The sequence below is a fragment of the Lepisosteus platostomus genome, chromosome 4 (assembly GCF_059453375.1).
Source record: "Lepisosteus platostomus isolate fLepPlt1 chromosome 4, fLepPlt1.hap1, whole genome shotgun sequence".
NCBI classification, from domain to species: domain Eukaryota; kingdom Metazoa; phylum Chordata; class Actinopteri; order Semionotiformes; family Lepisosteidae; genus Lepisosteus; species Lepisosteus platostomus.
Genome location: NC_142614.1, coordinates 3,410,346 through 3,698,703, shown reverse-complemented (window position 1 = coordinate 3,698,703; position 288,358 = coordinate 3,410,346). Strand labels below are relative to the sequence as shown.

General features: G+C 40.4%; 1 protein-coding gene and 1 long non-coding RNA gene across 2 annotated transcripts; one reads left to right on the top strand and one right to left on the bottom strand.

The window, feature by feature from the left end:
• Window positions 1–42,741: 42,741 nt before the first annotated feature.
• On the bottom strand, window positions 42,742–46,747 carry LOC148672148 (uncharacterized). Its single transcript, XR_015936155.1, has 2 exons — window positions 46,678–46,747; window positions 42,742–42,973 (listed from the first exon to the last, which is right to left on the bottom strand). It is a non-coding gene; the product is annotated as an uncharacterized LOC148672148 (long non-coding RNA).
• A 107,230-nt stretch (window positions 46,748–153,977) lies between these two features.
• On the top strand, window positions 153,978–257,927 carry lrfn1 (leucine rich repeat and fibronectin type III domain containing 1). The gene is made up of 5 exons (XM_088627598.1): window positions 153,978–156,232; window positions 194,984–195,036; window positions 214,578–214,684; window positions 249,036–250,425; window positions 256,277–257,927. Exons 4-5 carry the CDS (start codon window positions 249,056–249,058, stop codon window positions 257,181–257,183), a joined length of 2,277 nt encoding a protein of 758 aa, XP_088483724.1. The 5' UTR covers window positions 153,978–156,232; window positions 194,984–195,036; window positions 214,578–214,684; window positions 249,036–249,055; the 3' UTR covers window positions 257,184–257,927.
• Window positions 257,928–288,358: the final 30,431 nt, after the last annotated feature.

The following is a 288,358-nucleotide window of genomic DNA, read 5'->3' as shown; positions in this document are numbered from 1 at the left end:
AACCCCTTTGGAATTTGACTTTGCATTTGTCTTATTTTTAATGTTTATTTTATTGACCCTGCTTGCTTAAGTTCATTGTTGAATGGTATTGTATATACAATGCAGAATGTATATACACCTCTTGATACTGTACAGGAAATGATATAAAGTGGTGCTAATCTAATGGTAGGACAAGTATGTCTCATTGCATCACAATAGGCATACTGCACAAAAATATTTTACCACAACAAAACTTAAAAAAAAATAATTTACACAGCTCTCAGCCTTACAGAAAAGCTGACTTGACTAAACGTCCTAAAATATTGCAGTAGATGCATAAGTTTAGTATGCATACACATACATTACAAAACCAGAACATAAAACAAAATGTGTTCTCTAATAAAAATAGTAAATAAATCATTCAAGGACAGCTTATATAGCTAATGGCACTCGATGGGAGTTGCAGATATAAAACAATCATTTAAAAATTATGATCTTCTGCATTCTAACAATAGGGAAAGCACTGAGTAAACTATACGATACTGAAATAAGCTACTGTAACCTCATATTGTTAAACCTGCAAGGTGTAACATACAGATTGTTCATTGATGCAGAACTGTGGTCCAAATTAAAACATCTCTTATTGAGGGAAATAAAGTAGACATTAATTATAATGATAGCGCAATCTGCTCTGTCTTCAATGCAATATGGTTTCTAATAAACAGCAAGCAGACGATCTAAAAAGCCATTAAGATGCTGTGAATTAACGTTAGTGCTCTCAGTAAACTTTCCTCATGTTATGTTTCTCCTTTCTTATGCAATTTGTATTACTTACTCACTGCAGCAAATTTTTCAATTTAATGTCTTAAAGAATGTAATTACCGCCTTCAGTATGTGAAGGCGCACTCTGTTCCACCTAAAGCCTCAGCAACGCTTTCCTGGCTACACATGGCTTCATGGTTTTGCAGCAAAAATAAATTTTCAGGAATTGAGACCAAGACCTTCTTCAAGTGCCCTGTACTTTATCATCGGCCCATAATGGCAATCGAAATTGACAAAGCTCGGGGTTTCCGATTATCTACAAAGGCAATTGTAATGCCACAGCAAATTGCTTTACAAAGAGCAGAATGGCTTTATGAATGTTGTGATTGCCTGATTATAAGATAAAGTGGGATTCTAATGAAATACGAGTAAAACAGAGATCGCTTTTTGACAAAAGATCTTTTTTTTTTGTGAGGAAGCTCATTATGGGGAATAATGGAGCACTGAGTTTTCTTCTCTTCAGTTAACATACTAATAATGCATGCATTAATACTAAATATAACAGTTTTTTAAGTCTTTAAAAGCACACGTCTTATTTTTGCCCAGCTTGGTAAATTATAGCATGATGTGCTCATAGGGAAACCATCTGGCCCTGTAATCCTTAGACACTTTTATTGTGGCAAGACTTATTGAATTGTAAACCACACAACCTGTAACAGTTGTAAAGCATATTTTAGCATGTTTAGCAGGTTCATCCAAAGGGATTGGACAAAATACCCAAAGCAATAGAGCTATAATCATCCGTTATGAAAGGCAAATCCTTTATTTGATCATGAGAAGTAAATAAATGGTACACATTTGCATATACTTGGCCCCAGCGTTTCACCTTTTTTGTAAAACTCTCATTCCCCCCACACCAGTCTTGCTCAATGACACAACCAGGCACTGTTGAATAGAAAAGCATATCAATTTCACTGATGAACATCACATCCTCGCAGACCTTAAAATGAAATTATTGTCAGTTAAGTCATTAATTCATGGGACTGAGTCACCAGACACTACAGGCAGTAAAGCAGTCTGGATTTTTGATGGACTGCATTATAGTTCAGCTTAATGTTATTCCAGTACTTTTCCTCAGATGTTATTACTAAGTCAGGAATACAGTATAAATTATTTTTCTCTCGTGCTGAACCTGCCCACTTATCCCTGTACACAATTAGAACGCTAACTTAAGGTAGAGAAGGAGGAACAAGTTGAACTGCAAAGCATCATAGTGTTGTTACAAATGAGGGGAGGCCAATCTAGCCCATTTACTAGTTAGTAATTAATTGGTCCAAGGATCTCATCCAGCCATTTCTTGAAAGAAGTCAGGGTATCAACTTCAACAACATTACTGTGCAGCTTGTTCCACACTCCCACAACTCTCTGGGTAAAGAACCGCCTCCTTTGTTCTCCGTTTTAAATTTATTTCCACATATACAGTAGTAGTTTCCACTTATGCATCGTGTTTCATTCATCCTTTCCAACAGCACATGTATATATGATACTGTTCCCAGTGAATTGTACAATTAAAATTGACTTATTATCTGTAGCCTACAGAGCTTTGTAAGTTTACATATTTTAATCAATATAATACTGAAACACATTGCAAAGTGTTACTCATACAGTACATTTTTAGTCCCCGTGGGGGTGAAAACTGTGCATTGTTTGATTATCAATATTATTTTTGAAAACATGCAGTGTGCAGCACAGTGCAGTGTGCTTTGCACCTGTGTTCCAACCCCTCTGAATGGCTCTACAAAGTTTCTCAGGTTTGAAGCTCAAAACGAAGCGGACTTTGGAGCACTAAGATGAACTGATTGCTGCAACTGCTAAGAAGTCAAGTGGAGAGCCAGTCCATCATGAGGATGAGTAGATCTGGAAATAATTTCCCAGGCTTGATGGATTCTATTGCAAGTGATGGATGAACCGTTTGGAGGTAATTCTTCATTTGCCCATTAGCATCTCATACATTATAATGGGAAATGGGGAAAAAATAAATTAGCAACTCGGAAAGAAAAGGATAAAAACAGTCAGCAGCAGAACAAACAGCGGATCGCTTCTGTGGTGGCACGCGAAGGCAGCGTGGCTCCTCTCAGCAGGCGGGCACTGTAATGTGACATTAGAGACGGCTTCATCCCTGTCTCGGCTGACAGCACGGTTAGTTAGATTAATACAGCCTTCGCTTTCTTCTGCCACATCAGACCCCAGAACATCAACAAAAGAACTCGACGCATTAGACAGCTGCTCAGCCACACATCCAAGTGTGCCGTTCTCTCGAGTGAGCTCTGGGTTCCTTGTTCGAAGGGGAAAAACAAACCCCCAAATAATCCGAAGTTGCTGTTCCTTTTTAACAACGGAAGGCAACAAGAAGGGATGAAAATATCATTTCTTGTATATTACCGCCTAAACTCCACTTCAAGTGATCTATTGAAATGGGAGATGAACATGTCCATGTAATGCAAGGTAAAAAATTGTAGTATCTCTATGAGCTCTTCTGATAAACTCCGTTATCAGAAAAACTGTTGTCCTTTTACCATTAAAGGGCAAGGGTGAATTCCATTCTGGAACATTTTACAGATTGCATTAAGCGGTGAAAATAACCTATTTTACTTCCTCTGATTGAATGCAGGGGATTTTTTGCTACCTGCATTTTTGCGATTCAACTTTCAAAAGAGGAGACACACTATAAGGGAATTCTGACCCTGTGTCAGTTGGCACCTTGCTGACTCAGACAGCTGAACTGCAAATAAAGACTGCTAACAAGCCAGGCCTCACTGTGCATCCACAGTTACAGTATTGGAAATAGTGTCCAGTTAACTCTCAGTATTTGATGCGCAACACTCTGTTCATTTTATTGGTGTACTGGGAGGAAGGTGTCACACGATGTCAGGGGGCAAAGCCATGTGTTGTGCTTCATATGGAAGGGAAGAGGGGTGTACTTCTTAAAAGCCAGTAGATCATAAAAAATAATCAGATAAATATGTCATATTTTTACAAAATCTTTACAAAATTGAGTATACTTGTACAAACTTTTTTATTTCCTACTTGAATTACAATGAACTCTACAAAGCATAGAGAAAAGAAAATTCTTCTTCAACATTGCTGATGTTGCCACAGCTACATTTTTTCCAAACTGTTTGTTTAAAAGCTTTTTCAAGATCTTAGTACGCAAGGACACATACAATGGGGATAGTAGAGACAGAGTTGATCATAAAACTGATATCTTCAGTGTGAAGGTAAGTGCTTTATGCTGTAAGTGAATGTTTTATTAGACTGTAGAAAAACATTTTTGGAAGACTCATTGCCAGAAAAGGAGATCTCCAATAAGAACTTCAAGATGTTTCTTTTCTGGTCATGTGGCAGATTTTTTCAAAGCGCAATATTGCCTTAGATTTTGAAATGTTATTCATTTTTGTTTTTCCTAATCTTTCAAATACCTGAAAAAAAAAACATAAAATGTCTATAATTCAACTTGATGTGATAAGTTTGTGAATGCGGCAACCTAACATTGATTTTTTAAAGAATTTTGAGGTGCAGGTTATTTTTATTATTTTCCTGCTCAATATGGCATCACCAATTAGGAGGGAGGGGAACTGCAAGACCTGAACATCTAACATAAGATAAGATCACTTTATTGGCCATATACTGTACAGTTTCTTATGTTATTTGTCCTAACAGGTACCAGCAAGTAGCAAAACAAAAAAAAGATTCCCTTAGGATTTTATACGTGTTTTTTTCTTCCAAATTTTGCATTGAGGAGGGCATTATAAATGAATTATGAACATAAATATTCACCTTTATTTTTGGAGGAGAATCACACATGCTCGTTGTAGAGTGACCAAATGCATCCTAATCTTATTTGATGGGAACTAGCCTGTTCACTTAGTTATTCAATTGCCTTATCATCTTTCCTTATAGAGCTCCATTTGAAATCTTTGGCAGGTTTTTATTTATTGATGCATTCCTTTCTGTTTTGTTAATACTCAGAGTCTTTCTCTTTTCTACAGCAAAAGAAAAACATTTGGCTGCAAAATTAAAATACACACAAAAAACAAAGCATAAACACCTAAGGCTCCTCACTTGATCTAAGCCTTAAAGATAAAACTATTTTTAATGCGTTTCTTATTCCCCTGGCAAGTTCATTTAAATAAAGTGTTATCAGCATCAACAGCCATTAAACCTGTTTGGGATTCTCCTTGCGTGCAATCTTGCACTGCTCATGTTTAGTATCAGTAGGGAAAAGCGCTACTATTTAAATGGCAATGGGATTATAGTATTAGTTTTTGTGTTTAAAATGGGAAATGCCATTTTTTCAGGTTTTTCTTTTCATACATGAATGAATAAAGCTAAGAAATGAATATGTTTATGGAAATATTTATGGAAAGGAGGTAAAGATAAGGGAAAGATCTCCCTCCAGCTGAAGGCCATGCAGGAGAAGAGTCTGTCCTTGTCCTCCAGAATGATATTTGGTACCAGGCTAGTGGAGCACAAATCACAGCAGTCTATTCGTAAATTGCGTTGCGCGCCAAAAACCACAGGTTCAGCACTAAGGCTGGAAGATTTCACAGCACAGCCCAGTTTGGCTTGGACGTAAATAATAAATAATGAATACGGTCTTCTCAGTTCATTCTGTTACCTGGCTTGTGTGTTTCTGTACTAGCAGTGTGGTCCTGGTTTCTATTCCACGTCAGGGAATTTGTTTCTCTGCGTGAAGCCAGGACAGGAAATTAAATACCAGTCAATATGCCCAGAAACACCTTACCTCCATGTTTACAGAGAATTACTGCAAAGGAATTCTGGATTTAGTAAGAGCTTGTTCCATAGTTTTTGGTCTCCTGACACTACGGTTGGATACAAAGTAAATGCAATTGCCCGAGTAGTTGATGATGTGGTTTGATTTATTTATTAATTTGTTTTTGAGGATCGACACATTTTGGATTGCAGTGTTCTTCTATTATTCTTCTTTTTGACATATCCTCTGGTTGCTCAAAAACTGACGCCAGAATGATCAAGACCTCTATGCACTGTCAGTGTGTGTAGACCAGAACTCTACAATTCACAAAAGCCTCATGTAAAGCAGGCATTTGAGCTCATTTCATATCTCTGCTTTGTAAAGTTGAAATTTAATCTGTATTACACTTGGACACAGAATAATTGAATCCATGCTAATTAACAGGATTAAATGATTTTTGCAGAAATGGTATTAACTTAAAGAGAAGCCACTTAATACAGAAGTTTATAAAGCTTCTTCATGTTGCCAAATGGTTGTCTGTTGCAAATCGATGCACTACAATTTCTTTCTCTGCAACTAATATTGTATTTGTCTGTGGCAAAGGATTTTTTTTCGAAGCAAGCTTAATTAGAGAGACCTTAAATGGAGTTAAAGCACATAGCATATATAATTTATAGCAGTGTAGTGCATGGGACTCTTTCTTAAACTGGAATTTTCCATTACCAAAGGACCTCATTAAGGTGGCTGTGTAATGCATTATTTATGAGCAGTCTAATAATCAAATTCAGCTCAATTACACTGTACAGCACCAATTTAAATTTTTCCAGAATAAATAACAAACTTTTTTAAAGTTCCCCTCTGTTGCTTGGACACATAAACCTGTGATTTTATGATACTTTAGTGATCAGCCAACCATCATAAAAAGAATAAAAGAAATCACGTGTACAGTAGGTTCAGTACCTTATGGTCTCAGCAGAGACCACAACTTAAATCCAGACCTGGAAATAGCCTGTAGGATCTCCAGGAATCCTACAGACAACAATGTGTTCTGTTACATGGTGGGCTTATTTTATTTTCAACAAGTTGTGTAAACCTTAAAATTGTCTTCAAATGTATTTTATGTGCATTGGATAAGAATTTGTTTTCATAAGGGATTTGCATGTCTTGCAACAAAATATTAATGTTGCTCACCTTTCAAAATACTTTAGTATGTTTTTCAGGAGTATTTTGCAGAGAGAAATAAACCCATTTTGCAGTTTCTTTATGCTTCTGGTGTCTTGAGTAAACTTATAAAAATACTATAAAAGCATAATTCTGTTGCCAGGCACACAGTAAACCTGTGTTTGCACACACAGTAAACCTGTGTGCAAGGTCTCCAGTCAAGTGCAAAGAGCTATGCCTGGCACTAGTGCTTTTCTCTTGATGGCACTCAGTGCTGATCAAATGATTAGCATTATCAGTTGTCACCCAGGCATTGCTTTCAAGCCCACTTTGAGAACTGATTCAAAGATGCACTGTCTGACATCACAGGTTTATTGCTGGAGAAGAAACAAACGACTAATTCTCAGCAGACAGTATCATTATCATCTAGGCAGTGTCATTAATGTACTAAAGACCTGTTGTCTGACATTAGGGAATGGACTAATTTCATTTTTGTTTCGTTTAGATGAGCGAATAAATATATGGTATAAAATGTCTATAATTCAACTTGATGTGATATAAATATATGGTTTTGTGATCTCCACCAGGATTTGTACCTCTTCATTCATTTTTTATATTCTTGACAAAGATTATAAAGATCATAGCACTGGTTATTGATTTGTCAATGAATCAGTTCTGATGTTTTCTACTCAGATGTTTGTGAAATTGTCTTTAGGAAAAACGCAAACTTACCTGGATTTTTTTCAAATGCTTTCATCTCAGAATTCCAGTATTTTTTATTTTAAATTTTTCCTTTAATCATTTTTCAGCTGCTCACTGTCACTGACTTGTGAAAATAAACAAGTTCTTAAAACTGAAACCTTTTTTAGAGTATGAAAGAAGCTTCCCACCCATCTGGCAGCTTTCAGTTTAAAGATTTAATCTTCTTGTAAACTCCTTGATTTTGGCATGGAAATCATTTATAATTGGGAACCCAAAGAGTAGAAAAGTAACCATTGTAATATTTTCTTTTAACATCTAAATTTTAAGCTTAACTTAGGTTGATCTTCCTCACAAAAAAGCAGTTTGATGCAGAGGGTACCCCTAAAGACTCAACTGCACTAGGTATTATAAAGCTGTACAGGCTTTCAGGCTGAAACAATTTTTGGAAAGAACTCTTTCCAAAAAAAGTAGAACAGTCAAATAAATCTTCAGAAGGCCCTGTTGTACTCTTACAGAAAAACAGGGCAACCCAGACTATAGGAATATGGATAAAAAAGCAAGTCAAAACCTGGGCAGCAGTATATAATAATAATTGCAGTCCTACCTCGTAATGGCATTCTTTTTTATTTTTTCTGTCTTTTAATCTGCAGTTTGTCACTGGGTTTAGATTTTGAGTTAATGCAGGCCTCTTGTCCCTGTCATTCATACTAATTGGTCTAAAGCAGCTTCCTTTTAACCAGTAAACCAATTGTCAATTAACACCTCTAATTACAAATTAACAGAACAGAAAAATAACACAAGATGAAAGTCTGTAATTATTATACATGATGCTTCTTTTTAATTTGAGTATTAAAGGCAGAATGTAAATGCTGTCAGATAAGGTGTGTGTGTTAGGAAGTTTTATACACTATTGTGTTGTGTTAGGGGTAAGTATAAAAATAATAAATCATTTTACACTTTATATAGCACCCTTCCGGACACTCCACTCAAAGTACTTTACAGGTAATGGGGATCCCCTTCACCACCTCCAGTGTGCAGTCCCGCCTGGATGATGTGATGGCAATCACAGTGCACCAGTACACCAGCCATTAGTGGGCAGGAGAGCAGAGTGATAAAGCCAGTTTATAGATGGGGATTACAAGGAAGCCATGATTAGTAAAGGCAAGGGGGTAAATAGGTCAGGACACCAGGATTAACACTCCCACCTCTTTGTGGGAAACTCAGGAGATTTTTAATTACCACAGACAGTCAGGACCTCATTTTATAGTCTCATCTGAATGATGGAGACATTTTACAGTATAGTGTCCCCATCACTATACTGGGGCATTAGGACCCACACAGACCTGAGGGTGAGCACCCCCTGCTGGCCTCACTAACACCTCTTCCAGCGACAACCTCAACTTTCCCAGGAGGTCTCCCATCCAGGTACTGGCCAGGCTCACACCTGCTGAGCTTCAGTGGGTTGTCAGGTGTGAATTGCAGGATAATACAGCTGCCAGTGAAAGGAAGCTGTTTCTTGTGTCTGAAGACCCTGGACAGTCTCATTGGAGGTTTCCTGGACCCCAAGCTGAATCCACCCCGTTGTCTAATTTTAGGATCCACTGAGTTTAGAGAATAAATGCTGCAGTTAATGACCAACATGTTAGTGGTCTTATGGACATGACTGTGACACAAGCCAAAATGAATAAATAAAAGGATCTCGTGATGAACAGAAAATTCGCAGTTCTGAAACCAGGGTTAATTAAATCTGTTATATTATTAACGGATTTAATCTAGCAATTAAGGAGACTTTCAAGAACTAGGGATGTACAGTATATTGGTGAAATCAGTAAATGTGCATTACAATACGATTTCCCCTTTGCAATGTATATTACTATAAATGTTGTGCATTACAAAAGACCATTTGCAACACATTTCTTCTTGACATACAGTAACATCAGAGTGAGTAGATCTTGCATCCCTGTGTCAATATAGCTGCGTGGATATACAGTATTGGTCAGGCAGTGTGTGTATTTGACTTGTTGAAGCATGGGCTTCGCAAATCAGAGCTTAGTTTAATGCTATCTGCAGAGGGATTCTCTCGTCTTTGGAAAAATAAATAGCCAGACAAAAAGAAATTGCGTTGCAAATTCACTGATGAGGACATTTTTGTGCTCTTGAGATGCATTCACCAATCGCAGATGAGAGACAATTTATTGGCTGGTGATTAAATTGAAATACTACTGTGGGTTTATTAGAGCACACTGAAAATTAATGTCCTTGTCTGATTTTCTATAAATGGCTTCTGTTCGTGATTTGGGGGAACTTCAAGCACAGCACATAGCGTTCATAATTGATCGCCAAAGTCATTTCATCTCTCTCCTCTCCGTCTTCTGAACGTTGAGCTGACCAATTTACATTCAAATAAATGAATCATTTTGATATTGTGTCAGGCTAATATGTGGAGGAGGAGTGTTTTTACATAGAAATGTGTTTTTATTTTAATTCCACCCCCCCCAAAAAAAAAAAACACTTTGCTAATCTATTTAACGATAGCTTGTTTGTGATTAGTGGCTATAATATCTGGAGTGAGATCAAGACTGACCTCATTATTTTCCCTTTACTTCCCATAGACACAAATGCAAATCTGATTGCAATGGAATGAGCTGAACTTGGAAATAAATGACAGTTATTACAAGTGCAATTATCACTCAACTAGTCCTTTTGCCTACAGCGCTATGTGACCATCTCACCATGCTTCACCAAGGGTCCATGTGTCCAAAAGGCAGAAAAAAGCAACTATGGAACAGTTCAAAAGTATATCCACAATGTGATGATGTAATAAAGAACAAAGCAAATGCATGGAATAAAGCACAAATTAAAAACTATAGAGATCGTTGTGAATTTCAGCCATTTAAGAATAATTGCTTGCATTGCTTTTGAAGCAAAAGGGTGAGGTATTAGTTGCAGGACAGCAAGACAAGATATCAGCACTGACTAGCAAAACTCACCTACTGTGTATGAGGAGAAACATCACAGTGGTGGATATAAACATCCTATCAACTGAAAGACGGCTGAAGCTAGAAACTGTCTGAAATGGCTGAAGGGATAAAATAATTTTATAACTAAGAACCGGTTCATGTCGTTGTTGTTTTCCTGTTTCTCCTGACATTTGCGTTCTGTGAGTGATTTTCTTTTGCTCTGTGTAAATCACCATTCCAGGCAGAGCAGAGCATGACCTGCTGGGAGGGATGCAGAGGGACCAGGAGGATTCTAGATCCTGGTCGGATGCTGCTCAGTGAATCCTGACCTTTGAGCCTCTGAAATGCACCACAAATTCCTGGCAGACCCGCTGCTTTCTGGAAACACTTTCCAGACACGAAGTCAGAGTTATTACCCTCTGCCAACCAAGAAACAATATTATGTCTGGTAGGTGTTTAGCCAACAGATTTGACAAATGGAAGTTATCAACTGAAGTTCGGGAGGGATAACAGCAACAAGTCAATCTCACACACCCCCTGCACCTAATCACCATCACCACCAAACTAGCAACTGTACATGAACCGAACTCAAACGCCTCCCTTCGCCTTCGTCTCAAGCCTTCCTTCTCTGCCCCGTCTCCTCCTTGTAGCTGCCCCTGGTTCTCCAGTCTGAATGGGGATCGAGCCTCCTCGTGCTGTAGCCAGGAGGCTGCCCATAAACCAAGCGGGTTAAGCCAAACGTTTCTCACTAAGTATTCCAAGCATTCAGTCCTTTGATGTTGTTGTCCCAAGTGAAATACTGTTGGCTGTTGCAGGCTGAAATTCTGATTTAACCCTGGGCTCTAGATACGTACTGTAAATAACACACTCAGGAATGTGAAAATAGCAAAAGACAAAATTAAATGTTATCGGGAGAATGAAGGAGTCAAGAAGCAGGTGATATCTATAAAAGCACATTTGAAAAATGATACAGCATTGAAATTCATTTCAGCAAGATGAGAATACAAGGTATGTAAAGGGTAAACTGTAAAATAGAATAAAATGCTGATTTGTTTTCAGTTTTTGTTTACAGCTGTTAACTCAGAATGTACTCCATTCCAGCTGAAAGAATGTTTATGAAGTGTGTGAAAAACTGTCAGAAACCTGTGAACAAAAATGATCATTTGTTTTGATTGAGAAGGTGTTTATGTACATAGCATACACTATAGATTTAGATTCTTCAATGACAACACATACTGTGCCAGTACCATTAATCATTAATCAGAACTTAATCCTCTAATGCCATTGCAAGTGTCAATTCACTACTGCTACTGTAAATCACTTAAAGAATTTCAAACATTTAATATGATGTGTGTGCTAATAAAGTCTTCTGGCATTTGCACAAATGGCTTGAGTAGCATTATTAAGATCCAGAGGCATGTGCTTTGACAGAGACTCATACTGAAACTGGCGAACTCAGGATGCAAATTGTCTTAGTGCTTCTCAGATGTAGCCACACTTTTTGATTCCTTTTGATCTATGTCTGAGCCAGTAATTTAGTTTGTGGAAGAAGAAACCCCCCATGTAAACACGTTTCACACACAGGGCCCCTCTACATAAATCTCAGCTCATAAATCTCACAGCTCATAAAAAACAGGTCCAGATCCCCAGTTGGTGACATGCTGCTACTTATAACCACCAGTGTTCACGTTTTGTTGGGTTAATTTAGTTTGATTATTTATTTACATATATATACCGAAAGGATAACAACTGTTCTATATTGAGCATCAGAATTATCTCACTATTGCCTCCTACTCAGATTGGTTTCAGCAATCAAGCCATCGCCCATTTTATACTGAAATATTAAAGAAAGACTGCAAAGTTGTACACAGTGTAGCTTTTAAAATACTGTATCTGAAGGAATTGACCGATGTTCCATTTTTCAGTTGTAGCACCAAAATAAAAAGCATTCAAAGCTAGTATGTGCAGAGCAGCCTATACATTAGTACTGCCCTGCTTAATATTTAATGCATTGCAATGAAAATGAGTAAAATGACCAATTTGACCTGTTTAGACAGGCTGTCAAAGACAGTTAATTCCAAAATTAGATTTACTTCATGTGAAGCCAGTACATCATTCCTTTATGCAATTAACTGAACAAATATTCAAATGTTTTTTCTGTTATATTGAATGCATTACTGAACAAGATATTATGTTACTTAAAGAAGATTTTTTTTAATTAAAAGGCAACCTATTATTGTCAGGACTTGAAAACAATTAGAGAGCTCACATTAATTGCATTGTAAAGTCTACTAAGGGTTTGATTAGCTAATACTCAGGTGGAACAAAAACCAGAAGATATGTGGATGAAATTCATATTTCATAGATGAAAATTAATGTTTTTTATGCATCATTACACAGTACAATGTGCTACATATTTAGCTATGTAGCACCTACATATCGCATATAGTTAGTTTTTCAAGTACAAATAAATTACACGTAAAAAATAAGACCACCAACTCAAAGAGAGGAGTGGATAGCTGTGATATATTGTATCTGGTGTTGTTTGTAAGAGAGGCTTGTGGGCAGGGGTCTGGAAGCCACTCTGGAATTCTGGGGGAGTCAGAATTGTACACGTACAGTACGTAATGCCTGTAACTCTCATAAATTCAGTGAAAATAAAATTTTAAGGGTTGGTATATGATGTCTCCAGCTTTAGAAGTTGGCCCAAGCCTGGTTTCAGGTTTGGCAACCTTGGAGAGTGCTCATGTCACGACAGGGTTTAGGTGAAATTCTGGTTGGTGACAATATCGACAATATCGACAATATCCTTTCAAGAGACTCTTGTTTGTTGAAAAATGAAAAAAAGTCAAGATTAAAGCTGTTAACAATGACTTAAATAAAATATTGTATTTGTGACAGAGGAGCCTGTCATATTTGAAGGACTATTTTTGTTCATTTTTTGGGGGTTTCTTGTGGGGAACGGGGAGCACTGTAAATAAACTGCACTTACTTCATTTGAGTGCTTTGCGACAGGAGTCATTCTTTTATAAAATGGACCTACTTTGGCCTGTGAGCAGTTACATTTTCTTTTTTTGTTGTTGTTTTTTTGGATAATTAAAAACATAAGTTTTATTTTTTTTAATCTGTAGTAGCAGAATTGACAGACCTATAAAGAACTGTGATGAACGATGCTTAGAATTGGTTGCTCAGAATTCGTCTGCAGGTTCAGATCACACAGATCAACAGGAAGTGATATCATGATTTAAATTAAATTGACCAGTGGATGATTTTTCAAAAAGCTGATTTTTTTTTCTATCCTGCTAATTGATAAATTATGCTCATTAACAGCAGCAATGACAGCATCACTCTTCCATTTCTCAGAAATTGCAGACAATGTAATTCAGGAATTATTATTATAATATACATAAATATTATGCTTATTTACTGTACTGCTCCTATCCTATACAGTAGGTACTGTGTAGAAATGTACTAAGATTGGATACAATACAGACAACTGGCTCAATCTACATTTAAACAATACTATTTATTTTCACTTTCAAGACAGAAAAAACATGCATTTGTCTCACATTGATGCCCTTTGGTATTCAAACAGAAGTGCCACTGGCTTGGAACACATTACTATGTCATTTCAGAAGTCAAAACCTTTTTTTACTAATTGCGATCCTCAGTCCTTCTTGCCGAACAGATGTTCAGGGCCAAATTTGAGTGCAGGCTTCAAGCCAGGGATTCAATAATGAAATAAGTCATTTTCCCATGAGTAGTTGCCCCTCTACAAAACCTGTTTGCTAGCCGGATTATCCATAATTATTATGCCGATACCCAAAGCTGAGACACTTCAGGCTCTGTGCTGTATGTGATTTTAGAGTTTCTGAAATCCATTAGGGAAATGTAGGGAAGGTGGGAGCCAACAGAGTCTGGTAGCTTAAACGAACCATTCAATAGCACTCTGTGAATTCTTTAGTTAGGATCCATATGTAGAACACATTTTTCTGCATATTTGTGCTGCTGAAAGTGTCATGTATACAATAACACACTTGCATAGCTCCTTCCAGTATATTAATCATATGTAACAGGGCCAAGTCCCTAACTATATACACACTATACACACTTGATAAACTGAGAGAGGAAACATTATAGCCCAGCTATTGCAGCTAGGGACTGTTAGAAGACAAGAAGCAAAATAGAAATCGCATAAAAAAACACTTAATCAGAGTACTCCGATTACTTTTTTCCATTTTAATTATTGTGTTTCCTGAATTTCTATTTGATTGCATTCCTTAGAGGATGGCAAGTTGGTGTTTTATTTCAATTAATATTCTAATTTGCATTTGCAGTGCTGCTGTCTGAGAGCTTAAGTCTGCACGAACTGCTTCCAGCCTTCTTCACTTTTTGAGAATCTCTGTGCACTCCTGGTTTCACCGATACTGCAATGCCACGCTTAACCTCAAACGTAGCACAGATTACAGGTACCTCTTGAAAGGGTTAAGACTAACTGCCATATTGTTATTTCAGTCTATATTATAACGGTTTCCAAAGGTAAAGTTATGCTTTGATACAGAACAAAACTCAATCAGCCTTGTGCACAATCTGGACAAGACTTCTCCTTATGCCAACCTCTGCAACCAAGTGTCAAGAGAGCTGGGCTCGTGTATAATGATTATGATGACGATAATCACTTATAGTAATATTTATGTAACTGATAACGTTCTCTGAGATGACTTTAGACTTCTGAACTGCAAAATATTAACTGTGCAAAATTACCTAAAGTACAGTCATGTCATTATAAATACATTTATTTCCATTGAATTTCAATCACAGCTTAAAATGATTAAAATCATTTTTAAATGTTATTTGCTGATTTGTTGATTAGCCATGCTTTAATCTGTGTTGAACAGTTAATGCCTGTGATAAAACATTAAAGGCCGGGGGTGAAAAATCTTAGAATGCTCTTGCACTTCCAGGGAAATATCCCTCTCTTTCAATTTATATCCTATTATCTGCCTATTAATATTTTTTAATAAAACAAAAATCAAAAGGGAATGTCCAGGTCTCCAAACATGTAGTAAATGACATAAAACAACAGTTTCCTGTTCTTTCCATATTGTTTTATTTCAGACTTTCCAGAAACCTGACTGACAAAATGATGGAATAAAAAAGTGTACAGTATTATACTCTACCGTGGTTAAAGCTGAGTAGAAGCAAGGTAAACACAGAGAGGAAAAGGTAAGAAAGAGAGGTAGGAAAAGATAAATAAAAAAACTACAACAGGATGTAACCACGGGAACAAATACAAGTGAAGGAAAAATTTGAGAGCATTGCATTGCAGAAATGCTGAATCAGTGTCTGAGGTGATTAAATGATTATGAAAAAAATGCCCCTGCTTGTTTTAGGCTGGTCATCCACTATGATCCATGCTGAGGGTTTCAGTGCCTACCATTAAAAGAGACCAGCCCAGCAACATGAGTGAGTTGTGCTTTTTGTGTGTATCAAGCCTCCCATGCAGGAATTCTCCTTCGGTTCCCAACTATTCTAAATGGCCGATCCAGTAACTGAGTAACAGTGGACCAGACGCATTTCTACTGACAGGTAAATGACAGCAAGAAAAGAAGCAGCAAGAAAGCAGACTAGCTGTCGGAGAAATGACAAGGTCCATTGCACTGTGACGGGCAGACACAATTTCAGACACACAAGGCTGAGGAGACAGAACCAGGAAGAGAGTAAATTGGAATCCACTGCACATCACTCAGGAACGTACTGGGGGAGGAGCTGGGGGGGGCAGGTGTGCAGTGGTCTGAGGTGGAATCTGCACTACTGTACAGTAGCTCAGGCATTACTGGCTAAATTGATGTATTAACAAACATACAGCATTGCTCTTCAACAAGATTTGCTTTCGGTTCCAAAATATTTTGGGGGGATTGTGCTTTCCTGAACTTTCAAGAAAAAAGCCAATGATGTTACCAAGATGTATTTTAAAAATAGAATCGTTAATAGTAAGTACTCTTTCTAAGTATTTATTTTTCTGGAATTAAGGAGCGTTTTTAGTTTTTTCATGGTATAACGTGACTTTTTGTGCACAAAAAAGAGGTGTCGGAGGATGAAGTGTACAGTACAATGGAATAAAAACATCAGATCAGAAACTGAATTCTGTACGGACATTAACTATGAATTATGTTCCATGACTAGCAGGACTGTTAGCTTTAAGATGAAAAAAATATTTGTCTCCCAGAGAAAATGATATTGAATCAGAATTTTGAATGCAGCTTATTGAGATACTTGAAGGATAAATGAGAAGCTTTTTTCACAGTCTGAGCATGGAGCCTATGAGACTTACATACACCATCCATTATCATACTTGTCTAAAAGAAGAAACAGTTTTAATTCTTAATGAGAAGTCTTCCCTAAATGCCTTCCGGTAGAGGCAGAAATTATTGGTGCTGACAGAGGATGCCATTTCATTTTTGAGGTGTGCTGAGTGATGGCTATTTCTGAACCAAATCCTCTATCTCTGAACATTTAATACGATACTGGGAGTTTTAAATGGTCACGCCACTTCACCGTTATGTGATGTACGCCGGAATGTATCCATTCAGAGCCACACAGGTAGAAGAAACTAGTCTTCAGCAGGCATTGTTTTTTGTTGGTAATATTAATTTTAGCAGTGTAGGCTTTGCTGTCTGGAAAGTGCAAATATATCTTGATTCTGTTTGAAAGCAAATGAGGTTCTTCAGTCTATGCAGTAATAATACAGAGAACATTACAGGTTTTATTCTATTTATTATTAGAATGACTGCTTGCCTAAGACTCAGCTTCATGGTTATAGCTCTTATGATGCACAAGGGGAGGGAAGATCTACAGTCATGCTTCTTGTACACATCCACAACACTGAGCCATTTGTCTGTTGTCTGCTACTGCACTGCAGTCTCCACAGTGCATTCCAGGAGAGCAGGCAGTATTCTGCGGAGAAGCACTCTTCCCAGCAATCTCCCTGTATGTCTGCAGGCTCACAACAAGTTCCAGGACTGACTGTTTTCCACAAAGGCAAGAGCACTCAGACCCACCGATGCCCATCCCAGCATGGCTGCGCACTGGCCGCTGTGCTGTCCATTGCTGACCTGTGTCTGAAAAGTGCTGCTCTCGGTGTGGCATTACCGGGGGCGTGTCCAGTGTGGAGGCGGAGCCCTGAAGGAAGGGCGACGCCCCAGCTTTGTAGTCACAGCTGTTTCGGGTCCTATAAGGGCGCACCGGACAGCCCTCGGAGGGGGATGATTTTTTCACCGGCAGTCCCCGAGGGGATTGTACCCGCGTAAGGCGTTTTTTTTTCTTTTAGCCTGTCTCTTAACCGGGGCAGGCACACCGTTTTCACACACTTTGAGTTTTTTGTTTTGGCCTTGCGCGCCCTGCAGAACTGGGTCAGCCCAGTCTGGTCACCGCTGCGCTAGCGGTTCCCAGGCTGGACTCCGTTAAACAGGGCAAACCCAGCCTGGAGGTCGCGATACACAGTGGTACGCCTTTTTGTTTCATTTTTCACCCCTTTTTGTGTTATTTTTAGTCCCTGCTAACCTTACTCCGGTACTTCAGTCCCTCAGTTAGGGGCATTGACTTGTTACCGGGGCTCGCCGGGGCTCCTCCCACTGCCGCATTGTTACATTGGACAAACTGGTTAATTTGATTGTCAAAACGTCTTTTTTTTCAGATCTGATGGTAAAATCCCATTTTGAATATAGCCCAATCCAGCTGACTGATGGCCTGCGTTGTTGGGTTGATCAGTTCTGTTCCGCTCTTTGCTTTTTTCTTTCCCCACAAATGCGTGCGGCACGGTCTGAACGCAGCGGCCCTCGGTGGAGAAATGACTCATTTCCTCAGTGTGGAAAGAACAATAAACCAGTTAGTAACCTGTGAACATGCCGAATGCATCCTGTCTGTGCATTTGAACGACAAGTCTTTCTCTTTTATGTTGAGCAGAAAGTACATGTCATACTTATCTTCATCAGTATACACACACAAAAAAAAGGCAGTAAAAGCCTGCTGTGTTCGTTTCAGGTTAATGTTACAATTAATTGAAAAATAAAACTAATCCCTGACATGTCTGTTCACATTAGCACAGGAATTGGACTTGATTAATGTGGACAACGTAAGCTACTAGCAGCTTTGTTTCTGCAAAATACTACGCTTAATGCAATGTCACTAACAATTCCAAAGGGGGAAATGTATTCTGTCAAAAATGGCTAACTGCACACCATGCAGGTGAGCATAGTTTCAGACAGTGATGGCGTACAACCATATCTGCTGCATAGAAAGCAGTGCGTTAGCTAAAAGCTGCATCCCCGAGTGAAAGTTTTAATTTTATTTTCAATAAATTGGCTTGTGTTGCTGCATCATTAGAAGGAACACATTGAAACGCAGAGGCACCCAACCTTTAGTGACATTAATTGGTGACTGGGTTCATACAGAAAATTGGAGTGCCTTGTTACATTAGTCATTTTTGATGAAAACTAGCTGAGTTTCTCCTTGTAAAAATGTGCTCTTTTATTGGTGTGCTTAATAAAGTCCTGCCGTTTATTAATTTATTTTCTTACCTCGTTTTTCTGAACTCCAAGCCTTCCTTCTCCATGGGAAATCAGCAAGGCTGTGTAATGAGATTTAAATCCTACACACTCTTTCTGTTCTGGAAGAGAATACTTTTAAAATGCTATAAATAATTTTAATCTCTGTTTTACAATAGGATTTGAATTTGGTAGTTCAATTTGCTTTAGCGGTTGCTTTGCACTTGTGAATTTATTAGGAATGCCAATCATTTTGAATGCAAGTGCGTCACATGCACAAACATATACTATATAAGCTCCAGTATCCTATTAAATACACAAAAGGGTTTTGTGAAACAATCTTCTGCTGTGATACAGTGTATCGTAAATTTTATAGAGTGGCCTCAGTGAGTGTTGAGATCACCTGGCATGCACATCCAGCTCAGTACATTTAAAGCAAAGAGGCACAGTAAGTTGTGAATTAACACAAAAATATGGGATATATTAGTTCAATAAATATTTTAAATGACTAATAAAACTAAAAAAAATATTCTGTTATGCTTCTGAACGGAATTGTCTTGATGGATTTAGCTGAGCTGAATGAACTGTTAAGGGATCCCCATTGGTGTTTGTTCAGCTCTGTGACTGCTATCAAGTTAATTCCACAAGCATTCGATAGGAAATCAGAAGGAAGGGCTCTCAGAATTTCTACATGCTTAATTAATTTCTTACATATATATGGCACTTTCTGGACACTCCCCACAAAGTCCTTTTACCGGACTCCCCTCCACCACCATCAGTGTGCAGCCCCCACCTGAATAATGGGATGGCATCCATAGGGAAATTTGGCCAGGACACTGGGGTAACACCCCTACCCTTTTTAAGAAACACCCTGGGATTTATAATGACCACAGAGAGTCTGGTCTTTGGTGCCTTTTTACAGTATAGTGTCCCTTTCACTATACTGGGGCATGAGGATCCGCACAGACTGTAGGGTGAGTGCCCCCACTAACGCCACTTCCTGGAGTAACCTTCGCTTTCCCAGGAGGTCTCCCATCCAGGTACTGGCCAGGCTCACACCTGCTGAGCTGTGGGGGGATGTACTTGTATTACAGTACATGTCAGCACCCAGCACTGATCTCTCTGGCTGGAACTGCAGCAGTCAGGGACGTGAGACTCCCTCCCTCTGCTAATGGGGTTCCAATTATGAATGCTGCAAGCAATGTAATAACTGCCTCACGGCCGGCTGTCCATAAATGTTACATAACACACAGAATTTGAGCTGTTTGCAGCCTCTGCCATCCTGAGGTTGAACACCAGTCTTTTTTTTTTTGAACGTTTCCTGAAAATCATATTCTGAATTAGAGAAACCCTGTAGTAAGAGTGTGGCAAGAAGATTAATTTGCAGAGGGGAAAGTTTTTAGCCTAAAAACACAAATTGATTATTTTTCAAATGTTACTCATTAATGGCCTCATTAGCATAAACTGCAGTTAGAAGGATGTGAACCAAATACAAGCAGCACATCATTAAACATCATATTCAAAAACCACAGGCAAAACATTCATTTAAAGTGTATACATTTGCACCTGCTGAATATACTGGACTGATGATGAAGCTGACTTCATGTAAATAATGAGGATGATAATATTAACAAAAACATTCTAACTTGCTGCCTAACTTGTAGTAGTGCTACAGTACTACTTGTACTCTGATCAAGTTACATGTTTGAAGCTAAGCCAACCTGGTCTGGACAGGGACGGGAGACCATCAGGAAAAATCTGTGTGCTGCAGTAAGCAATTGATGCGGCTTGTCTTCTGTCTTGTCAAGAATTTCCAGCTTGATGCCCCACTATGATCATAGGGGTCATTGTGCGTAGGGAAGTATTGTCCCTCAGTTGAGTTGTTAAAACCGAAGTATTCACTGCTTACTCCATAAAGATCCCATGGCACACACTGTCCTGGCTAAATTCCACTTTGGACATGTAGAATCTGGTTTCCCCAAGGTACCTTCCTAATTTAATTGGTGAAGTGATTACTCGGTTTCTAGCTGCGTAGTGGGACTTCTGATGTCTGGGTTCCCTTCAGTGGTGGATGAAGAGGGTTCCCTCTTGGTCTGGAAAGTGCTTTGCTTTGGATGCATTGTGCTATATAAATGTAGGGAACTGACTTGTTACCGTGCACTTTCATAGAGATGAAAGGTAGATGTATTGTGTTTAGCTGTGCTAATAATTTTCTAATGATTTCCATTGCACATTCTGTACCTATATATAGTGTATGGCACGTATAAGTGGTACTGCCTTCAGTGACTATAAACCTTCTTATTGTTATTACACAAGTCTAGCAGGATAATGCTTACACATGTATTTTGTAGTCATTTACTATATTCTTGTGAATGAAAACTTTAATGTACACATCAAAAGCTTCTAATGTACGGAAAACAAAGAGGGTTTTTGATGTTAGTAGAACCTCTTTCTAGTAAAGAGTCCTTTTATTAAAACTAAAAACTGAATTCCTAGATAGCACTGTAATTTACCATATATTGTAACATTTACTTACTTGTTTCTCCTATTGTGCTAAAACTTTGTGTGGGCGGCACTTAGTTATTGAAAGTTCCTTGAGAAAAGGAGGAGAAGGAATTGCTGTTTTTCAATCTTTTAACCACAATCTCTTCAACCGCCCTCCATTTATTTTTCTTTGACAGGCGAAATGATCACACCTATTTGCAGAGTTTACTTTGAATTTACCCCAGGGCAGTGCCTGCATTTAGAATTGAATGTTTGTTCTGGTATCTTCCACAAAGCTTCTAGTCTTCTTGTTGACCTTTTCTCCAAACACAAGGCAGCCTAAAAAAAATGTCAAAATGTTTTTTTATTGATGAGTGGAATGAGGTTACTATGAGTACTAGTGAGGCCCAGTAAAAGTCTATTGGAAACATTATAGAAAGTCATCAAATCATCAAGAAATCATGCAGTGTTAATATGCTGTATCATAAAGGACTGATTTTAAATTGCGCTTATATCAAATACCTACTTTATGCCACCAGCTACAGTATATCACCCTGCAGCTCACAACCAGCAGCCCCCTTAAGCTCAGCAGGTCTGAGCCTGGTCAGTACCTGGATGGGAGACCTCCTGAGAAAGCTAAGGTTACTCCTGGAAGTAGTGGGGCCAGCAGGGGGCACTTATTGTGCAGTTTGTGTGGGTCCTAATGCCCCAGTATAGTAACAGGGACAGTATGCTGTTAAAAGGTGCTGTCCTTTGGATGAGATGTAAAACCAAGTTCCTGACTCTCTCTGGTTAAAAATCCCAGTTTTTTTTTTTTTTTTTTTTTTTTAGAAAAGAGTAGGGGTGTTACCCCGGTGTCCTGGACAAATTTTACCCTGGCCTTTACCAGTCATGGCCTCCTAATAATCCCCATCACTGAACTGGCTTCATCACTCTGCTCTCCTCCCCACTGAGAGCTGGTGTGTGGGGAGTGTACTGGCACACTCTGGCAGCTGTCGCATCATCCAGGTGGGGCTGCACACTGGTGGTGGTGGAGGGGATCTCCATAACCTGTAAAGAGCTTTGAGCGGAGTGTCCATTAAAGCTCTATAAAAGTGTAAGTAATTATAATTATTGACTTGTTGAATGAAAAGGACTTTGAATGGGAAAATGAAAGCTTCCTCTCAAGATGGTAGATCCATTCATACTGTTCTCAATATAGTGTTTTGCAGAGAGCTGAAAAAGGTGCTTACAGCACTGAAAATCACTGATACAAAATGCTTATTATTTTGTTTACACAAGATTTTCTAGTCTGTGAAGGTTCCTCTTTCAGACAACAAACATTGATGTGTTTAAATACATAACATGCTTCAAGATCACAATTAATTACCAGCAGCAGTCTTTAAACTAGTTAGTTTTCATCACAGTGGATTACAGGGCCAGGGCTGTGACAGGTCCAATTGTAGCTAATTCCTGGGAGAATAAAGCCTGGGAAAGACGGCAAGAAATCAGGAGGTGGTTGAATGACCGGCCTATTATTGTGAAGATAAACACACCACAGCTGAATTCAAAAAGCAAGTCAGACATGGTACTCAAAGCAACAGAAAAGAGCTAAATGAACAAGCTGGGAAGGTTTGCTGTTCTCTTCATGAGTCATCAAATTCTGTTTGTCTTTGTGCACTGCCTTCATTGAAGGGACCCATACTAATGCCCCATGGTTCTGTCATGACTCAGAGCCCTAGTCATCTAAAGATCAGCTGTTCTGTCATACTGCAGCTGGTATTGAAGAGGTCCACTTCACAGTTCTGTACATCTAGGAAGGACAGGTATTATTCACGCCAATCTGATTTTCTCATTGAGTCATAATTATGCTCCGGAAAATACAGACATATTAGGAATTGTTTTTTGTGTGTTGATAAGAATATTATTATTATCTAGTAGTATTATTATCTAGTCTGTCTTTTTATGAGAAGCTAGTAATAGAAACCATTGACATCCAGTTTTGTCATTATCAGCATATGCCCTAATATCTGTAAGCACAGAGTTTTATTCAGTGACTATAAAGCTCCATTAGAAACTCAGAACCTCACACGAGTTAGCTAGTGAGCTCAGATGGAAAGTTTTGATTAACTTCTTGAGTGCACACCCTGAGACAAAAAGATGTGTAGCTCAGTAATTTGGATTTTGTCAACGACGGGCAAAACAAACCCTGACTGAGAGCCAGAAGTGGAAGCTGTCCAAGTTTGCCTGCTTAATTAGGCTAGATTAATGAAATTAGCCTGGCGCAGAAAGTGACAGCAGGATCTGAACTTCTGTGAGGTGTAAAAAGCAATAAAATGCTGAAAATGGTAATCACAATTTAGCTTCAGCTAATGAAGGGAAAATCTGGCCCGTAGCGCATGCTCAAATACTGAAAAGAGCGGTGTGGGGGAGCTATGTAAATGTGCTTTTCTTTACATTTTTGCAGGACCTGTTAAAGAGAGGTTTTCTTGTATAATAGATCTGCATGCACGAAAGTTCCAAATCAACGCAAACTGATGTTTTAATTACACTTATCTTCCTGGTCATATTGCTATAGCTCCCCCAACAATAACAAAATAACACTATTATTCATAATTTGAAAAATAATCATGAAATATTGCATTCTAGAATTGAAGAATATGAGGCGGAGGTTTTATAGAGAGCAACTAAAACATTGCATATTGTAATAAAAAGATGCTCATTGTTAAATTCAAATGTGCCTCACAGTCTGCAAGAGAGAAACCTGGAGCTGCATGTGGCCACACAGCAGCTTGGCAATATAGATGGGCTTTGTAATTTGTTTTTTCTTACCTTGTAATAATGCCATTAATCCTAGGAGCAGTGGAGGGATAATGCAATCAAGTTGTTATCATGCCTGCCCGATTTAACCAAGAAGATGTTTTTTGTGTATGGGAGCTCAGTTGTTCAGACTGTACTTAAAAAACAATTTTATGAGGTTTAGTTCACACACCTCCCCCTACCTCCATGAGATTACAGGATCAGAAATACACCTGAGACCTCCACATGGACTTAGAGAGTGCACAGGATTTATGAGTAAACACAAATCATATAAGCTCATACACAAATTTGAGTGAATGGCTTCTTTCATTCTTACAATTGCAGGAAGGAGTTGTGGGGGTTAATGTTCACCAACCCACAATCTTTCTACATCTAGTCAAAGTGATCCTGAATTCTGGAACCTGTCACCTTTGGAAAACCTCACAATCCTCCAGTTAAAATCCAAGATGAATTCCCGCAAAAACAGTCAACTCATGACCAACAGACCTCTTCATATGGTAACTGACATTTTCTAAACTAAATGACACTTCATTTAAAATCTAAATGTACCAAAACTGCTTCTATTGTTGCTTGTCTGGAGTCTCATATCAGCCTAGGGTGTGCATATATTGTATACATACGGTATATATAGATATTGGATCGCAAATTAAGTGGAATTTGGATAATGAATAAAAGAATGAGAGAGAGAGGGAGGTCCTCACCAATATAAAAATGTAAATGTGTGTTTGCTGGGGGTGCATCTGTGTATCTTCAGCACCAGTCCCCACGAAAGTGTAAGGCATGCAGTGCTGATGCAGTTAATGGGCTCTATGTGGAGTTCTGGACAGATGTGGAGTTCAGAAAAGATGTGAACTGGGAAAGTAATCGCTACTACCCAAGCCAAACTGCTAGACGAGAAATGAAGTCGAGGACAGGTTCCAAATTCAAGGCCACTAGTAATATCAGAGCAAGAGCAAGAGAAAATGCGAGGCAAGGCGTTCCTGAGAAGCTACCAATACCAAGCAATGAGATGAGAATGGGAGAGGGTTTAAGTACAGTATGTCTGGATGTTGAGGGTGCGGTAACCGGGGAGCTGTCCTGATTGGTTAACGGGTCTGATCTGCGGCGTTTGTGGAGATTGCCTCCAGCTGGGGCTTGACTGGGGCGAGACCGGTCTTGTGGAGGATTCCCATTACCGGCGGGTGTGACACAAGTACTGTAACTGCTTCTGATGAACAGACAATATGGGAATGTTCCCAAAATATACAGTATCTGTATGTGACTTTTTTATAGACCAAAGTGCATCTTCTGTTATACCTAAAAGTATCCTGAAATATTTGTTTGGGGTCTGTGTTTATATGTGTGCTACAATGCGTATACCCTCTCTTCAGTACTGTACTGTAGAAGTCATTCCTCTGAGCATATTCTGCATAAATCTCTGAAAAGCAAAGTTTGACTTTTCAAAGGTTTTTCGTCTTTATTCAGAACATCTTAGCTTTTTAAACTGATTTTAAGGCTGCCTTTGCAGTGTCTAGAGTATGCATGTGTGAATATGAGTGTTTGCTTTTACTCATCTTAGATTTGCACCAGTGAGGGTGCTGTCTATTGCTGTCTGCAATTCGCTTCGGCAAATTGCATGTACAGTAGTGTTCCTCCAAAGGATCTCAGCTGCAATCAGTAGCACGTAACCAGTAATGATTTCACTTTCTAGTTCATACAAGAAACAGTAAGTCTTTTCACACACATTCAGGACATTTTCTACCAGATCCTGTACACCAGTAGCTTTATATGAAACATTTCAAAAGGTTGATCTTAGTTTGTTACAATTTTTAAAGTTGTGGCTAAACGTTTGCTTGAAGCTGGAAGTATTGCTAAAGATAACAATCCTCCTGGTTTCTCACTTTTCTCCCCCCTTCCCTCTGGTAAGTGTAACATTACCATAAAGGCATGGACCTCCAAATTAGGAAACAGTTTCTTCCCGCAAGCTGTCAGATAACTCTATGCTTACCACTGACTAAACTCATCTACATTACTACGCCTACATTACTACTCACACTGATGTTTTGTTTCTCTTCTTATACTGCTTGTCTGATTTGAACTTTTTTAAAGTTGTATGTTATTTAACTTCTTGTTGCTGCTGCTGTTCTCTGTTTATGTTTTGGCGATTCTTTAACGTCTTTGTATCAGAGCATACATGAAAATAAGCATTTCATTGCACCAGTGCATATGACAAATAAACTGAACTGAACTGAAAGTTTGCAGGTATTGCACAGTATCTAAGGTCATGCTGTCTGTTACAGTTTCTGTTACAGTTCTGCCTCCTTGCCACCAGATGGCGCTTCGAGCTCTGGGTGCTGGCCAGGCTGCGCAGCAAAGACACAGACCACGCAGATCGCGACATTAAGTCTTAGCCAATCAGAGACTGAAACCTAGGACTCACTGTACCTACAGTATGACTCCACACCCCCTTCCCCAGCTCTGTTTACAGTATTTAGTGCTCTCATTCACTTCAGTGCTCATCTTGTAACCTCTGGCCTGAGCTCTGGACTGTAATTTACCTGTTTTTCTTATGATTCCTGTATCCTGTTTCTTGCTTTATTCCTGCTCTTTCAGCTCTTTTTCTGGTTCTTCTTCTTCTTTCCTCCATTGTTTTCTCCTGGTTCCTCTGTGTTTCGGTTCCTCCATCATTTTGTGTTGTATTTCCTCGGATTGCCTTCCTGGCTCCTGAATTCAGCCTTTTCTTAGACTGTTGTCTGTGGATTTAGTTCTCATGTTGCCGCTTTAGGTCCCAGTGTGTTGGTTCCTGCACAGGGTCCACTTCCTTGGTCATTTGGCTGTCTGGGCAGCCCTTACACTTTGATGTTTTCGGGTGGTATTATCTGCTTATTTGTGTGTTTCCATTGTTCTGTAACTGCAATATAGAAATGCAAATTAATATACTTGTTCCCCGTATATTATTTAAACCTCATGCCTCTCTGCATTAGAAGACGGAGGCCCGGAGGCCCGCCTAGCATCAAGTTGCCCCACGTCCGTGGCTTGAGGACTTAGGCTTCCAAATGGCATCCTGACCAGCTGAGTCTGGGGCTCGGAGCACCTGGCTTCGTTACTCTTCTTTTAAACTTTCTTGTTCCTGGTTCCATGTCCCCGTTCCCTGTTTTTATTCGTCTCTTGTCTTGGATGGATCTCCTGGTTTTGGATCATTGACTGCGCCCCAGTTTTCCTATTTGGACTGTTTTGGACTCATTTGTCTGAGCTCCCATCATGCACCAGGATCATTATCGGAACCGTCCCCTGTTCTCCATCCCTTCCATTCCTCACCATGTTTTCTATGTAGCCCTTCTCCATTCTCTTCCGAATTATACCGTCTGCACAGGGTCAGGACCGGCTCCCGTTACAGGTTCTATTTCTCCATAGTCTCCATAGCTAGTACTGAGAGCTAACCCCACCTCACTGGAAAAGAAAATATGGAGTAGCCAATCAGAATCAATCCCTATATCTTTGGGGGTGGTAGGAAAGGAGAATACCCAGAGAAGATGCACACAAACTCCACATAGACTGGTGCCACAAGATCAAACCCAGAGTCCTGGAACTGTGAAGCAGAAGTGCTTACAACCATGACAGTGTATTGTCCATATGCCATATATATGTCCATATGTCATATTTGCCTGGGAAATCCTGCATTCTGCCATATATATCTAGGATACTGTCTGAAACCCTCAAAAGAAAAAGTAGAGGTAAATGACATGCTGAAAAGAAAACACATTTCATCTTCTTCAGGTATACTCTTCACATACAGTTTTTTTTCGCAATTCTTTGTTTATTATTTGTCTGTAAATTGTGAGAAATGAAATACTTTCTATGAGGAAAAGGGCACCATCCTTGCAGTCATCCAGCTACCTGCATAACTCGAAGGGCATGGAGCTCAGCATTTGAAAACCTGTGAAATGTGATCTGCACAGTGATGCGAAAGGACTTTTGTTTTTCTGACATTGCAACTGGCCCCGTGGGGAGAATGGGAGCCCCTGAAAAGCTACCTTGAGATGTTTTTCTGAAGGTGTGTTTTCTTCATGAAAGGTCACACGCGGCCCAGAATCCCTCTAGCCTCTGCCTCTGCTTCCTCTGAGCTACAGTAGGTGACCAGAGCACAGTCCTCCTCATGAAATATTTATACACCTTCAAATCCTTTCAAGTGAAAAACCACAATCCAAACGGAGTGGGCCATTCAGGAGCACAAAAGGCAGGAGGCAATTGCAGAAAAGCAGCATTTAGTGCTTAAATCTTGCTCCAGTAGCGAAGTTGATGACAATCATAGTGGGTTGTGAGCTATTGAATCTTTTCCTTTTTCTGCTCTCGTTGACTACAATAATGTTAAAAGAGATTAAGCACTCTTCCTAAAGGAGTCTTTGGAGCAAACCTGATAGAAATATTGCGAAGCAAGGAAATCTCTATGTGAGGCACAAATTAGAATTTGCATCTGAACTGACATTTTGTGTAAAGTGTTTTTACAATCATATGCCTTGCAGCTTTTAGGTAGGAAATGATTTTCTATTGCTCCGTCACAGCTTCTCTTATTTGTTATTACATTTTTAAGGAGAAAGTTAACCCATTCAGATCAATGCCTTATTAGTGAGTTCCTCACGTGTGGCTGTGAGGTGTGACTGAATTTTTGCAAGCTGCTGAAGATGCATCTAGAAACTAAATGGAGATGCTTGTAGAACTGAGGACAGGAAGTACATCTCTCTCCACAAAGGGTGCTGTGTGTCTGGAACCTTACAGTTTCCCTGGCACCTTTCTAGAATCTAAAGCGAAAGAAAATAAGATACCAGTAAACTAACAAGTAAAACTTTAATTAAAGGACTAAATTCCTTTCAATGCAACTCTTTCATTCTGAAACTTTGGGACAAGGAACAAATCACTTACAGCTCATGCCACAGGTGATCAGTAGCACTAGAATTGTTGTTGGCCAGTCCATTATTAGCCAACACAACCTGTTTATTTCAGTCTGTGTCTGTGCATTGCTTAACGCTTGCTGTGTGGGTGGGATGGTAAGGGGGCTGTTTTTTTTTCCATGAAGTGTTATCTCAAGCAGGCAATAGTATTGTGTATTGTGTGTCTGTACATGGGGAGTTCAGAGCCAGGTCAGAGATGATACACTTTGTTGTGATAATGGTGCTTTGGTCATTCTGAGACTATCAATCACCCAGAAAGAAAGGTGCAAGATTTCATGCATGCATGTCACATGATTGACAGGCATTTGTTTTTTGTGACCATTCTGAACAAAAAAAAATGTATCTCTTATCACTCATCCAGCCTTCCTTCCCAAAGGCCTCCAAAAAAAATTTGAGGCACATTAATTGACTTGTTCTAAGGAATCCTCAAATTGCTCAAAAGATCCTATTAATTGCAGGACGCCAGCAGTTAAAAGGCAATTAAGTCACCAGAGACTTGCTACCACTGGCAATAAAGAGAATAAAATACTGCTTCAGTTAGGCATTCCCGCATTGACTTTGAGGTACCATGCCAGATAAAACAGTTATGTTACATAATAGCATTTCCACTGATTTTCTTTCTTCAATAAAAACACAAGATGAATTTGCTAAATAACACAAATAACAGGGCCCTGGAGACCCAACTGCCCTTTATCCCCCGATGGCAGGGCCATTAAGTTCTCATTAGTTACAGTACAGAACCTGGACTCACACATGAAACAGGCTGGTGTGTCTTATTCCATAAGTACAGTATTAATCAATACTCTGTTAGGATCAGTGGGGTTAGAGACTGAAGCACGAGCAGGCTGCTATTTACCCTGAACTTCAGTCCTTGTCGGTCTATCCATCCAGTTAAGATACTATAATTCATATCATCGCCTACTTAATGTGGGTCACCCTTTACTCCTCATTTTTAATACTCCCCCTCTTTGCCTATTTTAATGTATGCTTGTTGTCTGAAAAATGATCATGCCTTTATTAATTACACGAATCTTCCGGAAGGATGCACACTCATGATGTAGTTGGTACCTTTAAAGATAAGAAATACAATGTGTACGGTATCTAGGGTACGGTGGCAGCTGATAAGTCTGCTGTTGCCACGGAGAGAAGTGCTCTGTACGCGCTGCAGTGTGTGTGCGAGGCTAGTGGAGGGTAATCAGGTGTGATGAATAGAAGGGAACAGGGCCTGAAAGGCAGGTAAAGGGAAAATGCAAGAGAAACGTTTTTGAAATCGATAAAGCTCCTTAAAAGAAAGCCAGTTTGGATTTGAAATGAAGGGTGTAACTTGGAGAAACTCCTGGCTGCTGCTGAGGATTTCACATACTGTAGCTGGATTACACTGCAGTCAGATCCAATGGAAGGCGCGCTGGCAAACATCAGGTGTCACGAGATCAACTCTTTGAGAAAATAATTTTATTGTATTGGGTCTCTGCTTCAGGGTAAGGCTAGGATGATTGCTACATTTTCTCTTTCAATGTGTTGCAATGAGATACAATAAATGCTTTATGGAGGATACAGAGAGGGCCAGGATGAGGCAATGCACAGAGAGTATACTTAGCTGTAACATCACCTCAAGAGAAAATATCAGAAGAGGAGAGAGCAGGAATGAACTATTGCTTTGGGAACCACAGCTACTGCCAAAACCGTTGATACATTTTACATCAGCAAAAGATCAGTAAGGGAAACAGTAAAGCATCTTAGTGATACAAATGGATTTCACGAGGAATGACAACGCCCAAGATCAAAGCGTAATATACTGTAGTGGAGAGAATATTCGGCTTAACCCGCTTGGCTGAGGGCCGACCTCCTGGCCATAGGACAAGGAGGCCAGGACCCCCAGCAAGGTAACCAAGGGGCAGCTGCAGAGGTGGAGTTGGGGTGGAGGTGGGATGCAAAATAACACATTAGTGTTCGGTGGAGGAAGGACAAAGGGAGCGATGCTAATTACTGACGGCTGGGAATGATTGAGCGTGTTGTCATCCCTCCTGAACTTTCATTAAATAAACTCCACTTCAGAGGATAAGGTTTTAAAGGGACTAGAACTTCAAATGAGAAAAGATCCCTGGATCCAGTGTTACTTACCCACTTGTGCTCAAAGAAATATGAGAAATTCTTTCTGGACCCATTCACTGGGATATCTCATTTGACCTTTAGGGCAGGAGATGTTAGGTACCTACTGTACTGATGGGAAATTGGAAAAGTAATACCTATTCCTAAGAAAAATGGGACAAAAACGTCTAGATAAAGCAGCCTTACCTCATCAAAAGCTATGGTATCAAAAGATACATCATGACTACCTAACCTGAAAATATTTCTGAGAAAAATCTAGCAGTTTGTTGACTTTCTTCAACCACACACCATGGAGTAGCAATTAAAAAAAAACACGAGAGAAAATGATGTTATAGCTACTGCGCAACACTAATGCACTAGCATACAAATGAGAATGTTGAATTGAAAGGCACCCGCTAATTTGTAACCTTTCTTATGTTCTTACCTGATGCGATATGTGTTGGTTCAGTGCATTTCAGTGTTTAATTGTTGTTTTTATGAAAGATCGTTTAGAAGCTCTCTTGGATCCTTTGTTATGATAAAAAAGGAAATTTGATTTTTCACCACTTATTTACAAGAACTACAGTAAGTGGCAGTCTTATTTACACATACACAAAAAGCCAAGAAGTACTTTATCCCAGTACTGACAAATTCTAACTTTTAACTATAAATTCTCCTTATAATAAAGCATACATCTCGCTACGATATGATAATACTTTGTTGGATTTCTAAGAATTTAATTTTGCCTCCAAGTAGCGGTTTTACACTCAGTCGTACACAAACATACTGTACAATTAAAAAAACATTGAAATAAAAATAAATATAACATTACATAAACAACATCAACCCATGCTTAGTCATTTCATACCACTCCTACAGACATCCACATACAGTAATTACCAGAACCTGTAAGTTTGTTTTCCTACAATCACCTTAAGTCCATATACAGTACCTGCACATGCCCTTTCATTTTTGCCCATAATCACTTATTGCACTTCCCTAGAAACCAGTTGTCCTCTCTTTAGAACTTATTTATTGAGTAGTTTTAAAGAATGTGGGGGGATAAACTATTGAAAATGTTTGGATTAAATACTTGTACTGAGCATCTGTTAACATGCAGAACTGCTTTGAATATTTACACGTTAGGACTTGTGTTTAATTATTCTTAACCTCTTATATTGTCACTTTAAACTGGATTAGACTTGTTAAAGGTGATCAATCCAAAAGGAGCCATGAAACAGTGATTCCTGGGACTTGTTATCGATCGGTATTTCTACGAATCTATATAGCTGAAATGCAGTATACTGTAGACTAAACCACACATCATATTATAGGTCCACATCATTATGGATTACAAGGGCAATACAATACATTATGTAACAATGCTGAAATAATAATGCAGTATTACAGGTATATGAAATATTTACAGGTTAAGGTTCATTCCATGCTGAAAGGTATAGAAAAGAAACACCATGTTGTAGCTGTGGAGCCTTCTTCAGGTGTGAGGGAGAGAGGGAAAGTGGCAAAGAAATAAAGCACAGGAGAATAAAGGATAGAGTAGGTGAGAATGGTCAGGGAACATCGGGAGTAGGAGTATAGCAGGTGAGAATGAGTCTCTAAACTAAGGGAGAACTGCAGGAGAGGTGTGGAAAGACAGAATCTGCTAAATGAATGGAGAGAATAAGAGAAAGTTGGATGATGGGATCCAAGTTCAAGAATAATTTCAGTTTTGGAGCTCTTTCTGCAGTAGGAGTGCTGAAACCCCTGTGAGGGCACTCAGGTGGAGAGATCAGAAAGATCAGGATTATCGAAGGTGAAGTAAGGGAGTATCAGCTGAGAGAGATCTTTGATCCTCACAGCTCTGATGTTCCCCCAAATGGTCCGCCAGTCTTCTTCCTGTCTCACCACTCTTCCATCTCTGGACATAAACCTCTCCATTAACCATCCATGACTCTCTGTCTATTACAAACCCACTGACTCACACAGCTACCTCATGTACAGCTTATTCCAGCCAAACATACTGAAAACTCCCCTTTTCACAGTTCCTCAGGCTCCGACAACTATGCAGCGATGACATGGACTTCCATAACCAAGCCCTCAAAATGCACTCTTTTCTCATTGACAGGGGATACCCAACACATGGTTTGACAGGGCTCCCACCTGAGCCAAAAATAGCCCTTGGATCTTAAACCCCAATAATAAATCTCGGATTTACAACCGCATTCCTTTGGTGCTTCACTGTTGAAATATTGTTTCCTTTCAGCATGGAATAAACCTTTATCAGTTCCTTTGCAGCCTACCCACACTGACACAGCTCCCTACTCGAACTGCTTCAACTACATGAAACAATATCTACAGTATATTGTTTTTTAATTATACAGTATTTACAATACTATACAGCATGCAGTAGACCAGTTTTGCTACTGGATTACTACTAATCTGCACTCTGGACAAAATTTCAACTCGCTAGCTGCCTCACAATGTGAAGCCACAAATGAAGCCAAAATGCTTCATGGTGCTTTGGAGAATTTTAAAAAAGAAGCGTGAATAGTATGAAAGCCTTCTACCAGTTGTTCCATTTTCATAGCCTGATTAAAAAGACCTGTTTGTTAAAAGTTACTTGTGTTCTCTCAGTTTGCTTAGATAAAATACTTTTCATATGTCTTTACCAAGACCACCAAAAATAATTAAAGAAAGAGCAGTCTCATGCATTGTTCAGAATTAAAATGAATGAAAATTTGGTTTATGTTTTTTTTCTTCAGTGGATCCATTATTATTGAGCACCTTGAAGGAAAAAAAGTACAGTGTCATTAGCTAATGTGTACTGCAGCAAACCAAAAGCATTTTTGATAAAATGTTGAAAAGGGCAAACTCTGTTTCTCAAATGACTTTTATTTACTACATGAATTTACCTTTAAAAACAAACACAAATCAGAAGTGAGAAAAACAGTGACTGCCAGACAAGTTTTTTTTTAAATCTTATGCCTTGATGAGCATCCCACTGTATATTTGTTGAAAATTAAGCTGGAATGTTTACTGCACATCTTCCACCCAGGTCCTTGGGAAATTAAATTAATTGTAGGAGGCTGAATCTGTAACAGTAGAGGGCTCTGTGTGCCATCATTTGTACAGTTAAATGGATGATTTAAACAGAAGATTCCCAGACTGTGTGTCTGTATGCAGTGTGTATGCTCAATGGATAGGAGCTGTGAGGCAGTAAAAGCATTGATCCTCTTACCAATTCTGCAAGGCAAATAGATTCTTCCAATTAGATCAATTAGATTTGATTTGGTCCTTTGTTTTTCTGCTATTGGTATTTAGCAAAGACCTATCCATCCTACTACCCTTACGCTTTACAGTTTGTTTATTAGTCCGATGGATTTTTGTCAATTTGGAATACAGAAGGATTCTTTCAGCTTCCTCAGCTAAATCCATTATGAATTCCAAAGGCATTCTTTTCTCTCCAGCAGACAGTAACAGTACTCACACATTTGGCACTCTTTAATTTAATAGCTTTACAAGACAGGTGTTTCAAGCATGTCTTTCCTCCCTTGTTGATATAGGCAGAGCATCCATGACTTCCAGTGTTTATGCTTGTCTGATTCTAAAGGTATTAGTAAAGTGGTATTAACATCCAGGCAATTATGTGTACAACATCTGAATATATGGTGAACTGTGTCTGACATTGCTGAGTGTTGTGCATCTTGATGAGAGATTTTCTACTGACACAATGTGGAATTCTCTTGTGTTTGAGAAAGCAGCGATAAATACTGTATGTTAATAAGTAAAGGAAAACAAGATTTATGTTGCCTAGCGATGGAAGGTGTCTCAGAATGACACAAATGTATACTGTAAGCTTAAGTTTAAACAGATGGTACAGTAGGTTTTTCACTGGTTATTTTATTAGAAAACACATGACTTTGTAATAGCAAGTAGCACCATTTTACTTTGGTCTGTGTGTGCATGGAAAAACTAGCGGCACATGTGCAGAATATAATAGAAGGCTGTTGGGTTATGATCAGGACATTAAACAGGATTCACTAGCAGAATTCCAGCTGCAGATTTCCTTGCCATTGGCAGGGCCCTTTAGATTCAGTGGAGTATGTATTGATCAGTATTGATTGATCAGTATTGAAGCCTCTGCTGATCCTTGCAGGTATTTGGAGTGATTCTCATTTCCATAGCTGTAAACCAGCCCAGCACGTCGTGCAGGCCGCCGTTCAGTCACCATTTTGTAAAATCCGGATCAATTTAGAGACATACAGTTTTTCAGCTATATCAGAAATGGCCAAAGTGAACCTGTACTGTTCATAGCTGTGCTGGGGGTGTTTTTATTTCAAACTAGTTCCAAACTACTTAATGGAACCGACGGACAGCTTAAGTGGTCATGACAGTTGTTCAGGAATACATTAAACTTCATTGTTGAGAAACTGAAATGTGTTTCTTAGTTGTTCTTTTTTAAAATAAAGTCAGAAATACCTCCAGCATGTTTAATTTTTTAAAGTTTTTGTTTCCTGCCTGTGGGGTATAAGGACTGTTGAATATCCCCTAGATATCCTAGTTCGCTTAGTGACTTTATGGTTTGTTGTCCATAATTTCACACAGTATGTACAGTACCTGTAAGAGAGACAGAGGCTTCTCCTCTGAGCTTTGAGCTTGATTGGAACCATTCCAAGTACACTTCTTATTTGTAATTACTAAGAAGTTCCCAATAAGGTATCTGTAGTCTAAACAACGTTATATCCAACAAATCCAGAGGGAAAGCTCAGAGACCTCATTTTTAATATTGGAGGTGTCAATGAGTAAATCAATCTCACGGTTGCAGTGTGAGAAGTGATATTTTGCTTGTGCTTGTTCTACATGCTTCCACGCTGTTGTGTAGCTGTTAACTGAACAGACATTGAAGCACATAGCTGGCTGGGAAGCTTTATGTGTGTTTTCAGCACCCCTTCCTTAATTTCTTTTTTGGTAGACATCCTGTAGGTTATGGTGAGATGGGTAGAGGTGTTACCAAAGAAGTGGTACTGTACATTTAATGACAGGCAATTTTTTGTGCTAGCTAATTTGTTTAGAAGTTATTCCTTCGACCTCTCTAACTAGCATCAGTGAAACCTGGTCTCCATAGCAACAGAATTCCAGCAGAGCTCCCTTTTCCTTGAAGTACAGACACCTCACCCAGCTGAAGGAAGGAGGAAATGGCTGTGTGCCACAGGCCCTGACAATTACACGCTCAGACCTTTTATTTTCTTCCCTTGCCCACATGCAAAACACATTTCTTTTCCCAGCCTTCCGGATTCATAAAGGACATTTCACGAAGGTAACAGAAACCGCAAACTGAAAGGACAGCATAGGTTTCTGCCTGTTGTTTGATATTCATATTATTTGTCATTGAATTACTTTTTGAGAGCTGTTTTCTTGTTGTGTAAAAAATTGGAAATAAGAAAGCAAAAATGGTATAGCAAGATAAATCTTAAGACTTAAGTCTTAAGTGTTTAGTCTATTGCAGTCTTTAGAAAATGGGCTTATTTCATGGTGTGGCTGGTTAATGACAAGCTAGTTTCTAATTCTAATTGGGATGTCCATCTTTCCAACACTGATCTGAAGAGAAGCTAGTGTACTCTCGCTGCCTCCATCACAGCAGAGGTGTTTGTTGCTATTAGCTTGCTATGAGAAGTTTATGCAGTCCTCTGCAATCATGCAAAGACAACATTGTCTGCTGGTTTTACTTGGTTTGGGGATTGAAAGATAACAGTACATTGTTCCAGAGGTGATCAAAGAAAGATGTATAAATCATTTCCTTAATAAGGCTGCTTTTGAAAAGTCTGATTAAAACAGATTAAATTCTGGACACTGTGTAATAAAAACGTAAAAAACAAATAGTAGGAGTCTCTGGCCTGAAGTACTGTACACAATGTTTGAGTCCAGGTGAGAATTATTCAGCACCGTGAAGTGAATGATAACAACAAGAGTTGAATGAGGTCTTCAGAGGAGTCTTTCTGAACATTGTAAAAGCACGGCTTGTTCCATACATATTTCAAACTTTTCTTAAAATGCAAGGGAAAAACTAGGTAAAAGTAATTTAGGATTGTGTTTAAGTGTAGACATTTTCTTTGCAGCCCAAGGAGAATACTGGGCTTTTTTCTTTGCCGCTCCCTCAGATATTGAATTCAGTGCATTTTATTGAGGCAATCTTTTACATTTTTAAAAACTAGGAGTTTTAAATTTAGCAACAGAAAAGGCTTCAAAAACACAACCATTGCCCTAGGCTTTCTTTGTGTTTGTACAGTGCGTGTTTTACCTTCTATCTCCTGATGTGTCGTGTCTGTGTCTATTTTCCTCTCTCTTCATTGTACAAAGTTGAAGATAATATCTTGTCACCTGTCTGAACCGCTTAAATCTCACAAAATGCCAGCATCTCCACCTTGTCCTCTTCTCCTGGTGAGGAGCCCTGGTGCCAGTGTATGCAGACAGCAAGGCCGAAATTAAACTTTCTACTTTTCTGTCTTGCAGCTCTTGCATAGCCCTGAAATCTAAGGAATATTGTGGATTTTAAGAAGCATAAAGTGGGAACATAAAAGCCTGGAGAGAGGAACTCACAGCTTTATTTTTTATGTTGGCCTTGATTTTAAAGATTCAAGTCTGTGGCGTTTAGGGGCTGTTAGGTTGCTGAGCAGCTTTATAACCAAACATGTACCGTATTTCATAAACCAGCAGAATCTGTTGCAACAGTGCTTGAAAGAAAACCTCTGTGAACAGGGCCTGTGTGAATGAGGATGCTACAGTGACACCATCCATAGGGCAGATGGGATTAATAGGATATATTGTGTGCAAGAGGGATAATGAGGACAGATACAATAATGCTGATCAATACTTTTAAACTGCAATGTGGATGTTAGCCCTGTTCACAGCAGGCTTGATTGCTGAGGCTTTCTCTTTTGTGCCTTAATGGAACATGGGCTCCAGTGCCAGGGCCTAATTTAAAGAGAGTTGACTTTGAGAATGGGGTCATTTCATGACTCAATCATTATAAAGTTGGTCTCGTTTTTTTTTTTTTATTTAACAATGAGGCTGAGGCACAGCAATACAGAGAATTTACAGAAGGAAAAAACATTAGGCTGTGAGAACTAGTTCGGCTGTCTTTCAGTGTCTTTGACTGATCCATCCTACAGGATATCAACTGAAGTTCACCGTCAGGAAATAGGCTGAACCTATAAAATTCAATAATGGCCAAGAATGTAAAACACAGATTTTAATTTCATATCATTTGGTGATATTGAGACAGTTCAGAGATGGGCAAAAAATTCATTCCTAACCTAAATGTACACAGACAGGTTAAAGGAATCAAATCTCTTTCCTCTTTAGGACTGAAATTTAGGACTGAACACTGAAAGCTCCCTCTTGGCACAAAGTATTGTGGGTGAAAGCAACAAACTGCCATAGCCATATTGTTAAAGAAGACTGTCCGGGAACCTTTAGAGACAGGTGTTACGGTCCTTGGTTGCAGTGTTTTTTTTTCTAACTGCTTTCTCCTCTTTCTCCAGGTGCTGCCAATTAATTAATTAAGTAGATGAGGTGGGAGCATTTTAAGAACGGACAGATATGAGGAACGGAGATAGTTGAGTGGAGTGTGGCTTTTGGGATGGGGGAAGACGTGTTGTATGTTTCTTTTCATTTTCGTTTTGGTTGGGTTAGTTAGTCTAGATTCAGTAGGTGTAGAATGTGGAAGACCTTTGTTATGGTACAACCGTATTGTTTAGGAACGGACACCTTTTTTTTCCTGTTCTGGCCTATCTAGTTGTTTATTTTTTTATAGTTAGTCTGCCTGGGTTTTTTTACTTTCTTTGTCTTTCCCCTCCCGATTTAACTATGAACGTTGACTTCTGTTTCCCTGGATTCTTGGTTTTAATAAAATTGATTCGTTTTCCCAGGGGAATCCGATCTCTCGGGTGTTCTTTTACGTTGTGGCTTTTGGTCAAACCCTAGACATACTTTTAAGGTTGTAACAACAGGCTACCAAGATCCTGAGGTTTCTAAGATCAAAAACACGATGATTAATAGGCGTGAATGACCTGTCTAATGGTCAATCACTGAGAGCACAGGAGGACTCTGTCAAGCGAACAAGGCTGACTGGGCAAATTGTGTTTGTTTTTCTTTGTGATCAATAGCCGGATATTTAGATTTAGTCAGGACCCTGGCTAAATATTTAATACTTTTGTAATTTTTACATAATTTGTTCCTTTTAACCTTTACAAAGTGAAAACAGGAAAAACAAAACAATAACTGAGAAACTGAAAATTAAGTTATGTATATACTTTATTGGAATGGTGTTATTTTGTTGTATTTGCTGTCTTGTTTGTTTTTTTTGGTGGAAAACAGCAATTATCGCAGTCTCCTCTCTCTGGTTTAAAATGAAAAATACTTATTTCCTTACTACTTTTAGGTGTGTAAATACATTAACTTACAGGTTAGACAATGACCTCATTTCAATGTGAAAATGCATTCCATTGCCTCGGTACTCATTAGCTACAGAATGTGTTGCAAGAGTATTTTTTCTTCTTTTTTTTTCACTTGAGAATTTAATTTATTTTCATGTATTCTTTCTGTTAAGGGCAATGCTGTTGCTGAAAGCTAATTAACTAGTATGGCACCAAGCTCAGAAAGTGCCTATCCACAGTGATGCAGTGATAATGTCCCTCCACACTGAGTGAACCTGTCACAACAACAAGCCGATTAGAAGACTCATCGTTTCCTCCATCATGTGTCCTGGTTAATACACCCCATACTGTATGTTGGTAACTCTCTGAATAAAAAAAGTATTCTCTAATGTTAGTGCAAAACCGTTATTTAAGTCAAGTGTCTGTTCCAGTAATTAATTAATGTATATCACCAAAACTTGAGTGAGCAAGCACCTTCATATACACCTGCACAGTGTTATTATTTAATCTAGCAGTGGTATACGATATAGCAATTTAAACCCAAATTAATTAGCAAGTTTTGGAAATGGGGTTAACATTATAATTCACCCCAGTAATTAAGCATATTCTCATGTTTTTGACTCTGAAACTCACTAAGGTTCCTACTGTATCCGTTTCTTCTCATTGTGCTTGTTCGATTTGCTGAAACCTATACTAATTATGAAAGCATTACCCGTCTGACACTAATTAGCCTTGCCTTGTTAATTAGTTCTAAGTGTGGGATTTATGAAGGGATCTTTGTAATGAATATTTTTAAATTACTTGCATGTATTCCTTTAATGATTTTTTTCTATGAGAAAGAAACAATAATTAGTTTCAAATTCCGTGTCTCTTTTCACATTTGATGATTTTCATGAGCTCTGGATGTATTTTTGTTTTACATTACATAAAAGTAAAAAAGGTCATCACTTGTTTTGTAAGTTTTTTTTACAAAGTTGGGCTCCTATTGGAGACACGATCTTTAGGAAAATAACGGTGCTTTTTTGGAGCAAAGGCAGTCATTGCACTGACTGTGATAGCATGATAAATGGACACATAAAGCACATACATTGTGTGCCTTAATATCAGTATAGCATAAACCAAGCGGTGAGTCAGTGGGAGCTTTGTATCTGTGGCTGCCACAGATACAGGCAAATTTGTCTCTACTTTTCTCATAAATCTTTACTGAGCTCAGGGGCCCAGGAGAAACAAGAATTCATTATGTGAGCATCTGGTTGACCCCGGCTGATACGCAGGGTTTGTGTCCCTGCTAATTCCTTAACCTCTTTAAGGTGAAGAAAAATAAGGCTGAAGCAGTACTTGTTTTGAATTCCTAGGACATAACAGACTTTCTTTCTGTAGAGATTATTCTCTCAGATTCTCCATGCTGCTGTGCTCTTTTTAATATTGTCATTTCTTCTGCAGCATGCACTTGCTGAATAATTCAGCCTGTCTCATAGTCAGCAGTCTTGAGAAGTAGTTATGAGTTTGCCATGGGTACAGTGTCATCTCTCTGTCTTCCACAGGGCTTCAGGAGATCAATCCATTGGCTTTTCACCTTGACCACAAGACCCACCCCAGATGGATTGTACAGTATGCCTCCAAGGCAGACTTCAGAATTAACTAAAATGTGCATGCAAAACATATTTCTGGACTGAATGAAATGTTGACCATCCTGCCAGATTGTAAAATTCTAACCCCAGATGCTTAAAAATAAGTAGCAGAGGAATCAAGAAGCCTTTGGTTATCCTTGTCAAGAACCAGGTTTGCAATTTGCAAATCTGAAAGTAAGGTGATATGTTGACGTAATACAGACCTGGATGTTAAGTTTCCTCATTTTTAGGAAACAACATTTTAAAAGAATGTATGGTTGATGGTTTAATTGTAGGATATTCAACTATTATTTGAGGGAAATGCTAATTCTCATTCTTCTGAAATTCACACATGGACAATCACAATGACATGGACAACCTTTAAAATTAGAGTGGATACCATTTTCTTGCAGTTTTGAATATTATTTTATGAATATGTGGCACGTAGATAGTATTACTGACTCACAGCCTGGGACCCTGAATTCAGTTCTTGACTTAGGGGTGCTACCTATGTATGTTTTCCCCATGTTCGCGCCCTGGTGTGAGTGTGTGTGGGTTTATGTCACTTTGTGTCCTGTGACAGACAGGTGTGCCATCTGGGGATAGGCCCTGGCTCCCCCAAAACCCTGAATTGGATGAAGCAGTTAGAAAATGGATGTATACAGTACAGTATGTGGCACTTTCATAACTTTCAATAGAACTTTTAAAATTCATATTACTTTAACAATTCTTCAGGTGAACATTGACTTTAAAACCTTGGCTCATTTTCAATTGACATTAGTCATTCAGTGGAACTCATTAGAATTCTTCTCCTTGACAGCAAGTCTTTCTCTGAGCGTGAATTTCTGGCTTTTATTCAGACTAGTCTTGCTCTATTCCTGCTGTAGTCTTTCATCGATTATTTCTGACACCTGCATGCCACACTGTGGATACTCTTTTCCTGAACTAGGTGCATTACAGTGCCCCGTTGTTAGATCACTCTGTTATGATTTCTCTATGCACCTCCCTATCTGCACCATTATATTCTCCTAACTGCTGCTTTTGGATAACACTACCCATCAACTAGTTTCAATGAGTGAGTCGACATTTAGTCTTTGGCTGCTGCTGAAATACTTAATAAATACCATAACATGTTATAATGCTATTGAATAAAATGCAATACCCAGCATACTGCAGAAAAAATAATTTTAGATCTTTGTAATGGTATAGCAATAGTGAACCTTGCTGCAGGAATATATTTCTTATAAGTATAACCTATTTCTTAGGTTTTGGTGATTAAAGACTATTATGTTGCTAGAAGGGGTTTGCTTTCCAGCCCATATGAGTTTTTTACTACTGGGTGACACCAATGCATATTCACTTTTTTGCTTTAAGGCAACTGTACAATTTTGTTGGCACTCAGGGAAATTTAAAGAAAGAAATACAAACTGTTTTCCAAAAGCATGGTTCTCCCTGCTGTTTTAAATTCTGCTGGTGTAAGCTGCAGTCCCAGGAATGAAAGACCGACACAAAGCACTAGGGAGGAAGTTTAATGGCTCTACCATGGGCTCGCGGAGCCCTCTGGTTATGCTGTGCCTGATAAGGGCTCAACCGCTGTCACCTCCTCACTTGTATTTATCCTCCTCGGCTCCAGACAGATGACCATTCCAGTAGGAAGATGCCAGAGAACATTTTACCAGGCCATCAATTCCCTTCCACAATGTGAAACAAATCAGCAAAGAGCTGCAGTACACGCATTCACAGCCCTGTTGGCAAGACCAGAGAATGGAAGTCAAAGTGCTGTTACTAAATCAATTTCACACACAGATATCTATTGTACCTGCAGCAGAGCACCACTCAAGGGCAGAGAGTTTTAAAACTCCTTGTTAAAGGTGAAACCAAAAAAATACACACAAAAATCATTTGTGGGAATCAAGTCTTATTTAAAGAATGTTTAGCCCATTGAGTTACAATAAAATAACTTGAAGCTCAGTTATTACCCAGTCATTAGTTTGCTAACAATTTTCTTGCCTGTATGCTCAGAAATGTTTCATCATGACTCCTAATGTGCATTACATTAATATTTAGCTAAAGCATTAAGAGATGGGCAAGTTTAGAATCACTGCTTACAGTATGTGTGATGATTTTGTTCAGCTTTCATGTAACATTTTAGAAATTCTCAAAGTAAGGTTTATACATGCAGAACAAGTTATTTATCTCCCTGCACAAATTAAAGAAAACCTCCAACTGGGTTATTTTTGTCATTTCGAATACCATGTTTGGTTATTTTACATTCCAGTGAAAGACTAACATTCAGTAGTCGATAGAAAATAATGTCTGCTATGCTTGGTTTAAAAATGTAATCCATAATAGGAGCTTCACGAATGGGCTTATCGGAGAAACATGCCTGCTGGTCACATTGCCAAAGACTCTCATTTTTATGTAACTGACAGTTGATGCAAATTTGCTAAAGCTATTACAGGAGTAGCTAGGGACCCATCCCCACTGCCACTGACTAATTGCCTCAATCACCTGAGCCCCACCTTGCACAGACAGTGGCACAGCTTGGATGTGAACTTGCATTCCCGCAAAAGTAGGGCACATTCCACGCATTCTCAACAGGTAACCTTACTTAATGACAGCCTGAGGGATCCGAATTTTTTCGAGTCAGTTGAATTTCCTCTGACAAGTTTCTTTTTTAAAAAATTCCTGTGCTTTTCTGTTAAAAGGGTACTGCGCCTCCTTTGATCTTGCTCATTCATGGAAGCAGGCATGTTTTCAGATGTATTCATTTTAATAGTGACTTGCAAATATGGCTGCAGCTTTCCGATTCAATTCTGTGTCCTGGGCAACTAATCAAGAAAAAGCATGCAGCCTGTGAGAAGAAAGACGTGCATCGCTATCCAGCTTCACCAACTACCAAACGTAAACTCCACATCTGTTTTTTAAAATGCTTTAAAAAAAACAACTAGGCAGAAGAAAGGGGAGAAGTGGAAAGTGGTCTCTAGTTTTTCTGTGCTTCCAGCCTCTAGCACATCTCCTCTGACACCCTCCTACAGGAACACATGAGCTGAGGTCACCTGATGAACCTCAGTTACCTTTACGAGTGAAACACACACAAAACAGCTCTTAACAAAATCACTTTTTTTAGTCCTTCGTCTTTGGCTAGACTATTGATCTCATACGTAGAGTGCCGGTCACGAGTGTTAAAGGCCTTTAAGTCGATTTACCTCTGTGCTGTACTGCTGATACTGTATTTGAAGAACCACTCGTTCCATCTCAGCAAATTCAGGTTCCTGCAGTGGGTGTGCTCACCTCACAGCTGGTGCTATAATTCTCTTTTTTTTAAAGCAACTTACTGCATTGATTTTTTCCCCCAAATGCACTATAGAAGCAGTCAATACAAACAGGTTACCGTGTCATTGTCAGTATTTACTTTCCCACCTCCAAAAGCAAATCTCCATTTAATTTAATGTAGGTGCCTTTGTTTTAAGTGGTGCAGTGCTTGGGTTAGGTATATTGATGGTAAGATAGGTAGGTGGATAAATAAGTCTAAATAATAAATAAACTTTATTTTATATAGCGCCTTTAAAGCTGGCTTCTCAAAGCGCTTTACAGAAGAAATTAGTAGATAGTTTCACAATCCTGTTTTGAAAGACCTTTTTAGACATTATATCATAATGTTTGCAGATGGGAATTTCCATTGCTATGTCTACTTCACTTGTCACTTTCCAGAAAACCCCCAACAATCTTATTTCAGCACAAAGGTCACATCAGAATGTGAAGTACTTGTGACTTCTTCATTTTATCATCATAACCTTTGTCCGCAATAATACCAGATTTGAAAACTATTGGCCAATTTGACTCAAGTGGACAGGACTTTTTGAAATTGAGCCTGAGAATCACAAGGATGGAGAAAGAATCCAAGGAGGTGCTCATGCAGGCATTCGTGGTGATACTGTATATTGATCCAGTAGCATTAAAAATATTATTCTTCAGCACCTCCTCCTCAAACATATAGAGGTCTTATACTGTCTCTCTCTTAGAGCAAACTAAGGTAAAAAAAAAAACATTCAACCTGAGCTGTACAGTATCTAGAGAAGGGTGTTTTGAAAAGGCTCACTCATTAAGAAATCTGATTGATCAGTTCAGCTGCAGTTGAATGCAATGAATTATGCAACAGTGGTTATTTATTAGTTAGCAAATACCTCCTTTCCCGTCATTATTGCAGCTCTTCATTGAGTGGAGTTGGCTTGAAATATGGTCACTAAACTGTACAACAGAAATATTGTCGCAATGGCTTTCTCTTTACACCTCTAATTGCAATGATTGCAAATCCATTCTGCTGTTTCTGCACAAAACAAATGATCTGTGGTCAATACATTGAACCCAGTAATGGGATGCAATTCATTTGCTTTACATCTCTGATTCCTCTTTTTGTGTTCATGCCCAGTGTCGTGGGCTGCCTTTTTCACATTGAAAAGCTTCACTACATTGAGACATGAAGTCTTCACTGATTTGGATATACTGTATGTGAATTTGTCAGATTGCAAAACTTCTGCTTAAGACGTTCAAGCTGCTGGGCATTGACATCACCACTACCAATGCACATGCATCCATGTGGAAGACGGCAGTATCCTGGCTTAAAAAAGAACATGGAATTCTAAACACTAAGTGTGGATTGTGGAGCTGTCATTCAACTGAAGGCCAGCTGTGGCTGATCTAGTAATGAGTGGCTACAGCAAAATAGCCACGATGCCAGGAGAGTGGGTGATAAACTGCAGATCTAGATGCACATGTGTAATGTAATGCGGTTACAACTCCAAGTGTCTAGGGGCAAAGGGGTGTAACATTTAGGATAATCTTTGGAAGCAGGTGGGTTCTGGTGAGGGACAAGGAAGCGTGATAACAAGGGTTGGTGCAAAAAGTGATAATTTTAAGGTGAATAAGTGACTGGTATGAAATAAGACACAATAACACACAGGGTAAGGGAACTAGAGTGGTGCCAAAGGAAAGAAAATAAACAAAATGGAGCTGGCTAGGAAAGTGAGGGAAAGCTAACCTGACTGCAAAAGAAAACCCGAAACACACGGTCTCCGGCATCTTCAAACACCCTAGCTAATCTCCACTGTCTACCCAAAACCATACAAGACAAACGGCACTCACCCATACTAAACCAGTGTGACTAATACAAAAATCAACTGTGTGTGTGCAAAATGTACCCAACAACCTGAACTTACTCTATACACAAAAGTTCACACAAATACACAAGTGAACTACAAATACAAACGAGAATAGAGAAGTAACAGGGCACAAAAGAACACAGAGGTTGATACAAGAACAAGTTTGGGCAAGGTAATGGCAAAATAAGGATAACACAAGCAAACGAAAGTACAAAGAGACAAACAGAAACCAACAAAACAACAAAGCCAAAGCTATATGAAAACACACACAGAGCAAAACAACAAACCTGAAGCAAAGTCAAACAAAAGGCCTCTTCCTTCTGAAAGCCTCCATGTTTTATACTGAATAAGATGAGTTGTGATTGGTCAAGGAGCTGATGTCATACATAACAGTGGTGTAAATATGGACCAATGTAGTAGAGAGAACAATCAAAGTCAGAAGTGTGGAACATAACAACAAAAACACACACACTGGGACATAACAAATGCATTTTAGAATATTTACTGAAAACACAAAGAAAGCACCTCAACGAGAAAGGGGGAAAGGACAAAAGACAAAGGTCGTTGATTTATTTCTGCATCCAAGTTGCACTGAACTGCATAATTGATTCTCACTAAACTTTCAGGCAGTCTTTTTAATAGAAGAAATTTAAAGAAAGTCTGTGTGCAAGCTGGTCTAAAATGCCAGAAACCACAGCATTGTCAGTGATACCGAGTGTGCCCTGATAAAGTACTCTATGTACCCTTAGAATATGGTACATTGCTTTCTTAATCATTTGAAACTGAGATTCCTTGGTGTGTTTTTAATGTTCTCCGGCAACAGACCTTTAAGAAAATGCAGTTTAGAAAAGATATCAAAAGATCGTGTTGCTCCTGTAGGTGATTGCTTATCTGTGCTTTTCAGAATTTAAGAGAAACACCCTTCGAAGTATGACAGGTAGGTAAATGTTCCAAAGGTTTGCTTTTAGCTTTCTGAAACTACATTTTAGCAAAGTTCGAAAGGCAGAAAGAAATAATGAACAGTGTTTTTATCCCACAAATAATTCTCTGATTGGATGTCTTGACTACAACTTAAACATTTCAATGTTAGACTATGTATTTTTTCTTAAAGGTTAGCCTAAACAGAGCCTTAACCTAAAAGTCCCTTAACTTGGAAATTCAGCCCCTGCTATAGTTACCACCCTCTCTCCAATTTTCCCCGAACGTCTGCAGGATTTAGAATCAGCTCCTGGAGAGCGGTCTCCAGAGATCAGATTAGCATCACATACTGTAGCGTTTCCTGATCCCAGAAGAAAAAAAAACAGCCAGAGGCATATCTAACATATCAGTATTCTCCCTCTGTCTTGGTGCTTCGTGGAGCGAGTTGGAAAGGTTGAGCTCCCCCTTAAGCTGAACACGGGTGGGGAACGCCGGTGAGCCCAGGCAGTGGCCATTACAGAGCAAGAGGCAGATGCGGGAAGCACGAGATCGAAGCTGAAACTCATGTACCAGCTGACCACTTCATTGACAAGTTCAGAAATACATGTCAAGCGCTAGTCGGGATACTTGACCGTAACATGTGCCGGAGTCTTGTGCCCTTATCAGGAGGGATACACAGGCATGTACTGTAAAGCCTGCTGACACATGGAGCTATGATCAAAGGCCTTGCTCATTTATAAAAACAGTGTTGGCATTGACCTCCTGCCAGTGGACTCCTGTGTCAGTGCTTTTACGCAAACACACAGAATAAATCACAGTTCTTTTTGAGTTTCTGCATCCAAATGAAAAAGACTACGCTGAGTGACCCGAGACAGAATGTGGAAGTGCGTAAGAAATTTGGAATTCATCTGATCAGACTTGATGAGACAAGAGAACAGAATCCAAAATAGGATTTAAAAATAATTCACGTACGTCCACTGAACTTTAACACATAACATAAGATTAAACATAAAGTGTTCCTTTGAAAATAGAGAAACTTTTGCTTCTGTTCCGATTGCAAAAACCTGAAGGTCAAACACTAATGATAACACACTTGCAGGGCTTTCTCCTGCCAGCATCTTCTCAACTCTTCTCACAAAGCTCTCTTAAACGCTGGCAGAAAAAGAGATACTCTGCTGTTTCCCTTGGCACTGATGCCCCTAATGCCACCAAGCTTGTGATGTGTCAAGACGTGAATGGCTCTGATGGGTGGCCTTTGAGGTTATCTGACCATCCTCCTTGCGCTGTGCAACACAGGAGTCACTGCTGTGAGCTAATGTGTGAAACAATACAGTAGGTCATTTCAAGGGTACGGAAATGCCAGGGTTGACATCCCTCCTTTAGAGGGCGCTCTAACCTTTCCTGAGATCTATGTAAGTCTGACGTCTGTATTAGCTCCTGGTGTGTATAGTTAGGACTTCTGTATATAAGCCTAGGGGATCCTGTGCTCAGGGCTCAGCAGTGGAATATGGATTTCTGTAAGCTACAGGGATGCCTGAGGCATAGGCCTTACCAGAGACATCCTGGCCTCTGAGCCCGGGGCCTGGAGAACCTGGCTCCCTGCCTTCCTGGTTTGTTTGTTTCTTGTGTGTCTGGATGGATGGATTCCCTGGCCTGGAGTTATACGTGAACATTCCCCGTCACTTTGCCTGGACTCGGATGCCTTGTGCAGTTTATCCCCCTGAGCACCAGATCATGAACTGTTGCTGAATTCTTGCACCTTTAATAAACCTGAGTTTGTTCTTCCTGAAGTCTGTCTCCTGCCTTTCCTGGGAAAAGCCGCTCTGCATAGGATCCCAAACTGCAAACCTCCATGGAAGGTTGTGTCCTCTGTTCTAAGAAGAGCCTTCTGTGACAAGGTAATTTCGAGGGTATGGGATGGAAAATACACAATGTTTACAAAATGCTGTAATAGAGTAATGGCTCCAACAGAGGCATTCTTTTGAGGAAAATAGCAGTGAGGGAGTCATGCCACAACTAACAATCATTAGAGTCACTTAAACCTGCTGCATCTCTGTTATGAATATGGTACAGTGACAAAGTCAGCTTCACATTAGGTCTCCAGTCTGTCCAGACATTTGGAAAATTGTATATTTCTCATTCTGGAGGTACCACTAAAAGCCTTCACTGCTTTGACCAACTCACTTGACATTTATAAAATCCATATTCTATATAGGCATGTTAGAAAGGGGTTAGTTAACATGGGTTTTTGTCTTTCACATAAGGTACAATGTTTTATTTTTTATGAGAGGCTGTGATTGTTTTATTTTTAGACTATGGGTGACAATGATATGACCCTTCTATTAGCTGTGGGGGCACCTTGAACCCCAGGCCTGTCTATCCCTGTGAGGATTGTGATTGTGTCCAGTCTTTAAGATGTACAGTAGATATTGTATTCAAACCCTGAGTGACAATGTACAGTACATGGGCTAAACAGCAAAGATCTCACTCTGATTTAGGGGTCCACAATACAGCCTCATTGAACTAGAATACAAATTGAAGCATTATCTTCAAAAAAATAAATAAAATCATGCCTCTTATTTCCTTCTTTAAGGAGCTTACAACACTTGAGCATAAAATCCAGGATCTTGTTAGATTCAAACAATATATATTGTAATATCTTAATCATCAGGCACAATAAACAATATCTGCAGTTCACAAAAGGCTTAAAAATAAGAAAACAGAAAAACCATGCCAGCTTATAGAGTGTTTGCTATATTTGAGATTTTCTACAGTACATGCTGAAAAAAAAGGGGAACAGCTATGTTAAAGAAATGCCATTTTTAGTACTGCAGTTCCCCTAATGTAGTCTCAGAGATGTTCAAAGAGAAATGTAACACATTTGCATTCTGGCTCATTTTAGGCCTCTTTAGCTTACAGTCCCAGTAAAATAACACCATTGACACAGCACTTGTAAAAGCCAGATTGAAGCTGAAATCGTATGATTTATAATAGTGCTGAAAGAGTGAACCATGTCTGTCAGCCAAAATGAAACTAAAATGTAACAACTGTTTATTTAGAGGGGATTCAGAATCTTGATTGATAAAACTTCGAATGAGGATGTGCACCTGCCTGAGTTTATGCTTAGAATTGTATAAATTAGTATTTGTTCTGCCATGGATATAGTGCTGTATATATTACTGTATGTCTGTCACCAAACCAGGAAAAAACAAGTCAGTCACAGTCAGAATTATGTTTTTTTGCATAGAATATGCTTTTCCTTTGTGTTCCTTGTTGTGTTCTACCTTCCTGTGAAACTCTCTCTCGCTGGGACATGACAGGGGTGTAAAACTTTAACCCCGGGATTGTTACTCAATCACTTCTCATCAGTAGCCAGACCACCCTTCCTGTGTAACAACCTCAAAAAGGCAGTGTCTGAAGTTATAACTTTTTTAATGTCATCTACATTATAAAGTGTAGGGTTAAGCTTAGCAGTTTAGCCATTTCATTTTAAAACTCTTTTCCTTGTCTGAAGCAGTGTAGAATCTTGTAAAATAATTAGACATCTGTTTTGGTTTTTTTTGCTTGCATTTAAAACGTAAGTGTTTGTGTATGGGAGGGACATTCTCTCTCTTGTCATGTCAAAGATGTCTGTGTGTAATGACAACACAGTATACAGTAGGTTTTGCGTTTTGTTGTGCTCTGCACAGAGTGTTTAAGAGAGCACTTGCAGAACAATGTAATGGCATGGAGTGTTGCTGCTATTGTGCTGCGTGTTTTGCAGCTGAAAGGGACAAACCCTTGTGTTTGTCTGTTGCAACACAGCAAGGATCACAGATTTGAAGTGCCGGAGTGGTTGGACTCTAAACTCACCCACACATTAAGCTCTCCACACCCGCTGTTTATCTCCCTGCACAAGATTGCAAGACTTCTCCCTGATGACAGTCATTTTCCTGCCCTGTTATTTTCACATTGCAGTGACAGGCAGCCCCTCAGTGTCCTTATCTCTGACCATCTGAAGGCCTTACTACACTTCACACCAAGTCTAGATTTGTCTGAAATCATGACAGAGTGCCTCCATGGTTAATTGATTACCATGGAAATGAAACTCCAGCATATCTGTGGTGAAACACAGCGTGCAGTAAGTAGGAAGAGGTATAATATTACAGTACCTCGTAAGATGTGAAAAATGAGTGCACATTAGGATGTTTGATTTAAGACTGTAGTTATTCTATTGACAATGACTATGGTCTGTGAGAGAGCTGGAACCAGCAAGAGTCAGGCTGGTCAATAGAGGTCTCATTAGGGCTTTGGTCTCATCTGTTACAATCCCTGTAGAAGAAAAAACATTTAGAATTGATAAGATGTGAGGGATGAGGGATGAGTCATTTAGCAGATCATAGTGTTTGAAGAGATAATTTAATTACGGGTTGCGAGTGTGATCTTATCTGTCCAGCCGGCATATCTTTGATGACCACAAATTGGGACATACTGTAGTCCATATTGCTCTATGAAATCTCAAAAGGAAATGCCTGGAGGCGTGATTTTTGCGGACCTCCAGTTCTTTTTATCCATTAAGAAAGTGGGTTGGTGGTTTTTCATCGGGGTATAGAGTTTTATGCACCCATACAGTGCATCCAAGAAAAACAGTACGTTTCATCCGTACAGCAGAACTGTGTCACTACATAATAACGTTCTCTGTCTGGTTTTAGTGATTCATCCATTTGCGGTTAGATGACTACATTAGCTGAAGATGTGATCTCTCCTGACAGGCCTCTATTTGGCAAACTGTCAATGTCACAAGCATTTCATGGCTCTGCTTTACAATTCCCCCAGCAGCGAATATTTACTGGGGCCATTTGCATGCTACTGTAATCTGCACCTTTACATTTTTTTATTACATATTTAAACCAATATCAATTCCTGTATTTCCCCACAAGTTTTAAATTGTGATTTATAGTAGTAAACACCTACTGGAGCTTGACAATTCAATTATAATAAAGATCATTTTATTAGCCATATACAATTTCTTGCTTAGAAATGTGTCTTTTTGTTTACCCCAACCTGCTCTCCATGAGACACACAGACAGGGAGAGAAGCTTGGGGTCAGAGTGCAGGGTCAGCCATTTATACGGCACCCCTGAAGCAGATGGGGTTAAGGGCCTTTCTCAGGAAGAAAGTAGGATTCCAATGGAGTAAGATTCCTCTGCTGGCCACAGGATACAAACCGACAACCTTCCAGCCACAGAGCCACCGTACTGCCCATATGAGCACTTACAATGTTAACAGGATTATTGTCATGTGGTGCATTAAAACACAACAAGAAACATGGAAAAACCCCAGGTGTGCATATTCAAAACTAAATAAGTAAAGTATAAAGTAAAGTTACATTATTAGGATCTAGTGTAGATTAGGGTGGATGAAAGAATTATTAAATCATGGCATAAATACAATATTAACATGTGTATTTAGGAGAGAAGAGTTTTGTAAGGAGAGTATATCATAGGGTCCTGCAGAGGCAGCCTGCTATTCCCAATGTCTGGTGTCTGATCTAGAAAAAAAGACCTGCTATGAACATCTGGCAAAAGAGGCACCATACCAGTGCATATCAGCCTAGGTTCTCATGCCCTGAAGCAAATCGCTCAGTGTGGCTCGGTCTGATTACGCAACCGTATATAGAGGTTCAGGTGCTAAATGGACAGAGAAGGCCAAGTGATTTTAGCAGTCCCAAGGGGTGACTTTTTTTAAAAGGTATTGGGGTATTGTTTTTTTTTAATATTGGTAAGTGTCATATTGGGGAGTGCTGCGTCCCTTTACAGTATGTTTACAATGGAAATATGAGATGATACTGGAACGGCACTAGCTCTTGCGTATGCTGTTTTGGCACAGAGCTCTTGGTAGGTGGTGCACTGTAGCAGTTCAGTTTCAGCTTCCAATAGCCACTTAGCAACAGTTCATTGGCACGTTGTCTGAGGTTGTGGTTGTCTGATGTGTAGTCACCTCACAGTCTGGAACAATAATGTCAATATGTCATATGTCAGAAATTAGCTTAGTTCCCCGAGGTATATTTGTACAAAAAATAAAGGCAGCAATTTTAAAAAAGAAACAAAATTAGACATTGGAACATAAGAATCTGTTTTATTTAATGCGTCTAGAATGAAAAGGGTTAAAACTTGATGATTAAACTCAGCCAAAGTTCATCATTAACCACATTCACAAGCTATTCATGAATTACCTTGTCCTCCTGTCCTTCTCACTGTTATTTTTTATGTTGTTTTGACTGTAAAAACGGTTAGTACCCCGCTAGGTGCTGTAACAGCAATTTTCACTTCTAATGCGATTTCCTTCAAATCATTCAAAGATCATTTTCAACAGTGCTGTCAGCTGTTTCCTGCACCTCCTTAATTTTCTGTAAAATCTGTTAAATACAGTAGCTGCATCTGCATCTGATGAATCACAGCTTCTTGTCTGTTTCCTTTTTGGCTGGTGCTAGTTTGCAGGACACTCACTTTAAAAAAGGTTTGTGCAACTTGTGTGCAAAATTACTGTAGAACTGTTCAAAAATCACAGCATTGTAGGTTTTACAATTGATACTTTTCCATATGAATTTTGCATATTGTCTTTCTCATGTTTGACCTCTTCCTGAGTCAAGGGAGAGCTGAAAACTCATATTAGCCCTAGCCAGCGCCTGGAGTTTCAGATGGAAGGACAAGGACTCAACCTATGTTACAATCCCAAACCCTTTGCAGAACAGCTGTTACCATTTACTTGGAGCACTCCCCCCTGCTGATAAAGAACACTTCTCTTTGAAAAGTTTTAATTTTTTATTTTTGTGGGAGCAATCATAATATACATATAAAGCTTTTAGTATTTTAGCTTTTATTCTGGGACCAAAAAAACAACAACAAGTGAATGTCAATTAGCAGGTAGAAGTAGCAGCCATAAAGAAGCAAATAACAGCTTTAAACCAGCCAGGATGCTCTACAAAGGTTGACTGTAATTGTCTCTGCTATTCACCTCAGCACTGCCATGTGGAATGAAATGCCTGCTACTTTAATTTAAAAAAAAAGTAAAAAAATACCTTCAAGATGTTCATAATCTCCATAAATGATCACCCCTTAAGTGTCTTGGAAATTAAAATGTTATTTTCCACTACCACCCCCTCAACATAATATGAGTTTCTTTCCTGAATATTAATGAAGTTGGTCATAGTCTGATTAAAAAAACTGTCTTAAGGACAGGGAAAAGACAGAGAAGCCTCTCCTAACTATCTCTCAAGACTTAAAAGGGAACTGTAGCCTCAGTTCCTCAGACCAGTTGTAAAATTTTGGTAACAATATGAATTCATTGACATTATAGAAAAAAAATACAAATTTCAAATTGAGCACAAAATGGTCATCTTTGTGAAAGCACTGTACTGTAAGTTGCCATGTTATCGCAAACCCCTGGTCTCACCGCGGGCGAGAGCAAGAGTTCCCATGCATTGTGACGTGACGTGGCCCTTCCTGCTCACTAGTCACTGTCGTGACTAGTGAAATGCAATGAACGAGTGACTAAGTACATCGGGCATTAAGTATTATTTGTCAGCAAAACCATCTCGAAGTTGAGAGCAATGTTTGTATTGGCTCAAAAGTGATGTATTCACAAGCCTACTTGTTTAAGATTTAATTAGGCCGCTTCACCTAGCCGGAATGGTATCCATTCTCAATCACAGCATATGGCGCTGCACATACAGCTGGAAATGTTGTATATTTTAAGATGTAAATTGGAGGTTTTACAAGTTACTGTGTATATTTTACTTTTCTTGTGGTTTGCAATAAATTGTGCCAAATGTGGTTTTAAAGGCATTCCTCAGTCCTCAAACGGCTCCTTGAAGATACTGTACTGTATTATCATACGGTGGTTTCTGGTCCCATGTGTACGGTCTTTCCAGATGGAGTGGGGGTACTGTGAGCCCTCTTTCTACATCTATTTTGGATATGCCCAGAAGTGATTAAGGGATGAAGTCAGGCCCTGCCTTGTCTGCCATTCTAAATCAGGACTGCATCTGATATATTGGCTCTCTGGGAGACTCCCCTGGCATCATTGGAATGAAGGAACAAGGAAAGGTGTCAAGATGAAGAAGGTTCCACAGCTGAAATGTTGTTTCCTTTCTTCTCTTTTCAGCACGCCTTTACTTGTTCCTTTGCAGCCTACGCATGCTGACGCAGCTCCCTCCTGTACTTGAACTACTAGCATTGGAATGAGCTCTCTGTTGGGATCCATGGAGCGATTGGGGTTTTACAATATTGTGTTTTTCAATACAATGCTTTGAAAATTAAAAGAATGTTCAGAAAAATTGATACATTTTAAATCACCTTTGTATCAACACTAACATAGCAATGTCAGGCTTGAGTAGGTGGCAATGATTTTAATATGTGGTAGACTCGATGTTCCCTTCTGAAACATATGTAAGGGAAATTGAAAATTTGAACAGCTCTTTGCTGGTTTGATTAAATCAAGCCCTGCGTCAGGGCCTAATCAACATCACTCCTTCTTCCTGTTCAATTAGGTTTCAGCATGTAATTTTTGACATTGTTTTTATTGCTTTATTGATCTGCAGAATTCAAACCATTTATGAAATCAGCTGGTGAAAAACATCAAAGCTCTTACATGGAAGAGCGTGCTAAACTCGGAACATCTGCCTTTGAATTCACATTGATGCCTGTGCATAAACCCATGGAATACTTATCTGAGTACAGGTGGGAGCCCTGCACTGTTGTCTTGCCAGCCTGTCTCTTCTGATTGCTCGAGGAGCCATCTGGAAGTGAAAAAGCAACTTGTTCACAGCGCAAAAAGGGCAAACCTGTACATTAAAGCAAAATGCAGAATGAGTTATTCCATGTAAACTGAATACAGTGGCCCTTGACACATCTAGCAAGAATGCAGTGGTTGTTGGTGATGACAAATTGATATTGAAAAGGGCATTCCGTTTAATTTATGCTGTTTTCCCCAGAAATTCGAATGTCTGAAATAGAAGGAACTGTCAACTCCTCCCTTTAGATTAAAGCTCTGTGTGCATCAGCTTTTTATATACTTTGCTTTAATCCCAGGAGACATGCATCCAGCTAAGTGAAAATTGAAAACAGTGATTGCTGCTAACAGCAATCCATATATTTTGAGTTTACAAACAATTCCCAAAAATCAGTTTGGAATGTTCATACGTGATTTACGTACAGTATATCTGCACTAAATAAAGGCACTAACATTATTAGTCATGTTCAATTTCATATGGTCTCTCACAAATGTATTTTAATATACTAATCGGGATACAAAAAGCACAACAAAATGAAAATTGGACCTGGTAGTATTTGTTTCATTTAAAGACCTCTCAGTATATTTATTAAATATCCACTTACAGTATATTGTACTGTGTTTTCCATAAGCATCTACTGTTAAAGATTTGATAAATGTTTTTTTTTTTCATAAATTTACTCAACACTCCACACTAATCTCAACACGGTTTTCATTGCAAAATTATTTTTCGGCTTCATTTTTAAAGGATCACATCTTTATATGACAGTATTTTGCATTCTGCAGAGAGAAAATTAAATGAAGGTCTGCTGTAGGTTTTCTCAGCAGAAAGTGGCTCGTTATCACTAAAGCTTTGTATATTTGCTTTTTTTTTCTTGAGCAATTTGTAGTTAAGTCAATGCTCTGATGATTGGCGGACAATTTAATTTAAGGTTATACTACATATTCTTAATATTGTTAAGAATAAAATTCACTTCCATTAATTTGCAACCCTTACTAACCCTTACCAAGCCTGCAGAAAATAACATCATCTACAAAAGAAGAATTGAAAAATATTTATGATGTGGACTTACCAAGCCCAGCACACTCACTGTTTTCATTCATGTCATTAAAGAAAAAAGTTCTTGCAGGGGTTTTATAATGAATTGCTTCTCTTTACCACTCAATCAGGGCACAATATCCTGTCTCTGTTCCTGTTAATGTGATCAATGTAAAATGTCAGAAGTCGGTGTAACTATTATTCATACTAGTCCAACCTCTTAATGATTAAACATTTGTACTGTTCCTTTAATATACACAAAAGTGAGTTGAATATTGTTCTTTTACTTTGCTGTATTCAGGACTTAAAGAATGTTCATCCACTTCTGTACATTCTATATAAGGAATATATAGAGTACAAGATAAGATCACTTTATTAGACATATACAATTTCTTGCATTAGGAATTTGTCTTTTTTCACATACTCCAGCTTGCTCTCCATGAGACACCGACAGGGAGAGAAACTTGGGGTCAGAGCAAAGGGTCAGCCATTGTACAGCACCCCTGGAGCAGTTGGGGTAAAGGGCTTTATTCAGGGGCCCAACAGAGTAGGATTCCTCTGCTAGCCACAGGATTTGAACCAGCAGTCTTCCAGCCACAGGTACAGATCCTTAGCCACAGTGCCACTGCTCCACCCAATCTGTTCCTTACTGTATACACACAGTATGACCAATACTGTATATGATATATTCTATACTTCTACAGTATATGTTCTATGAAAATACGAGTAGTCCTGTACTTTGCTGCCTGTTGCACCTATATTTAATGAACAAAAACATAATGGATTCACTGAATAAAATCTGAATAATGTTTTCTACAGTAAGAGAATGAATGGAACAGCCTTAATTGTGTTATAACAGTGTGCAGTTCCTGTGCAGCAGGGCGTTCCAACTCTGGTCCTCGAGGGCACCACTGTGTTTTCCTCTAGGTCTCTTCAAGTCATCAGCTGCACATGGCCTTGAGGAGAGGGTTAACTGATCTCGATTAAGGCTTAATTAGGCCAATTTAACACTCCTACACAAGTCTGAAGCTGCTGATGCTATTAATTATTACTGTTAATTTATTTGGCTGATGCTTTCATTCAAATCAACTTACATTTGTACCCATTTATACAGCTGTTTATATTGCTGAAGCACTCTTAGTGAAGTACCCTTCTCAAGGCAACAGGAGTGCTCCACCTGCAGCATTTTAACCTATAACCATCCAGTTACTAGTGCAGAGTTCTAACCAGCTCCACACAGCTACTTGCTGATATCTACACAACCTACTGAAGAGTGTCCCTTCAGGAGTGGACTTGCGACACCTACTATTTGATTTGTCTGGCTACAGGGCACACACATTTTAGCAGAATTATGAAGAAACATATTATGCCACTGTTCATAATACATTTAAAAGAATACAAATAGTTAAGAACTGAAATAAATACAGTGCAAGTGTAAATGTACTATAGGTGCACAGTCTCTTGCAAGGCTTGTAAATGAGTAGATTTGAATAATCCACTGATCTCTGAGATTGTCATAAAATAACCTTGTTTATTGCTTCAGTTGGTTTCAGTGAGGTTTTCTGTGCTTTCTGTGAAAGAATGAATTAAAAACAAGCATCTCCATTTTGTTTGTTTTGTACCGAAAATGGTTTTGCTTGCATCTGGATGTGTTCTCTTGATGGTGGGTGGGAGCTGTACAGTAGTTTGGTGGCTTCTAGCTCGTGTTGGGCCTGTGTTCAGTGGTTGCTTCTATTCAGGTCACATTCTGTTATGTCCAGGAACTTGGCTTGCGTGACGTGTGCTTGTCTTTATTTATTGTTAGATTCTTGTTCTTCTGACATGAGACAGTCCTGAACTCTGAGCTCAAGGGATTGTCTTCTGATTGCAATTGCTACTGAAGCCTGAAACTTTTATACCCTTATACAGTATATTGTGGAGGCACGACAGAACACACAGGGCTGCACCCACATCAATCAGCTTTTGTTTATACAACTTTTCCAGAACAAATGATCATAATTATCATAGAAAAGTGATGAAGTAATGTGTTGATGTTTTAATGCAGTGGTTCTCAAACTTTGTGGACCAAAGTACCACCCCTAATCCAACCAAAGAATCCAAGTACCACCTACAAGTCATCATCTCATAGGAACCCCAGAAATTCTCAATGACCAACATGAGTGCGTGTTCACACACACTCACACATACATACAGTATAATAAATATTTTAATATAAACTTTATTTGATATAGTGCCTTTAAAGGTGGCTTCTCAAACTGTTTTACAGAAAAAAAAACAGTAACAACAACAAATAAAAATAATAAAAAAGCACAATTTCAATGAGAGGGGTGAGCCTATTTAGTCGAGCAAAGCAGATGTGAATTAATTTTTCGAGCCTTGATACAATTCACAACAGAGTCTAACAGATTTTAAATCGTCAGGCATTTTCTTGACGGCAAAGGTCTCGCGGTGAATGTTGCAATGCGTCCATTCATTTCTGAAGCAACCTCTCTAATTCATGCAACTACACCTATATGTCAGCTTGTCATTGCTCTAGCACCGTCTGTACAAACTCCGACATTTTATCCAGTCGATGCCATTCTCTTCGATAAATTCATTCAGAAGCTGAAAAATGTGCACTCCTGTAGTTCCTGTTGGTAGCAGCTTACAGAATAGAAAGTCCTCATGGGACGTACCCTCAAACTCGTATCTAACGTAAACGAGCAAATTGGCCAAATCAACTACAGACTCATCTAATTGCAGTGAAAAACATCTGCTTATCTTAACGCGCTCTATCAACGTACCTTTAATATCATCCCCCATATCAATAATTCTATGAGTGACCGTGTCTTTCGGGGGGGCAGCAGGTCGAGCTCTTTAGCAGCTTTTTCTCCACACATAATAGTGTGGGGCTTACCTGCTTTAGCAATCCGCAATCTTGCATTTTTCTGTGTTTCCATTTTTATTTCCGTATTTATTTTAAGTTTTTATTTCATGCGCATGGGAGCGAAACACAGAGACGCTCCGTGTATTTTTCTCGAATTAACTTAGAACAGTTCTTAAATATTTTTCTGTTATCCATCACGCTTTCCTGTGCTCACAAGATTACCAGCGTTCGTAGCGTGTATTTGTATGCATTCCTGTGTTTACAATGTTGGCATTGTTCCAAAATCACGCACATTCTCCTACCTCCCTATTTGCTGGAGATAGCTTTTGTTTTAAATACAATTGGTCACTTGCGTCCGTAGCACGCATTCCTATAGAGTGATATAGAATTACACAGTATCTCTTGTGTCCACTGAAGTATTAGCGCGCACTGTATCATAGTACGTAGGCTGCGTATTCGACACGTATTAAAATACGAAAAAACGTCCCGATTTTTCAGCGCACACAACAAAGTTCCAGGGTCATATGGCGTACCAGCTGGCAGCGCTCCACGTACCACTCCTGGTACGCGTACCACAGTTTGAGAACCACTGTGTTAATGTATAGCGCACTGTGAATTTTCCATTCTAGTTTCTTGCAATGCAGCATTGACTTAGACAGGAAAATATCTGCCAGGAGTGACCTGGAAAGCTACAGTACAATTCAGCAGGCCCCTTAAAGCTACAGGCTTTTTTTTTATTTCAAATGAGCTGTATTTACTCAGGTACACAAATCACCTGCTTGAGTGTAAGAAATGAAAAGAGTTTTAGAAACTGGAGAGCTAATCATGGCCTTCCGGACTTGCTGTGTTATGTTTACTGTCTATACACTGTATATAGAGATCATTAATGTATCCAATAAAGGTTAGGAGTTTGTGTTTCGTGAAATTTTGATTTTGAGGGCCATGGCTGTATGGGCCAGGGCTCTTTATTATAGAATTTTTTTTTTGTGACAAAAAAGGACTCTAAAGCCTGCTTTCCAGGACAATACCGATATCCATACAACACTAAGTCTTTCACACCCTGTTTATACCAAAGCATCACCAATTAGCCCCATGTGAGTACATGTTAACTAACCACAACCAATAATCTAATTAATTACCTCATTAACTCAGCCATCTACATTGGGGAAACAGGAAGGAGACTCGGAGACAGCTTCAGAGAACACGTCAGGGCTGTGAAGATTAAAGATCTCTCCAAGCCCATTGTTTCTCATTTCACCTCTGACGGCCACGACCACTCTAATCTCTCCGTCTGTGTTCTCAAAGACGGTTTTCCGAACTCATACATCAGAAAGACCACCGAAACCAAAATTATTCTGCAGCTAGGATCACACATTCTCCCTTCTCTTAACGACAGACTACTGTTCTTTTAAATTTTCTCCATTCATTGGAAGTTTCATTTCACACCTCTCTGCACCCATTCTGACTTCACACCTCTTGATTGGCCTCTCTTTCTGTCCCCTGCTCCCGCCTCTCACTCCTCCTCCCTCCCAACCTTTGTTCTCCCGCTACTTTACCTTTGCCTACTACCCTGTCTCTCTCACACCTGAAGAAGGCTTCAACGGCCGAAACGTTGTGTTCTCTTTCTTCTTTTTTTTCAGCATGGAATAAACCTATTACTTGTTCCATTGGGATTCTTATTTGCACTGTTCTCTCAGGACTTGAAAATTACAACAGACAACCCCACACAATTTGCGAAACGGTAAATAATGACAACAAAACACAACAACATACTGTACAACGGGTAGTACAGAACAATAAACACACTAGATACAGAACATGTACATGGTAGTGAAACATGCAGAGTGCAGGGGTTTGCTGAATGCTGAGGCATTTACACAGTTAGCCGATGTGCCCGTGAGTTGTAGATTCTTAAATTCAATTCTTGATGGCAGTTCCCTGTTGGCCAAGATGGATCTTGTATAGTATGCGCTCAGTGACACACTACCATTGAGGGTTATGCTACTAACGTGCCGTGGATAGAGTGGGTTGAATTTTGCTGTGCATACACGTGAATTTGCCAATTGTTTTATATAGACTCATACTCGCCCAATTCAGAATCACGCCTTGAGATATCGGCTCACATCGATGCAGAAAGGATGATAAAAGCGCAGACATGTTCTTCCAAGTCACCACCTAGTCAACTCATTCTTGTTTCACCATACCTCAAGCTCTGGGCATTCTTCCAATTAGGGGAATAGTGTGCCCATCGTCACAAGCCTGCAGGCACCCCAGCAGTGGCTGTGGTTGCTGTTATACTAGTAACACCTAATGGCCTACTAACCCAAACAAGACCTCCAGTGTGCACCACCAAGGGAATTCCAGTCACAGTCAACTAGTGGTAATACCCAGGTGTCACGGAAGACAGTTCTGACTCCCGTGAAACGTGTAGTTTAAGACCCTGTGCTTGATGGTATAATCTGGAAGTGACTGGAGAAGGACATCAGGGATGGCATAGCAAGGTAAGCTTGGGATGACAGGCAGGGGATGATGACTTGAGTGATCCGGTGCTCGGGGGGCGGGGAGTAGGCTAACGAGTCCAAGGAAGTCCAGAAGGGAAAATCGGGGCACGGTCCGTAATCCAAAAGCCAGGTAGTCCATCCATGACAAAGACAGTTAACACAGGGAACAGGAACGTTGAACCAGGAACATGGGAGATTAAAACCATAATGAGGCAAGGTGCTCTGAGCCCTGGACTCAGAGGTCGGGATCAGAATCCCGTGCCCGGTGGTAGGCGGGCTTCCAGGTGTCCGTTTTGGAGTGAGGTCCTGTATGGATAGAGGCACACAGGAGACCCTCAGTGGATCAGATTTCTGATTCAATGCAACGCAAGGGTTTCCAGTCTCCAGAAATCAGCAGCAACTGGTTACTTTGTTCATTCAGAAAAATACACCCGTAAATCAAGTTGTTCTTGTTAAGCCTTTGAAAGCATTGCCAATATATAATGTTTCTATTACTGCAGATTAAAAAGAAAGGGGAGCAAATCAGAAACTGTTTATTCAGTATCCAGCTTTAAAAATAGTTTCATTAACCAGTAGTTCAATAGTTATGAGGCTTCTCCCATAATATTTCAGTATTTCATGTTTAAAGCTGGAGAGCCTTAGCAATTAAATGACTAGCTAGGAAGATGAAAAAAACAGTTTGTTTGATAATTTTTTTAATGATTTTTTTTCTTTTACTTGATGTTTGATGTTGATGTCTCCACTGGTACTTTTTGCTGACATTTTTTTCAGTAAGGGTTTCAGTAACATGGTCTTCAAGCAAGTTCTTGATACTGTATATCTATTTAGCCTAAAGCAATGGAATAGAGGGACGTGCTCCATACATTTGCTCCTTAAAAGCTGGGTTTTGTAGGTAGTGTGATTGATGAAGCATGACTGAGATACAGGGGCTGCTATCTTTTAATCCACACTCCTTATCTAATGTAATAGTATCTTCAAAGTCACTAATCATAAGAGTGAAATAAGTCTGTAAAGAGAAGATTTTTCTTAAAAGCACAGGTATTTTTTTCAACCTCTGTGTTTTTGAACATAAATTACTCTCCAACGAGATTGTATCTTTATTTTTCCATCAAATCAAACCATTTCATACTTCTGAAGTCTTTAATTCAATGGTAAAAGATACGGTCTTTATCATCAGAGCACTTGGTGAAAACAGATTATTTCACTTCTGAAGCTATGCAGCCTGAGAGGAGGAATGGCCTATACAAATTGGCTCAACATCTTAGAGTCTTATCTTGCTGGGTTGAAGATAGTTTGGCTTTTTCAATACTCAGATAATTGGAGGCTTTACTACCATAGACAGTCTGCCCAATACTTCAAGCACTTAATCACAAAGTTTTAAAGTTTAAAGTTCTCTGCTAGCAGAAGTTTAAATTACTTTTAAAAATGAAAAGATGATTAATCCATAATGATTACAATTATTTTAAATAAAATGAATATTATGGTGGAAAAGCAACTCTCCCTTTATAATCAAAAGTGAAGTTACTCTTACACACATGAAACTCTTTCATTGCAGTTTCCTGTTGCATTACTTTTAGAACTTTATCTCTTTAAACATATACATTTGTGATTTACAGGTCGGAGTGTTGGCACTGTGGCTAAGGATCTTCCCCTGTGGCTGGAAGGTTGCTGGTTCAATTCCTGCAGCCAGCACAGGAATCCTACTCTGTTGGGCCACTGAGTGAGGCCCTTAACCCCAACTGCTCCAGGGGTGCTGTACAATGGCTGACCCTGTGCTCTGACTCAGTTTCTCTTCCTGTCTGTGTGTCTCATGGAGAACAAGCTGGGGTATGTGGAAAGACAAATTCCTAATGCAAGAAATTGTATAAGGCTAATAAAGTGATCTTATCTTATGTTTGTATTTGAGCCATTAAGCACTAAATTACTTTAGAAGTAACCCCAGTGCTTCACGGAGCAGAATTCTTGCACAAAGGATCCTGAAGTCAAAAGTCCGTAGTCAGGTGGGTTGAGACACAGAGCAAAAGGAGTCTCCTAACTGAAAGGTACAGGTGTTGTATTCGGTCCCTGTCCCCTTGTTCCCCTGCCCAGCAGCTATAGGTCTCTTCAATTCAAAACCAGCCTGAGCAAGGATGAGGCTTCAATTCGTCCAAGTAAGTGAATTGTGTTTAGATGGATAATTAAAAACTCTTGTAGACCACAAGAATTTATATTTTCCAGTCCTTCAGGATTGGGGTGGTCACAACTCGATTAAAGCCTAGGACATTTCTGACTGCACAGAGCAAAACCTCAAGTTGGTCCTCTTTATTTTAATATCTTAGGCTAAGACTGTTTACTGTACCATCCTTTTAAGCCATTTTATAAACACCTGACTAAGAAAGATTCTAATGAAACTGCTTTTCAGTTTTTCTTCAGAAAGGACTTCCCATACAGTGGAACAAATAATAGGCTCCATGCCCGAAACGTTGTGTTTTCTTTCTTCTCTTTCAGCATGGAATAAACCTATTACTTTGCAGCCTACGCATGCTGATGCAGCTCCCCACCTGAACTACTACTTCCCATACAGTGCCTGGTTTCAGTGACCTGAGTACTTTATCTGCTGGTTTTCAGTTACAAAAATGTGTAGCTAGCAAATTATTAGTTAAATCTAGAGTTCAATTAAAAGAACCAAGAACTCAGCTGGATAATTTCCTAGAACAATGAAGGAGCTGGCATTGGAATTGTCTGGAGCTGGTTTGGGATAATTTACAGAGTAAGACAGAGCTATTCAATTCGCAGCCCTTTCAATCCACTCCATGACATAAGTTTGCTCCAGCCAGCCCTTGAATTCAATTATGAACCAGGAGGACTCATTGAACAATTTAACAAACTAAAAGTGAGGGGTCCATGTGTGGGAAGTCTAATAGGTAATGAATGCACTAAGGAACCAGCATGAGCCACATAAATGCGCTACAAAGGGTTGTGGCAATGGCACAGAGGATTATAGGATGTGATTGTACCATCAATTGGTGAGATCCACACCATCCACTGTCGCAATAAAGCCCAAACCATCATTCAGGATCCCAACCATCCCGGCCATAAACTGTTCTCCCCCCTGTGCTCTGGCAAGCAGTACTGCACTATTAAAGCAAGGACCACTAGACTCAAGAACAGCTTCTATCCCACTGCAGTACACATCTTCAACAGCTAACTGCAGTGCCTTAATACACATCTGCATTATGCACTTTACAGTACATACAGTAGTCTACCAGTTTTTTTGGGTCTCACTACTACATATTTATTTTTCCACAACTTATTTATTGTTCCGGTTGTCTACATTGCGTGGTGTCTGTTGTACTGTTGTACTGTGCGATTAAGAATTCCAATGTATGTGTACAGATGACAATAAACTACTCTACTTATGCAGCAAGAAAGCTCAAACAAGTCAAATAAGTGTGCATAGCATACAGTACATGTAAACCTAATGTTTCAAGCAGGCTTCTTAGTCTTTTTATGCTTTAATTTCTTATACACTTTTCAGAATCATTTTCTTCATTTTGAGGTTTCATATGCAAGGCTACATTTGTTTTCTTTATGTGAATTGGTGTTTTAAAGTCTGAAATACAACATTTGTGATCTTATCCTGTTCTAGACCTGAAAAAGAATTGAATAGTTTCTTTTTGTGTTGTAGGTAAGATTCATTTGTTCTCTTTTTTATTGTAAGGCATTGGAGGGGTTCTCTCCTCCTGTTAAAACATTTTTTTTTTCATCCAGTAGCTTGAAACAGCTGCAAATGAATGAACTGTAATCCAGAGGCAATTAGAGGTTTAACAGTGTTGTAATGGCTTCTGAGGATTAACACACAGATCCTTGGAAGCTCGCTGTGGCTGCTCTTACAATGGAAAAGGAACTTAAGTGCTGGGACTGATCTCGTGGTATTCTATTGTTTGGCCAAACAAATAGAAATATATAAATTTCAATGTCAAATCGAATGTAATTTATTTTTTAACAGGAAAGTTAACATTGTGCTTAAACCAAAAACCCCTATCAGACACAGAGGCAGGAGCAGGGGGAAGTCGGTTAATTCCATTGATAAAGGATTGTTGTACTTGTATGGTCTCTGAAGCTTTGTCAATAAGATTAAGAATAATTGCTTGCATTTTTATGTAGCGCTTTTCATCCTGCAGAATCCCAAAGCAGTTTCTAGATATGAGGGCAGCCACTTCATCCCTCACTGAAGAGCAGCACCATGCTGGGTGATATGCACCATTCTGGAGCCCCACTGCGCATCAGGTCAAGTGGAGAAGTGAGAAAGAGCTTCACCAATTGAATTAGAGGGGAGCTGTAGGGAGGCCAGGATCTGCAGAGCCAGTGGAGGGTTTAGCTGCCATTCTGGTACTTATTACTGTTCAGATAAAAGTGATAATTATAAAAATAATAAAAATCTGGAAAGGTGGGAGTCAAGTATCACACCAGCAAAGGTATAACTGAACAAGTGAAAAACCTGTGTGTTAAACCTGTGCATTAGACTCCATGTTTTAATGCGTGGGATTGCATTATATAACATTATATTAGACTGAAGTAAAATAGGTTAATGAGATTTGATTAGCTGAAGAGATTAGCATTTTTCAGTCCTTTGTGCCTTTCCTGGAGAATCCACGTTATCTTTTATGAAGTCATATTCTTTTTCTTTGTAGACAAGTAGTATATTGATTCACTGTGCAATCATTTGAATTATCTCTCCAATATGCTTGAGAGTATTGTAAAATGTTTTCTTCAATTTTTCACCCAGGAATTGTTTTTTAATCAAATCAGTTTTTGCTATTTATGCATAATTGAATACTAAAATAAGTTAATTGCAATGTAGAATGGCTTGTATTTTTTTAATGTGATATGTGATAAAAAAGAAATTGTGTGAAATCTAATTTTGTCTGGTAAATCAGCAGAGAGCTGAAGTTCATTTTCTCAGTTCTCTTAATAAAAGTTGTTAGTTTTGCTCTTTGTGTTTTCAAGATCAGTATGTTGAATCAGTATATTAACCAGTACGGACTCCATGCACCTGCTGTATTCGTCATCCATTGAGAATGCTGATCTGTGAATGTGATTCCTAAGGTTTTGGAGCATAACCAGTTTGTTTGTTTTTTGTCTAAAATAAAAATATGCCGTATTTGTTTCTCTTAAACTGAATACCAGGAAGGGATCAATGTTTTTATAATGATGACAGCGTGTGTAGGATGTAAAGTGCTCTCATTTCTATTTCTGTTCTTTCTATCTGCTTACCTTGGAATACCACTAATATTTTTCTTCAGGGATTAATTGCTTGAATACCCCCTTTCAATTATTATTGTGTGTTAAATATTCTATAAAGAGCAGTAGGGAAACGTAGTTTGGATTTTTTTTTATTTTTGGTGAGTAATGCAGATAATCACAAAATGCAGATTTGTTGGGTGCCACAAAAGGCAGCTGTCTAGTTGTGTGGTCTGCAAGTAGGACTGTTGAAGTACCTGATTCATTTTACTTTCTTACTTTGCTTTTTTTGGAATGGGGGGGGGGTGATCTTGCCAGGAAGGAAATTAGATGTACAGTTTATAGCTGTGCTGGTGGTCCTTTCATCCTGCCCTGATCTCACTGGCTCTCATGCTAACCCCGTTGCTGTCAGGATTGTAATCCCTCCCCCTTAAGGGCGCTCCGGCTCTTTCACATTTAAGTTGATTTTGTGCACCTGCTTCCTGTTCCAGCCCACCTTAAAAGCCAGACGTTCACTCTGTTCCAGGCTCTGCAGTGGAATACGGAGGCCCGGAGGCCCACCTACTACCAGGCCCCATGTCCATGACTTGAGGGCATAGGCCTTCTATTGATGTCCTGACCCAGCCTAGTCTGGGACTTGGAGCGCCTGGTCCCGTTGCCCATTTTTATTCCCTGTCCTTGCACCGGATCACCGGCTTTTAACTGTATTATGTTTTCGTCTCCTCCTGGATTTCACGGCTTTTGGACTTCGCCCCGGTTTTCTACCTACGGACTTCCTCGGATTTGATCGCCTGGACCACCTACCCCCCAAGCACCAGTGCACACTCGTCACGCACCCCTGTTCGTCTACCATCCCAGTTCCTTGTCTCCTCCCTGTGACTGTTCACTCCCTTCGGGATTCTGCTGTCTGCATAGGGTCCTGAAAAACGCATCATAACAGTTGCTATCTGGGAAATAATCTCCACAGTACATGCTGCTGTCATGATTAGCTCCTAGAGGCAGAGGAAAGGCAGCTGTCACGATCGTCATCCCTCCTTTTAAGGGCACTCCGACCCTTTTGTATTTTAGTTGATTATGTGCACCTGTCCCCTGTTCTGTCTCTCATTATTTAAGGCAGGCACTCTTGCTATTCCTGGCTTAGCACTGGGAGATGAACGCCCGGAAGCCCGCCTACCAGCGGGTTCAGGAGAGACCCGATGGCAGAGGCTTCCTCACGGGGTCCTGACTGATTTGAGTCCGGGGGTCGAAGCACCTGGCCTCGTTACCCTGTTTTTACTCCTTGTTCCTGTTCCAGATTTTAACTTGTTCTGTCTTGGATGGATCCCCTGGTTTCTGGACTCTGGACTGCACCCCAGATTCCCCCTTTGGACTGTCTGGATTGTTTGCCTTCACCACACCCCCCGAGCACCAGATCACTATCTGTCATCGCATCCTGATCCTCTGCGTCTTTTCCCTGTTGTCCTTCTCCACTTACTTCCGGATGATACCGTCTGCATAGAGTCTTAAACTACGCTTCACGGGAGCCTGGACCGGCTCCTGTTACAGCAGCTTGAACAGCCTCTGCATTTCCCGTCAGGTCAGGGCAACAGCTCAATAAGAGAAGGGGGGGTGTTTGTGTGCTGGTTCCCTCCAGTAGCTCTGGGATATCCAGGGCAGACCACTGCTCCGATTGCTGTCTGCTGCCTGTTTCAGTGTTGTGTGGGATTATTAACTGCTGTGAAGATGCCATTAGCACAGATCTGCAGGTCAACCAGTGTCTGTGTGAAAATGCAAATATTTCCCCAATGCGTGAAAAAAAATAGCCTTTGTAAACATTGTGTATTTTGAAAGACCCTAATCACATGCCTAATAAATTTACACTGCCTGCCATGAGGCACAGGAGATGTGAAACAGTTTTCCCATTAACAAGTAGAAGCCCATTGCTCTTCTTCTAAAAAAGCAAATCTAACATAAATTAATTAAATGTGCATGCAGAGAGAATAACAAAGCAAAAGTAACAAAAAGCTGCAAGTGTTGTCTTGTCTTAATTTAATGTATTTATCACACTTTAATTATTTAGTTCTGGTTCTCAGCTAAAGCCTAAAAATTTAATATGTTCAGTTTTCTTTAGCATCCCCCTACATCCCACTACGATCAACAAGCTTGTCAGACAACACCAAAGTCACTATCACCCTTTTGTCAGATGCTCTGTAGCTACCAGCACTTCTCCCTGGAAGGTCATTCTTGCGTGTGTAGCAGGGCTTTGATAAAGGTATATTCTGTTTTGTTTCTTCAGAGACGAGCAGTGCATGAGAACCCAGGGATGCAGAATTTTAACCCCTCAAGTCATTGAATTTGTTTATTCTGGTCTCTGAAGGCCCGCTTGAGATATACTGTATATGCCTATGTGGCGTATTTCTAACTAGCTTTATAACTGCTTTAGAGTGATCGAAGGTGCAACCTTCTATAGGGTGCTACAAAGATGTTTTGGGCAATTTGCAAGTAATCATAATAAAATATAAGGTTTACTCACATACAGGGACATACAGTACAATCACTCCTATAACCAGTTCTGCAGTATATTTGTAATATTCAGGACAGTCTTTTACAGCTTGGGGTTATGTAAGCAGCTAGTTAGAATGTGTTTGCCACTTTCCTCACTGCTATCAGACAGAAAGAAAGTCTGTGTTAGCTACTCTTTCTCCCTTCTGAAATCCTGTACAAGCTTTGCTTTCTTAATTACTGGTGCACTCTTAATTAGCCTGCTTTCAGGACTTGTTCAGTTGGTAAAGACTACTTAGGGTAACAAAGGTGTTTAATCATAAAAGCTCATTTAAAGCTTCTCCCTAAAGTATGGCCATGATTACGTGTATAAAAACCTGTGAATATCTGTGAAGGTCTTTGAGACAGACTGTTAAGAATAGCCCCATTCAGTCTCAATCCTCTTTGTGGTGTATTTTTGTAACACTGCTATGCTTCCGGAACAGGCTTCAGTTCCCTGGGTTGCCAGTCCTATTTACAAGTGAGTGAACATCTGCTGCTAAATTAGTCACTATTGAAGGAAAGGTGTACACCTGAGATTTGGCAGTGGAAAAGAAGAAATCAGTTTAAACAAAGCAGTTAAAAAAACCCACGCGCGTGTTCCGAAGAGCGAGCTCTTTTTAAAGTGAAATACAGTAGGATGGTGCAATGCTGATGCTGTTTGCAATGAAATGACAGACTAAATGGCTTAAGAAATCAATCATCTTCTAATACTAAATTTATTCTCACAAAGAGAGGTGTGCTTTTGTCAAATTCAGCAGTTTCTCTGGCTCTCGCGCTGCTGGAAAGGATATTGATAATGTGTGGGCATCAAGTCAGGGACGAGAATGCATCACGTTTGCTCTGGCAGGATGCTTCTTGTCTGGAAAATGCTGAAGTCTCCACTAGAGGGCTGCCAGGTGACTTTAAAGTAAAAGGAATGCAACCGAAAGCATTGGAGTTTAAAATTCAGCCTTTCCCTGCTCTCCCATCTGTGGAGACTTGCTTCATTGTACTCCTTTTTCTTGTTTCAGTGCTGTATGTACCCTCTGTCTTCAGTCCAGAACACAGATGAGTAGCTATAGAAAGTATATATACAGTATATTTTTCTGCAGATTCAGAGAGGTTTTCCTTAAACACACCCTGCAGGTGCATTCACATTCAGATTACAGGTAGTACAACAAACCCCCTAAGTTTCCCCTTGCTTTCTATAGTGATCTCATCATAAAATCTGTGTTACAAACTACAGTACATTTACACTGTTTGTGTTTCCATTTATTGTACTGGTGAGCTTTTGTGTTTTGCTCAATATGCGTGATTAGCTTTCTCTATGAAACTGCAAATGAATGGAGTTTTGAGCGAAAGTTCAGGAGGGATGACCAACAACAAATTCAATCAGACTCGGCTGTCAGTAATTAGCAATCACCCCTGATGTCATTTCCTCTCCTAAAACACAATAAGTACTGTACATGATCCCCTTCTCTCCCTCACATAAGTCCACCCCAACTCCACCTCTGCTGCTGCCCCTCTGCAGGAGGGTCCCAGCCTCCTCGTCCTCTGGCCAGGTCAGCCCTCAGCCAAGAGAGTTAAGAGAAATTTTCACTAAACACCTCATTATCGTTTCAATAGACTTCATTCTAGGGTGTTGTTATTCCTAGTGAAACCAGTAACGATTATCTGTTGTGCTTTTTCTTCACGTCAAGTCAGATTCTTTATAGAGGGAAGTGTGTGTGGATGGAGGGGTGGATAAGGATCATAAACACAGCACTTTATAAAGTAAAGCAGTAAACAGTGATATCTAGTTAAACTGTCTCAGTGGCCTGCTGCTTGGAGTCCTGTTCTTAGTAGGCATTGTATTATCCATTGTAAAATATGTTATAATAAAGATGTACAAGGGGTTTTGAATAAGAAATTGATTCATGTTCCAAGGGTCACTGAGTTCTTATACTGCTGAGCTGACACCAATCAACAGACACAGCAGACAGACACTATTGACATGTGCTTGGCAAGAACCATGAGCACATTAGAGACCCTGTTGCTGTTGCTGTACAGTACCTTTGGTATAATCACGTTCCTTGGCTCCTGGCAGTGTGTGGATGAGACTGTTCGGGTCACTGTCCTGGAACATCTTTCTGAGGACAGGCAAATCCATGCAGCCTTTGTTGAGCTTGCTGCCACAGCTGCATTCTGAAATAGAACAAGAAGATTTCACACTTGTCCAGCTTCCCCAGTCTTTATTTCACTGCTGTTTTGATGATAAATTATTTACAGGATATTAAACAAATATAAAGAAAATACATTAAAACATTTTTGGCAAAATGTGTTGATTTGCCAATGGAAGACGAAAACTAGACATAACACATCTAAGTCTAGACCTTATTTTACAGGAAAATTAAAAAGAGAAGAGTTTATGTATTCCTTAAATGCCACTGCAGGTGGCCAATGCTACATCACCGCAAACAGAGCAAACTGCACACCTGTAGCGTAAGGGTGTACCTGGCTGTTACCTCTTTGGCCACACTGTTGTCACTGCTGTGTAGAAATGCCTGATGCTTCTGCCTCATTTTTGGTTTGTGAATACAAGGCATAAGCCAAATAAAAGTCCCACAATGAACCCTTTGAAGATAGACTCAACATCTCTAGACAGCTTTCTGAAAGACAACAACGCAGAGAGAAACAGGTCAGTTGCTCCAGTCCTGTGGGAAAAAAGGTTTTTTCATCCTTCCCCAACAGTACGTTGTCACAGAATCCCATTTATTCTTTTTTTGTGTGTCATTTATACCCCTATGAATTTGTAAAAGGAAAAATTGGTTAAAAGCCTGTGTAAAGCCCGCCACCACACCAGCAATTTCTTCTTAGATTTGTCTTAAACTGGCTGAGTAGCAGCAGCTTGCCACTGTGCATCAGTTATCTGCTGACATAGCCATCAATAATTCTTTGTCTTCTGTTCCATAGATATAAATGCCTGGAGACTTTTTATTGCCTTTGTTGAGTTTGCTGCCACAGATGAATTCTAAAATAGAACAAGAGGATTTCATACTGTACATATCCAGCTTCCACACATTTTATTTCACTATAGTTCGCTATGATTAATTATTTACAGGGTATTAAACAAATTCAAAGAAAATATATCAAAACATTTTTGGCAAAATTAACCTTGATTTGCCAATGGAAGAAGAAAACTAGACAAGACACATCTTCTAGACCTTATTTTACAGGCATTTTAAAAGAGTCTATTTATTCCTTAAATGTCAGAAAGATTTATTTGATCTTTTTGTATAATTAGGGTGAAATCAGATCCTTTAAAATTGTAAATCCACATTGTTTTGAGCTTTCAAAAGGCACCAAGATTGCATGTTGTTAATTTATAACCTCAATTAGAAATCAAAGTATCTGTTGCCTCTTTCAGCTGACCAATATGGTTGTTATTAAAAATATTCACCCTTCTAGTTAGTTTGGAAGTAAAGAGCAGCACCTGCAATTAATTATATGCACGCACATTATGAATATCAATTAGCTCATTGTGCAACGTTATGGTCACAAGGTTTTAAATTTGCAAACTCTTATTTACAAGTTTCAGGCCCCGGCTGAGAATAAGTTCCCTCCCGTGGGTATTAAACATACCTCCATGAGTAGCAGAGGATCCAGTGTGTCCTCTTGACAGACAGGAGATGAGAGCTTCAAGAAGAAAGGTAACAATCATTCTATGATTAGCACAGCATGATTAGGCGCTACTCTGCACTTTCTTTAAGATGATATAGTCTAATAGCAAAATTAACAAACATCCAGCCAAAACAGGAGTCTAAAAATGTGGAAAGAATAACACACAGGAGGCTGTCTCTAATCATAAGAGTGGTCTTAAGGCACCACAGACCAAAGGACAACTGAGCCATTGCTTTTCCAGTTGCTCCACAAGATGATTACTGGTGTAAATTACTGGACATGTGCTAATTGACTTTATATGGAAGATCATATCAAGGGTTGTATATTCAATCATTTCTTTGGTAAGTTTGAAAATGCCATTAAAAGATTGTGAGATATCACTGCTCTCATGTAATATTAGCATGTGTTACAGCATGTTCCACTGGAGTGGTCCATCTTGTCCAGATTGGTGGCTCACCAGGGGGTGCTCCTAAAAACTTTAAAGTGGGTGTGGTAATTTTGTAAAATAATGGACACAAACTGAATCAGAAAAATGATCTGAGTTTCCTTGTATGGACTGCATTATAGTCGTAGCTTCTGTCTTATTTAGAGAATGGAATACACAAATAGTTTTAACGAATGTAAAAAGTGAATATTTGGGAGTTTTAAAGCATACATGTTAGACAGTTGGAATGAGCTTTGCTACGTTTTTAATGCTTGAAAAACATCTGAAATCTCTTTGATCTGTCACGCTTTGTTACTGAGCATCCTTGGAATTGTCCCCTCTGCACTGTTTTGAAGTATTCGTTTGGGTGGTAAGCTTAATTGTAGAAGTTACGTATCCTGTGTGTCACAAAAACAGCAAAGAAGACTGGGTTAAATATAAGGGTTACATCAATGTCTATTTGCCTTCTTTTTTGTGTATCCAAGCTGTTTATTTGATCTAATAGAAGAACCCACTCTATCTTTGCAATTCTCTTCCCACGCTTTGAAGGCATGGAATGAGATGTGCTTGGCAGGTTCTTTATGAAATTGGATCGTGATGTGAGTGATGCTTGTACGAGCAAGAGCCATTTTTGTTTTGAGACACCAAAATGGACTTTCATTAACAACTGAGAAATACAGTGCCTGCTGCGTTTCCTTAAAAATACATCTTTAGAGCTCTTCCCCTGTTCTTAGTTTACTGATTTGGGGGGGGAATCAATTTCCATGTAAGGTTAAATTAATTGATTTAAACGTGACCTCGGGGTTGATGGTTGATGTGTGGATTACACACTTGGGTGAACCCAGAAATATTTGTTTTCCTGCTCTGATGGAAGCAAAGCTGTGTGAAACTGAAACAGTCCTTTCCAGTCACTCCCACTCCGCATTACTGACACTTGAGTTTGAGCACACTGAGCTTCTATACAATCCTCTCAATACACAATTTGTGCCTTCAATGCCAGGGCCACTTCATTGAAAAGCAATAACAATATAACATTTAGCACAAAACCTCTAAATCTGTAATGAAAATTACCACTAGGCCTGTGTACTCACGTTTCCTTTTTTAATTATTTCCAGTTCCATTGAAAAAGTTCCATTGCACGTCATGTCTAATTTTGCCATGGCTTCTCAATGCTACTCCAGCCTTTTCTCCTCTTTTTTCTCCATCTGCATACCAGGATTTCACTGTGCTTGTTTTTATAGAGCACATGTGGGTGTTATCTTAAGGATGATCATGCATGAGAATTAACACTGAGACTGGGCATTACTGTCTCTGTTTCCTAAGAGAGGTTACAGACAACAGGAGGGCATTTGCTTTGGTAGGTGGAGATGCGAGCAGCCATTACTTGGAAGAAGGGTGCCATCTTCAACAGTATGGCTGTGTAGCTTGCTCCATACTCCCACAACCTTTTGTGTAAAGTACTCAGAAGTACTTTCCTTGTATTCTTTAGTTTGCTGCTGATTGTGAAGAACTTTCACTTTCAAACAACTTTAATGATTTGTCAATTCAGAAATGCAGGTTCTTTGAACACTGTTAATCTCTGAATTTGCTAACATTCAAAAGCAGTTTGGAAAACCACGATTGCTAATGTTACAAGACAGTGAGAGATTTATTTGCTCTGTCAGTAAGCAGAGAATTATTTACAAGGATACTTCCTCTTAATGATCTTTTTCCTTTTGTGACAGAAGCTTAAGGCTGTAAATGGGTTTATGTGTTTTGAAGCCAGTAAAAAGTAAACCTCCACTATAATGCACCTGCTTTTCAGTTATTTCCCTGAATCAATGATGCAGTAACAAAAACACTCAAAAAATGAACTTAATTAAGGCCTTGTGGAAAATGTAGGTTGAAAAGGAATTATTGGATATTTTTCTTGTGTGTAGTTCTTTGTCTTTTATTCAGACTTTTACAAAATTCTTCCTGTATTGATATATTTTCTTCTTGCCTTTTTTCCCTTTCTTGTATAACTTCTGGCAATTAGAAAACAATTAAGACATGTCCACCATTAGGGTTTTTCTGGACACATTGATCAGTTTTTTTAAAAAAGAAAAAGAAAAGGAGATAAATAATCTATTTTTCTGATTTTTCAAAAAAAGAAGCCCAAAACATCTTTCCACTGCTTAGGGCAATTTACCGTACTGATTTCACATCCCTTCATTAGACCACACTTCTCGACACTCAGTTTTATGGAACTACCAAAACCTTCTGAACTGGTCAATATTTACCTCTTCCTTATTTTACCAAGCTTGTGTGGAAGAGGACCAACTGGCAAACATTTTATCCTAAAAGGACTTAACATTGATAGAGTTCTGCCACTGGGCATACTGTATATACTGTAACACACTTTCTAGACAGTAACACACAGGTTCTAAGGCCTTTTTGTAGAGGTTTGATGGCTTGAGCTTTGGTGAGACCTACAGTATACCTGCTGATACCTGCTGATCACCATAGCAACAGCAGAAAGTTTGAGACAGTAGTCTTTCTCTGAACAGGAGCAGTGCCTCTCTTTTGATCAATAAAATGATGTAGTTGCCACCTAACTAATAGGGTGCACTATGGTTTTCCATTATCTCATCTAATAGATGCCTGCATCTGTACAGCAATTTCCCATGATTTTCTCTTTATTTAACTTGTACTACTATCATATGGTTAAGTCAACTGAGCTCTATTTTCATCACATTGTTTAATATGAGCTTTAAGATGTCTCTCAATGATCAATGAGTTTTTAGCTTGAATATTAACTAAATGTATTTTCCCCTTTTATGCAGTTATTATTCACAAATCTGCACACAAATGTACACACAAAGCTAGAGCAAATTAAACTTTCAGCACTGAAGAAAAATATTCTGGGGCACACACTGTTCCCATTGCTTTAAGTCGTTTAAGGCTGCTGATATCTTCCAAGTTTCCAGAAAATATTTTTTTTTTTAAAAAGAAAAAATGGTCTTCTCCTTCAAATGGATTTTTGTTTGTCAGCAGTGACCAGGTGACTGCAGCACCAGTGGTGCTCCCATTCAACGCATGTTCAAAGTAGGAAACCTGACACAGATGAAGGGATAACAGGACTGATTCATTCCACATGCCACGAGATCCCAACAGTGTGTGACAAGTATCCCTGAATACTGTATCTGACATCTTCAATCACCTACTGTACAGCTGGGTGCCGTTTAGGGCTTGTCCTTGTGTGTTGTTACATTACAACGGAGTGCTAAAGCTGCATAAAAGCAAAAGTCTGCATCAGAGGAGATGGGACACAGAATTGAGTACAGCTGGGTCTATAGAGCCAGTTTATAGCCAAGACCATTAGATACTACACTTAAATCTAAAAGTATTCTACTGTATCTTACAATACACTACAGTATACAATGCATTTATCACATGCATCCTTAACTAATCATTTGTAAAGCAATTACTGCTTTGCACTCTACTGTATTATTCTAAATGCACGAATGAATAAATGTCAATGTTGAAAAGATTTCCAAAAGGCAACAAATTCTTGCAAAATAAGTAGTATTGTACACAATCCTTGAAGGGAAATACTGTATGATTTTGGTCTTTGATTTTGGTGCAGGAGCTGTTTGGGATTGTATGACACTACCAGAGTGAAAGCTGATTTTCAAATCTCATCTGTACTTGGGTTCCTCAATTCGGGTGAGAGAGGCTGAGATATATCTTTTTGTGTCCTGTTAGCATTTCTTCTGGCCAGTGTAAGCAGATGGTGTGGTCTTTTTGTAGTCCTCTCACATGTAGTTGGCTTCAGCACCAATGCATGTTCTGTTGGGATGGGTTTCAGTCAGGTGCTCAGGGATATCCCACTGTGAGATCTTCAGCAAACTCAGTTTTTCAACACCCAACTGGTGAACCCAACTCTAATGCTGTAAGAAGGGAGTTGTTAAAAATTAATATGAAGTCGTTGTTAATATTTTGCTTAAGGTGGAAAAAGGTTTCTAAACCCGCCTTTCTCACCAACAATGTCAGTGGGATTGAAGTGCGAGTGTTATTTTTTACTACTGACATTAATTTCCTGCAAAACCAAGGATTTAACTCAACATTAAGAGGTCCATTAGGAGATTCAATTCAAATAAATTCCATTTATTTTTATATAGCGCCTTTCACAACAAGGTTGCCCCAAGGCACTTAACAAAGCAAGTGTTCATACATGTTGTGAATACAGAACAGAAAAGACCAGAAGACAACGGAGGAGAGGAACCAAACACTCCTTAGTAAGGAGAAAAAAAACCTCTAGGGGTCCAAGGTCAACTGGTTGCCCAACCCATTTGGGCATGCTAACATCATAGAATTAAAAAAGGAATAAATGAATATAGAAATGTCCTTATAGAAAAATCTAGCTCTCACGCATTTGAAGTTTGCCATTTTACAAAATAGTGATTTCAACACATCCTATATTGAATGTGTTAGATTCTTCACTTTATAGTAACCTGGACACCTGCTTTGGATCATCAAGACCAACCTGTGAAGGTGTTTAAATTTAATTGAACAACACATTTTTATTCAGCGGCACTTGACTGATTGCCTTTAATTATTAAAGCAGCACAAGCTGTTGTTTGCAACTGAATTGCAGGGTTTGTCTTTAAACTGTTGTGTGCAGAGTCGCTAAATCTACCCTGAGGCTCAAAACCAAATTTAATCCAATTAACCTTCTAACCCGATCCCATCAGATCTCAGAAACAGCGCAGGTTTAGACTGAATAAGTACTGGGATGGGAGACCTCTAAGGAAGACCTTGTTGCTTTTCCCTTATGAACCAGAATTTCAGATCTGTGTCCCAGAATGTTAAAAAGTTCAACATTGTTCTGGAGGAGGAGATGTCCATCATATTAAAAGTGAAAATGGTGTTCTGACTACTTTATCATTAACGGTCTCATGGCACTCTTTATAACAGTAGGTGAGGTGACTGTATTTCAATAGTAGATGAACTGGAAACCTTCCAATATATGAAGCACTTTGAGGTCATTTGGGGGGAAACACTATTCAAATGCAATGATTTATTATTAGTAGTAGTAGTTGTAGTAGTGCTGTATATTTAGCTCATGCTAAGTGAAACACTCCAGTTATTGTGGGTTGTGTGATAATTATGTCAGTGTTATGTCCCAGTGTAGTTGGTGTGTTTGTTTTGATGTTACAGTATGTTCCTCACTTCCTGATTTTGGTTGTTCTCCCTCCCCATTGGTTCAGTAATTCATCCATCTTTGCCGTTGTGACATCATCTTCATTCAACTCTCGACCAATCAGAACTCAGCTTATTCAGTATTTACAGTAACATGGAGGTTTTCAGAATGAAAGGGCCTTTCGCTTGACTTTGGTTCTGCTCGGCTCAGCTTTTGTTTCGCTACGGCTTTGCTTCTCCATTTTCATTCGTTTCGCTTCATGTGTGTGTGTGTGTGTTTTAGTATAGCTTCGGCTTTGTTGGTTTGTGTTCGTTTCCTTATATGTTTGTTTGTATTATCCTGTATTTCGCCATTACCTTGCCCAAGCGTATCATATAAGCCTCTGTGCTCTTTTGTACCCTATTATTTGTGTCTACTCTCATTTTCCCTTATTTGTTTCATAGTTCACTTGTGTATTTGTGTGTACTTTTGTGTTAAGGGTTAGTTAAGGTTGTCGGGTACATTCTACACATGTAGTTGATCTTTGTATTAGTCACACTAGTTTAGGACGGGTGAGTGCCTTTTGTCTTGTATGGTTTTTGGGTAGTCAGTGAAGGTAAGCTAGGGTGTTAGAAGACGCTGAAGACCAAGTGCTTCGGGTTTTTGTTTTGGTAGATAGGTCAGCTTTCCCCTCACTTTATTAGCCAGCTCCATTTTGTTTCTTTTGCACTGCTCTAGTTCCCTTTCCCTGTGTGTTATTGTGTCCTATTTACATACCATCCACTTTAAAATAAATCCCTTTCGCACCAACCTTGTTGTCACCCTTCCTAAGCCCCTCACCAGAAACCCACCTGCATCCAAAACCATCCTAAATGTTACACCCCTTTACCCCTAGACACTTGGGCTCATAACAGTCAGTATCAATGGCATTGGCTGGCATTTGGCCGTCTCACAGCTCTGGGGCCCTGGGTTCAGTTCCTGGAGTGATATCTGCATGAAGTTTGCATGTTCTCCCCACGTTCATGTGGGTTTCCTCCAGGTGTACCAGTTTCCTCCCACAGTCCAAAGACATGCTGGCAGGTTAATTGTTTTCTGTGAAATTGGCCCTGTTGTTAGTTTCAGTGTGTTCCCTGCAATGGGCTCGTGCCCCATTCAGGATGTACCGTTCTTTGTGGCCAGTGCTTTCTGGGATAGGATCTGAGCCACTGTGACCCCGATTTGCATAAATGGTTATTGAAAATGATGATGATCATAAAAGTCAACATCAAATACTGATTTTGTAATGTCTGTGAATCTGTACTGTAGATGGACTGAAGCTTTTTAATTGGATCGTCTGAGTTGTGCCAGGTTTTGCTCAAAAATCTGTTGAGATTTTCTTTCAAAAAGCATACGAAAACCATAGTCAGCGTCCAGCACTGAACCCTCCACAAGGACAGGTCAGGCCATATGTACAGTATGGTTTTGATTATCTTAAATGCCACTATCTGTCAGGGAACAGAAGGCAGTCGTGAAGATAACGAGTGAGCTGGAACTCCGATGTCAGAACTGCAGATTCTGATTCTACTGAATGTTACCTTGGCAATGGGAATCGAAGGTTGACATGAAAAGAAAATCTTTAACAGTCCTGCCCTGTTCAATTTCTGTATTTATTTATTTTGTGTTAAAATCCCACTTTTAGCAAGTGTTTCTTATTGCGGACACATAAAAACTGCACAAATAACACAATAAATTGGTGGTTTGGGTGCTGGAGAACCTCAAATAGTTTTTGAAAAGGTGATTCAGATGTTGAACTATTTTGGCAGTGCATGCTTGTTTCCTTTAGCATTCTGTTGATTACTGATTCAGCTACAATGGGCCTCACGCTCCTCAAAGGTCAATGTCGTTCATTCAGGCACTTTAAAATGAAAAACTGGTGCAACTGAAGCAATGACAGATTTGGAATTTGTCAAGTAAAAATACCTTCCAGAATTACCAATGCCAGGCTTTATCTAAAATTAATAGATACCCGTGAGCAGTAGAGTGTCTGAAAGACTTTTTTTTTACCTTTCTGACCTCACAGCCATTTCTACATACTTTTTAATGGATTCCAGTCATTCTCTTGCTGATAGATATTAATCTAATTCACAATCAAGTAGCAAACAACATCAACAACAAAATGAAGAGAGTTAGGAGCAGGAAAAAGCAAGGTCGGCAGTAAGGTTTTCATTGACATCCTAGCAAAATGGGGATGGAAAGAGAAAGGATAGAAAAATGCACAGATCAGGGACACCCGAGTCTCTTTTATGCATTTTCCGTGGATTGCTGTGATGCTTTCAGTACCTTGAGTTTTGATGAATACACCCTTAGAAATAAAATTGTAGTATTATTATTTTTTGTTGTTTCTGTTAGGTAACAAATTAGTAGGAATACGAGAGCAAAGTGGCAATGCCAGAGCTCTCTGCTAATTCCCAGCATCCCTGACCTCCCCGGCCCACTCTTTTGAACTTTTTTCAGGAATCTGTTGCATTCTGGTGGGGAGCCTGTGCACAGCAGCACCCTGGATGGGGCTGTTGCGTTGTCGATGGATAAGCAGCTCTCAATGATTTCCTGGAGCTTAAAGCCTGCGGCACAGAACAGGTGATGGCTTAGAAAGTGATGGGAGATACCAACAACCTGAGAATCTGCACCTACTCCCTCCCATCTGTTAAAAATTAGCGGGCCTTCAGAGCATGTCTTCCATTTACTGTACTACTTGGAAGAGGAAGATGCTGTACAAGGTTAACTCAATTCTTTCAGCTCTGCCATCTGATATCTTGGTCCAGTCTGTCTCTTTCTGGCCTGCCCTGGGGCTGTTTGGATTTTATATAATACATTCATATACCATGTCTTCTGGTGTTCGTTTTTTCTGTATCGCAGTTTGTTATTTTCCCTTTTGAATGCTGCCTGCTGCACTAATTTAGTTCCCTGAAATGTTTTTGTAAGTCGGAAAGTATATCATAGGTTGGATATTGAGAAATAAGGCAGGCGATGTCTGTCGCACCGTTCTCAGAAGCCAGTTGGCAACACGCTGTGCACAGGGACTCGAGCAACACGGCTATACTTTCTCTCCTCACTTCCTAGTTTTCATGCTTTAGAAAAACAACATTGTTAAGTCTTTTCATATCACAGTATCATTGTATCCATGTTTTCTTTTAATAAAATGTAATTGAAAAACTAAGACTTACTCAGTTTTTCAGTTACACCGTTTTTAATCAACAATAGTTTATGAATCATAAAGTGGAAGTGTTTTTCCAAGATATTATTTTAAGGGAAAAATCATAATTTTCAGCTAGATCAGAAAATTATTAGAAATAAAGACAGCAGTACACAGTGAAAAAAATGATATATTCCTTGACTCTTTAAAATGTTTGTGTAATTACTAAATGACCTCCTATCACTGCGTTCACAAGCTCAGAAAAACCTCATTATCTTTAGGAAGATCCACAATTCTACTGACTGAGTAACAAAAAAGTAATTTATGTCTGCAAAACACACATTGAACATTTGTTTTTAGCTACCAAAAATGCAATAACTTTAAAGGGTCTCATGACTATTTTTTTCTTAATAAAAGGTATATATAAAAGAAGGTGAACGTGATTTTTATAGTAGAACACTGTGGGTATGTAATTCCTCTGCTATAGTGTGGGCATGGTGCTCACAATGACACTTCAGAAGCCAGTATGTTTCAGTTGATTTAAGAGCCCTCAACAATAACTGTTATTAGTATATTGAGTATTGTTGTTGACATTCAAATAAACAAAGGACAGTGTCTTCTGGTGACTACACTCTGTTTTTATGATTTTGCTGACTTAGTGAGCTGACTCACTAAAGAGTTTCTTACCTGCAAGATCCCTCTGTCTTCCACTGGCTCATTGTGTTCCATTCTGTACAAGTTACTTTACTGCCTTGTGCTTCGTGCTTTGGATAACATATACTGTAAAAACAAGTCCAAGTGATAAGCAACTGTATTAACAACTTCCTATGCCTTATTTATCTAATAACTAATCCGATAAAATACAGCAATCGTTCCATGTTGTTGTTTCTGAGACTATAGCCTTTTAAATGTCTTCCTCTGAAGATCTTCTCCATTTCACTGAGTTGGAAAGCCTGTGCTAGATACACAAACATTGCAATACATCATAGGTTGTGGATTTTGAAATAATAGTACTCTTGATATTAAGCTGCTGTTTGAGTACATATTGTTCCTTGTTTGCCTTCATGAAGTTACAAAATGAGAATTATTCCCCAATACACACAGCTTAAACCCTGTGGTTCAAGCCATCTGCTGCAGTATGTTTTAATAAGAGCCCAATAAATGTGATGACATTGCAAACTTTTTAAAATAAAATATAATGCTTTTTGCTAAATGGTGGAATTAGAATTCACAAAGGCAGTATACTGTATGTCACTGAGCAGAGGCAGCTCTGTTCTCATTTTCAGTAAATTGTGTAAATGGTTTTGTCTCGTTTTAAGGGCACATTTTTTTCATAATCCATAGAACACAAACATAAACAGGTCTCAGTGAGATGCTGTTAAAACCGACTCATTTAGAATGTATAAAATAATTACTTTGTCGACTCTGGGACACTGTTGGTGATGGTTTTTTTTTAAACTGAACAGTTATTGTATTGAGCTCACTCATCTCTACACTATAGAACCTATAAGCCTCTGGATAAACAAATGAGAAATAAGATGCTCTACCATTATTCCTAAACAGTTGCAGCAAGATGGGGAGGCCTGCTGTATCAGTGTACTGTATGCGGAGGTTTTGGAGTTCTCTTCTTATGTTTAACAGCTGTAGGAGCGTCTCACACTTGTGTACACACTGCAGCTCATGTTAAGATGTGGAAAGCTGACTATACTTAGTAGAAATGGTTAAAATTGCCATGACTGGAATGCTTTAAAAAGAGTTATCATGAGAGAAACTTTTGTGCTAATTAAAAGTATCTCTTTGGCAGAAAGGCAGTGTGGACTTCAGATTATTGTACATTTGCCTACGGCATTCCTCCAGGCAGATATTTGCCCTGATCCTAGACATGGCCTAATTGCTGTCCTTATTGCCCTCAGTGAGAGAGATCTGATCACCAGTGGCAGAGGTTAGAGAGTTCTGCTGCAGCAGGTGGACAGAAGGTGAAAAAGGAGTTTTCACAGATGTGCCGCTCTGCGGTGCTGTGTTCAGCATGAGCAAAGATCATTTCCATCAAAGTAGAAATACGTTCTTAATTTTTCGTTTCACATTTTTTGTTCAAAACCCTGCTGCAGGCAGTATATATCAAATCTTTTAAGGGGAATCTGACCCCTTAAACTCTGGGGCAAGATTCTTTATAGATGTCTTACAGATTTCATCAGTATGATCGACGCCTGTGCCTTTTATCTCTTGGCATGCCAACTGAAACCAGTATATCTCCCATGGTTATGCATTAATTGGTTTTAGAATTAATTTTTGATAAAATGTCTTCTATAAGTGTTGTTTATTAATTCTCAGTGTATTTCAATTTCTTCAAGCCTACTTAAAGTGTCTTTCATCTGACCATTTTCTGTTTGCCTTTCCTAATGTTATGACTTAGAGTGAGAGTTAGGGCATAGCAGCTCCCTCAGACACTCACCAGGTTTTACATCACAGGAACACTTTTTTGCCCGATCCCATCTCACATCTTAATTTGTTATGATAGAAGAACAAAGGATTCGTGTTCTCTTTTTCCCAAAGAACTACATTCTTTGAGGTGCATGATCCTACTTGTTCAAGCAAAGATTGGGATTTGATCATTCCTTTGACAGCCTTAAGAATAAAAAAAAAAACTGTTCCTTTAAAGCTCTGGAAATTGAACCCAGAGGTTCAGTCTGAGAGATCCCAGTTTTCAGGGAGCAGGGAATATAAGCAGATTGTAATGAACAGTGTTAGGACATAGAGCTTACAGAAATTGGCAAGAAAAAAAAGAAAATAGTTTATGAACTGCTGTCTGGGCATTGTGTTGTTGAAACTTTTTTTTTATATATAGTATCTTAAATGTTGTAGGGACATTTTAAGACATGGAACATAGGATATTTGTGCTGAAGGCGTTTTTGTTGCAGGTTTGATTTTGCTTTCTGTATTTTGAAAAGAGTCTTAAAAGTTGAAAATTTGGTGGGAGATGAAATATGCAGAGACAACAGAAATCTATTAGAATATTAGACATTAGATAAAGAAGCAGTACATGGTAGCACTCAGGAGAAGTGGTTTAAGAGTCATTCGGTCAGTTTTCTTTCAAAACTCTCCATCGTGTACTACTGTACCGTATGTGAATGTTTGAAGCTTCACCTTGGCCCAGTCCCACTGCGAGCTGGATCGAGCAAGAGAATGAGAAATCGATCTGCTTTCTGTGTGAATTGTAGATGTTGTTGATACCACGTGTGTTTTTAGACAGGAAAGGTTGAGAAATAAAGCTGGCCCATGGATGAACTGAAAATATTTTGATACCCAGCTGATGTTAAATTTTTAGTCCTTGTTTTTTAGATCGTTACATGGCTCTGCTTTGAGCTGCTGATACTGTATTATCGTTGTGCATGTTATCAGTTCTGGGTCATTCCTTGCAACTCCTGGTTTACTGTCTGTTGTGTTGCAATCCAGGGCTTTCTGTATTCCTGCTTGTAGTCTAGAGTGCCCTCTCTGATATTATTCTATTTCCAGAGGGTTTTAACCCATTTAGAAAATGCGTTAAAAAGCTTTGCTTTGTATTACTGCCACAGTGTATTACTCCACAAGCTCCTATTTTGTATGTGTAAATAAATACTTTCTGCCTTTGCAGAAGCTAACACACTGTCAGCTCATGGTGACAGATCTTTTGCTTCAAAAGAACATGTATATCTTTATTTGTAGTCTATAGGGATGTTCTGTTAGTCTATTATCTTTCAAGGGAATGTCTGCACCTTCTCAGCACAGGGCTTTCTCTGCTTTCCAATCCAAGGGATTTGGGTTACCCTCTGCTGCAAATCGAAATTCCACTGATTTTTTTTAGATTTGCGATGTTTTTGCTACCTATTGTTGTCGACTCTCCCGCCAGGCATTTTTTTTGGTGTGACAAGGGAATCAATATGCCTTTTAATGTATCCCCTAGTAAGTGCTCATGAACTAAGCTGGGCACTGAAATATTGCACAGCAAAATTGTAAATTGAACAAAGATGTGGGATGGTTATTGACTGGTTATGGTTATGATTGCTGAAGTGGTATTGTGAGGAAGGAACATAAGTGATTCTTATGTCTCTGAGATTGAGGTGCTTGCATTTCCTGTATTACTCCAATCTCTCGCTTCTGCCACTCAATCGTAATATCTGTAGGACACACAGTAAACAACAAAATAGTTCCAGGAATCCTTTTTCTTCAGTCTTTCATCTCACAGGAGAACATTAACACATTGTTGGTCAGATACACTACATTATATAGAGGCAGAAGTACTGTATAGTGTTTTTTAGTGTGCTAATACACTTCACGGACTTGATTTTAACTTTTATACTGGTACAGTATAGTGTTTTTTTTACATTTTGTCTTGCCTTTGTCCAGCCATGCTCTATACATTCAATACATTTTTTTTCCTGTAAAGAAACCCTTCTGTTCGGAAAGAAAAACAATTTATATATTTTTTTTACATAAATGTCATTCATAGGCACAAAGTCATTATTTCCCCACTTGCAATTTAGAAGTATGGTAAAGCAAAGTGTGAAATCTTTTTTATCAATTCCCTGCTCTTGCGTGGCCAGTATTATCTAGAGACGGCCATGCCCATCAAGGATCTGCATCTCTCCCCACTGAAGAGGCACTGATAATAATTCTTTAGCACTGCCGACAGCTGTATGAGCACTTGTATAATCTGAATCCCTACTTTGTAGAACAAACCTTATCGTCTCGGGAGATAGCAGAACAACCAGCGAATGGCAGACCCACATATGACAGAGACGTCTGGGATCAAAGGCTGGAAGTTTATATACGGCCCCTCTGGAGGGAGGCAGCAGTTGGCCACCTGCTATTGTTGGGAGAGATCACCTGATGCTCGAAATAAATTAGCTGTAAATAAAAATATTCAAGCTCACCTCTGGGGATTTCAATTGCCTTCAGTTTAAGCTTTAGCAACAACAGCAGTCACATTGTATTCTAATTAAACGTAGCTTGTAAAGAAAATCTGTAAGCCAATTACATTTTTCTCCCCTTCTACTGTCTGCATCAGGAATTTTGTCTTATTTCATTTAATGCAACAATCTCCCGGGGAACAACACAGAGGAGCAATGGAATTGCCTCATGCAATGGACGTCCTGTTGACTGCAGAAATGTCTGCATCTGGCAGCTGAAACCCAAGAGCTTGCCAAATTACTAACACAGCATTACAATGTCGCCTAAGTGAAGAGCCCAAGGTTGATATAGTGCTTAATTAGGTATAAATTATCTTTACCGAGTGGGGGGAAAAAAAGACAATCCCTTAATGGCTTTTCGTTAATACTTCACGCCTGGCCAAGCTTTCAAGCTCTTTTTGGGCTTTCCGTTCAGTGCGTTTGGGCCGAGTGGGGGTCCCGGTGAGAGGAGTGGAGCTGGTGTAGACTGGGATCAAGCTGGACAGGGCGCCCTCATCTTGGCAAACGTCATTCACACCTGGGGCTTGCCAGGTGCCTCTCTGTCGTCTTCACGGCGCCTGTGTGGAGTGTGGGGCTCACAGGGAATGAAGGGGAAGGCATGACCCTGCGTTTTTCACACGCCCTGCAGATTCCCTTCGGCCCTCCTGTCCTGGGCTGTTACTGTGAAAGAGATTTACAATTTACAATTTCATTAGAACATTAGAAAGATTATAAGCGAGAACACCTAGTTCGTTTGTTAATAATAATTCCTTGCACCCACAGTATATAGCGCTTTTCTGGACACTCCACTCAAAGTGCTTTACAGGAAATGGGGATCCCCACCACCACCAGTGTGCAGCCCCACCTGGATGATGCGACAGTAGTACGCTGGTACAGTGCACCAGTATGCTCCCCACACATCAGCTATCAATGGGGAGGAGAGCAGAGTGATGAAGCCAGTTCAGAGATGGGGACTATTAGGAGGCCATGATTGTAAAGGCCAATGGGAAAACTGGCCAGGACGTCAGGGTAACACCCCTACTCTTTTCGAGAAACACCCTGGGATTTTTAATGACCACAGAGAGTCAGGACCTCATCTGTCTCATCTGAAGGACGGCGCCTTTAGGTAGGTGTTAGGTGGTCCTACATCTCATTTAGCCAGTTCTTGGATGAAGCCTAAGTATTGGACTCAACCACATCCCATAATACCACAACCCTTTGTGTAAAGACACGCCATGATTCACAGAAAGTTCAGTATTATAACCAGGAATAAGTCTCTATGACACACAGAGTATTGTATGGCTGACATTAGAGAATTACAGCTGCATCAATATATACTCTGGCTGTTTGTCAAACAGTGAGTTCATCTTTTAACTTTATATTCTGCCTGCACTTCCAGCTGAGATAGCCATACTTTTAAAATATGCCTATCAAATGTAAGAAATGCCATTCATAGCAACGTCACGCTCTGTGTGTGTCTTTGCAGTCTGTTTGAGAATGCAGGAGGTTGAGGTGCACCATTCTGGGGGTCAGGCAAATAAAAAAAAAAGACTTCATCAGATAATGCCTGCTCTCTGGTGAATCTAAATGTCAGGATTTCAAAAGAAGCTGTGCTCAGATGGGATCTGAGCTTCAGCCTGTGAAAGAGCAGATAAGGACACTATCGCACTTACTTCCCCTGTTAGTTCTTAATGTGAAGCTATGTGTACTTCCGTTGTTTATAAAGTGTTGCTTTGCTATGAGGACTGCTTATACAGTATAATCAAATGAGACACAGAAGTATTTTACAAGCACTAGCAATGTTGTCTTATTAAAACTATACACTTAGCCTATGCTAAGATTAGCAGATACATTGTGAGGCGATAGCAGGCTCAGCCAGGACGGCAGCTCTGGCCTAATCTACATTCCCCAGGGAGCTGAGGAGAATGTCCTGCCATCCTTCGTCATGTGACCAGTTGGGAGAATACAATTGGTCAGGAGATGGCTTCAAAACCAGGAAGCTGCAGCTCCCAATAGCAGTGAAGCAGAGGAGAGAACAGAAGGGAGAGAGGGCAGCAGAACAAGACTTTGTGTGGAGCTGTGGAGCTTTGAGTCTAAGTGACATGAATATTTTGAAGCTGGTAAGCCTGGCTATTGATAGTGAGGGACAGAAGAAGTACTTTATTTAGAAGCTCAAACAGGAACATAGGCTTTTGATTTGGGGATTTTACACTGTATGTAGAGAACACTAGTTTTAAACCTTATTCCTGCTTTTTGTGACCCTTGTCTACTAAAATATTACTTTCTACAACACTCAGGTGTGTCACAGCAGGTAATACATAAGGTTCAGGAGCATTTAAAGGGTGTGTATACCATAAATCTGTGTTTGTCCTGTGTTTCATTTGTCCTCTTCTCCTACTGTTGCATCTACTCCCTGTTCCCAAATGACATATGTAGCACAACTATGACTCTTTACTTTCTGTTTTTTTCAAGTCATTTCCTGACCAATTGTCTTCTCACAACTGGTCAGATGACCAAGGGCAGCAGTGAATCCCCCTCCCCACAGCCTTCTGGGAAATGTAGTTCAGACCAGAGCTCTCTTCCTGTCAGAACGTGACGTCCCCAAACAATATATACATTTTGGGAGGGAGAAACAGAGGTTAAAAAGTTCTGTACACTTAATGAAAAATATATATTAAAAATATATCACCTTCCAGATTTAAATCATTTTACCAAACTGTCCTCAGAGCCTACATTAATTGCCAATAAGGACAAAATACTGTGCTTCATCACTTCATGCATTTAGATATCAGATGTGCTAAGCAGTTGTATGCAATTCTTACCTGAAAGACAATAAAAAATAACAATATACACGTCTGACCTCAACATGTTTTTGAAAATGCCTGTAATATAAATTAAGCCTTTTGCCTCTAAATTCTTCCAAAGCATGTGTTAATCTCTCTAACAAAGTTAAATGCATGTGCCCACTCAATTGTATTTCATGTCTATTTATTTGAGTTCTGAATGAATGATTGCACATCTGCTGCTTCCGCAATTGAGTGAAATTCTCATTAACCTTTTCCATCCACAAATAGCATCCCCAGTGGATCAAGTGCCGTTAATTTAATTTCCTGTTAAACTTGGAAAAAGTAGATAGTCTTGCATACAGTTTACCCGATGCACAGGAGAAGAGCTGGAAAGAGTTTCCTCTAGCATTGTAAAATTTCTGTCTTGAAATGTGCACAAAGCATGTAATGCCTTTCATCTCTTCGCAATCATGGGTGCACATAAGAACTGATCTCATGAAACCTCAGATCTGAGATCTGAGCAGTCACCAGTGGCACCACTGACAGGAGCTTTGGCAGTGTGCAGACTCTACGCTGGAAGCTGCGTGGAGACACTTGATTCCACACAGAGCACTGCCAATGTGCATAAACATAACAGATCTTATTAGTGAGGGTTAGCAGAATACAAAAGGTATATACTGTACAGTATCCGTTCACGAAGAGTTAACAACCAAGAGGGACGTACATTCAGTATACCATTCATTTAGACTGTTTCGTAAATGAATTTAGATTACAACTTCTACATTAGTTACTCAAAAGCAAGTACATCACTCATAGGAATTAAATTGATATCAACTGGGGTCGAGGTAACAATTGAATTCTCGAGCTGTAATGCAGAATGTTGAATACTCATCCAAACCGTGGGGGATTCAGATCTCCCGCGGACACAAAGGAACAGTGGCAGGCTTGTTGCTGTGTCCAATCAGCGTTCTCTGGCCCGGTGCCAGGCAGTGCTGGTTCGACGAGAGCAAAGGAGAGAAGGAGGGAGAGATTCCTGCTGCAATGCTCTGGTAGTAGGCTCTCTGAAGACCGGCTAGTTAGTTCTGGCTTTACTAGCTAGAGTTTGTACACGGAAACTGACTGCGGGTACAAGCAGGTCACACTCTTTAGACGGGAAGAATACTGGTTCGTTCCTGATGTAGCGCTAGCCCTGAATCCTGAGATTCAGCTGTCCACAGTTCCGACCGTAGTTCACGAGGCTTGCTGCTGGACTAACCTCGGGTGGATCCTTTGGTTACGCGCTGGCGATCTCCGTTCTCGACTCTTAGAACAAAGTAAAGTCCTGACACTCGGACACACTGGCCGTTACGTGATTCTCCGAGCTGAGTCTGAGAATGACCTGGAGGAGCACCGGAGGAGCTCTGTGCTGCCTGTTTTACCTTGAGGAACTACGGTCGTTCATTGGTTGAAAGTTCCGTGGGCATTCGAGACCCACGTGGGGTTACCCTGCCCTACCAGTTCCTGATTGGCTGATTGAGGTGGAAGATGATTAATATATGCTCTCTGACATTAGGGTTGTAAACAACCTGGGATGAGACTCTCCCTTGGAATCTCCGAGACAGTAAGGCGCCAGAGATGACCATTTATTAGGGTTGCTGGAAAATCTCAGCTTTGTGAGTTGGTCCGTATCAGGACACTCTATCAGCTAGAAAAACACCTTAAATGTGAACCAAATGGAATGGCCTCTTTGTATCCAGCACCACTGAGATGAGAGACAGAGAGACTGGCAAGGGAGCAGCAAACTTAATTCCTGTATTAAGTCCTGCCTGGACTTGGATGTCTAAGGCTGCTTTCCCGTGTGGACCGGATCACGAGCTGTAGCCCCTCACTGCCTTCCCTGGACCCTGTCTGTGGTCCTGTTTCCGGATTCGCCGCCTCGCATAGGGTCTAAACACTACCCTCCACAGGAGACTGACCCGGTTCCCGTAACAACACTGGTGTCTTCACCAGTCCCACTGCAAGTGACTTATCATGTCCGGTTTGATTTCTCATAATCCTACAGCTCTCCCTCACTAAATCAAACTCCTGAGCCTCATTCAGTGCCTCATCCTACCGCAGGGCAAAGCAACACATAGAGATAAGAAAAGTGTTTCAGTCTTTTTTCAGAAAGAAATGTTAAAAGAAACTGTTAAACTGTAACAGCAAATTCACCTGTACAGCACTATCATTCCTTCTGTGAATTGTATTATTTATTATGCAGCCACTAATTCTTGATTCTTAATTTTTTGGAGACTTCTTGTGTCATTATACAGCATCTGATACTAAATCTCTTTGAGATTGCTTGACATTAAGGCTAAGAGGAATGTTTACAATTTTGCCTGTTCTGATGCTATATACTGTATTCAGTTTTATAATAATTTTTTAGATGATTAGAGAGTGATTTTTTTTTCTTGAAATACCTGGTGCGCATTTTTTTCCAAAAGCTTAACTTTTTCCTTCACAGTCCCATAAGTTCCCTGTTGCAGCATAATAGTAAATTCATGTTGAGGATGATTTTATTAAATTTTATTGATTATAATGGGCGAAAATGGTGGGTTGTGGGCCCATTACCTACCTATATTGATTGAAAATAAATGGTTTTCATGCAATACATGACCTACAAGCACGTAATGCACCAATCATTGAGACATACATTGTTCCCAAGTTTCATCCAAGAAAAAGGCCCCATTCCCTAGCTGGTACTTTTTAGCTTTGCTGGACCTTGCTCTCTTCTTTTATTTAATTCGTTCTAATCAATTCCCAAATCGCATTTTCCAGATTTGATTTTTCATCATTTCCCTCTGAAGCCATCAGGTGATTCAGGCTAGCTTTGTAGCTTCTGCAAATGCTTTTTGTTAATGATCGTTTTCCTTATTTCCTTGCACCTGGGAAATCCACAGAGAATCTGTCAGGTCTACATTCTCTCGAGTCAACATGGAAGGTCTCCGCAGATCCCACAGAAAGGTAAGAGGAGGATCCCAAAAAAATAGAACACACATTCTGACAGAATGGCCACATTCCATGCTTTTCCCTGCATCACCACTGCTGTGCTTTGCCTGCCCATTCAGAAAGCTCACCATTCAGACATGCTGCAGAGTTATGTCACAACATCAGAATCTCTTTTTTTTCCTTTTTGAATGCAGCTAAAGGATATGTTAAATTTGTAACTGCATGGTAATTATCTGACCTATTTTATACACTGCTTGGGCACAATTGAATTATGTGTGCAAAAATGCCTCAGGGGTTCTGTTTGCAGATGCTGCTTTTAAAATGCATGGTGTTTTTAGTGGGTTGCAAGCATCCTTTACCCGTTAATACTCAGTGTATAATTCTAGGTGTTTTTTCCAAAATGTGTTGCATTGTTTGCCATACATGGCACAATAGCTAAGACTGATTTGAAATGCAAGCTAAAAATCTTTGTTTAATTAACAGGCATGTAGGCTCACCAGGGGAAATTCAATTCTAAAATGTTAGGTATGGATGTGTTTATAGAAACCTTATCTTCTAGGTACTGTATGACAAGACCTAGTTTTAGTCAGTGAGGTGTCTGGGACCATTTTTAGTGCTTGACGTTTAGGATTGCACATTAGGAACAGCTTTGAAATGCTTGAACTCTGTTTGGATGTTCTTCGATTTTTATTTCAAATTGATGTTTCTCAGTTTTCTCTAGTAGGAAATGAAATTTAGGTTAAGTAGGGCGCTGTGCTTTATGCTGTGTTGGTATTGGTTTGGAAACATTTGAACCCATCTTGGACACAGATTTGTATTTATTAACTTATTAATGCATTGTTGGCATCCTTGTTTTTCCTAGAGCTTTAACTTTGTCAAGTGCAATGCAAAGGCGACAAACTCTTCAGTGCAAGATGCACCTGTGGACTGTACTGTACATCAGTCCAGTTGGAGTCTGTCATATATCTGAGGGACCCTAACAGTAAATAGCATCAAAACCCACAAAAGAGATATTCGGTATGGGGCACAGGATAGTCCACCCCCCCCCACCCCCCCATGATGTCCAGGCTGAGTAAATTAATTATCCAATTGGTTTATCTTTCCTGATTCCTGGAACACTTGCACATTGGAAGATCTGGAGCACCAACGAGTTGCAACAGTACCTCGGGAAACAGAGTCCAGTTTGTTTTGTTTTAAATTGAATCCTCCCATTTTTATCAGGCGCTCCCTCTGTCACTGTTTCTCTCTTATTTTCCTTTTCTTAATCCCCTTATTTGTCTATCCCTCAAAAATGTTCTTGTTTGCCTTCCATTTTGCGATGTTCTTGCCTGGCGAACACTAGAAGCTTATCTGGTAATAAAAATTGGCTTCTTCTCATTTCCAATTCTAATAGTTTGCAATCACTCCTTTGGATTCTAGTGTTGGAGAGACCAGCCACTGTGCTTATCTTTAAATTACTGTGCACAGCCACTGGCTCTATAAACCTGTCAGCACATGAGGGACATTATGCTTCTTTTAGAATGGCGGAGATAATGGGACAAGCTAGTTTAAGCAGATGGCCTGCAAGATACATTATTGTTTCCTTCTAAGCTCAGTGAATATTAATGTTCATTTTGCCTTGATCTGCTTTTCTGCCTGTCATAAGCTCTATTCACTTTTCCTCTGCAGCATCTCTGCATTGCTTGCATGCTGCCGTGTTATTAAAAAAGAGAAATGGAAATGGGGTTTATAAATATCAACATGAAGCAGGTGACCTGTTTAATAATGGAAGACCAAACTGGTCATTTATTGGCTGAACTCTAGAGAATTGACCAGGCAACAATAAGAGCTGATTACTTTCATACAAATAAGGAGTTTCATTTTCATGGTTTGCTTCTCTGTGTCAAAAAAGTTTCTCTTATCTTTTAATTCAAACTGGTTCTAAGCTTAGAGCATTTTGTAGGACTCAATGACTAAATCAAAATGCAGCAGCTCAGGAGCTTTGAGTGCGGACTGTAGTTTTTAGAAGCATTTAAAAAAGCAACACCGCCCCAAGGGACACACAAAATAGTTTTATTTACGGTTCTACAAGCAATAAGAAAAGTGGACCTCTTTAGGATTTATATAAACAAGCATTATTTACAATTTCACTTGCTAAAGTGCTTTAAGCCCTGATCTGCTTGCAGAGCTATAGTCTCTGTAGGTAGGTACTGCTTAGGCCTGAACAGAGTTTTAATGAATCCAGACAGCAAAACAGTATGTAGGTAGCATCCAGATGTTTTAATAAGCTTAATTAACTGTAATTAAAGGTTGATTCACTTTGAAATTCCTGGTTTGCAGTCAATGTTTCTATGAGAGAAACAAATCAAAAGCTAAAGACTTGCCTGGCTTTCAATATAATGGTTTGTGAATTCTCTTTTAACTTGAATTACCTTGAGGTGGTGCTTGCTGTAGTTTTTAATAGCTTCCTAATCTATGAGAGATATTAGACCATTCCTCTATGCACAAGTCCTCCACCTGCAGCAGGTTGTGAATCCTGCACTACTGAACTGTTTTCTTCACTTCATGCCATAAATGTTCTAGAACGAACTAAGATGATTAATCAAGAACATTCGTTTTAATGCTCACTTGCGCTCTCTTATGGTTATTGAGGTTCATGGATGCTTTGTAGTGCTATCCTGGTGTCATTCTGGGACCAAATTTGAGCTTCGGGGCAGAAGGCATGGGGTTTAGGATAAAATGTTCTGGTAAGCTTAGGTATTTAGCTCTATCACTGTTATTATAAAGGCATGAAAACCAGAGGTTGCAAACCAGCTCTTAAACAGAACTAATTCATTTCTGGTTTTCATGGAGTTCTGTGAAGCAGCATTTAAGCTTTTTGTTCTTTTAGAATTACATAGATCAATTGTCCGAATGTTTTGTTCTATACTTCCTTGAAACTCTGCCACAGATGCCCATGGAGATGTGTATTCTGATGATGAGTTGTTTTAATAATAATAATTGCTTACACTTATATAGCGCTTTTCTGGACACTCCACTCAAAGCGCTTTACAGGTAATGGGGACTCCCCTCCACCACCACCAATGTGTAGCATCCACCTGGATGATGTGACGGCAGCCATAGTGCGCCAGAACGCTCACCACACATCAGCTATCAGTGGGGAGGAGAGCAGAGTGATGTAGCCAATTCATAGAGGGGGAGTATTAGGAGGCCATGATTGGTAAGGGCCAATTGGAAATTTTCGAGAAGCACCCTGGGATTTTTAATGACCACAGAGAGTCAGGACCTCGGTTTTACGTCTCATCCGAAGGACGGCGCCTGTTTACAGTATAGTGTCCCCATCACTATACTGGGGCATTAGGACCCACATGGACCACAGGGTGAGCGCCCCCTGCTGGCCCCACTAACACCTCTTCCAGCAGCAACCTTAGTTTTTCCCAGGAGGTCTCCCATCCAGGTACTGACCAGGCTCACACCTGCTTAGCTTCAGTGGGTTGCCAGTTGTGAGTTGCTGGGTGATATGGCTGCTATTGTTTCCTACAGTAGTTGTTGTTTTTGGGTGTGCTCCAAAACCACTTTTCTGGCTGCACATGTGGTCAAAACCTTTTTGCACACTTTTCCTGGTTGGGGAGCAACATTCCCTGTCGCCTTGACCTTCATGATGATGGACACCACTGTTGAATTTGGCATGTCTTGTGGATGTTTTAACAGTAACACTATAGATTTAGTGAGGTTGATAGCCACCTGATAACTGAGCGCGTTAAAGGAGTACAGTACATGCTCAGCATTTGTTTAAGCAAATGTTCAAGATATTAATGCATTTGAGCATTGAGATTTTATAAATGTTCACTAGGAATAACAACACCCAAGAATTAAGTGTACTGAAAGGTGTATGGAGTGTTTAGTCAACATTTGGCTGAACCTGCTTGACTGAGGGACTGATGGAGATTATTAGGAGGCCATGATTGGTAAAGTCCAATGGGAAATTTGGCTAGAACTCTGGGATCTCAACCAAAGGAAGGCGCCTTTTTACTGTATAGTGTCCCTGTCACTATACTGGAACATTAGGACCCACATAGACCGCAGGATGAGCGCCCCTTGCTTGCCCCAGTAACACCTCTTCCAGCAGCAGCCTTAGTTCTTCCCAGGAAGTCTCTTGGGTGGGTTGTCAATTGTGGGATCATGTACAGTATTTACTGTGTTTTAGGAGAGGAAATGAGATGCCAGGATTGATTGCTAATTACTGACTGCCAATCGAATGTGGTTTTTCCATCCCTCCTGAACTTTCGTTGGAAACTCCATTCATATTTTTACACTCATTCTGTTGGGGGTATTTAGCAGTCATTATCATACATTTTCTGTATATCACATTTTAATTCATAAATGTAGAAAACTCTTGTATCCTGGTCCTTAAAGGTATGAATACATTTGGATGCTACAGCAGATAATAAAAGTCATTATCACAATTGGACATGAGCTGTCTTGACGCCTTCTGTGTGCATACTGTAGATGAGGGTGATTCTTTCACAGCACCATCCTCATGTTTTAAGATTGATGGAAACCAACAGGGAGAGTTGTAAATCTCCTCTATTTTCCTCATGATAGCAGAGGGAAACAGTGCATGGCAGAGCTAGTTAAGACATTATTGATTACCCAGAAGCTGGAAACATAGAGAGTTTTTGAGAGAAGCTTATTTTAATTATATAGTTTAACATGGATAGACTGCACATGCAGGTTCCTGGGAAAGGTCACTGTCAGATTATAAAAGGGGACTGAGCAGGTTGAAAAGATGGTGGAATTAAAGCCAAAGCAGTACTTCCTTTAATAACCTGCATGTGCAGTCTGTCAGGGTCAAAGTATAGAGTTAAAAGGGAACTGCAACCCTATTTTTATATTTTGGGATTAGAAAGAATCAGCTTTGATGAGTGCATTTCAAACCACAATAAAAGTGAAATTTTACCTGAGTACCTTGTAAAACAATAGAGAGAACTTCCAGGTACCCGCAGCACCCTATGGTGTGATTCAGAACAAGTAAAAAAAAACTTCCTGTGACCTGTTGCAGCCTTATTACATTGTAAACAAGCAGGCTTAATCCAAGGGATGTATTGCTCTAAATTTTGAAACAGTTTTGCTGTCTCATACAACTTACTTGTTAGCTCTTCATGCAGATCACTTTGGAACATTTCTGCTGCGAAATGTCTGCTGCACAACCTGAACTTATTCGCTCGTACATGATATTACATTAGTCATTACAGTGACTAGTGAGCAGAAAGGGTCACTTCATGTTGTAACTCGTGAGAACTCGAATGTGAGTTTGCAACAACGTGGCGACTTGCAATACGACAGGGAATACGATAACGTCAATGAATTTATTTTGATACTGAGATTTAATAAATGGTCTGAGAAATTGGGACTGCAGATCCCCTTTAAAATATGTCAGTCTCTTATCTTCATATTACATTCTCATGCAAGTATGAAAAAGCCTACAAATCAATAAGAGACAAACCTTACTGAGTATTGACAGTGCCAGGAGGTGAAAACCCCGGCTCTATTGGCATCATCATATACAGTACCTTACTTTTGTCCAAAAATATGGAGTCAGAGTTGAAGTTTCTGTTAATATTGCTCCCACCAACAGAAACAGTTAACCTGTCAGTTTTCTCTGCAGCAAACATCCTTAGTGCAGAACATGTGTTTCTAGCACCTTGGCCTCATGTTAGTAAAAAGCATTGAATCTTTCTTCAAAGAGGTCTTGTTCATGAATTATTATTTGGAACCCTTATTTTCAGGTGTAAATGCAAAAACTCTTTCCTTTTCTTAATTTAGTATTCAAGATGCCTTTCACCACATTAAACATCCATCTGCTACCTTAATGGTATTCCAGCACTAAACAGACAACAAATGCACAAACTAATACACCTTTAATGACAGCTGTACAGTTGCATTTTCAGAATGAGCAGATATTAAGGTTGTGACTCACACTGTGGATTAACAGTTATGTAATATAATTTTAGTTGTTTATTTTTAAGCCTACAGGAGGCATAACTACAGTACTTGAGCTGAGTCGATTAAGATACTGTTGAACATCAATATAATGGAGTGAGCAACCGTGAGCAATTTGTAAAACAAATAAGGGCATGAGCACATCAAGGTACCCTTTTCTATTGTCTCCATGTTTTCAGTTCAGTGGCTCAAAATCAAGATCTCTTACGACTTTATGGGTTTTAGGATGTGGTTGATTGAGCGTAAAAGCACATTTTGTCCTCTGACCCACGTGGCTGAAAAACTCTTTATCATGACAGTTTAGCCCAAGGGTAACTGCAAAGGAGACATAATGGGAGCATAAAGGATGCCAATAAAAGTAAGTGCTTATACTGTATGAGTACATGAGAGAAATGGCCTATTTTTGTTTTCCTAATTGGTTACCATTCTACGACCAGGACTTCATTTTAGCTTATCGAAAAACAAGGGCAGAAACACAGATTATAGCGTAAGATAATTGCATGAGGGTTACAGCATTCCTGTTTCCTTATCTAAGAATAGGAAGAGGAATGTGGTTGCTGTGCAAGGAAAAAAAATTACAACTGAAGCCTGAAAACGAGGCTAATGCTGACAATGATTCTGTTAGGGATCATGCTCTGAAACCACACACCTAATGGTAACAAATAAAGGATGCATTATTATTTTTGTTTTTGTTTTGACAGTTTAAACATATAAAAACACTCTGCTTATTATTCTATTTGTTTTAAAGTCTATTCCATCTGTTCACTTCACCTAAAGATTTTATTTTGCTGAAATGGATCTTAAAGAAATAAGTGCAGTACAGTATGTGAATAAGGGCTCACTATGTTAAAAGAGAGTACGATCAAGATCTTAAACATCCTCACATGGTTGGATAAGATGCATCCCTACTGTTATATATACAAAGACCTGATCCACAGAATGGTTGCCATAAATCTTTAGAATACATTTATTTTGAACATTCAAAATCTGTTGCAGTTTTTGTTCTATACTTCCTTGTAACTCTGCCACAGATGCCCATGGAGATGTGTATTCTGATGATGAGTTGTTTTACTGTTTCCTAGTTGCAGTGAGTGAAGTTTGTGATGGGAAAAAGTCAGTCCAGCCTCTGGGTTTTCATTTCAAGATGATAGATTCAAAAGATGGCCAGACCAGTAAACATTTGAAAACAAAACAGGCATGATGGGTTTTTTTTTCGCAATGACAGCTTTTTTATAATCTTTGCAGAACTGATCAGCTGGGAAAATGTCACATGTATATTTTGCATCCTGTCACTATTTCGCTGCTGGTGTAAATACAGTGCATAGTTCAGGCATTACAGGTGCTGTTGGTCAATACGTCTTTAAAATTACAAAACTGGAAAGTCATGAAGAAGAGCCAGAAATCCTGGTCACTCGAGCACTGGAGATGTTTCCCTGATATTGTGCCAAAGCCAAAGAAACATATGCAAATCAAAATATTCAACTTTTTTCAACGTTTTAAAATGGTAGGAAGTTATATCTTTCCAAGTGTGTTTTAGCACAAAATTCATTATTTGCTTCTTGGAAAAGGTTTATTTTCTAAATTTGTTTGATGAGCTAAAATACAGTACCATTTCAGCAAACCTGGGCATCACTTCACAAAGCTGGTAAGATGGAGTTTTCTTTGGATGGTTTCTGTTTTCCTTGCAGAAAAATGTGGGTTTATTTGGCTCTGTCAGTTATGTGATGATTTGGTCTCAGAATTAAGTCAATTGACATGTACTACCTGAAGACATTAGAAAGGTCGACATCATTCAAGTCTCCCTTTTTAAAGGTTAAGCCTGTAATCGGAAGGTTTTCAAAATCTTTTTGACAGATTTCACACTCTTTAAGTTATTTTATTTCAGAGCTTGCATTTGATGGGTGCCATGGTTGTTGTTTTACATTTGATATAATTTGCCTTATTTAAAAAATAACATTCAAGTGTTTTATAGTATTTGCTCTGATAAAAAACAACTGCTGAGATGTATGTAGCTGCTGGTGCCTATTGCATAGCAAAAGAACTAATGAGGATGAAGTTATATATATCCAGGAAAGTAATGGGAATTTTTGAGACAATGCAAGGGAAATGACTGATGCGCTGAACAGTATTTTTAGGAGTTAAAAAAAACATGCCTTAAGCAGTGGAAGGACACTGATGCACTGATGCATGTTTACAGTGGAATGTAGTGGTTCTACATTCATGTGTAATTTTATGCAAACTGCCTTGTTTAAGGTAAGCACGCATCAGTCAAATTATGAATGTGTTTCAACTGTTTGAAAAAGGGAGGCCGGTTTTATTGAAAAAAGCAAATGCATGCAAGAGCACATACTGTACATCCTCAAAACTGAAAGAGTTGCTCAGTTTTTCTTTAACACAATTTCCCTTACACGGTGTTCTGAAGCCCATTATCAAGGCCTAAGTCCCTTGAACTTTGGCCCAGTGTCATGTGCGACACTGAAATATTTCCTCTCTTTCTTCCTCTCACCCAGCATTGAGAAATTTATTCCTTACACTTATATACTGTTTTTCTGGACACTCTACTCAAACTTTTTACAGGTAAAAACTCCCCCTCCACCAACACCAGTGTGCAGCCCCAACTGGATGATGCGCCAGTACGCTCCCCACACATCAGCTATCAGTGTGGAGTAGAGCAGAGTGACGAAGCCAGTTCAGAGATGGGGATTATTAGGAAGCCACGATTATTGGTAACAGCCAGGAGGAGGTTTGGCCAGGACACCAGCTAAAAAAAAAATTCTTCATGGAAAAAGCTGTTTCCTTTTGAGAGGTTTATTGGCATGACTGGACAGAGAAACCCCACAAATACACAGATTAGGAGATGTATAAAGTGTCAATTGGAAGGAAGAGCTAAATAATTTTAAAAAGGTATTTTAATACATTATTATTCTTTAATGGGTATTCACCTGTGCTATTTGTAGTGTAACTCATGCAGAATTATACTGTACAGCATATACTGTACTAAATGTGGTGGAAGATGGATGTTATATACAGAAGCACAAATCAACCTGTGCATTTTAGGGGTGTCAAGCCTCAGCATTCAAAGGATCCTGTTGCTCATGCTGCATCAGCTGATAAAATGTTTGTCAAACTCATTGCTCCGTCAGATGCATAGGTGGCATGTCAAAACATTGGTCAGTGACAGAGTTTTTCAGTGACTACTCTCATCTCATATTAAATTATTTTAGACACGTTGAAATCAGACTTTACTGGGCACTTGCTTCTAAGAGACAAGAGAAATAAAAAAACAAATGTTCCCCATTATACTATGTTAAAAAGGATGTGAAACGGTTAACTTAAACTGCTAAGTAGATGGATCAATAAGCCCAGAGTTATCCGGAACTAATTTTTTGTGCCAATTTTAAACTTGTTTAAGCATTATTGATCTGTTATGTACAGTGTTTATTTTCTTATTTCACATTTGTATGCTACATCTACAGCTCATTGACACTTGAAAAGGCAGTTTTCGGTGAGAAATCAAAGTGTGATTGACCGGGGGTTCATACTTTACTGTTGTCAATTGCATTTTGCAACATCTCAACCTTCAAGAGTGTTTGGCTCTGTTAATAGGATTTGGAAAGCAAAGGGGAGAGGGGGGGGGGGGTGTTGTATTTAAAAAAAACAATTGCATTTTTGTTCTTTAATTTATTTATGCATTTATTATAAATAACCCAAGGCAAATTTACAAGGCAGAGTTTGTAAAAAAAAAAAATCTATATCGATTGTAGCTGAATGCATTTTAACAGATCTGTGCGTGCAGGCATCTAAAAGCTTTTAGCAACCTCCAGGGTATCAAAGTGTTACATCTCTATTATTAACAGAGTGTGAAAAATAGATGCTGTGGAGTTCAATGAGTTGGAAGTAGAATCTAAAGTCATTTTAGACCACAATGTTGACTGAACCCAAATCTTAGCCCTAAGCCATTACAAAGCTGCTTTTCCCTTTTCTGTAGTATTATGTATGTGTTGCCATCAGAGATAGCGTATGCATTTGAGTGCCTTCCACAGTATATTACATTGGAAATAACACATGATTAGGACCATTACGGAAACATAAAGGATGGTATACAGTATGTGAATGATGCACAGGTGTACAGATACAGTTTAGATGGCCGATGAGGACCACACAAGCAATTAAGTTAGATAGCAAGGTATCAGCAATGTTTAGGGGTCTGGGTTTGTCACTCAAAATATGTGGACCCACCTCCTAGCTGGGACAATATGATTGGACCCTTGATTAAGGTATAGTACTTCATTCGGAGTTATACAGTAAAATGTCCAGATGTATCAATGGGATCAAATGTATGTTGTTGTTGGATTAAATCATCAGGGCAACAAACTAGAAGGAGTAATTAAAAATATTCCATTTTTGAAGAGAAATATTACCAGGCAGTTCCATTAGCGACACCTAGTGTTTACTCCTTTGTCATTGCAAGCCCTCATTGAGCTCAGCATCCAGTCCATCATAAATGGCACGAGTGTCGTCCACACTCAGTTACAACATGCAAAGACAGCACAAGTATGAGTTTTCAGAAGAAACATGTGATCCATTTTTCTTTCATTCTGTTTGTCAAATTCAGCCTTTTGTATTTATTGTGCTGTAGTCATACATACAGTACTTGTACAAACCAGTCTAAGTAATCAATTATTGTAGAAATAGTACCATTAGTAATGAAAGGTGCTTTTCCTTACATTACATTGTGGTTGTACATTTGCAAGGAAAAAAAAGTCCATTTTGCAAATGACAGACCATAATATCACCATTTGATACTAAAATTACTGCTGCACACAATTACCTAATGGACAATTTTTAGATATATATACATGTCTATTTATTATATAAATGCGCTGTAAAAACAGAAGGTTCACACACACTGCACACTTCACACACATTGGAAAATACATGAAATCATATGCAAATACAGTTGGCATGCAGACATGAATATTTTTATTTCTGCTGCCTTTCAGTGCCTCTGTAGATAGGGATAAATCAACTTTAAGTTCTTAGGAGCTGTGGAGTCTTTGCTAGTATGTACAGTATATCAACCTGTAACTGTATATCAATTTGCTGGCAAAGAAAAAACAGCTCCCGAGGCAAATTCATTCAAAAAGAGTAATCGAGTCTTTCCTGTTTTACACCTTCCTTCATCTGAGGAGCTGTCCAGGGTGCTGATCTCTGCATCATTACAGCACACGCTCCAAGAGAAGTGTGGTCTGGACCATTATGAGACAAATCAAGTGAATCTTAGAAGAGAAGAATTAGCAACAGCATTGGAATGGATCTGCTGATGCATATGGAGGGATGGTACAGTCATATGTGTGATGTTTGCTTCATTCTTTCAGGCTTAAGGAGATTACCAGCTGCTGTGGGTAGTTGTTGAAAGGTGAACGTGTAAGTGGCTTGACATGTAAGGATATAAATACAGGCTAAAAGGTTTCACAATAATAATGTCAAAAAGACTCACAGTCTTTAGTCTTCAAGTTTAATCTACAAACCCACCAAAAAAAGTGAAAAAGGACAAGACAAAACTACAAATATTTCTAAGTTGCCATTTACAAAAAAGAGTGATTTAGAAATGCACACTTTAATGGGATTCTCCTTCAATGCTTCCTTCATTTAATAATGTGTCTTCAGCTAGTGAAGTGAATACTGTAACTTATTTTGTCAATGATCCTTACTGTCAGATGAGCTTTTGGAGAAACAAGAGAAAAAAGAGTCACTATAATGAAAGAAATGTCACCATACAGACCAGTGGATTGAAAATTAGCCTCTAGAGCGAACACCCAGAACCACTTGCAGTAGCAGCTTGGTTTTCTTTAGAGGTCTCCTATCCACGTACTGGGCACACATTTATTTTCAGAGATCTGACAAGGTAGGTGTTTTGCAACCAGCATGCTAACTCTTATAATTATTCCACAAGCCGGCTGGAAAGCAAAACACATCATTGCAATCATCTGGAGTTTATAAAGTCATAAAGTTCGCAAATTGAAAATCATAAAACGTATACTGAGCTCAGGTGTCGAAAGAGCAGTAGCTAATGTCATTTAAACAGATTAAACCAAGGAAGTATCCCCATTTTCTGTTGATGTTTTATTTAACTCTATAGGGAAGTTTTTGGTTGAGTGAAACTACCAGGATAACACATAAGGCATATCCTTTTGCTATTCCTGTCTTGCCTCTTGCAGACTTTCTCTCTCTTGGTCCAGTTGTGGGAGGTCCATTCTGACAGAAAGGGATTTGGTTCGTGAAGAAAGGTAGACAGCTGTCAATATGAGAGGTGGTTTCAAGGTATCAAAGGAGACACCCATGGATTTTGTAACAAAGAAGAATAGACCAGGGGTGTTCAATACAAATCGGTATTGTTATTTTAATAGTTTCTTAAGTGATTCAAACAATCCATGTAAAGGAAAAGCTGCATCATTCTTCCAAGAATTCTGTTTAAAATAAAAGTTTTGGGGAAAACTGGAGAAGTAAAAGATAACATCTGGCCTTCTTTATTGGTTTGAAGTGAGAGTTAATAAATTATTCAAAACTTTCTGTGCCCTGAGGAACTAGCACTGACTATATGATCATATCTGAATAGAGAGGAACAGATGAAAGTCCACTTGTTTTTGTTTCGGTTACTTATTAAATAACAGATCCTGACACTAACATAGCACTCTGGACACTCCACTCAAAGCACTTTACAGGTAATGGGGATCCCCTCCACCACCACCAGTGTGCAGCCCCACCTGGATGATGCTACAGTGGTACACTGGTACAGTGCTACAGTACGCTCCCCACACACCAGCTCTCAGTTGGGTGGAGAACAGAGTGATGAAGCCAGTTCATAGATGGGGATTATTATTGTTAAGGCCAGGGGGGAATTTGGCCTGGAATCAGGGTAACACTCCTACTCTTTTCAAGAAACGCCCTGGAATTTGTAATGACCTTTGAGAGTCAGGACCTTGGTTTTACATCTCATCTGAAGGATGGTGTCCCCGTCACTATACTGGGGCATTAGGACCCACACAGACCGCATGGTGAGCGATCACCACTGGTCCCACTAACACCTCTTGCTGCAGCAATCCTAGCTTTCCCAAGGTTCTGTCCCAGCTCGTACGTTCTGAGCTACAGTGGTTTTCCAGTTGGGAGCTGCAGGAAGCTATAGCTTATTGATCCCCAGATCTGGTCATTTTCCAGTCATTTTTAAAAAAAGATCCAGGGTCTCCGTTTTGACACCACAGTTGGGCAGCTGTTCCAGAGTCCCACAACCATTTGTGTTAAGATTGGCCTCCTGTTCTCAGTTTTAAATGCACTTCAAAAGTTGCTTCTGAAGAAAGTACAGGTATTTAAATATTTGAATCAGGTTAACAGGTGCAATATGGTTTACTTGTCGCTTTCACATTTCTTTTTTAATGCAAAATTTCAAGAGTTAAACTTACACTGCCTTTTAATTTATTGCTACTTAGTATTTTAATCTATTCAAATTATTGCTATTCAAATCATTGCTGTTCTGTCATGTGTACCCTCTTAAGAAATACATATTGAATACAGTGGGTTATTAATCACTTTAATGAGCACTCCAGCAGCAATGAACTGAAGGATTAAAAAAAACAGCTCATTTTATAGTGTGCTGTGCGCAGAAACATTACTCTTTCAGGTAAAAGAAAAATGAAGGAAGGAAGGGTGAGTGGTAAATATGGCTAGCTGTAGAACAGTTGAGCAAAGACGAGATTTTGGTTTGGTCATTTTTTATTTACTCAAGTGATGTTTTACTATCGAAGCGTTCTGCCATTATTGCTTCTCACGATGGCAGGTTGGTGAATCTTCTCTATGAAGGAAAATTCTACCTTTGCAATCTATTGCATGTGTTTTCTACTCTTTTGAATCAAGAAATCCCCAGATCACAGATCTAGCCCACTGCAATTTTCTTTTTGATTAATCACCAGGCTGTCTAAAGAACTGCATCTCCTGCATGATTTTTCAATTGAACAGAAATATATAACTGCGCAAACCCTAATATAACACAGTAGGCAGCACATGTGTAAGCTATACTTCCTTGCTTCAGGTACGTTGTGAAATCCTACATTTGGATGGTAGCTAAATTATAGAAAAGCATCTGTTTGTTTTGTCTTGTCATTAAATTAAGATGTTTGCACCAAGCATCCATTGACGATTCTGTTTAAATGTGACATGCATTTTTTTGCTTGGAGGTAGGTTTTGTTAAAAATTAGAATATACAGCATTGTGAGACTGCTCTTCCCTAACATGATGGGAAGAAAAAAATGAAATTTTTCAGGAATGTTCCAATTTTCTCAATTGAATCTTTCCATAGAATCCGGAGCACTCCTGAGGTTATTTTTGTTAGGACTTGTTTGCTGTTCTTTGCTTCTGCACTGCTGTAGTGTTCTATGTCACAGGGCAATTTCTTCTTCTTCTTCTTCTTTTCCACAGCCTTAGTCCCAGACTGTCCTGGGGTCAGCTGCTTTGGTTGCTCTTCTCCACTTGTCTCTGTCGAGCACATCTTCCTCACTCACTTCACATACCTCCATATCTTTTCTCACACAATCTATTCATCTCTTTCTAGGCCTGCCTCTTCCTCTGTTACCTTCCACCTCAAATTCCATTACCCTCTTTGTTACTTCTTCAACGTCCCTCCTCATGATATGTCCATACCACCGTAACCTCGCCTCTCGCATCTTCTCAGCCACATTCACCACCCTACATCGTCTACGGATTTCTTCATTTCTGATCTTATCCTTCATTGAAATCTGCAGAATCCATCTCAACATCCTCATTTCAGTTCTTCTCATCAAGTTCTCTTCCCTCTTTCCAGCTGCCAAGCATTCAGCTCCATATAGTAGTACAGGTCTAATCACAGTCTTGTACATTTTGCACTTTAACTTTCTAGGAATTTTCCTGTCACAGATTATTCCAGTTATTTCTCTCCACTTGTTCCATTTTAGGCAATTTAAACAGTCAAAATCAACTCCTACTGTTGGTCAACACCCACAAAATAGCTGTTTACCTGGCATTGTTTTAAATACCTAACAGGTGGTGCTCAGTTTATCTTGAGAAATTAGTTGTAGCAGTCTGGGAGCAGGACAGTCTCCAATCCTTCACAAATGCATACACACATACCTCCTTACTCCAGGAGAGGTTAGACTGAAGCAGGAGAGGAGAGATCAATAGCCAGACCCATTTCCACAGTCCCATGAGAGCCTCTCTGGATCAGCTTTAGCTCAGTATAATGGGGAATAAACTCGCATCCGAAGGGGGCTCTCAAATGCTGTCCTCACCACCCCTCTGCTTAGGAGCTTGGTGCTCTGTTCCAGCAATGCTGAAAGAAACTCTGGAAGCTTCACAAAGTTGTGTTTTCTTCTCAGAGATTTGACAGATTGACATTGAGTCTTCCAGTCCGTGCGTCCTGCAATGAATCAGGATATTTTTCCTTTCTTTTTTGATGATGGACAAGTTGAGGAACCACTGCAGACGATGTGTATGTGGGGGGAGGGGGGCAGAGTGAGGGATTTAAAATGAGGTTGCGATGACTTCCATGATGAAAGATAAACCTAACTGCTCTGTTCATCCAAAATAATTTAAGCGTCTCAGCACATGTGTTTAGTGGTTTTGTTCCCTATGGGCTTTTATTAAGCTTCACCTTAGATTTAAGCAGCGTATTGTTGTTATTCTTAAATTGCAATGTGATAGATACTTCTCCAGCTTGCTTTGAATGGCATGGCAATGAAACTCAGAATTTATCAAGCCATAAAAAAGATACACGGCAAAGGTTATTGATTCAGCTCTTTGCTGACTGCTATGCTTTGCTGTAAGCTGTTAAATAATTCATTTTGTTTTGTTGTCTTTTTTTTTCTTTGCTCTCTCTTTCTCTTCTTGTAAAACCTCATTGTTTCTGCAAAGTCATGAGAAAGCTACATCATCTACTGGTCAATTTTAATCTCACTGCTGTCGCTTGGTTTTCTGGGGGAGTAAGCAGAATTGTGATTGTCCGCAAATGCAAGACACAGCAGAAGTGTTTGCGATGTTAGATCTTTGATTCTCATTGCCTTTTTGAAAAGGCTATTTAGAAACTTGACTGGTAGCACTGAACACACTCAGTTCTGTATATTAGTTTCTAATATGAGAATAGCTTTGAAAAAAGCTAAGACATCAAAATTATTTATTTAACACATTTACATAAACACTTGCATTTATTTCACAACTTTCACCTGCAAGGTATCAGGGGTAGAAATACAGTTGGACCCAAGTGTTTATGGTACTACATAAGTGAAGACGAGATGCAGAAGGTTCTCCGCAGGATTATCACCTATTTATTGAACCTCGGCTTCGTTTGTTCTGCTATCTTCTGGAATGACAAAGAGCTCAGAGAATGAAGAATGAGCTGTAGTGTAGAGCTGTTCTGAAGAGAAGGTCATATTATTCGTCTTTTGTGGAACAATTTTAAATAATGTGGCACAGTCGGGAAGGCAAATATATTCTATATTTTAGAAGTCTGCTGGCTTTTTTATGGCAAAGGTATATTGACTTATTTTATTGAAGGTTCTTGGAGGTGACCTTGCAGGTTTTGTGTTTGAAAGACCTACAGTAGTTAAATGTCAAGCACTGTGATGTCTTAGTTGCAGCCCATTGACTCAGGGGATTTTCTAAATCTTTTTGACCATATTTGTGTCCCAGTTCACTGACATGGAACTCCAGTAAGCACAATTACTGCTCTCTAGTAATATTAGTAAGTACTGGGGAGTTCAGTCAGCAATCTCCCCCATGGAACTACAGAAGCACAGAGATTTAATATGCTCAGCAGCTCGGTACTGTATGCACACATCTGTTAATGGGGATATGGCAGCATACCCATTAAGTTTTGTGCAGACACACATCTGAATGGTTGCAAAAGTTATCTCTGTCATGTATAGCCTTGCGTTAATATGTGCAGGTGAATTAATTTCAGTAAGGTACACAAAAAGAGTCCATACAGTTATTTGTGAAAATGATTCCTTGCAGGGATCTTTCTCAGACAAAGATCTTCTTTATTTACTTTATTTGTTTTCTTCACATGATAAAAATCAATTTCCAAGCACAAGCACTCTATGGATCTGAGCTGCAGGGTGAATATCTATGCAACCTTCTACTTCCTGGGAGGTCTCCTTGTATTTCACTTGAGCATCACAAGCAGGGTCTGAAAATTGAAAGCGCCGTGCTTTAGGGTCTCTTAAAATTCTTCCCCACTTCAAAAGCACCGCATGTGGTCAGCGTTTCCGGGGCAGAAAGAGTTTATCCCAACAGGCCCAAAGTCAAGATGATGCAGCGCTGGAAATAACCGAAGTGTTGAAGCACATATCAAAAAAGGTGTATAAAAATAAGCCATGTATGGAAATTCAGAATAACTTGTTGCACAAACTAAGCAGCTTAGACACTAATAGCTTAGCCATTAATCTGATCAGTTTTGACCAATTCTGTTGTAGATCTTGCAGTTGTAATTTACTAAAGCGAAAGTGCACTCCTCCTAGGAGTTCTATTTGCAACAGATCATTAGTTTGACATCATGCTCTTGGTTTACTTCTGTCTTTCAAATGTTATAAGAAGTAATACAATATTTCAGCTGTTGACATATTACATAAGGGAGGGGGCGTGCCTCTGGTTATGATTATTGTAAACTCTTAAATTGTAGCTGATGGTTTCTCCTGTCGGGAGATTGATTGTACAGTCCCTGGAGGATCTCACCTGGCCTTGTGTGATTATTACTGCGAACATCAGAGTTGAATCTCCCATGAGAGCTTGTAAATAGGTGTCTTTGCTTGTAAAAGGTGTCTTTGCAGGTCCTGATCACAGTACTGTGGGAAACTACAAATTCAGATAAAAAAGGCAGAGGGAGTTGATCTTCCTATATTTCTGACCATGAAAATGACAGGCTTTCACTGATCCAAATTGAAAGAGTTTTTACAAAGACTGAATTAATAACCTCCATATTCAAAAAGGCTTTTGAGTCCTTCCCTGTTTCCCTAGTGCTGCCTTTGTGCTGGTGAGTATCCAGGATTCTGGGGGTAATTTACACTTGTGTTATCAATGCCTTTCTGCAGTTTCCTTTATTATAAAACCTAAGAGCAGAGGCACAGAAGGAACTAGCACTGAATAGTGTGCATTAAGACAGATAATTGGGCTCCTGATACAAGTTCTATTTCCAACAGGTCATTAGTTTGACATCATTACAGAAATTATTTTTAATCATTTAAAAAAAACATCATACATATGTATTTCTGTTTCTGCTTCTGAAGCAGTAGGATTTTTTATGGTAAATTGCTGTACCATAGAAATATATAAACAGTATGAGAGAATTTGCATGCAACTACAGTAATTGATAACATGCACACAATTGTGAACTTCTACTGTATAGATGTATAAATCAGTATTTGTAAAACCAAGAATTACATACTGTAAGCTAATGTCATCATGATTTTTTGCCATCTGTAGGGAGGGAGGGACAAAGAGAGTGAAACAGAAATTATAACATAGAAATGCTTTACATACTTCTTACACTCTGAGAGGTCTTGCAACCAACCCCTGACTACACTGCCACTAGGCTTTAATAATAAATTTAAGTATCTCTGCAAATATATTTCTTTCCAAATGCAAAGAACAGGGCTGGTGTACCCGATTATCCCCTCCTCTTCTCTGGAAGAGAATTAAGAACCCCTCAGGATCTCTGAGAGTATATTAGCAAATCAAATCTGAGTCTGCAAAATGAGATGTGTAGGCAGACAGGGAATGTGTACATGAGACCTGTACAGTGTTGTAGTACTGTGTTTGCATCCCTGAGGTTTCGTTTTTTTTTTTTAATTAGAAGCCACCCGGCAAGATAAGTAAACTTGCGAGAGCTATAATTGACTAATAAGAAAAGTTTATCAAACAATATTTATTACACCACATTGTGAATAAGAATTAGATGGAGGACGGAGTAATACTGGAAGGCAGTACTTTTTATGTTTGGAACTGCACACAATGTCACGGTTCAGAGATACCAATTTGAAAGAAGCACATCTCCTTTAAATCCCTATCTGCCAATGAACTCTAATTCAGCATGGGCCTTTTCAAAACTACAAGTACAAAACAACAATTAAATCTGAGCGCAGGTCGCAGTAGTGGGTGAACGAATTGACACTGTTTTTTAAGAAAATCCATTATGACCTGAATGTGTTGTTTTTTTGTTCTTTCTGAGCTATGACAAGGCATTGCTTATAACCTTTGAAGATTCTTTCAACTTTTATTTACACAATACATTTATTCTGGTTTTCTTGACGTGTCTTTTTACGGACAGTGCTCATGTCAGCACATCTGTCTCTGACATAATAATACCTTTTAGAGCCATGGTCTGCTTTGGCACCTCTGCTTTCAGTGTTATAGAGTGTGCCCTTCATAGGGTCCATACGCTTCTGTATCTCAGGCATGGCGCTTGGATTCTAGGACTGTGCATCACTTGAACACGATGTAAATTTAGTGTTGCACGTTTGCTAATTTGTCTTTGCTTTACGCCCTGTGTCAAGTTCACACAGTGTGTTTGAAAAGGTATTCAAAAAGTCAAACATAGAAACGGGACATGGAGATGAAGAATGAATTTAGGAGCAGGCTGGTAATTCACGTTTTTCTGTATAACAGGAAAGTTAGGGAATAAGGGTCTTTTCTATATGATCCATTTGTACAGAATGTTAACCCTGGATGCAAGATGGGGAAGCTAGAGTGATCAGTGAAATGTATTGTTGGCTTCTCTGAAAGCATTGCTCTGCTCTTGTCAGTAATAGTTTCTAACTGCCTCTGCAAAAGGCTGATGGCAGTAGAGAAAGGCCTGTAATTAAATAGAGCCGAAAAAAAGGGAAGAAACTAGTTTAAAAATAAAGTACAGAAATTTCTGGTTACCTTGATCCTGTGTCTGTGTTTAAGTCTATCAAGAGAATAGGAGGAGATGCCGGTTTTATTTTTTACAGAGACCTTGAATTTGCAGACTTACTTTTTTTTTTAAACAAACATATTTTTATAATATTCTTCTATTTTTCCCTTTTAACTTATCCGGCCACCTTTAGTCTTCAATCAAATATTTTCTATTCATGGAGGGGTCTCAGACATCCAAACATGATGTTTTTCCCACTCCTTTCTAGTGCAGTGTATACCAGCAACGGGGTATTATGGTTGAATCTGGAATATTCAAAGGTTAAAAATTGTATTTGATCTCTGCCAACATGGCTTGTGACCTCTCATTTCAAAATTCATATTTTTCAGATCATTTTTGCAAATGTGAATCAACTGTCTCATTTCATTAGAACTGGAGGTCTTGATATCAGGTTTCACATGACATTCCAGCCCAGCCACTCACTTGTCAGTTGCTATGGGGACTGACTAGCAGAATCCCTCCCTGGCCTGTCCCACTGTGTCAATCACAGTGAAGGAGAAGGGAAGAGCAGGTGATTGTCACAGATTCACCGAGAGAGATAATTAAAGGCTACACACACTCACTCAGGGTTGCTGAAGTAGCCAATTCAAGGTTAGTAATTACTGTATAGTTATTGGAGTGAGATATGTCCAACCCCTCCATCAAATAGGAAAACAAATTACAAATATTCATGTCCTAAAATCCTGCTCTTGAATGAGCACTACAGTAATTCTTTAGGATCTTAGACACTATCATTCCCACTTGTTTGGATGTGATATTATTCCCTGTTATAATCTGTTTCCTTCTCTCGTGGATGGCAGAATTAAAAAGAGGAGCTTCAGAACCTTATGTTGCAGCAGTGCAGATTGCATTCTTAGTGTTAAGACCCCAGGTGTCGAGGGGTAAAGGGGTGTAACGTTTAGGATGGGTTTTGATGCAGGTGGGTTTCTGGTGAGGAACCTAGGAAGCATGACCACAAAAGTTAGGTGCAAAGGTGATTTAATTTGAAAAAAGTGAGTAAGTGATTGGTACGTATATACTGTACAGGACACAAGAACACACAGGGAAAAGGAACTTGAGCGGTGCCAAGGAAAAGAAAATTAAAGTGGCCCTAGCTAGTACAGTGATAGTGAGATCTGACCCGACTAACCAAAACAAAACATGAAACAAAAGGTCTTCTGTGTCTTCACGCGCCCTAGCTTCCCTACACTGACTAAACAGAGCCAAAATACAGAAGTGGCACATGCCCCTAACCTGGACAAAACCAAACTTACGTGTGCAATATGTATATCTGACAATCTTACCTATTACCTTTTCCCCAAGTGTGCAAGAGGTTCACAGTTAAACACAAACATGAGTGAGCACATTTGCACAATGGTGGAAAACAGGTAATACGCGAATATACAGTGCACAAGACAGGAACGGGATGCAATGAGAACAAATAAGGAGTAACGAGCATGGTAATACAAGCAGAAATAGCTAACTAAAAGAAAACAAGCAAAACGTCGAGCAATGAACTTTCTAGGTTGAGTTGGAGCTAAAGGACTCGACACTTCTTCAGGTATTTAAACTGTAGATCTTGGGTTCTGATTGGCCGGCAGTAGAGATGATAATGACGTCACTACTGCAGCACTGATGTAATGATGGACCCTTGTGGGGGGGAGGGTGATGTTAGTAAGGGCGGACAGCCTCAAGTGAACTGGGGAAGGGAACAAAAGCAAAGCAGTGAAGAAAAGGAGGTACTCTGCTTGGATTACAGGCTAGGCTTTACACTGGCGTTAAACTCATACTGTTAAAAAAACCAACATCTGGTGCTTTTGCCTGGTACCCCCCAGATTGCATAGCCCACCAGACTGCTGATAAGAGAAATGGGGACAGTCTGGGATTCGTCATTTGTAACTGCTTAGTAAGTGATAAAGTTTTCAGCATGCCCATCACCCCTTGGAGTAAGCCATAGCCTTGCTGGTCTCAGACATTATTAGCATTTCAGCATAAGACCATTTTCAAATTGAGGCTTGATGTGACAGTCGGAATCTGTGCTCCAAAATCTCAAACTCATTTCAGTTTAATAGGAAGTCAGCCAGCCTGCTCTCTTGCTGGTGTTGCTTACATGCTTTTCATATGTGTAATTACCAGCCAGACAGCATTAAAATCTGATGTGCTTACAAAGCAGTTTTGCCACAGAATGACTGGAATACTGCCCAAAGAACTGGTTTGTCAGAGTGCACTGCTAGGTTTACAGACGTCTTGCAAGCTGTAGCATTCTTGCCTTTTTCTGTAAAAGAAATCTGTTGAGGCAGTTCTGTTTGAATGCCTATTTATACTTCATGATCAGGTCACAGTTTTCTCTTAATGCAAATAATTCTATAGATGGTAGTTTGAAATTCCAACAAATCATTTCATTTTACATTTTTCACTTGTTTTATCAGATTAATGTATTAGTTCACAAACTGTGTCAGATAAGATCCCTTGTTTGTTTTCTTAAAATATTGATTTCTCCCGTTGGGTTTGTATTTATTCAAGCTTTTTATTTTTGTGTGCATTTGGTGAAAAAAGCTACGTGATTGTGTCACATTAAAATCTGGATTCTTATCAGTACATAACCAAAATATACAGTGTTAGCTCATGTTTGTTTGTATTTTAGTTCTACCTCATATACATTTTCATTACACTTACACTTTTTTCTCTCATTTGTAGAAAGGAAAAGTCTACCTTAGAAACAGGAAACGTATTGGAAACGACATGCTGTTAACATTAATTAAAATTTAATTAACTGTAATTGCTTCCCCTACATAATTTCATTTAAAACAATCACAGGAAAACAAAAAGGACAAAGTAATCTTGGCATAACATGTTTTGAATCTATGGAATTTGCCTAAGGACACAGTGGCAGTGCTGTAATGCAGTCTCCAATCCAGCGTGCATAAACCAATTTGTTAAATTAATATTGAACATGCACAGCTCAAAAGCAAATAACTGTCAGACTAACAGAAAATCCGAAATAGCTGCTGGATATGGGCTACATCTCAAATTGCCGTCTGTTGAAACCCAATTGTTAAAAATGTTCAATACAATAAGCTTGTCCTTTTTTTCTGAAATACACAGAGAAAACTGCTTAGTACTGTATGTGGCTAAGAGAAGATGGTAAGAAGGAATGTTATTCTCAACTTCCAGGCATTAAAAAAAATATGAACTTTCCTTCTCGTGGATGTCATAAACTTTTTAAAACATTTAAAATGTATCTTCCCCATTTTGTGATGGAAAATTATTATCATTCCTTTGACTCACACATGACAGTGCTTGTCAAAGGAACCTTGAACAGAGGGGAAGAAAGGACTTTAGAGTGTGAGAGGAAAAATCTGTAATGTATTTTAGATTTTTATTAGGACTGAAAACTGGAAGCAGTTCTTCGCAAGAAGAATTGAGAGAGTCTTGAACAAGCTGTTCAAGGCTGTTCCTCAAAAAGGTTTTCTGTGATCCTTGTATTCCATTGTGAGTCTTTAATTCTCCATTTGCACTGGCTTCTTCAGCTGTACCTGTCTGGCTGGTGTGGGTGAAGTGTACTGGAAAGTGTTTTTCCTCTGCAGTTCAGCTATGCTTTAGGAATATCTTGTACACCACAGTTCTTTGTCTCATCCTCAGTCAGACTCAGCGTGATGAGTGGGAATATATTATACTAGGAACACGTTAAATCCAACAGGATTTTTTTCTAATTTCCTGATGTCAGTTTGAATAATTTCAAACAGACTAATTAAGTAACATGACCACTGTACTCCAGGGATGTGAACCAATCATACTACTGATACTGTTCAGAATATTCATATACATTGTAAGATGTTTCATTGAACTTGTTTTATAACAGTCATCTCTTATATAGTGTGAGGGCTTCACTGGTTTCTCATGAAGACATCACTAGTCTCTATCACTTCTGCTCTTTGAGCAGATCGGGAGAGTGGTATGAATTCATCATTGGTGTTGGCGCAGGGGTGGCTGTGGGAAGCCATCTCCAGGCGAAAGGGTAGGACTGGGGGTGTGTGAAGTCATCTGTGATCTTGAGAGTGAGCATGAAGTCAATGCAGATATCCAGTAAAGAAGGAAGTGACAAAAAAAGGCCTTTTAATTTGAGATTTGGAGCTTAATGCTGTGTCTTTCCCAGAATTAACTTCTAAAAACGCATCTTCTGAAAAGCCTCAACCAGTGATCAGGTTGAACTGCTCAGAGCCCTCAACTCACCTCAGTTGAAAATACTTGTATAAAAAGTTAGCTTTTTATAGGCTGCCCTGTTCCTGCATTTTTTAAAGAAAACTAAATTTAAGATAACACCCCTTTTGTCTGTTTTTTGTTTTTAATATCTTGACTTAGACCTCACTCCTCCAAACACACGCACACTGCCCTTGACCGCTGTCTCCGTAGGCTTATAAGAATCTTGCCTTTAAATCTAACTGTGTTAGCTTTGCTGTTGAAGTGAGAAGTGTTTGGCCGTGTTCTTTGTCATTTAAGACTGAGATCATAAAGTTTTTTAATTGCTTTCTTCTACTGGTTAGAGTGAGAGCAGCATCAGCATGAAAACTGCACAGGAACAGGTCTAGGTTATTTTATTTCAGCATAGAATTGACCCCTTCATGTTTTTAAAGTATCCAGTTTGCAATTAGACAACTGTTTTGGACTCTTTAGGTCCTGGTAAATGCACTGTCAGTCTTTCAAATAAGTAGTAGATCCAAAAATAATGTACCTCATAAGGATGATTAGGCCTTAATAGAACTCATTATTTGATAAAAGATATTAAATTAGTTGTAATATGTATTTGGGCACATGTAATATGTAATATGTACACTGTCCTATTTAATCTTCCTGTGTCCTGCTGGTGATCAATTCTGCTGGGCAAAATTTGAAAGAGCAGCTGAACAACCCTCATCTCACAGAGGCTGATACGCACAGATGAGACATTGACATGCCATCAATTGATCATAATCGATCATTTTGGATACTTTAATTGCCTCTTTTGCATGCTATTTCTGATTTTCAGGAAACAGTCTCAGATTTATTATTTTATTGCATATCCAAATGTAGAAATAAATACAATATTATTAGTTTCAATTTTTGCAGATTTGATCTTTTTAACCCTTCAGTAATGTGGGAAATTGTTTTTTCTTGTGAGTCGAACAAATGTACTTTTGGTACAGTAGTTCATAGGGTCTGTTTGTTTTTTTAGCCATTTACAAATTATTATTACATTTGAAAACCAAGGTGTTGCACTAATAAATTAGGATACAAAGAGATTTGTAGTGATTAAATATATGCTTTAAAAGAATGTTTTAAAGTGCAAACAATGGGCTATAGAGCATATTTATCATTTATATTGCTGTTCATTGTACTATTTAAACAGATTTTGGTAGAAGAAAAGAGGATAATCTGCCCTTTCCAGCCATATTATACCCATCATGGGATCCCTGTGTTAAGTCATTATGTGGTGTTGCTGGATCATTAGGTAGTGAATCATGAGCTGAGGACACAAGCAGAAACTAAGAGGGGTTGCAAGGACTGTGGTATTTTCTGATCACTGAACTACCAACGTCCAAATGAGGAGGATTGGCTGAACCTTTTTATATCCTTTTGTGCATGAGGGGCAGTTGCAGATGTTGGACTTACAGTACCCAGTTCATGTTAAACCTGCATAGGCGCTGTTAGTGGGAATATGAGCTCTTCGGGTGAGGTGTGCACCGGCCGCATCACGCACATGAAAGCTTGCGAAGCAATAACAACTGGGCATTCCTCCCAGAAGAGGGACAAACAGAATGTTCGATGTGTAAAGTTCTTGAAAGTGCTGTAATAGGAACTTCTCATTAAATTGCAAACATCATCATATAGTGTTAAAAACACTATAGTTAAAACTAAACTTGAAGAAAGGTGCAGTGAAATATTTCCAATACCAAGAACAGAAATAACTAAGCTGCATTCTAATTATGTTGCAGCTGCCTCAGAGGTAACATTTTAAAACTCTACAGAGTCCCCGGGCTAATCATTTGTAACAATAACATAACTTGTTTTCCTTCCTGATGCATAATTCTTTACTTAGTCTTTATCTGGGCACTTCTGTAGTGTACTTAAGTGAATTATGTATAAGACAATTTCATTTAGGTAGTACATTTGTTTTTCTTTTGAATGATTCAATTGGGTGCTCAAATGTGAGGCTTGTCACCAAGGTTATAAACTTCCAAAGCTCAATCCAATTATTAGCTCAGAAACCCACCACAGCCCATTCTGAGCTGATGATCATAGCCTGCAGTGCCCATGCTGGAGCCCATGTCCTCTGGGACCCCATTAGAGACCCGTCCTGAGAAACAACCTGGCATAACAAGAAATTATTAGACAAAGCAAAACCCACTGCTAAACCCCAAAGTTCACAGGAAATAAAAATAATTGCATGCCGCAGTTATGAAAACAAAAACTGCAGCTGATTAAGTTTTTCTTTGAAACACCAAGTTCCTCTGATTTTATTGTTTTCTTTGATAAAACAGTGGAAGATAGCAATAGATCTCCACTGCAGCTGCATAATTAAACAGACCTTGAAGCAGAGAGCTGTGCAAATAATCCACATGGATTGATGTACCGATAGAAATAAAATAGCAAATGGAAAAAATGAAATTAAATAGATCATTTATACAATGATTGGATATATTTTCTCTCTCCTGCATTTGGCAGGCATTCTCAACTGCCCAAAACCTCAGCTCAAATGAAAGGAGTGTTCAGCGCTGATTGATAGGAAATCCAAATAGAGTGGTTCACTGGCAAACACAGCGCTAATAGTCTCTGAGCTTTGTAAGCTATAAAGGGACCCAGCTTTCTCTAGACTATCTTGGAGTGTAAAGTATTTAATAAATGTTTCAGCTTTGTCAAAGAAAAAATGTAATACTAATGTTTAAATGTTACAGCCTTTTGTTTAAAGTTCTCAGAGCGGATGACAAGAGATGATAGACCACCATGAACAGTTCTCAAAAGACTCAGTCATCTTAGCCTCCAAAAATGTTCACTTCTTAATTAACAGAATGGCATTGTCACTTGCCCCTAATCAAAACAGATATGACTTGCTGATAAAATACAATCATGTATGCCTCATCAAGATCATATTGCTAAGTTTATTTTGTTTCATGTTAAATTGCTGTGTGACTTTCTATCAAAAACATTTTAGAGGATTTAAAAGCCTCTGGTGCTGAACAGAGATGATTCAGTCTCTTTGAGAGGCGGGTTTTCTGGAGTTTGGCTTGTGGGAGTCCTATGAGCAATGTTCTGGACATTGTCTGATAATCAGCTGTGTGTAATTGAGCACTCAGAGAAGCCTGCTCAGGGGTACAGTAGTTGTTGCCTGTATTCAGGCAGTCAGTAGTCAGTGTCTTTGAGGCTGGAGTTGTATGTGTTGTGTGCAGAACTGGGACAAATGAGAATAATGACCACTCTACTGCTCTCTTTTTTTCTCAGAATTTCATTTCTTCAAAAAGAACAACAGGTGAAGGCTAAATAATTAAAAGACAACATTATCCTACTGATAAATGGAGCCGCTCAATTTAATAAAATATAATAACTTCCAAACTGGTTAAACGCTTGGTTTATTATACAGTAAGTAAGGTTGTGTTGTTTTTTTCTAAAGCAGTGCTGTATTGAACTGATTACAGTGAGTAGTGATTCTCAAGGCAGGTTAAGAGTGACACATCACAGTCGAAAAGAGATGAACAACTGGAGAGCAATCCCCCAAAGACCTGCTTGGAAATGGCTGAAATAGACTCAGAGAGAGAGATGAAGAGCGACAACTGATGGATGAAAATGCAGGAGGTCTGGTGCGGTGTGCAGGCAGGCGGAGAAAGAAAAGCGGCAGCTGCTCTCAGTTTGGCCTTCATCTTCCTCAGTCATCAGGATGGCCTTTTGTTTTGGTGGCCAGAAGGAAATTTGGGCCGCAATTCAGATCAAAGCATGATGACTGTCCATCAGCATTTGCAGAAGCCAAAATACTTTTTAAAAGAACTCTGTCAAAGAATTGCCATGTGGCCTTTATTACAAATGAACAAGGACTGGCACTAACTAGTATATACAGTACGGTAGCTCTGCGCGCATGTGTGTGAGTGTGTGCACAGATGTTCTTGGGGAAAATAAATATATATATATATTTTGACAAGTGGGACAAATGTGTCTAAAACTTGTTTTTTCAATCCAGGCTGACAGTCTGACTTTTCGGGGGGGGGGGCTTCTTCTCAGTTGTATAAAAAAGATAGTCCTGAAATCTTCTTGTCTCTTATCTTTGATTCATTGTGTATGCTTCAATCACACGTTGGCCTACAAGGGGGAATAAGAACTTACGAGCAGCTACGAACAAGAGGAGCCTGGTTCTAGCCGTCTAGCCTGGTTGGTAGTTTGCAGCCGATTGATCCAAGGATCTCTTGAAAGCAGCGAGAGTGGCAGCTTCATTAACATGGCCCATCGTTTAATGATCAGGCAGGCAAAGCAGTGCTGGTATTAGAATGCGAAAGTGTTTAGATAAATGAGAATCTTTAAGTTATCCCTCATCCCCACCCCCTTTTATGCCTTGCCTCTGCAGACATTTCTCTTAATGCCAATATAAATTTAGGAGCTGTGCAAGCCTTCCAATTTAATCCCAGGCTCTGCGGTATCTGTTTTGTTTGGGAGTGATCAGCCCGACAGCTCATTCCTGAGAAGGCTGGTGTTTCTACTTTTCTTTGGTCACTTCGCAACAGTCGAATAACATTGTCAGACTCCAAAATGGGATTCCGAGAACGAATTAGAAACCTAAATTGTATTTACTGTATGTTTCTTTACCACGCACCAACACTTCCAACACTGAATATTCATTAGATTTTCATTGTAGACACATTTTGCATTCTTCACACACTCTAACATTTGACCTAATTTGTTTTTTTCATTTTTTAAAGGTATTACAAAATATTCTTCTTTGCAGCCTGCATAATTGGAAGCACTGGTGTCTGTCAGTGGGCTGCCATTTCCACTTCTGTAACATGTGAGGCTATGCAGGCTTTCACAGTGTCTTCGAGACCAACAGTTCAATTACACCCACCTGCAATTGTCATCCAAAGTAAGTTGAGAATTACAAGTCCCCTTCCAAGCCAGAGTTAATATAATTTGTCTTTCCTTTCCCTCCTTCTTGTACATCAAATTAGACGACAAAGTAACTCATGGGCTCATAAATTGAAAAAAGCTTTTGCATTTTGACAATGTAATAATATACTAAGAGGCATTTAGAACACAACAAATGCTATTGGCTCCAATACTTATTTGCTGTGTTTCTAATGCCTGTCATTATATAGTAATCCTATTTATTTATGAGTGCTTTTCAAGAAACTGAAAGTGCTGTTCAATAACACACATATCAAGAAGAGAAGCACAGAATGTGGGGGGAGGTGTACTTAGTCTCTTTAGGCATTTGCACACTGCCAGATTTCTCACTACACTCCCTACTGGCAATGTGATAAAATAGAAAACATCTTTCAGTTGCTCTGTTTCCTGATAGCACTAGCTGAGAATTTATTCCACTTTTGACAGGAATGCAAATTAAGGTTTTATTGGGGATGGTTCCATATCAGCAGCATGACATCCTAATGCAAATTCAATATGGAAACATACTGTATATACATTATACAGTATATTAATTCAGCAGATCAAAAAACAAAATGAATTCACCTGACTCACACCACTACATCTACATCATTGTGTCATCATACATCGAACTTACAGTAGATGATCATTTAACTCGAAACCTTAAAGCAGCCCCTAACAAAGTCCTGGTTCAAATAAAAAAAGGCAGGCACACTTAAAATTGTACAAATTGTTTCTGAAAAATACATTACTCATCTGGAATGAGTCCAGAGAAGAGCGACCAGAAACACTCCCAGGTTCCTTTCACTGCCACTCTACAAAATCAAGGCTGTTTAGTCTTGAAAAGAAGACTGTGAGGGGACTTGACCCTCCCTAGTATTTAGTACAGTACAGTGTATTAAATACTAGGCAGTATTTAGTACAGTGACAGTAGAATCATTTTTTGAATTTTGTGAAAACTTTGGCTTACCCTGCTTGGCTGAAGGCCAACTTCCAGGCAACAGGACAAGGAGGCTGGGTGCTTGGTGGAAAGGCGACTAAGGGGGCAGCTGCAAAGCTGGAAATAGGGTGGAGGACAGATGCAAATATGAGCAAGGAAGAGAAGAGGGTGACGTACAGTATACAGTATATACAGTATACAGTATATGTGAACTGGGGCAACTACTGTATGTCAGGATAAGTTGTGAATTGTGGCAGCTGAGCTTTATTAGTGTGGCAACTTTCGTCCCTCCCGAATGTTTTAAGGGTAAGTGCAGTTTAAATCAAGGAATTTCATGATACAAAGGGTTGCTGTAGTCTGGAAGGAACCACACAGCCTTCCAGTTGAAACTGATATCCTGGCGTCTGTCAAGAGCTGGCTGAATTAGATCTAAACAATTCCCAACTAAAAAGCAAACAAGGCAGAACAAACAGCCTCCTCTTATTTGCAAACTGATGTTCTTACCAAATTGCAGGTTTTTCATTAGGTTGGAACAATAAGCTTTTGGAAAACAAAAACCCAGCATGAGTGAATATTAACATTTACTAAACGTTTTTTTTTTTTACATTGGCTCGTGCATGCACTCTTTAAAAACTTTACAACATCGGTTTGCTTTTGGGATGTATCAGAATAAATCTAAGCGTCTGGCATTTGCCTGGGAAACAGACTTGTACATGCTGCAGTTTTCAAGCAACAGACGCTGTTCATTTTTCTTTTTTTTTTTTTAGCAGTGTTGACATCTAACAAATGAGCTTGAATCTCCTGACCATTTGGCTCTGACTTTGTAGCCAAAGCTTCCCAGCCAAGGGGCCATTGTTCTCTCATCTTGGCTCTCGATTACACTCTAGTTGGAGTCCCTGAAACTGACGCGGATGTCGAGCGCCAAAGGGGACCATCTGCTGAATAGAAAATACAGTTGCTTAAAATAATTGAGGACAGTGTGGCATTGTTCCACCTCTGATCGCTGCTCTTCGTTTTTCCAAGCGCTAGCTCATTAGCAGTGCCAAGGTGATTACTCTTTCTCTGAACTCGGGCCGCAATATTTCAGCGATGACTTTTGGAACACAGGGCCCAACTGGTGGGATGTAATCAAGTGGCACAAACTCCTTCTTCGGTTCACCACCTTTTAAATAAAAATGCAATGCGTCGTATGTCGCAAATGTACTGTGTGTTTTTAGGGAAATTGAGCTGTGATCAAATACGCAGCATTGACACCAGAAGACGCTGGAAGAATTTGTTTGGTTTTAAAATTCTGTTGGTGCAAAGAGGCAATAGAAAAAGCCCCTCAGTAAGCACATTTAAAAAAAAAAAAAGCAAGCTTACTTAAGCCTTTGTAAACAATGCACGTGCCATGCACTTGTGAAAGGTATGGAAATTTGATATCTGGAAAAACTGTAGAGATTAAAAAAGCCAACAGCAATCAAGATGAACCTGCAAGCTTTGTTACTTTTAACTAACTTGTCATGTGTTTCCTTAATGTGTTGAATTTCTCATATGGATAGGATTATTATTTTCTTTCAAGTTCGCATTTGTTTTCAAGGTCAGGATGCCAGATTTTCAGAGATTGTGTGCAAGGCAGGTTAATAAGGATATTAAGTCTGAAAATCTGTCCTGTGCTTTCCAGCTCACTGAAGTGCAAGGAACTTTACTAAATGAAGCGCTTTCTCAGCTGAGGAGCAGCGTGGTGCTTGAGTTTCATGTCTGGTTCACTTTGAAGTCAGTAAAATATGCAGATCTGCAGGTCAGCTTGACTCTGGTTCTGCGTCACAAGAAGATGGGGAGCCTCTGTTTCACCCTCGAGATTATGTCCTGGCAGATCTTCATGTGAAATGTACCGAAGACCGAAGAGCCCACTTTATAAATAGTCCTAAAATGCTACAGTATCCGTCATTTGATCTGGCATTTCTGGTCCCATATCTATAAAATAAAAGCTAGGTGTTACATCTAGGTTTCTCTGCCTGCCTGCATTGCATTGATCTAAAATGGAGGGGGGAGGCAATGCAGATCTGTCACCTGTTTACAGGGGTGTTCTTTCTCATCTCTGGGATCATCCAAGACCATCTTCAGCCCAAAAAAGCCACCGCTTGTCTGGCATTTAAATGCTTTCTCGTTCCTTCAGGAACAGCAGAATTACATTTTGATCTTAGAGTTACATTTTGATCTATTCTAGAGGCAGACGTAACTCATATTTATGTATGATATACAGTATGGATGGGAATGAATAGCATAATAATATAACAGATGTTAAGTTGGTAGGGCTTCTGTTTGGCTTGTGAGTTAGATTTAAGGTAAAAAATCTATGAAACCTAAACCTCTTCTTTAGGTATGACTGATATGGTGAGAAGATGATGAACTACAAAAACATTAATTCAAATTTTTCAAAGTATGAGCAGGTATATATATCTGTATATATATGTGTGTATATATATACTGTATCTTTCACATACTTTTGGTTTGCAAATGTTCAAATTAACCTTTATCATGAACCCCCATTTCATTTAGCAAAAAATATCTATATATATATACTGTATAAGTAGACTAGTAACTCAGAGGGTCAAGTTTGTAGCACTAATCATCCGCATGTCTGTGTTCAAGTGAACAGATGGCACTTTGGAGCATCATAGTCTAAGAACAGGATTGTGTAACATGTTCTTGCACAAAATATTATTTAGCAGCTTCTGCCATTTTTAACATCTTTTTAATGATACTTTACAGGAAACTTGCTCTCCCCCAAAGAACTTGGCTGTGTACGTCGTAAGCATTAAATTAAGACTTCTACTACTCAGTACTTTTTATTACAGATTGTGTGAAATGCCAAGTCTTCTGTAATTTTAACAGTGAAGCAGGAAAATAAAAATCCATATGCGTTATCCTAACTTTGGGATTGTCCGGGCACAGGCACTCAAAAAGACGACTCCAGCTTTACATCTCCTGATGTTGGCCCACGTACAGGAGCCTACAGCCGAAAACACTTGAAATGCTTCATACAGCTATGAAGCAGATTTCAATTCTAGTGTTTAGTATTTTTTTCTGTCCTTCTGTAATGATGTGTATCGTTCTCTTGAACAACAGAGAGAGGAACACTACAGAGGAATACACAGTAGAGTCTGCTGTCACAGAATGCCCCAGTGGGTCAGTGCAGTGTCAGATTGTTTGGGCTGCTGCCTGATCAGTTTGCACTGATGCCTGATTTGAGTCAAATTTTTCAAAGGGGATGTTAAATCACTTAAGGCATGAGTATTGACCAAAACCAAACACATGGCCCTTTGCAGTTATTTAGAGCTATTGTGTTATTGTGTTTGGAAAATAGGTCTAGATTCCAGGATTAATTAGCACTCCTCCAGCAAAACAAACCCACAGTCAGTCACAAGCTTAGAGTTGATCTTTCATGTTTCTATAAACTGATGTCTGATATTTAAACATGTACCAAGCATGCTGTACTTATGACTACGTGTACAATTTTTTAATGGTCTGTTTTACAAAAGTTGGCTGCATAACAAACTGCAGGAGATGTCATGTAACAAACTATAGAATGCACAATAGAACTTATTAATGAAAGTGCATGAGAAAACTTACAGTTCACCTGGGGTTCATTTTTTTATCATTTATCATTCAGGCAGCAAACAATATAAAATGTTTTATAAAGGTCAACTTGCTGTTTCTTTACAGTCCTGTCCATTAGGGACCCTGTGGCAGCACCAGTTCCTATGTCATTTACCACCTTTAATCACTACCTCCCTCAGAAAGAAACCCCCCATGCTTGGTAAATGGGCTGTGGCATCTTATGAAGGAAGTCACAAAAGAACATACTGTAGCTTGATTCCTGAGAATTTAGGTAAGAAATTAAAATGTTTCACCTAAATATTCCTATTTTATGTCTATTGGAAGCATTTTATACTTTTTAAGTGCTATCTTTGTCTTTGTTGTCATTTGTTTTCATACTTGCTATAGACATTCATTATTATTTGCACGTACAGTATAGTTCCTCTGTAAAATGCAGGGACTGGCTGATTTTCGACAAGGTAGACATACTTTTTCACTTTTAATCATGCTCTGATGTTGGATGCCTCCTCTCTCTTTTAAGTGGTACAGAGCATCTGGGAATTATGTCTGTGCCATTATGTAACCTGCTGTCAATGTTAAAAAAGTAGCTGTTCGAAAGGGCATCATTAGAGTTTATTTTCTCCACCGAAGCCAAATTATACACTTGTCAGAATCAGCTCAGCACATGAATTAGACGGTGTCCAGGCTTTGTTCAGAAGTCTATAATTCAGCCACTTTGTGTTGTTTTAGTCTCCATGTACAGTACCATTTGTTGGCATCATGGAACTTTGTCCACCAAATTGATTTACCCCACCCAAGAATACACAAACTTCCCCCTCTCTCCAGTTGACCTTTTAGCACTGACATTACATTTAATTTCAACACCTTCACCATCCTGGGGTTGAAATCAACAACTCACCTTGCAATCAATGCAGGTGAGATGAAGCAAAAATGACTTTAACTGCGGAGCTGAGCTCCTCACTGCACAGGCAAACTGCTGCTACTCCTTGGGGATGAGATAAACACAGACACTATCATCTACACAGACAGGCTAATGTAGCCTGTGTCGCTATCTGTTTAATATAATTATTTTGGACTGAGCACAGTACCAAGTAGTATGATTTGGAGACTTTAAGTTGTACCTCCACTTTCTCTTTGAAAAATAGTGTGCTGGATACATCTAGTGTTTAGGACTGTGTTATTTAAGTATGTTTGTAAAGTGAAATTATCTGTACTTATGTCAGAGAGTCTCCCACAAACCCATTAAGTAACGGCTTAAACATGTATACCTGTTACCTCTGTCTGATTAACTCAAATAATCATCTTAATTTTGTGTTCTCATGATCCACACCTTGATTAGAATTCTGGATGCACACAGCTCTATGGGAGCTGGACTATTGAAACTAATGTTAATATTTAGTAAATGCACACAATGAAGGAGGATATCATCAGATGTTTTCAGTGAAAACACTGTTTAGCACTTTTATTAAATCATTTCAGAGATTAGATTAAAAATAGAGAGAAATATCTGGGGGGAGAACATTAGCCTAATATAAGAAATGATTACATAAAAATGTAAACTGTGTCTAGGAACTGAACTGCTAACGACCAGCTTTAAATATACAGGCAAATCATCTCAAAGTTCTTAGAAGGACATGGCAATCTGTTATTCTACCTGATAATTTTAAATCGATGGGACAAAGAAGAGACCTGATGGGGTAATCAATGCTCATTTTAAGCTCTGGTAAACAGCACAGCCATTAAATGTGTAAAGGGGTAACATTTCAATCCACAGGTGTCTTTTGTTAGTTTACTTAGATAAAATGGCTTTTGTCATGTTCAGAATTACTCCACTCTGATGCCCTAATCAGTAGCAGCAGGGAGTGTGCAAGGTTTATCACTTGTCACTTAAGATTCACTGTGAGGCCGCAAGAGAGCACCACGTCGCAGTGTTCTTGTGAGTCTTGCCCAAAACATGCTAGAAAACCAATCAGGATGAACTAGAGCTTTTTGAACCTTGGCAGTGGGTTCCCATCTGTGAAGAAAATGCTGGAAACATTTCAATACATGTCCTTATGCAGGGTTTTCCTGTAATCCTGTGTAGAAGTATAGCCTTACCATGCTATGCATTAACAGGGCCCTCACCGGAGCCACAATCAGCCCGTAGAACACTGCCCCCCTGAGGAATACCCATAACCCAGCACCCTTTCTATTCCCACACACATAAAGCATAAATACTCCTACTATTTTCTACCATTTGGATTTGTAGAAATAGAAGCCATCTATGAAATAGAAGCGGCTGTGCTATTTGCATATCCAGGTGTCTTCAGTTCAGAAAGACATTCTGACCAAAGATATACAGTATAATACAGGAAGTGATCTGAATGTGGAACAAGTGATGGAGGGGAATGCGTAATTTAATACAGTTTTTTTTTTCCTCTGGCTGTTCCAGTTCAAAAACCTCCTGAGTTGTCCCGTATAACTCACTTAATCGTGCTCCATGGACCACCTTCTACCTGTTGATCATCAGCAAACAGCAGGGATGAATACCATATAATTGTGCTGATTTCATTAATTTTTATCAGCCTGTTTATCGGTAGCAGCACAGCTACCGTAATAACAGGCTGCCTTTGGGATTTGACAAGCCATCATAAACTCCAGAAAATATAGCCGGTTCATTTAAATTCTCATTAGTACACAAATGTGTGGCCACAGAGCATGCATAGTCATATAGCAGGTGGACATGAACACAATGGGTATGGTAGCTGTATAAAATTATACTGTTGCAGGCTTAATGGTTTTGTTTTAAAAATCTCTAGTCTCTGTTACTAGGTAGTTATTCTGTACTAATTTGCCTCCACTGTACACATTAGGACTCACGTCAAACTGTTCTTCTGTGCCATGACAATCCTTTAGATGTTTTGCTTTTTCAGTGCAGTGTACTTCAAATGTCTTTCATTCCACAGTCACCTCTTTTTTGTTAATGTCATTAGAAACTAGTATTACAAAACCCCTGCTTTTTTCGCATAAAGAACATATTCTTATATTTTTTATGTAATGCTAATATGTGCCAAATTAGCATATAAATCGTCTTCCTCAAAAAAGCAAGTGTGATCTGTAGCTCTTCCCCTGCTGGGATCCAAACTTGGAAGCTCACAGATGCCTCAAGCTTCGGAGCCCCACAGCGCTGCTCCCCAGACAAACAGAACCATCCTCTCTGGGAGAATTCAGTGCCACCGAGGTACCAAGGAGGTGACATTGCCTCCTGTAATGGACACACTGTCAGATGAGCCCTGTTACACTCATGGCAATAAGCACTATCCAGTGGGAGAGTGGCAATGCATTCTCCCTCTGGACACTTGGGGCAATTGGTTCCTTTGGTCATGCTACTGCTTTTCGATGAGAGAAGTCTCGCAGTGTATTCTCTTGTTTTTTCATTTGATAATCATCTTAACTCTTTATGTTCAGTGATCGAGCTTCCCCTTTAAACTGGGCTGGGCTTTGATCACCTTGTAGTGCTTTGCATGCCTGATGGTTTTGGGTGAAACCAGCCGAAGGGAAGTCAGAAATGATGCCCATATAAAAAGGGGCTACTAATTCCCCACAGATTCTGTTGTGTGAAATGGAGCTTCATACTGTGAGAGAAATGATTAGTTGAAGCACAGACTGGACTGACGACTGAGAATTGCTAGTCAGTGTCTGGCAGCCATGTTTAATAATTTACAGCGGCTTGTCTTGGTAGGAGTGTACACCCAGATTTTTTAAAATTGTGAAATGCTCTAGCCTTAACCGATTGCTGCGTTTGATCATATTGAAAGGAGATTTCTGTACCATTCTAAAAAGTTATTCTTTTTTCCTTGTCTCTTTTTTTAAAGACGAGGTAGAGGGTTTTTTTCTGCATGGGAGAAAAGGCAGGGACAAATATACTCACTTGTAGTATGTGCAAACAACACTTGAAATTGAAATTTAACAGTCAGGTCTCAGCACAGGCAGAGAGTCCTGTTACCTCCCCTTAAAAAGAGCACTTTAATAAAAATCACCCTCAGGGCGTGAGAATGAACTTGCGACTGCACCTCCTGAAAAGTAATAAGCCTACTTGTGTTACAGCCTGAGAGGGTGTGTGTGAGAGCAAGTACTGTATGTGTTTAAGGGCAAGTGTGCCTGTGCCCACACCAACGCCCAGTGCTATTTTGAGCTGATTAATTAACCAATTAATGTCAAACATCACTGTCCCCCTGATACGTGATGGTTGAGATTGCCTTGATCTTTAATTTAAGCATGCCATTGCTTAATTACAAACATATTATTGCAGTCGTTCTGCATCTAAACAACAGAAAATCAGTCACACTGTACTGTATGTCTTCTTGTGATGATGCAGATGCAGATTGCTGGCATACAATTTTGCTCCAGTGATACAGAACCTTTATTAGAAAGAGACTTGAGTTAAAAAAATCAGCAGTCATTCTCAGCTTTTTTCAGCATGTTCTACATATTATTTTGCTAACCTTTTGTGTTTAATGATCAGAGGCTTGACAATTGCCTCCATCACTATATTTTCTTTTGCTGTTGTGCTCACTGGGCACTGGTGGGTTCTCTGCTATGACACTGGTGCTCAGCTGCAGGCTCAGTCAGTACACATCAATGCCTGCCCCAGCTCCTCCCATGAGCTGGCGTGCATTAGCCTGTAGTGATTGATCTGTCTTACAGCTTGCTTCGCCCTGCCAAGATCTCTCCAGCAATCTCTCCAGCCCCTTGCTGGTACTGTGCAGTCTCCAGTCCAAAGCCAATCTACTGCAGATGGCATGTTTTACAGAGTGGAAGGAAAAGAACGATTAGAGGAGTCACCTAAGACCTCAGACACCTGTGTGCTGAACAATAAGCCTTATTCCCCCTTCGTTTCATTTTAAAGTTGTGGTGTCCTGATATTTAGAATAAGCGGTGTGAAATTCCACAATGAGCCATACGTCCGATTTTAGATATGTTTACATATTTGATTTTATCCATGTACCTGTTGGTTTATTTTCATAACTTAAGATGGCAACATAGGGGACTTTTCGTTTCACTGAGTCAGGACAAAGTCTTGGAAGAACTGGAGAGAAATATTCTGCCTCACTGACTGTTGACACCGCTTCTTTACAGACACCTCTAGCGTGAGTAGATTAGTATTTACATGCTTTGCAGAAATGCGTTGAGCATTATGAGACTAATGTTATCTAGATTACAGTCTGCTGGTGTGCACATTGATCGGAACTGTTTGTCACATACCGTAGAACAAAAGCCTGCACATCTTAAAAGGAGCAGCCATTTGACATAGTGGGTAAGCATGTGACACAACACCAAGCACAAAAATAAAACAGTACAAACACAGCAGGTTCTGATGTAGTATCTCAGGGAAAAGATTAATATTGGTACCATGTTGTAGGAAAAGTGGACGATTAGACACCATTGACATTTGCACATCTGACACAATTACACTGTTCATGTACTCTTCGCATCATTGCACAACTGAGAGCGCTTTGCTCCAATCAGCTTTTGAAAGCGTTTTTTTTGTCCCCTTCCCTTTCTTAAAGTTGTTTGTCATGACTGACAGCTATAGCCTTTTCTGCGAGCTTGAGGGGTATTTCAGCATGAGACAATCATGGAAGGGTCCACCTCTGCAAAGCCTGTGTATAGAGAGAACTCGATCAGCCTTGAGCTGACGGAGGTTAAATAGGTGACAACATATTTGGTTCTGCCTGTGAAGAGAGATCTCCCTCAGGCCTGTCGACGTAATCCTGTAGTGATTAATAGCATTACAGCTTTTAATCATTCAGGTAGGCAAAAGGAGGTGGAGTATGGATTATGTAATGGACATGCTCTGATCAATATTCAATTTCTGGTCATTTTGGTTTCGGACAGAGCTGTGGCTTGGGACAAACAACACACAGATTTTCTCTGAACCGTGGGGGAGTATGAAAGAGCAAGCACCTCATAGATATACTGTAAATTGCTCACTCATGATTGGTCTGGAAATATGGAATGGGTACATTATATCTGTGGTCATTTGAGTCATTGACTGAATGTGCCGGGCATCAAAACTATTAAATATATAAAGTATGTCATGACATACTGTACAATACACGTCATAAATGACAGTATCTTCTAATGCAGTCACATGCCTTTAGATGAGTTGAATCATTTTAATTTAAAATCCATGTATTTTCATTATAGCTGTTACCATTAAACTTAGAGGGAAACGTGTTAGGCACTTGTCAGACTTTTCTCCTAATGCAGTACTGATATCTGTTTTTGCATTTTACCTTCTGTTCTAGTCATTGGAGACCATTCTGGCATCAGCATCATCTCTGTACCCTCTTTACTTCACCAGCATTAATTTCACTTGCATAGCATGGAGCAGGAAGGTTTTAGATTTGTAGCTAGTGCATTATTGAAGAACAGATGCTGATACCTGACCTATGTATTGCTCTTACATTTAGAAGTGCATCATCATTGTTGTTGGCAAACCAGCACTTACAATATCTTTTTGTTTTCCATGGCTTGCTCAGACAGCCTTAATACTGCACCTGTGACCTAAGTCTCTTCATTTTCTGGTGAATCTTAGGGTGGCAGGAGGCAGGGTCAAATAGAACTCAGTGCTCTGGACTCAGTGCTCTGGACGGGAAGATTGTGTGGTAAATTCTCTCTGCAGACACTGGTGATGTTCCATTGCACAAGGCACTTTGCCCTCATTGCCCCAGTCCACCCTGATATATAAATGGGTGCTAGTACTGCTGGGGGTATGCCTATAATGGACTCATGTCCCATCCAGTCAGAAGTCATTTACCACCTCATGCTGCAAAAAACTTGTGAGTTTGGCCTTAAAGCTAGAGTATGGACTTTACTTACTAATGGAGTCTCAGATATTGTCTGTTTAGGTAAAAGCCGACACCATTAAGCTAATTGTGCTGCTGCTAATGGACTAGATTTTAGCTCTGATTCCCATTTTTTAAATAGCCTGGAAGACTCATGACCTCTGTTTTACAGATCGGGACTTTGTTGTGTAGAATAAATGACTGAGGAAGGACTGAACAACTAGACTTCATCTGTTCATTTAAACTTCATGTTCATTATTCAGCAACGCAATGGTTAAATTCATTAGGAAGCAGAACTCATTGTGGCTATGACGTCAAAGTAATTTTAGGGATTAATTGAGAGCTTAACCAAGTGGGTAATGAAGGCAGATTCCCATGACACACGTTCTTCAAACATTTTTTAACTTTTCGGATAAACTAATCGTTGCTCGCCTCATTCTGAAACCAAAGTCAGATAAGGCCATGGGGTGAAAATCCTCCAATCATTTATAATTACACATCACTGTGAAGTTAGCTGGGATCTACAGTAATTGCATCCTACAGAGAAGAAAGGTTGGGCTGATTGTTAAATGATTTGAGACTTTGGCAACAGCCATTCTTTAAATGAATGGTCCCTAATGAAAGGGCTCAGTGATCACTGTTATTCAACTGCCTGCAGGGGTAAACATCTGACCAATGACAGGAGAAACCATTCCACCCACATAGAAAAAACAGCATTAACAGTTGGATGTGTCCTGGGTATCTATGATTCTTTTACAAGGACATCTTATTTCCTAAATTCTTACTGCTATGACCGAGGTGAAGACGATGACCCTTTCTTTGCCCAAAATGACTTTTACCTGTCAGCTACATTTCTCCAGTCAAACAGCATTTCTCAAGCCACAGCCAAATGCTTCAGAGTCCTTGTGCTTTATAGATGCTGTTAACACTGTTACAGACCTTTTTACTTTCAAGGCAGAACCCACATAATTTATTTCTGCACCTGATTTATTTCACATCAGTCATGATCGGAACCATTACAGCTGTGTCCAAAGGGCACGCAATCGAGAACAGAGCTGTGTCATTATTAAAAGCAGGAGATCCAAGAATTCATTCAAATCTATAAAATATGTACTATTAATTACTGTCAATATTTGCATGTTGCATTGGTGCATGTGTCTATGAAAATAAGGACATGACAATCACATAGCAATTCAGTGAGTAAGCTGCCCAGAATATTTGCATTTGTCACTATAATTCATTCAGTACAAGACTCCATTGCTCCATTCTTAAGATGAGTGGAGTGATTGAACACACCAGCACCTTGAAGGCCTTTCTCAATCCTCCTCCTCTCCTTGCATTTTAATTGAATATTCAAGCTGAACACATAATTTCAGCCAAGCATCTAATTTTACATGTGTATACAGTACATACTGTAGCTGGACACACATTCTGTACATCTGGAAAATAGACATTCTGTTTGTGCTAGTATTACTTTTGTATGGTATGCTTTTTGTTAACGCACACAAAAGGGACCACTCCTATTCTATTTTTAACCTTGGCTTTGAATTATAAAATATGTGGGAGCTGCCTTTTTCATCAACTTTACAGATTGCACACTCCTTGATGGTTTCTGAGGCAGTTATTGGAAAGCTATACTAACATAGAACAGAGAATCTATTAATTATGTGCTCCAAGGTTAAACTTTTCCAGATGGGTTCTGTACTTTCAGACACATGCAGCAGATCAGGTTAGTAGAACAAAGCAGTTAAGCTGCTTCATTCTTTTTTTAATCACTTATTTTTTTTATTTAATGTCGTCCTCTGTGAAAACCCCAGCACCAGCACAGATTTTTCAGTGTCCACCCCTTCATGAGACTTGGGAAGGATTACAAAGGAATTGGTAGGAAGAGTATGTTGCAAAAGGCTTGGAGAGAGATTGTTTTGAAGCAAGTACTGTAAGGACCTTAGCTGCCTGGTTGTGATTTAGAAAGTGACTGAAGAACCTAACTAGAGTTCAGACAGAGCCAGACTTTTGTTCTGTAATGGGTCTGGTATTTCTGAGTGTCTCTCACCATAAACGAAGAGCACATATTTTGTAACTTACTGCTGTATCTGTGTGTGTATTCTGCCATATTTACCTATTTAAAGATCCTGTTACAACACCCCACCCCTGGGACTATCATAGTTTGCTATCAGCCAAGGCAGTTCCTTTGGTGTCCCATAAAAATGATACCTCATTTGACAGTTCCTTAAGGTGCTCATAGCTTTCATATATATTTATATTATTTCTATGATTTATCATTTGTTTTTGTTTAAACCATTAACATTTTTTCTTCATACCTTTATTCAAGGCTTCTTACAATTCAGACAATCAATGAAAGTTTAACGATGTGTTACAAAAAATCTGTCAACAACTTGTACAACATGACAAAGCAATCAAAAGAAATGACTCATTAGGATGAGTCTGCAAGTAAGCCTACAGTAAGTAAGTCTCCTCCCCCTGGGTATTTCATTTTTCCGCCTGTGTCTGGTTTATTCCATCATCCATATGGAGCATTTGACCTGATGGTGCTTGAACAGCTTAAGCAGCCGGCTGTAACCAAAAGAAACTGCCTTGCTTTTGGTTGCAATGGAAATGGGGGGTTATCTTAGATAAAATATAACTTGATTGTCCATCCACAGTGGTAGAAAGAAAACTAAGAAAACAACATTCAACTTAAAATAAATACAAATTTAGAACAAAACATTGTCCTAGACCTGTAATAGCACATATACACACATCTTGCACTGCCCATATTACACTACCATTAAACTAACCTGTTATAATTCACACAGGGAAAAGTCCCTTAATTGTGTTTAATATACTGATTGCACAGGGAATAAAGGATTTCTTGTATACTTTATAAAGGAAAGTAAAGGATGGAAAGACCTGGGCCTCCTAGATTTGAGAAATGTACATTTAAACAAGTTATTGTTTCCTTTACTCTCTAAGGAATAAAGACTATAAATGACAGCTTGTCAATGTGTGTATATAGTTGTGGACTTGCAGTGTCTGAAACTGGCTTATTTCATGCTTGCACGTGTTACTTGTTGGGAACTCTATATGGGGAGCTGCATATTAACAGGATGTCTAGTCTATTATTGACACATTGTCAGCAACTAATCAGTGATTGCATAATAAAAGTAAGATTTCCTCCATTTTACAATACATGATGAAACCCGTACAGTACAGCAGTGACCTGGGTGTCTTTGTGGGCTGTTCGGTGTCTTTATTTCAGTAAGAGTGCAGGTGGTCTCCAGCCCTGGTTCTTCTATTGCCAAAGGCCTTGAACACATTAGTTGAACTATGATCTGTTAAACAGATGGTGTTTTTCAATTATGAAATTTAGAGATCCTTTGGAACAAAAATCAAAATCTCTTTCAGCCCTCAAGGACCTGTGTTCCCCTCATTGAAATATTCCTTGCTAATTAATCTGTTACTTAAACAAGTGTTCCTTATCTTTAAATAACAGGTGATTAGGGGTGACCTATAAGAATAAGTGGCTTGGGACTCTCTAAGACCAGAGCTGGAGACCCCTGTGTTAGAGAAGAGCTATTAACAGACCCTGTGCAGGTCTCGAGACGCGGTCCAAAAGCTAAGGTATCCAAGACGGGAGATGTAGAAGAGTGGTCGGTAATAAAAAGCGAGGTCAAATCCAGGTAGTCAGAGCAATTCGGGCAAACAAATCCGAGAGGGGCAAGACGAGAGAGAGGCCGCAAGAAATCCGAAGCCAAAGAGTTGAGGTAGAGAGGGTTTCAGGAAAGGAGGGTGGGGCAGGGCGGGGCAGGGCAGGGTGGGGTGGGGTGGGGCGGGGCAGGGCGGGGCAGGGCGGGGCTCAGGAGGTGGATGAAATCCTAATACCGAGCACCAGTAGCAGTGAGCAGAGGGTTTAAATAGCTGCAGGAAAGAGGTGTGGAATGAAGATTGAATCATTTGGAGTTAATTGATGCCAGCGGTATGTGGAACACCCTGCCCACATGGATAATAATAATAATAATTGCTTACACTTATATAGTGCTTTTCTGGACACTCCACTCAAAGCGCTTTACAGGTAATGGGAACACCCCTCCACCACCACCAATGTGCAGCATCCACCTGGATAGTGATTTCTAATTCTAAAATAAGACATTTATTTTATAGGTAAGCATAAAAAAAGTTATAAGAATAAGATTTAGGTGAAGGCTTAGGTGAATATGATGCACAAGCCAAAACACTCTGGATTTGGCTGTGGAGATTATGAGCATTAACACATGAAATGCATGAATACATTTAAAAATATAAATTCCCACCTGGACTGCTAAGAGTGGTTAAATCACTGAAGTATCTCTCTCAGGAGGTTATGTGTTTTTTACAGTGTCCTTCTTTTGACAAGGCTTCAGAGCCTTGTTTGGAGTCATTTGTAAATACAGTACAGTACAAAACATTTAAGTTCACAAGAGACTGTGAGATTGCTTTTCTCTTCTCTTCAAACCCCAAGAACCTCTGAAGCAAACGTTCTCTGTTTTTTTTCTGTAATGAAATAAACAGGATTTCAAGGACTCGGCACAACAATCATTTGGTTTTCGTGTGTAAACTAGCTTTTAGAAATTTAGAAATTTATACTTGAAAAAACACCCTTTGTTGATTTCATACCTTTTTTTGCTCTAGAATGATTTTTTTTGAAACAGTATGATTTAGATTAATTAGAAAGCTCCATTTATGAATGCTTTACCTAAGAAAGCAGACATTTTCTGATCATCTCCAGCTAATTGCAGTCTCATGACTGTCTCAGAGCCAGCTTCATCGATATTTGATGTGCTATTCTTCTTCTTAATACCATCGTTGTCATTGTTGTGGTTTGTTTACTCATTCTGTTTTTTTTTACAATGATATGTGGCAATTGCAAGATCTACTGTTTCAGGAATTGCAGTTAATTCTGAGGAATTTGCTGTTTTGGCAGGTGATCAAAGAAATATTGCCACTATGGGTCATGCCAGGCAGTCATATATTGTGAAACTGCAATAAGTGATGGAATCCAAAGTGCTTAATGTTCTGTTCTAGTTATAGATGGCAGAAAATGCATGAGCATTAACTGGTATTAATTTTCAACACTTGTTCCACTTCCAAACCTTGTTTAGTGTTGTTTCTACTTTTTCATTTTACTACCTACGGAAGTGGTTGAAAACATGCCATCTGCAAAAACTAATTTCCATAAATAGTGTGGCCTACCATAGCAGAAGCAAAGTAGAGTGTAATAAGGCATGGTAAAAGTGTGCTGAAGTGTGGTCAAAAGTGGTCCAGCCTGTGACATGCCATGCCAGCGAGAACATCCATGGCATAACCACAGAAGAGAGAACCAGCTAGTTCATGATACAACTTTCCTTAAGGCCAAATAACTCCCTTAACCATAAAAGGTAATACAATTTCCTGGAGTCAGAGTGTCCTGACTGTTTTTAAAACTAGGATTTAGTAAAGTGTTTAAATTGAGATGCTCCCCCTTTCCAAAAGTGACAGAAGCTGCCATTGTTTTTCGGCGGAGTGCCTGTTCTGATTTTCCAGGGACTTATGCTAAATAGACTGGCATGTGGTCCTTGGTCCTGGTTTTGATACTCTGATCGTGTCTCTTACCCTTGATTAAAAGCTTGTGTCATCTCATCAACAACCTTCCTCTGCTGGCATTATGCCCGCCGACATCCAGCAAGATAGAGGTGCCCATGGGTACTGAGCATCTGCTCTTCCAACCATGTGGGACCCTTCTGTTTTGTGAGCCAGATGCATTCAAAGTAGTTGCCTGAGGTTCGAGGAGACCAGTGGGAGATGAGTATTCTGGTTGTAGATGGCAGTCCGGGTGCTTAGGCCTAGGCCTTTAAAAGTTCAGCTGAGTAACTAAATAAAAAACATGTAGAAGAAAGTTTTTAATAGATGTTACTTTTCGTATCTCAAACTCTTTCTTTTCGTTTCTAAAACTTAACATTTGGCTAACGTAGATCCCTTTTAATATTATCGATTTTACCCATAATGTAATTTTCTAACAGATGTACATCCAAGTTGTAATGTGATAAAAATCCGTGACCTGTCAAATTCATAAGTTGTGAAGTTTGTTGTTCTTGTGGAAGAGGAAAAACCTAACAATGGTCATGAGGAAATTTTTTTTTATATCTATAGAACCTGGTTTGGACCAACCTGCCATTTGTCAGTATTTTTGTTTTCTGTCTGCTTTATGACACTGAATTTGAATGGACTAAGCCATCTGAAGGGATGTGTTAACCACTTGTGTAGGACCAACACACAGTATATGACTAATAGAAAATATTAATGTTTCTGAATAAACCTCAATGAAACAGCAAATATGTTTCACAAAACCCCTGAGAGAGAGGGAGCCATAATACCAGTGTTAAAGTGAAGGAAGTAAATGTTTGTTAAATAGTGCAGTAATATAGTGTGTTCAATGTAGAGTACAGCATAGTCTTGCTGCATTATGTGCTATGTGATTTCAATGTACTGTATAGAAGCTTCCATTAAAGCCCATTTGTTAATTGGCTTCTTGGCCAGTAAAGCAGATATCCAGCAATTATTGTATTTCATTTAGTATGGGTACATTAAAATCGCATTGAAGTCATAATGCTAATATTCTCGTAGAGTAAGTGTACTCCAAACTTCAGAATGGCTTCTTTCTTCATGCCAATCCATAGCAAGTGGCCTAAAGTTATGATTTAAAGAATGCAATTCTTCAAAGATGCCTTCCATCACAAGGATGGGACAGGGCTGAGTGCAGTTATCTTTGTATGGTCCATTAAATTGAAACTGCTGGCACTTATTGCTGAAGGACACCAAGCAATTGGCCTCTGAGAGACTGGCTCCCTTCTCTTTCTCTCTCTTTTCATACACCATCAGATGTTTGAGTATCACTTCATATGCCTTTTTGTTCAGCCACTTAAGTTTAGCAACATATTAAAGGAAAGAATAACGGATTCTTAAAATACTACATTCACAAACGCATGTTCTCTCCAGCAATTTGAAATGGTAAGGTTTAATTCTATTTTGCGGAGTTCTAGAAGTCTGTGCTCTGCAGAATGATTTACAGGGAGCAATCGTATGAGGACCACAGTTCATTAATCGCCTTGTACAGACTTAGAGAAGGGATCACCAGAGACCCACGGTAAAATAATTACGAGTCGCATTCTGAATGAGAGAAAAACAGCTCTCCTTTTTCCGAGGTAGCAGAACTTTACCTTAGGATTTAAGTATACATACTGTATATTCAAAGGACTCAATTATTCAAACAATTAAATGTATTAATTCCAAATTGAAACTTTGCTCCTCCAGAGTGTCTTGTAAAAACATCCTTTGGCACTTAGAACAGCCTCAGGTCACAGGCCTGTTTGCTATGGGCATTGTCCTGTACTGTAGGTACTGCAGCTGAGTATACAGTAATTAAATAAATCACACGTACAGTACAACTCTATCGAGCCCTCTCCATCACAGCACTCTATTGCCAGCTCCTTAATTGCTATATTGGTTCTGCTAATTATTGGAAGTGGCGCCAATGGAGTAGATGTAATGTGTAAGATAAGGCTGCAGCCAAGCAGATTGTCATGAAGGTATTTAAACAAAGATACAGGCTGTTGCTCCAAATGCAGCTTGAGCTCTGTGGCCTATACTTGGCGAGGTGAAGTCCAGCTCATGTCACGTGCTGACTGTGATTGGGCTTTCCCCAGTTGCAATGGGGTACCAGAGGTCAGGTTAGGACTAGCCAGCCAGTCCCTCGTTAGTACACTGACTCCCACAACTTCCCAGGCTCCTGTGTCCTTAAAGTGACACGGGTGAGAGACACACTGCCCCTGCAGTGGGGCACTATGACATCTACCTGTAAGAAGATGAACACCACTGAAACATGGGGAGGTTATTATTGTCTCACTAGACCAGTATCCCCAAAAAGTACAGTGTTCCTTGCTCTTGGCCAAGAGATAAAGAAACAATTGGGAATTCCAGGTGGTTTGGGTATAAAATGAAAAAATACACAAAACTTTTTAGCTGTGCTGTAATACGTTTTGCTTGTTAATTAAGGAGCATCTACTCACGGTGTGCTCAGACTATATAGACCTGCATGCCACTGATTCACTGACATGTCTGTAGGATTTGGGCTTTCTTCAACAATATTGCCTACTGATTCCCTTTGTGACACTTTTTGTGAAGTTTTCTTTTAAAGTAGGACCCTACTGCGCACGGTTTCTCAAGGGACTCCTGAGGGATGTCTTCTTCATCTATTTAAAAAAGTTGCATTGTGTGCCTTCAATAGGGAACAAACAAATGAAGTTTGAAAGAGAGTTTACTGCTGTTGCAATCTCTCTTCACCCGGTGTCACGTTTCTCATTCTGAGAAAAGACAGTGATCTGTTTAAAGAGTCCTGTTTACCTTTTCCTCACCCTCTTTCAAAAACAGCCTGAGGTTAGTTCTGTGTGTCTGTCATCCTCTACATTTCCATAAGGAGTCCTTTTTTGTGTGGCCTCTAAAATTGGAAGAAGAAACACACATAAATAAGAGAGTCCTGTGTCCCTTTATTTACACAGAACTTCATAAAGCAATGTGTATTCATATCACTGCAAAGTAGGGATGTGCAGAGATAAAGTGATATTGGAAAAGGGAGACAAACTGGTCTTTTTGTTAAAAATCATTTCTGTTTCAAGGTTCTTCCAAATATTTGTTGCAGGGATGTTTTCACAAATGGTTGCACAGTCTGAATGGATGAGATAGCCAAGACACAGCAACAAGAACAACAACTGTACGAGAACATTCAGTGATTTCTCAAACCATGGGTCTTATGTGTATCCCATTCCTCCTATTTTAAAGAAGCATGTACAAGCCTTACTCTTGTGTGGATTAAAGGAGCTTTATTGGAGCATAAGCACTCCACCAGATTCCCGTGATTTGAGTTAAGCCCGAGATCATCGAAGACTGGGAACGTGACATGTGCTACTCAGATTCCATTAGACTCGGTGGTATTGATTATTCAGACCCATCCAGCCATCCATCTCTGTTCTAACCTCTTCTTCCAATTCAGGGTTGGTGTTGAGCTGAAGCCTATCCCAACAAGCAGTGGGTGCAAGGCAGGGTACACCCTGGTTGGGATGTTTGAAAAATTACCTTAATCTTACAGCTTTCGGTACACTTTGAAATATTCAGATATGAGCTACAGTACATGTACAGATAAAGGGGAGAACTAGAATAAGATTTAGGACCAGAACACCACTGACAGCTTGATCCGCAGCTTGTACAGAAGAACAGTAGCTCTTGAATATTGAAGACAGGCACCTAGGGAAATTAGCCTAGTCTTGCAGTACAGGAAGTTGGAGCTCAGCTCTCAAAGTAATGCAGCTGAGGAAACGGGATTCTGCCATAGGGAGAACAACACAGAGGAGACCTGGAGGTAGTTTTATTTATTCACACTGCATAATCTGGGAACTGAAGATTCCACTAAATCTGACGGTACCCTGAAAAACTCTCCTCCTCTCTTGTCCGGACTCCTCCATACATACAAAAAAGGCAGCGAAATAATAATGGCTTGTCTGACAAAAGAAGGAGGGACTATTTGCAGAAGATGCATGGAGAAAAAAATAAACAGCTTTTCCTTGTTCACTCAGTCGGGGTGTATTTGTTTGTCTCTTGCCACGGTATCATATCAGCTAACATCCTAATTAAGCAACAAAAAAAGAAGTGAATGGCTCAGCCTAAAAGATAGGTCATGATTTATCCCATCAAAATGTCAGCCTTCTTAGAAATCTGCACCACTGTTTATTTCTGAATTCACTGTGGGTAGCACAGTAGTATTCCTGACATTATTTCAATAAAGAGATGACTCCCCCTCTCATTAAATATGAATTTGATGAAGGACTTAAAGGACTTAATTGCAGTGCTGCATTGATATGTTAATTGTAAACGTGGCTACAAAAGAAGAGCTTGCTTTTCAGGAGACAGTTCTGAATCCTTGTTCAGCTGTCTCATCTCCACTTTAATTCTACGTGTTCACAGTTCAACCCTTAAATCACCACGCCTTTTGTTCTAGCATACTGGGAGAACGGAATGGTAGGATTAGAAATTTGAATACTACGGGGAACCCGGAGAAAACAGTCCATAACTCATGCTACAATCACTTCAACAGGCAGCTTGTGATCAACACTATTAATTAATAAAAGAGCAAGTACAGAATTGATTGTGTCCTGCTGTACCTGAACAGGGGACATTCCTGAATTAGAAGGAGCTTCTCCATTTGAGAATCATCAACCCTGCTTAGCTTCAGTGGATAACCAGCTGAGATCTGCAGGGTGATATGGCTGCTGGTGCAATTCCACATACTGTATGTCTGTGCAGAAAATCCATGGAAAATGTTTGAATGACTCCCCATTGCTCAATGTCAAACCTGTGCAGAGCTGGTTCGAAACCAGAAAAACGTCGATTAAGTTCATTTGCTTGATTCTTGCTCAGTATGTTGGATGTAGAAGTTCAGGTGGGTAGCTGCATCAGCATGCATAGGCTGCGAAGGAACAAGTAACAGGTTTATTCTATGCTGAAAAGTGAAGAAAGAAAACACAACGTTTCGGGCCGTGGAGCCTTCTTCAGGTGTGAGAAAGACGTCAGCTTTAGTCTATTGAATTAAACTACAGTATCTTTCTGCACCTGTGTGCACTTTTCTGTGAGGGCATGAAAATAAAGTACAAGGCAACCACTGCAGTCTGTTCTTTTAAAGAGTGTCCTAAGCATGCTGGTAAGGTTCCTAGCCTGTAATTGTATTCCAGTGTCTTTGGGCTAAACGTCACAAGAAACCCAATTTGACAAATGTGCACTAGAGGGTTTCAGACAGAAAGCACATAGAAACAGGCCATTTTATTTTAAGACCCAAGAGCTTCAAAGAGCACAATGTTCTTGTTCATGCCGTGGTCTGTTGGCCGCATTTCATCTGAATGTCATTTAAGTGGCTAAAAAAAATCAGGGATTTTAGACATGATTAATAACCTGTTTCTGCCCCTGTCTAAGGTTTAGACCCCTGAAATCAAATTAGACGATGTTCCAATTTTGTTTTTTCTTCAGGTAGACATTTTCATTAGAATGCTGAATTTGTTTTGTTTGTTTTTTGTTCTGGATAATTTACCAACGCAATTGTATTTTTGCGTGGGTCATCAAGGGTTATACAGTAACTTATTTGCTTTAAAATTCCCCAGAAGTCAAATACGGGCCTGCGGAACGTTCCTGCGGAGAGACCGAAATGTATATATGTTTCATCATCTTCTGATCTCCATCACCAAGTCTTGCTCGGAACAGCAGATATTCCCATGATACTGTATATCCTCTTGTGTTCCCTTTTTTTTTCCAAAAGGGAGGGAAGGTAATGGGGAAAAATGGTTTGCAACTGCAAAGTGCAGCCAGTGACCCCTCAGTGATTCTGTAATTGGCGTTTCGCTGCACACAGTCCATTCACAGCATCAGTGGGGTCTCGGGACACTTGTGGCACTGTGGTGGTGACTGCCACAGAACAACAGGCTCCCGTAATTATGTGCTGGAACATTTTCTTACCCAGAGCCTCAGGAAATGCATGTCTGCCGAGTCTTCCCATTTTTCCCATGTGACTAGGTGTAAATGCCATGCCAGGTGTTTTTTTTCCAGCTGCCAGTCACAGCAGGAGTACTCATTATTCTGTGTAGAGAAAGACCCTCTACAATGGCTTTACCTTCCATTCCCCACTCCTGTGCACACAGAAAGGCTATCACGCAAAGCTTAATGTTATGTGATTAATGGTCTAGAGAACCGTTTTTTTTTATTTGCACAGGTTTCGGTGTAGTTTATTTCTACTGGGGTTTTATTTCTTTTATTTTTTTCATGAACAACTTTTCCAGCTTGGGGATTTCTGGTTCTTGAACTGTGTAGAAAAGGCGGCTTGATGCAGTGAGACCGACAGAGGCTTTATCCTCCTTTGTTGCAGAGTGCCTGGGCAGCGTGAGTGCTGGAGTGATGAGGGGCTCTTGTGTGATCTTGTGACATGATCTCTCACCCCCCTGTGCGCTCACCTGCGTCTCCTCGTCCTCCGTGTTTTATTTATTGTAATTACCAACCAGTATTGATATTTGCAATTGTGTATAATCTCTTACCTTTTGTTGTATTATTGGTTACAGTATTTTACACTGTAAAATTGGTGTATGACATACAAAAGGGACATACATTTGCTTCTCTTTTGTTTGTTCTGCTAGTTTTTTACTCACCTGTTTTATGTCAGTCAAGACTAGCTGGGAGCAGAGCTAATTGTATTTATAATAATTTCTTACTCTTATATAGCACTTTTCTAGACACTCCACTCAAAGCGCTTTACAGGTAACCTTTCCACCCCCACCAGTGTGCAGCCCCACCTGAATGATGCACCAGTACTCTCCCCACACACCAGCTCTCAGTGGGGAGGAGAGCAGAGTGATGAAGCCAGTTCAGAGATGTGGATTATCAGGAGGCCATGATGGGTAAAAGCCAGGAGGAAATTGGACAGGACACTGGGGTTACACCCCTACTCTTTTCGAGAAACGCCCTGGGATTTTTAATGACCACAGAGAGTCAGGGCCTTGGTTTTTACGTCTCATCTGAAGGACGGCGTCTTTTTACAGTATAGTGTCCCCATCACTATACTGGGGCATTAGGACTCACACAGACCGCAGGTTGAGCGCACCCTACTGGTCCCACTAACACCTCTTCCTGCAGCAATCTTAGTTTTTCCCAGGAGGTCTCCCATCCAGGCACTGACCAGGCTCACACTGCTGAGCTTCAGTGGGCTGCCGATTGTGGAGGGCACCCCTGGTGTAGCAGGCTGTCAGTCAGGCTGTCTGGTTAGCGAAGCCATGTCTGTGTGCTGTATCACAGCTGAGCTCATCTTAGGCCTACAGTATGTCTCTTAAAGCTGTTAAACCCTGGCAAACTATAGACTGGTAACATTTTCTGTTGTGAGTGTAGTTTTGCTTTTATATTTTTTTGCAGAAGAGTAAAACCAAATAGACACTAGTTTTCACTTTATGTTTATGACTTGGTGACCACCTCTGGCAGGTGAGTGTGGCTAACTGCAAAATATGTCCTTCCTCAGTCCTTCTCCTGGCAGTACAGGATCCTGACTTACCCCAACATAGTCTGTAACTATATCCAGGGTTCAATAACTAGGATTCATGATAACAGGAATGGGGTTAGGAAATATTTAGACGGAAGCCGGGAGCAGTGCCACTAAAAATCAGGACGTTAGAGTACAGTCGGCGTACTGCTGATGGTATAGAGAGGGGGATTGTGCTCGTCCTTTCTCCATGACGTATTTGTGAACATATACATTTAAAAAAATGTGTTCAAAGAAATATGCTGGCAGAGGGAGAGGGCTGGTGTTTTTTTCCTACTATTACCAAACAGTATGACATGGAAGAATGTGAGTTTACATACTTTTTAAGTTGAACTGAGACTCTTGGCGTAAGAGAAAGAGGAGTTCTGCCTGCTGTAATTTGCATAAACATGTGTCTTCGGCAGAAGGCTTTTAACAGTGTTACGCACTAATGGCAGTTAAGTACTTTCTCTCGACTGATCGAGAGGATGCCACTGGGAGTGTGTGTAGCAGTGAGATGACGCACAAGGAGCTTCTGAAAAAAGGCAGGTAAAAAACATCAGGTTTTCTTAGAGAGGGCAGAAGTGTTAACCCTTTGTATTCTAGGTTGTGTGCTCCTGAGGCTTAGCATATTCTTTTTGGTTTTCTTCTGTGCGGCAAAGTGTTTTTAATCATGAATTCCAATATGAAATAAAAAGGTCCAGATTTAGCTCAGAGCTGGGCTACATCCAACTGTCAGTGTTTCTGTTCCCCGGTCACTGCTGCAAAGCTGCAGTATGTCGACCAGCTGAAGGTGCAAATGAGGCTGCATTATATTAAGACAGAATATATCATTCTTCTTGAGATACCTGTGGGTTCAGAGTTTGAGAGTGTACAGTAGGAAAGAAATGTGCTTTCAGTATGTTATGTGTCCTCCACTTCTGCATCGAGATCAGCTGTTCTGAGCTCCAGGATATGAATTTTACTAGTGGTGAGAAACAAAGTACATACTGTAAGAAAGTATACAGTACGAGTGAGATCAGCTTCTAATTATAATACGGGCTGTGTACTGAGTACTGGCAAATCGAGGCTGTCAGCTAATCAATTACAGTTGTTAGCATACATTAACTGCTTCTGCTGGAAGTATTGTGCAAATCAGTGCCTCTGTTTAATGGAGAGTGTCCAGATGAAATATAAAATTCAATAAAAGAGTTGGTCCAAGATCGTGGAAAGTGACAGAAGTCAATGTGAACCTTTATTTCTCTGTGTTTTGTAGAGTCTGCCACATTGTTCACACACGGGGGACCAAAAGTGGTCCCCCGAGGCCTCTCCCAAGCCAGCGAAATGGCCTTGCAGTCCTTTCTCTCACTGCTCACTTGCCCTGATGCCATTGACAGACTTGCTTGTGGTCGAGAGTGCTCAATTCTCTCCACACTCTCTCGGGAATTCAGCTGCCCATTATGCTGATGCAGAGTATTTCTTCAAGTGGGTTTTACAGGCTGTAGGGATTACTGTACGGCCAATGTTAATGTCCTGTGCTTCTCTCTTTCTCAGTATATATTTTTGTTCTCTCGTTGTTTTCCTAAATAGAATCTTAGGTAAAGCCACTACTTGCACCCCAGCCCTGGTTGAAATTAAACTCTACAGTGCAGTTGAGACCAATCGGTACTGTAAGTGTGCAGTGCTGAAACCAACATGCTGTACATTTATGGAACAGTAAAGTGGCATTTCTGAAGGCATTTCATATTCTTTGTGCTTAGCAGTTTAGTAGAGACATGTAAGCTGGAAACAGAAAGATACTGTAGAGGCGCTTTTGTATTTTTTCTCCAAAGGGGAGGTGGAAGACATAGACAATGTCCTCTGGTTATTGGTTGCTAGGAAATTAATGAATTGCTTCACCAGCAACACGAAAACTCTGTCTTATATTTTTCCTATTGCACAAAAATGTATTGTCTGATTTTCTTATTAATAATCTCTGATAGTGACAGGAACGAGTTATCCAGAGTTCCACAGGGACACGCATGTTTGAAGAGTGTGGTCTTTGCAGGAGATCCAAAGTGGAAACAGGAAAGGAGATGAGACATTTTCAGAATCTGGTACCCTTATGCTGTGTTCTTTCTACACTACCTTTCCCAAAAGCCTTATTAATGCTTTTACAGTATATAATAATCTCTTTTCCCAAATCAAGGATTTTATCCAGTGGTTACTGTTTTAATTCACTGGTCCTCCAGTCCCTGGTGAGTCTCCATAGGTCTATTTCTCCATGTGACTTCAAGCCTGGCAGCTCTGCTCTCCCGATAGGTCACAATTGATTGGGAATAAAGCACTGAAGACAGCAAAATGCCAAAGTACTAATTTAATGAGCCATCCTGCTAATCTGTTTCTTATATTGCTTCCAGTTTCCCCATTAAAATAGATGGATTTCAGTTTCATAGTCTTAATCTAATCAGTGTTAATATTTTCAAAGTTCAGTGTCTGACACTTTTTTTTGTCAGTAAGAAGACAATTAAGATGGACAGTGAATCGGAATAAACCCATCAATCACAGTTATGAAACAGTTCACGGGAAGCCCAAGTTCAAGGATTAATTTATACAAAAGTTATCTTCTTCCTCCATCTTCTGTCTGTCACTATTATGTGTAGAAAAATATATACAACACTGTTTCAATATTTCAACAGACAGATGGGTATATGCCCACGTTGTAGATCTGGATATGAATAGAGAGCTATATCTCTAGGTTCTGTGGCCAGCCCTCATCCTAGAAAGTCACAATCCGGCAGGGCTAATAGGTCACCCTTAAATTGTCAATTTGTAAGAAAATACATAGAATGTGAGCTTTGATCCATTCAGTAAGTTAATTGGTTCATTTAAATCAGAGATGGCCAGAAGTGGTCCTTAGGAACTACAGGGTGTTGGTGCTTTCATTTGATCATACAGATCAAATGATCTCTAAACAGCTTAATTGAGGAAGCCATCTGCTTCAGTGAAAAAAATGATGATGTTCCAACTGTTTAGAAACTGATTATTTAAGGGATACCCATAAGCCGTAGGCTGAATGTATTCTAATGACTGGCTTCAAGAGCTGTTTGCACACACACACCCACCCCCCAAACTATTCTTAAAGTTAAGGAATCATGCAATCATTTCTGTTGTTTTTTTTTTGAGAAAATCAAAAGGAAATAAGCTTGAAATTTTAGAGAATACATCTTATTTATTCGAGAGTCTATGTTTCATTTTTAAAAATCTTATAACAATAATTGGGGCTTCCATCACTGTTGGCAGACTCATATTGTTCATCTGTAAGGCGCAGAAGTAAATAAATAGACCTCGTCCTGTAGGCATTGCAGCTTATTGACTTCTAAGGGCGTGAAATGCACAACATTCTCCAATGTCTTTTGATACAAATGTGTTGTCAGCTATCTAATCAGTCTAATTTATAAGGTTCTGTTTTACTAAATAAATTATTTACTCTGGTATTGATTTGTAGACAAAGCCACTGAACAAGTGTCTGAAAATAGTTCTCAGAGAATAAAACATTGGTCCTTACAGTCAGAATTCCTCATGTTGTCATAAGGGTAATTGAAGACTGAGCAAGAGCTGTAATGTGCACAACATTGTGTATCTGGATTGCATTCCGAGCTTCAAAAACTAAATCTTCTATTATGCCTAAAGACAGCCAGAACCACTAAAATGAATTTTCTTTCTGCTGCACTCGACTAGAGTTTTTTTCCTTCTTCCTCTATAGAAATCGAGCTTTTATGACATGTTACAAATACCTGTACATTCAGAAACATTTTCTTCATTTAGCATTTTAAAAAGATTTACAGTGGTGTGCCTTTGCTGGTGTTAACTTACTATCCTGAAGTACTGGTGGCGTACAGCTTCAGTAGTACAGTAACTGCTTTTGATTGATGCTTTCACAGGCAACAATGAGATGAAAGCTCGAGAGGAAGAAGGCAGCAGAAATGTAAGGTTGTCCATATGAAGAGAGGAGGTTTATACCAAATGAGTGATGTTTGATTGACCATTTGTGACCCTTTTCCTGCTCTGTCTGTGCTTTGGATCATACCCCTGGACACCATCTGAGTTTTAGACACTGTCCCAAGATTGAGTGTCATTTTGCTTTATAGTCCAATAGAAATAAAAGGCCTCTTGTCTCACACCACAAATATGAGACCTTTCTGCAAGTTTTCAGATTCTAGGCAATGAGTGCCCCAAACCTCCCATCTGTGCTGTCAAGACACATCCTAACAAACGGCCTTCACACTGATCAGTGTGAGACCAAAGACCTCAGGGCTTTCTCTCTGTATTTGTAATGACCTTCCATGGTTGATATTGATCCTTGCCTGGCCTAATAATATTGGCTGGGTCTTTTTTTTCCTGCTGATGGTTAAGGTAGTCATTAGCAGGTATGTTAGCTGTTATTATGTCAATAATATCATTAGTCTCTGTCTATCTCATATAGGTGCCGATACAGACACAAAACCCTGCTACAGCATAAAACTCCTGAAGAACCGTTACACAACAAACATAGCAGCAAAATGTTTGTTTCTTTTAATATTTCACAGACAAGTCCTCCAACCCTAATTTAGGCTCTGAATCTGGTTGATGTCTTTTCCCCACTACTATAGTATTAGAAAAGGTGACGTGTGAACTGTGCACTGCTGTTAACTGCACAATCGCTTCCTGCAGACTTCAGATTCTGAAAGCATGCAGACAATTTCAGATAAAAGAACACTCCAACCATAGTCTTTCAATTTTACAGGTTTCCAGTTTAAACCGAAAAGGATTCTTTATCATCTTTATCATGTAGGCTTAGTGGGGCATTCTACTCAACTTTACAACATATTTTACAACTTTGATGTCTATAAATATGTATAGTCATTATTTGAAATATAACTATATTGTGTTTTTATGTATAGAAAGATAAAAAAGCTGGCTTCTGACCTAAACTGGACACAGGAACCTTGCTTAAAGATCACTTAAATCAGAAAAAGTAAAATATAAAATAATTGGAAATGATAAAGTCATAAAAATATGTAACTATAACAATGTAATATTAAATAATGGAGTGTTCTTTCATTGTTTAATGAAGTAATAAGATGTTTCAAGAAGGTTATCCAATGTACTCTAAAGTAACTTGTTCTTGATTTAATAAAGCTTGGTCATGTAAATGCTTTTTCTTGCCAGCAGAGGCGCTCGATCACATTATTTAATTACGTGATTTATCTCATAATGACTTAATTTAATTTAAAACTTATTAAAAAAAGTGATTAGACTTTATTATCAAATAGGACTACTTAATTCCTCAGAACTTTTGCATCATCCCCTTTTCTCCTGTCAAACAGCAATAGCTTCGCGTGTCGTTAGCTATTATGGACGACGTAGATTATTTCCTGAAACAAGAAATGGTAAAGTCCCTCTGACCTTCTCCATCTCTGTGCTCTTCTTTCAAGGCAAGAAATAGCGTTGTTTTTCTCTGTCTGCCCTATCCTTTTAACACCGGAGTTACACCGGAGGAATCTAGAAAAAGCCCTGCTAATGCATCTGTCTCGCTCTTGCGCGCACTCTGAAAATAGCGTCTGCGCCCCGTAGGTCTGTCGGCTGTCGCTTACTGTATGTCTGAGCCGTGATGAAGTGCAGCACCTCTTTGGTGAAAATCATCTATCGAGAAAAGAGGGGAGGGGTAGGCAGTCGGCAAGGAACGCCCTTCTGTCTCCCCTGTTTGTGCTCGTATGTGTATCCGCACTGGGAGTGCTGCTCCGTGTGTTAGCGCGGCGGGCAGAGGGTTCAGGAAAGTCCCAGACATTGAACTGTTCAGTCAAAAGTGCACGGCACGTATACACGCTCGTGAGCATATGAAATGTCTGGAAGGTGCTAGTTTATTTAAGCTGTTCCCCCTTCTTTAATCAAAAATTTAAGTTTTGATTTCAAGATGGCTTTGCGTTCACTTTTACTGTAAAGGTGGACGTTAGTTACACTTCACCTTAGCCTTCCGAAGGTGATAGAGGGGCGCCATTAAAAAAAAAATGTCGTTTTGTCAGTATCATTTAATCTTTCTTCCAATTACACGAGTCGGTTACTTGAAGTATTTCAATGCCTCCTGTGTGACTCTTGTAGTTAGGAAGTGAGCAGGGCAGAAGGCAGAAACCATCGACGAGAGTACTTCAGGGCCGTTGTGCGCTGGACAGCTCCTTCACTCGGCGCCGAGCCGGAGCGGGTTTGATCGTCTTGAAACTCCTCGGCTTCCCCGCAAGGCGTTAAGCGCAAATGTGGTAGAATATGGTGGGGTTTTTTTTAAAGGAAACATTGCACAAAGTTAGCAATAAGTGTCTGAAGCACTGGAGCAGTGTGTGATTAAGACATTGTTCATTCATTTGACAGCTTTCGTGGAGGTTTATAGCATTCTGGGGAAAAAAACATACAGCGACATTGTGGGGAATGGTTTGATTATGCAAACGAGCGTCCCACTGAGCCGCAATCCATCGCATAAACTGTCAGAAAGAAAATGTAAGATCTGTTGTATTGAATGTGCCTGACGATGCCTATGTTTAGCTATAGTTCATTCCCTTTGCAGCCGTTTATACAACTGGGCATTTTGAATAGAGCAAGCGGAGTGAAGTACCTTGGTCAAGGTTACAATAGCTCTGTTTTTCACATGGGATTTCGACCCACAACCGTCCAGTTAGGGTCCAAGCCGTTAATCACAGCTCCCCACTGCTGGTATGTTAGGTTCACCTTCCAAAATATACATTTCTCCGTGCATACATTCCGTTTTCACTTCAGAATCGTACAGTTCAGCCACTATAGATACCCGCTCGGAGCTTCCATTCACCATGCCACTCAGACACCAGAAGAAACGGTACACCCGTGTCCCTTCCGGATGAAATCTGGCGTGAGGGTGACAACTCACTTCTGCTGACAAGGTTAGCAAGTCGAGGTACAAGGTACATACAGCCCTTTTCCGAATTGAAAGGGATCCGATAAACTGATTGATAGTGAAGTAATGGCACGGAGGGGCAACATTTCTAATTTCTCTGCTTATGATACTACTGTGTGCACTGTTGCTTCGGGTGAAGGAAGGAATCTCTATGTGATGCAGCTTGAAATAAAAATACAGAGCCTCTTTCTGCACGTTTCCTTCCTTAGCAATTTATAACCAGTCATTTCAGCACCTCTTCAGGCTAGCGATATACTGAATGTCAGCGCAGCGTCTTTTGAGATCAGTTTTAGCTGGAGTATATGAATGCTAGACCTGGAATGCCTTCATATCTGCCGGCAAGCGACCCGAAACCCCCATCTTCCCTGTGACAGGCGAGCTTTGGGAATAATCTCTCAGACTCGCACATCCTCGCTTAAGCCGCGCGGCAGCGGAGTTCCTAGTGTCTGGTGGGCGCCTTGTCTACGGAGATACTGGAAACTGATTCCAGCTTTTAGTCGTTAATCAGCTTCTCGATTTAGCCGATGATTCCCTGTCGCAAGACATCTGCAGGGTTGTTTATTCTTTCGATTCCTTGGCATGTACTGTATAGCGCTGGTCGCCGTAGCCATCCTGCCAGCAGAGCGTCAATCTCTATGTAGTGTTGCCTGCTTCATAGCTTGACAGCAATAAAAAAAAAAACACACCCCTGCATTCGTATCCGGGACAGTCTCCTAAGCCGTCATGCTGTATTTCAAGCAGGAGAAACTACGCTGCCGTGCCGCAGGAATCATTCAGAGCGTCAGGAATCAGCCGAGTGTTTATGCAAAGTTTTGGGATGCGACTGGAATGCCGCAACACTCCCACAACGTATCCGATTCGAGCATCGCCGAGGACAACTGATGTCTTTCTTGCTCTCTTCTTCCGTAGGCTGTGTAGCGCAGGAGCACGGTAACACCCTGCCGTTCCTCCGGGGCTGGCGGGCTCAACGGCGAGACCGGCGTGTATCCGGAAACAAATAAGGACAAATTACAAGCGCACGCAGCGGCTGGATCGAGCCGCCCAGCCCGTTCTCCGAGACCCGCTGCCAAGCCAAGACACGTCGCTCTGCATTTACAGTGCGTGGTATCAAACCGGGGCTGACCTGCCAGTCCCCCAAACACAAGCCGCTTAAGCGCTTGATTCATTTGATCTTTTTAAAGAGAGGAGTCCCGTTGCAGGATTCCCTCTGGCCAGATCCGGCTTAAATTAACAGGCCTGCCCGGATGCGTGTCATTTTTTCTGCCCTCATTTCTTTCAAACGCGCGCTGCCCTCTGCCTCCCTGCTCGCTTTCACCCGTGGCGTGAAACTGGAGACAGCAAGCTGATTTCTTCCAAGAAACAGCCCACTGCGTCCGTGCGGTGGGGGAATGGAGGGCAGCCGGGGGACGGCAACATAGATGCGAGAGCACACGCATGTACACATAGACTGTATACGTGTGCCTGTGCATTTCAAACGCGCTAGCAATGTGCGTGGGTGGGATTCCCTTGTTTGATCCCAAATGAAGTGGAAATCCTCGGGGATCTAGCGCGACGAGGTCTGAGGCATTAAAATGGAGAACTAGCCCGCGCCAGGCTGGTTTGCTCGATCAACCCGTGCTTCCTAAAAGCCGGGAAAGACGCGGAAAAAAAGAGGGGAGAAGTAAAGTCGTTCCAGTTTATTCTGTGTTGCGCTGGAGAGTTTCGAATCTCTTCGACGCCAGGACGCCGGGAGAGGACAACGGAGGAAGATCAAATTATCACAAGCTCCTCTGAATCAAACCCCCCCCAGCTGCCGGGTTTCTCTGCGTCTTTTTTTTTTAAGAAATCGCTGTCACCAAAGTGTTGTCTGTCTGTGATGACAGAGGACTGGACGGTTCCCTGCGTTATCCTTCATTATTATCACAGCTAACCAAGCAAAACGGGAATTACCCAAAGGGTCCGGAGATCATTTTTCGAGACTATACGGAAGAAGGGGCTGTTCGCGACGCTTAGTACCTAAAGGGCATACCTTGTGGTCTGTTCGTTTCTCCTTTTCAGGTGCTATGTGCTTTAGTAGGACATTTGCTCTGGAAGTACAGATCTGGGTTGTGGCTTTATTACCGCCTCTTCTGTGGACCGGTTTGGAATTAAGGTGCGGTTTTCAATTTAACCTTATGCGGGTTACGGAGATTTTTTTTTTCTAATAGCGCTCTGCAGTTTCTTTAATTTCCACTGAGAAGTTTTTTTTTCCCGAGCACACTCTTCTTTATTTTCTTTTTGTTTCTTCTTTGGATACTTAATTTGCGAGGCGCTACTCCTTCACCTATTTGGTTTCCTCGGAGGTACAGACTGTCATTATACAAAAGACACCCAAACGGATCCTTTTGCATTCATAGTCGACCGCTCCTTACGACAAGGTGATGATATTTGGAGATTTTGAGGAAATTTACCCACGAGACCAGACTGGACCGCGCCGTATTAAGCAAATTAATGGTCCTTCTCAAAGGTAAATGCTATTCCAGTTCTACCAGTCTTAATCATCGATGAGTACGAGCGATATACTGTATTTGTTTTAGCTCAACTTTATTTTTAATTATGAAATTGCTGTGCATAATGGTAACGTGGAGCAGAAATGCACTGAATGTGCTTCATCGTTAAACTGCGAGAGCTAATCAAGAATTAGGGCGGATTAGGTGTCTTTTCTTGTTACTTAACTATAGAATGTGGTGATACCTCACACTTGTGTGGATCTGCCCTCCCCGTTTAATCTTCCTAATATAACAGGATTAGGAAAGGGTTTAACACCATAAATCAAGACAGTGAAGTGGATCTTCCAGTAAACCAACGAAAAATCTATTAGGAGAGTGTTTACTTTGTATCCAGCTGTGGTTTAATCGTTCAGCACCGCGGATTCTGTCACCTCTTCCTGATGTTCTGTTGGGCGAGTTCTCCGTGTTACCTAATGGCGTTAGTTAAGCCCAGAAGAAAGACAGATCCGGTCCCCTTCGCCCACAAAACTCGACTAATAAACAGTGAGGTGGGGGACCTGTCTCTCGCCCGGTCTTTCTGTCCTCCCGTCTCTTTTTCTCGCCCAGTAACTGTGTAGTTGAATCTGTGATTATTCAGTCTCTAAAGGGTTATAGAGATATATTCCTCAATGATTCCCCCCCGGATGGAACTCTGTGTTGTTGAACCAACATCCAGACAACTTGTTATCCATTTCGTTACAGCCATTCTTGCCCTAAGCGGACTCATCTGTACGGGTTATATAAGGGGTGCTGGTCACAGGGGAGATTCAAATGAAGCGTGTTGTGCGGTGTGAGCTGGGATCAATGATCTAAGACCGATCCAGGAAGTCTGCATGAACACTACTCCTCTACCTTGCATCGATTCTGAAACGGATCCCGCGTCTCCTTAGGGAGATGGCATCTAGGGTTGCCAGCTGGCACACTGAGACAGGGGAGGCTTTGCTGTTTGCCTCTAAACTGAAACCAATTCCCGTCTAAAGTAAGCAGAATGGCATTGTTGGTTGATTTTCATATTGTCAATCAGAGATTCCCCTGATCAGATGGCCAGATCAGCTGATCCTCATTACTGGCTTCTTGCACATTAGCAAGATGTATGATTTAACACCCGGCCTCCACCACATTCGCAATATGCAATAAAGAAATGATGCAAATACAAAATATCCCTGATGTCGCCTTTTCGTAAATCTATTTGAATAACATCTGGCGATACATAAGCAGTACCTGTCAGTTTCCAAGCAGTGATTGTTCCCCTTGTGTTTTATTTAAAGGCGAGGTGAAGAGGCTCTCTGTTAATCTGGGGCCAGTTGGCATCCCTGCTTGCATCTGATTCATGATCGCGTTTTTGATCGTCGTGTTGCCAACTCTCAGGGTGAAATGTCTTCGCGTGGCAGGAGCAATATACTGTACTTTTTGAAAAAGGAAACCACGAGGGGAGTTTCGCAGTGGGCGCCAGTGCTTGGCATGCGTGTGTTGCTGTTGTTGCAGAGGCTTCGTCGCTATTGCCCGCTCTTCTGTGTTGTCACTCGACCGCTCCACCCGTTGTTTAGACACTAATATCAATTGAGCTTTGTTGCATGCTGTTTCCAGGGCCATTAGCATTATCTGTCTTTAACAGCTGCAGCACGCCTGCTTCATAACCTTTTTTGTCTGTGGGTGGCTGTCTGAGGATCTCTTGGATTTTATTTATAAATTAAAAAATAAATAAAATGCAGATCTCTCTTTAAAAACGTTGTTGGCACTGCGGTTTATATAGAAAAAAACTCAGAGCCCTTTTCATATTGCATTTCAGGTAGATATAAATGTGATAAAATGTGAAGTGTTTAGTTTAAAATGCCAGTGGAACCCCTTTATGGGTGTACAATTCTGTGCATTAGTTGCATTTCAAAGTATTGTGAAGCGCGCGGCTGTTGCATATGCATGTTGAGTTGCTAGGGCGTATCATCCCAACTTTTTTTTCATTTGCAAGAGTTTAATTTGGCAGCTCTTAGTAGTAATTTGCTTATTTACACTTTCTGAACACGGACCCGCACTGTGCATGAAAATGTATTGCAACGGCCGTGCTGTAATTTAATTTGCAGTTGCAAAGCCATCGTCTAAATGTGACCTGAAATTACCGGTATATGTCAATAACATGCATTAATTATTACCACGAATCTTGTAACCGCTTGTAACTCTCAATCATTTAGGCGTTGAAAATAAAATAAAAAACCTTTTACAATAACGCTAATACCATTAGTCCAGCGTTGTTGTGTCGCGACCCCAAGGTGACCGATATTTATTCAAAAGTGAGAGAAATGGGAAAATAAAATCTGGATCCGATGCACCAGAACTGTTGTGTCCGCGTAGTGACGACCCGTCTGCCTCCTGTTTGGGGCGCTCAGCACCACCATCCTTGCTGCGACTCTCGACAGCGGGAAACCGCTAAGCACTCGCGCGGCCGCTTGGGGCCACTGACAGATAACCGCGAGGCGCGTGGTTAGGAAGGTGAGGTACACAGTAGTAACTGGTTAATCTCTGGCTGCGTCGGTTCATCTGGAGTGCCTGAATTAATAAGGGAACGGGACCTAACATTGATGAACACTTGTTGGTTTAGGCCTGGCTATCAAACAATGCCGATGCATATTAACAGCTGCTCGTGATTCGCTTGGTTTCTTTTGCGTTTGGATGACAGGTCATACTCAGTCCCACATCTGCTTAAATTATAGCCCTGAGCTGGAATGTGAGTTGGCATGTAATCATTTTCAGAATGTTTTGAATATACAGTACAGTGTGTTAATGTTGCTTTTCAAAGAAACCTTCTTTCCAATCGTTTCGCTGTTTCATCTTGTAACTTTTCTTACAATCCATGATCTTCATTCAGTTCAGTTCATGCAATTATCCCTAAACCTGTGTTCTCCTAGCCCCTAGAATAAGCCTGATGCTTATTCTTAACATGAATCCAGTTTTACTTTGGTTTTTGTGTTGTTGTTGATAATATCACCATTGTGTCCCTCCAGTGTAAATACAAATAGGGTTCTTTTTGCCAGAATTCCTTAGTGTGCTGCTTGTTTTATGATCACTACCATTCTGCTCTGCTTGTCTGGTTGTTTCTTTGCCTTCCCGGCAGGGTAGACTGTTCTGTTGTGACTCCAAAAAGCAACTTACTCCTTGGTAGCTTGGGACTTGCCAATGTTTGTTGGATGACAGACTGAGATGGTAGATCAGAGAGTGAAATGTACTATATATATTTGTAATGGAACTACAGTATAGTGGTCACAGATGCAGATCTGTGGGCTTGTATTTGCATGAGTGTCTCAGCTAAAGAAACCCTGCATGCTCACAGCTACTGTATGTCCAGAAGCCCAGGATGAGTCATTATTTGTGCCACACTGTAATTCACACGTTCCACCTGCTACTAACAGGAATGCACAACCACTGACTTCTGGCTTCTGTAGGCAGAGTGCTAATTGTGCATTACAGCATTTCATCAATTGGGGTTTCCTGGATAAGGAATAAATACACTTTCCAGGTCAAAGGGCTGACTGTTTTATGCCAAAACCCACAACAAGGCTGGAAGTGCCTGCAAAGCAATATAATAATACTAATACAATTATTATTTTAGGGCATCTGCATTGCAGATCTACACACATTCATGACATGTGAAGTATATACTGTACATGTCAAACACAACGACTGAGCTTCTGGGGAAACTCTAAGACCATAGAAATAGTTCTAGTTCAAGTTCACATTTATTTGTCATCCCAGTTATATACAAGTATACAGTGGAATGAAATATCGTTCCTCCTGGTCCATGATGCAGTTACTGACAGGACAGACAGGACACAGACATAGACATTGTAGACAGGATACACATAGTGCAAAGTGCAGATAGTGCAAATGACAAGGCAATACATCATACAATCTACACAGCTCACTGGGGGGACTTAAACCCTGCTTCTGGAATTGGGGTGGGTGCAGGTAGATCCCAGGGTGTTGAGGAGCCTGACAGCCTGCGGGAAGAAGCTGTTACAGAGTCTGGTGGAGTTAGAAAATAACACCTGATATCACTTCCAGTGGGGTGTAGAACCTGTACTCTCTTTTGGAAGTCAGCTCAGCTTTAGTCAACATGAGTGCCTTGATCAGGCTGCTCTTGGTCCTTTGCGTGCACAGTGGTGCTTTTGAGATATTCTCTGATTTGTTATGGAAATGGTGCACAAAGTAGAAATTATATGATGCCAATTTTGCCTTCAACTAAATGTGTGTAGAAATAGATTAATACAAAGTATTAGGTTAACTTAGCATTTGGCTAATCTCTTCAGATCCAGGTCATGCAGGTCACAGTATGTATTATGCCTTCATCACAGCACTGTAACTGTGAAGTTCATGAAGTGGTGGCTGAAATCTCAGCATGAAAGGATGGGACCTGGACAGAGATGGATACTCTCTTTTAACAGATTTATTCTACCAGTCACATTTCCACCTTGCTTTGTTCTCTCTTTCTCTTCCTGCTCTGTCTAGATCCTAGTCATATCATCCAGGATGAGCAATCAGAAAACAAGGAAATGTACAGTATATCAATGTAAACCTACTGTGTCTACAAACTGCAGCAGAGGATTCTCTATAGCTTAAAAATACTTTAAACAGCATAACCGAATAAAACAAAAATAACACAGGACATAGACATACAGCACCATTTATTCTGTTGTACAGTACTTCCATGCAGAATAGGTGCATGTGAGGCTTTGATGTGAATTTCCAAAGTGATATTTTTATACCAAAGCAAATTACTCAATTTTTAGGAAGGAAATATATGAATAAAATAGCAAGCACTGTCAACCAGAAACTGCATTTTTTTAAAGATGCGCTCTTAACATGTAAACCCATTAAAACATACTAACCACAGCTAAAACAGCAGCTTGGATGCTGGAGTGAGATCCTCACCAGTCATGTTCTGATGAAGAACGGCAGCAGAACTAGTCAGCTTGGGGGACATCAGTACAGAATACAAGGGGGAATGAGAGCAAAGTTTATGGCAGCACTAGGTTTTGTGACATATTTGACAGTCAGCAGTCTTGTAGTTTCAAAGCGTCTTGTGTTTGAATCATAGCCATGCTTTGGACAGGCATCGATGTGCTTATGTTAATGTCATGATACATAAATAGTGCTATGTGTTTTGGTGATGATAAGAAAGGAACTGAATGGCCTAAATGATGCTCAAGATATATAGAGGGTAGTCACTGGCTAAGAGACTCATACACATAATTAATGGGTCCATTGTATGCATGTCACTTAGAGTTTAATGACTTATATTTATGTGTAATATATTGATGTTTTTTGTGCACCTTTGGGTTTTTTGATGTTTGGTTTTTATTCCTAGCTTAGTCCGAGACAAGTGCTTAGGTTAGTACAGGGGTACAGGTTAGGTTAGGTGAGTCTTCCCAGGAAGCGCAGCCCAGGGCTTAAGCTGACTCCTGCCGTGCTCTCCTTGCACACCCCTGGACCCCCACAAAGGAGCGGGAAGCTGGAGGATCACTTAGTTCCTGTCACGAAGCGTTAATCAGGACCCTATGCAGACGATAGAATCCGGAAGGGAGTGAAACCAACATGGGGGAGAGAAGACTAGGAACGGGGCTGGTAGACGAACAGGGGGACATGTCAACGGTACACTGCTGCTTGCGGGGGCGAGGTCCAGGCGAAAGTCCAAGGGGAGTCCGAAGGGTAATCCAGAGTGAGATAAAGTCCAGAGCCGGGTGATCCATCCATTACAGACATGTGGCCGTCGGGCCACTCCTGGACTCGCTGGTAGGTGGGCTTCCGGGCGTCCGTCTTTGTAATGGAAGCGTTCTTTCAGGACCCTATGCAGACGACACAATCCCGGGAAGAGTGAGGAAAACACGGGGAAAAAAGCATGCTGGGGTCAGGGGGCGAAAACAGGGGGCGTGTCCAAGGTGCGCAGGTGTTCTGGGGGGTGAATCCAAGGCCAACAGTCCAAAAGGGAGTCCAAAGGGAAATCCAAGTCAAGGCAAATGTCCAGAGCCGGGCGGTCCATCCGAGACAAAGACAAACGAGATTAAAAACTGGAGCAGTATCTGGTAGAGGGTCGGGGGGAAAAAGGGGGGAACGGGACCAGGCGCTCCAGGTCCCAGACTCGCCTGGTACAGGAACCAATGCAGAGCCCGGAACAGAGGTTCTTCTTCTACAGCAGGTAGCCTTCTTGGTAATGTATATTTCCCATTTTCAGCAATCTTCCTGAGATTGACGGATAAATCCAGTGGCGAATGTTCTGGGAAGATGGTCTTTAGGCAGTTTTAATTTGCAGGTGGCAACACTGTAATTAGTGTAACGTACAGTATATAAGGAGAGGGCCAAAAAAAGCAGTCTAAGTGTTCTGTTTCCTGAGGGCTTTGAGCCTTTATTTGCTGAAAGTGCCTTTCTGTGTTAAACACTGAAAATGGGCTGGTTTTCTCACTTTAGCACTGACAATTGGTCCTGTGGGTTCACACGAGTTGAAATTAAAGGACATGTCAGCGCCGGAGCAGATGAGCAGGGTGACAAGGCTGTTTGGCACTGATGTTCACAACAGTAGGGTTCTCTTTTTCCCTGGTGGGCCTGGCCCTCCTTTCTTACTCTTCAGATGTGTTTTGCTTTTGAAATATTTACACGGGGATATGATACGTATGTCAATAAAATAAAACATTATTACAATTGCACAAAGAAAAATGTGATAAATTATCAAAATTACAGAATACAGTTATTCAGACTGTTATTCATTTTTTTTCACAAATATGCTTTTAGAATATTACTTTTACACATATAAAAACATGAATGTATTAACTATTAATTAGAAATGAACATTCCATTGGGCCTTAACCTAACACAGGACAACAGAATTGCAGTTTGTCTTTGAAAGAAACAAACCCAATTGGCCTTTTGCGAGTTTACATGCAAATGCCTCATTTTTAAATCGAGTCTTTTATTAGAAAGCTGTTGCCCTAAATGTCCCAAGGTGTAGCAATTTAATGCACACTGCACATAAAGTCTTCATTAGATTGGAATTATCAATTTCATACAGTGTGAGGCAGATGGCCTCATTGAATCGAGTCTAATTCCTGATTGGTAGCATGTTTATCATGCACAAGTACATTAACAAATGGGATAATGCTGTGCAAAGCAATGTCATTTATTTTCTTCCTTTTTTTCTGTCAGTAGCTATTTATTAATTCTAACACTCAACTACCAAGGTAGCAGGGCTTGCTGTAAGCCTCTTAATGTAAAAAAAATAAGTGCAGATTCAATTCGGTTTCTGAGAGATAATGGCCACAAAATCCTCAGACAGGAGCAAGCATATGATATTAGCAGATGAATCGCACATGTATCTGAGATTGAACCTGGGTAGGAGTCAGTGTCTGGAAGTGGATTAACCAACTGCGATAATAGGCATTGAGTTTTGGCTACAGTGCAGATTTTCTGGATTTACAGCAGATGAACCTCTATGAAGACTGAGGAAAATTTATATTTTAAACTGACCTTTTTCCCTTGATCACACTCCACTTGTATGCCATTGTAATGTGCTTTATTTGGTGGTCACTCTGGCTGTTTTGCAAGCATACAAGCTACAGAAAGAGGGGAGCCTGAATTTAATAATAATAATCTTGTGTCTGTATTGTCACTTGCACACATATTAATGCAGGCTGGTAAAGGGCTATGCAAGTGGGTTTATCATGTTGTGTAGTGTTTCTATGAAGGGTTATGAATGAAATGATTTTTCTTGCCTTGAATTTGTAAATTCATACATTAATAATATATTATATTTGCATGTTCAATGTCTTATTGCAAATTAACCACTGTAGTGAGCTTCATGTTGGGAATTTGTTGAGTGGGTAGAAGTGATTCTCAAGAATGCCAATTCCCCATAAGGAAACAATATTGTTTGCTGAATTTAAAATCTAGATTACAGACAAACAGTACAAAAGAGAGCAGCTTGCAAACATCTCAGTTGTATGACCATCCAAAACAGCAAACAGTCCCAATCACCGTTGTCAAAGTCCAGCTGTCTTCTACTCAGGATGTCTTGTTAATTTGGCTGAAATTAAAATGTAGGTTGCCTGCTGGAGACGTGTCTTGTTCTATACAGGAGATCTTACCAGTCTTCGAAGGCTGTATGAAACACTTGTGCTGAATGTACAGTAAGTCACAGGCAGCCTCATTAATCATCTACAGCCCCTTCATGTGTTAGTTTAGAATATGTCTTCAGCTTTCAAAACTAGGCATGCTTAATAGACTACACAGCTTTGCCAAATCTGTGTAGGAAAAAGGAAGAAAGATTATTCCTCTGAGAGATTAGCTCTGGGAATCACATAGTCTTCTGAAAACTGCACATTTGGTTGACAAATGTTTAGATTTCTTCTTTACTCTGGGCTACTTGAGTACTGTGACGTTTACACGCACAACCTTCCCATTTTATGTGAAGGCACAAGCTTCATAGTTTTATTACTACCAGGAAAACAGCATAGGAGGCCTAAAAACGTCTGTCAGTGTGGTATCACTGCAAATTAGTTGATAAAAACTTAGGGCCAAGTGATACAGGATATTTTTTACAAGGAATAAAACAGTTGTGCCTATCTAAACCAGGGAAGAGCTGTTAAATTTGCATTCTACATTGCAGGGTGCTTTATCTAATCAGTGCAATGCATAATTATTCCTTACCTCTCCTACTGTGAAATTGGTATGTGACTCTGAAAAGGGAGAAGGTATCATCTCGCTAACTGCCACTACATAAACAGGATAAACAGCTGAAAGATGGAACTATCAGTATGTAAAGAGCTGTTTATTCAGGTTCCCTGACTCCAGCTTTTCCTAAGGAGTGAATACTTGTGTTGTATGAAAAGCTATAATCTACTTTTCTGCCATAATGTAGACCTTGTGGTGCTGTATGTAATAGACTATACCAAATGGGCTAGCTGGGCAGAATGGCCCCCTTTCATCTGTAACCTTTCTTATGGAAAATTACAGTAAGTCGGTTATTTTTCCAACTCATTTTAAAATACCAATAAAAGACAGCAATGTTCATAAACAAGTCGTGGACTTCATCATTACCGTATCTCCCTTATGCCCAGTCCAATGGGAGAATAGGTTTAATATAATTAAAAGACTTCAATGCTATGGGGCTAAAAATCAGCATTTACTGTATTTACATATTATCTCTCCAGATCGTTTGGTTTTTTAATGAAATTGCCAGTCCTCTAATGGTACATTGATATAATTATTGTCACACTTTTTTAATAGTATTTGTAATTATTGTACATGGTTTTCACATCACAAATTCAGGATAAAGTAGAATAGAGACTATCATACATACTGTACAGTAATAAGAATAGTTATGGTTAAGAGAATTACAAAAGAGCAGAAAAAGTTCAAATTCAGGATGAACAGATCAGAATAACCATGACCCTCTAATGGCAGTTAAAAGTGATAGCAGTGATAAATGGACAGAGTATGGAAATGCTGAAACACAGTAAGGGGGTTCGAAAGGATTTTAGAGAATATGTGTTTGCTTTTCGGAGTCAATTCAGAGACAGGGGAAGGAGCTGTGCTCATAAATACAGGAGCAGCATCTGCCAGGAAGAGAATAGAGGAGTTTAGACACTAAGCTTTGATGTCAATGATTTTGTCTTGTAAGTATGTTTAAAAAATTATGGCAGGTTTCTAAGTGGAAGCCTCAGGAATAGTCTGATGAACTGGTTTTAGCATGTAATTATAGATAGGGTGCCTGGGAATATTATAGCCAATCTCAATAGGTGTAGAGTAGTAAAATGCGTTAACCGGAATTGAGTGGATCCCTAAAGGCCAAATGGACAGTGAGGACAGTCTGCCTCTTTAGACACTCCAGGTTACACCCTGCTGCCTCCGCTGAGCACAGAGCGCAAAACGTACCTTGCTGTGAGCCGACATGAATACACATTATAGTTAGAGCGGAATACCGCTAGTAGCTTAGATAACCCATTCACAGAAAGAGAGATTATATTCCAGAGGACAAAAGCCAATATAATCAGCAGAGGCTCAGACACTGTGATCTGAAATGCCAGGCATTCAAACAAATTAAAATTCTGAGCTGAATTTTTAATTCAACATCCAGGCCAGACAACACTGCTTATCCTCTACCCAAACTACATGAACGGCCCCTCTCTATAACACTGATGCCAGAAGGCACTGTCTGAATTGTCGAAGGTAATTCCTACTGATGGTGACATGTTTCACTTGACCGTGGGAAGCTGATATTGAATCACTAATAAACTCACTGAGGAACAGGGGCTTATGCTTTCAAGACCCATGTGTTAGTAAAAGTGCTAATCTGGACAGTTTTAGGCTTTCTGACAATTTAGGTTTTACTAAGTCAATAGCTGTAGGACCCCTTCAAAACCAGCTCTAATCAACAACACGTTACAAGAAAGACTGCAAAGTTTGAGAATTTTAGAAATGTCATTAATATTTGACATTATGCTGTCAGCAAACAGGATGATATTGTATATAATGTTGATGTGTTTCTTGCATGTTTATTGCAAATATTCTGATGCAGAAAAGTAGCAGATATTCAATAACCTTGACATGAACATAGCTATCCAAACAAACGACATTTCAGATAAACACCCACTCAAAATAGATAAAGGCAATTATTATTTTCAGTTCTGTAGTTTAAATACTACAATACTGTACTAATATACTATATATTAAAATACTGTAATAAAATACTAATACAATACTATATACAGTTAGGTGCACATATTTATATCCAATCTTCTGGCATTAAAAGTAGCCTTTTTCCTTGTGGGGCAGTGGTGCTGATTTGCAACTGCTGCGAAAGTCACATTCCTGGGAGGCATCACTGACCGCTGTCTGTCAGCAGTCTGGACCCCTGACACTGAGGCCAGGGCGCTCCACTCCAGTCCCCGGCAACACTGTCTTTGGATGCTGCCAGACGCTTCCTGTCTCTTCGCTCTTACCTCGCTCGCATCAGGAGCAGGACGGCACACTGACAGAGTGGCCGTGCCCCCACTGTCATCAGCACCTGTTCCCGGCGGGGGCAGGTCACATGGGCGGTGCTGCTGTCTGTCAGCCCAGCTCACAGAGGCAAGAGGGCGGGCTGGTCAGCCAGCGCAGCTGTCTGTGTGTGAAGCACAGTAAAACTGTCACCAGAAGGTTCGTTTGTAGGAGCTCTGAACTCCTCCTCCACATACTCCTTTACAGACAGTGTTGTGTCTTTGGATCAGACATTATAGACTCTTTTTTCAGTCCACCTGGCTATATAAATGGGTAGTTATCTTTGTTTGGGGGACTTTATCTACAAGGGACTAACACCCCTTTAAGCTGTAGTCTTTAGCTGCAGGGTGGCTTAATGTTGCAGAAAACAGTCATTAAGAATTGCAAACGATTCTAATTCATGTATGATTTCAGATTTTCTCAATATTTCATATTATATTTGCTTATCTATGCAAACTTTCCTATGTCACAACTAGCACCTCACAATTCAGGGTGTTTCCAATACATAAAAAGGAATAATCAAAGTTGGCACCAGCGGTCTTTCACCTCACATGACTAACAAGGCATCCCGTTTGAAAACTAATATCCAAGCTGCCTTTTCTTTTCATTTTTTTTCTTATATCCATATAATTTCTTAAAACATGTACAACCCAACAACATCCAAATCTGCTACACGAAATTCAGCTTGAGCAAGACTCTTGTGTTATTAAAGGGGTCATGAGCTGCATTGTTACAGTCACTAACATACCAAAATGATTGTCAGATCACAATTTGTTTATAAATAAAAGCTCGAGTAGAAGTTCAGACCTTCACCAGGAAGGTGCTTAGATATTTGTATAGAATCCTCCTTTTCAAACTGCAGTACAACACCTATACATTTTTAAGTTCTGACAGCTCACATCTCCCATCACCATTGAGGGACTCATTAATATTTGACATACTGTCGACAGACAGGATGCTATTTATTATTGAAATGTGTTTGCTTGTTGGCATAGCAGAAAATGTAGGAAGCCTAGTTCAGTGCCTAGTTCAGCACTGAAACAGGATGCTAGCATACAAAGCACTGCAGCTCTTGATGAGATTCAGATGTTGACCTCTTTACATGTCTGGATATGAAGAAGAATTGGTAGCAATTGCGTTAAGGGGTTGTATAAGGCAGAGCCAAAGTGCTGTTAATGTTGAATTGTGCAATACATTAACACCATGGGAACACTCTTCTGTGTTTTAATATGCATGACTTAGTGCTGGGCACTTATCACTGACACTTTGCATACTGTTAGTATTCTTCCAGATTCATAAACTATTCTCACATGGTCATCTACATTTGCTCTACTAAAGTGCTTGTAAAAGAATCAGACAGTGTGTGGTTCAGAGTTCAAGTTTGAGTTGAGAGAAGCAAGGTCGTTTCTTTCTTTCTGTGTTTCAGTGAGAGGGACACCTATTGTACAGCAGGTGAAGGAGTTTGAACAAGTTCAATGAAGTGAATGTACCTGTGTGTGTTTTCAGCATTAAATAAATGCAATTTGGGAATAGCAGGGGATAGGGCTGGCACTTTCTACCCCCTTGGGGGAAATCCTGGGAAAAGAGTGGAGCTGTAGAGGTGATCTCCTCTGCTCAGGGTCTTAAGGAGGGTGTTTAACACAGAGAGGCCTGAACCTTCTCTAGGATGGCTTAAAAGTTGCAGCCCTGCAGTTGAATCTCAACACATTCTGGGCAAACTGATGGAAGATGTAGAGCACGACCAGTCTTGCTAATCCAACTGTTACTTTGCAGTGTTTCTCGCTGTTTCTCTTTTAGCCTTCTCAGTGGTTGCTGAATTCATTATCCTACGCTTTCTATGAGAAAAACAAATTGCAGCTATTTTCATGAGAAAAACAATCCTTTCTTCTTCAGTTCTTTTCTTGCTGTTCCGTGACATTGGAATCACATTTTTTTTGAATGAAGTCCTTCCTTTTGTTTCTTTCTCATTTTCTAGTGCCTTTCCCGCTGCATCCTTTCTTACGACCCCTGTGAATGTAGAACACCCTTTTAACTTAACCCCAGCTGCTCTAGGAGTGCTGTACAATGGCTAACCCTGCGCTCTGACCCCAAGCTTCACTCCCTGTCTGTGTGTCTGTATCTCATGGAGAGCAAGCTGGGGTATGTGAAAAGATGGATTCCTAATGCAAGAAATTGTATATGGCCAATAAAGTGATCGTATCTTATCTATGTCATCACATGATTCCAAAGGAACCTACAGTATGTCCACTGCTCTGTGGCGATGTTGTGGTTCGTGTGTACAGTTCTAAGGTTAGTGTTTTATCAATCATGGAGTTCCAGGTCACTGTGAAAGGAGCTAAGCTACTCTTGATTAATTTAATATTTATTAATAAATTAATGGGAGAGCCATTTCCCACACATGAAGTTAATTTCCTTTGACACCATGTGTTGCAGTTTACTTAACTGAAGACATGCTACTGTACATTGTCATGTACCTGTTCAATAAACATTGTAAATTAAAATAATTTGTACTGAATATATTCAGTTTGTGTTTTGCTATGCTCTACTTGCTTCCATTTGATAAGAACTGTGTTTGCCCAGTCTGAATTTTGCTTAAAAACATTTGAATATACTTCAGTTTTTACAGTTTGCTTATCCTCTAGTATTAAATTAGTACTACCTAAAATATTTATATCTTTACTATAAATCGGGGCAGCTCTGTGGCTAAGGATCTGCACCTGTGGCTGGAAAGTTGCCGGTTTGAATCCTGTGGCCAGCAGAGGAATCCTACTCCGTTGGGAGTAAGCCCTGAACCCCAACTGCCCCAAGGGTGCCATATAAATGGCTGACCCTGCGCTCTGACCCCAAGCTTCTCTCCCTGTCTGTGTGTCTCATGGAGAGCAAGTTGGGGTATGTGAAAAGACAAATTCCTTATGCAAGAAATTGTATATGACCAATAAAGTGATTTTATCTTATCTTAAATTAGGAAGGGACAAGCTCCTAATTGAGGTCCCTGTGGTACACCACAAATTACATCACCCCAACTTATTTTTATTCATTCACAATTAATGTGTTTTCTTTCTTCTTTTTTTCAGCATGGAATAAACCTATTACTTGTTCCTTTGGAGTTATTAATCAATTCTTACTCAGTTATCCAGTTCTCATAAATACATCAAAAATGTACCTTAACTTCCTATTACCTGCAATTTAAGAATAATTCTAATGAGGAAAGCTTTCTTTATCAATTTTTTTTTTTTTTACAATTTTATCAAGAGTATGAATTATATTTACTGTAGATGTTCTGAATATCCAAACATACTGTAACTTATGTTGTGTTTGTGTTTATTACTCCTGTTGCTTGCCATACAGATGATCCTCTTAAGTAGTTCTAATCATTGTAACAGCATGGGACGAACATTGTTCAGCATTTTCTTTTATTTCTTTTTGCACTTTTTTAAAAATGAAATTGGAGGACAGTTTCCTCCTCCTGTTTTAGTTACTTTCCGTTTGTGTCAAAGGTTTAGTGATACTTCCCAAACTGATCTTATGGCAGGCCTGTGATTTAGGAGCCAGACCTGAACTGGAATTAAAAAGTCAGTCGGGATCTATTTTTTTTTCCCCAAACAGTTCTGGCCTTCAACTGCTTTATTGCTTCTTAATGACAGCCAGGTTTTCCAAACCATTACCCGTGAAAGATGGACACCTTTCTGAGGACGGTTTGTCCTTCGGATGGAAGAATCAGACCATTAGAGATGCAGCCTGCACTCACAGTGACCAGCTCTGAGCTGAAGGTGACATTGGGTTTGCAGTGTATCCCTGTGGCACACTTTCTGCCTGGAATACACAGAATAACTTTGTGTACACAGGCAGATCAGATGCTGTGCATGTTGATCAGTGGAGAACTGTTATCCAAACTGTTTCAAGTCTGTAATCTTTTGTTTCTGTTCACGGTTTGAAAAAGCAGAGCGGTCAGTGTCAGCAGCAAAGCACTAGCTTTGAAGAAGATGGATTTGTAAGCAGACTAATTATCAGACTGTTCTTCCAATGGCCCAGTAGTCTGAATAACTCTTTGTTCAGAATTTGTACACCCTGTTACAGATCTGGAGCAAAGGCGGAGAATATGTTTTTAATGTCACCTTCATCTTTAAAATCCATCCTTAGATTTGTAACTCATTGACTGCTGCTCTTAGTTTTTATTTCCCAAGTGTTCTTCTTGCACAAATCTGACCCAGATCTGCTCTTCAGCAGCTTGAACACATCTATACAACGGGTAAGCTCCCATGAAACCCGCAACAGTTTTGTGTTCACAAAAACGCCAACTAGAAATTCTGCAGCAGATGTGGAAAATGAGGCAGTTCTGAAACCCGAAATGCAGGCAGAAAACACTCCACCCATTCCTGCTTTGCCTGAAGAGGTCACAGCTGTGAAGAGGAGAAGGTGTTAGACACATGGCACTTTCCTTCTGGTAATTGTTGAAATAATTGTACCCTTTCTCCAGCTCTGCCTTCGAACCCCAGTGCGCAGCTAGCTTTCTGGGGCTGGAAATCTATTTGTTTGAGCTACATTTCTGTCAAGCAGTAATCCCTTGAATTGCAGTAGTGCCTCTCTGGTTATCGGCTTCTTTTTCTCTTTTTCTTCTTCTCTCAATCTCTCTCTCCCTCGGGGATGCTTTACAGTTTGGCACCGACAACCCAGCCTTTGCAATGACTAGAAATTAGTACTTTATTAAGTTCAGTTATCTCCGCTCCAGAAACCAATATTTTAGTCAGATGCACTGCGGCGCATGAAAAAAAAATCTGCATTTATTCCGCATGATCTGCATTTTTCACAACCCGTGCCTCCCCAGGGCTCTGGCCTTGTTATTTTTTTAACTATGCATTCATTCAGAAAAAAAAAACTCTTTCTGTATAGGGCATTTTTGTTATCACAGATAAACTGCAAGCCACTGAAGTAAACTCTTGTAGTATTGTACAGTTGAGTAATTACAACCCTAACTGAACCTGGGAAGACTTCTGTGTCTGCTGAAAGCATTTGAATGGAAATCACGCACTGACCTTTCAGATTCTAACAATCCATCTAATCTGATTTCATACATACCTGTTAAAGGATGGAATATACTTATAATCCCAAGATTAAGATGTTACTGTGTGCTGAACCCTTCCTTTCCTCTGATTTATGCATTTCCAGTTCATTTAATCTCAAATGAATCATGGCTGAGCAGCCTAGGAGGAAACATGAATAAGAATAACATATTTACTGCGTTTTTCAGTAAGAAAGATTAAAATGAGAGAAGAGGTCACCCCATCTCAATACTTCTGAATGGTTCTATAATTTAGCTGTTTATCATGGAAAATTAATCCCATGGGCTAAAGTTTTGTATCTGGAGGTGTTTTTGTAATTATTATTTTCAACTAGAAACTCTAATCTCTAGGACAATTCAGTATGGAAAAAAGTAGAATGAAATGAAACAGCTAAATGTCTTAATTTAATTTATTATAGCAAAAAAATCATTCTCAGTGTTTTGTTCTCCATGTGCTGTAATATAGTTATTTAAGTAATATGAGGTTGTATGTGTTTCTGCTACAGACACCTTTAACTTGAATGTTAATTGGGTGATAATTTAAGAAAATAACATAGAATTTCACTGGCAGGTAAACTGAAGTGAAATAATTAACAGGGAATGCAGAGATGATCACTCTGATCCTTATTACCATACTAATACCTTTATAATCCTGTGTAGTAGCAGACGTACAAGTAATGGTAGCAGTAGCAGTAATAATTTCCTCTGTTAGCAACACTAGTAGCAATTGCAGCAGCAGTAGTTATAGCAACAGCAATAACAATAGAGCAGCAGTATTGATAGTAAGATTGAACTCTTGACTACATTTATCAGCCTCTAGTAAAGGTCTCAAGGCTGCAAAGAGACTTTAGCAGGTGACCACTCATTGCATTTTCATTTTAACCCCACTCCCGCTCTTTATCAGCAAGGCTTTCACGTCTGTCATTAATAGCACAGTGAGTCAGCCTCCTGAAATATCTAATGAAACAAAAGCAGGAGACTGACATTAAGCCCTTTACACCTCTGAGTGCCAGATGAAGAAATCAGCCCTTGATTTAACCAATGTGTACGCATGCAGCTGAAAACCCAGTGTGCTCACTGGGCTTTCAATTTTCTGTGTCCTTTCCCCCCTCCTCCACACGTGGCGGACTTTAAAATGTGATTGTAATTTTACACAGTATGGAATTCAGTAAATCCGTTTGACTGCGACAAACCAGATCAGTTTTTTTATGCTTTGGTGGTTACTGTGCAGCCTGTTTTCTTCCATTCAGGGAGTCCTGATTAACATGACATCTCTATGCCTGTATTGCCAAATCAGTCGTGTTTTTGTGGAAACCTCCCATTGGTCAGAGCTGCAGGGCAAATTGAATGGAAGAAACAAATAACCCCATGATTAGTAATTTCAGAGTCTGGCTTAGAAAAGGCTGAGGAAACCCCAGGCTGATGATGATCCCAGGTTAGTTGGAGCTTGCTATTGTGCATTGAGAGATTCATGGAAGGTGAACAATGCTTGTGAGTGCATTCTTTTCATGCTCTTTTCTGTCTATTTCATGTACTTTTGGTCACTCTCTGATCGATTATGGCCCATGATTGCGTGACAGTCTGACCTCCAGGTTGTGGGTCTTGTCTTGTACTTTTCTCCAGTACTGATCCCAGCCATTTCTGGGAGAGTGTCCAACAGTCCAAGATACTCAAGGAAAACCCAGGAAACCTACAGCACAGTAGCAGAGTTAGTGTGACATAAAAGCAAAAATAACCAATACTATTGGACCTTGAGATCTTTCATCTCCTCCTTTGTTTCAAACCACTCTCGTCTTCCTCATCAGAAGAATCACATCGTTAAGTAATGTGCTGCTATTTTGATTACTTGGTTTGCAAATATTCTTGAGAGTCTCACATTAATTTAACAGCTCTTCCATTTTAAGGAAGAATTGTTTAATATATTTTTAAAGAATACCCAAAAGGGGGAAAGGGGAAGTATTTCCAAGGGAGGTCCAATTTTTCAAGCAGTTCACAATGCCTGTGCATGTTAAGCAGAAGCACTTAAATAAAAAGTTGTATTCTTGTGATTGGGGAGGCTTCTTTACTCTCATTCTGTTTTTGTTTTCCTCACGAAGCTTCCCTCAAAAAGGCTCAACAGAATAGCGATGAGATGTTAGAATCTTTGTAGGGATGTTTTGTCATAAAGCATGGCTCAAACACACAGCGCCTGATTCCAGTGCCTCATGTTTTACACAGAGAATGTGTGAAACCAGCCTCTGAGGTGCTTCCTGTTCACCTCACATCTTGGCAGTTCCACTGTTTCTGCTGGGGGTGTGGGTCCGGCAGGGAGCCAGAAACACGCCGACATGCATTATAGAAGAGTCAGCGCTGCTCAATGGCAGCCTTTTAACTTTCACTTGCCTGGCTGTGGCAGGACTTTCTTCTCTATCGCTATTGACCGCATTATGTGATAAATCCTTTGGTTTAAACCTTTACAAAGTCGAAAGGTATTAAAACAGCACAAGTTTGCAGTTAATCCCATTGCCTGTCCTGCAGAAGACTCGCTGAGGAGCTGTGCTAGTGAAAATATGTTTTGTTTCTAAGCAATTTCAAAATATACTCTAAGTGGTAGAGAGAGTGGTCTTGGAAGCACTCAGTGGCTGAAACAGGCCTTTGTTCTCCAGTTTGTGTGTGCTGGGGACTTCAGCTTGATTTTCAAAGCACCTAACATCTGGCACAATTCAGTATGAGAAGAGCAGAATGGAATGTAACAGCTAAATGTCTTAATTGAATTTATTATATTGAAAAATAAAAAATAAATAAAACAAAGCTTACACAGGGCCACATTTCATAGCTATTGTTGGTCTGATGCCCACATTGTAAAAACTGCATGAATTGCAATGATAAAGTGTCTTTTTGTAAGTTTGTCATGACTGCTATCATGGAAATGCCTTAGTAATAAAGTAAAAATGTAAAACAGTCCTCATTCATCATCGCTTATTTGTATTGCCATGAATAGTGATATTAACAAATAACCCATTCAAATATAAGATGTTACAGTACATTACAGGACTATTGTTTATTAAAGTAATTTAATGAATAGAAACTTGGCTCTAACATTACACTTGTCATAATAAGTTACTATGTAGGCTGCAGTGAAAAAGGATTACCCTATTTAAAGTACAACTATAGACGAACCAACTGTTGCTATGCCTAGTTAGTCTCTTATGCTCTACATTTCACAAACAGTTCTCTGTTTATGTAGAAATGAAAACTAACAATTCATTTTAAAAGGAATTTTTTTAAATCATTTTTTACTTGTACTCCTACCATCTCCAATTGAGCTATTGCTAAGTGGAACTCTCTTGCATGGTGTCCAGTTCAATGTAGACCACCACCATCATGGGCCACACATGCAGTTCAATAAAGAGACCAGTAGGGGGGAGTATTAAAGTACTCTGCAGACAGAACTTTGGACATCCCAGAGCTAGACAGTGTTAGGTTGAAATGGAACGCCTGATGATACTCACCTATTTTTCGATCTGGAAAATCACAGCAATCAAGTACTCCTTTTTCGAGAATTATACCTAATGGTGCTGTTCATGCTGCTGCCTCAGAAGACAATATATGTAAACAAACTAACAAACCAAAACTGAATGAGAAAACAAGTGCATACTCTGTAAAACACTTGTTGTATCTTCACCCTACAACCCACACAGGATGAGGAATTTAATAAATTCCCCCACGAGGCCTGTCTCTCGACACTCTTAAAATAAATACAATGATCAGACATTTTATTTGTATGAATAATAATGCAATCAGCTATCTCTGTAGGTGGATTATAACACAACCCATTACAAGGATATACCATTAATATTACCATTGGAGTTCGAACACTGGGCTCCTCACAAAGGTGTAATTCTGAAGTCAGAACCCCGTCTGTCTCTCTGAGTAGACTGTATTATTCATGGCATTTTTAAATGTTCCTTCCACTGACAAAACAAGGTCTACATCAAGGCAGGCTGGAAGTTATTTAGCGGCCCTGAAAAACACACATCTGCTGTAAACATCTTGTCTGAAAATCTGTTGCCCCTCTAACCTCACCCTACACTTAAAAGTGTGGATACCATCGCACCCCTAACCTCACCAAACACTTCAAAGAATGGATGATGTAAACAAAACACTTGGAGACTGAAGCTCAGAGGAGAGAAGGACATCTTTGTTTTAAGGAAAGAAGGACCGAGATGCTGTTTCTGTTGCCTGATTTTCTGCATTTTTTGCTGTGTTCTTTTTGTCTGGTGTGTGAGGTTGAAACGGTCAGTTAGTCAATGTTTGAAGTTTCTGTGGCGTACGTATCCTGATATGCTTTTCACAAGGCCTTTTTTCTTGCATCTCTTGCAGTATGTCCCTGGACTGCGGAGTGTAAATGCAGTTGAATAAGACACATGGAATGATCAGGCGGAGCTACTTCCTGTAGTTTTAAGTCCCCGGTAGCCAGAAAGGATTTCGATTGTGTTTGAGATTGTTGCAAAAAAATATTTGAAAATCAACGGGGAGAAACAGAAAGCTGAGGATTGTCCCTTATATTGTTTCACGAGGAATGACAAACACCCAAGAATAAAGCATCATGGAGCGAAATTGTGGCTTAACCCACTTAGCTGAGGGCTGACCTCCTGGCCAGAGGACAAGGAGGCCAGGACCCCCCTGCAGGGTGACCAAGGGGCAGCTGCAGAGGTGGAGATGGGAGAGGAATGGATTGTCAGGAGTCCGATTGAGCTTGGTTCTTGTCACCCCTCCCAAAATTCTGTTATAAACTCCATTTTGCGAAAGTTTGTTGCCTTGGTCTAACAGAGCAGCTAGCTAATCTGACATTTTGTCTAAGAGATACATACATTCTGTGATCAGAATAATCTCTCTGTGTCTGGAAAAAGACTTCTCATGTCACGCTCTAGAGCAGGGATCCCCACTTATGGTCTAGCCATCCAGTAGGTATTACTGTCCATCTTTGTAACCATTATAAGCACAAGCCCTAAGAAAGAGGGTTACATTAGCTCAATTAATAGCCTTCATTTTACCATATTATCCCTCCTACACTAGTCAGCAGTGGCTGATGATGTACAGTATGTAAAGGTACCCTCTGTACCTGCTCAACTGTTGCCCTCAAGATGTGGGCTTGGGTAGTCCTGCCCTAGAGATTTCTTCTTTAGAGTATGCCATCACTGTGCCAGGGGCCAACATGCCTTGGACTCTGTTACAGGTGGACTGCAGCAATATTACTAGTAATTTTCTTCATACATTCAGATCCTGGCCTTAAATGACCTCTTCTCTTCTGCGCTGGCTTGTTACAGACAAGCTAACATTCTAAATGTGTTTTTGTTTCAAGTATTGATGATGGAAAATCCTCCAAGGTTACAAATTGTTCACTTTTTCATTTCTCTTTGTTTAAGGCATTTATAGACATGGAAACATAAACTGAGTCGCAGGTACTGTTTTTGTAGTACTGCAGTTATTTGCTTGTGTGTATTCATAATTATGAGGTAGCTTCACTTTTTTTCTTCAGTGTTTTCCAGATTGCTTCTAAATATCTGCCTTCATTGTCAAACATGTATGATGTTGTCCTGCTTCAGTTGTTGTTTAAAAGGCACTGTTTGCTTGCTGACAGGAATTCCACAAGGTGTTTTTATCCATCTGACACTGGGCAATTATTAACAACAGCATGCCAGTTAACTACAAGCACAGACCTTGACGTGACCTTGTGAAGAGATGTCTAAATGAGTGTGTCTGTGGTGTTGCAGGTGTGGAGGGAGAGGAGAATTGTGTTTATAGAGGAGGAACTTTTTTCACCAGTCATCTTCGGCAGACAACCTGGCGTTTGAAGGTCTGCAACATGTTTGTTTTCTTCTCTTTGAGCATCATGAGTGATTTAAGTGCTTGGCCTAATTGCTTATCAGCAATGGGCACACTCTCAGAGATTAAATGTCAGACAATCAGGCGCTTGTTACTAGGCTAAACTTGACCTCATGCATATTTCTTGAGATTACTTTTTTCTGCCACCAATATGTAAACAGCCACAAGCAACAGCATGCTGGCTAAAGAGACCTCTTACTAGACTCTCTGTCTGGTCTGGAGTTGGCCATACAAATATTTCTGCATGGCAATTTACAGTGCATTACTGGACTAAACAAAATTATACTAAACAGTTCATCAGAAACAATTACAGACCCCCTTCTCCAATGCACTGTACTCTTTTTTTCTCTAGTCTTTGGCTTTTGACATGTTGACATGACTTTGGCAAGCATCTGACATACAGTATGTCAGGTACAGTCCCAAAAACAGTTCCTGTTGCTCCGAAAACAGTGCCTCCATGTGTCTTTTAAAATGGATCAACTTCTTCCACTAAGAGGCTTCCCATCTGCCTGACTGTAATCATTTTAAATTGGTGCTTTGTTACGGAATCATCACAAAAGCTGCTGATTATCCGATTGTGGAAACTGACGACTGTCTTGGCCATTCTGTGGCAGATCTCAAGCTAATGAGGGATTTCTGCTTTTCTATTAGATCCTTCAGTTTCCTCATCCTGTCTTCCAAGTTCTACAGCTCGTCTACCCTTTTTTTCCGAGCCCTGCTTTTTGACGTGCTAAAATAGCTTATCCATGACAATCCAAAATCAGCTACCAAGTTTGTGACATACTGGCAAGGTATTGATTGGGTTTGACAGAAAAGATATCGATATTAGTCTGCTTGAGTGTGAAAGTCATTCTGTAAACTGTGAAGTTATTGAAAACCTGGGACAAGACAGAAGTTGCCATTTCTTACAGCAATTAAGCTTTAATGAGCCTAATTAACTATATTATGCAAATCCCTATAGCCCATCCTACTGTTGATTACCATGGCAGCTACAAAGACAGACAGGCACTGTGTTCTGCAGAAGGGGAGTTTAAATTGTGGCTGAGAAGGGATGGGTGTCTCTCCTTCTTCTGCATCTCATTTTCTTGCCTCACTATTATGTAGTGGATACATGGGCAAATAAAATCAAACCATTTTCTCTGCTGTTTTTACCAGCTTCTGCTAAATTACCATTCTGTAATTTTCAAATAAAAACATTCCCCTTACCTTGTCTTTAGAATCACCAGTAATGACTACAGCTTTATAATGCTTGATATGTTTTTTTTTTAAGGGGACAAAAAGAAATATCTTTTTGCTCTGGACTACACAGTCAGACCTTTGCACTGTCCAGCTCCTGCAATTAACTCACACAACAGAGTAATTACAGCTTTTTTTTCTTCTACCCAAAAATAGACTTCTGCCTAGTTCAGAAAAAGGATGCTACAAATGGAACATTCTGGTTAAATATAACAATGAAAAAAAAGACTTCTATTTGTTTGCATCCCAAAATCTCTAGGTGTCAACTCATACGAGCCCTCAATCAGTATTGCATCCATTTTCGTAGTTTTAAACCAATTATTTTTATGCACAGCAATTCCCCTCATCTTGCTAAGTACCATGCGAGTATATGAATATTTATGGCTGTACAGAATGGACTCCCATACTTGAAATCAGCAGAAGGTCACAATGTGTTGCTACTTCTGAAACCACTCATGCCACTACTATTACTACTTCAGCACTAAAAATGCTAATAATATCGCATTGTTTGGAGCATGAGAATGAGGTACCACAACCAAAGACATCGAATGCATAATAAATTGTCAGAAAATTACTGATCCAAGGGAAAAGGTACTTAGAACGACTTCACATGCAGGACTTTTGTTTGCTGTCAAGTGTGTCTTTTGTTAACAATGCACACAATCTTGGTAAACCCTTGAATGATACCATTCATTAGTTTTAATCACTTTGTAAATGCAACCCACCAAAAACAAAGTCTTCCTAAAAATGTCAAGCTCTTTATTCAAACATTTTGGTGATTTAATATAGGAGATTATTTCTTGCTCTGAATGTACAGTATCTCCTCACTTGTCTGCATGGATAAAAATCATACAGTACAATCCTTGTTTATGTGACCTATAGACTGAGACCCCTTTTCAAGTATGTCTTTGTAACTCTTTTTATTCTCTTTTTAACCTTTTTTGCATTGTGGCCATAATTTTCCATTTTCTCTGCACAGAAGATGCTACAGGAGTATGCAGTGACACAGTAATATTGATGAAGTGAGGCCAGCAATTTTGCAAAATGAAGTGTTCTTCTGTTCTAGGCTGCGAGTCCTCCCTGTATTAGTAAATTATTGCCTGTACCTCCTGGCATGGTGATTCTAGTTCATCATCTTGGTAGATTCCAGAGACTGGGTCAGGTTCATTTTACATGCAGCAGCTTTGGAGAAAAAAATAAAAAATAAAAGCTCTTTATCATCTTGCAGAGAACAAAATACATTTTTTAAATGGCTATTGTGTTTTCATCCTGAGTGGTGCAAATTGCTGAAAGCAGCATTTCACTTTAATAGATGTACAGTAGGCTAGCTGTCCAGGGAAAAAGACTTATCAGCAACAGACACACGGTTCACGCTGTGCTCTGCCACTGTGCTTCAGTCTGAGCAAGCTCCTGAACCTCCTTGTACTCTGTCCTTCAGATGAGAGGTAAAACTGAGGTCTTATTGTCAGCGACAAACACCAAACACCTTAGTCGCTTTGGATAAAGGACTATTATCAAAATTATTTATACTGTATCTTGATATATCCTGATATAAATAGCATCTTGAACTGGTACTGTATGATGTGATATCATATGGCCTATGATATGAAATATAATATGAATATAATTTAAGGCTGAAATGTATGCACCTCCCATCTTTTACATATTTTAGTTTGACCTAAGATACAAAACACAAGATTATGGGGCTTTAAAACCATCTTGTTTGTGCTGTGAAGGATTCCACCGACAGATGCAATGTTATGAGGGCTATTTTTGAGCTGAATTTCAACTCTGGAAATTCATAATTGGGGAAAAAATCAGTTCTTTTATCTGTTTTCTAGCCAGGTCCAGGAGACAGAGTGTCCCCTTGTTTCTTTTTCTCTAATTTGCAGAGTACCCCTTTAATTCACTGCAGCTTGGCAAGCCTAAAGGAGGAAAAGGATTTGATCGTTCAGTTTGCGAATTAAAAAGCATCTCCTTTGCCCTCAAGATTCCCAGCTGTGCTGCTTGGCATGTGTCCTCTAATGAGGGCACGTTGTGGGCTCACCAGTTACACTACCAGCCAAATGGCAGTCACAGCAATTTGAATCCAGTCTCTGTGCCATCGTGCTCAGATGGCCATCTCCGCTAACAGAACCAGAAACATCTTCTGATCTCCGTATTCCCCTCAGGTTGGTACAACTTTGTTATTGTGTGCAGTTAGCCACTTCATTACTCATAATGTTCTCATTTACAGCACCAGGAGAAAGGAATCACAATGTTACACCATACAAAGTGTGAACATGCGTTTCGGGCATGCTGCTCAGCCTCACAGTTACAATGCAAGTGTCACTCATTATTAGTGCAGACTGCTTGGTACAGTTGGTACAGTCTCCTGCTCGCATGACAATGAAGATATTTAAAGTGATGATTTGGTAGCTCTAGAGCTGTTTATATTGAGAAAGAACAAGGAGAAAATTGGGTAGTTCAGTATAACCCCACTCCCCACAGCAAGCGAGGTCCCAGGACCACATCAAAGGAGTTCTATAGCAATAAGACACTCCTTCCCAGATCAGCACACCTGGACATCCCCACTGACTGCTCTTTTGAGCACAACAGCTCTTCATTTGCTGTCCTCATGTTCTAAGCAGGGCTGCTATAAGAACACAAGGGTTTATATGGCCTTTTTAAAGCACAGCTCAGCTTTATGCCCACACAATCCACAGTCTGAGCTAAAAACATTAAGATTTTTATGTGCGAACTGCTGTCCTCCCTTCACGCACCGCAAGTCTTAACAGGCATTGAGATTGGTGATAAAGCATGGTGGCATTTTATAGCTGGACAGATGGTAATAGAGAGCTGGACTTTGATGCAAAGGCATCCAGGAGGGAACGTTGCTATGCAAGGCTGGCGCAGTACAGAGGAAGGGAGTCTGGCATGGTGTGAAGGAGCTTGACTGGGCTGCCAGCACACCACAACACACTCCGGCTTGTGAGAGACCTCGGCTGGGAAGCCTAGAGGCGCCGCCTCTGTTGCAGTGAACGTGCATCAGGGAACTAGTGGCCAAGTGAGGCCACCCCTTCTCACGCCAGACGGATCCAGGTGACTCCACTCCTGGAGCTTCAGCAGGTGTCGGAGTTGTGAGCCCCTCAGCCTGCATGTTCCAGTTTCCCCTCTCATCCTCTGCCTTGTAGTTCCAGTGAAGAAATCCACTGGGCTTCCTGTCATTGCCTTTGTTAACAATTAAAATTTAAATTTGCTTCAAATTTAGGCCGCTAATGATTCATCTTGACTAATTTAAGATCCAGGGCTCCCTAACTCATGTCGACAGCTCTTTATACACATGTAGTTCCGCAGATGTACTGTAAGTACTAGCTCCCTGTATTTTACATTAGTTCATTAATTTAACATCTTTCACTAAATGCTCAATACTTTCAGAAGAAACAAATAAGTACATATTAACACAAATGCATATCTGAAATTTACATTAGTTAATAGACTTCTTTTTCATTTTGGTTTTCTGTACTTATTACACCAAGTTAATCTTTTTGCTGACACTGCAGTCTTCAATATACAGTACCAAACATTCAGTTATTACAAACCAATATGCTCTAAAAGGAGCAAGCACAAATGCCTCAGTACCTGGTAGCTTTGCTATATAAAGAGGCACGTGCACAATACAGAGATACGTATTTTCTGTAGTTGTTGTTTCATGGAAATAATGTCTTACTGGGTATGAAAATAAAAGAGCAAGAACAAGGCAAGGGAAAAAGGCTTTCTTCCTCATTGTGTGTTGTATGCAGTGACACACAATCCCAGTGACAGTGAGTGCTCTCTTACGCCGCCAGGACAGAGGCAGCTTCTTATTCTGAAAAAGCAACATGCAGCGCTACCAGCTCAGCCATTAATCTTCGGGCACACCGAGAGTCCTGCCTCTTCAGCCTTTTCTATTTTTACCTCCCTTCTCTTCTCTCCTCCTTCTGTTCCTGGACATTTCTGTTGACTGTCTGTAGGCTCCCTTTTCTTTCTGTCATTAATTAAAAGTGTGTGGGCTGAAAGAACCTCATACATCCTTAGACGGGCTCACTAATTTCCCTTAAGGCCTGAAGGCAGTGTCTGCTGGTTTCTTACTTCCACTGGCACTGAAGTGGTCCCAGGGTGCGACAAGGATGACCCTACTTAATAAAATATCTGGTTATTTTATATTGAAGAGATACAGGTGGGAAGCCTTTTTATATCTGTTCTCTGGGTTTTGCTGTCTTTAACTTGATCTTTTTTAATATTGAACCTCATTTTTTTCAGCTTTCTTAAGTCAAAATGTGGCATGACAGTTCATGGGAATAAGATTTTATTAGTCTTGAAGCCTAAATGAGATTCTCACAAGTGCTAGACTTAAATGCCTGGTGCTATTCAAAGCAACATCAGTATCATAATTAGTTTCTGATGATTTATTCACCAGTTTGTTGCAACAACCAGTTCATTTTATGTCTGTCTACAATTAGAGGATTGACACAAAGATTTCTTCAGCCATAGCAAACCAAACAACAGACTACAGGCCTGGAGAGCAGCCTTATCTCAGCACTACGTAAGCACGACACTGCGTTCTATACTAAGAGGCATTAAAAATGAAAGAAGGTACAGTAGTTTTAGCTTGACCGATAGCATGCATTTTAAATGCCTCTCAATATACTACTATACTTGTACTATATGCAATGCTCTGGAAGAATTTTCAGACTAATGTAGCAAAACTTCTGGGTCATTATGTAACACAGCAATATTATTCCACTTAATGGAACTGTTTCCTTACACTCTAGTGCAGGAACGATTAGGACAGTGTTGAAGGGGACAAGTCAGAATGAGCTTGGTTTACTTAGTAGTCCTTCCCCTCAAAGTGGGCTTTGCTTATTTATTGCTTATTAATTACGTACCAGTACAATGTGGCTGTTCTCGTCCACCCTATTCCAAGGGGAGTAGCTACTTTATTTTAGTGTGTATTAAATATGTGTTATTCTGGAATTCTGGAATCTATTCCTGTAAATGGTGCAGTGCTAGGACAATAAGGGATTCCTAACAGTTCGGTGTGTCTGTCATTTCTATTATCATGGCCTCAAAATGCTTTGGAATGTATCTCCAGGCTGAGCGGATTTTGTGTTTTTTTGCGGTTATGGATTATGTGTTAGAGCGAGAATTAAAAACATATATTGGCAGTAATTGTTTACATGCTTCAGCAACCCTGTTAAGATTTGTTCTTCAGTGACACACGGAAAATTCCAAGAGGAATGAAGGCATTGTCAGTCAGCTGTTGGGGTCTGTTTTAGAGACATGTGCACCACAATTAATAGGCTGTAACTGCCTCTACATCCATGCAGACAGATTTTCCAATAGACAGTTTTGACTGAAGAATTCTTATACTAAACACTACCGACATACATAGACTAAGAAATATCAAAACTGCTGTACTGTAAGTGTTTTAGTAGTATATGGGTTCCGTCTATGTGAACAGTACTTTTACGTTGTTGTGCTCGTTGTTGTTACGAGTTGTGCATTACATTACATATTTGATTTTTACTCCATGAACTGCTGACAAAGGGCTTTCATGAAAAAGGAGATGCACACTCCGTTAACTCATTTCTGGAATGACCTCCTTGTCTCTTTCAAATACCAGGCACTAAAGTCAAGCAAGCACATTTAACAAAACAGATTCCCAATTTAGTAAAGACGCACGTGAAGCTAAAATCAAGACGCATTGCCCCTTCTTTGTTTGCACAAACTTCTAATGTTTTTGTGTTCAGGTGCAGCTCTTTGTGAAAACACAGCTTGACGCTGGTGTCTTTGACAGGCCTGGTGCTTCTGGACACTTTGATGAAATCTGTTTCTGTGTTGAGCAATGAGACGTTAACTCCAGCCATCAATCTCCATCTGCCGGTGATTTTCAGCTGAGCGTTTTTCTTCCTGAATACTCATGGAATAAATGCACAACACATGGCTACTCATAGTATTATATTGAGCACTGTAGGCCAGGGGCAAGAGGTAGTTTCAAGCTTTATGGACTAAACTGTGTGGACATTAATAATAGTTCCTTGCACTTACAGTATATAGAGCTTATCTGGATACTGCACTCAAGGTGCTTTACAGGTAATGGGGATTCCCTCCACCACCACCAGTGTGCAGCCCCACCTGAATGATCTGATGGTAGCCCTTGTGTGCCAGTACGATCCCCACACATCAACTCTCAATGGGGGAGGGGCAGAGTGATGAAGCCAGTTCATAGATGGGGATTATTAGGAGGCTATGATGGGTAAAGGCCAGGAGGAAATTTGGCCAGGACACTGGAATTTTTAATGACCACAGGAAGACAGGACCTTGGTTTTACATCTCTTCTGAAGGGCGTTGCCTTTTGTTTTTACAGTATAGTGTCCCCATCACTGTACTGGGACATTAGGACCCACACAGAAAGTAGGGTGAGCACTCCTTACTAGTCCCACTAACACCTCCTCCAGCAGCAACCTCAGCTTTCCCATCTAAGTACTGGCCAGGCTCACACCTGCTGAGCTTCAGTGGGCTGCCAGCTGTGAATTGCAGGGTCATATAGGTGTTAACAGCTATACATTCTCTGCTACCACATAGCAGTCATATTACAGTGCGATGTTTTCAAACAGCGAAACAATTCCAGGCATCCAATACTGTAATTTTCACTGAGATACTATTTTTAAGACAGATGCAAAATAGCTTCCTTTTTTACTTCCCCAAAGCAATTAAAAACTTTATGTACTAAGTTTAAATACCTCTTTATCTGATGTCTGAATGTTTGCATTTAGTTCTGAAAAATCAGCAGGTTTAATTCTCTTGTGGATAAAGTTGAATGCACAACTGACTAATTGTTACTGCATTCCATGTCATTGCCTATGGATGGCTGCACCTTGGGATTTACTGCAATACATTCTCAGACATTCTTTAGGAAAACATTTTTGTCCCATTTTAATTGTCCAGAAACAGCAATTTGAGAACAGTAAACAGTCAGTTATGAAAGTTGAACAAGAAAAAGATAAGCTGAGGTTCAACAGTGTCTTTGAACTACATAAAACCACACAAGGTGCTGCTTTCTCATGGCTATTTACAATTGCTAGAGTCACAAAGTGAAAACCAGCATAGTCAGTTTGCCCGCTCACGAAGATGTAGGGCTGACTGAGACAGACAAGGGAGGGGTCAGGTTGCAAAAACAACAAAGTTCGCTCATCTCTGACTCGATGATCCTTGCTGTCCCTTCATCCCAGGATAACTGGGACTCCCAAGTGGATCGAGCAGTAAAGACTTTTGTTTGGAGTCCAGGTTGAGAACAACAGTTTAGACATTGCTGGCTGGAGGTACGTTTAAGGCAGTGTAGTTACCTGGCTATAGCCAAACCTTCTCAGACTGGGGCAGAAACTGTACTTGGCTGAGAGCTGCTAGGGTTTGTGGGCTTCAAACTACAAGGTGCAAGGCTGACTACTTTTCAGAATGAAATCGTCCTTAAATAATCCTGTTTACTCTAAATGTGAGTTCTTATTATCCACAGAGTACTTTACCAAAATGAAAAGTGGGTCTCCGTTTCATCAGATACTGCTCAGCGGATTTCTGTCACTCTTCAGCTGTATAATATTGATGGCCTGTCACTGTCCCAGACCTCACTGGGATAAATTAATGCTTCTCAATGTCTCAGGTGGAGATGACTGCAAGGAAAAATTATACTGTCACAGATGGTCAAAATGTATATCTAAAATCCTGTTGAATTTTCATTTTAAATAGCTGTTGCCATTTCAAAATTTATGAGGTTGAATCAGGTCACTGGGCTTTATTTTTTTATATAATCCTTAAAGCTTGAGAAAAGAGAAATGCTTGTTAGCACAGTTTATGCAAATGAAACCTTTAAACTGACAAAATAAATCATGTTTGATACAGTTCGGCATGTTTCCTGAAGGTTAGAATTCAGAAATTCAATGATTATACAAACTGACAGGACTGAACAGGACTTAAAAGTCTTTTTCATTGTGCCAGAAGGGGGGTATTTTTTGTAATTACTGTATATGTCCTTCAATCTCCCCCTAAAGGTTCTCAGAACAGGAACTGTCTTTAAACCAATGCCAAGACACCAATACCAGCCAGATTGTGCCTCTCTAATTCTCCAATACCAATACCTTGTTTAGAATACTCTATGTCATTTTGGTCAACAAATCGCTGAGGGAGCTGCACTACAGAAGGGCAAGTAGATTCATTCCTGACCTTCGTGCACTAACAAGGTAGAGCCTAAAGGAGCTTAATCTCATTAGTATTGAACAGAGGACATTAGGAGGGGACTTGACACAAGTATTTAAAATTCTGAAAGGTAACTGGCAGAGTCAGTTTAGAGGACTTCTTCAGGGCTAGCAGTGAAACTAGGACCAAGACGGAGTACATTGAGGGCTGAAAGCAAATTCCCAGGGGTCTTTCCCCATTCACCTTGACAAAATCCTGGGGTTAATAAAGTATTAGAAACCAAAAGAACAAAATGGACTGTACGACCTTTGCAACCTTTCTTACATTTAGAAACTAACTGTAACTGCACCAATGCAACTAACGGTTCCACCTTTATACAATTAACACCAAAAGTCTGTATCTGTGTTTTCATCTGTTCAATTGGAGGCTTTCTAGGAGAGTTCAGAAAACAAATCCAGGGTGTCTAGTCCTGTTAGTCTAGTTTAGATTGACACACCAGAAGAAAGCTCCACGGCCGAAATGTTGTGTTTTCTTTCTTCTCTTTCCAGCATGGAATAAACCTTTTACTTGTTAGTTTAGATTTAGTTCTAGTTCCAGTTAAGTTTGAGTCTTTTTTTCTTAAATAAAATGTGATATTAGAGGGTATGGTAAGCTTAATGATCTTTGTGCTCAGAACCATGTTGGTTGATCAGAATTTCTCTATTTCTGAACTGGGCATTAAGACTTACGTGGAAAAGGGATACAAAAGGGTCCTGGTCAATTTCAGGAAGTGAACCTCCTCCCACAGGACTGCTGACACAGCCCAGAATTAAGTGGGTAGCCATAACAAGGCATGTTATGGATGGAGTGGTAAGAATGCTGTGGATTTTAAAAGTACAGTAGATGAGGGGAGTCAGCTCAAGTGGTGGTGCTGCCTGGCCAGTTCCTTGGTTTAGTGTCTGCAATAAAAGATTGAATCAGAGCCTTTGGTGAACTGTGCTGAAACTAGAAAATTCAGTCTGTTAGAAAAGTCAGGACTGCTGTAGATCAGCTGAGTTGTAAGAGGTGCCTTTCCAAGACACATTTCCACTTCTTATCGTTGTACCCCATTAAGCAAAGCCAACAAGACTAGCATCCCTTCACTAAATTAAAGAGCACTACTACACCTTAAGAGCCTGCTTATATTTAGATTATATTCTTTTACTGTGCAGATGCCCCAAAGGAATTCCCTCAAGGAAAGGCTAGAAAAATGGTCTGGAGAAGCTTCCGGTGAGACTGTACCTTTTCCTCACTTCGGACCAGTACCTTGTGACTCGGTTCTGGTAAATGCTGAGGCTCAGCACTTCTGACACACTGTTGTTTTATTTTCGATCTGTCCTGGAGTGATTTATTTGTTATCGTTTCTCTGCTCATATATAAACAAGACCTTTGCATCACTTTATTGATTAATAGGAAGAGAGTGTGGTGATGGGAGACACCTGGGCCCAAAGTATGCAATCGTCTTGCTCATTTTTTGGAATGGGATGAAGACAGGTTTAGCTCTCATTAAAGACAGCTGAGTGACCTGTGTGGTTTAAATAGTTTCATCGAAATCGTGTCTTTATTGCTTTGAGACTAGTCAGCAGATAAGTGATTAAAAAATAGAGGCTTTGAGGCAGGTGATTCATTATTAGCTTTGTACTTGTTTTCTTTTCATTAAAAACCTGGATAGAGTGAAAAAGCATTTACTGTCTTACCAAAAAGCAAAATACACATTAATGATGCATTCAATAAGTTTGGTGTCTTTGTCAGTTCTACTCTTGCTCCCCCAAAGGGGCAAATGATATTCAATTCCTCTCTTTAAGAACAAAATCTTTGTGTGTGTCAAAATATTGCTTTCTGTTGAGCATGGAAATTCAGCCACATACTGTAAATCATAGCAGTCAGTTGTGAGTCTATTGCATATTTGTATGCTAGTCTTGTGGTGTTCCCATAATAATTGCTACCTTGCATTTACTTTGCTATTCTATGGGTTTCAACAATCTGTACATAGTGCACCTTGCATTGTTTATGATGCTTTAGACGTGATTCTGCTGTGCTTTAATAATTTATACCACAATCTTTTACAAGGGAGTGCCTTATTATTGCAAAATATAAATGTCACTGACAGCACTGGTTTCTTTCCATGAAGCAGGCAAGCATTTTTCTCTGGTCTTCTTTAATGTGTGTAGAGAATAGGGATCATGAAAGTTGTTATTTGTAATAAGTGTGTCCTTTGGAGAAAGGGCTTGGGGAAAGTGATGGTACTAAACAGCACTAGGACAGAACAGTTCAGGCCCTGTGTTCTTCTTGCTCAGTACCTTATAGCTCTTTCTCACAAAGTACTGTCATGCCCTGTACACCTAGAGGGCACTCCGCCTTTGGCCTGTTCCTAGTTCCCTGTGATAATTCATGTCTTTCCGGTGTGTCTTGTTGTGTAGCCTATTTACTTTCTGTGTCTGCTCTGCTCCTGGCTCAGCATTGAGGGTACGAGTGTCCTGAGACCAGCCTAGCACCAGGTCGCTCCTGTCCGTGGCCTGAGGGCATAGGTTTCTGTTCTGACATCGTCTGACCCCCTGAGCCTGGGCTAACCCTTGTGTTGGCCCTTTTACCGCTAAGCATAGGGTCTTTACTGCTCTCACTGTCATTCCACGGCTTGGCCTTCCGACATCCGTGACACTTACTGAGCTTCGCCGGACTTATAAATAGAGTTGTGATGCTCATTTATACAAAGTGCATGCTTTGGCTTAGCTAGAGAGGAGTACTGAAAGTGCTTTCTAGACACCATAATCAGCATATCAGATATACTGAACAAGCAGCTAGCACTCTCCTGTACAGCAAATGAGGTGGAGATCTTAGCCAGACGTAAGTAAGGAAACAGACAGTTCTATTGCACATGCATATTAATCATAAAGTGAAAGCTGACAGAGTATCTTATAGACAAATAGGCTCACTGACTCACTTTGAAGAAATTTCACAACTGGCTTGAAATTATTTGTTCATTATTCTTATTCATATTATATTGTTTGTTCGTATTATATTCCTTTTTTTTCTAAAAGCAAGTCTGAATTAATTATGGGAATGTAAAGATTAATTAGCTATGTTTCACATCACTAGAAATCAGAGCCATCTGAACTCCTTGACTGTTTGCATTGACTTTAAATATGTAAAACAGAATTCGATATTTCTGCATAGACTGCTGTTTTTTCTAGTGTTACGAAACAGCCAAAGCTAATTGATATTCATATTTTCCTAATAGACAGAAAGCTGGGTGGAAGGACAGTTAGACATGTTATAAAACAAGAATGCTTCAGAAACCTTCAGAGAACCTCTTCTGACATTTTAGTGCCAATTGTTTTTTCCCTTGACAGTCATCTGCTACCTTTAGAGAAAATATTGAGCTACACCTGCTGTCATTATTTAGCCAGGCTTTGTAAAAGCAGCAAATTAAAAACATCCAAGCTGTCAAATCAAACAGTAGTTAACTCTCACAGACTTGCCAACAGTCAGAATGATTGAATCGCTGAAGCTGAAAAAAAAAACATAATATCCATGCATTTTCCTCTACAAATACGTCAGCCTCTTTGGAGGAAAAAAAAACTTCTATCTGAGAGTTGGATGCTTCACATAATAATTAGTGACAGAGGGAATTTTAGCTTTGTAGGTAAGACTTCATTATTTGATTGAGCAGTTATTTTTTTTTCTGGAAACCACATTCATTATGTGCTCTGGATTTTGTATGAGTTTTCCACAGCGGAAAGAAGAAATCTATTGAATATTGCAAACCAAGGCCCTTCTGTTCAAATCCCCTTTGAGCTCTTTCAGGAGTTGTTCTCCATATTGATTTGCCTTTACAAATTCCAGCACAAGGTGGCCTTTATCTCATAGACCTTGACAAGTAAGTCCTGTACGGAACACTCTGGCTTTTGTTGTCTTTGGAGCAAGCGATTATTAATAATGTACAGAATCTATGAGCAGACACATTGCAGAAAGGCATTAATATAATATAATAAGACCCAAGCAAAATGTTCTTAGGCCATTCAGTCCTTGCCTAGGTGGTTAGAAACACAAATAAAATCTTACCTTTAGACAGCTCCTTAAAATAATATTAATTAATTTCTCAAATCTAAGTACCACTACTGTATGTTGGTGCTACTGAATGAAGTCTGAAGATGGGGTTACTTTACAGATCAGCAGGTGTAATTTAGAAGAAATGACAAATTCTATAGACATTTTCTGTAAGAAAATTATTATTTTACTTGTAAGAATAAGCAAACTTTTACAGGTAGAAAAACCTGCCACCCACAGTTCTCTGAAGTTATCTGGGAACCTTTTAAGGTAACCTTTTATCTTCAGTATATACTCTACCCACCACTTATCATATTATGATTAATCCATTCCTGTTTTCTTCTTTATTGTGTTCTATACAGTATCTCAGGTTTTATTGATTAACATAAAAACCTGCTCAAGGTGGGAACTATGCTGCTTTCTAAGGTGATGTGACCCTCGGGGTCCTGTGCATCCACACTGAGCCCAAACCCCTCTTGTCTATAGCAGTAGTACTTTGGAACAGAGTGATCTCCTTCTTGTGTTAGAAAAAATAAAAATAATGACATCTAACTGTTTTTTAATGCTTGAGAATGAATAGGATCACATGTTTTTTATAAATATGTAAGCTGCTTAAAATGCTACGCACAGTGCACTGAGCTTGAAATAAATTAAGGCCTAACAATGATAGTTCATAAGTAATACTCAATAATTAAACACCAAATATAGCCTACATTTAAAAATATACAGTACAATAAATAAATTAAACATTGGCGAGAACTGCCTTTTAACAAATGATACTGTACTGCGAATTTCATTACCCTAAACTGTACTGTTCAGTGATTAAACAAAATAAAATGAACAGTAAATACCATAAATAATGAAATCAGTGGGATGCTTCCCTGACATGATTGTGATAAGAGTAATTTAATATTCAGGGAAAAAGCACAAGATGATAAGCAGTTGTTGACACGTGTGCGTGAATACAAACAGGACTGGGCCCATGTCCCAGTATGCACACTTGCGGTCTTGAGCTCTTCATATGCGTGTTCCTGCTCAGGCCTGCAGGGGTGTTCACGGTGCTCAAAAGCGCCCCCCAATGCTGGGGGCAGACTTTGCTAAAAGGAATTACAGTACCCCCAATTCCTTGCATACTGGTGACCATTCATTTTCCAACCTATCAAAGCGGGGAGAGGTTGCCATGGAGAATAAAATATTCCCGTTAGTAAAACTGAACTTTTGTTACTGTTTTAAAACTCATAATATTTATGTAAAAACAACATTTCATTAAACTACTTTAGATTCATACTGGATGTATTCTAGGTATGAAGTGTTGATATTAAGCTTTCGTCACCCGATTTTGACTGAGGAATATTTGTGAATCTGGGAATTACCATGTATTTTCTGCATGGAATATTTTATATTTAATAGTACAAAGCTTGGAATTATCTCCAAGTTTACCTTATTTATTTTACTTTGACCACTTTGAATCAGCATGAACGAACGTGTTAAGTACTGTCATTTTTTGTACAGGGAGAGACAAGATGCACAAAATAATATAATAATAATACAATAATATAATAATATAATAGCACAAGCATGTAAACAGAGCGTGAACAGCGAGGAGTATTGCCAAGTTTTCCTTAGTTTACTTCACCCAGCCTGCTCAACATGAATAAACATGATATGTCACTGCTTTTCTGCAGGGACAGACGAGATGACATTCAATTTAATCAAACAGTGGGTGGAGAATGAAGCATTCTATAAAAATAAACTCTCTGCAGATGTGCAAATAGCCACTGGAAAAGAAGCATCAACAACAGAGAGCATTTTGGCTGTGAGCCATGTACAGTACCAACAAGTCATGGAAGGGGGTCCTGTTACTCTTTTTATAACCGTGCTTCCTTGAATGCTCACTTTGATGGAAAGCTCACTTTGATGTGGCTTTGTTAAGGCCTCTTCCTTCCCGGCAGTACATTGGACACACCTGCCTTGAGTGAGTGATTGGACTCTGGAATGGAATTCCAATGGCAGAAAAGGGATCGCCTGACTGCCCTGTGCTTAACTGGGAAATTCCTCAGGAGTAGCAGCAGTCACTACAACAGCAGTCAGGTGCTGAGGGCAGGGAGCTGAGTCTAAGATTCTTCAGTTCAGGTAGGGAAAGTGTGTTAATTAAATCCTGAATTGTAGAGAGTTTACCCTCCTGTGCTTTAACATCAGCAGCCAGACGGTCCTAGGTCCAGTATAGTTCAAGTTTGAGAGGATGGATTGAGCTAATTAAGACTTGCACGGATTTAGTTATGGGTGGATTTAAAAAAGAAAGATGGATCCACAGAGAGAATTTAGAAGTTTCTCTACTGTGTCCTGAATCACTGGATTACAGAGATTTCAAACTAGTCTTTATAGTGTAGTCGATCAGTAGAGTTTAAAGTTGGAAACTGGGCGCCAGTAGGTCTTGGAAGAGACAGGGAGCATGTATCTTCCAGTGTAGGGAAGACTGGCTGTGGAAGAGTGAGCCCAGTTGTGTGTGCTGGGCGTCCAACTGTAGGAATGGGAAATGCAGGAGGTTTTTACATAAAGTCAAATTTAAGAACTCTTATGATTGTCTTAACTTGTAAATGTACATAACCTTAAATTCAGCGATTACTGAAGTTCTAAGTGATGTAATAATAGCACAAGTCCGTTTTTTTTTCCCAAGGGCATGACCTCCCTTTTGCTTTTTATATCCCTGAAGGAATTTTCAAATATCCTAAAATCCCAGAAGGAATTTTCAAATATCTTAAAACATCCAAGATTTTTTTTTACTTTATTCTTTTTCCCCAAAGGTTTTCGATTCAAAATGATCTTTGCGCAAATATCTGCTGGTGCAAAAATGCTAACCCTATAATATGGGTAAATAGTACAATGTGCTTATTTGTATTATTAAATTAACAACACTATTCTCATCCTATATTTCTTTTCTTCATCATCCCACTTCTCTGTACTGCTGGTTGGTAATTAACATCCTCTTATTTTGTGCTAATTGCAGAATTGGTGCAGTGCTATTGATGAGCTACGCCACTACTGTTAGTCTGTAATTATTATTTCAAAGGACCTTTTAATGGATCTTTAAAAGTAAAACGTGGCCCCTGAATGGTAATCTTGTTACAACTGCGTCTGTTAACACCCTGATTTGCCGTGACAGACAAGCTGAAACCTGGCCTGTCCTCTGGTGTGCTCTGAATGGCTGCGTGTTGATTTTGTTATCCGTCTTCATTACGGTAATAGCTGGCTTTTTTTTCTTTTTTTCTTTTAGTCGACAGTGGGGCTGGCGTTGAGGCAGAGACAGAAAGGAACTCAGAAATACTGGTAAGTGGGGGGTGGGGGTGGGGATCAATTTACAAGAATGTTATTGTTTCCTTTCCAGCTACCATTCAAACAAAGTATGTGTGGCGCAGAGTGTTGGTTACCGTTCTTTAGACTGCTTTTCTCTTGTTGGGGTCCCAGGTTTAAATCCAGTTTAGAGAACTGAGGGACTGCACCTGGGGTAATGACCATTCCAGTACTGGCTTAGTGCAGAAACACCACCTGAATTGCAAACTCGGACCCCACCCCCCCCAGCGCAGCGTACAGCACTGTGGGTTCTTGTGCACAAAGAGAACCAGTGTTCAGTGAGGTTGCTTTTACAGATCCGATGATGATCGCGTTGATTGCCTGTTTTCTGAGTTTCCTTTCATGTCCCTTCCCCCTGTCTTCAGCACCGCCATACACATGGCCAAGCGTGTGATTTTGGAAATGGCTTGTAGTTACAATCCCAATTACCTTACGGACCCAAGGCAACAGCCCAGGATGATGATCTTTCTCCTGTGAAAGAGTGTCATCACAGAAAGTGCCACTTTAAGCAGGGGTTCTTTTCTGTAATGGTTTCTTATATTGATGCTTATAACGGGAAAGGTGCAGCGGTCTCTTGCAGCCTCGCCTTTTTTCTCTTGTATCGACGGGGCCGTGAGCTGTTTCCTTGCACAGCACTAAAACCTCAGCTTGCTGGGTCAGAGACACTGCGGGCTGGGCTTCCTGTGGATAAGCAGTTCCATAAGGACAAAAGACTAATTAGGCTGGTGAACGCACATAGAGGCAACATCATCAGGAGCCCAGAAAAGTACTGCACAGGCATTTCCAAAGAACAAAAGGAATTATGATGAGGGACGGCTTGCGTGGAATTAACAAGATAGCAGGAGTTTTATCTGTAGCCCATACTGCACTCCTCCACATTAGTACATCTCCGTTTCTTTCTTTTTTTTTCCCGCGGAGCGCCCAACGGTCAGATGTAGGAAGCATTAATCACAATTGTCACGCAGAGGGAGGTTGTTGTGCTGCTGCCCCAGAGAATAACAAGAAACACACGGTGTGTCTTGAAAGCAGTTTGATTCAGTGAGCTAGATTTCTGTGTGTGTGTGTGTGCGCTTATGGTGACATGGAGGCACTTTGAAACCTGGGAGAGCACCTGGGAGTGACAAAAACAGGCATTGTGGGAGCTGGGGTGCTTTGTTCCTGTTTTGACGTTATCTGCTTTCTCTTCCCGAGCTGTCCACGATCAATGAAGAGCCTTCATAGCTTGTCTCGGTGCAGAGGGAGTAAACACGAGCTAAGCATTAATGATATTCATCTGTTCTGGTTACTTTTTATGGATACAATCTGCCATCTACAGTACGAGAGACCTTCAAGAAGTGGAGCTGTAAGCTGTTTGAGGAGCAGATTAGCAGCAGAGTAAGGTTCCGTTTGAAATATAATTTCAAACCCCTCAGACATCCATTACCACTTCTTTGTAGGATTTGGAAGTGCAGAGAAAGCCGAGCCATTATTTTGTTATTTATTTTACGCTGTTTTCCCAGCAGCTCAGTGTGGTTTTCTCTTTCTCTGATCCGTCTCTATTGTGTGTAAAAGCGGACATTTCCACTCCTGTGATGATGAGCGATCGAACCCTGTTGGGCTGTCTTTCTATCACTCAGGAGGGGGAAGTAAAGGGCAGCTGCTGGCTGCTCAAGCTCAGAGTGCTCTCAATGGATACAGTGATGGTTCATCCCTACAGCTGGCTGACATCTCGCTTGATCCTTACAAAGGGGCCCAGAATTTTGCAACTGAGATGCCTTGTTTTATATGCTAAATGCAATTGCCATTATAAGAAATAATAACCCTTGCACTTACGTGTGGCTTTTCTGGACACTCCTCTCAAAATGCTTTACAGGTAATGGGGGCTCCCCTCCAGCACCACCAGTGTGTAGCCCCACCTGGATGTCACTATACTAATCACTCTCATATAGTGTCTGCATGCTAAATACCGTAGCTCGATGCTCTCGTTGTGAGCACTGCTGCCTTACTGCTTTGGATTAATTTTGGACTGATCTGTCTTCTGTGTTGTCTTTGCATGCATCTTGTGCCCCTGTGGTTCTTAGCCAGAAGCTTTGATTTCTACACACCTTCCTGTATCACGTGGCTGTGGTAAACTGGTCTCTCGAAATTGTCCCGCAGTGTTTCTCTGCTTGTGTGCACACTTGTATGCCCTGAGACTGGGAATGCTGTCCGTAACATACAGTACTCCCGCCTTGCTGCCTGTGCTTCCAGGAAAGGCTGTGGGCTCCCCCCACCCTTACCGGGAATAAGCACCTTCCTGAGTGCATATATATATAGTCTATATGGGTAGAAATAAGACACTCGGTGCATTGCAGTTTGATCTCCTTCAGGCTTTACAACCTGTGTGCTCTTCAGTGTAACCCAAGACTAAATGATCGATGTGTCATATGTGTTTTCTGAGTAGATCTGCATTGACAGTCATAGTAAGTAATAGATGTAAAGATTTGCATTCGATTAAGAACAGCTTATATAGTATAACTTGAAATAAAGCCAAGGGCTGTGAAAAAAGAGGACTTTTTCTGTTAGGTCCATCTCTGAATCATATGTGTTTGTGTGCATGTACTATATAAGGCACTGGATGTGCACTTTTTGCAACATTTCTGCATGGTTGTGGAGTCTGATTGGATGGTGAAGTTTGGTACTCATGTTCTAGTTTGAATTTTCCCTTCTCCTGTGAGCCCCAAAGCTATGGTTAAGAAAAAAAATCATCATGTTTTCATAGTGGTATCATTGACACCAGGATATTCTGTACCAGCTGTGCTAAGTAGATCTCGGCATTCACTTGGATTCTTTAAGAAAAGTTAGAGGCTGTGTGAAACAGGGTCTGTAGAACTTTTCTACTTATTAACAAATGCCTTAGTCAGCTCAACCATTTTTTTTCATTTCTTTTTATAGAACACAGATACCTTTTCTGCACAGCTCTTATTCCAGGTCCCACTCTCATTAATTCTGGAACCTGAGATGAATTCATCAGCTCATATCACAGTAACATCTTTTTTTTTAATGAAAGATTCGTAATTTACTTCAGTTTTTAAAAACTAGGCAGAACATTAGCAGATAGATGAAGCTATTATGATGAAAACCAGTGTCAGCCCTTGAGAATATTCATTTACTTTCATTTTTTAGAGCTTTCTATTGTTTTTTTTTTAAATAAAAAGTAACTAGGTTTGACATAGAGTATGTGATTTTATTAAGACAGCATGACCCTGGGTAAGCGGTTAATTTAAAACTTGCACTCTTCCTCTGCACACCTTTTCAGCAAGGCGTTTACTGTTTTCTTTATAATATAGTCAGGGAGGAAATGAGAACAACTTCCATTTTTAAGCATCTTTGGCCTGGCAAGTCACAATATTCACTACACATTTTTTCTTTTGTGTTATATCAATGACATACCTGTTTGAACACCAACAGCAAAGCAAAAAGAAAGGCTTATGGATTTTTTCTATTTGATTTGTCTTGTTCAGCAGTCACGCGCTGTAAAATAAGCCTTCATCTTTTGTCTTGGTCTGTGCCAGGGTAGGTTTTATCAGAACTGTCAGAGACTTTCAAAATTCTGTAAAGTAGCGGAGTGGCCGAGCAGGGCCACATAGTGCAAATGGAAATAGACTGAATGACTGGGCCCTGGATTGGTTTGTTATTACAACCCATGCAGCATGGTGTAGTGTAAGAGATGGATAACTTTTCAAGAGGCCTTGACTGATGAGAAGGAAAGAGTCATGGAAATCTGTGGATATAAGATTCACAAGGTTTCAAATCGTCACATTTCCTTTAGCATGCTGTATGAATGTTGAATCTGCAAATGAGCACGAGCAAAGTGTTTTTTGTGAAGTTCGTGAGCAATGTGTTTTTGTGAAGTTCGTCTGCGAGTGGTTTTCTGCACTTGCAATCCCCTCAAATCTGCAACAAAATGTTTTAATTAGGCACTTTCGCCATTTGTTTTATCCAGACGCAATCCTTAAGCCCTGATTAAAAAAGGACTGCGTTTTATCAGTGACTGACTTCAGGAGGTTATGTCAGTTAACGATTCATATCCAAGCAACCCATGATACAAAATTACTTAACGCCGTTTTATGAGTGAACTAGTTTTGACGCTGCGAACAGAATGTTTTGGGGTCTGAAGGCAGAACAGTCACTGTGTGAGCTTTCTTTACGCACAGCACGCACCTGTCACGATCGTAAACCCCTCCTCTTAAGGGCGCTCCAGCCCTACCTTGTTTATACTCATCTCCTGCCCCTGCCTCCGGTTCCAGCCCCCCATGTCATATAAACCAGATGTTCCTGCCTATCGGGGCTCATTTCTGAAACATGGACGCCCGCCTACCCGCCAGTCCAAGAACGACACAATGGCGTCCTGACCGTCTGGGTCCAGGATCAGGGAGCGTCTGGTCCAGTTACCCCCTTTTTATTCCCCCGACCCTCCGCCGGATCCCGATCCGGTTTTTAACTCCGTTTGTCTGTCAGGATGGGTTACCCGGTTTTGGACACTTGCTTCATTCATGGATTTGCCTCGGACTCGAAAGTAACCTTGGACTGTTTGCCTCGGCCACACCTCCCCCGAACACCAACGCACCGTGGACACGCCCCCTGTTTTCCTTCCAGCCCCTTGCATGCCTTTTTCCCCGTGTTTTCTTCACTGCCCCCCGGATCGTGTTGTCTGCATAGGGCCCTGAAAGAACGCTTCGTGACAGCACCCTAAGAGACCCTGCTTCTCTGTGCCTGGACCTGCTCACGCACTGCGCCGCTTTCTGCCGTGGGCTTTTCTTAGAGAAATCAATTTCAGTTCACCTCAGTCTGTGTGTTCCATGCCTCTGCTACTCACGGAGAGAGTGTAGGTCATAGCTTTTCGTTTCGTTCCTTGAAGTCTGAGGTTATGAAGTTCTTTTATCTTCCTTGCTATTCCAAAGAGAGCAGATACATACGTGGTCTCATACAGGTGCGTTTATACTTATATATAACATATATATATATTTAGGTCATCATGTTTGTACTTGAAAGCGTAGATATACAGTATATGTATCTTTTGCATGTACATATATATATATAATGGATGGTGTATATATATATAATTTACAAAGGTCTGGGGAGAAAGACAACCCAACCTGACCCACTTATGCTTACCTGAGAAGGCTTAACACACCTTCCTTGTCTTTGCCAGTTAGCATCATTCCCTTTCACCCATTCTTTGGCTCATTCTGCCCAGTGTGTGTTGGTATGCATGTATGGGTGTGTGGGTGTGGCTGTGTGTGTGTTTGGGGGCGGGGGGTTGCACTGACCACACCTTTATTGTCAAGGTGTCATTCCTTCATCCAGGTGGTATAAGTGTGCCTTGTGCCAGTAATGATAATTGATTTTGCTTATATAATTCCATCTTAAGTAGGATTTTCTACACTATCTGTAATGCACATATACTGTAACTTTTTTTATTTTTGCAATATAAACTTATTTCTTAAGAGTTATTTTTCTTGCTAAATTAAACCGGTTTCATTATCGCCTTAAAACAAAATCTAATTGATCTCCACATTGGATTTGATTTATTTTTCATGGAAGACTTGGCCATTATTTTAAAAACAAGTATTTATTGGGATATAAATGTGGATTGCACTGTGGGAATCTGCAGAAATTTAAAATGAGTCTTTACTTAGTGGATTGTCAATAGTAGTATACACAGTACACGCATCAGTGAATTTCTGTGAAGTCAAAGAGAATACTGTATATAGACATTCTTTAATTGTGGCCAGACAAACCTGCAGCTGCTTCAATAGCACTTAGCATCCAGATTCCTTTCAGAGTGAGTCAACAGACGCAAAAGCAACCAAGACGCATGAACTCTGGGTCAAGTGTATCCTTCCATTTTCCCGTCCTCTTTCACACTGAATTTTCATTGCTGTGCTTTCAGGGAGTCATCTGGGACACCATCAATTCCGGTCAGATCCACCACTCTGTCGGGCTCTAGTTACACAGCAGGCTGTGCGCTGCTCCCATCTTGCTTTGCAACTCGGGATGTATCTGACAAAGCGTTTCAATGTCTCTCAGCATGCCTGTCTGTGAATCTGTCTGTGTATCTCTCTGCGTCTGTTCGTGTCTGTCACTCTGTCAGTCTTCGTGAGTGTCTTTCTCAGCGTGACTGTGAATCTCTATCTGTCAATGTGCTTGCCTGTGTCTCTTGAGTGTGTCTCTGCATGTCTGTGTGTCGGTCTTTACTGTAGAGCTGTTTCTGACAATGCTCTGTCTTGTTCTGTCTTTTTTGGAGTTTGCTTAACATTTCTGCTGTCATTAAGCGAGGGGAGTTAATATCCAATGCCTCTGTAATCTTATCCATATCACTGCCACAGGGTGATAATAGCTAGTTTATTTTTGTATTTGTTTCTTCCATGACTTCAAAGCAATCAAAATAATATACAAATATAGTAAATATGTAAATAGAGTAAACATTAGTAAATACTAATTAAATTACTTCCCAAATAATTAATTTATGTTATCAGGCTAGGTTTTAAGATATATTCTTCTAATTATAATTTGTGGAGTGCCTGTTATCTTAACACTCTCAAAAGCTTTCATTTATTTTTTCATAGCTTAATTTCTTTAGCCGTTTGTTCCAAATGCATTTTAGCTATTCGTGTGTACAAATAACTTTATTATTGTGGCTCACAGAATGAAGCTCTCACAGTAAACATGTTCAGATTCACAGATGTCACCCCATTTACTGTGTCCTCTAACACATAGACAGGCAATATCACTAAAAGGTCATCACTGCCCTGGAACCATTCAAAGAAGATCAAGAAAGCTAATTCCTGGCTTTAAAGGGGTGTCTTTCATGAGCAGATTCAATAAGCTAAATCTCTTCCATCTTGAGTAGAGGAAATAATGAGGGGTGTTGATACAAGTATTTATAATTCTTGTTCATTGCCAAGGTTAACAGGCTTACATCAGAAGCAGTAGTAGAACAAAGATGCATGTTGAAAGTAAGAGTTTGTGCATTTAGGACTACAAAAAGGGTGCTGTGCAGATGTCTGGAACAAACTGCTCTATCATGATGTTAAAGGGCATTCTTTGATTTTTTTCTACAAATGGCTGGACTAGCAACTTGGACTAATAAGCTCCTAGCAAACAAATGGGCAAGAGTGATCAACTGCCTTCTCACCTTCCCAACCTTTCTCTGCGTAACCTCACAGGGCCTAATTTATCTCACGTTAACTTTTTCTTCAGGTCTCTGCTTATTGACTGTTTCATAGTATGGATGTGACCTGCAGGATCTGTGGTTTTGCAGGGTCAGATTTCCCTCACGTTGGCGCAAGCTGAAGAGTTTCGGCCTTATAAGATGTGTTTCTGTAAGTGATGCCGTCAGGGGCGTTTCGTTACGGATTGAAATGCACTGTTCATCAGGGTGAATTAGCAGCTTGCACTCCCTCTGACTTCTTGAGTAGCATTGGTTTTCAGTCCTAACAACACTGCTACAATTTGGGCTTGTGGAATCTAAAAAATTCTCTTTTTTTAGAATTTAGATTTTGTGTTGTTTTTATATCACGCCTGTGTATTTTGTCAAAGTCATGGTAACAAGCGTATCATCTACAGTATATCTGTCACATTGCTGCTTGAGGCTGCTGCAGCACATTTTCCACATGCATACAGTACATTGCATGACTGAGCAAAATAGGAGGCTGTCTTTGTGATAATAAGACATCACCAAATTGGTTTTCCAAATAAAGCAGAATTCATATGATTCATAATCGAGCTTGAGGTAAGGAATATATTCAAACGTCAGGAAGGAACTGGTAAAGTAAGTAAATAACAGGCAGGATTTCTCCCATAAGCAAACATTTTCATTGAGGCTGGCTTTAAATGAGAGTAGCCATCAATTATTCACTTCTTGCTGATGGGTGCCCATTCACAGTCTGCTACTCCAGTCCTGCTGGACACATTTATTCCACTCGGTTATTCTGCACTCTGACAGCTTTGAAATGGCAGAGAAATAAATATGACTGCTGAATATAACTCTATCTTCCTGCAATGTTTAATTTATAAATTACATAATACACCTGCCCCGTCACACCAAGACACACTGTAACCTTTAAATATATAAAGGGGAAAAAAGAGAGGAAACAAAACAGAAATGCAGAACATCATCACCTCTACATGTAAATAAGAAATCGAATTATTACACTGTGAAATGCATTGCTTAAACATTTTGATTAAAAGAGAGAGAAACGCGGCAAAGGAAATACATCTAGCTCATACATAGTAATGTAGCTCTTCCATCTCGCTCTTCAGTTTTTTGTAATATAGGATGAAAATCACAATGCTTCTAGTGCTTGGTATCATTTGCATTTATTCTCATCTTTATGTGAGTGACTAAGAGAGGGGGTTCTTGAGGTCATCTATACTGTACAGTACTGAGTGATTCTCTGTGGAGCGAAACTGTTAGAACAGGCTGTTCATTTTACTGTTTCTGGCATAGTGCTGGATAATTACCTAGGTGTTACCGATTCAGCGATAAATGCTAGACTTGCCAGTAGTGGTTAATTTGAGCAATTCCACACAGAACTGTGCATATCTGGCACTAAACAGGGCCGAGACAGATGGGAAGCAGCTGCAATCCTGGTGGTAATATTCAAACAATCAATCAAATGCTAAATCCATGATTTCTCCAGTCCATTAGTCATAATGTCATACATTGCCTTCTCACGGGGATCACCCCCTTAACTAGCTTTGCAGAGTCACTTTGATGTGATACAACAGAAGAAGCAGAAGAATGGAAGAGGTTCTGCCCAGCAGTGTTACGGAGTGAGGGCAAGGATAACATTATCAGGTGTGTATAAGGGGCTGTATTTTCTATGATTCCAATAAGATTGGTAATGGTCACTCAAAGCCTCATTCATGGTAATAACATAGGGTGATCATAGCTGTACCCAGACTCCAAGTCTCTGTAACACTACTGGAATTCAGGGAACTGTGGGTGATGTGCCTTGTTTCTGTCTTCTCCAGTGTCCCCTGGAAATAGATGTTTTCCTCACAAATTAAACTAATCTCAACCATCACTGAAGTGTGCTGTAACTCCCTGCTTCCTTACACAGCTGCTCAGGCTGGAGGTGCAAGTGTGGCATGGATTACATGGGTCAGCTTTGGTTCAGAAATGTTAAAGATCTTCAGTGAGCGAGCTGCGTCCGTGGAAGAAAACTGGGTCATGACGTCTGGTTGCCATCACACAATTTATTCCACAATTTGTGGATGTCAGAGAGTGGGTGTTATGGGGCGTGTTCTTATTGTCTTTGTTGCTTTTACTTTCATTCCTTTATCACAAAGTTTCTAAGAGGCTCCAAGAATCCACAGGAGAGAGAGAGATGCAGAACACTTTTTGACTTAGGGAGCAGGAATAAGATAGACCCACCTGAGCAGCGGGCTCAGAGACAGGACATATGATTGTTGCCCGCATGTCTCTAACGGCATAGTGCTTCTTTTGTTCCCAACCCATCTCTGCGCGTTTCTCTTCCACACAGCAACACGACTACAGTACTGTTACTTAACATTTACTGACAGTATCCACTTTGGGCTTTTGTTAAAAAAACAGTATTATGAGGAATAAATAAAAGGAAACTGGATGATTCTCCCACTTTCCAGCCCATTATTTCCCTACAGGATTAATAAAGTATTATCTATCTATCTATTATATTTGGGTTCTAGCAAGGCATGGGTCAAAAGTAAAAGAGCCTCTCACTTTTGTATTGCATACAAGGAAAAGGGAAAAAAGCAGATTTGTCCAGTCTGCTATTTTAGCCGTGTTCTTTTGAAACAAAGTATGCACAGATCCAAAAAGCGTCAAGGCAGCAAGGTGTGGAGGCCTGATTCTGCTCGGCCTGCACTCAGAACCTCTTGTTTATTTGTAAGTTGGGAACAAGGGCGAAGTGTCAGCTCGTCAGCGAACAGAATCGCCCTGGCTTGGCAGCTTTGCAGTGGTCCGCTGGCATCACTGTCAGCTTTCCTGACACTGTCCGTGGGCAAGCCAGAGCGCAGACAAAACAGCTAAAACTTCCACCTCAATCAGCAGAGCCAATTCATCAATAACCTAGATCCGCTGTTTACTGACGAGTTGTCACTTCACGTCGGCCTGCTTCTCTAGCACAGAGGGAGAATCGTAAGTCCTGCGCCAAACAAGCAGTTTTGAGGAGAGAGAGAGAGCAGGCGTGTGCCTAACAATAGCACAGTGCACTTTAATTAAGGTTTAATGTCACAGTGGTGTTTACAACAGACATAAGACCATCTTTTAAATGTCTATGTACCTTCAGTTTGTGGAAAGTATATGACAGTTGTAAATAATGAAAGAGGAATGGAACTGTTTTGTCTTCTGTACCTTATGTACTGAGTACTGAGGTTTGGAAAAAAGTTTGGAATGATTTTTAGTGAAGTTTTCTCGAGCTACCTAAAACATTGGTTTTTCTAAAGAAGGTATAAGATTATTCTTTTAAATATGACCGTTTAAGGGAAGAGAAATGCTGCCTTAATTTGGTGAAAGGAAGAAAATCAATTGTCAGGGCCTTTCTTTGTAAAATTATGCAGCTTTATTTATTGCACTTTAGTCAGTGTTGTCAAACCATGTAAACAACAAGGATACATACAATATAGGGGATCCTACAGTATAAGAATCTGTGCCTTTGCCTTTGGTGTATCCATGCATATTGGAACATAGATTGTTGTAGTTTTCATATGTGTTATATCAAATATATGCTATTCTTTATCATTGGAGGACTTTTGCGATTACTTCTCAGATTTTTCTCCTGTTTGCCAAATGTTAAAATGATATTCACGTTTGGTGTGCAGTACAAATCACAGAATGTCTGTAAAAACAAAACAAAACACAGGTTTCAGGTACAGTATGTTCTGCTTCTTTTGTAGTGTCAATTCTTATCACCTGTTTCAAGAAAAGTACAATTTTCCGTAAATTCCTCATGGTATTGTTTTGTTGCAAACTGAAAACAATAAGGAAGCATAGATTATAACTGCAACCCACGCAACTCTTAAACAGATATTTTACTTTAATCTGCACAAGAAGATGAAAAAATAATGAAGGAACCATTGTTTGACAGCTTTCTCAAATTTCCATGCACCTTAGTCACCTGATTTTTGTCATGGGCTTTGCATGCAGTGCATAAAGCTGTAAAATGTACAATTAAATTTCAAACTACCATTCCTCTTGCCCTACTTTGTGTCCACAAACTGCCGAGTAAGCATGAGATAAAAGGAAATAACAAGCAAACCGATCAGGGTAACTTTTCAGTTCAAAATTTGAATATTAGGCTTAATTTAAAAAGAAAAATGAGCTGTGAGCTGACAAATACTTTTGTCTTTTGACTTTGCAGTTTTGTCTATTAAAACTCTTTAAAGATAAGAGGCCATGCTGTGCCACTGAGCCTAACAGTACCAAGTATCAGTCTTTGTGTTCTGAAACTGTATCTGAATCTTCTGGAGGGTGGGTGTCTGTGCAGATATCTGCGCTCAGTGGAGCAGAACGAGTTCCAAAGTAAAGGAACACTGGGAGCAAACTGGGTTGTTTAATGGTATTCCAGAACTGCTAAACTGCTAATGATCAATAAAATCCTAATTAGAGCTCACAATTTGGCTAAAAAAAAACACCAAACACTCTGAATACTTTTGTAGCACCTGCTGTTGAAACTAGTTCTACTAGTTCTGAGTTACAATTCTGGGATGCACTGAAGAAAGGTTTTCCTACAAAAATCTATCCCTACTAGACTGGAAGGCCTTTCATTATTAATAATTGTATTCCACAGTATTGTTTTTCTCCTTCTTGGAACTTTTACTTTTGTTAGTGAAATGTATATTGCAAAGCAGAAATTAAAACAGAACTGTTGTTGTAGCAGTATTACATAGTTGCCTTTTATTTCATCCATCTTAGTACAATATGAATTTAGAGTAAATTAGTATAGGAAGTTGTGGGGTTTCTTTTACAGATGATAAGCTTTAATAAACACAGACATCTAACATATTAGTGAACATACAGTAAGTTAATAACAACATGAAAATAACCACAGCACAGCCATAACAGGAAAGCTGTACGTTATAGCTCATGTTCCTGAACCAGTGAGCTATCAAATGTAATAAGAGCTCTTGGAATTTAAAAGAAAAATGGGGGAGAGAAAAAAAAACACTACAATGATGAGAAATGACAAGAACACATTTTAATTCTTCGGGAACTATGACTATCAGTCAATAGTCTGTGACCCAACTATGGTTATAGTGCCATTACAGTGAAACTACAGCTATTAAGCAGCACTAAATACCTCAGAACATTTATTGTTCACTGATCAAGAATCCCATTCCATCTCTATTATTGAGTCATAACGCTTCTGGAAATGTCTTCTATAATGTCCCGTTCCATGCTTTCATTCCACATTAGATCAGCTCACCACTCTTGATGCAGTATGAAGAGCCATGCAACAATGCCTGGTGAGCTCAGACCACGCTGCAGCAGTGCAGTACTTCCCAAATTAATTAGCCCTTCGGATTAATAGCCTTGGGAATTTACTCCAATATTAACTTCCATTAGTACCTGCAGTTACGCCAGCTAGGGATAGATCCTGTTCTTATCCACTATCCTAGAATCTCTGCAGTAGGCTTTGGCCCAGACAGTACTGAGATGGGCAGGCTGTCAGGGAGATCAAGGAATGTAGGCAGTGTGTTCACTGTTACACTGTTTACTTCTGAAAGAAAAATTCAAACTAATGTAACATTGCTGAGCAGGGGTTCTCAGACTGCTGCCATTCCAAACTACTCCAGTTCAATTATTTTATTGCAACCAGCTTTTCAATTCCCTGAGGATTAACAGGATCAAAAGAACAGGAATGGAGTGGATTGGGGTTTTGAGTTTGAGAACCGTTTAGACTTATTCAATTGTCAGGCACCTTTATGAAAAGCGACTTACAGTGGCATCAATCGGTTGGTCAACCACTCCTCACATTCCACATACAAGTAACTTCTTTAAAATCCCTAGTAGCTTATTACCCAAGGGAGAGGGTTACATTTGTCTGAATAAGGTGTAATTGGACCAGTTCTATCAGTCACGGGACCTGGTGCTGCATTGCTAAACTCCAGCCTCATTAAATTTCCCCTTGCTCCATATTTTCACAAAGAACTGTGACCCCCTGTTTTCATACCTTAACGTCTTATAATGATGAATAAAGAATATCCATGCTGCAGTGCAAATGCCACTTCGAAAGTGGGCAGCGTTTCAAATAGATGTGTAAACGAAATAGCTACCCGAGGCATATGATACTGTACATTTATGGATCACTGGGAAATGTTCAATGCACCTGACCAAAGGCTTCCAGTTAATATTGGCAGTGCCAGTCCATGAGCAGCTCTTTTACAATACATCGTATCATTATAACGAAGTGACACGATTTATTAATACACCAGGCACTGGGAGAATGCTTTAAAGGAGCCTATTCAAACCTGTTCCTTTTCTTGTGTGCTGTTTTTATAGACAAGGCGTTGTTTTCGGTTCCTCAGGTTTCGCCTCTTGTTTCTCTTCTCCTCCCATTAGAACAGATAGGATCATTATGAAACACCCTCTCTCCAGGCTGATGCATTTATTAATTAATGCATTTATGGAAATTCCCTGTCTTTATTGTAGAACAGGAAAAGCTGCTTTCATCTGCTCAATTTTGTAAAGCTGTTTTCTAAAGCTGAGTTCCCCTACACAATGAGACGTTTGTAAGGGACAGCTGAAGTTTCATTCCATGCTGAAGGGTAAAGAGAAGAAACACAATGTTTTGACTGTAGAGCCTTCTTCAGGCTCAGTGAGACATACAGTAGTTTTCCAGTTTTGCAGTCAAGAAAGTTTAACCTTCAGTTTATTTTAACACCATAACCCATCCAATCACCGAAACATAATTTTGGCATTTTAGCAGAATTTTAGCTGACAATGGGAAAAGTAAGGAAATAAATAATATTCAATGTTAGGTCTTAACAAACCCTCACTAAATCACAAGTGAAATCTTAGACAGATGTTCTTTGATAGATAGATGATAGATAGATACTTTATTAATCCCGTGAGAGAAATTGCAGTGCAACAGCAGCCTGGCACAGTCAACACAGCACAGTGTAACGAAATGATACAATAATACAACAATACAATACTATTAGTCAGTGAGAAGTGCAGTAAAAAAGTACAAAATGGAGTATACAGAATTGCACAACGTATAGAAGATACAGTGCAAAACAAACCAGAATGTAAAGTACACAAGAAGATGTATTGCACATTATAAATATATTGCACAGATCCCCAGCAACAGGAAAACCATCTGTAAACAGAGAATTTATGTTCAGTCCAAAAACAGGTCAATGTTGCACCTTCCCAGACACACAGTGGATGAGTTGTGAAGTCTTATGGGAGAAGGCAAGAATGCCCTTCTGTAGCGCTCCCTGTCGCACCATGGTTGGATCAGCCTATTGCTGAACGTGCTGTTCATTCTCACAAGCATGTAATGAAGGGGATGGGAGATGTTGTCCATGATGGCCATTCATTTTGACACCATTCACCACCACTACCTCCAAGGGGTCCAGATTAGACCCAATGACAGAACTTGCTCTTTTGATAAGCTTGTTCAGCCTGTTAGCATCCCCTGCTCTAATCCCAGAGCCCCAGCACACCACCCCATAGAAAATGGCACTCGCTACAACCGACTGATAGAACATATGGTGCTTCATACTACACACATTGAAGGACCTGAGCCTCCTCAAGAAGTAAAGTCGCCTCTGGCCCTTCACGTACTTGGCCTCAGTGCTCTTAGTCCATTCCAGTCTATCATCAATGTGAACGCCCAGGTACTTGTACTATCTCCACATGCGGCTCGCACCGCACACCCGAGTCGGTCACTTCCAGAGCGCCACATAGAGCCTCCATAGCCTCCTGAGACCATCTCCTTGCAGTCCTCATGGTCACAGGTTGGCGCTGGCACTTGAACAAAAGATTTGCAGCTGAAGTCCCTTTTGTAACCTTTTTGAACAGTGCCATAACATACCTGCCCTTGACTTCCGTTAACACACGGCAGTGTCCCACCCAGTCATAACTTGTACCCCTCTGGTTTAGCAAAGGACATGGAACAGGGATTCACCAGGCCTGTGCCATACACCTCTCAGCTGGAGAGATCAGAAAGGCATGATCACCTGGAGGACGGCTTCATGTCCAGACAAGAGAAATCACATTATGCAGTTTCCTGTATGCTAATTCACGGGGGGATAGATCTGGGCCTCTGCAGTAAGTAGGATGCTGCTCTGTGGGAAGAGGTGAGGAGGTGAGGAGGGCAGATGGGAAGAAAGCTTGTACCTGTGATGAATAGTACCCACGACAGCGGTCCTCCGTTACCCTGAAAGAGCCAAGTGACAGCGATTAATCTTTTCACCTGATTATTTTCTTTTCCGAAACCAGCTGCATCCACAAAAAGAGAGAGAAAGCAAAGGCAGAGAGAAAAGATCTAGTGGGAAATGAACTTTTAATGAACCTAAGTGGCTGTCTATCTTTCAGATGGGCCTGGCCTGACCAGACGTGTTATTTGTCATGGGGTGGAGGGGTTGTCTTTTGCTGACAGCTGTGCAACTTCCCTCGATTTCCCCAGTCTTGACATTTAAAAACTGAGGGATCAATGAGCCTTGTGTTAAAAAAAAATCTCCCGCTCTGCTTCAAACTGCAAAATGCAGAAGTTTTTTTTTTAATGCAAAAGGTTAAAAAGAAGCTTTATTTGCTTCTAAGGATCTTGACGGTCTTCTGGGTGCATGTGGCTCTATTACAGTGAATCCCAGCCCCGGATATGACCACTGTGCCTTCTGTATTCCAGTCTAGCTGAGCTGTTGTCTACTTAATCGAAACCACAATTCAACCGATAATTTGACTAAACAGAATTTTCTTTCATCACTTTCTGCTGCCAAATTTTGCAGGTACCTGCATTTATTTGCTTCTGAAATTTAATAGTGTGAATAATTAAATTATACAATAAAACAATAAAATAGGGCTTATTAATCAAACTGTTAGTTCCGTAAAGGGCTCAATGGGATAATTGAAAGCTCACCTGCAACATTAACTAGCAGGTGATTAGAAACTTACATGTTTGAAAACCTACTCTTAAAGAAAATTCAGGTTAAATGTGTCGGAAAACACATTTCTTAAAATGAAACAGACTTGTTCTTTCCGACCCTAATGGAAATCTTGAATATCAGAAATACCCCTCTTCAAGAGAACTTTTCCCAGTAACGTCAGCACATGGGACTTTATGCAGCTTCTCAACGTGGTTATTTCTCACTAAAGGGCTCTTGTTGGTTGATAACTTTGTGCTGAACACAGGTAGGAAGGATGCTGTATCAGACCCCCACAAAGGGTTTCTTCCTTCTGCAGAAATCAAATTGGTTACATTGCAGGCAGATGGCCTGAATGAGGGCAGATCTTAAAATTGGATTGATACCAATTACAAATCCCATTTGACCTTGTGAGAGCTCAAAGCAGGTAACAAATATTCCCCAGATGGAAAACTGAAATCATTTTGCCTTTTATTGTGAACTTATCTGAAGCCACAACCAAAAGACACAGCGTTCCTCCAGCGTTCCTCCAGGACCAGGACTGGAAATCTCTGGTATAGCTAGTGTAGGGAGCCTGTTAGGTAGGCGTGACATTCAGGATGTTAACATTAGATACTAAGTAACAACACCAGGCAAGCCAAATGAATGTGTTTCAGCTGGAAAGGACTTTAAGTAATTCCAGCAATACTGGGAGCATAATTCCAATTCCCAGTCCTACTACCTAAATCTTGTTTTTCTTGGTTTGCAAGATGCAATTTTCATTTGGCAGTGTGAACAACTGGTGTAATTAGCTCTGGGGGATATTCCCTCTGGAAAAGCCAGCAAAGAATGATGAACACATACAGTAGCCATAAAAATCTAATTTGCTGCCTTTATTTTCTCCTGGTCATTTTCTTAGGAAATGTAATCTTAAGATTAGATATTTTTTTATTTTTAAAAGCATGATTATATACTTTTATGCCATTTCTTTTCAAGCCATTCTTATTTCTGCCAGTTGGAAGTGTTTCTACTAGCGAGCAAGAAGACAGCCCTCTGAAGCTCAGCAGGTGTGAGCCTGGCCAGCACTTGGATGGGAGACCTCCTGGGAAAGCTGAGGTTGCTGCTGGAAGTGGTGTTAGTGGGACCAATAGGGGGTGCTCACACTGTGCTCTGTGTGGGTCCTAATGCCCCAGTATAGTGATGAGGATCATATAGTGTAAAAAAAAATAAGGTAATGTAAAATGAGGTACTGACTCTCTGTGGTTATTAAAAATCCCAGAGCATTTTTCAAAAAGGGTGTTGTCCCCCTCCTACCAATCATTGCCTCCTAATAATCCCCATCTCTGAACTGGCTTCCCCACTGAGAGCTGGTGTTTGGGCAGCATACTGACGCACTATGGCTGCTGTTGCATCATCCAGGTTGGGCTGCACACTTGTGGTGGTGGAGGGGATCCCCATTACCTGTAAAGCGCTTTGAGTGGAGTGTCCAGAAAAACGCTGTATGAGTTTAAGGAATTATTATTAATTTATTATTAAGTAGATTAAAGCAGTTGTGAGTGTGTGAACTTTCAAATGCTTTGGGGGTTAAAAATAATTCCCACATCTCCCAGAAGCACTGCAGGCTTTAGGGTTGGGCATTTTGTGATGGCGGTGAAGTGCATGCTGGGATAGCTCTCGGCAGGTGTAGTCAGCTCGAAGCTCATGGCTGCAAACTGCAGTTGAACTGGACTGGAATCTGTAAGCCTGAGATAAGCTCTGTCTACACACACATCTTCCAAAGCAGTATCCAGGTGACGCTGGAACCTCATTCCATGGCAGGTGAATTCTCCTGGCTTCCAAGTTATAATCCAAGATGGTTTCCGAATAAACTCTTTGATAATGTGTTCCATTTGCACTTATTTGCCTTCTGCCACCTCACTGCCATAATGAAATATTGATTGAAGGACGAACTGTTTGACACTCAGTTCAGCTACGTCTTTTTTTTCTTTTATGTCATACAAACATACAACTCTTCCAGCTGCCGTAGTGTCTCAACTGTACAGCTTTTTTTCTTAAATAGAAACTGCAGTGCTGGATTACAAGGAGGGGCTCTTGATATTCAACATGAATTTCTGACCTGTTCGCCTCATTTTAGTAGCTATAATCACCAGTCATTAGACCGCCTGAAAGAGCATGTTGTAAAATATAGATGTCTGCTGTTAATGATTTTAGTAGAGCTTCTGTGGAACTGATTAGACAAGGGCCTGTTGGACGTTTTGTGTATTGCCTGTAAAATACTGCGTTTTTGCTGATACTCCCACATCTTAAGATGGAAGCCTAGAAAATAAATTGAAAAATAAAGACATGGCTATGATTAAATGGCACAATCACCTTGCAAACACCTCATTTGGATGCCTTTTTTATATATCACAAAAAAAAGCTCTTTCCAGCTATGAAGCATAAATAATTGGAGTCTGACTTCAGTCACGGCTCCTCATTTCATTTTATAATTAAGAAGCCTCATCGTTTCGGAATGTGTTAAAATGTGTTACATCCACAACTACAAACTAGACAAAAGGATTCCAGTTCCCCGGTGCGTTGATTTCAACATGATTTCATTTGTAAACTGTCGGCGAGGGGCTGGCAGGTTTGGTAGACTAATTTACCGAAGACCTCTGGGAGTTCCGCCTCTGGGTTAGAGAGGCAGCTCAAGTCAAAGCTGAAAACAGTTCGATCATGAATGTAATGGAATTTTTATTTTGCTGGACTAGACTGCCTTGTAAAGGCATGCTCTCTGCTGTGATGAAATATCCTTGCAAACTCTCCTGAGACAACACCAAAATCTAAAAGGCATAAAACCTTCTAAGTAATAAATACCTTAAGTGCTAAATATGGATATATTCTGCCTGTACTAGGTTATTGACCTCAGTGTTCAGCTGCTTTGTGCTACACTCAAGGATAGCTGTAAGGTGAAGATTAAGGGGAAATGTGACCTAAGCTGTTTTATGGCTCTGGTCATTAAAGACAATTCCAGCCCTATTAAACTACAGGCTTTTCATTACAACTGCTTATTAAGATTCTGATAATTGTAGTGGAGAAGGGCTTAAGTCAACAGCCCAGATGCTGTGTGCAGTCACAGAGACTTCACATGCCCTCTTAGGTCCAGGCTTACAAACGTATACAGTATGTGCCTGACAGTTTTGTAGTTCACCACAACTTTATTTTTACATTGTTTCATAGAGGTTCCCCATATGTAGATAATGCTTTGTCATGTATTTCTATTCTTTACTACTGTATGCTTTCCTGTGATTTTACTGCGCTTTACAACATGGTGCTATGTATTGAGTATGTACTGTATAGTACTGTATGTCTATTTTCACTTCAACAAAAAACTCTGTATTGTTACTCTAATGTTATTTAAAGCCTACAAAATCTTTTTTCCTTTGTCTCTCCTTTTATAGGTGGTACAGTTCACAGAACGTCTACCAGTCCATTCCCAGAGCTCTGTTCAGAGTGAGGCTGACATGCCAGTGTGAAATGAACTGTAGAAGTCCCAGCCTGCATTCTGGTGGGTAAATTCATTATTCCAGGATTCACACACTTAGCCTTTGGTACAGGGATGTTGTCCACCTATCTTTTTCTGACTATCTGTTTCATTGATATTTAAGGACAGTAATTTTGACTCATTTCAAACTATAAACAGCCTCTATCAATCTAGCCTGTTTCTGTCCTGTCTAATTTTCTCAAGCAGAGCCTAGGAGGGCTGAGACCTTACTACTGTCTTGTGTCTTGACAGATAATGCTGTGTCCATGATCGCAATTAGGAGAAAATCAAAGAGAAGCTTGTTTCAGACTACTTATATTACTGTAACCCAGGAAACTCGGAGTAGATGACCTGGGGATTACGAAATCTTTGATTGATTAGACAAGTGTTATAGAGTAATAATAATAATAAACTTGATTTTATATAGCACCCTTAAAGGTGGCTTCTCAAAGCACTTTACAGGATGACAACAGCAATAAATAAGAAGAATACACAAGATAAAACACAATTACAATATATAGAGGAGACCGTGGATGGTGGTACTAAGAAAAGCAGAGGGGTGAAGAATGGAACCAGTTTAGTAAAGGCTTTTCTGAAAAAGAGGGTTTTGAGTCTGGATTTGAAGGAGTTTAGAGAAGGTGACTCTGATAACCTTGGGGAGAGAGTTCCAGAGCTTGGGGGCATAACAGGAGAAGGCCCTGTCACCCATACAATGTAGACGGGCTTGGGGGACAGTAAAAGAGCAGAATTAGAAGAGCGAAGGTTGCGAGGTGGGGAGTAGAACGATAATAGTTCAGACAGGTACTGAGGTGCCAAGCCATGCAGAGCCTTATAGGTGAGCATGAGGATTTTAAAGTCAACACGAAATTTGACCGGAAGCCAGTGCAAGGACTCTAGGATAGGAGTAATGTGAACACTTGCACTAGACCTGGTTAGGATTCTGGCTGCTGAATTTTGGACATACAGTACTGCAGTTTGTTCAGAGTAGATTTAGATACCCCAACGAGTAGAGCATTACAGTAGTCAATTTGAGAGAACACAAATGTGTTGATCAGCTTTAAGCTTTAAAAGCTAGTAGATCAGCTTTTCTGTTATCCTGCAGCAGGACTGCGTAAGTCACATCTCCCTGTGGTAACCAGAGGCCTTGAAGTTATTGGCATTTTAAATTAAATTTTTTAACTTTCCTTGTTTTTTTGTAATACTTAATCTTTCTTTTGATGTTTTTTTTCAGTTCCAGTGATCATGCACATTATTGATTATGTCTCATTTTTCATTTGTATTTCTGACATATTGCACTTTTGAATATACTGCACAGCAGATACTGATACACAAAAGAAATGCAAGACTCAGGTCTGATGGGTGCCATCAAACATTCTTAACACAAAAAATCTGAACAACAAAAACAGATGAAAGATTCATGTTAAATTGTCAGTATAGAATGTGACACTGTGAAAATGAAATCATGAAGATTTCATTTTGACAGAGTGTAAGAAGAAGATAAGTATCGGGTGGTGCACTGATGCATGAAATATGAGAACATAATGTAAGCAAGGTTACAAATAAGAAAGCAAATTGTCCCATCTAGTCAATTTGATGTTTATGAGCTAATTGATCTTACAATGTTGTTTTTGAAAGAAGCCAGGGTGTCAGTATAGTATAACAAACAGCTTGTTTCATACTCCTATCCCACAACACATAGTATAAAGAAATTCCTTCTGTTATTAATTGTAAAAGCACTGTCCCATGGCCTCCTCTTGTGTCCTCTGGTTTGTTTTTGGCTGGCTTATGTCTAAATATTTTTAAATGACCCATTTTGGTGATGTTAGCTCTGAGCTATTGAGAAATAATACTCAAACAGACAACAAACCTTTGAAGCTTTCTGGCAAATATAATGCATTTTCTACTGAAATAGTCACCTCACTAAATTCTAACATCTCCCGAGATGAACGTACAGTAGGGTCCTAGCTGGTTAATGTTTAATAAGCTGTTGGCTCCATTCAGTTGCAGTCTCCTGCTGTCTTAATTTCTGCACTTATTTCTCTGGTTCAGAGGTGGCACACAGCTGAGATACCATGTTCTATCACATTTTCTCCTCTTGTTCACTTGTGCTCAGCACAGACCAAGACAGGGCAACTAATTAGCCAAGTTCTGTTATTGTACTGTTTTTTCCACTTTTTTCTATACTCATGGTGTCTGCATTAGTTGAGCCTACTGCTGATACTGTATACAGTATATTCTTACATGTGCAGTGATTGTACATATAATAGTATGCATAATCCCTAAACCAGTACAGCTGAGTGTACTATGAAACAATGAGTATCCTGGCAGAAAAGATACTTGAATTTCATGATGTGGCACCGTGATTAAATTTATGGGGTTTCAGACTACAAACTAATACCCGTACAATTCTACCTACAATTAGAGACTTTCACTGTATCACTGTATAGTACCTCAGATTATTTCATGATTCTGATACAACGAAGTTTACCTATGATCCATTATGTCTATATCAATTTGGGTACATCTGGACATTTCCACAGCTGATATGGTTCTGCAAGTGAACCTTACCCTGCAATACACAGATGCTGAAGTGTGGACTTCAGTCCAGCTGCATCATGTATGCAGAACTTTATTCTAGCCCGTCTCATACCGGGTCTCTGGAGGAGCTGGGAAAGGCCTGCATTAAATCAGAGCTTTGATCCACCAGCCACATACAAATTTTAAACCCAGAACCTGATAAGGGCTTAATATTGGGCAAACACAAGAGGGCTTTGACAAACCAGAACACACCATCAAGAAACACATTTCAGATATGAGAACAATGCATCAACCAAAAACTTCACTTCATGACCTAGAAGGTGATCAATTAAATAATAGGAGAGGAGAGTCTGAGGGATTTTGGAGGTGGAAAAGAAGGAGAAAGTCCATTCTCTGGATGTAGATTGATCTTGTTTATTTTATGTCTCAAAAAGCAGTTAAGAGTAGCTTTTGTTACAACTTTATGATGTATAAACAATCTATGGTGTTGCTGACCCCAGAGCTTTTAACCTTATTGTGCATTACAAGTGTTACATTACAAATGTGGCCAATCCCACAGCTTTAACCTGCTTAATTTGGACACTTGACTATATTTAACATTATATATACTGATGGAAAAAAGAAACGCAACACCTGCTCCTCCACACTCCGGCCCTCCCGTCTGTGTGGAACAGGCTTAAGAGTGACTCATCCATGAAGAGGACCTGATGCCACTGCTGACGAGTCCATCGCAGCCTCTGTCTGGCCCCTCCAAGACGTCTAGGAGGTGTGAGCAGAGGGCCTCTGACACATCACCTTGCTCTAAGGCCCTAAGGCCAGCAGCATGCAGCCTCACTGGCCTGTCATTGATGTGGGCATTGTGTCTGCCAAAAGTTTCAGCACCAGTGGGGTGGCAGATCTGAAACGATCTCTCAGATGGACCAGTCTCCCTTCTGGTGACATTTGAGGCATTGTGGAATGCACAGAAAACTGACTAAGTGTGGCCTTTTCCTTGCAGTGACCTAAGCTTTGAATAAAGGCCTTTTCAAAGGTGACCTGATCAGGCATTATTCCACCTGGGCCTCTTTGGGTAAAAGTGCACATAACAAGCTTTTGTGTGATTGGCAAGTTGCAATGCCTCACTGCACAAGCTAGTCAGAGGGCTTAAAACAAATTAACAACTTTTTGTGAAAGTACATAAGTTATAACTATAGTATTCTCATTACAAAAAAAGGTTGTGTTTCTTTTTTGCATCAGTATATATCTATATTTCTTTCTTATCAAATGTGTGTGTCTCTTATTTGTTAATGGGTCCCTGTTGTGTTAAATGTATTATGTATTCTATTATGTCTGCAAAGCAAATTTCCTATCAGGACAATAAAAGTGAGTACTCTGTGCCAAGCCTAAGCATGTAGTTATTGCATATCACTGAGTGCTGTAATACGAGCTTTGTCTCTGCAGTGCTCAGCAGACATGGCCCAACACGGATACAGTAAGCAGGCACAACTGATGTGGAATGGTTACAAAGCTTTTTGAACGTTCTACCAAAAAAAATATATCATTCAGTGCACTATACAACTAGAATAAGGAACTCATCTTCTCACTTAGCCGAGTTCAGGGTCAAAGTTTCTTCCCTCACAAGTCTCTCTCACACAAGCTGGCAATTTTACAGAAAGCTGTATTGAGATCTAGTGCTCCTTATCTCCAAAGCAGCAGCAGGGTGTCATGCCAGCACTGCAGATCTCCCAGAACCATCCACAGCCAAACAGGGAAGCGAGCAATCGCACACCCGGCTTCCTCATTCAGATAGAGAAGGTTTATTTTCTCCCTCGTTTTTTTCCCAGTACACAAAAATAGCAATCGCATCTCAGCGCATCTCAGTTACAGAATGAGGGCGTTAATAAAAGATGGTTTGGGGTTCTGAGATTTCTGTTAGCGGAGATCAATGCCAGCAGGAGGAAAGAGATGCACAAACGCAGTGTGACACGTTCGTCTTCGGCGCGCTGGTTTTGTTAGGCAGCCAGGCGTGTGTTAACTGCAATGTCGGAGTGGAAAGAAGCTTTGAAGCTATAAATGTTTGTCACAGTTGGTTCGGAAAGGCATTTTAAGATTGTGGCTGTACATCTCAAAAATAAAAATGGGAAACCCATGACCGTAATCGAACTATCTGTGGAATCGGTAGTGTACAGTACTAATGCGTACAGTATGTTGAGGTGGGTAGAGTACAGGGGTACCGTCATACAGTAAGTCGCTTTGATATAAGTTTCTCCCGCACTAACTTCGCCTGTATATTGGGGACACATACGAAACATTGAACGCTGGCGATAGCTTTTATCGTAATTTACAGTATCTTCACATCCCTTCCAAGTGTAGGGCAAGTGAGGTGATGAACGCCCGAAGACTCATAGCAGTGTTAAGAATCAAGCACAACTCGCCCACTTCTCCGGGTAAGTTCATATAAACGAGTGTTCAGTCAAGAAAAGTCTGTTTCAAATGTCACTTAAAACGATGTTATGTCAAAATAATTGGTGGGTCATGATAAAGCTGAGTGATTCAGTAGGTTACAGAAAAAAATGTTTAGAAAGCTTACTGTACAGTATGTGTGTATTTGAAAAGCTACAAGTGAAACACACTTGGTCCCCAACAGGAAAAGACTCCCAGGTTTGAGTCACATGGGCAAATTTGCACTTTTACTGTCCCTCACCCCCTACAGTATATTTACAAAAATGTCCCTACCTACAGTACGTTCTTTGGTTATACTGTACTTCTGACTTTCTAGCTCCTAATCCTTGAATTGGGGTTTCCCCGTTTATCACTCAGTCTGTATAAACAGAAGGGGCTGTGGACACCTTTTTAATATGGTGTGGGTATTTCTAAATGTGCTTAAGTGTTGTAAACGTTGTATCGTTAACAAGCACACTCTTTCCTTTCTCCTGGTACTTTTACAAAATGATAATTTAGTCTAATTTCAGTCACTAGCACCAGCAGAAAACTGGTTGGCTTGTGTAACTACAGCTAAAAAGACTCTGGGATAAGGGAAATTTTGTCTGTATCTCCTTGTTTGTATTTTATTCAGTTTTTTGAAAATTTTAAGACTAATCTTAAATTTAATCTTAAATCGATACAGTAGGTCGTTTTTTCAATCTACCATTAATGTTTTTGTCATTTTTTTTATAAGAAGCATTTGGAATACTGTGTCACAATATAATTAGATGTATTTATTACCTCAGCGTTCAGGGAATATTGTGCTTTTCATCTTTATTATTACTTTCTATCGTTACTGGTTGACTGTTATAAAGTGAAAAAGTGCTAAAGTGATAAAGTGCTGTCTCATCAGTCAATTGTTTCCCCTTTGCTTCAGAACACAATTAGGCATTTAGAAAGATACCGTTCCTTTCCTTGCTGTTGAACAGCATTTTACAAAACCACCACCAGCTGAATATTGAAATGTCCTTAAAGAGGAGTTAATGCTAATCTCTTTTCTTTGGAAAGTGTACTGTAGTTTGAGTAGCAGAATTGGCTGTGCAGCTCAGTGATGCTTAGCCAGTTCTAAATTTTCTTGAACTTATCCTGTTATGGTGTCCCTTTAAATTCACATTTTGTTTCTGAGTCACAAACTGACTTATCTACACAGTGACTGCCTTATACATTTTATAATGTGCAGTGGTTACTTACCTTTATACATATTAGGACAATGTTTCTACTTTTCACAAAGTGTTATACAATTGCAGTCAGAATGTCTCACTGATAAGAGGACTTAAATACTAGAACAAAAATCTATGATGCTGCAGCTCTGTGCAGCTGGAACTGGAGAGTCTATCCAGTCCTGGGACATTGTACCTGTCCAGCTCAGGAATATGCTACCTGTCTGGTAATGGTACACCCTGTACCAGCCTGTTCAGTCCTTATGCACCCTGAGTGTATTGTGGCTTAGAAGTTGTTGCTGCAATAGTGGTGAAATGAGTGCCACATTAAAAGTAGGCCTCCGGGTTTTAGTCCCTACTGAGCTCTCTGCTAACTTGATTGAACTCTTAATTGAACAAACAGCTTGCTTTAATTAAACCCAATTAATTGTTGTGAGCTGCTGAAAAGCCACAATTTTAAAGTTGCTTTATAATAAAAAAAATACAACCAACTTCAATATTTCCAACAGTTTCAAGATCTGAAAATAATTTAAATGTTATAATTAGGCAAATAATTAGATTAATTAAACCATGAGAGCTCAGCTGGAACAAAAAGCAGGAGACTTTACAGTAGCAAGAAGAGCTATGAGACACTGGTAATTAAACCAGCTTCATTCCTGTTTGTTTTATGATTTAAACTAATATTTTACAATGCAGCACATCGGAATCCTCTTGGCCAGGGATTATATTACAAATACAAACTACCTTTTCACTTCAGAAAACAAGGGACATAAATCTCCTGTTTTTTTATTATGAGAAACAGTGGAGGCAGAAGAATGTATTGTTAATATAAAGCCTTTGCAATATAATGCCTTAATAAACATAAGCGGATATTCAAGAAACTAGAAGGGACTTGAAAGTTGACTTTTAAGCTTGTCTAGGCTTTAATGTGTAAGTGCTTCTCTGAAAGAGGAGTCATTTAATATTTTTAGGGAATGTTGCCCGTGTTAATGTGGTATTCAGTCCATGCGGATGATGTGTGACAAAATGAACCATTTTTTAGTGAGGAAACATTTGGCCTAGTGGAGTGTGGGATACTATCAGGGGCGTTGTCTCCAGTTCAGATTACAGAAAGTCCACTGGGCAAGTCCGTAATTGAGCTCTTTAAGTATTTATGACAAAGCTCTGTAGCAGATTTCAGCTCCATCAAGCTTGACTGTGATTGAAGTCTTGTCTCAGAGCCAAGCTGATGGCCAGTCTGACTTCATATAGTGTCATGCATTATGTCGCTGGCTGCAGGAATGTTTTTGATTATTCATTTAAGTCTTAGCTGTCTTCCTGCAGATTTCTATAGGGTGGGGTAAATAACACTGCTATCTCTGAAGGCTGTTACTGGTTTTATATTCAATAATCCAGTGCACAAGAAAGCAAGGAACTGGGCATGAAACGTGTGTTGTTTTTTGCAGTGCAAAGATTTTCTGTAACAAAAACAAACCGTAGATGGAAGTTCAGAGGAGGCAGAGAACCCCTTTTTATCCCTCTGTTCTCACCCTGTAACAGTAGCTTGAGCTACTGAATTGTGTGTGGGAGTCATAGCTTTCTTTCTGTTGTGTGCAGGAGTGCACACAATGGTAGAGACCTTGGCATATGCTTATAACCCTCTGAACAACACATACAGTATGATTATAAAAAAAGCCAAGTAACATACAGTACACAACTAATCAGGCTGCAGGCCATCTTTGTCAGAGAAAGTCAAATTATGAGTCAATTCAACATTTCTTTGAGGTTAATTGGCACTTTCACCCAGATCTTTAAACATTTGCGACTTAAAAGAAATAAACATAAACACAATCTCTGACTCCTCTCACCCCACCTTAGTCATCAGCATTGTTCCTCAAACTTGGCATTTTTAATATTGATTACCAGCCCTCAAAAGTTCAAGAGCATGTTATCACAGGCATTTGTTCTTTGTGTGCTATCATTTCTTTCTTTCCAAAGATTTGTAGTTTCTCCAATGTTGATTGGTGTTGTTAATGCATGAACGAAAAGGTAAAGCACAGCAAAGGAACAGCATTAGTAAGAATAGTATCTCTTGTATAGTGTGGACAGCATAACTGGAATACGCCTACTGAATCATAAGACTTCTTAAAATAAAAAAAAACAAAATAAAACAAAATATAATTGTCTCATTAGCATTCTGTACACACATGCCATAGAAAACACCCAGCTGCAGTGCTGATGTCCTGAAAGAGTTAATAACTGTGATGATGGTGATTAATAACCCTTGGATATGTCTGTGAGTGGGGAAAGGCAGGAATATTGCGTTTGACCCAGTGTCACTTGGACTGTTTTTTTCTTGGAACCTGTTAATTGGTTTTGCTCCTCTTTGTTTAAATGTAATTGCAGTAAATTCAATCAAAACCTTCTAAATATACCTGCAGGTCAGTGTCATCATTCAACAGCCTATGCTTGTGTGATTCATAGACCTGTAGACTTAAGAACATAACGAAGATAACAGACGCGAGGCGGCTATTTGTCCCATCTAGCTCATTTGGTACGTAGTAGTTAGTTAATCTAAGGATCTCTTCCAGCAGTTTCTTGAAGTAAACCAGGGTGTCGGCTTCAAGAACAGTGGTCCATCAGCTTGTTCCATACTCCCGCAACCCTTTGTGTAAAGAAATTACACACGTTCTCTGTTTCAAAATCCACTTGCACGTAGTTTCTACTAGTGTCGTCTGTGCACCAGGAATGCAGAGCTTCCCCCTGAAAGAGATGCTAGGTCATCACCAAAGCTCCCATTTATAGGACTGGCTTGATTCTCAAGTACTCAAGCAGACAAGAGAGGTGTCTGCAATGGGCACATGACCCAATGACTCTTCCACTGGGCCTAGACTGGGATTCTGAAAGCTGTGGCACACCGCTGGAATAGCATAATCACAGCTGGGCTGGATGTAGCTGGAAAGGTTATCCTTGTACTATTGCCTGTAGCATGATTGACACATGATCTAACAGTGTAATCAGATGGAGCTTTGTCACTCCTCTATCTAGTGCTAACTCTGCACTGGTCGCTGTGCAGTTTACCAGAAGATCAGACACTTTGGGCGTAAAAGTTGTCTCGGTCTCTCCCAGGCTGAAGGTCTAGGAGACTTTTTTCCTCCTTTCTTATAGTGCCCTTTTTACAGTGCTTTATAGAAATAATAGAAATGTAAGCTTTTTAAAGAGCACTGTAAAAAGGGCACTATAAAAAAAGGAGAAAAGAATGACCAATTCCAAATTTCAACCGAAAAGAGAATGAAACGCCATTCTTCTCGCACTCAGCTGTGAGGAGGCGTCGGTGTTATCCTGGTGCTACACTGTCGAAGAGCACCCACAGTCCCTGGCTCTGTGGAATTCTCTTGTTCTGTTCAGCCCTCGGAAATTAAAACAGCGTGACTCTTTTGCAGCTGTTGATAGCCGGCTTGATTAGACTTTTTCGGTTATTTGCATCCCACACAAAATCCTTTGGAAAGCAATTTTGCTTGCTGCAGAAGTCAAGTGGGGATTGTAAGTAAGACTGAGAGACTTTAACTGTGTATCGTGTCAAGAAATCCCTATAATTTACTAGTAAGGTGGCTCGCTGTAAGAAGCAAAGGGAAATTTTTAAAGAGGTTCATCACATTTTTTTCTTTTCTGTTTTGGTTTAAGGAGAGTGAATTTATTATGTGTTCTGTGTGCACAAAGACCTGGTATTGAACTGCAGTATTTCAGTCTTGGAGACATTTTTAACAGCTTCTCGTGTCCAACAAACTGTCTGCACACTGCAGTCGTCCTGCTCGATAAGTGTGCCGTGCCCTCTCTGTCTGAGTGAGGTCTCAATGAGTGACCTTCAAAGTCACTCATTCGTTTCCTAAACGCTGTTGCAGAGCTGCCTGAGAGAAATGAGACCTCTCCCTCTTAGCTGGATGCCAAGGCGGTTATTTCAGGCATAGGCTTTTCATTGGAGTTTGTGTTATCTATGGCTTTTGCTTTCACTTGAGAAAACACACTCCCCTCGATTAAAATCCATGAAGCCAAGTAGTGCATTTGGCCTCCTTACACTAGCCATATGCAAGAGGCCGTTGGTCTTAGCTCTGTACATTGGTATTATTCTGAATGATCAGAAAAGGAATGTGGTGCTGGCAGAAACTATCCACAGCTGTAACACTGGGGTCTGAGATGTTTGTGCAGTTGATGAGCACCTTCATCCATGTCCTCAGGTGAGACTGTCCAGAGGTCAACAGCTGAGTCAGAAGGCCTAGATGAAATGCACATAGTAACTGCAAGCCCTGGCAGTAAGTGAGGGTTTTGAGCGATGTGGTATTCGCGTTTATGGTGTGTCTGATCATGTCCTTGCTAAGAGCACTTCAGAATGTCGGCGTGTGGCAAGAAACGCTAATATTCACAGACCAAAGAGCGAAAAGCCAAATGCTTAACAGTGTATCCAGGCTCATTTCTGTCTCTGTCACTGTTGCATCATGTTTGGCAAAAAGGCAATTATCCCATTCAAATTCCATTAGACATCTCTCTCTCAAGCTCAGTAAAATGCAGCCCAGCTGTTGCATTGGACGTGTGATTACACCAGTAAGTTTGATCATTTCCTTTACCCTATTTCTTTGTTTTCCACAACCCAGAAACAAAAAGAGAAAAAATGTCCTGGACAGTGAGACAGTGAAAGGATGTTCTCATTCGCTTTTAATGAGTAGAGCACTTGTTTTTTTTTTGTTCTTTAAACATCACATTTAAATCATCCAGCTTTTGACACTTAGACATTTATTTTATTCTCTTGGTGCCTGAAGTAGTTTGCTTGTACGAAAGCACTTCATGGCTAAAATAAGTGTTTTGAGTGAGCCTATTAGACCTCATTCCACCTGGATCTTTTAATAATTGTCTGTTGTTTTTTTTTCCCCCATGCCATTATTTGCATTGTCTCCTGTCCTGATTTCTACACTGCACCCTTCTCCAGATTAGAGCATTTAAATTCGTACTCCATCTGCGGTGTCGGGGATCTTCTCTAAAATAGCGCACTCATCAGTATTCCACTCAGAGCCCCTCACAGACAGAAAAAGGAAGATGTGGCCTTTTGATAAACTTAACAGATGAAAGAATTTCCGGTTCCTCTCACTGCTGCATTACTCATGAGTAGATGTAAATGAATAAAAATTGTTTGTTTCATGATGTTTCGGACAGTGGTCTCTACTCAGACGTTAAAGTAATGTAACCACAGTGCAGTAATCTTGTTTAAAACTTCAGCGTAAAAATTATTAATGATGTTACAGTGATATACTGTACCATTCTAAGAGATTCCAAAGTCCAAACAATTTCCTTTCTAAGGTGACTCTGGACTATGCTGGATAATGTGTTGTATCTTAGTTTCCATATCACTGACTCATGGATTATGATGCATTCAGCAGTGTGATTAATGCCATTGCCATGTCAGGCAAACTGAAATTCCATGGTATTCATTTGAGTACAATTGTATACAGTATTTTCACATAGTGGTCAGCTAATGGACAGCTGAAAGAATGAGAGATCTATAGGTGAGCTGCTCACAGATGGATAGGCAAGGGGGTACAGTAGGTACAGTATGTACAGTATAAACATCTGAAACTACTCTCACTGAATATCTGTACTGCTACTGTACCTCTTCTACTGCAGATCACCGAACACATTGTAAATCATCTGCAGAAGTACAGGCAGATCTTAAATTTATTTTTCACTGGAATTAATTTAGATCTTTTCTACTGGGACCTTATGACAGGATGTGTGAGAGCTAAATAAAGTCTAAACAGACATCATATAAGCACCATCAAAATAATATAATTGAAACTTAATGAATTAGTGAATGTCCTGGTATCTGATAGTGTTCAAACACCTCAACCTGCAGCTGAAGACCCAGCTAAAGACAGTTTCACACGTGAAGCAGAAAATGATTACATATGCAGGACATGCTCTATCTGTGTGGGAAGGATATTCAACTCCTCCTTTAATAACTGCCATTCTGCTTTTCTTCCTGGAAAAAAAAAAATGTGGCTGATAACATGTCAATCAAATTAACAGCCCCGTTTCTTGTTGAGTGCTGTGAAAAGGACAGCGTTTACTAAAATACATTTAAAATTACTCGGAAAAGCTGCTTCATTTCATTACCAGCCACTCGCCACAAGCGTTCCAGTTGAAATGTGATCTGTTGGGTTCCCTTAAGCACTTAGACACACTGCTCCCATCAATACTCACAGTCAGTAGGAGGCAGAAGGCATGTGATTGGACATGACCTCACCTGCATTCTGTGCACGTGAAGCTGGAGGTCAGTTTTAATGGGGAGAAAGGAACCTTTATGTTGGAAACAACACTTAATGCTTTTAGCCAAAGCAACTCAAAGCAACACTATACTGTAAACAGGCGCCGTCCTTCGGATGAGACGTAAAACCGAGGTCCTGACTCTCTGTGGTCATTAAAAATCCCAGGGCATTTCTCGAAAAGAGTAGGGGTGTAACCCCGGCGTCCTGGCCAAATTTCCCGTTGGCCCTTATCAATCATGGCATCCTAATAATCTCCCTCTATGAATTGGCTTTTTTACTCTGCTCTCCTTCTCACTGATAGCTGATGTGTGGGGAGCGTTCTGGCGCACTATGGCTGCCGTCGCATCATCCAGGTGGGGCTGCACATTGGTGGTGGTGGAGGGGATCCCCATTACCTGTAAAGCGCTTTGAGTGGAGTGTCCAGAAAAGCGCTATATAAGTGTAAGCTATTATTATTATTATTATTATTATTATTATTATTATTATTATTATTATTAACTCACATGTGTTCTTTTCTGAACAGTGGGGTGGTAAGAAACATGATTGATGCTGTATCATCAGTACCATTGCTGTGAGAACTATAGACATGCAAGATTCTGTGACTTCAGTTCATTTCTTTGGAAAAAAAAACGTTTTTGACTTGTGTGACACACATTTATTCACTCATACTGTAGTTTTAATCTGGTAACATTGTTTTTATTACATCATAAATCATCTGTGCCACCTTAGTTTGTTAGAGAGCTGTTTTAGAAACTGGATACATACTGTATTTTTGGCCTTACTAGGGCTGATCAGCATGGTATGGTTATGCTTTGACTAGTGTCCCAGTTGTAAGAAACTTCAGGCTTGTTTAACAATGCATGTAATTTTTATATACACGGTGCACCTGTTGATTAGTATTCAAGCAGCACAATACAACAAACTGCAGTATTTGGAAGCCTGACCCATTCAGCAAGATGTTCATCTCAGTGTTAAAAAATATGGTATTTATGCCAAGAAGGCATACTGTTTGTGGGAAGACTGGACATTGCTTTAGTACTATTTTTAATCACAAAACAAATGTCTACACAGCATTCCAAAGCATGGGAAAATTGCTTAATTAAAAACAAACATTTCCATGGACTGAACCCATTAAGTCACTCTTCAAATTTCTGTTTCTGAAGAACATGCACAACTGCATATCCACTGTTCTGCTAATCGCTTTCAAGCTTTGATTCTAAATTAATTCTAAATGAGTTTTTCTGCATGTTTCACTGATGCGAGCTGAGTTTTGCTTATCTTTGTGCCCTGCCGGTCTGCGTTAAGCAAGAACTTTAGCATCACTGTGTTCTCCAAGTTCAAATTTACATGCAAGAATTCCTTTTTCAGTTTGGCTGCGACCACGCAATTTAGTTTATTCTGCTGTGGTGCAGGTCTATATGCATCCATGCAAATGAGAACACCACATCTAAATAATATATCTCGGTATTGCATATTGTGCTTACATTCCTGTGTACATTAGACTGAGGTCACTAGGCCTTCAGCGAGTGATTAGCTGATTGAGCTGTAAAAAGAATGCAATTAGCATTCTCCTTCATTCTGATGAACTAGACAGATCCATTGTCAGCATGCATTTTATTACCGACATACTAAAATGTTACATTTTCATTATTAATGTTGCTCAGCACTGAAAAGGTCATTGTACTGAAGCGCTAGAATTGCAGTAGACACATGACAGTAAGGTGCTTGACAAGCATGCTAATACCTTATAAAAACTCGATCCCTTAATTAGCAGTTTAATGTCAGTTGTCGCCTGTGCTACCATTCAATGTCACTGAGACTGTTTACCAGGGTTTATTTTCTACTTTTAGTCTCCATTGCCAAAAAAACACAAGTTTTATTTCAGTCTTGCCTGCAGTGTGGACAGAACAGTTCTTCAGCCTGGCCTGATTCTGGGGTAAAGTTGAAATCAGAATGCCATTGCTTGCTTTTTTTAGTTAAATATGCAACACATAGAAGCTCACTGAAAGTTTAAATAGTACGTTTAAGCAAAGTTTGCTTTAATTAAGGTAGCTACCAGGGATTGATTTCTTTGTAGGCAGAGCTCAGAGTTCCTTTGTGAAATTTTATGTGCAGTAAATATACAGTAGAATAATAGTAGCAGAGTAAAATATACAATGTTAAATCGTGTTAAAAGCTTGATTTAAAAAACAATGGCAAATGACAAACTGAATATTTTGTCTTATAAACATGGTAAATGGCAAAAATACTATGCAGATTCACCATGATAATCTAATTGGAGGGTTCCCAACACTGATGAATCAAACTTGCCAACGAGATGTTAGCAAGAATGTTTTTCAGTAATAAGACAGTGATATATTATTTACACCTTTCTCAGTTGTTTCTGTTATAGCCAGTGCATTGTCAACACAACACAGGACTGCAAACCACAGATAAAATAAACATCTTGGCATATTCTGTAGCTGGCCTGACCTCTTTCCTGTCTACCAGTCTCACTCCAATCACTGACTCATCAACATTGATCCTGCGTAGCTAAAACAGGCAGTGATATCAAAGTTACAACAGGCTCGGGGCCGATACTTTATTCCAAATCAACTCAGTTAATATGCTTGTTATATAACAGCAATACTTCATGTTACAAAGGTTTTCCCAGGATATCAATCTGGTGTGCATTCTCTCTCGGAATGTAAGACTATACTGTATATGCATCCAAAAGTAATTTCAGATTTTGAAAAGCATCCCTAAATCATGCTGTAGAAGCTGATTCACTGCGGTGAGTCTTTTGGAAGTAGTGTACAGTAACTACATGAGCCATTCTGGAAGTAAAGTCTCGCCTCATCTGCAGCCTTCCTAATGTCGTGATGTTTTTTCTGCAGGCTGCTGACTTGCAAGAATAGCATGTTGCAGACTTGATTTGATACTGCTTCTCATAAAGTATGTATTTATTCATTAACTTTCAATGCCATTTGTTTTAAAAAGTGGGTGCAATCTTCCCAGACTCCATTCAAGACTGGTGCCACATTTCCATGAATGGTTTGCATGAATCCCCTCTTGGATATTTCTAAATTTCCAAGGATGCTGGTGGTAGTGGGGGGGCTGGATTGTATTTGCTTTTCTGGGAGCAGGAGAGAAGTGTACTTCTGGTTTTCAGGAAGAAGCAGGTCTGGGGATCAACCCCAACTGCCTCTGTCCTTCAGTTCATCCACTGGGCCCCCATCAAGTCCAGACCTGGGTGCATTCGTATCTCTAGTGCTCCCCTCACCCCTGGCGTAGATGCTGTTACAGTATATTTAGTACTTTCAAGCCTATCATTTGCTCAGCAGATAGTGTGTTGGGTCTCTTTTTCCCCAATGTAATTATGAGCAAGACATCAGCTACTGTTGCTCATAATATTAAAAAACTAAGGCTGATTTATCGTTTTATGGAGGGAGCCAGATTAAACTCTAATTACTTCATTTTTTTCATTTCTCACGCAGAAGCATGCTGGATTGGCTGTGAGCACTGCCATTAGTTTCCCATTCTGTTGCCTAATGGTGCTCAAATGCCTGTTATTTTAACAAAGTAAGAGGGAAATCTCCTTCCACTCTTCAATCGTCAGCCTGGGCATTTTAGGACTTATTAAAATCATACAGAGTGCAATAACGATCTCCTCATTTTTTTAAAACAAAATATCTTTTTGAAATGCTCTGACAAGTAGAAAAGCTCTTATAAAACAAAACTACCTGATCTGCTGGAACAGAATGGCTAAGGTGGGTACTGCACATCAGTGGTGAGGATAGCGCCTTTGGGATAAAAAGTACTATATGAATGTAACCTTATTCCAGTGTTAATCTTGCAGTGGGAAGTTGACAGCTTCGAGAGCTGCAAACTGAGCTCTTGTTTCTGTTCATTTATTTGCATCAAATGCTGTTTTTCCTGCAAATGGGCTATTTATATACAGGTAAAAGCATAATTCTCAGTGAGTGGCTAAAATCTAGCCCCGAATCCTGCTGTATTCTGAGAATCAAGTTAAAGTCACTTTCCAATCGCCCGGTTTTAGTGCCAAGTGTTTCTTGGCCCATTGAGAATTATGTAATATTTTCACACCAACCTACTGAAAGACAGAAGACCAATAATGATGGGAGAAGAGGTTAAGACCATAGCGCAGTGTCGAGGCAGATATTAAGCCTTTTGATAAAATGTGTTGTAGTAAAAACAAAAGGAAAGGGCTTTCCTGTATTACCTGTGATTTTTTTTCCTCATCCGTCTCGCAGAGCCTTTCTTCTGTTAAACAGCATTTTAGCCTTGAAAATGTCAATCACAATTAGGTGCTTAATTGACTTTTAAATGCGTTTGCTTGAATGCATCTTCACGGAGAGAAACGCAGTGTGCATTTAAATTGAAAAATGTCAGATTAAGATGGATACCTTTCTTTTGAAATGTGTACTGTCTTAATTAAGGGGAAAAAAAATCCCTACATTTGTACAAGAAGGACAACAGAGGATTCATGTGGGATGTTGTGCACTGGTTGACAGTGATTAAAGTATCCACTTGCTACGAAGCTTTCCCAGGTCAAGGAGGCTATAGCAGAATGTGATTAAGGATATGAGGTCGAAGCCCCCTGATCAATGTGATCAATGGGGCAGTTGGAACCCCACTTAGACCCTCTTCTCAATCGTACATCACAGTACCGAGTGGCACACACAAAGCAAGTGAACTGCTGGCCAAGGTTCCTGATGCCCAGGAAGTTAGGGGTATAGTACGCTGTTCAGAAGAACGCTGGCTACCGTCCATCAGCTCCTGTAACAGGAAACCACTCAATCCTGGCTTCCCTCAATCGGCTGCTGTCTGGCTCTGGCGTGCAAGCGCCCCCCCCCTCGCCAGTCGAGCGCACACACCTGCCGGCGCAGCGGGGATCCGGCCCCGCCGCTTGCAACGGCGGTCACGTCCCGGCTGTCCCTCTAATCCCGCCATTTACATTCGTTTTCTCCGCCTCTGACAGCGGAGGCAGGGTGGGGGTGGACAAGGGGCGGTGGATGACAATAAGCTTGCGGGCCGCTGAATGAAGTGCCGATTCCCATCCGCGCACTCGCGCGCGGGGTGCCTTGATTAAAGAGCGGGGCGCGAGGGAGGGGCCTGCGGCTGGATCAGAGTCTCTCCTGACGAGAGACCAGGAAAATTCCAGAGCTCCTGGAGAAAAGCAGCAAAGGTGTCCTCAATTAGAGGGTGTTTCTTGATTGCGAAGTCTCTTGATCCTGGTCTACATAACAATCTTAATATCTTTAAGGGCTCGACATCATGGGGAGCTGGATCTAAGAACCATTTTATCATTTCCGCCATCCGTATTCTTTTCTGCATTTCTTCTCTTTCACAACTCCGCCAGTTGTGCCTCTTCCTGGATTTAGTGCAGCCGTTTCTGTGTTGCAGTTGCGGGAGCTGTCACCGCGAACACCCGCTGGGCCTCGTCAGTAAGCTTCGGGCCTGGTGTAATCATTCCCCCAAAGCCGCCTCGCGGTGAGCCACGGAAACACTGCAGTGCCATGCTGCCGAATGGGACTGCGATCCCGCCGCTCAGCGTTCGGCAACATGTCTTCAACCTTCTGCGATATGCATTCCCTTCCGCTAACGCAGCATGCAGGATTTTGCCCGTCGCTCCCACAGGAGTTGCTTTTCGGAGGGCAGAGAAGCTAAAGTTTCCAATTTCTGACATGTCAAAGAGCACAAATAACAAAACAGCCAGCGCTTACAAGTATGGACACTTTCTGAAAACTGTAGGTACTGTTTATAAATGTGTGTGTGCATATCTCTGCATGTGTAACATATACTTATTCACGCTACTAGGGGCTTTTCACTGTTCAGCTTGTTTTTTAATGGTTCTGATGTTCTCTTTCTGCCGGCAAATTGCTAATTGATATAAAAACTAAATGACAGTAAAAAAAAAGCACCGAGAATGTAAACTGAAGTTAATGGACTGTTCTGTCACATGTCAGCACAGATGGAACACAGAGGGCCTATTCTGAGCTGTCTGGCCGAAGGGGAACTCTATGGGTTGTACTGCTGTTTCTCTGGCTTGTTTCAGTATTGTCTGTGCTGTGGGAGATGCCAGTTTGTAAGTTCTAACCAGGCTACTGAGCAGTTTGCTTTTTATTCTGAGGACGCACTTCCCTGTTCTTGACTGTAAATGTGATATATAGCTACAATTTTGGAGATGTTTTCATAGGGAATTTGTTTTTCTGTCTTCATTGCTAGGAAATGTCTAAGAAGCTAGGACGTGGGGGAAATAATTTGGGACTGGTATTCATTGTTGTCTGTTTCACTAGAGCAGGCGAGGAGATTGAATCAGCTTTCAAATTATTGATCACATTTTCTGATGCGTCAGATGTGGGAAGCACACTTGACTGCTTTCGAATCCTGTAGCCGGTTGACTTTGGAATGGAAGATAGAAGCTGAAAGACAGTTAAAAACTTGAAAGATGTTCAATTTTGAGACCAGTGTAGTGAACCAGCACTCAAGGAGAAGACTGGTGATTTCCAGGCAGCTGCTGGAATAAGGGGCCAGGCTGGTGTAAGTGGAGATTACACTTCAGAATCCAAGGGGTTTTAGAAAGCACGGAGTCAGATGGGTTGAGGTTCTTAGCCGGGGAATCTCGGGATAGACAAAGCAACCAACGATCCAGGATCGCAGTCGGGAGACAAGCAGGAGGTCAGTAAACGGTAAGCTGAGAAGGCAAGCAAGTAAAGGTAGCAGGCCAGCAAAGCAAAAGCACTGTGTTGTGTAGTAAAGCACAGCAAATGATGGGACTCTGCAGGAAGAAAACCAAGAATGACAGAGGGCTGGAGCAGGGCTAGTCAGGACTTAAATACCACAGAGCTTAAGACAGTGATTGCCCATTTATTCAGAGGCAGGGGTGTAAGTCAGTATGTCAGTATTTGCATGGGTGTTACAAGCAGGCAATGACAGACTTGACGAGTAACTCCAGTGCACTACAGAATTCCTGTCCAATTAGCATAGGTGGGATCTTATCATGGAAACCCTAGGTTTTTGACACTTTAGTCTCCCATTATGCTCAGTTTTGTCTTCAAACAACTGAAACGATTCCTGTACTCATAAAAAATTAATTGATTAGTTGATTTGACTGTGCAGTTCATGATCCCAAGGCAGCCAGGATTGAACTCTGTGGTCACTGCAAGCACCAATGCACTGGTGATTAAAATGTTGTCTACAGAATTTTGTTTACTCTGGCTTCCAGTTTTCTGCAGTTATTGTTGACATCCCATTAAATTTGAGTGAATAAAATGACATTTTGTATCTGTTCATTACAAACCAACCATTATTTTTTTCCCCCTGATTTGAACAAAGAAGCATGTGAGTGATGGTGATCACTTGTCTCAAAGCTTGTCTAACTCCCAAACACTATATATAGTATGTGTGATCCTTCTGCTTGTATAGCTTCTTTATTACATGCATTTAGGCCCTACTCTCAGAAAAGTTCCTGGTATAGAGCTACTCAGTCCCAGTCCTGGGCAAACACTGAATGCTGGTTTTTGCTCCAGGTTATTTATCACAGGCTGATGTATTTGAGTTTTCCAAGACCTTTTGTTCACAGTTTGCTTTCAGTGCTTAAAATGTTGAAGGAGATTTGTAATAGGGATGGGTATTGTGATCCCTGTGATAATTGAATTCCAGAGTGTCGGGACCCATATTTCAGGTGTGTGAGATGAAATGTGGATGCTGCACACTGGTGGTGGTGGAGGGGAGTCCCCATTACTTGTAAAGCGCTTTGAGTGGAGTGTCCAGAAAAGCGCTATATAAGTCTAAGGAATTATTAATTATGATTATTAAATATAACCAGTCTGACTTGAGCAGGAGGAAGAGCAGGGACTCACAGTGGCCGTGTCTGATACGGTGTCATTCCTACCTGTGTCTTCATCATTAGTTGACCTTTTATCAAGAGTGATTAAGCCAGAAATATGGTTTCTTAATTGTTAATTAGCAAGTTGAAGAGAGACAGCGTAAAAGTCTGTTTGTAAAAGTCTGGAAATAAAGCCCAACTCTAAACATGCAGATTAGTTACAGGCACTAATTAACCGTGGTAATTTAAAGGTCCGGTTTGAAAAAAAAAACACTCAGACACAGGGGTCCTGCAGGACCAGGATTGAGAACTCTTGTATTAATAGATAGGAAAGTAGATTTTTTCAACAGTTCTTTAACTGGATAACTGCTGGCATTGCTTCAGTGATAACCTCCTCATTATGTAACAATTGCTTGTAGGGGTACTGTAGTTATCCACAGAGAAATGTTTTTAAAAGATCTTTTCCAAGTGAGCCATTTCCATTCATGCTGAGGTAATTGACTCTTAAGGAAATGTGGCTGTGCAGGCACTCGACATGAAAATCCCCTCTAAGCACCTGCAGTTCTCAATTAACCTTAGAACTGTTTTGTAACATTACGTTGAAATTTGGAAAAAAAGTGAGATGCTTTATTGCACAGTACAGTATGTTCTAAAGCCATGAACAATAGCCTTTGATTTGAGAAGTAATAGAAGTGAAAGAGTACAGAGCAATAAGAAGGACAAAAAACAGGAAAATCCCACCACGGCCTGATGCATGGGATCCTAGAAGTGCTGTTGCCTCTGATGTATAGATGTCATTTTAGTTGAATTGTTTGATATGCATGGCTGTGAATATGTACACAGAGAAGCTGGGCGTTCTGTGCTCTCAGATCTCAGAACGTCACATTAAAAGTTTGCTTATAAGGTATTCTGCTTCAACGACCCCCCCCCCCCCCCCCCCCCGCAACATGCATAGTTCAAAGAAAGCAGTGCAGTTACACAGATTAATTAATACATATAAAAACGCTCTGTGTCGGCGCCTGTAGCCGAAAAGCTCTATTTCCCGGTGGCTGGGAACAGAGCAGGTCTCGTTAATGCAGGTCATCTGGACAAGAAAAAGGTCTGAAGCACAGTGCAGAGACCATGCTCTTCCTTTAATAATAAAACAGACGTCCCCACGGTCTCGCTCAGCACCGCCCATTCACAGTCACTGCTTTCCTACTCCGCATGACCTTCCTTTCATATTTGCACGTTTGCTGGTGTGAAGAGCTCTTCTTTTTCTGTTCTGCAGTTATCCTTGGGTGAGGCAGGTGATGAAAGCAGGCTGTCTTTCATGCTGCGCTTGGCAGACCATGGGAGAGATAAATGCCAGGGAAAAAGCTCTTGTGATGGTGGGGTCTCCCTGAGGGAATAGGGAGCCAAAGCCTGAGTTGGTCTCTCTGTTCTGCTTCTGCTGATGACGTGCAGTACAAACCTGTTGAAAAGAGGAGAGTGTCACGGGAGCCGATCCTGACTCCCGAGTAGTGTGGATTTTGGACCCTATGCAGACGATATAATCCGGAAGTGACTGGAATAGGGCTTCAAGGGAAACACAGCAGGACCAGGAGGGGATGACAGACAGGGGGGCGTGACGGCTGTGATCTGGCGGTCAGGGGGCGTGGCGCAAGCGATCAAGTCCTGAGGTAGTCCAAAGGGGAAACTAGGGCGCAGTTCAGGGTCCAGGAGCTGGGAGATCCAATCCGAGACAGACAAGATTAAAACTGGAACGGGAACAGGCACAGGGAACCAGCAGGATAAAAACAGTAACGAGGCCAGGCGCTCCGAGCCCCAGACTCAGGCGGTCAGGACGCCGTGATGAAGCCTGTGCCGTCAGGTCTGTCCTGGACCCGCTGGTAGGCGAGCTTCTGGGCGTCCATCTCCCAATGCAGAGCAGGGAATAGCGGGAGCACCAGGCTTAAAATAATAACAAGGAAAACAAGGGACAGGTGCACATAATGAACTAAAATAGGAAAGGGTCGGAGCGCCTTTAAGAGGAGGCATGATGGTCGTGACAGAGAGCTAGTGGTAATTTAGCCACCTGGACTCCCACTGATCTTCAGTTTTTGTCCTTTAAGAGAAGGTTGCAGCAGCAAAAGAGTTAAATCTGGGGCAGGGTAGAGGAGCTGCTTTGATTTGTGGAAGGCACCATCTGTAAGCAATTATCTCCGCAACATAAGCAATTCTTTTCATACGAGGTGATAATGTGACACCTCCCATGCCTCCCTGTGATCTCATCACAGTCAGTGACCTTAAAGACACCCAAAGTAAGTCAGCAGGTATTTTAATGAGTTTGTTAAAGCATCTGTCTGTATACCAATAACCTCAGGGCTCTCCTTTTCCTCTTATTATAATCATCATCATCCTCAGGCAGGGAAAATGAGCTGCAATTGTTTTTGTTTTTTAAAGCCACTGCAAAAAAAATACATGAAATGAAAAAACCTACAATTGTGTCTTACATGCATGCATTAGTAAGGAAAAATACAGTTGCATTTTATATAGAACTCCTCCCACACACGCATAAGCACATAAATACGTGACATGCCTACTAATATTTATTTTTCTTTTGCTTTCTTGTCAGTACCCCAACAGCAATTAATTGTACTGTACATCATAAATCCAAATTGTATTAAACATTGAGTTTATGTCCTATTATCTGCCCTACTTCCAGGGATGGTTCTACTGAAAGAGCTCCATACCCTTTCAAACGATACTGAATGTTTTCCATGTGTAACATGACTTATGGACAGTGTTCATAGCAGTCTGTGAGCAAAGTAGATGGGACACATTTGGGGACATCGAACTGTGCCTATAGGATAGATTTCATCACATTCAGGATACAGTGAACTGCTGTATGCTTACACTGGATACAACCTCTGTTACATACAGTAAGAAGCAAGAACTGTTTGTATTTAAAATGAATTGAATAATTATATTAAGCCATGAAAGTCTCCAGCAAGGACACAGTCAGTCCATCCAATTTTCTCTGAATGATACCCAAGCTACTAACTCCAGAGTTGAGATAATGATTGCTGTATATTTTATGTACAGTTCTCTCTACCTCATTTAGTTTTTTTTTCACTGCTATTTTTGAGATAATTATTTTTCTCAACATGGAAAAAAATAGATTTTGTCCCTAAATTACTTCTGAGTAAGAAAGTATTGCCCAGTTTAGTATTGATTTAATTTGTGTTAACCAAATGAAAAAGTAAAACAACAATAAAATCATTTTAAAAATATGAGCTGTAGTGTTTGTGGAAAAAAAACAACATAATTGTTGAAAAAACATTATTTTATTTCTGAAAACTCTTCACTAAATTTAATTTGCACTTTTTCAAGCATCTTCACACGGCGACACTAAAATGGACAACACGACATCTCAAATGTGAGGATAATGTGTTGAATTGATTATTAAGCTAATTAAAGAAGCTGCCTGGGATAAATGGAGTGTCTTTGCACCCATTAGTGCATGAAAGCTTTGGCAGGATCTAAATGTTGGCTCTTAATTAACTGGCTCCTCTTAGGTTTAAAAATACAAAAACAACAACATTGTTGGAAAACCTCAAAGGCTTGTAAAGGGGCTTTTGTAACTCTCCTCTCAGTTTCATCATTTAAGGAACCCATCTTACTATTGAACTCAACAGGAAGACTTTAATTAACCCAGATATTACCTTTCCTTTTAAGTAAATCTAACAGGAGTAGCAGCTTTGATTGTTCACTGATGACGCCCTGTTGTATGCCCAACATTGAGTTTATTGCTCCTGTAACAATAGTATATTGTATAGTATACTGAATACTGTTGTATACTAAAACTAAGTACTGTACACCAAAACAGGGTAAACCAAAACTTTTTTTCTCTTTAAGCTCTCTCTCATACAAATAAAAGAACACACACAAACTTTCACAACATGACACTTTTCTCTTTTTTTCGCGAATTAAACAGTTCTATACACATATAGTGTGGCTCTGTTACTGATTTTTTACAAATTTATTTTCATTTTTTTAAGTTAAAAAAGTATGTACTGTACGGTACCTTGTTAGTAGTGTTACCAACTATCTACTTAATAGTTAATGATCCCACAATACCAACAGGCTTTTTTATGAAGAATCTCACATAGCCCCTTCCGCTAATGGCGCTATGGAGTTTGGACCAGACTCATACAACTTCCCTGGGTTAAGAAGTATTTTTTTGTATTCTGTTCTGAGTGTTTCAACACTTCATTATCATGCTAATTCTTGTTTTCATTGGCTAATTACAGCTGCCTGCGATCGGAACAGCAATTCTGAATTCAAAACAGAAAACACGATGAGGCAATGAAGACAATAAGTCACAAACCTACAATATACAGTACTGTAAAACAATAAGCATAAGAACATACACAGTAAAGTGCCTAATAATGGGGCAAATTCAATAATTATTTGCCACTTGTGAGTTCCAATAATTACAAAGGTAAATAGTACAAGAATATTTTCAAACAGTTTAATCAAATCTCCCAGTCGTAGCCCTTTTTGTCTTTGTGCCAGGTGTCCCAGTGACAGTTGCAGTAGTACGTATCAATTAAAAGATGTACGTCGCATTGTACTCCTGTTTTCAAACACTTATAATTTACATACCTGAGACTGGCTGCTGTTACATGTTTGTAGCTATAATTTTCTCACCAACTTTTTTCTGTAGTTTGCAATTGTTAACATTCAAGAAGATAGACAGGGTAATGCAAAAAATAAAATAGCAGATGCACTTATGTGGACTTTTTTCTAAGAAAGGTCGTTGCTGATAAGAAGCTGTTGCATGAAAGCCAGCTGGATATGAAGGATGAATTGAGTTTTGCATTAAAATCTTCCTGATTACATTGCTTTGCGAGGTTCAGCAGTCATGACACTATGTATAAGTATAATAGCGCGCAGATCCAAAACATACAGATAAGATTGTTCACTCTGGCCTCAGCTAACAGACCTACTGCCACTCTTCCTCAAGTCTCCCCTCAAGCTAAACTACCTGGCTGAGCTGTGTGTTGGCCTTTCTGAAATAAACTCCTGTGCACTGGAGGCCAGACAGAGAGGTCTCAGCACTGATGAGAACCCAGGCCAGCTGGTCTGTGGCCTAAGTGATGCTTCAAGCAATGCCATAGGCAGATTTTAATGTTGCTTGTGAAGCTACCACCTCCTTCCCCCCACAACTACAACTCTAAAGAGAATGAGAAACCGGAGGACTGTGCAACTCCTGTGAAGGCAAGTTTTGTTAACTGGCCCCAATCTGAATTTAAAGCAGAATCGTTGCTTTAACAACAAGAAGACACAGCCTGAAGTCTTTCTATCTGGTCTAACCAGTTTACTGCTTAAGAGAGAATAGATTGTGAAATGTTAGTGTTCTGGTAGACTACAAGATTCCCCAAGGCTACTGGTACTGGGCTCCTGCTACTCCACATCACCATGTTCCTACTTGGTCAAATATTAAAATCACATGGTCTGAATTATCATTTCTATGGTGATTATACCAAAATCTATGTCCATACTAAACCTGACACTGAGACAGCTGTCTCTGCGCTTTCTGATTGCATCTCTGGATAACTCAGATTCACCTTCTCTTACACTTTTACAAGACCAAGGTCATGCTACTCTGCACCATTACTTACTGTATGTAAAGCCAATGCAGTAACCCTGTCCGTGGATAACACTATACTTCAAATTGATATTCGATCCTGGCTTGACTTTTGGACCTCATGACCCTGCAGAATATTTGAAAATCTTCATTCTTCCATCTCTGAAACATTGACAGACTGCGCCCTGTCTTGCTTTAGAGTCTAACAGTAAAGCCGGTCAACACTTTCCCTTTCTCTCAAATTGATTACTGCAACACCCGACTCGCTGGGATATTTAAATCCACATTGCCTCTGTAAATGCCTTTGAGAATTCTGAATACTTGTATAAAGTTCTTGGTTCAGACTAGAAATGTTGTTTCTTTAGCTTGTGTACGATATTCCCCTGAGCCCCAGAATGCACTGTATATGTTTTCTCTTTTCTGAACAGATTCTAGATTCTAAGCAATATCTTTTCTATAACATATACTATTCTAAATTAGGCCTTTCTGCATTTATACATTTTAAACATAACACCCTTTTGTATAAATTCTGTGTTTTTAACTGTGTATCCTAACATTTTGTTTGCCTTTTTAATTGCATTTGCACTTTGTCTAGAGGATGCAAATGGTGAATCAACATAAAACCCTAAGTCTTTTACTTCTTCTAGCTCAGCATTCCCCATTTTGAATTTCAAGTTAAAGATCTCTTCAATTAAAGATGACGTTTAAGGTAGGCGGGGGGGGGGGGGGTTGCGTGCTGGTAGCAAAACCATAAACTCATTCCATTCCAAATAGGAGCATCAGCACAAGAAAAGGCTATTCATGAAAAAGAATTAGAGTGGACCTAAGCTACCTAGACCTGCTGAAGCCTGCTTGATTTAGGAAACAGCTGGATGAGGATTTTTTTTTTGCTCGAGAAATGTTAAAAGTTAATTTTAAGAGTCCAAAGGTCACTGCTAGAGACCAATGAGTTCCTGCTCTGTGGCCTCTACCATCAGTGTTCTTCGCACCATACTCCAATCCCAGGAGTTCAAGTCACGTTTCGTCTCTTGGGTACCAAATGTAATTAAGCTGCAAATTAAAAACCTCATTTTTTTTATGAAGCCACAACCACAAGCATTAGATGAGGAAATGATTAAAAAAATAAATTTATAGGGTTCTTTTGTGATAAATGCTGAAAAAAATCAAACATTTTATAACAGCATGGGGGACACAACAAATAGTTTGGTGAGCACTTCTTTAAAGTATATAAATGCCCTTAATGGTTACTGCACCGCTGAATTTCTTCCACATAGCATTAGTGTCTCAAATGCTAAAGGAATTGAATGTTCGATCTTCTTATGGATACAAAGATGAGAGTGCCAGAAAGCAAGCAGTCGATAAAGTAATCAGAACAATGATCAGGCATGTTTTAATGAAGCCCATCAACTTGTTTGGGGATAGGAAGAGTGCCGTCAAGTTGGTAGAAGATATCAGCAAAAAACAATCGTACAGAGAATTCCGTAAGGCCTTTATGCCTTCAGTGGTATTGGTGAGCTGTCAGTGCTGTTTGCAAGCTGGACTGGATATAAAGGTTTGGATGTCTTGATGGTTCTAGTGGGGTGGTTTGTTGTGGAGGGATTTGCAGGAGCCAAGCTTGACTTTTTCAAATCCTTGAGTTAAAAAAAGTGGAGGGAACCCACTGCAAGTCATACAGTATGGCTGTTTTCTGTAGCTCCCACACATCAAATGCTGCACACTGTAGTGAAATGTGTTTCTGCTGAGACACACCATGAATGGGTCAGGAGCAATTTAGTATTGTGCTGGCTACTCACAAAATCAATATAGGAGCCCTTCAGCACTTAAAAATAGTTTTTGTGTGTGATTTGTTTTAGATTAGTAATTTTATTGTTGTTACCTTCCAATACATTTTAAAAACATTGAGCAGTACTGCATGGTGGCATTACATTTAGTATCTGCTGCCTGTCAACTCTTGAGTCCTGGAATCAGTTACAGACTTGAGATCTTTCCATGTGGGGTTTGCATGTTCTCCCAGCCCATGTCCATTTGTGATTTGTGGGTGTCAAAGACATGCTAGCTAGGTGAATTGGCCCTATGCTTTAGTATTAGGGTCTAGGTCACCATGACCTTCATCAGGAAGATGTGGTTTCGTGATAACGACAGAATGGATATACTGTACAGTATATTAGAGAGAATTGCTTGAAATATTTGCTTTGTACTAAATCTTGCATTTTAGAAATCTTAAGTGTCTCTTTTAAGTGTTCCAACATAGCCAGCAAAGATACAGTGATGACAGAGACAGGTTTACTCTAGAAAGAATAGATCTCCCTTTCTCCGGATTTTCTCCACTCTTATTTCATCAGCTGTCTTGTCCCGAATGCTAAAGCCCTCTGCTACCATGAGACAGGGCCTCAACACTGCATTTTCATTCTGGACATTATGCCAGGGGAGTGACAGTTTCACAAAGTGTATTCTTATATCTCAGTCTTTCAGATGCTCTGCATAATGGTTTCTTTTATTTGCTTTTTATGTTGAAAAGCTTGCTGGTGGTTTAACAGCAATACTGTCATAATGTGGGAAGCTAGTAAATTAATTATTGGAGCTGTAATACATGAGGAAAATATTACTTTTGTCATTAAATAAGCAGCCTGCATTCTGTACGTGTTTTTTTTGTTTGTTTGCCATCTATTATCTGCCACCATCAATCAAAACATAAAAATAAATGTTTCTGAAAATCCTTTCTTTTTTTGCTGGGTTTTGCAAGGTGGACCTGTGTCAAGAGGCGTGCCCTCTGTTGCAAGGAGAATGCCGTGATGACTGTTTTGACCTACTATACAATATATCATGTTCATAGTGCTAATTCCCTCACTTCCACAGCAGACAGCACCTCGGCTAGGAACAGTCAGACACAGAGCTCTGCTCTGTCATTAGGTCTCCTCTGTTCAGCACTGCTTCAAAGAGTTTATAGTAGTGTGCTATTTGCTTATCATAAAATCAGGCCAATATATATATACATTTAAAGGGGAACTGCAGTTACAGGTTATTAAGTCTCTGTAACAAAATAAATTAATTGACAGTATTGAAAAATGTGTCAAACTCTGCACTTTGTGAAAGTACGGTAAGTTGCCATGTTGTTGCAAACTGTTAATGAGGAGTTAATGAGAATTGCAACATGAAGCGGTCTTTCCTGCTCGCTACTCACTGTACGACTAATAATCGTTTCTTACACTTACCTGTATATAGCGCTGTTTTGGACACTCCACTCAAAGCCCTTTACAGGTAATGGGGATCCCCTCCACCACCACCAGTGTGCAGCCCCACCTGGATGATGCAACAGCAGCCAGAGTGCGCCAGTACTCTCCCCACACACCAGCTCTCAGTGGGGAGGAGAGCAGAGTGATGAAGCCAGTTCAGAGATGGGGATTATTAGGAGGTCATGATTGGTAAAGGCCAGGGGAAAATTTGGCCAGGACACCGGGGTAACACCCCTACTGTTTTGAAGAAACTCCCTGGGATTTTTAATGACCACAGAGAGGACCTCTGTTTTACAGTACGTCTCATCTGAAGGGTGGTGCTTGTTTACAGTATAGTGTCCCTGTAGTGACTAATGTAATGCGATGTATGAGTGAATAAGTAGAGGTTGAACAACAGACATTTCACTGCAGAAATGTTCCAGTGTGATCTGCATGCAGAGTTAACAAGTAGGTATTATTTGTCAGTAAAACTGTCTCAAAGTTGAGAGCAATATTTCTATTGGATTAAAAGAGATGGATTCACAAGCCTGCTTGTTTACAATGTAATATGGCTGCTTCACCTCACTGGAAGTATTGTTGCATAATTCTGAATCACAGAATATGGTGCATATCTCGAAATTTAATCTATTTTCTTAACTTGTAACTTGGAGGTTTCACACGATACTGTCTGCATTTTACTTTCACTGTGGTTTGAAATACACTCATCACTGCTGATGTTTTCTAAACCCAAAATATAAAAATACCAGTGCAGTTCTCCTTTAACCTGTGCTGCGCTAGGTGGTCAAATGCTCATAAGTGTTGCACAAATCTTGCAGGCAGGGATCCACAGAAACCAATCCTGAAACCCCACTGTCCCTATCGAATACAGATTAGCTGTAGAGGGGAAGTTTTCCCCTCTTGGCTAGCTCGTAATCAAATCCGGGTCGAGCCTCGGGTTAAGTGTGCACAAATTAAAAAAAGAAACAAACCCTGTTAATATTCATAACATGTCCGGTCTCTATCAAGAAAAAAGATCTTATTTTCTTGGGAACAAGAGCAATGTCTGAATGCACTTCAAAGACCTAAATTCTACAAAAGGGTTGCCATGGTAACGAAGTTCTTCACAGGGAGGCTGTAAGATCAATAGCCAGTCTCTATGGGATAGTGGGAGAGGATGCAGGAGCTGGATCCCCACCATCTGAAAGTGTTTGAGCCATGGGCCTCATTAGCATATTCATGTTTGGAGAACTTGGTGCTTTTCCGAATCAGAGCTTTGCACTAGGAGCACACTACATGAAGCCAAATTCAGTCATCAGCATTATTATTGTTATTTGCTTACAAGGTGATGGAACTGTACAGTAAGGCCATGAACAAGAATCCAGGCCCTAACTCCAGTCCTGCTGTCCAGCATTGTCGCATTGTGAACGTGGGGCACTTTGTTCAAGTACTGGAAATTCTGAACTGCCAAAGTTGGCAAAGTTGATCCAAGGCGTGCCTTCTAAGTCAACAATGGCACAAGCACCCAGGTACACGTGGGCTAAATAGATTTAGTTCCATTCCTGATAGAACACAGGAGCTACTTCTTCCCAAACAGTCATGGGATATCCAGTCCATACTCCCTTACCAGCTGTTCGAAGCTGACTCACTGACATACTTTCAAAAATAGGATTGAGAACAGACAGATTCCTGGCACAATGGTCTAATTTCCAGAATAACAGATTCCATTGTGCAAACAGAAGAGGAGATCACTACAATTAAATGGCAAGAGAAGAGCCGGAACCTCCTACAGGACAGGGGAGACACATCAAAGAATCTCACAGCTGAAATTGTGGAAGCCAAGCTGTTGTAGGTTTTTTCCTCTCTCTCCCATTTCCACTTTCAATTTCTAAGCCACGAGTCTGCCATGCTCACTGAATACCACGGCTCATTCCGAAGTCAAACGTCAGCCAACAGCCTGAAAAAGTAATGACAATAAAATAAGACGGCTTTTCACATAGGAAAACAGAGGAGCCCTGCGTGTCTACTGGGGATTTTCTTCGCACACAAGTCGGCGCTGAAACACGAGCCTGAGGCAATAAGCAGAAGCGAGGCTCTGTTCCAAGGCGGAAAGGACAGGGAGATCACCTGGGAAAGAAAACTTTGCAATAATATTCTAGTCACAAATGAGCCGTCCCTGAGTAATTCTTCATTTTAATTGCCACATTTTGGCGAGAAAGGTTACAAATCAAGCTGTAATTAGTACTTGTAGGTTTGAATAATACGAAGTTGAAAAATATTCAGAAACTAGAGCCCCTAAAGCTCCAGGTAGATTGGTTTCAAGACTGTGTACTACACAAGCTTTTATTTATTACTGCCTACAGTACTTCACAGGCCTGCAAATGTTCCAGGATTCATTTCTTCTGCATCAGCAGTTTCTAGGCGTTTGTGCAACCTACTAATTCAGCAATCATTAGAAAAAGAGGTTAGAATGTGAAACTGTATTACCTACTGTAGGTATTATTTCTTTACTTGTTTATATCAGTTAAGCATTGATGTTGTAACAAACCTGTTCCAGGCCTAGGCATTGCAGAAAATGTCTTGTGCGTGGATCACTCCTGTTTTTAATTCTTGCATTTCATGTGCTGTCTTCATCGTAGGCACCTGAGTAAAGATGTGTTTATTTTTCCCAAGACCTGCCAGTCTTCACAGTGCAATCGTATTGCTTTGCATCAGCCAGGTTGCCAGGCCCCAAAGTGGGTAGGGGCTCTGCTCAGTGATTTGGCTTTCAATCAATCGACAGGTCCGTTGAATGCTTTCAAGACAGCTACTCTTAAACCTGCTTTTTCCTTCTGATTTGTAGTCATTTAGATGCCTAACTTCATTTTCCTTTAAAAAAAAAGGCATATGTTTTTTTTCTGACTTTTTGAAAATATAGAAAAAAGGTTTGTACATGTTCCAGTCCATCTGGGGATTTGTAACTGATGCAGAAAGAGGCACCTTATTGTGTTTCACACAGGCCATACCGTGCGATGGGTTTCTAGGACAGTTTGTGCAATTAAGAGCTGTCAAACCACAGTCCTCTGGCTGCTGGAACTGTCTGTGAAACCAGGGAAGAGCGAAAAGACAAGTCACGAAAACGAAGCATTTCCAGTGGAAATACAGCAGAGACTTCAAGCTGTTTAATTAGATCTGTTTTTATTTTTTTTTAATACAAACCCTATATTTGTATTGTTGACTGCCATTAATTTGACTGTGCTTGACCGCAATCCATAATTTAATTGCAGATATGAGCAGCAGTGCTGATTTGCATCTTTCTTAATCTGATGGTTGTTGCCTCTGACACCCCAGGAGCAGGATTCTGCATGCTAACAGATACAGTACATCCATTCTACATGAGCCCACGTACCTGTCTTACTGTCTACCAACAGCATACAGTAACATCAGCATTTCTATTTTTAGCACATCCTTTAATACTAGAAAGTGATACTTTAGAAGGTTCAACGTGGTTAAAGTACAATTTTATTTTTAATGGGCTTAAACCACAAGATATATCACCCTGCAACTCACAACTGGCAATCCACTGAAGCTAAGATGGTGTGAGCCTGGTCAGTACCTGGATGTGAGACCTCTTGGTAAGTTAAGGTTGCTGCTAGAAGAGGTGTTAGTGAGGCCAGTAGGGGGCGCTCACCCTGCGGTCTGTGTGGGTCCTAATGCCCCAGTATAGTGACGGGACACTAGACTGTAAAAAGACGCCGTCCTTCAGATGAGACAGAGGTCCTGACTCTCTGTGGTCACTTAAAATCCCTGGGTGTCTTTCGAAAAGAGTAGGGGTGTTACCCCAGCATTCTGGGCAAATTTCTTTCAGACTTTACCAATCATGGCATCCTAATAATCCCCATCTCTGAACTGGCTTCATCACTCTGTTCTCCTCCCCACTGAGAGCTGGTGTGTGGGGAGAGTACTGGAGCATCATCCAGGTGGGGCTGCACACTGGTGGTGGTGGAGGAGAGTCCCCATTACCTGTAAAGCACTTTGAGTGGAGTGTCCTGATAAGTGCTATATAAGTGTAAGGAATTATTATTAGCTCTGTGCTTTAGCATGTCTTTACCACATTTTAGTCTGCTTTTACTGTGATACACCACAGTAAGCTTAAAAGGGGAATCTTTGCAGTGCAAACATAAAAAAAAACACTTGTGCTTTTTTCTTCGGTGTGCATGCTGGGAAGAATGTTTTAATATACATAAATTAAAACGTTACACAAAAGATAATTAATTGTCAATGGCTTACTGTAATTACAGTAAATGGGTAGCACATTACTGATTTGAACATGTAATTTGGTAAATTTCTATGACTGGCGGTGAGAAGGACTCTTTACCTGTGATACTTCGTCATTTAATTAACTTATTCCAAAAGGAACCTGAATTTTAAATTTAATTGATTTCCTTTGCTTTCTTTTCCCATAATGGCCAATTCTTTTAAAGTGTGATATTTTACAAAACTGTCATTCTTAAAGATGTCACCATAAAGTATACCACCGCACACTGTTAAATATACATTGGGTACATATATCGAATACTGTTAAAGTACCCAAGCAGTGTACAGATATGCAACGTTAAGTTCTTTGCACACGTAAGCTAGTGGCAGTCCAGTTCTAACCGGTATTCAGATGGCCATTTTTCAAAGGTGACCATTACTCATGACCTACGTGACTTCATTAAAACAGACACAGCTCTGTTTGATGTTTAATGGAATCTGATGAAGGATGTTTTTAAATTAATAGTTAAGGAGGTGATCTACCAAGCATCTATCCCAGATGTGCATCAGAGAAAGGGAAGGTGTCGTGAGATATGTATGAGATAGTGCTCCTAAACCGAGTCCACTGAGGAATGACAAAATTTTTAATCAGCACTCTAAGCCCTGTATAAATGCTTAATAACTTCTGCAGATAATTTATCTTTATCTTGTTCTTACCTTGATTAAAATGGATTATCATAATAACTGTGGCCTGTTTGACCCATGAATGATTGAACAGAGAAGTGCAACAGGGCCAAGATTTATTTTTTAATAGTAGGACTCACTAAGCTATTGACGTTACGTCTTTACATTCTCTGTTCGTTCTCTTCAGTCAGTTTTCATCAGTTATCTAACAGGCTGAGACACACACCTGCCGCTGTGTTTACAATGTTCTGAGATACAGTTCAGATATCATATGTCCAGCTTGCTTTGCATATGCAAATCAGATGGCATTCAGTGTGATGGTTGACCCTCTCTTCATCTCTCTACAGGAACAGTAAGCTGATATACCATGGAAAGGCTTGTCTTCTGTATGCTGGTGTTCGGAGTGTTGGTGAAGGCACATAACTGTCCCGGCCGCTGCATCTGCCAAAATATCTCCCCCACTCTGACCTTACTCTGTGCCAAAACGGGGCTCCTGTTTGTGCCCCCCACGATCGACCGCAAAACAGTGGAGCTGCGGCTGACAGACAACTTTATCACCGTCATCCGCAGGAAAGACTTCTTTAACATGACTAGCCTGGTGCACCTCACCCTGTCCAGAAACACCATCAGCCAGATTATGCCCCATGCCTTTATGGGCCTCAGATCCCTGCGTGCCTTGCACATGGATGGCAACCGCCTGAGCACCATCAAGAACGATCACTTCAAGGGTCTCATCAACCTCCGCCACCTCATCCTGGGGAACAATCAAATCCACCACGTGGCACCTGCTTCGTTTGATGAGTTCCTGGGCACGATTGAAGACCTGGACCTGTCCTACAATAACCTGCAGACTCTGCCTTGGGAGGCCATTGCCAGGATGACCAACATCAACACGCTCACGTTGGACCACAACCTCATCGACCACATAGAGGCTGGGACGTTCACCCTGCTCAGCAAGCTGGTGCGCCTGGACATGACCTCCAACAGGCTCCGGAAGCTGCCTCCAGACAGTCTGTTCCAGAACGCTCAAGTCCTGACAGACGCTAAGGGCTCCAACCCTTCCTCGCTGGCGGTGAGCTTTGGGGGAAACCCCCTGCACTGCAATTGTGAGCTTCTGTGGCTACGCAGGCTCACTAGGGAGGATGACTTGGAGACATGTGCTTCCCCCGAGCACCTCATGGACAAGTACTTCTGGTCTATCCAGGAGGAGGAGTTTATCTGCGAAGCTCCTCTGATCACCAAGCACTATGCCTCCAAGCCCTTTGTTACAGAGGGCCAGGGGGTGATGCTGAAGTGCAAAGCGGTGGGGGATCCTGACCCTACCATCCACTGGCGCTCCCCAGATGGCAAACTTGTCCACAACAACTCCAGGACCATCCTTTATGATAATGGCACCCTGGACATCCTGATCACCACCCTGAAGGACAGTGGGCACTTCAATTGTGTGGCATCCAATGCTGCAGGGATAGCCACTGCCTCCGTGGAGGTCAAAATGGTGCCTCTCCCCCTCTTCGTCAACAACACCAGCCACATGAAGGAGCCCGATCCCGGCTTGTCCGATATCACCACCTCCTCCAAGTCCTCCAATGACACCAAGAACCAGGACAAGAGAGTGGTAGCTGCTGAGCTGACTTCATCTTCCGCTGTCATCCGGTGGCCCTCTGAGCGCCACATTCCTGGTATCCGCATGTACCAGATCCAGTACAACAGCTCCTCTGATGATACGTTGGTGTACAGGTGAGACTGAGGTTCTGCTATAACATGGTTTCTTTCCTGTTTTGTTCAATGTAGCATCCGTTGATCTAATTCTAGTGAGAATATGAAGCCATCATGTTCACATTTGGACTTTTACTGAAATTCTGCATCAATACCATTAATACAGTTTTATCAATATTGAGTATTGTGTGGAATCAGTGAGTTGCCAAAAACATAGCAAGTTTGGGAAAGTAAAAATTATTCAGTAACTAAAGGAAGACATTTCAATTGAACAGTCACCTTAAAATATTAAATCGGAACAGCAAGCCCATCAACACCTTTAATGCATTACCATGGTAGTGGTAGAAGGAGCTCAATTAATTAGGTGTGAAAGGTGGATTGTGTCATATACTGTACAGCATGGAGTGCATGAATGCCATATTGTTTTAAATAGAAATCAGAGTTGAAATTGTGTTACAACACTCCAGCTCAGGATCCAGAAGCTCCTGTTAAACTCCTAAGGCTCAGAGAAAAAAAAGCCAAATCACACGGGTTAAAGCGCAAAATGACAAGAAGAAACCAACTCATGTCCTGTGCTACAGTACATCACCTGCTAAATGTGAACAGGCTGCCTTCTGAGCTGTGGTTCCCAATTTTGCCTTGGCCTTGAGTGTGTTGAGCACTTCACAGCTTTTGTTTCTCAGTCTCACTTAGAAACATGTTTAATTTACAAATCCAGTACTTGATGACAGATTTTCATAGGAACATAAGAAAGGTTGCAAACAAGAGGAAGCCATTTGGTAACTAGTAGTTAATTGATCTAAGGACTTCAACCAGATGTTTGATGAAGGCAGCCAGTTTATCAGCTTCAGCACATGTCTGGGTACCTGGGCTCGAAATATATTTCCAATAGTTTTCAGTTGTCTCCTGTTTGCGTTTCACTGTCAATTCAGAAGAAGTCGGCTAGGTTGACTTTGTCAATTGGCTTTGAGGATTCTGAATACTTGTATAAGGTTCTCTCATATTCTTCTCTGTTCACAACTAAAAGGATTAATTTCCTTTGGCCTGACAGTGTAGGAATTAAATAGAACTAAACAGATTGCTCTTCCCCTTGAACATGATGACCAAAATCATACATAAAGCCTAACTAGTGTCACGGATGTCGGAAAGGACAAACCCTGGAATGGCAGGAGAGCATGAAAGAGCCTATGTGTAACGGCGAGACGGGGTTTAGCCCGGGCTCAGCTGTTCAGGAAATGCCGTATAGAAACCTATGCCCTCAGGTAGCGGACGTGGGGCGACCTGGTGCTAGGCGGGTCTCAGGACATCCGAACGTCAATGCTGAGCCAAGGCAAATGAAAGACCCAGAAATATATAGCCCCAGAGAGAGAGAAACACCGGAAGGACAGCAAAGTACCGGAAACAAGAGACAGGACAGAGAAGGAGTGCCCTCTGGCTGCAGAGGGCGTGACAACTAGTGCATTGTGCAGATTGGACTTAGTATCCCGTGATTTAATCTCTACAGTTTTGACTGTAATTACATTTTTTTCCCTTTTTATTGCTTTCCCACATTGTCCAGAGCATGAAAATGATGTGTCACATTACCAACACCTAAGTCTTGCCAATGTCATGCTATGCAAATATGCATGAATACTGTATGTCATGCCATGTCATGTCATTTACCAAACCACTTTATACCATATGGTGTCGCGGGAAGCCGGAGCCTACCCGGCAAGCAACGAGCGTAAGGCAGGGTTCACCCTGGACAGGGCGCCAGTCCAGCGCAGGGCAAGTGCAAGCCAATCATACATGGGGGCAATTTGAAGGCCACGGTAAAGGCCAAGGGGTGAAATTTGGCCAGGACACCGAGATAACTCCCTACTCTTATCGAGAAATGCCCACTGAGAGTCAGGACCTTGGTTTAACATCTCTTCTGAAAGACGGATGCATGAATATGATATAATATGATTTCCATTATCTTACAAATGGATGCAATTAGTGTGAGGTATACTGAAGTATTGCTATTGTATTAATACATCCTGAACTGAAAAATTCAATAAGAAGTTCAGAGGGACGTACAGTAAAACGTGCTGTATTTGACTGCATACAGTAGTCCCCTTCAGGTTGCAGGGGACAAATGTGAGAGCTGTCCCTTTGCTCGGCACCTGAGGTGTCTGTTGGCCAGACTTTGGCTTGCATCTCCTGCAGGTGACACTAATCAGCTTGTTCTCCCAAGGATTTTAGCGTTTAGAGGATGTGAACATTGAGCAAATGCATTAATCTGGCAGAAAGAGGTATCCCTCACTTCCTGATTGGATAACCATCACAAATAGTATTTTATTTTTAATCTGCCTTTGGCATTTTTGTTGTCCCCAAAGCTTATGAACAAATCCCTTTAAGTGTATAGACGGCATTAGGCATACCGTGGAGCCAGTAATCCTCTATTTCAAATTGGTTTGTTGTTTCTTAGCTATTAATAAAAGCACATGACAGCATGGATGACCGTGTCTGCTAATTTAATTCCCCCGTTCATCTGATTTAGTCTGTCATTTGCATGAACAGACTGCGGGGGAGGTTAGGGTAACAGGGTTTGTGAAGCTTTTCATGGTGTTGATAGGGCCAGGGGGTCTTCTTGAAATCCAGCCCACTTTTTCTGCACATTGCTGTACAGTATCAGTACTTCTGAACAGAAGTGCAGCTATCTACAGTAAGTGGGTGTACAGCAGCCAAGACCATACAGAATACACGATTAGAACTGACAGCGACCCAGTGATGTTGTGTGTTAAAGGATTGTAAAACTTAGAAACCTAGAAGACCAGATTCAAAGAAACAATGCCTGCTCAGATCCATTCAACTCTTAGATCCATGTGGAGGGTCAGTTTAGAGAAATCACACATCTTAAATAGTAGACTATTTTCCACTTGATTTTGTTATACTATCCCATTGTTATATTCATGTCAACACCACTGAGACATACACACCTGAGTACTGACACCCAGTGTCTTGAGGTAGTTCGTTCAAGAGAGTGTCCAGACTACAGCTTCCTAGCACAAATGAGTGCTCAATAAACCTAAAAGAGATGTCTTCTGATAAACAGCTTAGCAAATAATATTTACTACACTCCATAAATCAAAGAACAGCCCGAGTGCCAGTACTCATTTCCACAACTGTACAGTCTGTGTGCCTACACCCACGCCACTAAAGAGCACCCAAACCAAGTGCCTCCCAGCAGTGGGGTGGAGGGCAGAGGAGCGAGCCGAAATAGCTTCGCCTCCCCGCTGTCCAGAGGCCCCGACCCCACGGTGGCTGCACGTTGCTCCCCCCGATGCTGTGGAAGTCGGCCGTAGCCTCTCCTCTTGCTTTCTTGCGGCTGGCGGCGTCTGTATGCCTCCACGAGGCACGGCGATGAGTTCCAGCCGCTGCTCCTGGTGTGGGACAGGCCCATCTGCTCCTGCGTTTCAGCAGACTCTCGGCATCTCTCCGTCAAGCAGGCTCGCAGCTCGTTGCCACGGCGCTGCAGCCTGCTGGGGGTTACCGAGCCTGCCATCTGCCTGCTCATAGACCTCGGAGCAGCAAGAAAATAGAACAGATTTCTCCTACCTGATGTGGGATGGGAGGAAATGATAGAATGGTACAGTATGGTCTGGATTTAGAGACTTGTTCTGTTTTTCATAAAAGTGCCCTTGTTGCTTCTGAATCTCTACGTACATATGTTTCTGTGTACAAAGATGTATATAACACAAATAGAAACTTGCCAAGAATAAGCCTGCCTGCAGAACGTAGGTCTCCCACTTCCTCTAACGCAGCAGTTCCCAAGCTGTGGTCCGTGTGCAGGTTTGCTTGCCATGTCACAAACACGAACCACGTCCTGCTACCGTACATTCTACATCAAGAGGTTAAGAGAACTGAATCCCTTCAGTCTTGAACAGAGCTGGCAGGTGAAGTGCAAATGAGAGGGCATTTACAAGGTGGAAATGTAGGGGAAGGTCCGTTAAAATGGAGGAGGCATTTTTGACGTGAAGCCTGCTCGTGTGATAGAAGCTTATGCCTTGGGACTGGTAGTGAAGAGTCTGTGGGAGATCCTTGGACAAATGTAGCTAGAAAATCAATCCGCAAGTTGCTTTTGGGAGAAAGAAAATTTTGGGCCATCATCGCACTTAAAAAGCTAAGAGAAAAAAAAAGCACCATCAAGTATAATTTTTATATACCATAGATACGCTTCAGGGTGCTACAAGGTGCGTATTCCCTGTTCTTAAAGACAGGGATTTCAGTTTAATAGGGAGCCCTGTTGTTAACATAGTAGTGTTGCATGTCAGTATTAGGATTTTCAAATGGTATTCAGGGTAAAAAAAAAACACCAGGAACATTTTGGAATGAGAAATACAAGATGTTGCATCACAGATCATGGAAATCCCCCCTGTTGTGTTCTTTCAATTGTTCCAAATAAATTCCACACATTTTCCCTACGAACAGGGGCATGTAATCCTGGTGCTGGAGGAGCAGTGTCTCTCTGGGTTTTCTAGATCTCTTCAAAGCCTCAGCTGCTGAAGAGCTGGAAGCAGCTGTTGATCTGGTCCCATTAAGCTTGTAATGAGCTGATTGAACGGAGTCAGAAAGAAAACCAGGGGAGAGGTCCTCCAGGACCAGGGCTGCCTGCCTTAGCATCTGAGACTCAGGCATGAGGAGGTGAGGTCAGACCTGCTGAATGCCTAGGGTATACAGAGGATACCTTCTATTTATCTATTACGCTGCAATAGATACAAGATGACTTCACAGCTGGCAGCCCACTGCCTCTCCCTTCTCACTCATCCACCAACAAAGCCTGTCTCACAGCACCCTACTCTACGCCCCCTCCTGTCCCATGTCTCCGCCTGTGCAGTGTTCAAAATTAGGAGTTCGGGATGGAAATTGGGATGTGTGTGTGTGGGGGGGTGGGGGAAGGAGTTTTGGGGGGGTCCCGATCTGTAATTCTCGTCTCCTGTTTCTGTCGTTTCCGTCCTTTCCTGTTTGTGTCGGCGCTCCCTCCCTCAATGTGGGGGTGCACTTATTCTAGCGTCTGGTGTGCGGTCCTGTGCATGTCCTGGGGGGTCTCGTTTGCTTTCGTTCTTTTTCCACCTTCACAGCCTGGCTGTAGACCTCCTCACCGGACCATCCCACTTGTTCACCTGCAGACGGTGATGAGGAGGAAGTGGTGGTCTCACTTCCTAGCCTCATGTTTGTTTCAAGCCATCCTTACGCGGCTGAGCATGCCACTGTCTTGTGCTGACATTTACCCAGACATCTTCTGCAATAATGTCTTCTGACATTAAAATGTGTGTTGCTGTACAGTCAGATCAGCAGGTCTCAATCCTCCTTTGCAAAGGGTCAGTAGTTCTTATCTCCAGTTTTCACTGTAACCTGTTTTACTTCAAAGATCCGCAGTCACATTGCACTTCAAGTTCTCTTTGGTTTCCATCCCTCAAGTGTTTCCTTGATATTCAGAACATTTTGTGTTACCAGCCTATCCCTAGATCTGTTGTGAAAAAAACTCTCATATGCCCTGTTAACCATACAATAGTCCTCATTGCATTATATCTGGTTCTGTTTATAATATTGTTCTTAATATACTCCAGCCCTGATTTATAGTGTGAATAGAATTCATTTTTGTTTGTGAGAGGATTCTACCTAATGGTAATCAGTACAGGGTTTGTCATTTGAAATGTTGGCCTGGTGCTTGTTTTTTAAAAATATCCTGGATCTTAGCTAATATAAGCATGTTACATGTCTGTGGCAGCCGATTATTAAAACAAGCCCTGTAACATAGAGTCTGGCTTTGTAGGACTGGGTCTTGGGCCCTGGACCAGAAGGAGCTCCTCATATTTGTGTATTTTGTTTTGTTTTTTCTCCCCTGCAGGATGATCCCGCCAACCAACAAGACATTCCTAGTGAATGACTTGGCGGCAGGCCGGGAGTACGACCTGTGTGTGCTGGCGGTCTACGACGATGGGATCACCTCCCTGACGGCCACCAGGGTCGTGGGCTGCGTGCAGTTCAGCACCACCAGCGAGACCAGCCAGTGTCGCTTCATCCACAGCCAGTTCCTGGGAGGGACCATGATCATCATCATAGGGGGCATCATTGTGGCCTCCGTGCTGGTCTTCATCATCATCCTCATGATCCGTTACAAGGTCTACAGCAACCAGGATGACCACTGCAAAGCCAAGGTCAGCAACGTCTGCTCACAAACCAATGGCAGCCAGAGTGCCATACAGCGTTCGGCCTCCAAGCAGGCGGAGGACAGCCACGAGCTGTGTGCCAAGGAGGCCAAAGAGTGCAAGATGTTGGTGCTAAAGGTGGACTGCGAGACGCGCGAGGGCCCCCAGGCAACTACGGCCACCCTGGAGGTGGAGCTGCCTCCTCTCCCCGCCGACCAGAAGAAGCGGCGCACCAGCCTGGACGTGCAGCACTCCACAGCGGCCGTGCTATCCTCAGAGGAGGCCCACACAGACAGCAGCCAGATGGGCTCCACCATGTCCCTCTGCCTGATCGGCCCCAACGCGGGGAGCAAGGAAGCCCCCCGGATCAGGGACAGAAAGGGTGCGCTGGCCAACATGGGCCTCCTCCCCGGAGACATTGCAAGAACTCGGCACAGGTTCTCCTTCGACGGGGACTACTCCCTGTTTCAGAGTCACAGTTACCCCCGGAGGGCACGGACGAGGAGACACATGTCCTCCACCCAGCTAAACGTGGACTCCTCGCCCCTGGCCAACCGCAGGGTGACCTTCAGCAGCACAGAGTGGATGTTGGAGAGCACAGTTTGAAGGCCCCCCCAATAATCCAGCTCCTTCTGGTCAGTGGAGGAGACTCACAGGCCAATGTCAACTCATCATGCAGCGGTGCCTTATTCACACAGATGTACCAATGGGGATGCTGCTAAGTTTGGTCTACTTGTTCCTTTTCACATGAGTTTTGGGGATTTTGTTTCTCTTTGTACAACCACAACCAAAGGCTTGTGGTGAACGGAAATGACTGTTTTATGTATGGAAAAAACACACACACACGCACAAAGTACCCAAGCTGCACCCGGTGAGCATAATGAAATTGTGATCCCCCCTGTGAAATTCTTTCTGGACCCATGCACAGAAGACACGACATACCAAGGAGAAGTATTGCACCAGTCTAGACAAAAAAAGAGAGTAAATCATTCTACTAATTCGATACACATACCGACACAAATCTATTTTAGAAAAGGAGAGAAGGATTATGAAAAACGCTGGACATTGCGTTCTCAACTGCTACTGTAAGATACCGATGGATCTTGTATCTGGCTGGTCTAGATAAAAAAAAAAACAACAAAAAAATCTATATATAAAAATATCTGTGTATGTGTATTAAATATATATATAAGTCATAAGGCACATGACTTTTAAAAAGGCATTTGAGTGTTGATCACAAGTTTTTACATTAAAAACCTGTGCCATCACATTTTCCCCTTTTATTTAATATTTGAAAGTTTGAACCACCTCTACCTTGAAAAAGGGTATTAAAAGATTTTGTGTGGGTTACCTGAGGTCTGCATTATTTCTTTTTGTTTGCCACACTACAGGTTGTTTGTAAACTAAGTACCACATGTACTGTAACATGACGAAATGTCCAGCTTAAGTATAATGAGATTGGGTCCAAAGGTTTTGATATCTCAGAAAACCATTTCTTTTTGAAGGAGGACTCTGACTGATGTGAATTAAAAATGCCCTGAATCACTGAAAGGTAGAAGAAAATGTAATTTAGTTCATTCTCTGTGACATTATCAATTATGAATCTGTGCATGACATGATGGAGTTTTTCCAGCAGTAGGTATAATGAACTGTCCCAGCATAACTGGTATCTCTCCAGGGCAGTTTCGCGTGTTCTTAATCCACAGGCTGTGGCTGATCACACAGAGGGAGAGGAGTGCAGTGATCTCCCCGTCTTGTTTTTCACAATCCGATTCACAGCGTTATACTGTACAAGATTCCATCACATTGCGTGACTGGTTGATAGCATGCACCCACTCTGAGTGCGGGAGAGCAGAAATAAGGGGGGTTACAACCTCTGTAGGAAGTGCCAAAGCAAAATCCCTTGTTTTGTCATCCAGGTTCTATTTACAGGCAGGACGAGAAGATTTTGCACTTCGTGATTTCTGGGACGGGCTGTCACCATGAATTCTAACCTCTTGTGAAAACAGGGAAAAATGAAGACGTTCGTTTGCCCTGCTAGAAAGCTGCATTTTAAAGGATAGTTTGTGCAAAAAAACACACAGTTATGGACCCACAAACACAAACGACATTAATAATTCAGTCTTAGTTAATGTTTTATTTCATGGCAATTCTATGTATCAGGGGAAATCCATTGACAGCGTATTCTGTGCAAATGCCCTGCATGTTCTTGGAAACTGAAAAGTGCTGTTTAAACATGTAAGTGAGTAATGGATACTGGAATTTGACTGTGAAGAACTTCAAAAAGACTGGGAATTTAGTTATTAAAAGTCTCCTATTCTGTTGATGCCTGCACCACAGGGGTATTCACAGCAACTCTGTGGTGATTAAAATCACATTGCTGTTCAGCCGTCCTTCTGCAACGTCTCAAATGGCGGAATTCTGCTGTCTTGCCAAGCTTACAAAAGATTTTTTAGGGCATTAGGATGTTTAAGATTGATGACAGAAGTGGGGTGAAGCTTACAATATTTTGCTATTGTTGTTAAAATGGCACAAAGGATAAGTGAAACATTGAGCTAGTATCTTCCTGATCACAAAACTGGTGTTAAAGTGATCAGCCATGAGTTGACAGCTTCTACTGATTTATTGATAACCACCCATAAATATTCCACTGGTCTACTCTGTTGAACGAATTGGATCCGTTTTCTCTCTGCCGGGCTTGTGCTCACTGACTGGTACGCTGCCAGAGGTCTGCTGTCATCCCCGACACCTTGGTGTTTGTTTGTCATCCAGTTCTGAAAGACGTCCGACAGTACAGTTATGTAATGTGTATTACTGAACCTCTTCCCTTATGTGGAGAAGAGAAGCACAAATGTGTGGGTCTCTACGGAATGTTACATTTGGGGTCCCTGCTCCTCTGAGTAGAGGTAAGTACTGTGCCCCGATTAACACCTCCTCTGACTTGCATTTGTTTGCTGGGGGTGAGCCTAGAGATCTGTCACTAGTGATGCACAGCAAAAGAATCTGGAGTGAGCGACTGTTTGTACAGGAATTCTCAGTGCTTTGAAAATGCATTTTGCTGAACGAGGCTGCGATTGGTTTTGCACGGCGCTAAATAACATAAATGAGAATTGTTTACAAGGCTTACACAGCTTATTTTTTTACAGAATGGTTGAATTCGTTGTGTTCTCATTCCAGGATTTATTTTATTTTAGGTGCTCTTATCCCTCAGATCAAATTTCCTTTTTATATTGAAATGCTGTATCAAGGGCCCATAACACTGAGTAGTTCCCTGATATGTAATTTCATTATTAATACCATTATGAATGTCCTCTGTGTAAAAAGAGTGCAAATGTTCCCAGGGGGTGAGTTGTTTTTTTAACCCATAATGAAGAGTACCAAAGGTGAGCACCAAATTAAAAGCAGAACAGTTTTTCCTTCTGTGTGCGACTTTGCTCTGGTGATACTTTTCATCATAATAAATGGAAAAGTCCTGAAATTATTAGAGCATTTAAATGGGGGCACCTGTAGCTCTACAGTGCAGTGCCTGTCTCACCATCTCCCATCCATCACTTCCTATCTGTCCACGCCATAGCAGCATGATGAATTTCACTTGATTGGCATCTAAATGTTCAGCCTGTTTAACTGACAGTCAAGAAAAAATGGGCAGCAGAGGACCAGAACCTGCCGACTGCAGCAACTGACAATTTGTAAAACACAAAAACTACATAGGCAACAACATCACCACCAGAAGATGCCTACAAGTGTACAGCACCTGTTGTGGAAGTTTGCTGTGGTTTATGCCATGATAAAAGCATTATTTAGCGTAACAAGAGAATCATGGCAACTTTTGCAGGTGGAGCCATCTGCAAAGTATGGGAGACCATGATCATGGCACATATATGGAACAGCCGCAATAAACCATCCTCACAGAGCCTAGGCTTAACAGTGTGAGCTGTTTGCTTCACCAAGAAAGGCAAGGGTTTTGATCATTTGCACTGTCAAAATGTAGAGTTTTTAGACACAGTTCCTTTTCACTAGCAACAATGTGTCTGTGGGTCAAATCAACGAACAAAGGGTTCAGTTAGTTTCTTGGCACTTCTGGTACTTTTTAACGATGTGGATTCTAGAATCACTGTTTTAATCACTTTCTCCATGTTTGATTCTAAATAAGCACCAGCTAATGAACAATTAGTACTCATTTTCAGGGACTGGTGTCAAGACTGGAGTGCTCATTCTTTAACAGGGTAAGGAGGAGGTTTTTCTGTGATGAGAGAGTGAAAGGTCAGTGATCCATCATGCTGAAAATGGGCACCAGAGAGGTGGCTTGACTCAGGCCTTAAAATAACAACACTGTAAAGGAAATAAGAAATATCACGTCAAGATTTCACTTCCAGTAGGTGAACATGGACATGTCAAGATGAGTTGCAGAAATGACAAAAGGAAAAAAGATTGCAGAGGGAGCACAGAGGGCTTGGCACAGATTACCAATGCAAAATCCAATCTGATCCTTCACGAATCTAATTTTGTGAGAGTAATACGTATTATCAGACTCAGGTCAGGTCTGATTAGTTTTAATTGTGTTTTGTTATTTTAGTATATTTATTTTTAAGGTATATTTAGGCTGCATGGGGGAGAGTAGTCATAGCAATGAACAATATTGGATTTTTGCCTCAGCCTCATGATGGCTGCGTTTCTAATTAAACTATTATTTTTTAGCAGCTTGGAGTGATTCTGTCTCCTTTGGTGTAGTAGTGGCCTATCCAAAGTGATGACCAAAAGCCAGTCCTCACTCCCACTCAAGTGAGGATCAAAGCAGGAGTACACATCAAAAATTCAAAAGGATTTATGCTGTGCTTCCCACGGGTTAAAATTCATTGCACTCTATGTGAGGTGATTCCAAGGCATGTAATTTTTCTTGGTTGATGCATCCTGGGAGGACGAATGTATGAATAATTGATTCAAAGTCAGGGGGCTGAAGGTGGTAACATACAGCACTGTGTTTCGTGGGCAGACACGAAGTCAGCCCAGATTTCACACAGCTGGGATTTCACTACAGAGCCCCACATCTGTCAATCAGTGCTTAACACTGGAAGTAGAACAAACCTCATTTGAAATGGCTTTACGGACAATAAGGGAAGGCTGCCTTCCACATGCACTTATGCTTTTTATCCACAGATTTATTGCTGTTCAACGCTTGTCAAGCTCTTGTTGTCGGGCATCATCTTCAACTATTGTACTAGCAGAACCGGCCAGACTATAGCATTTCATATAAAAGACTGAAGTCCTGCCTGTGTAATTCAAGCCAGAATCTGTATCCCAGACTGCGAGGGCCTTCAGTCTGGGGGGTCTTGATGCGCTGACGCTGAACGTCATGGCACGATGAGAGATGTGACCCTGGCTTTGAAGCGTGTGCAGAAAGGGTTGCGCGCAATGCAGCTGATGAAAGCCTTCGTTCTGAAAGCAGGCATACATGTTTGCCAGTTCAGATCATCAAACAGAGATTACAGGGCTGGCTGTTGAATATTACTTTAGCATGCATATGAAATCTGTGCTGTTTGCACAACACCATGTATTAAGACTTTCAAACAGGGAAGGTGTACAGTCTGTTTGCAGATCTAACAAACACCACCAGCATAGCAGAAGAACACCAAGTTCGTTGTAAGAAATGGCAGTAACTACATCGAGTGTGTGCGCTTGTGTCTTGAAAAACACTTCAGTTTGTGTGTTTCATTTTTACCCTCTTTTCCCCGTTTTGTCATTTTTTCCTTCTTTTTACACAGGTACTTCTTATCTCCCAGAATTATAAAACTAGTGGCAAATCTATAATGAGCTCAATGTCTGAGTTCAAAATTGTAAAACTGGAAGGAAGGTGACTCTACAGATGACATAGAAATTAGTGGAAATTATATGATTATAAAATTATTCAAAATCTTCAAAGAAATTGACAAGATTCTTCAGAATGGACAGTGAGACACGCACCTGAGGCCATGAGTGGAAGTGCATTTAATACTCTTCTTTACACAGTGTTGTGGTAGTGTGGAACAAGCTAACCAGCCATGTTACAGAAGCTGAGCCCTTGGCTTCTTTTAGGAAATGGCTGGATGAGATCTTCGGATAAAAGTGGCCTCCATTTGTTTTAAACTTCATGTTCTTATGACAGTATTGGAGTTTATTTCTTGTAGTTATTGTGTCAAACAGAGGGATGTTGTTTATATGGATGTGGTTTGTGAGCTGTTTCAAAGCAGTGTGTCCTTAAGGGTACAGAACTACCCAGCTGAGTGTCCCTGCAGAAGATGAAACAACAATAAGGAATTTACTCTGTTCGGTATTGCTGTTCCCACTTAAAGGGGAACTGCAACACTCTATATTTTGGGGTTTAGAAAGAATCAGCATTGATGAGTACATTTCAAACCACAATAAAAATAAAATGTACACAGTAATATGCAAAATCTCCAATATACACCACAAAACAGACAAAAGTTCAAGGTATGCACAGCGCTATGTTCTGCAATTCAAAATGAGTCAACGAGACTTCTGGTGACGTGTTGCAGTCCTATGACATTGTAAACAAGCAGGCATGTGAAAACATCTTTTTTAAACCAATAGAAATATTGCTTTCGACCTTCAGACGGTTTTGCCGACAAATACTATTTGCTTGTTAACTCTGCATGAAGATCACATTGGAACATTTCTGTGGTGAAATGTCTGCTGCACAACCTGGACGTATTCGCTCATACATCACACTACATTAGTCAGTACAGGGACTAGAGAGCAGGAAGGGCTTCATGTTGCAGTTCACAGGAACTCAAATGTGAGTTTGTGACAACATGACGACTTACAGTACTCACAAAGTTCACGAAGTTTTGTGTGTAATTCAAAATTCGTAACATTTTTCTATACCGTCAATTAATTTATTTTGCTACCGACATTCAATAGCTGGTCTGAGAAATTGGGACTGCAGTTTCTCTTTAACCAGACACACAGATCATACACTGTCAGACAACAACGGAAGCCAGCAGAAAAGCACAGAAGACAGGTCCAAGAAAAGAGTCTCTCAGGTAACTGACCCACTGGTATTCTGCACAGAACCAATCCCATAAAAGAAGGAGGTATCTTCCATTAGTTTCCAGCAGCTAAGAGTTTGCCATGTGAAAAATGTAATATTTAATATGCCACTTTCAGTGACAGTTTTTTCTTAACAATTCATTAGCAATGATTAGTCTAATTAATGTTTGACTTGAATCAGCATTTTTTTTTGCCCACACAGCTCATATGCCAGGTATACAGTAGCTTTTATCTTAATTAAGCCGATTAATTCAGACAGCTGATGAAAATAATTCTTTGTAAGGTACTGTACGTCTTTTCTCTCAGAACAGAAGGCGGCTCAATTAAAAATATATTTGTTCTTTTAAATCTACCTACAGCTAACAAAGACCTTCCTACCTGTCTGTTCCAACAGCCTCTTTCTTTCTATTCTTATTTGAAGATGTTAGCACTAGCTGCTGCTGCAACTACTGTAGCATGCCAAAGTTGGAGTTTGTTATGCAGCAATAAGGAATATTTAATCACCTCTCTTTTCTTTTTCAACTTTTTTCTTAATTCATTAACTGTGATTATTTAATCAAATAATGTTTGGCATTATTTAGGTCCTAAGTAGGACATTGTTCATAAGCAAAGGGGTGTTAACGCTGTCATCCCACTCATTTCCAGTCTTTCCTCTTTCTCACAACTTTCCGACTTTCTTCTCACACCCAAAGAAGGCTCCACAGCCGAAATGTTGTATTTTTCTTCTTTTTTCAGCTCGGAATAAACCTTTACTTGTTCCTATTTTCCAGTCTTACAGACTCAGTTCAGTTAGTAAAGTCATTCCTCTCTCCCTCCCTGCTGTGATTCGCAGAGGGGGCGGCTGGGCTTCGTTGAGGGGATGTACAGTGCCTTGCGAAAGTATTCGGCCCCCTTGAACTTTTCAACCTTTTGCCACATTTCAGGCTTCAAACATAAAGATATAATTTTTTTATTTTATGTGAAGAATCACCAACAAGTGGGACACAATTGTGAAGTGGAACGAAATCTTTTGGATTTTTGAAACTTTTTTAACTAATAAAAAAATGAAAAGTGGGGCGTGCAAAATTATTTGGCCCCTTTACTTTCAGTGCAGCAAACTCACTCCAGAAGTTCAGCGAGGATCTCTGAATGATCCAATGTTGTCCTAAATGACTGATGGTGATAAATAGAATCCACCTGTGTGTAATCAAGTCTCTGTATAAATGCACCTGCTCTGTGATAGTCTCAAGGTTCTGTTGAAAGCGCAGAGAGCATCATGAAGACCAAGGAACACACCAGGCAGGTCCGTAATACTTGTGGAGAAGTTTAAAGACGGATTTGGATACAAAAAGATTTCCCAAGCTTCAAACATCCCAAGGAGCACTGTGCAAGCGATCATCTTGAAATGGAAGGAGTATCAGACCACTGGAAATCTACCAAGACCTGGCCGTCCCTCTAAACTTTCAGCTCAGACAAGGAGAAGACTGATCAGAGATGCAGCCAAGAGGCCCATGATCATTCTGGATGAACTGCAGAGAACTACAGCTGAGGTGGGAGAGTCTGTCCATAGGACAACAATCAGTCTTACACTGCACAAATCTGGCCTTTATGGAAGAGTGGCAAGAAGAAAGCCATTTCTCAAAGATATCCATAAAAAGTCTCGTCTAAAGTTTGCCACAAGCCACCTGGGAGACACCCCAAACATGTGGAAGAAGGTGCTCTGGTCAGATGAAACCAAAATCGAACTTTTTGGCCACAATGCAAAACGATATGTTTGGCGTAAAAGCAACACAGCTCATCACCCTCAACACACCATCCCCACTGTCAAACATGGTGGTGGCAGCATCATGGTTTGGGCCTGCTTTTCTTCAGCAGGGACAGGGAAGATGGTTAAAATTGAGGGGAAGATGGATGCAGCCAAATACAGGACCATTCTGGATGAAAACCTGTTGGAGTCTGCAAAAGACCTGAAACTGGGACGGAGATTTATCTTCCAACAAGACAATGATCCCAAACATACAGCAAAATCTACAAAGGAATGGTTCACAAATAAACGTATCCAGGTGTTTGAATGGCCAAGTCAAAGTCCAGACCTGAATCCAATCGAGAATCTGTGGAAAGAGCTGAAAACTGCTGTTCACAAACGCTCTCCATCCAACCTCACTGAGCTCGAGCTGTTTTGCAAGGAAGAATGGGCAAGAATTTCAGTCTCTCGATGTGCAAAACTGATAGAGACATACCCCAAGCGACTTGCAGCTGTAATCGCAGGAAAAGGTGGCTCTACAAAGTATTAACGCAAGGGGGCCGAATAATTTTGCACGCCCCACTTTTCATTTTTTTATTAGTTAAAGTTTCAAAAATCCAATAGATTTCGTTCCACTTCACAATTGTGTCCCACTTGTTGGTGATTCTTCACATAAAATAAAAAATTTATATCTTTATGTTTGAAGCCTGAAATGTGGCAAAAGGTTGAAAAGTTCAAGGGGGCCGAATACTTTCGCAAGGCACTGTAAGTCCCCTTCCGATAGCAGAACCTTTATGTTCTTATATGAGAACACTCAGGTCGAAACGTCCTATAGAAACATCAGTATTAATGAATTCTGAACAGTTACAATGAATGTCATATCTAGTTATGTTATCGTAAGGTTTTTTTTTTTATTAATATAGCAGGTTTGAACTTCAAAGACTTGAATGCCAAGAGACTTCGTGATTCAAAGGAAGACTGATTATTAATGATTTTAGCAGCAGTAGTTATTATATAAGGTTTTTAGAAGTAGAAGAATGCAGAAAAAGTCGGAAGGAAGAAACGTATTAATAGCAACCCGACATTTTGGAGGACATATTTAGTTCTCACTCGAACCGTCAATTTTCCCAATATTTACAAGAGCTCAGATGACTCGGAGCGTTTCTTCACCTTTCTAAAATAAGCGTGTAACTAATGGTTTACAGATGAAACGTCAGCTAAATTGTATTTTTAAATATGTTAAGCTCATATGCCCTACATTTTCTCCTCCGTAGTGTTTTATTATCTTTTATTTGTTCTTTTTCACTACACATACCTTTTAACGACCTGGACCACTTCTTTTTTTCAGTTCCACTTCTTCTAATAAAATAGCAAATTAGTTCAAGGGGAGAATCGCTAAATGAAAAAGAACAATTCTTTGTCGTCCGTAGACAACTGTGAAATGAAGGTGTCGTTTTGATCGTGAAGAGCCTTGTATAAAGGCGTCAGCTGTATATCGAGAGGAACGATTCATCCTTGAGCAATCGAGCTGCGCAGAATCCGCAGACGGCTGCGCAGCTGCCAGTTTTCGGGAGTAGCAGCAAGAAACCCGACTGCGGCTGTGAACCGTGAAGTGCCCTGAGTGGCCGCTTTGGCCATCGATCTGTTTTCCTGTGAACATTCTTTTTTTTATCGCTTCGTTGAAAAAAATAAATGCATCTCATACACTTCGGCGGTGTCTCGATTCAGCTGTAGCAAGCGGCCCGGGTGAGGGAGGGCGAAACTCTGATGAGATAGTTTGAAAAGGCAAAACTATCCCCCGTGTTGTAATTCTACATCATTCCCATGCGCGCACCCCTCCCGGCACGCTTAGCGTTGTACTGTACTGGTAAAGGAGAAAGTTGCTGGACCAATTTCCTTCTGTTATTAAACACGATTTTATTAATCTATGGATATCAGTCTACACGAAAAAGGTGGGTTAAATGTCTTACTTTCAAGGATGTCTTCAGTTCAGGGCAGCTGTAAATCCTGTTTCAATGGTGCTGAACAGCGAGTCAAATTACTGCATAAACCGACTCCCAGTCGGATAGTATCAGGGTTGTCCGGTGTCGTATCCAGTTCAGTTTCCCCTGAAAATCTGTATCCCCCCCCCCCCCCCCCCATTGCCGAGTCGTCCTCAAGACCTTTGAAGATTTTTCAGGATATAGGCACCTCTCGCGTGAATGATTGTACCTTTGCTTATAACGATATGGATAAAAAGTAGCCAGTTGTTTGTGCGCGTTTATCTCGGTTTCTCGGTACGTTCAATGCGCGTACCACCGCCACCGCCTGAAGCCTGAAAGTTATCTTTACACACGGCAGGGGAGCCCGGAATAAAGCACACCAAGAGATCTTTAGTCCTTATGTGTTACACATAATAAATTTTATATGTGGAAGAACAGGATACAGTACGACTCACGTCCAGTAAACAATAAAAACGATCATATACAGCTCGTTTACCCTAGTTCAGATGGACGGTATGAGCGCACCCGACTCACCGGAAGTACGCTATCTACCCAGACCCTTACGTAGCCCTAATTAGCCAATGGGTTGCCAGGTCCCCAGGAAACCGTGCCAATGTTGTCATGGAACTGAGTCTAGAGAAAAATCGTTAATGTATTCTGATAGAAACTAATTTAGTTACTTCGATACTTGTTGTTGGCTCTGTCGGATTACCTAACTGTGCGAATCAGGTAGAGATGTTTTTTTTCTAAACTAAAGTAGAAGAAGAAAATGTAAACCGGATAATTCAACCCACACCCCCAAATCTCCTGGTTTAGACAACACATACTGTAGCTACCCAGCGCGGTGCCTGCTCCTCCTTTCATCTTTTTTTATGTTTAAGAACTTTATTGTCGTCAAACGGTCGCCATAAAAATGTAATTTTCTTGACGAGATGAATCGCAATTAAAATACAAGTACAAGTACATTACATTCTTTAATGTCATAGTGAGTTATTTCAGATTCCAGTGTTAACGTCGTGTAAATGGACACGGTGTAAATCCTGTGTCTCACCATTAGGGTGATGATAAATCACACCAGTATATGGCATGTTTATTCAGAGATGTCAACGATATCTATGGTATGTGTAATAACCTTGAGTGTGCAGTGCTCTGTCGATAAATATAGAGTTTATGCTCTTTCAGGACAGTTGATCAGAGATGGGAAGGGTGTGTTTAACCTCCAGATTGCTTGTCAGTCATGTGCATCGCAGTTGAGGCGACTAATAAAGTCAAGATTAGATATGGCTGGTGACAGGATTTCAGTTATGCTTCTAAAAACCGTTCTAGTTTTTATTTATGTATGTGGAAATTGTTTTCTGATTAGGTTTCCGTTGTCACAGTTGTTTATTTTAGAACTGATGTATAGCTCATTCATATTTTGTGTCAAAAGATGGCAGTTTGAAATGTACACTGATTATTCTGAGTTGGTTTTAAATGCTGCTGCTTCGTGCAATTTGCATACATTGGATTTTCTTAAAACAACAACATATGTCATTGCACAAGCTTTACTTCATAGCTTCTTTATGAGGCACCTGGCTTTACCATCATGGCAAAGCTCAGCTCTTTACAGTCATTGCAAGCTTGGGCAATCATCATGGATAGTGGAGATCAAGGAGCTGACTTGATTCACATCTAACCTCTTTGGGATAAGCTGTTTGAGGGTTTTATTAAAAAACCCACGGCGCAGAAATTTCTGTCTGAATTATGCACCTTGGGCTTGTCGGGCGGGGCTCAAATTAGGCTCAGGACAGTTGTCTTAATGCTGTTTGGAAGCTGATCAGCTGCAAAGCTTTAACCTTTTTGCTGACTAATTTGACTCTTCGTGAGAGGAGTAGTATTGGATATTGCGTGACACCTCATTCTTTTAAGGGCATTTTACTACTGTACATATCTTCCCAGTTAAAAATAGCAGGTCCTTAAACAGGGTGTAGAGTGAAGAGACACACAGCTTAGTGTTTTTGCAATTAGTCATCCAGGTAGAGCCTTTCTAAATTGGGATTTAGAAGCCTGTGCACCTCTCTGAGTGGAGAGCACATAAACATCTTGCCTTTCCGCTGGATAAGCTGGGATGTCAGAGACTGGCACACCTTGCATCTCTGAAATGTAGATCTTGTGTCCCAGCAGCATGGCAGCAGATCCAAGGTCAAGGTTATCATTTTCAGGCCGTTGGTGGTAGAGCTGTCCAAGCAGGAAGGGGCAGGATAGGGCTGAGATGTGTCCGGGCTGTGCTGCTGATGCAGGCAGGGAGGAATTGTGCTTCTTCATCATCTGATGTGAGAGAAGAAGTGAGTTGAAGTGCTTCAGGGACATTGAGACAACATGCTGTACTGCTCCAGCTTTTGGCTGTGCTGGGTCAAAGGTTCCCTTAGTTACCATTTGAAGTGAGTTTACTGTCACTTAATCAAATTAATATTTTTAATTATTGAAAAATAATCCACAGATTCACCTGGACACATCATCAGTGAACTAATAATAATATCATCATCATTTTATTTTAAATAGCACCTCTAGAAGTGGCTTCTCAATGTGCTTTGAAGTAAGGAAAAAAAGTGAGGGAGACAGTACAATGTCACAGTTACTGTACAATATGGGTTTGGAATACAGACGGAAAACAAAGAGCAGACACAGGACCAGTTAAATAAGGGCCCTAAAGAGAAGGTTTTGAGTCTTGATTTGAAAGTGCTCAGGGAAGGTGACTCTCTGATATTGTTAGGGCTTGAATTCTAGAGCTCTGGGACATAGCAGGAGAATGCCCTGTCACCCACAGAGTGAAGATAAGCTGGGGGCACAGACCGAGGAACAGGATTAGACAAACTAAGGTTGCGAGGTGGCGGGTAGTGAGATAGTGACATAGTGACACCGATAGTGACAGATGGTGACACTGATAGTGACACTGAGGTGCCAAGCCCTGCAGATCCTTATAGATGAGCTTGAGGATTTTGAAGTTGACATGAAACCGGGCAGGAAGCCAGTGCAAGGCATCCAAGACAAGTGTAATGTGATTACTTTCACAAGATCTGGTCACAATTCTGGCTACTGAATTCTGGACTTGCTGAAATTCGTCCAGTGTGGATTGAGGTACCCCAGCCAGTAGGACATTACGGTAACCGATTTGTGTGAAGACAAAAGTGTTGACCAGCTTTTCAGCAACAGTTAGCAACAACTTAAATATAGCTGACTTAAATATACAGTAGCTCTCCATTTATTGTAGATTTTTGACTTACTGTTCTTACTGAATACATGGTTTTGGGCTCTCCGGGGCCTGGAGTCTCTAAGACCCCAGCAACTTGAACATTCCGTCTTCAGGCCCCCAGAAACTAAACATATTTCACAAGCATTGTGAATAACAGCCAATGGACAGCACCTGGTAAGAAATAAAGAAGAAAAGGACCTCTCTGTGAAAGCCTTGTTAATTATCCCAAAGAATGTCCCTGTAAGCCTGTTTAATGACTAAATCAGAGGGTGCCATACTGTACATGCAATCGCGACACATACATTTTTAGAAGTGGGTTCTAAATCCTTTCATCTTTCTTCCTTTTAATGCTTAGCAATCTGTATGCCATGCACAGTCTGTCAGCCACCCAAGGGCCACATTTCAGAGCTTGATAACTGCAGCTGAGTCAGACTGCACTAATAAAGGCTCTTTCGCATTTACTGGGGTGCTAAAATGCGCGAGTGCCGCTCAGAGCCTTGGGCAGCTTTGGTAATAGTCTTGAGACGATTGGCCAAAGACCGATGGCTTTGCAGGCTGAGCTGGCTGCTAAACCTCTGGGGACGGTGTGAAGGAAATCACATTATGACCTGTGCTTATGGGTTTTGTTTGGGAACTTTTGATTTCTTTGTACTGTGGTGGTGGAATTCTTATGTACTGCAGCACATACACAAATAAATCAATTTCTACAGTATGTACAGCATGGGTCATTTGAGGGAGGCTGATGGAAAATTTAGAAATGTCTTTCACGCCGTATTTACTTGGTGTTTGTATTTTGTGGAAATGTGACTGTTTTGCTTCCTTTACAGATCTTGATTTTGGCTTTGTCTACTTAGGATTACAAGAGATCTTTAGGTTTATGAAGTTTTAAAATACTGTGCCAAAGATTATTGTTTGTTAGTAGCATAGGATACTTTTATAAACAAGGAAACTGATGTGCAAGTAGTGATTTTATGAGGGCTGGGGTGATATGAGGTTCTTAAGAACCTGCTTTTACTGCCAAAGTCTCAGCCAGCTTAAGTCAACAAACCAGTAAAGAGAACAGAGCTGTTAAGAACAGAACAAATCACTTTAGCGGACATCAAATTTCAATGCTGTGCAGGTACTGTATAGTTCACTGTTTTTGACTTCTAATTATCACAGTGTTTTATCTGACAGCTACTCATTGAAGTGAGAGATTTGTAAATGGAGGTGTGAGGGGTAATTTATTTGTTTTCATGTTTTACCAACCAACACCCTGGTGGTTGTTCACCAGGAGAACACAAAGCTTGTAAACAAGAGAACAATCAAAGCCCATTTTTCAGTGAGAGAATTTCACCCTCAGTGACCCAGCCATTGTTGCAGCTGTGGTGTGAACCTGAAGCGAGGGTAAGCGAGGATGGAAAGTATGCATTAGCGAAAGTAATCTTTTCGCTTAACTAAGCTGCAAATGAAGCGAGTCTGCTCCTGCATCTCAGACAGCTCTCTGGAACGTACCCTTTCACATAGCTCTGTGTTCATCACTGGCTATGCAGTGCTCACCACCATACCTCCTTGAGGGTCCAGTGTGTTTTAAATCGGTGAATACTTACAGTACATCAGGGCAATCAAATGCTGTGGTGACACCTTTGAAGTTGTGCAGTGCATTACATTTTCAACAGCCCCTCAACAACTGACACGCTAGTCAGAAACAATGCTCATGCATAATTCATGTGGAAGTGTCACCCTAACTTTCAGCAAGCAAATTGCTAATGCAGAAAACATATTTTTGTTACAGAATTCGCAACATAATCACTAGTGCGAAAACAGCCAGGCTCAACCACTAAGATGGCTAATGCAAAGGCAGCTCTAATGCTTTTTTAAGCTTCTCAGTTGAATTGCTGCCGTAAAAACAAAGCACAACCTTAACACACAATTGTTTTTGTTTTTTTCGCTTAGCTTGGTACATTTATTACTGTGGAGTCTGTGAGTGTATTTTAAAAACCAAACTCATGCAACATGCGCCCATAATAATAATTGCTTACACTTATACTGTATAGTGCTTTTCTGGACACTCCACTCAAAGCGCTTTACAGGAAATGGGGATCCCCTCCACCACCACCAATGTGCAGCCCCACCTGGATGATGCGACGGCAGCCATAGTGCGCCAGAACCCTCACCACACATCAGCTATCAGTGGGGAGGAGAACAGAGTGATGGACCCAATTCAGAGATGGGGATTATTAGGAGACCATGATTGGTAAGGACCAATGGGAAATCTACTGATTTTTTTCCTCTTCATTCTCTTTAAGTCAACAATAATAACAAGGCTGTTAGACTTCACAGGACTGAAGCTGAATAAATGAAGATAAATAGGCAAAGTTTAAGAAGTAATGTCCACTTTCAATGCGCACATAGACCAAACATTCTTGTCACATGTCTGCCCAGTGATTGATAAAGGGAGTGGGCACTGTAGTAGTGCAGAGGGGGAGAATGGGCAGGGAGGTCTTGCCACGAGGTCCTGCTTGGGCTTAACAGTGTTCCGGAGGCCAGACACCAGCCCTAAGGCCATCAAAGGACTTGTGGAGATTAATAAGTGAGCCTGAGATTCGCTAACCAGTGAAGGCGCCTGCTCTGCTAAATGCCTTATTAAACTCCCACTGCACTGCCTCACTGTCCTTCAGTCGAATTCAAATTACTCACTGTAACGCAGAAATATATGACCTTATTACCAAAATGGAAGCATTTATCTGGGGAGTGAGGACATATACATGCATATAAACTTTCTGAAATGTGCTCTCCTGAGGATTATATCCTGCAGCATTTGGAAGCTGTCTGTTTAAGTGAATATATGTATTCCACGTGCTTTGTGATACAATGCTTCACAAGGGCATATTTACAAAACCAAAGAACGGAGTTTATTTTCAGGGGACATGGCTTTTAAGATCCATAAACTGTGCATATAAATGACGATTTTAATATAGCCTTAGAAAAAGGGACTGTATATCTTAATGCATGCGATATATTAGGAAGGCCTTAGTGAGTACAGTTTAAAAAGCAATGAATTTAAACATTTTCTAATAGTTTAAAATGCCATGGGTGCGGTGCACCGCTCAGTAATTTTAACCCTAAATTGAGTTGGTCAGATCAAAAGTTGCAACCAAAGATTATAGAACCAAATACATTTGCAAGAGCTTTTATTAATGCTTAGGTCCGTGGTTTTAGGCTATGATGGTATTTGGAGCACCACCAGGTGGTACGCTAGATGACCCTGGAAATTTGTTGTGTGCAATGAAAAATTGGGAATTAAAAATTGAATAATGAAAAATTATGTACTGTACATTTTTCATCTGTAATTTACTTAATTGGTTCAGAAAGCTTGAGACAGGTTTTCATATTTTCTATTTTAATTAAATTAGTTTATGTGTCAAATATGAAGCCTACGTACTGAGCTAGGTCGATACAGTGCGCGCAAATACCTGAGTGGACACAAGGGCTACTATGGTATGTTCAGTATATACCATTGTATAGGAATGTGTGCTACAAACCTACAGTAAGTGACCAATTGTATTAAAAGAAGTTATCTTTAGCAAATAGGGAGGTAGGAGGATGTGTGTGATTTTGAAACACTGCCAGTCTTGTAAACACAGGATAGATAACAGAAAAAAATATTTTAAGGACTTGTCTAGGTTAATTACTTTGAGGGAAAATACACCAAGCATCTCTGTGTGTTTTGCTCCCATGAGCAGGAAATAAAAACGTCTTTAAAGGACTCATGGATTCATGACTGTGTTTTAAGTGGAAACACAGAAAAAGTTCTCCAACAACGCCACATTCGCCAACAGAACAATTGATCAAAAATTAATACCTTGCAAAAATCAAGTATTATGTCATGGCTGAAAGGAATAGATGCCAAGAGTTCTGTCACCAGCTCCGATAGATCACGCACACCTGTTGAGAACGAGGAGGATTACACATCGGCCACTGACACTAGCTCTGCTGCTGAACCTGACACAGACAGCCGGAAAACGGCTACAAGGAGCTACGATCCAAATTATCTAAGTTTGGGATTTACTTACACCGGGACAGAGGAAGAGCCAAGACCACAGTGTGTTTGCAAGGGGCAAGGTGCTCATGAGGCTCTTTGAACTGCACTCTGAGGTACAGATGTTTTTATACGACAAGCAACCTCCCTTGGCAAGTCTATTTGATGATCCAGTGTGGCTGGTAAAATTAGCCTACCTGGCTGATATATTCTCACATTTGAAAGAGCTGAATACGGGACTGCAGGGGCCCTCTTTAACAATTTTTGACGTATCTGATAAGATCACTACTAAGAAGAAAAAACTGCAGCTTTTTGTTAATAAAATCAATGGAAGTGATGTCTCTGATTTTCCAACTTTGGAGAACTATCTGCACACGTACGGTGTGGCACTTGATGCTGCTGTTTGTGATGTGATTGCAGTGCACCTCTTGTCATTGGAAGAACAGTTCTCAGTTTTTTCTAGATGAGGCCACATCAGAGTGGATCAGGAACCCCTTTACTGTTGATGTCGTAGGAAAACCCAAGGATCTGACCTGTGCTAAACAAGAGAAGTTGCTCGAGTTATCATCTGATGAGACTTTGATGTCAGAATTGAAATGACATCATCATTGAAATGACATCAATATATCCAAATCACTGTTGGATTTCTGGATCCAAAGACAGAGTGAATACCCAGCTCTCTCATTAAAGGCTGTGTGGTTTTTGATGCCTTTTGCCAATACCTACCTTTGTGAGACTGGCGCTTCACTGCTCTCACTGCAATCAAGACAAAGCACACCTGGGCCAGCCGCTGCTGTGAGCGCTGTGGCGAGGAGAGTGGGGAGACTCCAAGGACACTCAGGGAAGTACACGGTGGGTTTAGCCAGTGTCACATTCATAAAACCCTCCTCTTAAGGACGCTCCAGCCCTTCCTTGTTTTTTACTCATCTCCCGCACCTGCTCCCTGTTCCAGCCCCCTTTTCAGTTCCCCTTAAAAGCCAGACGCTTACTCCGTTCAGGGCTCTGCATTGGTTCCTGTACCAGGTGAGTCCGGGACCTGGAAGCACCTGGTCCCGTCAAGTTTTTAGTTCCTGTTCCTGTTCCCATTCCCGTGCCGGTCCCGACCCGGTTCCTGTTTTTAACCCCGTTTGTCTTGGATGGATCGTCCGGCTTTGGACTTTTGCCTCCTCTCGGATTCCCCAGTGGACTTATTTCTGGATTGTTTGCCTCGGCCACACCGTCCCCGAACACCAGCGCACCATGGACATGCCCCCTGTTTTCATTCCCGACTCCCGCATTTATTTTTCCCGTGTTTTCCTCACTCATCCAGGGATTGTGTCGTCTGCATAGGGTCCAGAAAGAATGCTTTCGTTACAGGCAGCAGCGCTGGGTGGTGAGAAAAAGCAGTCCCCAAATGGACGTGCTTCTGCAGTGACCGGAGAGGAAGGTTTCAAACAGGGCATTTCTCTTTAGTTTGTTCTGTTGATAGAGAATTCCTTTAGGTTGAACTCGGTGTTGGGTCATGAATATTTTCTTTCAGACTTGAATGGTGAAATGAGGAGTGATTGCTGAAACCCGGCTGGACTTCAAGATTACACTCAAACATTTACCTATAATTAAGACTTTCTGTGGGAAGACCTCAGTACCTGGAGGAAATCATTGGGAACAGAGGGAGAACATACAGACTCCACACATAGAATAACCCAAGACCCCACAGCAGCAAGGCAGCAATGCTCACCACTGTCCCACATGTCTAGGAGATGTGAGAAAGTTTAGAGGGTCTTGACAAGACCAAATTATTGCAAGAAAGTTGCAGACAGGATTGTGTTTTTCAAAGCTGTTGTTTTAGGAAGGAAAATTGCTAAAGGTAGTACAGGCTTGAGAATCAACGTGAAACTGAAGGGGAATCTTTTTGCTTGAAATTTAGGTCAAGACCTCTGTGGCTGCTCCCTGAGCTTGCCTATGGCCTGTGCTGTGTTATATGTGCAAGACTATGTTTTCCCTTTTGCACTGTAACCACGGCTGTCTGAGAGGCACAGCAAGATAACCAGGCCCGGTAATAATCTCCCACTCTGTGCTCTGTATCACACGCAGGGTGAAGACAAGTAAGAGGGAGAATCAACAGTGACAACTTAAATTCCCCACCACGAGTCTGTATGATTTAGTGACAAGACAGAGGCTGACCTTACAAGGTACATCTTACAAGGTGAAGTAAAGGGTAGGTACAGTATGCACCTTCTTCTTCATACAGTAAGTACATAATGAATGGCATGGTTAGACTGAGGAGCCCAGAGGCAAGAGACTCAGCTCTTTCAGCAGTTTTAGACAGTTTCCTGGGTTTTTAAATGCTGTAACATTTTCTTTTGCATGTTTATCTGACAGAGCTCAGAGTTTTGGATTTTGAGATTCGGATCCGGAAGAGGTGTAAAAAGCTCTTTGAATGTGTAAGAACATAGGAAAGCTGATGAATAAGAGGAGGCCATTCGGTTCGCTTGTTAGTTAATGGATTCAAGGATCTCATTTAGCCTCTTCTTGAAAGATGTCAATGTTGATAACCTGGTTGGGTAATTTGTCCCACAGGTAATTGTGTAAAGGAGTACAGTATCAATCTACCACTGACTTGAGTTTGTCAGTGCCTTTTTGAATACTTGAATCAGGTCCCCTCATTGTCTAATCTTATCAAGACCAGAGAGACTCGGTTCTTTTGACCCATTCTTTAAGCCCATTAATGTACATGGTCTATCTCCTGGACTTCAGAGTGCCGAAATATGTTTGTATTATGGCAACCAGAATTGTACAGAACTATAGAACTAAATGATATCTTAATGATGCATTGTGCAATTTTAATGTTTTTTTTCTTTAGTTCTCAGTTTAGCGTTCTTAGGAAGAATCATAAAAGCAGTTCAGGCCAATTCTCCCAGCACAGATGTTGAAAAATAGTCCTGTTTATTCTCAGAAAAGTCCTCTAGGTTTGAGTCAATGGCCAAATAGGCAGATGTCCTTCCTGTGGGAGATAATCCTTAGAGAACACTGACTTCAGCTTTCATACACAAGGGCATGTAGACTTTATTTTATGTGTTTTGTTTGTGGTTGTGTGTTGTTTTGCTCCTGAACATCCCAAAGTCTTGCGGTTACCCTGTGCACAAAAGCATGTTATCCTATGTGGGCTGCCCACCTGTTATTCTGTCGTGTATTGCTTGTGCAGCATATCATGTTCTGAATAATTTAGAAATGTGCAAATGCCTTGTCTTGGAAACTATACAGATTAGTGTTCCTGCTGACACATGGCAGTACGACGCACTTACTGGCTGTGGTTTGACTGCCTGATTGAATGACTCCTCTTCTGGCTGCAGGACATTACTGTGCTAAACTTGGTATTAGTTCTAACCTGTAATAATGCTCTCAGCATTTTTTTTTCTTATAGGGCTTAAACGTCCACATGACCTGTTAGCTGCTACTATTATAACAGGTGTCTGTTGGGTGACGTCATTCTCCAGCATGCAGTCTCCTGGTGGCTGAGGCCTGCTCTGTCGGCATTGCATCTGCTCTTGCCCGCTCGATTCCAGGCCTGACTGCACACACAGTTCTTTACACAAGTCCCTGCAAGCACATGCAAGTGAAGCCTGACAGGTCCTGCACCTCATCATTTAAACTGACTGAGCACCAGCATTGCCACAGCAGTGGCTGGGTATCTGTCTGCACAGGACCCATTTAAGTAATCTTATGGAAAATATCTGCGGCCAATAAAAAACAGCATACAGTACGTAGCAAGAAAAGCCACTTATGTCAAGCAAGTCTTGGGTGCCCACTGGCTTTTCTTGTCTGCTGTCTCTGTTCTCTTATTTTATACAGCTCCCCCCTTACATGTGGCGCATTGCAAGGCCACTATTACAAAGCTATCAAAATGTCATTTTCCTGCATCTTGCTCTTTAACTACAGGGGGAATTGAAGATTATAGATGCCTCTCAGCTAGTGTGGTACGTGACAGGCTTATCTTAGCTCCCCTTAGCATGGGAAGACAAATATGAAATTCCCAGCCTCGACAGACAGAAAAAAAAAATTGCACAGTATGGTTCTATGCAGTGTTACATCTAACTCTGGATAATGTACGGGCAGTTGATTAATTTTTACAACTTGTTAGAAATGTGCTGTCAACCTTTCTGTCTTTTTTTTTTTGCTGAACGAATGAATTCTAATTTTGTTCTTCTGTCACTGATGAATAATCTAATTTTTTTCCTCGCTACCACCGATGCCATGGTTGAACAAATTTGCATTTAGTGTTTCTGCTTCCTAGAAAGGTTTAGATTCATTAATTGATTTAACCAAAGTTCAGTTAATATTAGTGATTTTTCCTTTGGTTATGGTTTTGGGTTTTGTGCAATGACTCCTTTTATGATCGAATAGGACATTTTGAGATTTGTAGGACTGCTGCTTGTCTTGTATTTTAACAGTTGTATTATTAGAACAGTGCAAACGCATTTCCTCAGTGCACAACATATTTACAATTAAAAATAACCACTTTCTGAATCAACCTGTTAAATGCCATGGCCAGGTGGCTGAGCAAATGACTTAATTCAGTCTTTTGCCAGAAGCGAGTGAAACAGTTTGTTGCTGTGCATTCCACGTCACTCTTGAAAGCGCATGCAGATTTAATGCCAGTCCTTTAAGCTCCTGGCATTTTTCCCTTTGCACATCATATCTGGCATATTTCTCATCAATCATTCATACCCCTTCCCTGCGGATCATGCAAGGAATGCACAAATTCTGCCAGCGGCTCGGCGTGACAGAGAGGGGTGAGCCCTGAGGCCCCTGGGATCCGGCCTCCTGACCTTTGACATGGAGCAGAGCTGGTCGTGCTGCATCGATGAAACAGCGTCATTTACTGACAAGAAGACCACGGGGCTATGCCAACCAAGCAGAGAGGCAGATGAATCAGAAACAAACTTATTTCAACAGTCGCGATACGCTCTGGATTGTGTATTGTGCAATTCACTGCATTTTGTCACACTACGCCTGTAATTCTATGATGTATTTCTTATTAAAAAGACTATTCCCGATGCTATCTGAGGAGTAGCTTGTGGTTGCAGGAGGCCATCGCGAGCTTATTCCGATGCCTAGATAAGTTTCTCTTGCTCAATTTTCAAATGGGCTGCCAGTGTTGCTCTGTTGGTTTTGAGCTTCACGGTGCTAAAAATACTGTCGCTTCCTTTGACGTCAACCTCTGAAATTTTGCTTTGGCAGTTGGGCCATGCCGTATCTTCTCCATAATGGGCCGCCATCTGGCCCTCTGTGTCAGTACTTCCGTTTTGTTCTAGAGGTGCATTAATATTTAGCAACACTTACAGAACCACAGCCCTGTTTGGCATGAATTAAGGGAGAGGGACGGTGCACCTCTTTTTCATGTTCGTGCCTCTCCTCCTACAAAAAGGGACGTCAGGAGATGGGAGCGTTTTTGGCCCTTTAAGACCGATTCTCTGCTGTCTTGGTTGCTTCATGCTTTTTAGTACCTGTTACACAGCAGCCCAGATACTTAACAGCATTTGGGTGCAGAAGAACTACCCAGCATTTGCCCAGTTAAGCCCTGAGAATAAATTAGCAAGAAACATTAATTACCAAGTCGACCAGTCTTGGTGCTGAATGGCTGGGGTGTGGCCAGATATTAATTCCAACTCATCTCTTAATGGCTCGATCAGATCATTATCAGCTTAATTGCTGACACTTTAAAGAGATCAAGAGAATATGCAGAACCTCCAGGGCCTCCTGGACTGTGATCAGACAGTTTTTGTTTAAAAAATACAGGGAAAGTTAAGACTGCGGACTATGAGATCCATTGCAGCAGATTTTGACCCACAGTCTTGTGTTGTGTGTAATTATTTCAGAGTTCAGTTTATTTGTCACATGCACAAGTGCAATGAAAGGTTTATTTGCATGTGTACTCCAATACAATGACATTAAGGAAACACCAACTTAAAAACAGAACAACAACAGCAGCAAAAACAAAGTAAAATAAGACTCAGCTTAAATAAAACTTCAAGGGTGAGTCAATGGTAGAAATAAAATTCAATAATCTGACAGCTTGCTGGAAGAAGCTGTGTCAGAATCTGAAGGTACGTGCCTTCATCAAAGAAACAAATCTAGTCAATTGTATTTTTATTTTGACAAATTGGCTTGTTCTAAACCTGTCACGGACGTCCAAAGGGACTAACCGTGGGGAACAGGAGAGCGGAAAAAGACCCATATGCGTAGCGGCGAGACGGGAAAAAGGCCCGGGCTCATTAGTGCAAAGAGTTCAGGAATGCCGTATAGAAACCTGTGCCCTCAGGGAGCAGACGTGGGGCGCCCTGGTGCTAGGCGGGTCTCAGGACATCCGAACGTCAATGCTGAGCGAGGACAGAGTGCAAGACCCGGAAATATATAGCCCAAGGGAAAGAGAGGGACAGGAAGGACAGCAGACCAGAAACTAGGGACAGGACAGAGAAGGAGCGCCCTCTGGCTGCAGAGGGCATGACAAAACCCTTCAGTTTGTGAAACCTAGAAGATATTCTCCTTCTAAGCAATGGGGTCTCCGCATTCTTCCAAAAACATTTGTGTTCTGTACTTGGAAGGCCCTTCAGTACTGAAACCTCTGTGTTCTGTACTGCACAGCCCTTTTCTGTTTTACAATTTTCTCATCTCTCTGCCCATCTCCATTCCTCTCCCATTCCCTCTCTACCAGTCAGGTGCTTTATCTCAGTTTAGAAAGCTCTTGTCCTCCCCTTGTCAATTAGAATTAAGGGCAATTATCTTTTGCTTAGCAACCAGTGCAATAGTCATAAGTGTTCTAAAGCAGTGCTTTCACCTGGCACTGTGGTGTAAAAAGATTTTCTTCAGTCCAGAGGCTCAACTCTGTTGTGGGGGGGGAGGGGGTAGAATGACAGTAGAATGGCATCCCCAGTGTACTGATGGATGTTTATTCGTCAAGTTTACATTATTGTAAAATCAATTCAATTCAATTTATTTTTATATAGCGCCTTTCACAACAAGGTTGCCCCAAGGCACTTAACAATACAATTGACGATACATGTTTTGAATACAGAACAGAAGACCAGGAGACAACGGAGGAGAGGAACCAAAAACTCCTTAGTAAGGAGAGAAAAAACCTCTAGGGGTCCAAGGTCAACTGGTTGCCCAGCCCCTTTGGGCATGCTAACATTATAGAATTTAAAACAGGAAATGATGAAGGTATTAATCCATCCACCCATCATGTCTTCTATGTGTTAGTACTCCATGCAGATTTCTGTAGACAAGTAAATTCCTCCAAAATGATAGCTATATCCACGATATCCCTTTTGGATCCATGGCAGTGATGCAGCATCCAACTCAGATGGTACCTAGTCCGGGCATCATCCGGACATGTGGGGAGGAGAATAGGATAGTTTGGTCAGAAAAGATGTATCTATCTGGTGGGCCAACATAGAGACACACAATGGCATGTACAGCAGCACCAGCAGCCATGGTTGCAGCAGGCTATAATGTAAGGTGTGAGTAGGCTAGGCTGAAGTAATAGGTCTTCAGTCTGGATTTGAATACTGAGATTGACTTAGCATCCCGAATATGGGGTGGGAGACTGTTCCATAAACTAGGGGCCCTGTAACTAAAGGCTTTACCGCCAACTGTTATTTAATTAATTCGTGGAATATAAAGAAGACCTGCATTCTGTTATCTAAGCAGGTGACTTGGATGGTAAACATGAATAAGTTCCATTAGATAGACAGGTGCCTGACCTCTGAGAGCCTTGTAAGTAAGTAGAAGGATTTTGAAGTCCGCCCTGTACCTGACAGGAAATTCCAAACACGTTTCAATAGTGGACTCTCAGATCTATGCAGCTTAGAATGTAACAACAGAGTGTTTCTAATTACACCCGATTTGCTCTTAACACTGATGTAATTATTTCACTTTGGAGGATGCTCATAATTTTTATTCTGTCATTTTGTTTCATCACTGCCAGGACTTAAATAAGCAGTTGAATGGTTCTGTTCCAGAGTCACTCCCTGCATTATCTACACCTGGTTTTGGAAATGGGTTTCCAGGAAGTGAGCCTTAGCAGTTCTGCTGGGTCCTTTAACTAAACAACTTTGCTCTGGGTCGGCTCATTTGCATGAACCATTTGCTGTGGTTTTAATATTCAGGCCCTTCTCCTTTTGCAATAAAGGCGATATTAAATATTCATGCCCATCATTCTCTTTCTTGTAGACTCAAGGCTGTGAGATTTGCATCCAGCCTCCGATGATGCTAGGAAGGAAAAACACAGGAGTTCCCCAGCAAAGCACTGGCAGACGACACTGTGGCAACTCTCTGAGCTCTTTAGCATTCTCAGTGTTTGCATTCAGATCATTTGCTTTCCCCCAAAACAGGGATCAGCCTTCAGAGACAGCAAGTGTTTTGAGCTGACTAATGGCAAAATGTTTTCAGTGACACTTTTTTTTTCATGGTCATTTTTTGAAAGGCGTAGGCGACAGTCGTGAGGAAGAATAAGTGACTTGTCAAAGTTGTCAGTGTGTAGGATGTTTCCGATGAAAAAAAAATGGCAAAGGGTTACAACTTCTGAGGTGGTGGTGGGGGAGTGTGGATACAGAGGAAAGTGTAGGTGAGGGCTCAGAGTTGTGAACAAAAGAAACCGAGCCATGAATGGGACTGCACTTCTGTCTCATCGTGGAAGAGGAACATGGGATTTTTTTCACTGCAGTGGCACCTTCGTCTGTGTACCTGCATACAATGATGTCACTCTGCTGTGTTCGGTGTTTTGTAAGAGGCCTTTGCCTTCAGCATAGAGGGTTTGCCGATTGTGGGAACTGTGCAGCACATCACAAGGTTTCCCTCCAGATAAGGTTGCAAAACCCGAGGTTTTCATTGCCTGATTGGGACATTTTCAAGTTTTGGGTTGGCTTATGAAATGCGATAGTTAGAAGGCATCTTATAACATGTTCAAGAGCTGAAAGGAATTAAAGGGTACAAATGAATCCTAACATTACGTCAGTTAAAGGGTTTGATTGCACACCTCAGATTTTTTCAGTGAGAAAATACATTTGCATGTAGTGAAAAGCAGAACATGACCTCTAATAGGCTGCTACATGAACTGTATTCATTTTACAGCTGTATAATGTGTAAACAGCATTAACTACAAAAATCATTCATGGCCTGAGATTTATTTCTCTTACCTAAATTAGATCTTGTTGTTGTAATAACTCTAAACCTCTTTCACTGCATGTCTTTTGACGTACCTATTAAAAAACTGTTAAAATATTTAATTCCAAGGGGGTGGATGATGTGCTAAATTATTAAAATGAAAAGAGAAAATTCAGAATGCAGTGCATAATTTGAAGCTTTAGCCAGTCTATTGATGAAAAACTATAATTGGTTTGTATTTTTGTAGATAGGGACTCAATTATTTAGTTTCCTTTAATAAAAATGTGTATGGATTAATTATTTAAAAACATGGTATTGTAGCCTGTCTCTTTGCTTAAGGAATAACAGTTTCATTTATAAAGAAATTGCTTAAATTGGAACAGGGGAAAATCTGTTTAAAAATAACTACGTGGACAAATTAATAACCAAACAGAGCAATGCTTGCCAAACGCAGTGTTGTGAAGTCGTTTGCTAGCCTCTGCTAAATAAATCATGTGAATTGCCTGTAATGCATGCAGCTTAAACCAGTGTCCAAGATGAACCTTTACCAGCTGAGAAGACGGAGCATGTGTGTGAATGCGATTGTGCGCGCTTTTAAAGAATTGGACCATCACATCGCACAAGGTGACGAGGCGAGTTCACTGATGCTTACAAAGACTTTCTTTTTTTAAGTATTTTCCCCAGGAGCCGCTGTCACTGCAGTAGATTGGACTTCTCTCCGATCCCACCTCCCTCTCCAAGTCCCCCGTCGATCTGCACCGGCTGTCCGCCAGAGAAGGGGGCGGAACCGGCGCTGCCTTGCCCGTTCCTGTGCGACCTCTCATTCCGCTGCCGTGGAAATGTTAGAGGGAGCGCAAATGAGCAGTTCTGTCTTCCTCGGCTACTGCTCTCATTCGCTTCGATGACTCACTGCGAAGTTATGAAAACGAACTTTGGGTGCTTTCTCGAAACAAAGCGCTCTCTGGTAAGAAACTTCAAATTGCAGGGCCTCTGTGAACTGAGATGAGGCGGTGTCTGTTGTACCCTTCATTTGGGAGCACTGTGATTGAGATGTTTTTTTTTTCTGGAATCCTCGACTGTAGCAGCCTTTTGTAGTTTGTAGTTCGCTTTTTTTCTCCACAAAACCAATTTCTTCCTGGCTCTTATTTCTTTCAATACTTACATCTCTGTTCCGCAATGAGTACCTATGGTGTCCCCTGAGAGAGAAAGGTTGTTTGTACTGTACATCCAGTGCATAATGTTTTTGATATTGGAGGTAACACAATGAGACTGGTTTCCTCTCTGTCATTTTATGAAATCTTCACATAAGCCCTTAGCACCAGTTATTATTTGAAATAGGGACTTGAGCATAGCAGATGAGGTTATTTCCTGGGACAATATTTGGATTAATACAATTTCCTCCACAGCTGCATACAAAAAACCTAACTATAGAATGAACCACTGCAATTCCTTTCTCTTCAGAGAGTGTATTTAACCCCTTGTAGATGGCATATCACAAAGATATTCGTAATGGGAAAACATTGGTTTTATTTTTCAAAAAAAAAACGCATGACTTCTCAGGTAATAATTTAAGTTATTGTTTTGACGTAAATACAGTATGTACAGTGCGCTATGCAGAAGAGTGATTGGTTCAGAAGACAAAGCATGACAAATATTCTGTGAGATATTTCTGTCTGGCTGTTTCACTGCTGTTCTGTTCAAAAGCAAATCTGAGTGTCAGAGCCCATTTGCAGTAGAGGGGCGATACGATATGCTGTTGTGTTTCACTTCAGGAAATATTAATCCTTTTAGCTACAAACGTCCCATTTTGTGAGGGATTGTACAGTAAGTGCCTGGTCCAGGGTATAAGAAACACGGAGAGTCTTGTGAACAGTGATATCTCCGTGCTATGGTGGCGCACAAAACCTTGCCCACTTTAACTTTTGCACCATCTGCACATGTTATGCCTCTGGTTGTGTCTCAGAGGGGCCTGTGTAGCTCATAGCAAGAACGATTTGCAGGATTTGAGCAGCGGTTCAGACAGGAATATCCACAAGGGCTTGCTCATGACAACGGGGCCCTGCGCCTTCAATCTTTTTTTTTTTCTTTCTTTCATTCCCTCCTCTGTAATTGGTTTGCTCAGAGACTGCAGTTAAAGATGGATAGACCCATACTGCGTGGTGCAGTCTCGAGAATGATCTTTTCCAATTATGACAAGGCACTGCGGCTCCCAGGACGTGAAATAAAAAAGAAAGAAAGAACTGGGGCAGATTGGTGGCCAGCGCCGGTCGAGGTGTTGCAGCGGAAATTATGACATGAAGCTTATTATTTATGTGTTGAATTATTGACCTTCACACTGTAGCAGTTTGCAGAACTGTAGTTTTTAATAATTTTACATCAGTAAAACACTAAGACAGCATCGACAGACAAAATTATTTTTAAATGCCCTCACTCCTGGCAACATAATAATGAAGTTCATCATACAATTGTGTAATATTGAACAACACCCATTACTGTAAAAAAACGCATTGTACTGTACCTATACAATGAACCAAAAGTGTGGCCTTGAGTAACCACAGCTTACAAGCCTGAATGGTGAGCATGCAGCATGAATTCAGCAAAGAATTAAGCACAAGCTGATCTGATCATCTTTAGCAGAGGGGCGTGCAAGCTCAGTGCCCCTGTCAAGGTGAAGAGAGCTTGGAAGTCTCAAGGCAGAGGGAGATGTCTCTCTACAGCTGTTGAGTCCGTAGCAGGAAGAGTATCCAGGAGTTTGGTGCAGGTGGTGGAAGTGGTCTATCGGTCTGAGATGTTGCGGCCCAGATAGGTTTGCAAATGGGAGCATGGCATTGGGCCTCTCTAACTCATTTGGGTTTTTGCAGCTAATTGTTCCCACTATCAAGCCACTTCAGCATGGCTGGGTTAGTAGTTCTTGGCTCCTACAACTCTTTGTGTAAAGAAGCGCCTCCTGTTCTGTTTTAACTGCACTTTCAGCCAGGTCAGGTTGTGTTCACTGGTGGCTGATGTTGATGTGCACAGAAGGACTGCATGCACAGTAAAAAAGGGTGAAGGATTACAGCTCTTCATCATCTTAGATGCTGGGCTGCCTGCGGGGCTGTTCTAAAACATGGAGGCATTTTTTATTTGCATTATTTTCCATAAATGTCAAGAGAGATGTCAGTTGTGACATCCGACACAGCTAATACATTCTAATTCCTGCAGTGAGAATATGCACCATTAGAGATGCTTAATATTTTAATATACATTGTTTTGCATCCTGCAAAAAGATTTTATTTATATTCTTGTTGGTTATCTTTTGAAAAATACATTCATGGACTACGTTAACAAAACATTCCTACCATAATAACTGAAGACCTCTTTTTGTTCCTGAAAAGGAGACAATGCTATAAGGTTTTACAATGCTACATACAGTATTTCTGTGTGCCAACTAATTAACATGTATAGCCAGTTCAGACACCTGTTTGGTATTGCAACATTAGGATTTTCTCCATGCTTTTAAAAAGAAGTTCAACAACCTTATGTTTACAGAAGTTGCAATATACAGATGTGTACCTCGTAATTTCCAGGTGATCTCTTTGGGAACTTTGTTTTTTAAGCAATAAACCCACCATGCAGTCCATTCCCCAGCACAGATGGAGGTTAATGGTATTAACATAGAGACAGCTGTTCTGGCAGTTCCAATCAATGCTGAAATTATTAAAGCAATATAATATCATTGTTCTGAGAGAAATGTTCTCACTCTTCATAGACACAAATCTCATGGAGCAGAAGATTGCTTGCAGGGACTGTTCATGCTGTCTGAGTATGTGATTGACATATATTAATGTGGAAGCATTGCAATTAATTTAAATCATGACCACATAAATAATGGTCTCCCGTGGGGATTTTTAATGAAGTTTGCTTCGTGTGCTTGTTCAGTGCTTAAAACAGTATAGCAGGGAATGGTTCAAGACCTGCTTTGAAGTTCTGCATTGACACAGCCAGCAGATTTTCCAATAATGCCCAGTACGTCTGCCGATATTTAATTTCTCATATCTTGAATTGTCCTTTGCTTATTCCTGCACACTTTGTCTTTAACGGTTTCCCCACAGAGAATCACAAGGATTTGGTTTAGGCGAACAGGTCGACAAAGACAAACCGTAGAGAAAGTTTGAAAAATGATGATTTGAAATTGCTCATGCAAAACCAAAACATCTTGGAAGATTTCAGGGGATGTTTGATCTGTGCAGAGTGAAACAATATGTCTGTTCCAAAGTTACAACCCTCACATACAGGTGGGGAACTTTCAATATGTTAAGAAAAATGACTGAAAGAAAGGATAAGATCTTTCTTTTAGGTCCTATGTATGAATTCTCAGATGTGATGTAATACCCCTTCTTGCGTGCCAGGACTCTAATGGGTATATGGCTAAATTTAAATACTCAACATATGAAGACCTGGAGCAGTGTCAGCTTAGACCGTTTGGTATTTGATTGAGTTCTATTATAATCATTATGGGTAGAATGAAAACCAGGACCATTGAAAACCAGACTGGTCTAGACTTTCTGCCCAACCATTTTGTTTATACAGTAGTTCCCCTTTTCTTCTAAAGAATTTAGAAGCAAATGCTAACAAATACACCATTCCCTGATT

What these genes read in the sequence shown, in the direction of transcription:
- lrfn1 (XM_088627598.1), top strand. Translation starts at nt 249,056, where the DNA reads ATGGAAAGGCTTGTCTTCTGTATGCTGGTGTTCGGAGTGTTGGTGAAG. An exon ending in GATGATACGTTGGTGTACAG is followed by an intron (nt 250,426 to 256,276) that starts GTGAGACTGAGG and finishes TCTCCCCTGCAG; the next exon opens with GATGATCCCGCCAACCAACA.